The 258,171-nt window shown below is 42.4% G+C and overlaps 2 protein-coding genes across 5 annotated transcripts; one reads left to right on the plus strand and one right to left on the minus strand.

Annotated features, from left to right (window-relative positions):
- Positions 1 to 47,797: 47,797 nt before the first annotated feature.
- os9 (OS9 endoplasmic reticulum lectin) lies at positions 47,798 to 122,484 on the plus strand. 3 transcript variants are annotated; one of them, XR_011883945.1, is made up of 16 exons: positions 47,803 to 48,109; positions 78,884 to 79,060; positions 82,208 to 82,271; positions 84,428 to 84,504; positions 86,857 to 86,955; positions 88,910 to 89,111; positions 92,601 to 92,771; positions 93,439 to 93,557; positions 95,695 to 95,755; positions 97,811 to 97,896; positions 99,238 to 99,477; positions 100,088 to 100,271; positions 103,727 to 103,900; positions 115,915 to 116,027; positions 120,840 to 121,062; positions 122,114 to 122,484. XR_011883945.1 is itself a non-coding variant. In XM_072249653.1 (15 exons), the coding sequence occupies exons 1-15, from the start codon at positions 47,966 to 47,968 to the stop codon at positions 120,975 to 120,977; spliced, it is 2,049 nt and encodes a 682-aa protein (XP_072105754.1). In that variant the 5' UTR covers positions 47,803 to 47,965; the 3' UTR covers positions 120,978 to 122,003. The 3 variants fall into 3 exon arrangements, 2 of the variants coding, with proteins under 2 accessions (XP_072105755.1, XP_072105754.1); XM_072249653.1 differs by lacking the exon at positions 122,114 to 122,484 and having other exon boundaries at positions 120,840 to 122,003; XM_072249654.1 differs by lacking the exons at positions 103,727 to 103,900; positions 122,114 to 122,484 and having other exon boundaries at positions 47,798 to 48,109; positions 120,840 to 122,003.
- A 21,325-nt stretch (positions 122,485 to 143,809) lies between these two features.
- LOC140191704 (tachykinin-3-like) lies at positions 143,810 to 166,786 on the minus strand. Of its 2 annotated transcripts, XR_011883884.1 has the most exons (8): positions 166,725 to 166,786; positions 158,149 to 158,279; positions 155,268 to 155,370; positions 154,471 to 154,500; positions 151,802 to 151,855; positions 149,279 to 149,351; positions 147,902 to 147,972; positions 143,810 to 143,895 (listed from the first exon to the last, which is right to left on the minus strand). XR_011883884.1 is itself a non-coding variant. In XM_072249354.1 (7 exons), the coding sequence occupies exons 2-7, from the start codon at positions 158,245 to 158,247 to the stop codon at positions 147,954 to 147,956; spliced, it is 378 nt and encodes a 125-aa protein (XP_072105455.1). In that variant the 5' UTR covers positions 158,248 to 158,279; positions 166,725 to 166,786; the 3' UTR covers positions 147,702 to 147,953. The 2 variants fall into 2 exon arrangements, 1 of the variants encoding a protein (XP_072105455.1); XM_072249354.1 differs by lacking the exon at positions 143,810 to 143,895 and having other exon boundaries at positions 147,702 to 147,972.
- Between the last annotated feature and the right edge of the window lie 91,385 nt (positions 166,787 to 258,171).

Consider the following 258,171-nt stretch of genomic DNA (forward strand, 5'->3'; position numbering starts at 1 on the left):
TAAGACGGGCGATCGCAGAAATCAGGTGATGTATCATTCTGTGTTTTCTAGGCTGAACGGATTTGCATCCCAGCCCACGGGTTGTGTGCAACAAGGGTGCTTCTCTCCTTTATAGAGTTACCCTAATGCTTTTTGACTTCAGTTTGCAGATTCTCCTCTCAGCTTCTCAAATAAACTTAACACTTGCAGGCATCCAAGTCTCATAGCCTGGTATGGCAACTGCTCTGCTCTGGACCGACGGAACGTTCAGAGAGCGGTAAACACTGCTCAGGCTCGGCACTCCCTTTCACCCAGTCTATCTACACAGTGTGTTGCTTCCGGAAGGCTAACAGTACGGTCAGGGATTCCTGCCACCCTGACCATTCCCTGTTCTCTCTTCTACTTTCTGGGAGAGGATACTGGAGATTGAAAGCCCAGACGACCTGATCCAAAAATGGCTTCTTCCCCACTGTTGTCAGACTCCTGAACCAATCACCTCTCTCACATCCCCTTCCCAGTAATGCTGCCACATTCTCAGACTCTTAACTCTACCTCTCTCTCTGTTGTCTCTTTAACATTTCTGTTTGCAATACTGCAAGTTGCCGGACAATCTCTGCACCATTCTGTTCTTCTGTGTTCATCATTGTGTTTATTGTCATATTTATTATCACAGTGTACACACTTTACACTGTGAGTTTACCCTTTCATTACAGTTCATAGTGCAATGACAAAAAAGAAGCTGGACAGAAATTGGGCCCGGGCATAGGACACGGAAAGATGCGAGCCAGCATCTTCCACTCGCCTTTGCCCCCACTCAAATGGGCCATCCTGACTCAAAGTAGGGCAAACGGTACAAACATCTTAGTTTCTACCCTAGGAATTAGTCGGTGGCATCCATCACTATTCCTCTACCCATAAGAGGAAGTAATTAGGCAGTCAGAAATATCCAGATATCCATTGCTGTGAATTCAAGCTTCTCCTGATAGAACCATTGATGACAGCGCAATAGATCCTTAGGTCAGCATTTCTACTTTGTGCAGAGTGTTTACGTTCACTGGGGTAGATTTCTGCAGCAGGAGATGAGTATGTGTATGTGGTAGATGAGGTCATGCAGAGGACCACAGTGAGCAATACTGCTGGCACATGTACTGATGAGAAATTTGAACTGTGCTGCTCTTCCACCACAGACTCGTCAACCTGATACTGAACCAGTTTGGGTTCCTCTGTGCATCAGATGTCCAACTCTCACTCAATGTCAGCAAAACCAAAGAGCTGATTATTGACTAGAGGAGGAGGAAGCTGGAGACCCATGAGCCAGTTCTCATTGGGAGATTGTAGGTGGGGAGTATCAGTAACTTTAAATTCCATGGCGTTACCATGTCAGAGGATCTGTCCTGGGACCAGCACATAAATGACATCAATGCTAAAGAAGGCACAACCGTGGCTCTACGTTCTTAGAAGTTTGCATAGAATTGGCATGTCATCCAAAACTCTGACAAACTTCTATAGATGCATACCTTCAATTATACCAGTGCTCAAGAAAAGCAGTGTTAGCTGCCTCAACAACTATCGTCCAGTAGCGCTCACATCTATGGAGATGAAATGCTTTGAGAGGTTGGTCAACTCCTGCCTCAGTAAGGACCTGGACCCTCTGTAATTTGCCTATCGCCACAATAGGTCAACAACAGACACAATTTCAATGGCTCTCCACGCAGCCTTGGATCACCTGGACAACACAAATATCTATGTCAGGATGCTGTTTATTGATTATAGCTCAGTGTTTACCACCATCATTCCTACAGTCCTGATCAAAAAAACTACAAAACCTGGGCCTCTGTATCTTCCTCTGCAACTGGATCCCTGATTTCCTTTTTTTGTAATTTATTTTTTTTAATTTCATCATCATACAAACATTTCCATAATATGTATTTCAGATACTGTACATATATATCATATAATCATATTTGTCACAAATCTCCACATAATATTTATCTGAGGTATACACTTATAGAAAGTCCTAACCAGAAGACTACAATCTGTGCGAATTGGAAATAACATCCCCACCGTGCTGACAATCAACACTGGTGCACCATTAGGATTTGTGCTCAGACCTCTGATCTACTCTGTCTATACCCATAACTGTGTAGCTAGCCATAGCCCTAATGTCATCTATAAATTTGTTGATGATGCAACCATTGTTGGCAGAATCTCAGATGGTTATGAAGGGTGTACAGGAGCGAGATATACCAGCTAGTTGAGTGATATCACAGCAACAACCTTGTACTCAGTGTCAGTGAGACCAAAGAGCTGATTGTGGACTTCAGAAAGGGTAGAATGAGGGAACACAAACCAATCCTCATAGAGGGATCAGAAGTGGAGGGAGTGAGCAATTTCAAGTTCCTGGGTGTCAATATCTTTGAGGACCTAACCTGATGCAGCTCTAAAGAAGGCAGGACAGCGGCTATATTTCATTAGGAGTTTGAGGAGATTTGGTTTGTCACCTAAAACACTCAAAAACTTCTACAGAAGTACCGTGGAGAGCATTCTGACTGTCTGCATCATCGTCTGGGATGGCGGGGGGGGGGGGACTGCACAGGATTGAAGTAAGCTGCAGAAAGTTGTAAAATTAGTCAGCTCCATCATGGGTACCAGCCTCCATAATACCCAAGACATCTTCAAGGAGCAATGCATCAGGAAATCAGCATCCATCATTAAGTATCCCCACCACCCAGGGCATGCCCTTTTCTCACTGTTACCGTCAGGTAGGAGGTACAGAAGCCTGAAGGCACACACTCAGTGATTCAGGAACAGCTTCTTCCCCTCTGCCTTCCGATTCCTAAATGGACATTGAACCCATGAACATTACCTCACTACTTTTTTTATTTCCTATTTTTTTCATTACTTATTTTAATTTAACTATTTAACATACATAGATATAATAACTTTAATCCAGTTTTTTCTATATTTATCATGTATTGCATTGTACTGCTGCTGCAAAGTTAACAGATTCTGATTCTGATGAGTATCCTGATTGATTGCATCATGGCCTGATTTGAAAAGTCTACAAAAAATGGTGGCCACAAGAAAGCAACATCCATCATCAAGGATCCCCATCACCTATTCCATGCTCTGATCACATTTCTACCATCGGGCAGTAGATAGAGGAGCCTTGTGTTTCACATCAGCAGATTCAGGAACTGTTATTACCGTTCAACCACCAGGCTCCTAAACCAGCGTGGGTAACTCCACTCACCCTCAACACTGAATTGATTCCACAACCTATGGCTTTACTTTCAAGGACTCTACAACTCATGTTCTCATTACTATTTATTTAATTTTTTATATATTATTTGCACAAATTGTGTCATTTGCACATTGGTTGTTTGTCTGTCTTTGTAATTTATAGTTTTTATAGTTTTGCACATCCATGTGCCTATCTCGTGATGATGTGCAAAATCTAAGGAAAGTCAGGCCTGCAGTATTGTGGCTTTTCTTCACTAAGCTAGGACTGGGGTGAGAGATTGGGCATTTTTTATGTTGCTATTCATTCAGGAATGGATGTCTGACTGTGGCTGTGCCCTGACTGACAGTCAACTTATCCAACCCCTTCTGCAAAGCAGGGATCAAATGGTGCAAGAGTGATATGGCTTTGATTCTACTCTCATCTGGTGATACAAAAGGTGCATTAACTCTGCTTCTCTCTCTACAGATGCTGCATGACCTTCAATGTATTTCCAGCATTTTCTGTTTTTATTTCAAAGCCCTTCTCCCCTCCCTTTTGATGGTTATTAGAGATTAGTGTAAAGATCATTTATGTTTCACAATTGATGTTATTGTCAATGGCAAATCAGTGACTAATTGCACATTAACTATCTGAAAACAACAGTGAATGGATTTCCACAATTATTAATTGGTTCTGAAATAGTCCCTGAGTCAGGACCCCAAATTTGGGCCACCGGTACCATCTGGGGGGAATAATTCTTATAATGATTTTTGGCAAGATATACACCCCTGGTGCTAGAAAATATGCAATAGCATTGCAGTGGTGGTAGCTTTCTTGCCTGCAAGAAGAACCTGGTGTGGACACTTGCAAGGCAAACAGATCCAGAGGATCAGACAATCCCAAGCTGGACTGGTTTTAATATCAGCACCAGGAACCAAGAACCAATCTCACAAGATATTGTTGGGTATCTGCCAACTATCAATTCACCAGCCACAGAGTTGATCACAGTATTTGAAATCCTGAACCAATCAGAGCTAATCAGGAAGGAACTTCATCTTGAAACAATTGTGGCAGTCATGAATCAAGCACTCTATGCAAAAGCCACTGAAATTGCCTGGAAGCACAAAGAGCACTTCTCCAACATTCTCCTCAGGGTGGGGACATTCCACACCATAAGTAATGCGTTAGCCGTCCTAGGAAAGCGATTTCGGGATGCTAGTCTAAAGGGCGTATGCATAGAGGCTGGAATTGTTGCAGAGGGGTCCATTAATGGAGTCCTTGATGGTAAACACTACGCTCGTGCTGTCAGCGTCCACAAGTACATCTATGAAGCACTGATAAGACTCACATGGGCAGAGTTCACACTGTGGGTTGAGGACAATGTTCCAGAGAGGAGTGGGATGATCAAATCATTCTTAGACCATGTGAACGACATGGCCAATGACTTGAACCAACAGAAGTTGAACAATCTGCTGCAAAGCCCACTCTTAGCTGAGCTGATAACCTGTGGACAGACTTTCTGGAACCCCTCCACCACAACAATGGAGAGTTATCTGCATTCTGGATATCATACATTGACAAGGTAGAGAACGTAGTACTCGGGCTTCTGCGCACCTCTCGTGAGGGGGACTGGGAGTTGCACCTCCATGCTATAAGAACCATGATCCTATGGTGCTTTGCTTATGATGAGATGAATTATGCCAGGTACCTGTCCCCTTACTTTGCTCAGATGATGAACCTCCCAGAGAAGAATCCTTCTGTGTATGAGGCCTTCAAGACAGGCCAATTCTCAGTGCAGCTGTCAAGTAACAACCCCTTTGGGCAGATCCCTGTGGACCAGGCTATTGAAGCCACAGTGAACAAAGACACACAGACTCCTGGAGGCACATCATGGTTCAGCCTGAATGCTGGAGCTATCAAGCGTTACTACATAACAGCTGAGCACCACAGTGCATTCCTGGGACAGTTCAGGGAGGTGGTGCAAGGCAACAAATCAGAGCTTTGTCATGCGGAGCTACAGCGGCCAAGAATCCAGAAAGATGAGGAAGCAGTTTCAGCAGTGGTTAGCCTCATACATGAATGGGTCAACCCATTTGCAGAGAAGCGGGACCTCATTAGCATCTCTACAGCAAAGGCAGCCCCCAAGGACATTGCCTCCGACCTGATGAAGGCATATGAGATTGGCGAGCAATGCTATGCAACCTTCAAGGATGAGAGACTAGAGGAAGACCCACCAGCAAAGAAATTCCATGACCCAATGAAAACCAACAAGCTGAAAATATTCAGTGATATGTGTAAGAAGAGAGAAGTGAAATCAAATGGGAGGGCGATCATCTTGAAAGCAGACAGATCTTTGTTTGGACGCATCATAGTGATGGCACAAGGGCGTAGTCTATGTATGGAGGATATCCTTTCTCATCCCCTTGGACCATTGCCCTGGGCCCCGTACACACCAGAAGGATTGCTGAGAAAGACAAATAAAGCTACTTTAGACGTAACCTTGCAGAAAAATGTAGCAGTAGAAGAGCAACTCCCAGGAAACTCTGCTACAGTGGTTGATGGAGTGAACTTGGTCCAAAGAGTGAAAGGTGATCAAGTTACTTTCAGAGATGTTGCCACAACAATTCTGGGTATGGCTCTGAGGGAAGGCAGTCAGAGTAGCAGAATAGATGATGTGTTCGATACATGCAAGGAGAACTCTATCAAGAATGGTGAAAGATCTCTACGGGGTGAAGAGACTGGTCATGAGTTGCAAGGTATCACAGGCACACAGATGGTGAGGCAGTGGAGGAGCTTCCTGACCAAAGTCAGTAACAAAATTAGTCTCATTAGCTTCATAGTCCATGAATGGAGGGAGGCGGAGTACAGAGCAAAGCTACAGGAGAAGATTCTGTATGCAACTGTGAGTGACAAACGTTACAGAATCACATCTCAAGACAGTGAGGAGGTGTCAGCTCTTCAGTGTCAACAAGGAGAAACAGATGGCCGCCTACTTCTCCATGCTGCCCATGCCACAAGAGAGGGATACCAATCTGTAGTGATCTCAGAAGACACAGATGTCTTTATCATGTCTTTAGCATTTTGTGACAAGATTGAGGCCCCATTGTTCCAGAAGTGTGGCACTAGAACTCATACAAGGCTTGTAGACATCAGGAAGGTTGCTGCCACTGTTGGCATAGAGGTTTGTAGGGCTCTCATCGGGTTGCACGCATATACAGGATGTGACAATGTAAGCACTTTTGCAGGCAAAGGGAAGACAAGTGCCCTAAAACTTCTGACCAGCAACAGGTTTTGAAACTCAGGATACATTATTAGAGTTGGGTCAGGAATGGGACCTCTCCCCAGAACTGATGGACAAACAATATGGAAAATATCATGACATTGATAAAACTCCAGAAATCTCTCCAAATGAGGTTTTTTTTTTTACCTTTTGCGGGGTGGGGTAACATTTTCTGCTGTACTGATGTTGATATGGAATATATACAAAAAGTGATTACTTATTTGAAGCAATAAAGCTACCACTGGTGCAATGCTATCACATATTTTCCAACTCTAGAGATGTATACCTTGCCAAAAATCACTATGAGCATTATTCCCCTCAGATGGTACTGATCAACCCTACTGGCTCTCACGGACTAAAAGCATTTTAGGGAGGTCAGAGGCACTATCTAAATGCAAGGTCTTTCTTTAACTGTCAAATCTCATACTGGAGAGAGTCCTCATATAGAAGCTGGTAAATGTTACACTAAAGCAGTAAGGTTAGGCTGAGTACACACAGTTCTATTCCCACCGTGAAGCTGTCCCAGAATATGGAGCAAATCTGGGACAACTGCCGTCTCCTGATCCACATGGACAAAGAAACTCACCATGGCCAATCAGAGCTCGCCATGGCCAGGAGACAGCTGATGTGGATTACAGGGAGCTGGAATTAACTTTGCATGGTGGCGGGGAACTGACAGGAGTGGATTGCCCACCATTTGATGTCTCACTTGATTGACTGACTTCAATCAATCGGCAAACTGGACAGAGTAGGTTGCAACGGGAACGGGGTTGTCCTACGGATGCTGTCTGAAATGGGAAAATTCCATTTCCCAACAGGAACAGCCATCAGCTGCTCGAGGTGGGATTATTTTGAATGGATAGCACAATTGTAAACCATTCATCTTAGTGAGTCCAGGTGGTGTTCATGCTCCACATCCTCTTTTCCCTGTTTAACTCTATCGGCAAATCCCATTGTTCATTCCTTCCTCCCTCATGCCTCCTCATAAGTACATGCTCGTCACCTCAATCACTCCGTGTACAGTGCTCCACAATGTCACCTCTCTGAAGGAAGAAGTTTCTCCTGAATTATTTATTACTCTCTATTGTAGGAACTTATTTGTGCTCTCCCAACGTGAATTCAATTTTTTCTCTGTCTATTTTGTCAAACACTTTCTCATCTCAAATTCTCATTTTGTTCATGACAGAATTGTAAATCACCCAAACACTGCAAAGTTGAGCATCAGAAGGGGCACAGCTTGACAGAGAATTTTGATTTCAAATGGATTATTTAAATGTTCAGGATTTTTTTTTAGTAATCAGAGGGATTCTACTATAAGAAGGATTTAGCTCTGATTTGACAGATCAAATGGCTGAAATTATTTTAAATGCATTATAACTAAAACACTAACAATTAAGCAGTAGCTATCAAAACATAATGCGAGTTTTTATGAACAAGGCAGTAATTCTAATATGCTTAAACTATTATTATCAGTGTACAGGCTATCAATAAAACAAAATTAATTATCTCATTGGTGTCAGTGAGGAAATATGAAGACAAAGGTCTTAAAGAAAAACTTACCCATATCTCTACTGAATTTAGGACTCACTGAGAAAATGAAAGCTACAGAGACAATAGTCTGCAGCATACGCAAAGAGTGAGACAGGGATAAAGACAGGCATACCAAGTGAAATAAAGTGATGGGAGTGCAGAAAGTCAGAGACAGAAAGAGGCAAACAGAAAAAGGAAAACAGACAGGTAAGGAATAAAGGGAGAGAGACAGGCAGAGAAAGAAAGGCAATAAGCAGAGATGGAGTGAGAGTAAGAGTGAAAGAATAATAGGGAAAGAAAGGAAAGCAGAGACAGACAAGTGGGACACAGATACAAGAGAGATAGAGAGATGGTTACAGAGAGACAGGCAGATGAAGAGTGAGGAAAGGGGAGAGGGAAAGAGAAAGGAAGAAAGAGAAAGCAAGAGAGAAAGATGGAATGAGTCAGCAAGACAGGATCAGAGAGATATTGGGCAAATTGAACAGATGTAAAGTGTATGCTTGTCAGGGAGAAGGTGTGGGTTAGCCCGGTAATGCAACTTAAAAAACAATAATGTTGGAACAAACAAGATTCTGGGGAAAACTGAAGGACCCAAAACAGCTAGCTTGCATTGTCCCTCAATGTACTAGAGTTTATTAAACCTTTGTTGGGGTTTCACTGTTCCATCTTTTAATCGCTCCCTGCCTGACCTGCCCCGCAGACTGGAGAACCAGAAAGAGGATGACAGATGCAAGAAGCATAAAGGAGCTAGGCGGCCAATGCCTTGTCCATGTAATCTACACAGAGAGGCACTCTCCTCCAGAAGAAGAGACTTCATCTAATTTTCCTGTCCACAGGAGCACATAGACTGGTACAGGCACTTCATCAAAATGCAAGCACTCACTGACTGCACTAATGTGATTATCATAATTCTGTGCATTTATAGACATAAGATCATACATTAACAGCCACATTCAGACCGCTGTGCTCTGACAAAGCTCCTGCAAAAGGAAAAAAAAACACATTGGAGTGTGTACCAATGTGTTCAAGCAGATTTACCCTTCTGAACCCTTCTGTGATCCTCTTCCAGCAATGGCTTTCAAAGACAGACATTGCCCAGACAGAAAGGCATTGAAGCATTGACAGTCTTTCTGATGCCACAGGAGCAGCACTAAAATCATCCTCACATTTCTAAAGGCCTCTTTACTCTGTAGCTTGTAAAACACAATGCTGGAAAAGCTCAGCAAGTTGAGCAGCACCTGTGGAGGCAAATTGAGCAAGTGGGTGTTTCAGGTTGAAGCCTTGCATTAGGAGTGAGAGCGAAGAGGAAAGATTATCAGTATATAGCAGTATGAAGTGGGGGGTGTTGAAAGAGGCCAATAGGTGGAATCAGATGGGGTGGGGATGATGGGCAGGTGGAACCAGGGTGTGGGACAGAGGCTGATATGTGATTAATGGAATCAGATGGGGAGAGGATGGTTGGCAGATGGAAGCAGGTGTGAAGGACTGGGGAAGAAGCTAGTGAGTGATTTATGGAATCAAATAGGAAGGAGATGGTGGGCAGATGGAACCAGTTGGGGGAGGGGTGGGACAGATGCTGGTAGGAGATTGGTGAAACCAAATGGGGAGGGGATCATGAGGAGATGGAAGCAGGTATAGGAGAGGATGGAAAAGATGAACAAATAGAGATGAAAACTAGGTTGACAGGTAAGTGGTGATGGGGGGAGGGAGAGCACTAGGGGTATGGGTCAGCCAAAATTGCAAAATTCAATGTTCCATACCATTGGATTGTAAGCTCATGAGCTGCTCCTTCCACCTATGGGACTACACGCATCACGGTGTATGTCTATATTACTGTTAGATTTCTGAGAAAACACCATAATAATTAAAAGACTTTGATCCTCTATGATTCCACTGCTAATAATAATACTAAGCATCGTGCAGTAAGGAAGCCTGATAATAGTCACTGCTGAGAGCATTGATCGCTCCCTGACGCCAGAATGCATGAAATAGGCTAGACAGCACCCTCTGTCCTCACGACGCTGTATCCTCAATCACCTTCACAGAGCTTGGCTCACTGCCCACTCCTAGGAAAGATCCCACGAAGCTTTGTCAAAAACTTTTTCGATATCACACAAATTTGGGGTATTATACCCTGACAACATATGAAGACAACATATATGTTGCATCTACACTAATCCTTTTACTAAAATGATGGTCCACGTAGCTTTGGAAGCCCAACCACAACAGCATGAAGCTTTCCTCAAGGCTGATACCTGGCTGCTGGAAGAAATGCATCTCTCTACCTACCAATTGTTGTTTACGAGGGCCAGTCATTGAATTATCATCATCACCGAAGCCCTGACTGGGAGATAACAAAAGAACTGAATCCCTTATGCTGTGCTGGAATATAAGATTTTCCTTCCTAGACAGTTCTTCAGGATCGAGAATTATGCTCCAGCTCTGTGGGTACTTAGATAGCTGATCAGATCAATGCAGACTCTTCCACTGACCATGCAGGAGGTGGATGAATACATGGGTGGGCAGATAGTATGTGAGGTGGTGAGCTCCTTTCTGCACAACCTTGAGGTTCCTTCAGGTTGTTGTAGCCAGGGGTGGTAGTGGGGACAAGCTCCCACTACCTATTAAACACTCCCAATGGCGTGCATCTCAAATAGCCTCTGACAATTAAGTCCAGCTGCTGGCCTTCAGCTGTGGCTTAACTACTGAGCCCAGCGGAACCATTTCTACTGACAGGAGAAGGGGCAAAGGTGGGTTACTAGCGCCTTAAAACCAGTCACTTCAGGCAGATGGGGCTTGTCAGCCGCGGTTGGCAACGCATCTGGAAGAGAAAAACTCTGATCCACTGCGTTGTGACTATACCCACTCATGGGGAAGGCTTCAGGAGTAAACCTTGAGGGAAAATTCCGGAGCTGGAGTCCCTAAGACAGTCCTATGTTGAGTCCAATGCTGACTGGCAACTCCTGCGTTGCTGTTGGTACCAAACTGTATCGGTCTCTGCCATTTCTTTGGGTTCATCAGATGCGTGGAGAGGGGGAGCTTGCTACATGGGCAACAGCTTGCTCTCCATATCGTACAGCCCAGGCTTGTGTATCCAGACAGCCAGGATGCAACATTCATGCTCGATCCTGATTGACGGAGGCCTCACTTACTGAGGTTCGAAATGCCTCTTCTCCACTTTCAGCAGCAATAGACCAGGCATCCACAGGAGTCAGTGGTAAGATTGCATTTCTCTCAGGAAGGGTTTGAGTTGCATTATCTTCAATGAATTAGCACAACCTTTAGTCAATTGAGGAATGGGATATTTTAAGATTAAGACTTCAGACCTGACTCAAGCCCCTACCAGGCAGAGCTATCTCTACCCTCTTAAGTGTTTCTCAGACCTGGACTACCTACAGCAAATGCCTCCATGCACGGGAGAGAGAACACTGATGCCTCTGAAAATGTGATCCAAAGTCAGCATCCTTTCCCTGTCCAACACCTTCAAGGTTAAGACCATCATTATACTTGTGTAGGACATCTCATTGGCAGGTCTGACACCAGAGTGCAGAAGCAGACACTTTCATGTGAAGAGACAACCAGGGAGACAGAGGAAGGGCAATCCTAACAATCTTAGTACAATGATATTATGACACCATTCCCATTCTCTCTACTTCTCTGTTATGAGCTGAGCCCCACTTATGAGGTCAATCAACTTGGTCATTGGGGTGACCAGGATGGCGCTGGCAACATACAGCGATGTTTTACTGGCAGCTTACAAAACTACTAGATACTCTCCTAGGTATACTATACTTCAGAACTACAATCACTGCAATCTGCAGCCTGCAATTCTCCTTTAAGAAATGTACTTTTGAGCCATTTTATGATCTCCTGAAGGATTCAGTGAGCTTGATTCTTGAGAATGCAGGTAGGGCTATCACTGGGGTGGCCATCACAGGCCAGAGAGAGGAAAACAAACCCATACTCATCTTCATTACTCTGCGTTGATTAAAGTGATGATGCAGATCAAAGCTTGAGGCCCTGAGAGAGGAAAATGAGCCAGTGTTCAGCGATGTCTGCCTGCATTTGACCCGTCTCTCTCTCTTCTCACTACGAACATCGGGCAGGAGATACAGCAATCTTGGGTCCCATGCCATCAGGTTCAGGAGCAGTTGTTGCCCTGCGGCCATTGGGCTCTGGACCGGCTTCACTCATCTCAGCGCTGAACTGACTCTGTGACTGTGGACTCACTTTTGGGGACTCTGCAGCTCATGTTCTATGTATTATTTGTTTACTTTTTGCATGATTTGTCCTCTTTGCATGTTTGTCAGTCGTTGGTGCATCTGTGTTTTGTGGATTCTATTGTATTTCTTTGTTTTGTGGGTGCCTGCAAGGAGATGATCTCATGGTATACATACCTTGATAATAAATTTGAACTTTATATTTTTGAACTTTGAACTAACAATCTGATGAGGCATGACTTCTAGTGAAGGTACATCACTGTTCTCTCCCTGTCTTCATGGTTCATCTTTCAACGTCTGTTAGTGGTTGACCTGGTCACCTTTCTTCAACTACAGACCCTGCCTCAGTGCACAGCTAAGATGTGACACTGCATTAACCATTAATATCTGAAACATACTGGGGCATTGAGTAAAAAGTAAGGATATCATATTGCAGCAACATAAAATGTTGGCTCGGCCACAATTGGAGTATTGTGGGCAGTTCTGGTCACCCCATTACAAGAAGGATATGGAGGATTTGTAAAGGGTGCAGAAGACATTTACCAAGATGCTGTCTGGATTAAATAGTATGCGACATAATAGTGGACCACAAAGATTTTGCTTCCGGAATACTTTTGGCTGTACCTCATGGATTTTGGGCTGCTAATCATGGAAATCACCATTAAATTTTCCCATGCACTATTGTTTTGTAATTGCCTATATTTGTTCTTTCATTTCATAATTTATCAGAATAACCAATGCCAAAATTAATGAAGGCGCTTTTGTTGGTCCATAATTCAAACAGGTCATCAATGACAGGCAATTCGAAGAACTTCGGGGCCGAAAAAAATTGCACGGAAGTATTAGGATGTTGTTGAAAATTTTCTTGGCAACTACAGAGCACCAAGCTACATGCAGCTGGTTGACAACATGCTCTAAGCACACAAAAACATGTCATGTCACTAAAGATTCATTTTCTGCATTTCCATTTAGACTTTTTCCCTGCAAATCTTGGTGCGGTCAGTGACGAGCATGGTGAAAGGTTTCACCAGGACATAGCGGTCATGGAGAAACAGCATCAGGGCAACTGGAATCCATCAATGCTGGCTGATTATTGTTGGACACTTAAGTGAGAAGCTTCAGACACTGAGTACAAATGAAATTCATCAACAAAACATTTTTAGCTTAGTTGAACTATTGCGGAGTATCAGCAACCGTTATACAATTAAACACATTATATTCAATAAAAGTTAATTTCTCGTTTCTCCGAATTTCTACGTGAAACAAGTAGTCTGAAATTATATTTGTGTTCAGCTTTAAGTGGTCTATCATAAACAAATGAAATTTCTGAGGAAGCAACACTTTTGAAAAAATTTGTTGTCCAGTGTAATGAGAGATTGGACAAATATGGATTGTTTTCTCTGTAGTGGTGGAGGCAGAGGAGACACTTGACAGAAATACAGTATATAAAACTGTGAAAGGTATAGATAGGGTGGACAGTCAGAATCTTTCTCGAAGGTTAGAAATGTCAAGTACGAGAGGACAACCATTTTTCAGTGAGGATGGGGGAGTTCAAAGGAGATGTACGGGTCAAGATTTTACACAGGGAGTGGTGGGTACTTGGAACAGGCTGCCAGGGACAGTGGAGTTTAAGAGGTTGTTTCAAAACATAAATATTCAGAGAACAGAGGGATATGGATCATAGCAACACACAGGCCAGGCTGGAGGAACTCAGCAGGCCAGGCAGCATCTATGGAAAAAAAGAACAGTCGACGTTTCGGGCTGAGACCCTTCGGCAATACTGAAATGTCGACTGTACTTTTTTCCATAGATGCTGCCTGGCCTGCTGAGATCCTCCAGCATTTTGTTGTGTGTTGCTTGGATTTCCAGCATCTGCAGATTTTCTCTTGTCTGAGAGATGGATCATGCACAGGCAAAAGGGATTTAATTTAATTTGGCATCGTGTTTGGCACAGACGTAGTGGGCCAAAGGGCCTGTTTCTATGCTGTACAGTTCTGTGGTCTATGTTCTGTGCAGATTCAATGGATTTATATATTTGCAGTGAAGTTAACTTTCAGGTGGGAAAATGAAAATTTCTTCACCTATGTTTCTGCTGTTGAAACAAGTTAACTATATGAGGACAGAACAAGCAAGTCCTTCAGACAAAAAGTACTCTTTCTAATAGTTTGCAATTCAGTTTCTCCCAACTGTTAGCATTTCCAAGGTTACTGAAATTGAAAAGAGGATGCGATTGGTAATTGGCTTATTATTGTCATGTATACCAAGGTACAGTGGAAAACCTTGCCACCCATACAGATCATTTGATCACATCAGTACATCGAGGTCGTACAAGGAGAAAGCAATAACAGAACATCACAGTTAAAGTGCACTGCAGGTAGACAAGAGAAATGCAGGGGCCTTAATGAGATAGATTGCGAGGTTAGATGTCTATCTTATCATACTGGGGGACAATCCAATAGTCTTATGACAGTTGGGGTAGAAGCTGTCCTCGAGCCTAGTGGTATGTGCTTTCAGGCTTTTGTATCTTCTGGCCAATGGGAGTGGGGAGGCTATTTTGATACATGATAGGATCTAGGGTGAGTGGGGTTTTTGATTATGTTGGCTACTTTACCAAGGCAGTGAGAAATATAAAAGAGTCTATGGAAGGGAGGCTGATTTTCGTGATGTGCTGAGCTGTGTCAACAACTCTCTGCAGTTTCTTGGGGTTTTGGGCAGAACAATTGCCGTACCAACCTTGATGCATCCAGATAGAATGCTTTTGCTGGCGCATTGATAAAAATCCATGGAGGTCAATGGGGACATGCTCAATTCCCTTAGTCTTCTGAGGAAGTAGAGGTGATGGTGTGCTTTCTTAGCCATGACATCTACTTGGTTGGACCAGGACAGGCTGTTGGTTATGTTTACATATAGGAACTTGAAGCTCTCAACCTCAACACCGTTGATGTAAACAAGAGCATGTGCACACCCCCCCACCCACCTTCCTGAAGCCAATGACCAGCTCTTTTGTTTTGCTGACATTGAGGGAGAGGTTGTTGTCATCACACCATATGACTAAGCTCTTTATCTCCTTCCTGTACTCTGATTCATCATTATTTGAGGTTTTGCCCACTAATGTAGATATATTTTTTGAAAGATCAGGGTATTGAGGGCTCTGGGGAACTAGAACAGAAGAGGAGATAAGGCCTGGGGTAGATTATTCATGATTGTTTTGAGGGATGGGGGCAGAATTGCCTATCCCTGTTCTTAATTTCCTGTGTTCTAGACACAACTGATACGTATGGAGCCTGGCTCATGAATGTATTATGAATATCATAACCTTGTGGATCATCAGAAACTGCAGAACAGCAAATCTCAAAGATATGCTGATAGGCTAATTGGTTACTGTAAATTACCATTTAGAGAAAGTTAATGGCAAAAGGAATCAAAGGGGAGTTTGTGGCCATGTAAGAGAGAGAATCAGTTGCAGGTTTACAAGGTAATAAGGAGAGGGCGAACAGAATTTAGGAGATTGCTCCCCAGGGAGCTGGCATGAAATCCTTCTGTGCTACTAGAAAAGACAAGATTCATGTTCAAGAACAAGTTTATAAAGTGTATAAAAGCCATGAAAATTAGCCCTTTACAGCAGTAGTATGGTACATTACAAAACGAGGACAAACATGAATTAACATGAACTTAACATACATTATACATATCTTACACGTGTGCACAATAAACATAACAATACAAATGCAAGAATGAGAGAGAGGGAAAAGAGAAATATAGTCCGGGCTAGTGTTAGAGTTTTTTCAGATCGGTTCAACCTGATGGCAGAGATGTCATCAGATACAGATACAGATCTCCTCTCAATATCTTTATTAACAATAAAGAGGTAAAGGGCAATATTTTCACGCAAACAGTGGCGCGTGTATGGAACAAGCTGCTAGAGGAAGTGGTAGAGGTGGGTATACAGAAATTTTTAAAAGACTTTAGACAGGTTCATGGAAAGGAAATGTTCAGAGAGATACTGGAAAATGGGACTTTCTCAAGTGAACACCTTGGCCAGCACGGATGAGTTTGACCGAAGGGCTGTATAACTCCATGGCTCTAAGATGCCCACAGTGAGCTTGTGCTCTTGATCAGACAGCTCAAGTCTGTAAAGGTGTGCCTGTAAACTGAGGAACCAGTTGGGGATAATGGGAGGGGGCAGTGTCCAAGAGCCAGAGGCCAACTGGAGAGATCTTGACATCCCGAGTGAGGACACAAGTTTCCATTCCCACGCTCACGACTGGAATCTCGTGGTCCCAGTGAGACAAGGGCAGACAGACACTTGGTGTTGCCCAGTTTCCACCACAGTGTGCACAGCCTCCAAACCCTGCTAAGGTCAGTAAGTAGATTCTGGAACAGAACCATCTGCTTGGACGGGATGGTAAAGTTAGGTTACTTTGGTTCATAATCAAAGACAAATGTTACATTCCTGAATCAGTACAGGTATTTCTTCTATGATATAATAGCTATGTTCCTAAAGGGTGGCAGGGTGGAGATACATCTCTACCAAAGGAGGTATAAGACACCCCTTTGTTCGCTAGCCTGCAGATTACCCTTGGGTAAGATGCACCCCCCCCCCGCGATAAGGGTCACATAAAGCCATGGGAGTAGGTGGTAGATGGTCATATGAGCAGCCTGTGTATATCACAAGTCCTGGTTGTGCAACCACTGACTCCAGGCAATCTCTGAAGAGTATTGATAATGGCTGGGGTCACTCATCTTCTAAAGACACTGCTCAGAAGAAGGCAACAGCAAACCACTTCTGTAGAAAATTTGCCAAATTTGGCAAAAACAATCATGGTCATGGAAAGACCATGATTGCCCATGTCATAGAACATGGGACATAACGCAGAAAATAACATAATAGAATCAGAATCAGAATCAGGTTTATAATCATCGGCATGTGATGTGAAATTTGTTAACTTAGCAGCAGCAGTTCAATGCAATACATAATCTAGCAGAAAGAAAATAATAATAATAATAAATAAACAAGTAAATCAATTACGTATATTGAATAGATTTAAAAAAGTGCAAAAACTGAAATTCTGTATATTAAGAAAAAGGTGAGGTAATGTCCAAAGATTCAATGTGCATTTAGGAATCGGATGGCAGAGGGGAAGAAGCTGTTCCTGAATCACTGAGTGTGTGCCTTCAGGCTTCTGTACCTCCTACCTGATGGTAACAGTGAGAAAAGGGCATGCCCTGGGTGCTGGAGGTCCTTAATGATGGACACTGCCTTTCTGAGACACCGCTCCCTAAAGATGTCCTGGGTACTTTGTAGGCTAGTACCCAAAATGCAGCTGACTAGATTTACAACCTTCTGCAGCTTCTTTCGGTCCTGTACAGTAGCCCCTCCATACCAGTCAGTGATGCAGCCCGTCAGAATGCTCTCCACGGTAAACTATAGCAGAACAGATTGTAGTTGCTTTCAAAACAGATCTAAATAGGTTTTTCCAAACATGATATAACCAATATGGCTGCTAATAGTGTTCCCTAATCCATCAATCACATTATAATTAATTTGCATTATGAAAATGAGTATTGTAAAACACAGCGGTCCCCAACCGCGGACCGGTATCAGGCCGCAAAGCATGTGTTATCGGGCCGTGAGGAAACGATATGAGTCAGCTGCACCTTTCCTCATTCCCTGTCACGCACTGTTGAACTTGAACATAGGGTTGCCAACTGTCCCATATTTGCCGGGACATCCCGTATGTTGGGCTAAATTAGTTTGTCCCATACGGGACCGCCCTTGTCCCGTATTTCCCCTGCTAAGGTAGAGCATTCCTATGAAACCTTCCATGCCGAAATGGCGTAAAGTGAAGAAGCAATTACCATTAATTTATATGGGAAAAATTTTTGAGCATTCCCAGACCTAAAAAATAACCTACCAAATCATACCAAATAACACATAAAACCTAAAATAACACTAACATATAGTAAAATCAGGAATGTTATGATAAATACACAGACTATATAAAGTAGAAATAATGTGTGTACAGTGTAGTCAGGAAGATTAACCTAAAACCGATTTGTGGAAAAAAATCGGCACATATGCGCATGTGCACATCACATATGCGCACGTCACGCATGCGGACACAGGTGCCCGCGCAAGGCTTCATGGTCATGGTAGTCTTTCTTGGGGTAAACACAAGTGTCCTGTATTTGACTGCTACTTTTGTCCCTTATTTGGGAGTGAGAAGGTTGGCAACCCTAACTGTAAAAGACATGTTGAGGTGAGTTTAACCCTACTTGAACACCACCCCCCCCCCCCCGCAGTTGGCCGGTCCGCACTATTGTCAATATTAAACCGGTCGGCGGTGCAAAAAAGGTTGGGGACCCCTGATAAAACATAGAACGTTACAGCACAGTTTAGGCCCTTCAGCCCATGATGTTATGCTGAGCCTTGATCTCCTCTAAGATCAGGCTATAGCAGAACAACCTGTGCAGAATAAGGAACATAACACTTGTGTTTGAATAATTACAGATCACTAACTAGTGAGTCCAACAAACTGGGAGGTGTGGTCAATCTTTGCTGGGAGAGATGGTCTCAGCATCCATGTAAAACATCTGCCCAGATCCACTGAGTTCAGATTCCAGAAGTGGGTTTATAACTTTATCATCTGAACAGCATGCACTGAGCCAGGAAGAGCCCACCCAGGAGAAGTGAATGACACTGACTGGCTGACTGGGCTATCAGGGAACCAGGGTGGAGGCACCTGCAATGCCTTCTGGATCCACTGCATTGATATCAATGGGCACGTTGAGCCATAGCAAGGTTCCTTGATATTACTGAAACTTTCATGGTTGAGACACCACCAGATTGACAACAAGAACGGATTATGCCAGTAACCCCTGGGGGAGGAGCTCCTCTGCATTCTCTGTGGAATTGATCCTATAAACACATTGCTGATTTCAATAGTGTGCAGAGGAAATTCCCACTGAACTAATTGAGGGATTTAGAAGGATTAAAGCAGTTGATGCTGCAGACAGAGAAAAATAATCTGCAGAACATTAGAAGTGAAGAAGGAGTCAAAGAGGATGGAGTAAGAAGAGCCTGCTTAGAGTTGTAGAACAAAGAACAAAGACAATAGAAAACAGAATGCTGCAGCACAGTACAGACCCTTTAGCCCATGATATTGTTTACTTGGGTCTTCAGTAGGCCTTTTACAAGGTGCTGCTCATGAAGCTATTTTACAAGAGCCCATGGTATTATAGGAAGGATACTAGCATGAATGGAACATTGGCTGACTGGCAGGAGGCAAAGAGAGAGAAATAAGGTGGGCTTTTTCTGCTGTTGGGACCACTTCTTTTCACATTATATGTCTATGATTTGGATGATGGAATTGATAGCTTTGTGGCTACATTTGAGGATGATATGAAGGTAGGTAGAGCGGCAGGTAGTGAGGAGGAAGCAGGGAGTCTGCGGGAGCACTTAGACAAATTGGGAGAATGGGCAAAGCAGTGGCAGATAGAATATAGTGTAGGGAAGTGTCTGGTCATACATTTTGGTAGAAGGATAAAGGTGTAGAATATTTTCTAAACAGACAGAAAATTCAAAATTCAGAGGTACAAAGTGACTTGGGAGACCTTGTGTAGGACTTCCTAAAGGTTAAGATTGAGTAAGGTAAGGAAGGCAAATGCAATGTTAGCATTCATTTCAAGAGGACTAGAGTATAAGAACAAGGATGTAATGCTGAGGCTTTATAAGGCATTGGTCAGAATGCATTTAGGGTATTGTGAGCAGTTTTGGGTGCCTTGTGTAAGAGAAGATGCGCTAATATTGGAAAGAGTCCAAAGGAGGTTCACGAGAATTATTCTGTGAATGAAAAGGTTAATGTATGAGGCGTGTTTGACGGCTCTGAGCCTGTACTTGCTGGGGTTTTGGAGAATGAGGAGGGAATCTCATTGAAACTTATCAGATATTGAAAGGCCTGGATAGAATGGATGTGAAGAGGATGTTTCCTATAGTGGGTGAGTCCAGAACCAGAGAGCACAACCTCAGAGTAGAGACACGCATATAGAACAGAGATGGAGGGGGATTTCTTTAGCCAGAGGGTGGTAAATCTGTGGAATTCATTGCAATGGATGGCAGTGGAGGCCAAGACGTTGAGTATATTTAAAATGGAGGTTGAAAGGTTCTTGATTAGTAAAGGCATCAAAGGTTACGGGGTGAAGGCAGGAGAATGGGGTTGAGAGGGATAATAAATCAGCCATGATGGAATGGTGGAGCACAATGTTGAGCTGACCTTTTAACTGACTCTGAGAGCAATCTAACCCCTCCCTCCTAATATAGCCCTCCATTTTCCTATCATCCATTTGCCTACCCAAGAGTTTCTTAAATGTCCCTAATCTATCTGTCCACCACCCCTGACAGGGCATTCCACACACCCTTTGAATAAAAAACTTACGTCTGACATCTCCATTATACTTTCCTCCAGTTACTTCAAAACTATGCCCCCTCGTATTAGCTCAGAGTCATAAGGCCATACACCACAGAAGCAGGTACTTCACTCCACCATGTCCATGGTAGCCATTGAGTCCCATCTACACTAATCCCACTCACTAGTACTTGGTCTATTGCTTTCTCTGCCTTGGTGATACAAAAGCTGGTCCAAATATTTCTGAAACTATGGGATAGGGATCATGTGCAGGCAGAAGAGATTTAGCTTAATTTGGCATTGTGTTTGGCACAGATATCATGGGGTGAAGGGCCCGTTCCCATGCTGTGCTCTTCTGTGCTCTATGGAAGTTATGGGAAACAGGGGAAATGGTGTTAATGCATTAAAGTGGAAATTCAAAACTGAAAGGAATTGGGAATAACTCAATGGAATAAATTTTGATTTGGAAAAATTTGCAAGAATGACAAAAGTTTTTAATTGTGCTTAACTTTTACCAGAGTCCTGCATCCTCGTATATTGGTGGTCATGTTCCAAGTCAGCAGCAGAGAGCTGTAAAAACAGAGAGTATGCAATAACAAAGAGGGTGAGATGGACATATAAAAGTCTAGAGAGAAGGAGGGAAAGCAAGTGAAACACACACGGACTGGGCTGTTTGAAAAGACTGTGCTCTGAGATACCATGTGCCAGAAGCCAATTGTAAACACCCATCACCTAAAAATGTCTTTTGCATTACTGTTCCTATAGACACAATGCCTTCCAGATCAGAAAAGTTTGAATGAGGGCTCAGGAGCATTTGAAAATATAATTTGAAAAATAAATGTGTTCACAGCAAATTAATTGTGTTAGCATAATAACAGCTTTTACTGGTGCAAACATTCTTAGAAGACGCCAATCATGTGGGCCATGTTTAGAACTTGGCAACATTATTGCAGAATACATTTGCAGGAGACTATATAATTCTTCCAAGTGCTTCCCACTCAGAAACAGAGGGGAGCAAAGCAAGAGAGGAACTATTGACAATATGCTTTTTAGTTAGAGTCTCCTGTGTCTAGTAGCACGTAAAGCAATCCAGTTCATTCAATTCTATTATAATATTATTGGCCTGATTATTATATGATTGAATGGGTTTAACTGAACTAAAATATCTTTTCCAGTCTGACATGTTAACTTTTATTATTAATGGTTCCTTGTCTTCCCTTACAAAGCATTCTATCATCACCCACCCACCCCAATAAAACTGACTCTTGACCTCTCTGTGTTGTAAAAAAACATCCCATTTCCAACTTGCCATTCAACTCCCATTCTGACATGTTGGTCCATGACCTCCTGTACTGTCACAATGAGGACAAACTCAAGTTGGAGGAACAACACGTCATACCTCGTCTGGGTAGCCTCCAACCTGATGGCATGAATATTGATTTATCTAACTTTCGGTAATTTCTCTTCGCTCCCATTTCTCTCTTTCCCATTCCCTTTCCTCCTCACCTGCCCATTACCACCCTCTGCTGTCTCTCCTCCTTCACTTTCCACCATGCTTAAGTCCCTGCTTTAGGTTTCAATCCTGTGCCAATATAGGAAGTGCCCTCATCAAAGTCATAAATAGCTACAGGTCTGTGACTGTGGTAAAGTATCGCTCTTCATCCTGCCTGATTTCTCTGGCCATTCTAGCTAACCATTTTCCTGCGATCTCTCTCTCTCTACGATCACCACATGTATAGGATCTTTCTTGTTTGTCTCCCTGTCTCTTGCCAACCTGTTTGTACCCATAGCCTTGTCTTTCCCCTTCTACAGACTTACCACTGGATTCTGCCACCTTTCCTGCTATGCTGTTTATTTCTTGTCTCTATGCTGTTCATACAGCAGTGTCACTTTCCACATCACAGGATCACAAAATGGTTTCAATTTGGAATTAGGCCATTTAGCCCATTGAGTATGTACTGGCTCTCTGTAAGAGCAATCTAGCCAGTCCCACTCCCCTACCTTCTCCCACAGCCCTGTGAGTCCTACCCTTCCAGATATTTGCCAGGATTCCTCTGAACACTACAATTGAATTCTCCCCCACTACTGCCCCAGCAGTAAATTCCACACCTCAACCATGTGTGGGAATGTGGAATTCCATCTCTCTCTCTCTCTCTCTCTCTCTCGCTCTCTCTCTTCTGTCTACATGCTTCATGATTCTAAATCGCTCACAATTCCCACTGCTCCAAGGAGAACAACCGTGAAACAGTTCCCCCTCATGTTCCACTTCACATTTCACTTTTCGCCATTAACCCATGACCTCTAGTTCTAGTCTCACCCATCCTCAGTGGAGCAAGCCTGCTTCCATTTAACCTATCTATATCCTTCATAATTTTGTATACCTCTATCAAATCTGCCCTCATTCTCCTACGCTCCAGGGAATAAAGTCATAACTGATTCGACCTTTCACTATGACTCATGTGTTCAAGTCTCGGCAACATCCCTGTAAATTTCCTCTGCATTCTTTCAATCTTATTGATATCTTTCCTGTAGGTAGATGACCAAAACTATTCCAAATTAGCCCTCACCATCGTCATATACAACTTCAACATAGCATCACAACTCCTGTACTCAGTACTTTGATTTATGAAGTCCAATGTGCCAAAAGCTCCCTTTTAGACCCTATCTACCTGTGACAGCAACGTCAAGGAATTATGGATCTGTATTCCCAGATCTCTTTGTTCTACCACACTCTGTACTGCCCTACCGCTCACCAAGTAAGAATTTCACTGGTTTGTCCTCCCAAAATGCAACACCTCACACATGTCTGCATTAAATTCCATCTGCCATTTTGCCAGTTGGTCCAAATCCTGCTGCAGGCTTTGACAGACTTCCTCATTGTCCTCTATGCCTCCCCCCCACCCCCACAATCTTGGTGTCATCTGCAGATTTGATGATCCAATTTACCATTTTATCATCCGAATCAACAGCAGACCAAACACCGATGCCTGCCAAACACCACTAGTCACAGGCCTCCGGTCAGAGAGGCAACCATCAACTACACTCCCTGGCTTCTCCTTTGATGCCAATGTCTGATCTAAATTACCACCTCATCCAGAATACCAGATAACTGAACCTTCTGGACCAACCTTCCCTGCAGGACTTCGTCAAAAACCTTGCTAAAGTCCATGTAGATAACATCTACTGTCTTTTCTTCATCAACGCTCCTGGTAACTTTCTCAAAAAACTCTATAAGATTAGTTAGACATGACCTACCATGCACAAAGCCATGTTAACTATCCCTAATCAGTCCTGGATCATGTCAGTAAATTCCTTCTGTTCTTCTCCAAACCCTTCACGTCTGTTCTGAAGTGTGACACCCAGAACTAGATGCAGGACTCCAGCTGTAGTGAAACCAAATGTTCCATAAAGATTGATCAGGACTCCATGCACTCTGTGCCTCTCTTTGTAAACCACTGCATCCACTGTGCTGTATTAACAACCTCAGCATCTCCTACACACTTAACAAACTATTCACACACACCCCAGTTCTCTCTGTCCTTGTTCCCTTTCAGAAATGGGCCCTCCTGTTTATATTGTCTCCTCATTCTTCCAATCAGAATGTAACACTTCACATTTCTCAGCATCAAACTCCATTTGCCACCTCCCTGCCCATCCAACCAACCTGTCAATGTCTCCATCGCTGTTCTCCTCACACCTCACTGGGACTCCAAGTTTTGTGTCACTGTGGGATTGTGCTCCATACACACAATTAAAACATTAACATCCATTAAAAAACACTGGTACCAGTACAGATCCTGGGGAATTCCAGTGTTCACTTTCCTTCAGTCTTAACCACAAACTTTCACAACTCTGTTTCCTGTCACTGCCCATTTTCTCTCCACACTGTCCCAACCCTTTTTATTCCATGGCTTTCTGCCTTAATGCCAAGTTTATTATGTGGCTACTTATCAAATACCTTTTGAAGTTTAGGACACTAGAGATTGCAGATGCTGTAATCTGGAGAAACAAACAATCTGCTGGGTGACCTCAGAGAGTTATGCAGATCCGTGGAAGGATATAGACAGTGATGTTTTGGGTTGAGACCCTTCATCCGGACTGAAAGAGTAGAAGGGAGAGAGTTAGTATAAGGGAGTGGGGAAGAACTGGAACAAGAACTGGCAGGTGATGGGTGGATCCAGGTGAGGAAGGGTGATAGGAAAATGGAGTCAGGTAGGAGAGGGAAAGGATAGAGGTAGCGACAGAGGCTTGGAGGTGATAGGTGGTGGCACCTCACTCTTTATATTTGCCCTCACCTCTCTATATTGGCTATTTCCCCTCTACTCTTTCAGTTTAAATGAAGGATCTTGACTCACAATGTTGACTGTCCACTCCCCTCTTCAAATGCTGCCTGACTCACTGAGTTCCTCCAGCAAATTGTTTTGTACAGTCTTTTGAAATTCCATAGATACCGTACAGCCAAATTCTAGCATTGAATCTTTCTGTTACTCCGTCAAACAATAATGTTATTTTAAAACAACTTCTCTTTACAAATCCATGCTAGTTTCCCTGAATCAATCCACATTTGTCTGAGTGACTGTAAGTTGTGTTTGTGATTACTGTTTCTGATCTTTACCGACCATCTTGCTTATCCAGACTAGTCTGTAGGTACCAGGCTTGACCTTGCACCCTTCAGTGAAAAAAGGTGTAACATTTACAGTTTTCAAGTCCTCAGGAACCACTGGTGAAATTACAGACATCTGTGAGATTATGGACAGGACCTCTACCATTTCCTTCCTTCCTGCCTGCAGCAACCCAGGATAGATCTCATTCAGACAAGATTACCTATCCATATTGAGTACAACTGGCCCTTCTATTCCCTCCTCTTCATTAATTTTAGCCCAGTCAGGATCTTAATTCCATCTTCCTTTGTTGAGACTCAAGCAGCATTTTCCTTATAGGTGAAGAATGATGTAAAGAACTTACATCAACTTACAACTTACATGCCCTCTGCCTCGGTGAGAACATTTCCTTTATTGTTGTCTCTGATTGGCCTCACCTTTACTTAGACTTGAAATGTGATCTATACCCTTCTTTAACTACAGCACCAACTTCTGTTTCTGCAACATCACCTGCATTGTCCACCTGCTACTGAAACCCTCATCCTTGCTTTTGTTACTTCCATGTTTTAGGATTCAGATGTACTGCCAGACAATCTCCCACACCCCATAAACTTGAATCTATACCAGTGCCCTAATTTGCTCATGAGCTGGGCTAAATCATTGGAATGTGCTGGTGGAGGTTGTGATTTCTGCCTAATTCGCAAACAGATTTTTTTCTTTAGCTTTGTGCCCACTTGATGGACATTCAGTTCCCAGCCAGTAGGCCTCTTGGTTGTTTGTTAATCTCAGCTTTCTAAACACAGCAGCAACCACTTATAAGATCACAAACAGTTGTAAGTAAACTTCCAACTAATATTAAAAACGCAAACAACGGGAATTCTGCAGATGCTGGAAATTCAAGCAACACACATCAAAGTTGCTGGTGAACGCAGCAGGCCAGGCAGCATCTCTAGGAAGAGGTACAGTCGACGTTTCAGGCCAAGACCCTTTGTCAGGACTAACTGAAGGAAGAGTTAGTAAGAGATTTGAAAGTGGGAGGGGGAGGGGAGATCCAAAAGGATCCAAAAGGATTAGTCCTGACGAAGGGTCTCGGCCTGAAACGTCGACTGTACCTCTTCCTAGAGATGCTGCCTGGCCTGCTGCGCTCACCAGCAACTTTGATGTGTGTTGTTCCAACTAGTATTGCTTTGTTTAGTTTTTGGTTGTAAAATGGGAGCCAGTCTTCAGTTCTGAAAATGTAAATAAAAAGCAGTAATCAGTTTGAAGTTAAACGAAGTATTATCTATACAGCAATTTTGAAGATGTTCTCTATGTAGTAAATAACTGAACCTGTTTTATTGCTGCTCAGAGTTGCAGTATAAGACAATGGGTTGTTTAATTTCACTTATTTCAATCAGGCAAACTGACTCTTAGGTTGCTTAGTTCAAGGAAGCTAGCAGAACAGCTGGATAATAGCATTTTGCATATCAATAACTGATGTGTTTATAGTTGGAAGGTTTTATGTACTCAAGGAATTTAGCACCATAGCACTAATTGTGAGAATACATCTCCAAGATGCTTTTAAACTGTTTGTGATAAAAGGATGTCTGAGGAAATATCATGTGTGTGAAGCCACCCAAGTGGGAGAAAAGGGTATAAATATAGAGAGCAATCCAGGCTTATTAGAAATGAGGGAAGGAACATCAAGATCCATGGAAGAAACATAGGGTGAACTAGAATCCATTCTTCTAGTTTCAGTTTCTTCATTGGACGACTGATTTGTCTGCGACTTGTTGGTATGTCTTTTTAGTTTATAGGAATTGGACCTGTGTTTTGGAAATCCTTTATGGTTAAGAAATACTTTATGTTTAGGAAATGGTTTATGTTTTAGACATGGTTTGTAATTTGAAAAAGTTTAAGATAGAAATACTCTGTGAGGTTTAAATGTGTTTTAAGAGTGTTGTGCGGATTTAAATGTGTGTTACTGAAAATAAATGAACTGTGTTTTAAACTACTTTGCTAGCAGGAAATACCTTCTCCTTGGTAGAGAAAGGGGACCCACCACTTGAATAGTGGAGTATAAACAGAGAAGTGGACTAGTCTTTGAAAATAAAGTAATTATAGTATACTCTCCCTTTAGTGAGAGTACTTGTGTTACTTTTATACAATAGGACTTAAGGTGCTTAATGTCTTTAGTTGAGTTCGGAACTTCACAGTCAGCAAATATAATACCATCAAAGATGCTATAGATGTTTTAGAGTCATAGAGTCAAACAGCATGGAACCACAGCCCACTGAGTCCATGCTGACATAAGAACATAACAACATAAGAAATGGGAGCAGGAGTCGGCCATCTAGCCCGTCGGGCCTGCTCCGCCATTCAATAAGATCATGGCTGATCTGACCATGGACTCATCTCCACCTACCTGCCCTTTTCCCATAACCCTTAACTCCCCTACTATGCAAAAATCTATGCAAACGTGTCTTAAATATACTGAAGTAGCCTCCACTGTTTCATTTGGCAGAGAATTCCAGAGATTCACCACTCTTGGGAAAAGCAGTTCCTCCTCTTCCATTTTTCCTTCCAAAGTGGATGACCTTGTATTTACCAACATTGTACTCCATCTGCCAGATCCTTGCCCACTCACTTAACCTATCTATATCTCTCTGCAGACTCTCTGTACCCTCCGCCCAATTTGCTTTTCCACTCCAATTAGCGTCGTCAGCAAACTTAGATACACTATACTTGGTCCCCTCTTCCAAATTGTTAATGTATATCATGAACAGTTGCAGGCCCAGCGCTGACCCCTGTGGCACACCGCTCACCACTGATTGCCAACCAGAGAAACACACATATATCCCAACTCTCTGCTTTCTATTGGTTAACCAATCCTCTATCCATGCTAATACATCACCCCAATTCTATGCATCCTTACCTTATGGATAGATATTTTATGTGGCACCTTATCGTACACCTTCGGGAAATCCAAGTAAATAACTTCCATCAGTTCCCCTCTATCCACTGCGCTCATTATATCCTCAAAGAACTCCAGTAGATTTGTCTAACAGGACCTACCTTTGCCGAATCCATGCTGCATCTGCCTGATGGACCCATTTCTTTCTAGATGCCTTTCTAGTTCTTCTTTAATGATAGCGTCAAGCATTTTCCCAACTACAGATATTAAACTAACTAGCCTATAGTTACCTGCCTTTTGCCTACATCCTTTTTAGAACAGTGGCCTGACATTTGCTTTCTTCCTTCTTCCGCCAGGACCTGCCCAGAGTCTAGAGGATTTTGGCAAATTATCGCCAAAGCCTCTACTGTAACCTCTGCCATTTCTTTTGGTACCCTGGGATGCATTCCATCAGGACCAGGGAACTTGTCTATCTTCAGGCCCACAAGTTTGCTCAGCACTACCTCTTTAGTGATAGCTATTGATTCAAGGTTCTCCCCTCCCATCGCATCCATATCATCTCTTTTTGGCATGTTAGGCATGTCCTCCACCATGAATACTGATACAAAATAGTCATTCAAAGCCTCAGCCATTTCCTCTTTATATCAATTCCCCCTTTTCATCTTCCAAAGGACCTACGTTCACTTTAGCCACCCTTTTCCGCTTTATATAATTATAAAAACTTTTACTATCCATTTTTATATTTTGTGCTAGTTTATTTTCAAAATTTATCTTCCCTTTCATTTTTGTTCACTTAGTGGTTCTTTGTTGCTTTTTGAAGTTTTGCAAAGCTTCCAGTTTCCCACTACTCTTAGTGAGTTTGTAGGCATGAGCTTTTAGTTTGATGGCTTCCTTTATTTCCTTAGTTATCCATGGCTGGTTCTCCCCACCCTTACTGTCCTTGCTTTTAACTGGAATATGCTTTCGTTGAGCACCATGAAAAATGTCTTTGAAAGTCTTCCAGCGTTCCTCAACCGTCCCACCATATAGCCTGACCATCCAACTACCCATTTACACTCATCCCATTTTATTCTCCCCACGTTCTCACCAACTTCCTCACATAGTCTATCCTTCACCCACACACTAGGGGAAATTTACAGCAGTTAATTAACCCACTGACTTGCACATTATTAGGATGTGGGAGGAAAGCAGAACACCCAGAGGAGCCTCACACTGTCACAGGGAGAATGTGAAAGCTCTGCACAGGCAACACTGGAGCTCAGGATTGAACCTGCGTCTCCGGTGCTGTGAGGCTGGCTGTCTCATGCCTCAATACACAGACTAAATCAAACTGTTGTTGTTTCAGCAGATTCTGGATCTCCACAGCTATTGTACATATATTTCTAAGTCAGCCACAGTTCTACTGTCATCTTGTGCTCTTTCTATAAGCAAAATGTCAGCTCCCAAGGGAACAATTCATCACTTCCACTTCCCCTACTCTTACTTCCCTGTGCCTCTGCAATTTACTCTGACTCGCAAAAACAGTAATGTATACTAACTACTCCAACCTGGATGTCTTTAGGATGTGGGAGGAAACTGGAATATCTGGGGGAAATCCACGTGGTCACAGGGAGAACGTGAAAACTCCACACAGACAGCACTGGAAGTCAGGATTGAACCTGCATCATTGAAAGTGCGAGGGAGCAGCACTAACTGCTGCTCCACAATACCGCCCTCACAGGTCTTAGAGAAAGCAAGGTTTCCCAGCACACCAAGATGCAGCCACTTAGGAAAGATAATAAGCTAGGTCACTGCTTTGTCTGTCAGAATCAGATCCTGTTTCAGACCATTGCAAACCATAGAAACATAGAAAATCTACAGCACAATACAGACCCTTCAGCCCACAATGCTGTGCCGAACATGTACTTCCTTTAGAAATTACCTAGGGTTACCCATTGCCCTCTATTTTTCTGAGCTCCATATACCTATCCAGGAGTCTCTTAAAAGACCCTATCGTATCTGCCTCCACCACCGCTGCCGGCAGCCCATTCCACACACTCACCACTCTCTGAGTAAAAAACTTACCCCTGACATCTCCTTTGTACCTGCTTCCAAGCACCTTAAAACTGTGCCCTCTTGTGTTAGTCATTTCAGCCCTGGGAAAAAGCCTCTGAATATCCACACGATCAATGCCTCTCATCATCTTATACTCCTCTATCAGGTCACCTCTCATCCTCCATCGCTCCAAGGAGAAAAGGCCGAGTTCACTCAACCTATTCTTGTAAGGCATGCTCCCCAATCCAGGCAACATCTTGTAAATCTCCTCTGCACCCTTTCTATGGTTTCCACATCCTTCCTGTAGTGAGGTGACCAGAACTGAGCACAGTACTCCAAGTGTGGTCTGACCAGGTTTCTATACAGCTGTAACATTACCTCTCAGCTCTTGAACTCAGTCCCACAGTTGATGAAGGCCAATGCACTGTATGCCTTCTTAACCACAGAGTCAACCTGTGCAACGGCTTTGAGTGTCCTGTGCTATAACATGCAGTTAAAAAGAAAATTGCACTGAATTTCCAAAGCCAGGGCTGTACCCAAATATCATTTGTTTAATCAAGGCTCCTGCCTAATTTGAATGTGGATATTGTTTTTTGCTTTTTTCTCTCTACCAACAACCGATTTATCAGCATAAACTAAAAGCTCCCCCAGCTCTTCATCTTCAATGTTATCATCAAGGATGTAATGACACTATTGTTCACAGGACCATAAAATGATACCGCATAGAAAGAGGTCACATGGCCTATTGTGCCAGATCCCATTTTGTGTACCTACAAAATCACCAGTTAAGCTGAGGCTTGTGCTTATTTTGCGTATGAACTCAAACCATTGCTAAAATGGTTCCTTGAAACAGCCCCCGTGGTGGCCTGAATTGAGTACAAACCCCACCATAAAACTTTGTGGAACTTCAGACCCAGATTTTTGAATTTGCTGAATTTTGTGCCCTGCTTACCTTTGGCTATGCTGAAAGATGTCAAGAATATCTCATTTGGGATGGTACATTTCAAACTGAGAACAGAAAACATAGACCAGTACAGCACAGGAATAGGCCCTTTGGCACACAATGTTGTACTGAACTTATTAAACTAACAGCTAAGTGCCTAACAAAACTACTGTAATCAATTTTGCCGACACAATGACCATGTCCCTCCATTTCCTGCACCCAAATTTCATTTGTTTAATCAATACTCCTGCCTGATTGGAACGTGCACATTGGCTGTTTGTTTTATCTCTGCCAACAACTGATTTATCAGCATATAGTGTGCTTGTCTAAAATCCTCTTGAACATCTTTATCATATTTGACTCCACTATCAGCCCTGGCAGTGCATTACAAGTACAACCACTCTCTATAAAATACTTGCCCACACATCTCCTTTAAACTTATCCCCTCTCAGCTTAAATGCATAGGGGGAAAAAGATGCTGGCTGTCTATCATATCTGTGGCTCTAATAATCTTGTAAACTTCTTTCAGGTCTCCCCACAGTTAGATAGAGCAACAAAAAAATGAAACTTGGAACAACAGGGAAGATGGATCAAGTCAGAAAAACAAAATGCCATTTCCAAGGCAGCCATTTATGATGTACTGTAATTGATGACAGAGCAAATTCATCGGGACTGAGAAATATTGGAGGAGAGATATGCATCTGAGCAGATTAGAGAGGAACATTTAACACAAATGACAGCTTATAAAATGTGAGTTGGTGTAAATAGCCTACATGGATTTAAGTAATGTCTTTGACAATGTCCCACATGGCAGACTGGTCGAAAGGGTTGGAGACTCCAGAATGAGCAACACACATTAAAGTTGCTGGTGAACGCAGCAGGCCAGGCAGCATCTCTAGGAAGAGGTACAGTCAACATTTCGGGCCGAGACCCTTCGTCAGGACTAACTGAAGGAAGAGCTAGTAAGAGATATGAAAGTGGGAGGGGGAGGGGGAGATCCAAAATGATAGGAGAAGACAGGAGGGGGAGGGATGGAGCCAAGAGCTGAACAGGTGATAGGCAAAAGGGGATATGAGAGGATCATGGGACAGGAGGTCCAGGGAGAAGGAAAGGGGGGAGGGGGGGAAAACCCAGAGGATGGCCAAGGGGTATAGTCACAGGGACAAGGGAGAAAAAGGAGAATGAGAGAAAGAATGTGTGTATATAAATAAATAATGGATGGGGTACGAGGGGGAGGTGGGGCATGAGCGGAAGTTTGAGAAGTCAATGTGCATGCCATCAGGTTGGAGGCTACCCAGATGGAATGTGAGGTGTTGTTCCTCCAACCTGAGTGTGGCTTCATCTTTACAGTAGAGGAGGCCATGGATAGACATATCAGAATGGGAATGGGATGTGGAATTAAAATGTGTGGCCACTGGGAGATCCTGCTTTCTCTGGCGGACAGAGCGTAGGTGTTCAGCAAAACAATCTCCCAGTCTGCGTCAGGTCTCGCCAATATATAGAAGGCCACATCGGGAGCACCGGATGCAGTATATCACCCCAGCTGACTCACAGGTGAAGTGTTGCCTCACCTGGAAGGACTGTCTCCTCCACTGTAAAGATGAAGCCACACTCAGGTTAGAGGAACAAAACCTTATATTCCGTCTGGGTAGCCTCCAACCTGAGGGCATGAACATTGACTTCTCTAACTTCCCCTAAGGCCCCACCTCCCCCTCGTACCCCATCTGTTACTTATTTTTATGCACACATTCTTTCTCTCACTCTCCTTTTTCTCCCTCTGACTATACCCCTTGCCCATCCTCTGGGTCCCCCCCCTCCCCCTTTTCCTTCTCCCTGGGCCTCCTGTCCCATGATCCTCTCGTATCCCTTTTGCCAATCACCTGTCCAGTTCTTGGCTCCATTCCTCCCCCTCCTGCCTTCTCCTATCATTTTGGATCTCCCCCTCCCCCTCCAACTTTCAAATCCCTTACTCACTCTTCCTTCAGTTAGTCCTGACGAAGGGTCTCGGCCTGAAACGTCGACTGTACCTCTTCCTAGAGATGCTGCCTGGCCTGCTGCGTTCACCAGCAACTTTGATGGGTGTTGCTTGAATTTCCAGCATCTGCAGAATTCCTCGTGTTTACGACTCCAGAATAAAGTGTGCCAGGGTCAGGGATATCTTAGCACAGGAACAGAACATTCTGGAGGGAGTAGTGATAACAGCCAGAGGTCTTAGTACATGTTGGTACTAATGACACAGCTGGTAAGAGGGATGACGTCCTGCAGAATGAATGAATTTAGGAATTTATGCTGAAGGTTAAAAAGCAAACAGAATTTAGGCAAGTGCGAAGTGATTTATTTTGGCAAGTTAAAGCAAGGCAGGACTAACACAGTAAATGACAGAGCCCTGGGGAATGTTGTAGAGCAGAGATGCCTAGGGGTACAAGAATATACTTCACAGAAAGTGGTGAAGGTGGTGAAGGCGTTTTGCCATCTGGGAGTGCATATTTCATACAACCTCCTGTGGTCCCAGAACACATTCTCCACAGTTAAGAAAGCTCAGCAACACCTCTACTTTCTGAGGAGAGTGAAGGGAGCTGGTTTGTGCACATCAATACTCACGACCTTCTACAGAGGTGAGGTTGGAAAAAGGCCAGTTCTATCATGAAGGCTACCTCCCACCCTACTCATGGACTGTTTGTCCCACTCCCATCAGAGAAGAGGCTACATAGCATCCAAACCAGTACCACTAGACTCAAAGAATTACTTTCCCCAAGGCGTCAGGTTGATCAACACCTCTACCATTAACCCACCCCACCAATCCCCACCACTACTATATTCACATCAACCACTCTTCTCCTCAGTCCCTCAGAACCCTTCAACCCCCCCATACACTGCCACTTTATGCTTACACTCCACACCTCATACCTACACTAATACAGTCACTGTTTACTGTGTTTCCATACGCCCTGCTGCTACCAAGAAGAGTCACTCGTCTGAGTGCTACTGGTACCATGTAACCCAGTACTACCTGTCGGGTGGTCGAGCGGTCGGCGACTAAACCGGCTCCCCCACCAGGCTTGCCTGGTGAGGAGGGGGGCTAGACACCCTGCAGGACGAAAAACAAGACCTGTCAAAGGGCGGATGAACCCTCTCGTAGGGTCAACGGCCATCTAGCAAACACGCAGGAAGGGCATCCCTTTCATCGAAGCTTGGTCTGGCCATTCACTGCAACAGAACTCCCCTCAGCCGTCTTGGACCCCACCATGCCGCTGGATCCGGGAGGGGATGTCGAGAGGGTGGGTCTGGACCTGTGCAACCCCCCCTACTCACCTAACGTCCACTCACGCACACGCTGTTCCTTTCTGAGGAGTGGGGTACCACCCCACTAACTGACTGAAAGGAACCATCATCATCCTATGGGATGGGGAGGGAGAGAGGGGGAGAGGGGGAGAGGGGGAGAGGGGGAGAGGGGGAGAGGGGGAGAGGGGGAGAGGGGGAGAGGGGGAGAGGGGGAGAGGGAGAGGGAGAGGGAGAGGGAGAGAGGGAGAGGGAGAGGGAGAGGGACCAAGAAGAGTTTCTCTTGTCAAGAGTCACTTTGTCACTTTATCAATTGCTGTCAGTCACCTTATGTTCAGGTTCTCCTGCACCTAACGTCACTTTACGTACATACTATCAGTCTATGTATAATAAGCTAATGTTATGTATATAGTTCACAGCCACACTCAACAGTTACTTGTACATTGTGTTTTATAGGATTGCTTTTATGTTCATATTTATTGTGCTTTTTTATGCTGCTTCAGATCTGGAGTAACAGTCATTTCATTCTCCTTTACAGTTGTGTACTGAAGAATGACAATAAGCAATCTTGAATCTTGGCACATTTGCCTTCATTGAACAGAGCACTGGGTACAAGAGTTGGGATGTCACTTTACAGCTGTATCAGACACTGGTGAGCCCACATCTAGGATATTATGTGCAGTTTTTGTTACTATACGATAGGAAGGACGTGATTAAGCTAGAGAGGGTGCAAAAGAGCTTCACAAAAACATTGCCCGGACGGGACTGGAGGGCTTAGACCATAAGACGAAGGAGCAGAAGTAGGCCATTCGGCCCATCGAGTCTGCTCTGCCATTTTATCATGAGCTGATCCATTTTCTCCTATTTAGTCCCACTCCCCTGCCTTCTCACCATAACCTTTGATGCCATGGCTACTCAGATACCTATCAATCTCTGCCTTAAATACACCCAATGACTTGGCCTCCACTGCCGCCCGTGGCAACAAATTCCATAGATTCACCACCCTCTGACTAAAAAAATTTCTTTGCATTTCTGTTCTGAAAGAGCGCCCTTCAATCCTTAAGTCATGCCCTCTCGTACTAGACTCCCCCATCATGGGAAACAACTTTGCCACATCCACTCTGTCCATGCCTTTCAACATTCAAAATGTTTCTATGAGGTCTCCCCTCATTCTTCTAAACTCCAAGGAATACAGTCCAAGAGCGGACAAAAGTTCCTCATATGTTAACCCTCTCGTTCCCGGAATCATTGATCAAACAATTGGAAGTGATTGTGCTTGGGACACTGCCCCGAGGAACACCTGTGGGGATATCCTGGGGTTGGGATTATTGACTGCCAACATCTACAAACATTTCCCTTTGTGCGAGGTCTGACTCTAACCATGCAGTGTTTTCCCCTTGGTACCCTTTGAATTCAGTATTAACAAGGAACACTTGGTCAAATGTCGCCTTGCTGTAAAGAGCGGTTACTCTCATCTCACTTTTGAAATTCATCTCTGGGGTCCATGTTTGGATTAAGGCTGTGAGGAGATATGGAGCCAAATAGGTCAAGCAAAACCAATACTATGCATTGATGAGCAGGTTATTGGAGATGAGGTCTTTCTTGATAGTATTGTGGACAACATCTTCTGTTACTTTGCTGATGATGGAATGATTAAGTGGTAATTAGCCTGATCAGATTTGCCCTTTTTCAGGACAGTACATATCAGAATCATATTTATTATCACTGACTTACAGTGTCTGCAATTTGTTGTTTTGAAGCAGCAGTACAATGTAAAAACATAACATTACTATAGATTACAAAAATAGTACAATAAAAGAAATAATGAGGTAGTGCTAATGGGTTCTTGGACTGTTCAGGAATCTGATGGCAGAGGAGAAGAAGCTGTTCCTGAATTATTGAGTGTGGCCTCCTGATGGCAGTAATAAGATGAAGGCCTGCCCCAGATGCTAAGGATCCTTAGTGATGGATGCTCCCTTCTTGAGGTACTGCCTCTTGATGATGGTGGGGAGAGTTGTGCCTGTGATGGAGCTGGCCAAGTCTATAACCCTCTATAATCTCTTGCAATCTTGTAAATTGGATGCTCCATACCCGGCTGTAATGCAACCAGTCAGAATCCTCTCCACCATACATCCATAGAAATTTGTGAGAATCTTTAGTAACATACTGAATTTCTTCAAACTCCTAACAAAGTAGAGTCGCTGACACGACTTCTTCATGATTGCATCAATGTGTTGGGCCCAAGGTAAAACCTCTGAGATGTTGACACCTTGGAACTTGAAGCTGCTCACCCTTTCCGCCAGTGCCCACTCAATGAGGTCTGGTGTGTGTTCTCTTAACTTCTCCTTCCTGAAGTCCACAATCAATTCCTTGGCCTTGCTGATGTTGATGGCCAGGTTGTTGTTGCAATGCCACTCAACCAGCCAATCTACCTCACTCCTGTATGCCTCCTCATTGCCACCTGAGATCCTGCCAACAGCGTGGTCTCATCTATGAATTTATAGATGGCATTGAGTAATTTTCCCCATTGTCATGTATTCTTTTGCCAGGTAATTGATTCTGCTCTCTTTCAATATATATTTTTCCTTTCCCTGTCAAAGTCTTTTTTTCTTTACTCCGGTTCTTATGTTAAATTCGTATTCTCAATTCCTGCTTTAATTCCTGTTTTCATTGTTGTTCAACTCTGACTTTGTTCCTTTTCTTGTTTTTATTCTTGTTCCTATTTTTCTTATCACTCCAGCATCATTCTTTGTATTTCTTCCCACTGAAGCTATCTCCTGAACCAGCGTGGATAACTTCACTCACCTCAAAGCTGAACAGAACTTACGGATTCACTTTCAAGGACTCTACAGCTCATGTTCTCAATATAATACAATACAATATTATTTATTTATGTATTTGCACAGTTTGTTTTATTTTGGACATCGGTTGCATGTCAGTCTTTGTGTGTAGTTTTCAGTTGGTTCTATTGTATTTCTTTGTTATACTGTGAATGCCTGAAAATAAATGAATCTCAGAGTAATATATGGTGGCATACACATAAGTACTTCAATAATACATTTACTTTCAACTTGGAACTTGAACTCTGAACTTTGTCTTATTAATTGCCCTGTTCTAGTTCTTGTTGCTATTGCTGGTCTTAATCTTTGTCACCAGGTTCAGATATGGCCCAAATGCAGAGTGAGAGACACTGAAGCAGGTCGATAGTTCGCAAACTTTAATGCAAATAGTGTTAAAGGGAAAATAAAACAATAAACACTGGGCCAAACAGGGCCGTTAACGAAAACACTCAAATGGGAAACGAAGCCTACACTGCGGCTGAAAAGAATATCTAAATATTAAACGAATACCGCAAGTCTTCAGAGTCAGTTGACTCAACAGTCCAATTTCTCAGGCAAGGCTGAATGCAAACAGGCAACGAAGAGTTGCTGTGCTCTGTCCAAGCCTCAACAAGCACTACGATGACAAGTATGGAGTTAAATACTATCACAATTAGATAATAATTAGCTGACATGTGCATATTCACAAGCGCGATTGCCGTATCTACAGCGCTACCAAATCTGTGGTCGCGACATTCTTTTTGATATTGTAATTTTTCTTTTAACATTATAAATGGAAACTCCACAATGGATGGTCCCAAACCCAGCTGCAAAATGAGGTTTGGGCATGGAGCTAGCAAACACATCCCATAAAAACCCAGGGCTACAGAAATGCCAACAGAAGCACTAAAGACCTCATCCCTGGGTCCAGGACAGAGGACTCTGGTGAGCTGCTGTCGGCAGTCTATGCTCTAGAAGGGGTAATGGGTTTACGTAACTAAGTATTATTAGATTAGATTATCAGGCCACTCAGTCCTCGTTTATTGTCATTTAGAAATGCATGCATGCATTAAGAAGTGATACAATGTTCCTCCAGAGTGATATCACAAAAAAAAGGACAAGCCAAAGACTAACACTGACAAGACCACATAATTATAGCATATAGTTACAGCAGTGCAAAGCAATACCATAATTTGATAAAGAGCAGACCATGGAACGGTAAAAAAAAGTCTCAAAGTTCCGATCGACTCCTGATAGTCCCCAATAGCAGGCGGCAGAAGGGAGAAACTCTCTCTGCCATAAACCTCCAGGCACCAACAACTTTCGGTGCATTGGAAGCACCCAACCACAGCCGACTCTGAGTCTGTCTGAGAACTTTGAGCCTCCGACCAGCCCTTCGACACCGAGCACTGAGCACCACCTCTGCCGAGTGCTTCAACCCCATCCCGGCCGCCGAGCAACAAGCAAAGCTGAGGATTCGGGGCTTTCCCCTCCGGAGATTCTGGATCACACAGTAACAGTGGCAGTGAAAAAGACATTTCAGAAGTTTCTCCAGATGTTATAAATGGAGCAGACCATATTACTGGTGTTAATGAGATGTTATTCCCTATTCTGCATCTACAGTATAACTGCACTGTCAATGCCAGGTGTTGGCAGTGAAAGCCATTGCAAAGCATTTGCCTGCTGTAGGAATTTTGTGCCTGTCATTTCACTTCACTATATATGCATGAAATGAGGGTAACAAAAATTGTCTGGATTCAACATATATAAAACTATCAAGCAGGTTTGTTTGAAAGAAAATCCTTGAACTTTAATTATTAATAATGATGTACTCATGAATAATTTAAAGTCTAAATATGTTCTTGCATTACTCTTACTGAATGGCTAACTGGACTGAAGAAGCATTAATCAAGGTGGATATCTCTTGTTCAAACTTACCTACATGGTTGCATTCAACATCATTGCGAATCTTATTTGCATTTCAGTCCTGAGAGGATCTGAGTAATGAAAGGAAAATGGAGTATTGGCCAAACACCAAGCCTAAACTTCATTCTTTGGTGTTGACAGCACAAGATCTTTACTGTTAACCAAGGTAAGAACACAAGATCATAATTCAACAATCCAACCAAAGTCAGTGCCCTGATCCAAAGTCCCATACCCTGATACCATATCATATAACATCATTCTTCCTATCAACACACTTCCTGGGGTTTCCATGACATTTGAGGACAATTGCTGTTACTGGATTTTTAGAGTTGCAGAATGAATAATCACCACTTCTGGAAAAGCCAAATTAATTCTTTTGGGATAAAGATACCAGCAATTGATTTTTAAATTTGCAGTAGCTTTTCACATTAAAGAAAAGATGGGTGCCAATTTTATTGTTCATGGAATAACAGAGCTTTCTTTCTGTTTTGCATTCTGAGTATTGCAATTTGTGTGGAAGAGTTGAACACTTAAAATTGCGACTATAAAATTAACTTCGTTATTTTTGACTCAAGGAGCTGGAAAGTTATTCTCAGATCTCCAAGAGAATAGAACCTGTGCTGTGGAAAATTGGGTCATCCTGGAGTAGAGCAATTATATGCATATTTTTGGGTGACCCACTTACCTGAAGACAATTCTTCTTTACACAAATAACAATCAGGTTTTACTAACCTGGTTTCCCTGAAATTATTATTTCAAGGACCCACACTCAATGGCATCCTTCATCCAAACTGAGCACCTGCAATTACAGACTCATGCCTACCTGGATTATTTGACCTGTGAAGGTCAGTTTCAGGGCCATCCCATCTTCCTAGCATCAGGACCATCCCAGGATGCGACTGAACTTTTCATAGTTTGTTGAAAACAAAAACATAAAATTGCAAATACTGGAAATCTGAAATAAAAACAAAAAAAAAAAATCTGTAACACTCATAGGCCGTGGGGCATATGTGAAGAGAGAAGTGAAAAGTCTTCATTCGGAACCATTAACTGTGCTTCTCTTTCCAAAGTGTTGAACCTGCTGAGTGTTACCAAAAGCACAGTCTCATGGAAATAGACATGATAAAACCTGGTTATTTATTAGAGTAAATAAGAACTGTTCTTTCTTCAGACAAGTAGGTCACCATTTTTTTTTTGTGTTTAGTCCCACAGTTTGCTGCTCACTACTTCATTCGGATGGTCTCTAAGCTCCATACTCAAGGACAGCAGACTTCATTTCCTTTTCCTCCTGCCTCCAAAAGCAGGCAAAGTAACCACAGGTTGCAGATTTACTCAGAGCACAGGTATTCAGGGACTGCACTTAACCCTCTAGACGCCTCCGTGGCAACCTCTTGTCAGGAGCACCAAGCTGTATGGCTGAAGATCTCTGTGGCCTCCTGTATAAAGAACATGCTTCCTGTGGTCACTACTCCATACTACCTTCTCCAGGTTCCCCTCACACCTCAGGACCACTCTCCCTCCTTCTCCCATCATTGCAATATCTATTGATTCATTGGCAATGTTCCCTTCAGCTGTAAAAGTTAAGTTTATAGAAACACATGAGACTGCCGATGCTGGAATCTGGAGCAAGAAATAAGCTGCTGGAGAAACTCAGCCAGTCAGGCAGAATTTGTGAAGGTTTGAGGTCAAGTCCTTGAATCAGAGATAGTGTAAAGAGGTGAGCATTAGGGGTGAGGCAGGGACTGGTAGGTGATAGGTGGATCCAGGTGAGGAGGGGTTGATGGGCAGATTGAGCCATATGGGAAAGTATGGATATGGCAATGGGGGGCTAGGAGGTGGTAGGTGGCGTTAGCTTAGTCTTAAATTTATATTGTGATTACAAAGATCACGTTCGCTGTGCTACATTGTGACAGCTCAAAGAATCTGGATGCCATGCTGAAACTAGTGTGCCGTTTCACCAAGAATCCCGACAGCGCTATGCTGTGAGCCTCACTCTCAGCATTGTCTCTTTATTGCAATTTTCACAAACAGCGATAAGCTGACCCACCATGCTGCCTTAATGCCATAATAAAAGAAACAGCACTAAGCAATTTTGAGGCCAAGATATCTTTCATTTGATAGGGCGGATTAATTACCTAGAGAAGTGAGAACATTGACCCAAATATTAATTGATTAATTCAATATTCAACATGGGTGTGATTCAAAGTTGGGAATTCTGGTACATTACAGTACATTTCTGTAATGTTCATGGGCCACTAATTCCACTGATGCCCAGCAAGGTATACCATTAGATTGGAAATTTTGCAGAGCAGTTTATTGAACTGCAGGTTAAGTAAATCACAGTGTTGGTTGTTGAGGAAATGTTCAGTGGGCCATACCAGATGTGGATGTGTCAGTGAAAATTACAACCTGCACAGAGCTCTGAGAAAGCAAACTATAATCCAATAATCCACGTATAATCCCAATGGTTTGATACCTGGTTCATAAAGTAATGTTTGCTGCACTCCCTTTCCTCTCACGAGTTCCCATGCTCTATTTCAACCTACCCGGTTCACAGAAATATTTCAATAGTTCCGTTTAATATCAGAGAATGTTTACCGTATACAACCAGAAATTCTCATTCTTCGCAGACATCCACGAAAACATAAGGATACCCCAAACAATGAGTGAAAGAAAAAAAAACATTACAACCCCAAAGCCCCCCCCCACTACTCCCCCCTCCCATGCCCATGCAGCACATAGCTGTGAATTAGGAATGGTGTGGTATTAATGGAAGTAGTATCCAATAGTCTGGAAATGTACCAAACCAGCTGACTAAAGTACTCAGTATCTGATTACTGGAGTTTTACTGCATAATGGAACCCTGCAAACATCTCATATAATCTTACATAGTTTTGCTGCTGTCCAGGTCCCACGCAGTATGGGAAAGGCAGAACAAGGGGAATTATGCAATGCTTCACATTGTCCAATCTGGATGTCAAGAATGATTACAAAGATGATGGTGACTTCTGGCACCCATGCCCCTCAATATCCAGTTCACCTTCTTTATCATTTGACCTTTCCACCTCAACCTGTGGCTTTCAGAGTGGGGGTGGAATGCAATAGTGTAGTTAAAGATTTGGTTCAGGTATTCTCAAAAGAGAAGAGCATCAGGCCTACAAAGGCAGGCACCTCCCAGTCTCCACCCAGCTGACAGAAGTCACCAGCCATTCATTTCGAAATCATCACCTGCAGCCTATTTAAACCCAGCTCTCATCCACAGTCCTTGTTCACTCATCCGAACCAGCCATCTCCACCAATTGCTCCTAGTTTGTTGCTTTTGGTGCTTAGTACCTGTTCTCTATTGTTTTGTGGCCCGTCGTGGCTTATTATTTCGTAGTTTTTATTAAACCTATTGCACACTGCTAAGTCATCTCTGCTGCTCTGCTTTTGGGTCAAGCTGCCTCTATACTTCTTGCCAGATGAGTGAACCAGTGATTGACCCAACAGAGTTTGCTTGCTTAAAGGAATTCATCTGTTGACATGTGCACACAATCCGGAAGCAGCAGGAAACCATTGATCGTCCATGAAGATGAGGAATCCCTCGACCTCACCAAACTCCCACAGGAATACTGTGACCTTGCCATCGCCTTCAGTAAACGGGAAGCCAGCACCCTACCACCTCACAGACCACACGGCTGTGCGATCAACTTCCTCCCAAGCACTGCCCCTCCCCAAGGCCATCTGTTCTCCCTCTCCCTTCCTGAGACCCAAGCCATGAGTGACAGCATCACCGAAGCACTATACCATGGCTTCATTCAACTATCCCAGTCCCTGGCCCGTGCAGGATTCTTCTTTGTCAAAAAGAAAGATGGGGTCTCTGACATTGCATTGACTACTGTGGACGCAACAAAATCACCATTAAGAACCATTACCCTCTTCCCTTAATGGATAGAGCATTCGATGCACCCCATGGGGCAGAGATAATCCACCGGGGGATGAGTGGAAGATGGTGTTTATAACACCCAGTGGCCACTACGAATATTTAGTGATGCCTTTCAGATTTTCCAACAGTCCAGCCATTTTTCAAGCCTTCATTAACGAAATCCTCCGAGCTATGCTACACAAGTATATGTTTATCTACCTCGATGACATCCCCATCTTGTCCAAAGATCCCCAAGACCATGTCTGTCGTTCCAACAGCATCTTCTCGAAAAGCAACTGTACTGCACATTAAAAAACGTCAGTTCCACACCGCAGTCGTTTTCTACCTGGGTTGTGTCCTTTCACCCCAAGCCATAGCCATGGACCTAGAGAGTGCGCACCATCATTGAATGACCCTGATATTGCTCCCTCAAACAACTACCTGTGCTTCAGTAACTTCTGCCCTCATTTCATCCAAAACTACAGCCAAATCACCACCGCTCTCACTACCTCATGGACAACCGGGTCTGCTGCCATGGACCCTGCTTTCGAGGAGATCGAGAGACACTTCATCACCAGTCTCATTCTTCATCGTCCGAACCCCTCCGGACCCTTTGTGTTAGAAGTGGACACATCTGACATGGGCGCCGGGGCCAGTAAAATTAGAATCCATTTTGGTCAAATGTATTAAAATTATTAATGTTTTTCCCTCATTGCAGACTTAAGGTAGCTTCATTGGAGTCTGTGACCATCGTTCCCCTCACCAGTGGCCCAGAACAATTGGGCACTTCCTTCACTTCAGAAGCACAGACATCTTGTACCTTCTGGGGAACATTTAGAGAGTGCTAAGTTCCAGTTTTTAGACACTTCCCCTAAACAGATACTCCGTGAAAGTTTTTAAGATCTGCTGGTATGTGTTAGATCCGCTTTGCCAGGACATTGGTTATTCTGAACCAGTGCCCAGTATCATTGGCTTGACTGAAGTTGACCAAGGTATAACTGCTATTTATTGCAATAAAGGTATAAAACAGTCTTAATCCCTCAAAGGCATACAAAGGGAACTAGGTCAGTTACCAAGTCAGATTCACAAATGATGCTAAGCCACAGCAGCCCATTGCCAATGTTCATCTGCCATGAGGTGAAGGTCATTGCGGTCCCAAAGTCTCTTTAACACCTCAGTAACCAATATATTTTTCCTGATCCTGGTCACTGAGAGACTAATGCTGCAACATTATGATGAGGTAGAATTGAGTAATTCTTGTAAAATAAATTTGTTGCTCTCAGAATTAAATTTGTTAATGAATGAGCAAATTTTAGTGAACAGATGTCATTATATCACAAAATGAAAGGATTACAGCCATAGAGATATACAGCACAGAAACAGGCCCTTCAGCCCACTGAGTCCCCAGCAATCCCCAACCACTTACTTGCACCAATCCCATTTTATTCTTCCTGCTTTCCCATCAACTCCCCACACTGGGGACAATTAACCCAATGAACCACACATCTTTACAGTGGGATGAAACCTGAGCATGCAGTGGAAACCAACAAAGTCACAAGGAGAACCTGCAAACTCACCAAAGACAGCACTGGAGATCAGGATTGAACCCAGGTGTCTGGTGTTATTAGGCAGCAACTCATCACCTGCACCACTAAATCACCCTGACTGGAACTGGCAGGCAGGTCATGGCTATTTACTCATGAGGGGTGTGGGTGGTTTTAAAGAGTACTATTACAACCCATGGAAAATTTCTGGAGCAAAAGCAAAACTGCTGGAGGAACTCAATAAGTTGGGAAGCATCTGTGGAGGGAAATGGATGGTCAATGTTTTGGGTTACCCGAACTGAAAGAGTAGTGGGAGATAGTAGAAAGAGGTGAAGGGGTCACACTGGTCGGTGATAGGTGGATCCAGGTGAGGTGGGTGATTGGAAGCTGGAGGGGACCCAGTGGGAGGGGTGTGTGGGTGATGGACAGATGAAGTGGGTGGGGGAGGTGACCCAGTGGGAGGGGTGTGTGGGTGATGGACAGATGGAGTGGGTGGGGGAGGGGACCCAGTGGGAGGAGTGTGTGGGTGACAGACAGATGGAGTGGATGGGGGAGAGGACCCAGTGGAAGGAGTGTGTGGGTGACGGACAGATGGAGTGGGTGGTGGAGGGGACCCAGTGGGAGGGGTGTGTGGGTGATGGCAGATGGAGTGTGTGGGGGAGGGGACCCAGTGGGAGGGGTGTGTGGGTGATGGACAGATGGAGTGGGTGGGGGGAGGGGATCCAGTAGGTGGGGTGTGTGGGTGACGGACAGATGGAGTGGGTGGGGAAGGGGACCCAGTGGGAGGGGTGTGTGGGTGACGGACAGATGGAGTGGGTGGAGGGAGGGGACCCAGTGGGAGGAGTGTGTGGGTGATGGACAGATGGAGTGGGTGGGGGAGGGGACCCAGTAGGAGGAGTGTGTGGGTGATGGACAGATGGAGTAGGTGGGGGAGGGGACCCAGTGGGAGGAGTGTGTGGGTGATGGACAGATGGAGTGAGTGGGGGAAGTGACCCAGTGGGAGGAGTGTGTGGGTGATGGAGAGATGGAATCGGTGGGGGAGGGGAAAGGAACCATAAGACATAGGAGTAAAATTAGGACATTCAGCCCTTCGAGTCTGCTCCGCCATTCTCAAAGGCTGATCCTGGATCCCACTCAACCCCATACATGTCATTACCTTATTTGTATTTGTGGACTAGTATGCTGCATTGCCCACCAGCATGCTGTATTGCCCACATAGACCAGGTACTTTGTCGGAATGAAAATTGGATGAGGAATTAGCAGAAACATTCACCCTGAAGGTATCCAGCACACGTCCCTATCTTCAGAACTCAAGACTCTTTAATGCCATTTCCAATACACAAGTGTCAGTCAGTCAGTCAGTGGGTGCCGTCCCGAATCTGGGGTTGGCGGCTATGCACCTCCATCTTCTTCGATCTTGCAACATCACCGAGTACAGCCTCTCCTCCAATTTGTTCTCGCTGGCCACCTTGGAACCGCCCGCTGCTGTCCCTGCCGAACTCGAGCCCGAGGCCGTGTCGGCCTCCAGCCACGTCCGTTTCTTCAAGCTCAGCCCTTTCTTAGGCGGAGGCCTTGGGCAGGTCCAGGCACACGGTGCAGCGCCCAAGTTCATCAATCTCTTCTAATTAGATGCACAGCATACGATTCGTAGCTATCTGGTGAGGCTTTAATCTCTTCCATGGAAGATGGTCGTTGGCTCACAAGGAGCTCATCCACCCTTTGTTAAGTCTTGTTTTTATTTAGTCCTGCCGGGTGTCCTCACACCCTCCTCACCAGACAAGTGTAAAGGGGAACAAAATAATTGTTACTCCAGATCTGATGCAGTACAAAAAGAAACAGAATAATAATAATAATAAACACAATGAAAATAAACATGTAAGATAGCTTATAGACATAGATTGATTGTGTGCCCATAAAGTATCACTAGACACAGGAAAGTCCGTAAATAAGGTGACTGACAGGAAATGACAAAGTAGTGGTGGTTAAGGGTGTGGAGGAGTGGGTTAGTGGGTGGAGGGAGTGATCAGCCTGACTGCTTGGGAAAAGTAATTGTTTTTGAATCTGGTGGTCCTGGCATGGATGCTATGTAGTCTCCTCTCTGATAGGAGTGGGACAAATGTCCCTGAACAGAAACCAGCAGAAGAGCTTTTTTTTAATCATCCATCCCTTACCCAACCAATACTGCCACCTCCTAGCATCTTCCACAGTCAAATCTACTGCTGCGTGGGAACAAGTCCAGAACAGAGCAATGAGCAGTTCTCATAAAAAATGCTGGTGAATGCAGCAGGACAGGCAGCATCTATAGGAAGATGTACAGTCCACCTCTTCCTAGAGATGCTGCCTGGCCTGCTGCGTTCACCAGCATTTTTTATGTGTGTTGCTTGAATTTCTAGCATCTGCAGATTTCCTCGTGAATGAGCATTTCTAGTGTGTGTCCTATCCTAAAGTTTCCATGCTTGCATGGTTTATACCCTACACTATTCTGCATTTCCCCATAACAGAATCGCACCCTAGAAGGGTGTTAGGGTAGTCGATGTAGATTCAATAGGAATATTCAAAGAAAAACCTGAAGGGGAACAATTTGCAGGCAAACAAAGAAAGATCTGTGGAGTAATATTAAGTGCTACCAAAGAGTTGACACAGATGCGATGGGCTGAACGTTCCCCCACCCTAATTTTGATTGCCTATAACTTTAAATAAAGGGGTTTCTGTGACGGACAATACATTTTCTATGGCAGGTTTGCCAGTACAAATAGGTCACGAATTAAAACAACATACTTTTAGATGTAATTTTGAATATTAGCATCGTATATCAGAAGAAAAAAATGTCCAGCGAAGTCCTTTACAGATTATTCGGCGAATTAAAACTCTATTAATAGAACTAAATGTTTTCGACACGTACTTTTCTGAAGAAAATGTACTTGAGCCATCATTGCAGCTGCATAACATGATCTACGAAAGTCAACTTTGTTATCACCACGATTGGCATTCTAGTAAACCAATCATTGTGGGAAAAGTGGCAAATCTTCCGTTCACTATCCAATGAGACGAGGCAGAGGTCTTAGGCCCACCATAATACTGGACCCGTTATAACAACAAGGGCTGTATCATGAGTGACAGAATTATTATCCAATCATCTTTCAGAACATGACAACCCCTCCGATCAATCAGCGTGGTGGAACTTGTATTATCAGGTTAGGTTGTCTGCCAGATCCAGTGCACAGTGCTGTACCATCCGAGTAACGTGAGAGTTAAAGACTTACATTCGGTGTGGCGGCGCGTCACGGCATGATTGGCTCTTGTTGACCAATAGTACACAAAAGGAGGCAGGATCCAGTCTGATAAAGTTAGGATGAGATAGCGCACGCCTCCGCGCTATTTCAAGATGGCGGCCATAACAAGGAGGTTCCCGGTTGTCATCGTATGTTCAATGCAGTTTTTATTTATCTCAGCCTTCCTCAACATTGAAGAGCTTAATGAGATGAAATACGGTATCGAGATCCTCTCGGATCCCATCATTAAGGGGCAGGTGAGTTCGTCAGTGTTGTCACAGGGGCTTTCTGTTGCGATTGGGCACCGTTGCCTTTGAGTGTAATCAAATCTCGACTCGTTCACACAGCGCCAGAGGTGCTCGAAATGTTGTGGTCACTTAACCTTTCAAGTGCTATACTTTCATTCACCAGCTCACTTTATCATGGACTGATCGAAGGAAAGCTTTGTGTTAGTTCCTGTCACGCAGCCGCCACTGGCAGGTAGTGATGGTGTGCCACTGAAATATATGTATTTTAGCAAAAGGTGTGGGTGTAATTCTACTGTTTTTCGTGAATGGCTATTAATGTAGTTTTTCGTCTTGTGCGCGTATTGTGTTGTATAGTGCGTTTTAATTTGGATTGATAAGGATGAGCTGAGGTGAAATACAAGTTCCGGTAATATTCATAGAATCCAAAGATTTTCCATGGAATTATGGGGCTGATATTCCATCGTAAAGCCAATTATTCTTCTAAAACTTCTTTTGCTGCAGTGTGTATTTCTTTGTATCAGCGAAGATGCCAAACAGACTGTGGCTATTGAGAAATTTAAGATGAATGCTTGAAAACGTAGCCTTTGTTACTTTTGTTACAAGACGAGGGCAAACATATGGTAACAAACACTTAAACTGAATTAAAGTATAAATGCGCGTTGCAATAGTACAGTTGCCGCTTAAATCATTTTAATCCGTTGAGGTTACAAAATTGCTACAGAAAGCCAAATATTTATTTTTATTTATTTATGATGTAAATTCTTTGTTCCTATTGGAGAGTTCTGATTAACGTATTCTAAGTTCTAAATAGGATGCACGTTGCGCCGTTTCCCTCTATAGTTTTATTTTGGTGTTTCGGGTTCTGATAATTTGAGTGTGTACTTTTAATGTTGCCAGTGGAACAACAGAAGTTGTAGCTAAAGACATAAGGAGTTATTTTATATTTACTTTGTATAGACTGATGATGATTTTGCCGGAACGTGTGGTAATATCTTGTGACTCCGTTTTACTTGTTTTATGTAGCAAGTGAATTGATAGTATGGCATCTGTTATTTCTACCTTACTTGATGTAACGCCATACGTGAAAATTTGAGACCAAGTCCTTGACTGTTGCAATTCAGTATAACAATTAGAACGATAATTTGAAATTGATATATTGTCTACATAATACAAAAGATGTCATTTAATGTAGCGAGTTATTTGTGACATTGTCAGATAGCATAAGTGGCCATATATGTTCACAAATAAAAATTGGCCACATGAGTTAAGCACCAGAGTGTGTCCTGTGATAGAGGAAGTAAATGATTAATGAGACTGACATATAGATTTTAAAACCTATGCAAGATAGATGGTGTGCCTTAGTTTGATAGATATATTGTTGCTGTGCTGTAGATGCTACAATAGAGTCTTCCAGCTTGAATGATATTATCCATACGAAAATCTGTGCCTATCCTTGTAGTTTAATAGTCTTCCTCTCCTAATCCTGGATTTTCAACATTTGGGAAATAAAAGCACAACCTTATTTTGTTCTCCTTTTGCTCATGGTCTTCACCCTTCCTACTTTTTTTTTGATCTCCTGTTCTAATGTTACAATCTTTCCTCCACCAATTCTACTGTTGCCACATCCATCAATGATCTTGCCCTGCCATCCAAATTTCTTGTACTGGTATTTCCCACTGTACCATCTTGCTACCTTCAAATATCATTTATCTCTCCCATCTCTGATTTATGCTTTGCATCTTTCTGGCACTTTCTCCTTGTCCCTGATCTTACTTTGTCTGTTCCTATCCACCCTGTAAAGGGATGCTTGTGTTATTTCCTTATATGTAATGAGCTTGATTGCAGGTTGTGAAAAGGAATGCTATAATTTCCTCCCAGGAGAGATGATGTCAAGAAAAAGCTAAATTTTCTCTGATGCTGCAGGTGTAATTATAAAGGTTGATGATTTTCGAAGTGTGCAAAGTCCTGTGTTGTTAAGCAGTGGTAAAATTGTAGTAATGAGCAAGTAAGTTGGGGGAAGGGGCACAAAAAGTCATTAGTCATAGTTCTACAGCATAGAAATGGCCCCTTTGACCTGCTGTGTCTGTACAGGCTATCATGATTAATTCTATAGCCCTCCATGTCTTATTCAAGTACTTATCCAGCTGCCTGTCAAATGTTGTTTCTGTTTCTGCTTCCACCATCTCTCATGCCCTATTCCCATTACAACCATGGGGGAGGAGGTACGGGAGTTGAAGGCACAGACTCAACATTTTAGGAACAGCACCATCAGATTTCAGAACAGCCCTTGAACCCATGAGCACTACCTCACTATTTTGCTCTTTTGTACTGCTTTTTTTTATATTCCTTATCGTAATGTATAAATTTTTTATCTACTACTCTGCACTACTGCCACAAAACAACAAATTTCACAACATACTTTATGTCAGTGATAATAAACCTGATTCTGATCTCCACTAGCAGCTCATTCCAGATACCAACTACTCTGTGTTGAAATATAAATGCTTTTTAAAGTGAAACTTGTAGCAACCAGAGCGTCAACCAGAATACCTCTGCTGTTCTTTGTGTACAGGTTATATATGACACAGAATTACAAAAGTACAGTGCTCCCTCTGCTGGGAATAATGCACATCATTCCCATTCCTGACCTGTGATTAAGTAACTTTCCATTTGTAGTCAGCACCTCTTGACTTTGCCTGATTCACAAAGTGCTGCACTGGAGTGCCAGTTCTTAAATTATGTTCTCAACATTTCTGTATTGGCATTTGAACCCACTGTCTTTCATTAAAGGCTAAATGCATTTGAATTGGTTGCACTTAGAAGATGATGTTTCTGTTTTAAGCAAGTGGTAAAAATAATTGGAGGATTGGGAAGGTGGATGAAGCAGTAAGTGTCTTCAGATTTGATCTATTTGTAATCCAGTGCAATACAAATGTAATTAACAAATACTCTGGGGAATTGGATCAATTCCTTGTTCCATGGATGCTACAAGGGAAGGTGTTGAAACACGCAAATTGGGTTCTGAAGTAGAATCTAACAGACAGAAGGAAATATCTTGTACAGCACCACCTTCCACCCAATTTTGATCTTTGGCTTTTATTTGTAGTCCTGCTGCAGTGACAAATTTTGGAAAGTTTTACAATAGGTACACATTCAGTTAATACTTGGCTGACTAATTCTTCAAAGTCTGTGAAGATTTGGCCTATCATCTAAAACTTTGATAAACTTCTATAGATGCACAGTGGAGAATATAATGACTGGTTGCATCATGGCCTGATATGGAAACACCAATGCCCATGAATGGAAAAAGCCTACAAAAAGTAGCAGATATGGCCCAGTCCATCACAGGTAAAGCCCTTCTCATCATTGAGCACATCTATAAGGACCACTGTTACAGGAAAGCAGCATATATCCTGAAGGATCTGCCTCGTCCAGGCCATGCTATCTTCTCACTGCTGGCATCAGGAAGGAAGTATAGGAGCCTCAGGACTCACACGACAAAGTTTAGTTATTACTCCTCAGCCACGAGGCTCCTGAGCCAGAATGGATAACTTCACTCGCCCCAACACTGAACTGATTCCACAACCTACGGACCAATTTTCAAGGACTCTACAGCTCATGTTCTCAATATTATTATTATTATTATTATTTTGCTTTTTTTCTTTTTTGTATTTGTACAATTTGTTGTCTTGTGCACATTGGTTGTTTGTCTGACTTTGGACTTTGTGTGCAGTTTTTCATTGATTCTGCTGTGTTTCTTTGTAATTACTGTGAATGCCACAAGAAGATGAATCTCAGGATAGGATCTAGTGACATATATTGTCTTTGATAAATTTACTTTGAATTTTGAATAATGCCTTAATTATATTTTGAACATTGAAAATTTTATTGGTGGTGTACATTGAACCTTTTGGGCTTGATTTGATTTTTGTCCCACTTGATTTTTTTTCTTTGCTAATTAATTGTTCCTTAAAATTTTGGTAACAATGCTTCAAAGTATTAAAGAACCTTTTCTGTAGATGACTTGTGATGGAATTCAGGGTGCCTGCAAATTGCTTGCACCTGACAAAGTATACTGACTCAGAATAATAGCTTGCAAAGTTTTATCTTTGGAACTTGCTATGAATATTAAGTGACTCGCTTTGAGGCGGCTGACGTGCAACCTTATTCAGAGTGTTACAACTTTGCATCATTTGTACAGAGTAGAACTGGTTACTGCATTTTCTGGATGGGATTAATTAGTTTTGTCATTTTTTAAATGAAAATATCACGAAGTACACCAGTGATCTTTTCATTTAAAAATCAAAATTAATTTGCAACAAAATGAATAAATATTCACTTTTGTAACAGCTACATAGGTTGAATTCTAGAGTCTGAGAAATTGTTAACTCAGAAACTTAAGGACCCATGACAGTAATGATATTTGTATACTATGAGATGTTCAGTAGAGACTTAGTCATTTATTGAGGCTTTAGTTATAACATGCCATATTTATTTATGCAATTTCTTCATTTTCAGTGGAGTGAGTTTATAATTGTACATATTAATGGGGAGTGAACTTCAATTTTGTTGCGCTATCTTTATTTAAAAACAAAAGTCAAGGGGTCTGATTTAATTAAAATCTGGATACTATTTTGGGGATATTTTGTAGCCTCATGCTGGCTTGATTGAATAGAAATAGCCCCACAACAATGGGAATATATTTACTTGAATTTATAAACTGGATTTATTCTTTTTACCCCTAATATGACTTCTTGACAACTTTCATTGTAATGAAGATGGAGAGGACAAACAAAGAGGGAGAGCAAAAGAAAAATTTTCATTTGATGATTTTTCTATATCCAAAACACATTGCAAGCAGTGAGTCCTTTTTGAAGTGAATCACTTATCATATTGTGAGAAATTGTCCGATCGCAAGAACACAACAATGACAATCAAAATCCACAAGGAGTCTATGGAAAGTGTGGATTACTTCTCATATCCCAGAGAAGGCAGACGTCAATGACAAAATCTGTCTAATGTGCCATCATAGCCCTAGCCAAAGTGCTGGGAGAATTCCCCTCAGAGTGCTAAACTATCTTTTACATCCTTCGAAGTGTATACAAGGGTGCCATTTTAATGCCTCATTTGAAAGCCATTTTTTTATGTCACATTCCCTCAGTACTGTACTTGAGTATTGATCTTCAAGACCATATCAACACTATTCTACAGGCTTGATAGCAGTTAATCCTTTAACCAACATCTCATTTTGCTCATTGATAGTCCAAATAAAGTGACACCATTGTCCATTAGAAGCCAACTTGTTTTCTTTCTTCCTCAGTCTTAACGACAGGCATTTTACCTGGTTCTCTTACCATGGATGTTTACTCACCTGCTCCTGCTGTGTATTTCTTATCATTTTCTGTTTTTACTTAATACTACTTTCTAAAATCAAAGGAAAATTCAGATTATCCAGTCACTGCTAAATTCCTGTCAATGCACCTTACTCTGACTTAATGAGCTTCCTTGTTTTGTAGATTACGCAGATCCAAGACTGAAATGCAAAACTTTTTGTTCTATCATGAACCACAATATTTGATATAAATGGTACAGGCTCAGAAATCTCTCACTGACTTCTGGCACTCTACAAAAATTCTGGAGTTTTTCCTTTTTCTATTGCCCATCTTTTTTCTTTCAATACTGCTTCAGTTTTTAGTTACTGATGTTTGTCAGTTTAAAAATATTGAGCTAATTTGTTTGAGTTCAGGACTGCAAAAGAAAACTCTGATCCTTGATCATAACCTTTTTTGTAATGAGCTTACACAGGACATAATGACGCAGACTGAGGTTGAGTCCATGTTGTCATAGGGGATTGGTCAATAGTTTTATAACAGAGAAACAGAAGCTGTCTTTAAGACTGGTAATGTGTTGCTTTCAGGCTTGTGCATCTTCACCCAGATGGGAGGGGGTAGAAGAGAATGTATGGGATGAGTGGGGTCTTTGATTATGCTGGCAGTCCATAGAGGGGAGGCTGATTTCTATGATGTGATGAGCTGTGTCTACAACTCTAAAGTTTCTTGCAGTCTAAGGCAGAGCAGTCCCCATGCCAAGGTATGATGCATCTAGGCGGTGAGGGTCAAAAGGGACATGGTGAATTTCTTTAGCCTTCTAAGGACGTTGGTGCTTTTTCTGCATGGTGGAACCAGGGCAGGCTGTCGGTGACATTCACTCCTAGAAACTTGAAGCTCTCAATGCCCCCTGTGCAGCTCTTTTGTTTGCTGCCATTGACGCAAAGGTTGTTGTAACACCATGCAATTAGGCTCGCTATCTCCTTCCTGTACTCTGACTCATCATTTTTTGACATCCGACCCACTACAGTGGTGGCATCTGTGAGCTTGTAGATCAGGGATTCCCAACCTGGGGTCCATGGCCGTCTTGCTTAACAGTATTGGTCCATTGCAGAAAGAAGTTTGGGAACCCCTGTTGTAGATGGAGTTAGAGCAGAATCTGGCCATGCATTTATGAGTGTATAGCGAATAAAGTAGAGAGTCGAGGACCCAGCCTTGGGCATCAATGTTGAGAATAATTGTGACAGAAGTATTGCTACCTATCCTTACTGGTTGTAGTCTGGTCAGGAAGTGAAGGATCCAGTTGCAAAGCGAGGTGCTGAGTCCCAAGTCTAGGAATTTGGAGGTGATTTTACTTAGAATTACAGTGCCTTGAAAAAGTATTCAGCTCCCAACCCTTTGTTCACATAAATGAGGGATTTTGATCAACTTAACTGAATTTTTGTTTGCAAATCACATGCTCTTTCTCTCCCTGCCCCCACAGTAGAGTGCAAAACACAGGGAAAATTATAAAGCATGTAAAACTTAAAAACTCAGTGAAATGTCAGAAGCTCAAAAATTATTCGTCTCCCCTTGCTTAGTACTTAGTTAAACCACCTCTCGCAGCTATTACAACCAGTAGACTTTTTGAATGAATCTCTATTAGCTTTGTACAATGTGATGGAACAAGATTTGTTCATTCCTTGAAAAATTGCTGAAGCTGTGCCAGATCAGTTGGGGAGCGGCAATGGCTAGCAATCTTGAGGTTTTGCCAGAGATCTTTGATTGGACTAAGGTCAGGACTCTGACTGAGCCACTCAGGTACATCAATATCATATGGTGGTTCTGGCAGTGTGCTTTAGGTCATTGTCCTGCTGAAAGATGAACTTTCTCCCCAGTTTAAGCTTTCTGGCAAGGGTGGCAGGTTATTTTTAATCCAGAATCTTTCTGTACTTAGCAGCATTCATCTTCCCATCAATTCTGACCAAATTTCCATTCGCTGCTGCTGAAAAGCATCCCCATAGCATGATGATTTACAGTAGGTATGCTCTTACCCAGCTGATGTGCAGTATGAGATTTACGCCACATGTACCGCTAAAAATTGAGCATATCCTTGCCTGTAAAGACTTTGCAAGGCATTACTTGGAAGATACTTTAAAGATGTGGAAGAAGGGCTTGTGGTCAGATGAGACTAAAGTAGAACTTTTTGGCCTCACTTGCAGATGGAACTACTGTACAGTGTTTCTAAAACATACATGCACGTGCAATTCATTTTTTGGGTTGCAAATATTTAATTAATATACTAGTAATCTTTAGAGATTTATAATTTCATTGAGGATGCATATTTCAGAATGGTTTCAAAATCTGTCTTTAAAGTACTGTATCTAAATGTCTTGCAAATTGCATTCCACAGTAACTGGTGTTATTTTCACATTCCATTTCATAGACTGGCAAGACTGCCACTTATTTTCTAAGATACCTGCTTGAATGCGGGTGGTATCAGCAGAATATTTCAAGTTCAAAGTACATTTGTTGTCAAAGTATGTGTACATTATACAACCTTGAGATTCATCTCCAAACAGGCAGTCACAAAATGAAACCCAAAAGAGCCTTGCTGTTTCATTTGAGGAAGCAAAATTAAATTTGTGTTTGGGTGTATGCAAACTACAGACACCACATCTGGGGAAAAAAAAATTGCAGCTGTTTATTTCCAAAGCAGTTGACTGGTGATATGCATATGAAAAGTCAGTGTGGCAAGATTTAGTTGCACAACAAAATATTGTGATATGTCAGATTTTGGTATGGAGAGGAAAACCATGTGTGTCACTGTGCAGACTAAGTTCACTTTCAGGAATGTATAATATTGTTGGTCTGATGCATGTATTACTTCCAGCTAAACTATACAGGCTGGTACCTTTTCCTTCCAAGGGAAGGCTTAAGAAGAAACTTAAGAATCCATCTTCAAAATTGTCAATGGTTGTAGGCAAGAAGTAGACACCATCATTATTTTTTTTTGAAAAGTGCCTCTAAATTATTCAATAGGGAAGTCTGGAGAAACCGCCTTTATGAGAGCTTGTTGAGGATTACTGCACTTCATTATAAAAGTATGAAGGTAACAGACAATTGTTGCTGGTGGAATTGGATGAATAGACTCCTTGAGAGCAAAACACTGACCAGTTAAGAGCAAGTGTTTGTTTTTTTTGATATTCTGATATTGTAATTTCTACAAAAATTTTAGAAAGAATGTTGCAGTTTTCACTTTTTCCCTCTTCTGTTGATTCTTTATATAATGTAACAAAGTGTCAGAATGCCACTGGTGTAAGTAAAGCTCAACTATTGATGATTCATTGTGTATGGCGCAGTTGAGTGTTCTCATTCTTATTTTGTGTTTCTCTTGTGTGAATGCCTGATTTCCAGTATTGCGTGTGTGTGTGTTGCCTCATTTTCAAGTTAGTTTTGCTGAAATCAATGGATTTTTAATTGTACCGAGGGCAAATAAGTCCACATCTCTGTCTGTGAAGTGACAAGTGCTTGGTGATATTCTTTCATTAGGGAGCCACTGAAAGCCAGCGTCACATAACATAATCCCACCATAAAATAGCTGAGGTCAGGAATATGATTGTTGTGAGAAGTATGCATTCATTCACCACTGAGACTGCATGTTGGTGAGCCACCCTCATCTGTAGTACAGGGGTTTACGTTCCTAAGCAAAGGTCTGCATCACTGTTTTCCATAACTAAGTGGCATCATCTGCATGTGTTAATAGAAGTGAGTTGAAAATAAGTTTTGTTTCTTCTCTTTCTCCCCCCCCCCCCCTCCACATACACACACATTCTGTGAGTGAATTTTATTTCCTATTGCATGTTTTTTGAGTGGTGATTTGTGAATTCTCAAAGTGTAAATTTCAGTTACCCGAATAGCTGTATGTAGAGTTATCTATACTACCAATCTGGTAGTGGAGTTGCACCAAATGCAAAGCTTGGAAATGTTGTCTATACCATTTTATGCATTTCATGTGAACCACTTGTGTTATTTAGCCTAGCTATTTAATATTTCAGTGAGCTGCACATTCTTGGCACCCAAGGAGAATTTTGTTTCATTTCCTTACTGGGCATGTATTGATGGCCTCTTATTTTAGGTGCTGTCCAATCTAGCCTGTCCAACCACTCATCATTTAAGGACCTCTTGTGTCTCTTCGAAGTACATAGAACATACAGTAGTACAATATAACACAGTACATGCCCTTTGGCTCACTATGTTGTGCTGACCTATATAAACCATCTTGTGATCAATCTAAACCTTTCCTCCTACATGCTTCTAACCCTCAATTTTTCTTCCATCCGTGTGCCTATCCAAGAATCTCTTAAATATCCTTATTGTTTAAGCCTCTACCTACGCAGGTTATTCCCGGCACCTACCACTCTCTAACGCCTCCTCTAAACTTTTCTCCACTCCCTTTAAATGGATGTCCTCTGGTATTGGTCATTGGCATCCTGGGGGAAAAGTCGCTGGCTACCCACTATCTGTGCCTTTCATAATATACACCTCTAAGAGTAGAATGGCCCAAATATTTGGTCTTTCCCTACCATTGTAATTAGGTTCTGCCAGCATTCTTGTACAACCTTGCTTTTTTTTAATACTTTCCAGTGACACAAACAGGTGCATCGTCTAAAAGTGTTCCAGAATTGTTTTTAACTGCGTAGCAGCCAGTTTTCTTTTTCTACCCAGGTGTTGACTACTCTAGGTGAAATGTTCTCTTGGTGCCAAGGCATTTTGAAGCCTTGAATATGTCAAAGGTTTTGAAATATATGAAAGATGCTAGCAAGCTACATTTTTTTGCGCCTTTATGTATTTGAGCAGTGGTTCAGCAGGGCACTTCATAGTACATCATGAATAAACAAAAGATACCATATTCTCTTCTCTGATATTTGTGACTTGATTGGGGTTTTAATGACAAACTAGTTTTGTGTTTTGGTCCCAATCTACAATTTAGCAGATCAGTTTAAATTGATGGCTAAATTTGAGAGCTCAATCTTTTGAGGACAGCGTGAAGCCATGGTGCCTGTTTGTGGTTAGAGCGTGGCAAACTTGATAGTTGAAGAATACTTATCCCAGGCCATCTAGCTATTTTTGTTCTTCCCAGCTCTTCCCCCCGTAAGTGCAAAAAAAAAATTGCCAGTGGCACCACAAGAGGAGTTTCATGCTGAGAAATTTGGATTGGATAGTTTTGGATTTTAGTTTTTGGTCGTGTGATTGAAAATTAATTGTGGGTGAAATCACACCAGCAGTGAAATTAGACTGGAAACCTCCTATTATGAATGGTCTTGTTGACCCGGATGCAATTTCTAAGGGCAAGCAAGATTGCCATTCTTCAAAAGCAGCACTGCATGAATAGTTGGACCAAGCTATACAGTGTTGCCCATCATGAGGCAATTCTTGGGACAACTAGATCTTGCTCTCACCATGCCAATATGTCCTGAAGGTCTGAAGTATGTGAGAAATTTGCATAAATCCTTGTGGTACTCTTCCCCATACCTTTCACCCCTTCCCCAACAAAAACCCCCGATCTTTGGCCTGCCTTCAGGATCCCATATTCTGTGTCTGTTTCTTAAACCCTGCTTTTATTTCTTATTGTCCTTCCATTTCCCATCCGATTCTCATATCTGCATTTCTGTCCTCCTCCTGATTTCCCCTTGCCTGAGCATGTCAGTTGCTTTCAGCTTGCCCCCATCCTAAATGGGGTTCATAGAATTTCAAGGCACAGAAATCTGAACTTGTGGCATTGATTGGAGCTTGTTTTTGTAACTCAGCTAACTGGTGTATAAACTTGCTTGACAGGTTTTGCACTAACTAGACTATCCTTATTAGCATTTTAAAAATTGGCAGGTTTCACTGCAGTTTTTTGCTTTGCACGAAGCTTGCATGCAAACTTGTTCCTAAGTTTGCGTGTCCATTTCTATCTTGGGTACAGGTGTTACTTTCCAGTCGTTAGCAAACATTGTAGCAATGACTACTTGTATGGCAGTCCACAGACAGGAGTTACCCATACATTAGTGAATGCTTTTATTTGTTAGAGAAAGTAGTTATTGCAGTTAACTTTAAGTGTTAGCAAAAATTATTCTGCAATTTATGGTTAGTTCCAAGTTCCTCGATGTTGTATTTGAGATGGCTGTGAGGTGTAGTGAAAGTTACTAATCTAATTCATGATGCTGCCACTAAGTAAACACTGTGGCTGTATCATTTGTTTTTATTGTGTAATGATAGCCAATTACCCTTGATTTGGAAGGCACTGTAAATTAGCATGTGATATGATCAGTTTTTGTGTTAAAGTAGTTTCTGTAAAGGTCAAATCTACAATTACTTTGTGCAAGAAAAGATGTAGTTACTCGAGATTACATTATTTGATAATGTTACTCCCATTCAGAATGGGCATAATTGTATAACTTCAGTCAAACCTTGTGACTGCATTTCTAAAAGTGAGGGTAATGAAACATTTAAAAGTTGCTGGTGAACGCAGCAGGCCAGGCAGCATCTCTAGGAAGAGGGACAGTCGACGTTTCGGGCCGAGACCCTAAGGGTCTTTTATGTGTGTTGCTTGAAATTCCAGCATCTGCAGATTTCCTCATATTTGCGTAATGAAACATTTAGTTTGTTAGCAGCTTTCCTCTACACGTTTACATAATCTAGTGGAAATACCCCGATTTGATTGACTAAAATTGTTGTGGGTTCTTTCATTTAGTTCCATTTCCCTTACTCTTTAAATAGATGTTCTTTAATTGATTTTCGGTAGTGCAGTTGACTGTTGCGAGCCCCATCCTACTTGCAATTCTGTGGTAGTGTTCTCGTTATAGACTAGGGTAACATGTTTGTTTTCAAAAGTTCAAAGTACATTTATTATCCAAGTATGTACTGTATACGTTATACAACCTTGAGATTCATCTTCAAGCAGGCATCAAAAAATCAGAAACTCAATAGAACCCATTAAAAAGAGTGTTAAACATCCAATGTGCAAAACAAAAGAACAAATCCTTCAAACGATAAAAAGTAGCAAATAACATTCAGAACTTGAGTTCATTGCCACAAAGCTGGTCAACTGCAGCCAGTCCAGGAGCCCGTTAGTTGCAGCCCACAGCCTCAGTTCAGCGCAGAAACGAATAAACCTTGCCACGCAGCAAGTTGAACACTGGCCCATCCCTCACCTCCAGCCCCAACACTGTGACCTTTTCAATCTGGTCTGGCGCTCAAGTCAGCTAAGCCTTGATTCGGTTCTCTCTCTCGGACCCAGGCCCAGGCCCAGCTGCTTTGACAGGCTCTCAGGCTTGAACCCTGTTGCCTCAATTTGGCCCGTACCTGACCTTTCTAATCTGGCCTGGCGCTCAAGTCAGCCAAATCTCGGCTCGTTCCTTGAGGCCCTGCTGCTTTGATTCAGCCCGTACACGCTATACTGCCTACACCTTTGAGACTTTAGTTCACACAGCAAAAACCGCCAGGTCGTACAGGCGGTTCAAAAGCTCAACTCCGAAAAGGAAATTACAGGTTATTGATTGCAGTGATTGTTTTCCAGAGAAAGTATAATTTAATAAAAGTAGTTTTGTGAGCTACCAGTAAGGCATCGCTGTTTCACAGTGCTATCTTAAACCTGCATTTCATTTTCATTGCTTTATCTTAAATAACTATCCTGTTGTGTGCTATACTTAGCTGACATTTGTATTATTTAATCTAATAATGTAAATATTAATGTTTCATTGTTAATGTAAAGTTACTGATTTAATTGTAGCCAAGCCAAAAGTATCAGAATCAAAATGGAGCTACGACCCCTTTTTACATCCTCTTTCTATATGTAAATTTCTATATAAAATTTCAGTGATCTTTATAATCTGCACTTTAATGTGAGTCCCTCTTTTTTTTTGAAGTAGTTTATTTACTACTTCAATACTAATGTTTGCAGATACTTTGTACATAGCTTTTCCTCGTACTAGTAGAGCCAGAAATGGGAAGATCATACAGTTAACCACGTGACTAAGGAGTTGGTATAGGAAAAAGGGCATCAGATTTTTGGATCATCGGGCTCTCTTCCAGCAAAGGTGGGACCAGTACAGAAGAGGTGGTTTGCACCTGAACTGGAGGGGAACTAATATCCTGCTGGGGAAGGTTTGCTGGTACTGCATGGGAGTGGGGGGGGGGGTGGTTAAACTAGAGTTGCAGGGAGATGGGAACCAGCTGGCCAGGCCAGATTAGTGCCAGATGTTGATATGACCTCAGACAAAGTCAGGAATCAAAAAGTTGAGCATGGTGCAACTAATATTCTGAGCTGCATATATTTCAATGCAAGAAATATTGTAGGAAAAGCAAATAAGCTCAGGACATGGATCAACACATGGCATTATGGCATTGTAGCCATTAATAAGATTTGGTTGCAGGAGGGTCAGGACTGGCAGCTTAATTTTCCGGGGTTCAGTTGTTTTAGACATGACAGAACGAGAGCAAGTAAAAGCGGAGGGGTGGCGTTATCAGTCAGAGAAAATGTCACAGCAGTGCTCAGTCAGGACAGATTGGAGCACTTGTGTGATTTTTATGGGTGGAACTGAGGAATAAGAAAGGTATAGCCATGTTAATGGGGCAATATTTATAGACCACCCAGCAGTCTGCAGGATTTAGAAGAACAAATTGGAAAGAGATTGCAGACTATTACAAGAAACATAAGGTTGTTGTAGTTGATGAAAATGTATTCAGGAAAGTTTCCTTAATTAGTACAAAGAAGTTTCAGGGGGAGACAGTGTGATATTTGATCTCCTATGAGTGAATGAAACAGGGCAGGTGACAGAAGTTTGTGTAGGGGAGCACCTTTCATCTCATGATCATAATGCCATTAGTTTCAAAGTAAATATGGAAAAAGATCGGCAGATTTTGAGGATAGATTTTCTAAATTGGAGAAAGGCCAATTTTGATGATATCAAAAAGGATCTGGCAAGTGTGGATTGGTAAAGGTACCCTTGGTAAATGGGAGGCCTTCGAAAGTGAAATTTTGAGAGTACAGGATGACAGGAGTGAAGGTAGGACTGATTAGAGATAAAGGTGGGAAGATGTGCCTGGAGGCTGTGAAGTGAGCAAGGTCCTCAATGAATACTTCTCTTCGGTATTCACCAATGAGACGGAACTTGATAACGGTGAGGACAATATGAGTAAGGTTGATGTTCTGGAGCATGTTGATATTAAGGGAGAGGAGGTGTTGGAGTTATTAAAATACATTAGGACGTCTATTTCCTTAATTCTTAAAAAGAATAAAGATCCTACTGATTGTGCATCATACAGACCGATATCTCTTCTGAATGTAGACTCTAAAATTTTTTCAAAAATTCTAGCAACTAGATTGGAGAAGGTGTTACCTCAAATTATTTCTATGGATCAAACCGGATTTATTAAAAATCACTATTCATCCTTTAATATTAGGAGATTAATGAATATTGTTTATACCCCCTCATTTACTACCCCGGAATGTATTATCTCTTTAGATGCTGAGAAAGCCTTTGACAGAGTTGAATGGCCTTATTTATTTAATGTTCTTGAGAAATTTAATTTTAATTTGACATTTATATCTTGGATTAAACTGTTATATTACTCCCCGGTAGCCTCGGTTTGTACAAATAATTATAGATCTCCTTTTTTTTGTCTTTTTCGTGGCACTAGGCAAGGTTGCCCTCTTAGTCCTTTACTATTCAATATTGCTCTTGAACTTTTAGCAATTGCTATTCGTGACTCGCCAAATATTGTTGGTATTACCCGTGGAAACGAAATACATAAATTATCATTATATGTAGATGATTTGTTGTTATACATCTCTAACCCGGAGAAGTCAATTCCTGCTATCTTAGATCTGTTAGCTCAATTTAGTAACTTCTCTGGTTACAAATTGAATCTTAATAAGAGTGAATTATTCCCTTTAAATAAGCATGTACCGACTTATGGACGTTTACCATTTAAATTGCTTACTGATTCATTTACATATTTAGGGATAACAATTACGAAAAAATATAAAGATTTATTTAAAGCTAATTTTTTACCTTTAATTGATCAGATTAAACTTTTATTTACCAAATGGTCGCCAATCTCTTTGTCTTTGATTGGTCGGATTAATGCTATTAAGATGATCATTTTGCCCAAATTTTTGTATATATTCCAATCGGTTCCAATTTTCATCCCAAAATCTTTTTTTGATAACGTAGATTCAAGAATTTCCTCATATATTTGGCAGAATAAAAATCCAAGGTTAGGTAAAAGGTATCTACAGAAATCTAAAAAGGAGGAGGGGCTCGCCTCCCGAATTTTAGATTTTATTACTGGGCAATTAATATTCGATATTTAAAATTTTGGTTACGAGATTTGGACGTATCTTTAAACCCTCATTGGGTAAATCTTGAATCTAGTTCATTACAAGGGTTTTCCTTGGGTTCGGTTTTAGGAACTTCACTTCCTTTTACTTTTAAATTATATAAACAAATGAATAACCCAATAGTTAAGCATACTTTACATATATGGTTTCAATTCCGAAGATTTTTTGGGTTTAATCAATTTATTCTAGCAAGTCCCATTATATCAAATTTTCTTTTTCAACCTTCCACAATGGATCAAGCTTACTTTGATTGAAAAACCAAAGGTATAATATCTTTTCACGGTTTATTTTTGGATAATTGTTTTATGTCTTTTGATCAACTCCCTAATAAATATAATTTACCCAGATCTCACTTTTTTAGATATTTACAGATTAGAAAATTTTTAATTACTGTTTCCCCTAATTTTCCACACCCATATCCAATGGACATTTTGGAAAAAATCTTAGATTTAAATCTCTCTCAGAAAAGTGTAGTAGCAATTATGTATAATATAATTATGAATTTATGTCCTGATGTTTCTAATAAAATTAAAGCTGACTGGGAAAGAGAACTTGAGATGAATATACCGACTGAAAAATGGGAAAAAATTCTTCAGTTGGTGAATTCATCCTCTGTATGTGCTAAGCCTAGGTTGATACAGTTTAAAGTAGTGCACAGGGCTCATATGTCCAAAGATAAACTATCTCGTTATTACTCTTATATTAATCCAATATGTGACAGATGCCATTCCGAGATAGCTTCTTTAACCCACATGTTTTGGTCATGTCCCTTGTTGGAGAAATATTGGAAAGATATTTTTGATATTATTTCAACGGTCCTAAACATAGACTTACAACCTCATCCAATTACTACTATCTTTGGACTACCAATGATAGACTTAAATAATTTAACCTGTTCATCACGAAGGATGATTGTATTTCTTACTTTAATGGCTAGAAGGTCCATTTTGTTGAATTGGAAAGAGATTAACCCTCCTAATGTTTTCACAAAAAAAAACCTCCATTGGTTTTCACAAACTATGGTGTGTTTCAATTTGGAGAAAATTAGAAGTGCAGTTTATGACCCTTCCATTAAGTTTGAAAAAACTTGGAGGCCCTTCATTCAGCATTTTCATTTGATGTAATTTGATCATTTCCAAACTTGTTTTATCTCTCTGTACTGATGTTGGAGGGGAATGGAGTCGTCGGCACTGAGGTTTTCTTCTTTTCCATTTTTAAGTTGTTAGTTTTGCCCAAGTCTTTTAGTTTAGTCGATTAATTCTGTTTTTCTTTGGGGATGGGGTTTGTTTTTTTTTTTTGGTTTTGTTTTTTTTTCTTTTTCATGATTCTTTTTCAGTTTTTTTTTTTATTTGTATTATCCGTTGTCAGTTCTACATGATTGGGAGCTTTGTTAACTTACACTATTTGATTTTACAATTACTTTTCCTAAGTGTAACAATATTTCTCCTACTATTTGTATTATTGCTATGTTTTGTTTCTATACTTCGAAATTAATAAAAAGATTGAAAAAGAAAATACATTAGGACGGATAAGCCCCCGGGGCCGGGCGGAATATTCCCCAGGTTGCTCCACGAGGCGAGGGAAGAGATTGCTGAGCCTCTGGCTAGGATCTTTATGTCCTTGTTGTCTACCAGAATGGTACCGGAGGATTGGAGGGAGGCGAATGTTGTCCCATTGTTCAAAAAAGGTAGTAGGGATAGTCCGGGTAATTGTAGACCAGTGAGCCTTACGTCTGTGGTGGGAAAGCTGTTGGAAAAGATTCTCAGAGGTAGGATCTAATGGCATTTAGAGAATCATGGTCTGATCAGGGACGGTCAGCATGGTTTTGTGAAGGGCAGATCATGTCTAACAAGCCTGATAGAGTTCTTTGAGGAAGTGACCAGGCATATAGATGAGGGTAGTGCAGTAGATGTGATCTATATGGATTTTAGTAAGGCATTTGACAAGGTTCCACATGGTAGGCTTATTCAGAAAGTCAGAAGGCATGGGAACCAGGGAAGTTTGGCCAGGTGGATTCAGAATTGTCTTGCCTGCAGAAAGCAGAGGGTTGTGGTGGAGGAAGTACATTTGGATTGGAAGGTTGTGACTAGTGGTGTCCCACAAGGCTCAGCTCTGGGACCTCTACTTTTCGTGATTTTTATTAACAACCTGGACGTAGGGGTAGAAGGGTGGGTTGGCAAGTTTGCAGACGACACAAAGGTTGGTGGTGTTGTGGATAGTGTAGAGGATTGTCAAAGTTTGCAGAGACAGTGATAGGTTGCAGAAGTGGCAGATGGAGTTCAACCTGGAGAAGTGTGAGGTGGTACATTTTGGAAGGACAAACTCCAAGGCAGAGTACAAAGTAAATGGCAGGATACTTGGTAGTGTGGAGGAGCAGAGGGATCTGGTGGTACGTGTCCACTGATCCCTGAAAGTTGCCTCGTAGGTATAGGGTAGTTAAGAAAACTTATGGGGTGTTAGCTTTCATAAATCGAGGGATAGAGTTTAAGAGTCGCGAGGTAATGATGCAGCTCTATTAAGAACTGTGGTTAGGCCACACTTGGAGTACAGTGTCCAGTTCTGGTCGCCTCACTATAGGAAGGATGTGGAAGCATTGGAAAGGGTACAGAGGAGATTTAGCAGGGTGCTGCCTGGTTTAGAGAGTATGCATTATGATCAGAGATTAAGGGAGCTAGGGTTTTACTCTTTGGAGAGAAGGAGGATGAGAGGAGACATGATAGAGATGTACAAGATAATTAGAGGAATAGATAGAGTGGATAGCCAGTGCCTCTTCCCCAGGGCACCACTGCTCAATACGAGAGGACAGGGCTTTAAGGTAAGGGGTGGGAAGTTCAAGGGGGATATTAGAGGAAGGTTTTTTACTCAGAGTGGTTGGTGCGCGGAATGCACTGCCTGAGTCAGTGGTGGAGGCAGATACACTAGTGAAGTTTAAGAGACTACTAGACAGTTATATGGAGGAATTTAAGGTGGGGGGGGGGTTATATGGGAGGCAGGGTTTGAGGGTCGGCACAACATTGTGGGCCGAAGGACCTGTACTGTGCTGTACTGTTCTATGTATTCTATGTAAAGCTTGTATATGCCTGTCAAAATAAAAGGTAATGATAACAGGTTTAGGATACCTTGGTTTTCAAGAGATGTTGAGTCACTGGTTAAGAAAAAGAGGTGCCTAGCAGGTATAGGCAGGTAGGAACAAATGAAGTGCTTCTGGAGTATAAGAAATGCACAAGAACACTTCAGAGAAGTCAGGAGGGCTAAAAGAAGGCATGAGGTTGCCCTAGCAGACAAGTTGAAGGAGAATCTTAAGGGGTTCTACAGGTATGTTAAGAACAAAAAGGATAGCAAGGGACAAAGTTGGTCCTCTGGAAGATCAGAATAGTAGTCTGTGTGTGGAGCCGAAAGAGATGGGAGAGATCTTAAGTGCATTCTTTGAATCTATATTTACTCAGGAACTGGACACAGCCTGTAGAAGTAAGGCAAAACAGCAGCAAGGTAATTGACCCCATACAGAAGAAGTGTTTGCTGTCCTGATACAAATTGGGGTGGATAAATTCCAAGGGCCTGAAAAGGTGCTCCTTGTGAGGGGCAGGTGCAGAAATTACAGGGGCCCTAGCAGAGATATTCCTTAGTGACAGGTGAGGTACCAGAGAATTAGAGGATAGCCAATATTTTTCTGCTTTTTAAGAAAGGCTATAAAAATAAACAAGGAACCTGTGAGCCTGACATCACAAGTGGAAAAGTTATTGGAAGGTATTCTAAGGGACAGGATGAGTATTTGGATAGATGTGGACTGATTAGGGATAGTCAGCATGGCTTTGTGCATGGTAGATCATGTCTAACCAATCTGTAGAGCTTTTTTGAGGAAGTTACCAGGAATGTTGTTGATGGCAGGCAGTGGATGTTGTCTAGATGGACTTCAGTAAGGCATTTGACAAGGTCCCACATGGGAGGTTGGTCAAGAAAGTTCAATCGCTCAGCATTCAAAATAAGGTAGTAAATTGGATTGGACACTGGCTTTGTGGGAGAAGCCATAGAGTGGTAGTAGATGGTTGCCTCTTTGACTGGAGGCCTGTGACTAGAGGAGTGCTGCAGGGATCAGTACTGGGTCCATTGTTGTTTATCATCCTGATCACTGATATAGATGACAATGTGATTAACTGGTTCAGCAAATTTGCAGATGAGACACCAAGATTAGGGGTGTAGTGGAGAGTGAGGAAGGCTATCAGAGCCTGCAGCAGGATTTGGACCAGCTGGAAAAATGGGCTGAAAAATGGCAAATGGAACTTAATGCAGACAAGTGTAAGGTGTTGCATTTTGGTAAGACCAACCTGGGTAGGTCTTGCACTGTGAATGGTAGGGCATAGGAGTGCGCTGGAACAAGGGGATCTGGGAATACAGGTCCATAATTCGTTGAAAGTTGGAATCACAGGTAGATAGGGTCGTAAAGCAGCTTTTGGCACATTGGCCTTCATAAATCAAAGTATTAAATACAGGAGATGGGATGTTATGTTGAAGTTGTACAAGATGTTGGTGAGGCCTAATTTGGAGTTTAGTGTGCAGTGTTGGTCACCTACCTACAGGAAAGATGCAAATAATGTTAAAAGTACAGATAAAATGTACAAGGACGTTGCTGGTACTGGAGGACTTGAGTTGTAAGGAATGATTGAATAGGTTAGGAGATTATTCCTTGGAACATAGAAAATTGAAAGGAGATTTGATAGAGGTGTACAAAAAGTGAGGGGTTTAGATAGGGTAAATGCAAGCAGGAGTTTTCCACTGAGCTTGGGTGGGATTACAACTAGAGGTCATGGATTAAGGGTGAAAGGTGAAAAGTTTAAAGGGAATGTAATGCCCTGGTTCATATTTTTACTGTTATGCTGTATGTATTTCATTTTGGCAGTTCTGTAAGAGCTGCTTGTTTTCAGCTTGTTTCGTTTCGACTTGTTTGGGTTACTGTTGAAGATGAGGGATGATGTAGAATGTGTACCATCTAATTAGCGGGAGATTTTTTTTTCTTGGTGAGGGACAATAAGGTTGGTTTTGAGTTTTTTTGTTCGGCGAGAGATGGAGAGAGAAGATGCTGGGGAGAACCACACGATCCGAGACCCGTTTGTTCGAGATGGATTGCGAGCAATGTCCAGAAGGTGGTGTGGGTGTTCATGCTGACGAGGCTCCAGCGTGTGAGTGACAGTGAAGTTCAAGATGAGCTCCAACTTGTGCACATTTAACTGTTTAATTAGAATGGGTCCTTTTCTTTTTGTTATTCTTTACTAACCCTTTAGTTAAGTTAAGATTCATAAATAGAATTCCTTTAATCGTATGCAGTGTACTGTCTGTTATTTTGTGGCATTAATTGGTAACGGTAGCAAATTACACAGCATCCACACAAACCGGGGCTTGGCGTGGGCTCACGCCTCAATCTCACTAGTTTGGTGGGGCCAGAGATTGTCTTCCCGACACTTATGCAGCCTAGGAAACCAGGGTGTTTCAGGAACATGAGGGGAAACCTTTTCATTCAGAGGGTGTTGAGAGTGTGGAATGAGCTGCCAGTGCAAGTGGTGCATGTGAGGTCGATTTCAGCATTTAAGAGAAGTTCGGATAGGTACATGGATTGGAGGGCTATGGCCTAGGTGCAGGTAGATGCGATTAGGCAGCTTAAATAGTTTGGCATGGACTAAATGGGCCGAAGAGTCTGTTTCTGTTTCTATGCTGTACTTTTCTATGACTTTGTATGAACTTGACACTGTGATAATATGCTAATCCTATCCACAGATTAGCAGCCAGGGTCCACAGAAGTCTGGGAGGTGTTCCTCTTTCAGTGACATCTTCCATCCTCCAGCATTTAAGAAAGAGGAAGACAAGAGTAGGCCATATGGTCTTTCAAACCTGCTTTGTGTGATCTTAGCTGATCCTGTGCCTTGTTCCCTCTTGAACATTCCCCATGTGTTCAGATTCTTAGACACTGAGGGAACTGTATATGGCTGATGTGAAGAATTTCAAAATATTATTTCTTGTGTAAAATACATTTTCTGTACCTCGGCCCTAAATGGCTGTTTTACCTTTCCTCGCCAAGAGAATTTGGAGGGAGCTGATGAGCATATGATGATAGGGAAATTTGGGGTGAGGGTACTCTGAGAGTTGGCATGGAGTAAATGGGCCAAATGACAGCTGTCTGAGTCTTAAGCAAATATGAAATTCAAAATAGTTCTTGATTCTAATGATAGAGGCAATGATTTATTTTTATCTCCCTAGGGAGTCCCCCTCAAAGTCTCTAATCTAATTTTCAACAACAAGTGAACTTTTGTTGCAGCTGCCTTCTATTTGGTTGTGCAGTTGATGGGGTGAGATGCTAATGCCCTTTCTCAGAATTGGGTATATTATCACTGACTTGTATGACAGGAAGTTTGTTGTTTTGCAGTAGCAGTGCAGTGCCAAGACAAAGAATTACTATAAATAGTGCAAAAAAAAAGAATAATGGGATAGTGTTTATAGACTTTTCAGAATTTTGATAATAGAGAGGAAGAACTATTGCTGATGTGGGTCTTCAGGCTCCTGTATCACCTCTTCTTGTGGCCATCATCGGGCAGGAAGTACAGAAGCATTAGTCCCACACCACCAGGTTCAGGAACAGTTATTACCCTGCAACCATCAGGCTCATCAAATTGGCATGGATAACTTTACTCATCACTACTCTGAACTGATTCTACAACCTACAGGTTCACTTTCAAGGACTCATTACAACTCATTCAATTTCATCATCATCGGGAAGAAAGTTTGTACATTCTTCCCGTGTGCCTGTGGGTTTCCTCCAGGTACTCTTGATTTCCTCCCACAGTCCAAAGATGTACTGCTTAGAAGGTTAATTGGTCATACAAGGCATAATAGGTCAGCTGGTATCTGTGGAGAGAACAGAATTAAAGTTGCAGCTCAATTACTGTTCATAGTTAGAAATGGCTAAATCAATTAAGGTGTGGAGGGGGGGGGAGTGTTGGGAGGGGCAAAGAGGATAAAAGGAAGATTGTGCTGAAATGGAAGGCACAAGAAATTAAATGACAAAAGGAAAGACGATGTAAGATTTAAGTGAAGTGTAAGTGGTGGATCTGAAATTAACTAAGTGGGAAATGATGAAAATGTGTATTATCTAAAATTACTGAACTCTTGAGTTCAGAAGACTGAAATGACCCCGGTCTGAAAATGAAGTGCTATTCCTCAAGCTTGTATTGTGTTCCTGTCGAACAGTGTAGGAGGCAGAGGGGCAGTGATCAGTCGGGTGCAGTGCAGAATTATCTTTTGGGGACTGGAAGCTTTGTGGTTGTGCTTGAGAATTGAATGGAGGTGTTCGGTAAAATCATTGCCAATCTGCATCAAGTTCCCCTTCCCTGAGAAGAGAGACCAGGTCCAGAATGGTGAGTGTAGTGTATTAACTTAAAAGTACAAGTAAACTGCTGCTTCATGTGGAAGAATAAATTAGGGCCTTGGGTGGTGAGGAAGGAGGAGGTACGAAGTGAGAAGTGTCATGAGATGAGTTGGTATTTGTTGAAGTGGATGGAGTAGAGTGGAGGACTTCTAAATGGTAAGGAAGTATTGGCAAGGGAAAGATACATTTTGTGGCACCGTGCTGGAAGTGTTTGATCTGATGGAGGATAATGCATTGCATGGGAAGGCTGGTGGAATACAAAATCTTCCTTCCTAGTCCTAGAAACAGGAATGAAAATAAGTGTGGAAACTTGGAGGGACTGTACGATTGGGGGGGGGGGGGGGGGTAGAACATTGGAAACACTAGAATAGAAATTGTCATTGTCTGGACAGTTGTACTTATGACTGAGAAACTGGGAGTATAGAATAGAATCTTTGGAGGAAGCTGGGTTGATGGGTTGAATTACCCCTCAAACATCAGCCTCCTGAACCACGGGATGACTTCAATCATCCTAACACGAACTGATTCCACAACCTATAGACTCGCTTTCAAGGACACTGCAACTCTTTTTGATATATATTGCTTCTTTATTTATTTATTATGATTTTCTTTTTGTATTTGCATAGTTTGTCTTTTGCAATGGTTGTTGTGTGCAGTTTTTCATTGATTCTATTTTTTCCTTTTATTTACTGTGACTGCTTGCAAGAAAATGAATTTCAAGGTAGTATATGGTGATATATCTGTACTTTGATAATAAATCTGCTTAGAACTTTGAAAATGTATGCTGTGAGAATTGTGGGCTTGTGTGGGTTAACAATCACCAGCCCTTCTCCTGAAATAGGGTTAAGAATTTCAAGAAAGTTAAGCTTGGCTTTATTTGTCAAATATACATTGAACCATACAGTGAAGTACATTGTTTACGTCAACATCTGGCACAGTCTGAGGATTGTGCTGGGGTCAGCCCACAAGTGTTGCCATTCTTCTGGTGCCAACATAGCATGCCCACAGCTTGCTAACCCTTACTATCCATTTGTCTTTGGAATGTGGGAGGAAGCTGGAGTACCCGGAGGCAACCCATGCAGTCACGGGGAGAAGGTACAAGCTCCATGCAGGCAGCGGTGAGAATTGAACCCTGATTGCTTTGAAGGTGCGAGCACTCAAGGTGAAGATTCATATTAGAGTACGAAGGTAGCAGAAAAACATCATGTCAGGCTTGGCAGTTCATTTCAGTGCAGCTGCAATGCAATGAAGCTGAGACGTCTGAGGGCCAATTGTTTGGAGTGGAAGGCCAGACAGGGTAGTAGAAACCTGCTGCCATTGGAAGGAGATGGGAAAAGTGAAAAGGGAGATAAATCTGGATGAGTGATTCTATCAAGAGTTGTTGATACTTGCAATCCTTAACATTTGGAAAAACAAACATTTCGTTCGTTTCTCATACTTTCAAATGTTAAGGATTAAGTTTCAACATCTCTTGATGGTTGCTGAGGATTGAACCACCAGAGAAAGTGACATGTGAGGAAGGGCAGTGGATCAGAACAACTTTGTGAAATGAGTTGGTGCTGTTGGAGAGGGCTTCATGAGCACAAATGTACTGGTCTGTGAAACTGGTTGTCAGGATGCTGTAAAACATAATGAGAGAAATGTTGACTATATCTGTGGATTGAAACAGTTAAGGATGAAAATTCAGTTGGAATCTACAAATGATTTGTTTAAACTGAAGAATTGATGATGAAGGGAATGTGTTTGTGAAAGCAGATTCTGGCTGATACCAAATCAGACATGTAAACATGGGAAGGGAAACCAAAATCAATCAAGGTAAAAGACCTTCTGAGACAGCTATTCCTGTTGGTGGTTGATTAAATGCATTTTATGATCTCTGAAAATGCATGTTTGAATTTCCTGTGTTTCAGTTTGTTAATCTTGAAGAGTAAAATATTTTCTACGTAAGTAAAGGGATGTCTGCTCCATATATTCTTTGAAAAGTACAGGTAAATTTCCACTGTCAGCTGCTTAATAACCCCAGATCAATGTTGTAGGGTTGATATAACATTAAGTTTAGAGGATTCAATGCAAGCACTTCGGAAATGCCAGTCATATTCTTTGTGCTTTGTTCATGCGGCTTGAACCAGTCTGGACATTCTCCTCTGACCACTCTTATTAACGAGGCGTTTTCTCTCACAGAACTGCCACTCACTGGATGTTTTTTTTGCACCATTCTCTGTAGAGACTGTTGTGTATGAAAATCCCAAGAGAGCAACTAGTTTCTGTGATACTTAAACCAACCTGTCTGGTACCAACAATCATTCCACGATCAAAGTAACACATTTCTTCCCCATTCTGATGTTTGGTCTGAGCACCAACTAAACCTCTTGACCATGTCTGCTGTCCATTCTATCTATGCTTCTTATCTTGTACTCTTGTTCATCCTCCTTCTCTCAAGAGGAAAGCCCTAGCTTGCTCAACCTGTCCTCATAAGACATCCCCTCTAATCCAGGCAGCATCTTGGTAAATCTCGTCTGCACCCTTTCTAAAGCTTCCACATCCTTCCTATAATGAGGTGATCAGAACTGAACACAAACTCTAAGTGTGATCTAACCAGAGTATTATAGAGCTACAACATTACCTTGCAGCTCTTGAACTCAATCCCATGACTAATGAAGGTCAACATATCATAAACCACCTTAATCATCCTGTCAACTTACAGTGTAACTTCAAGGGATCTATGGAAGTGGATAACATCCCTCTGTTCCCCCACACTATTAAGAATCCTGCCATTAACCCTATATTCAAATATGATGGTAGAATATAGTATTAATGGTAAGATTCTTGGCAGTGTGGAGAATTAGAGTCTATAGGACGCTCAAAGCAGCTGCTCAGGTTGACGCTGTGGTTAAGAAGGCATACAGTGTATTGGCCTTCATCAATTGTGGAATTGAATTTAGGAGCCGAGAGGTAATGTTGCAGCTATATAGGACCCTGGTCAGACCACACTTGGAGCACTGCACTCAGTTCTGGTCGCCTCACTACAGGAAGGATGTGGAAGCCATAGGAAGGGTGCAGAGGAGATTTACAAGGATGTTGCCTGGATTGGGGAGCATGCCTTATGAGAATAGTCTGAGTGAACTCGGCCTTTTCTTGGAGTGACGGAGGATGAGAGGTAACCTGATAGAGGAGTATAAGATGATAGGAGGCATTGATCATGTGGATAGTCAGAGGCTTTTTTCCAGGGCTGAAATGGTTGCCACAAGAGGACATGGGTTTAAGGTGCTGGGGAGTAGGTACAGAGATGTCAGAGGTAAGTTTTTTTACTCAGAGTGATGAGTGCGTGGAATGGACTGCCGGCAACAGTGGTGGAGGTGGATACAATAGGGTGTTTTAAGAGACATTTAGATAGATACATGGAGCTTAGAAATTACTAGGCTTACCAATAGCCCTCTATTTTACTAAGGTACATGTTCAGCACAACTTTGTGGGCCGAAGGGCCTGTATTGTACTGTAGGTTTTCTGTGTTTCTGTTTCTGTATTGTGCCTTTCAAGTTTGACTTTCCAAAGTGAATCACATCTCACTTCCCTGGATTAAACTCCATCTGCCACTTCTCAGTCCAGCTTTTCATCCTATCAATGTCCCATTGTAACCTACAACAACCTTCTACACTGTCCATAGCACCACCAACTGTCATGTCACCTGCAAACTTACTAACCCACCCTTCCATTTTCTCATTCAAGTCATTTATAAAAATCACAAATAGGAGTCCCAGAACAGGTCCCTGTGGAACACTAAAGGCCACTGATCTCTAGGCAGAATATGCTCCATCCTCTACCACCCCCTGCTTTCTGTGGACAAACCAATTCTGAATCCACATAGCCAAGTTTCCCTGAATCCCATGCCTCCTGACTTTCTGAGTAAGTTTACAATTGTGAACCTTGTCAGATGCTTTACTAAAATCCATATACACTACATCCACTGCTCTACCTTCCATCAATTTGTTTTGTCCCTCTTCAAAGAATTTAATCAGGCTCGTGATTAAACCTGCTTCTCACAAAGCCATGTTGACTATCCCTTATCAGACAATGCTTTGCCAAATGCTCATAAATCCTGCCTTGAAGAAGCCTTTCCAATAATTTGCCCACCACTGAAGTAAGACTCACTGGTCTGTAATTCCCAGTGTTATCAGTACTCCCTTTCTTGAACAAAGGAGTAACATTTGCCACCCTCCAATTGTCTGGTATTACTCTTATGGCCAGCGAGGACGCAAAGATCATCAATGGTGCAGTAATCTCTTCCCTTCCTGTAGTAACATGGGATATATCCCGCCTGGCCCTATGGACATATCTATCCTATCAAAAGTTCCAGCACATCATCTTAATGTCAACATGTTCCAGCACATCAGCCTGTTCTACACTGACCTCGCATTCATCAGGGTCCATCTCATTGGTGAATATTGAAACAAAATATTCGTTAAGGACCTCCCCTACCTCATCTGACTTCAGGCACATTTCTTTAAAATCCCTGATCTATCCTATCCTTACTAGAGTCATCGTCCTGTTCTTCATGCATGTGTACAACCTTAAACACAAAATAATCTGCAGATGCTGGGGTCAAAGCAACACTCACAAAACGCTGGAGGAACTCAGCAGGTCGGGCAGCATCCGTGGAAACGATCAGTCAACATTTCGGGCCAGAACCCTTCATCAGGACTGTAGGGGGAAGGGGCAGAGACCCTATAAAGAAGGTAGGGAGAGGGTGGGAAGGAGAAGGCTGGTAGGTTCCAGGTGAAAAACCAGTAAGGGGAAAGATGCAGGGGTGGGGGAGGGGAAGCAGGGAGGTGATAGGCAGGAAAGGTGAAGAAGGAATAGGGGAAAACACAATGGGTAGTAGAAGAGGGTGGAACCATGAGGGAGGTGATAGGCAGCTGGGGGAGGGGGCAGAGTGACATAAGGATAGAGGAAGGGAGGGGGAGGGAATTACCGGAAGTTGGAGAATTCTATGTTCATACCAAGGGGCTGGAGACTACCTAGATGGTATATGAGGTGTTGCTCCTCCAACCTGAGTTTAGCCTCCTCATGGCAGTAGAGGAGGCCATATCTGGACATATCTGAATGGGAGTGGGAAGCAGAGTTGAAGTGGGTGGCTACCGGGAGATCCTGTCTGTTGTGGCGGACGGAGCGGAGGTGCTCGATGAAGCAGTCCCCCAATCTGCGTCGGGTTTCACCGATGTAGAGGAGGCCACACTGGGAGCACCGAATGCAATAGGTGACCCCAACAGACTCACAAGTGAAGTGTTGCCTCACTTGGAAGGACAGTTTGGGGCCCTGAATGGTGGCAGGAGAGGAGGTGTAGAGACAGGTGTAGCACTTGCGCTTACAGGGATAAGTGCCAGGTGGGAGATCCGTGGGGAGGGACGTGTGGATAAGGGAGTCGTGGAGGGACCGCTCCCTGCGGAAAGCGGAGAGGGGTGGAGAGGGAAAGATGTGCTTAGTGGTGGGGTCCTGTTGAAGGTGGCTGAAGTTGCGGAGGATAATGTGCTGGATCCGGAGGCTGGTGGGGTGGTAGGTGAGGACAAGGGGAACTCTGTCCCTGTTGTGGTGGCGGGAGGATGGGGTGAGGGCCGAAGTGCAGGAAATGGAGGAGATGCGGGTGAGGGCATCATTGATGACAGCAGAAGGGAAACCACGATCCTTAAAGAAAGAGGACATTTGAGATATCCTGGAAAGGAAAACCTCATCCTCTGAGCAGATGCTGCGGAGACAGAGGAACTGGGAATAGGGAATGGCATTTTTGTATGTGGCGGGGTGGGAAGAGGTATAGTTGAGGTAGTTATGAGAGTCAGTGGGCTTGTAGAAGATGTCAGTGGACAGTCTGTCTCCAGAGATGGAGACCAAGAGATCAAGAAAGGGGAGAGAAGTGTCCAAGATAGACCAAGTGAATTTGAGGGCTGGGTGGAAGTCGATGAAATTGATGAGCTCAGCATGGGTGTAGGAAGCAGCACCAGTGTAGTCGTCAATGTACCGAAGGAAAAGTTGGGGAGCAGTACCAGAATAGGTTTGGAGCATAGACTGTTCCACATAACCAACGAAGAGGCAGGCATGACAGGGCCCATGCGAGTTCCCATAGCTACACCCTTGGTCTGAAAAAAGTGGGAAGAGCCAAAAGAGAAGTTATTGAGTGTGAGAACCAGTTCCGCTAACTGGAAGAGGGTAGTGGTGGTGGGGAACTGGTGAGGTCTATTATCCAGAAAGTAGCGGAGGGCTTTGAGGCCTTCTTGATGGGGAAAGGAGGTGTATAGGGATTGGACATCCATAGTGAAAATGAAGCGGTTGGGACCGGGGGACTGGAAGTTATTGAAGAGGTGGAGGGCATGGGATGTATCCCGGATGTAGGTGGGGAGGGACTGAACTATGGGTGACAAAATGGAGTCCAGGTAGGCAGATACAAGTTCGGTGGGACAGGAGCAGGCAGAAACTATGGGTCTACTGGGACAGTCAGGCTTGTGGATCTTGGGGAGGAGGTGAAACCGAGTGGTACGGGGCGTGAGAATTATGAGTTTGGCGGCTGAGGATGGAAGGTCTCCGGAGTTGATAAGGGCGGTGATGGTATGGGAGACAATGGTTTGATGTTTTTTGGTGGGGTCCTGTAGAACATTAATCCTACTTGCCAAGGCCTTCTCGTGCCCCCTTCTAACTTTCCTAAGTCCATTCTAAAGTTCCTTCTTGGCCACCTTGTAACAATCTGTCTGATCCTTGCTTCCTGAACCTTAATTCTGCTTCTTTCTTCCTCTTCTTCCAGTGAAAACAGCTCGCTGCTTTTGTGTCGTGAAACATCATTTTCCATTTCATTTGGCAGTAAAGATGATCATTATGAATGGGGTTTAAAGAATCAAGGGGTGGCACTGCATGCCCCGTGCCAACAAAAGTTTTGCATTTTCCATCTTGGGAATGCGTGCCATAGGTTTGCCACCCCTGGCATAAATGATCACAGTGGGAAAGCAACTAGAGTCTATGGAAAGAATTTTCAAGATTGTATCCACAGGAGAGGAAGGACATGACAGAGAAATTTCAAGGAAGAGATTTTCAAAGAATGTGCACCTTGCTGAAGCATTTCTATTTAGCAAAATGCACATTTTGTATTGTGCATCTGCATTTTTTAAAAATAATTTCTGTAATGTAACCATTTTATCAATGCAACTAACATCATCTTGCAGTTCTCTCTTATAAGTGTGAGGACTGAGAATTATGGGCAACTTAATGGAATTTCCAGTGTGACATTTCTGCATTTCTTTAAGGGGTATAAAGAGTATACTTGGTAAGGAGTGTCTATATGTCCCTCTCAGTGGAATGCGTGTGTTTTCTCTGGGTCCTCTGGTTTCCTCCCACAGTCAAAAGACGTACCTGGTAGGTTAATTGGTCATTGTAAATTGTCCCGTGATTAGGTTCAGGTTAAATCGTGGTTGTTGGGTTGCTAGGCTATGCAGCTCGAAGGGCCTATCCTGCACTTTATCACATAATAAAATGAATTAAAAAATAAAGAAGTCCTTTTAACAAGCTTATTTTTCATTATTTCACTGTTTTGCCGTAACATTTTCATGTTTCTGGTCAGCCATCTGGTTCAAGACTTTGACATAATTTCACACTGCTACTGCTATCTAAAACTTGCTGTTTTCTTTCTTCCACAGTCAAAATCGGATGATATTGTAATAGTTTCTTCAAAATATAAGCAGATGTATGAGTGCAAGCTGCCAGCTCAAGCGATGAAGTTTCAGCAGGACTCCGAAGATGAAGAACAATCTTACACTGGGCTAGACATTTCAGAACTGTTGAAGCCGATGCATTCAGCACCCTGCCTTGTAAAGGTGAAGTTGTTGTTACGGATGGAATTAAGCTGAATTACCTATGTCTTTTAAAGTGATCTTTTAGTCTTCGCCTCTCATGTCTTTCCCCTCCTTTTTTGCTTTACCCATTCACTGTCCTCATTTTAAAATTGTGTGAATATTGTTATATACTGTCAGATCAGAATATGTATTACCATTTTAAAATGCTTGGAAGGATAACTTCCCTCATCAACCCCTTACTTGATTTTCTTCTCCCTAGGACATTTACTGCTTTGAAGTATAGTTCTGTGGGTCCATTAAGTCTGCTCTGCCATTCAATCATTAATTATTATCTCTCTCAACCCTATTCTCCTGTTTTCTCCCCCTTTCTCCCCAAAAAACTTTAACCATCACTAATCAAGAGCCTATCAATCTGTGCTTTAAATCTACCCAATAACTTGGCCTCACCACCATCTTGCTCAAGAAATTTCTCCTCATCTGTTCCAAAGAGGTGTTCTTCTATTTTGAGGGTTCTTTGGTTCTAGACTCCCCCACTGTAGGAAAACATCCTTTCCACATCCACTCTATCTAGGTCTTTTAGTATTTGGTAGATCTCAACAAGCTCTCCCCCTTATTCTTCTAAACTGCAGTGACTACAGGTCCAGAGTCATCAAATGCTTCTTATACATTAACCCTTTCATTTCTGGGATCATTCTTGTGAACCTCCTCTGGACTCTCCAGTGCATCTTTGCTTAAATAAGAGATCCAAAACTGCTCACAATATTCCAAATGTAGTCTGACCATTGCCTTATAAAGCCTCAGATTTGTGTTCCTCTTTTGCTCTTGTTAATTGTTGCACTGGCCCTTCCATTAACAACTGTGCAATTCAAACTGCTTTTTTTCCTTTTCTAACTCCTGAAGAATGTAACTATGCACACTATTGAAGATATCAATTATTATTAGTTCCTGGGGTATGGGGTATATCTGGGAAGATCAGTATTTAATGTGAATCCCTATTGCTCTTAGATTTTGATTGCCATGAGCTGCTATCCCTGTGATGAAGATATTCCCACAACACACATCAAAGTTGCTGGTGAACGCAGCAGGCCAGGCAGCATCTCTAGGAAGAGGTACAGTTGACGTTTCGGGCCAAGACCCTTTGTCAGGACTAACTGAAAGAAGAGCTAGTAAGAGATTTGAAAGTGGGAGTGGGAGGGGGAGATCCAAAATGATAGGAGAAGACAGGAGGGGGAGGGATGGAGCCAAGAGCTGGACAGTTGATTGGCAAAAGGGATATGAGAGGATCATGGGACAGGAGGCCCAGGGAGAAAGAAAAGGGGGGGGGAGGGAACCCAGAGGATGGGCAAGGGGTATAGTCAGAGGGAGAAAAAGGAGAGAGAGATCCCAGCTCTCATCCGTGCTGGGTTGGATCTCCTCCCTCCCCCCTCCCACTTTCAAATCTCTTACTAGCTCTTCTTTCAGTTAGTCCTGACGAAGAGTCTCGGCCCGAAATGTCGACTGTACCTCTTCCTAGAGATGCTGCCTGGCCTGCTGCGTTCACCAGCAACTTTTATGTGTGTTGCTTGAATTTTCAGCATCTGCAGAATTCCTCATGCTTGCGAAGATATTCCCACATTGCTTTTGGGTAAATAGTTTCACGATTTGAACAGGAGCAGTTATATATTTCCAAGTTAGAACGATATGTGTGACCTTGTTGAAATGGTGTGTTGTTGCGTGAATGAAATCACCGGAGAGAGTTACTGGTAGATACAGAGCAGCTTCTTTATTCGACAAAACAAGATACAGTAGGCACGAAGAAATCTGCAGGTGTTGGAATTTCAAGCAACACATAAAAGTTGCTGGTGAACGCTGGTGGTCACCTACCACCCCACAAGCCTCCAGGTCTAACATATTCTTCCGCCACCTCCAACAGGATCCCACCACTAAGCACATCTTGCCCTCCCCCCGCCTCTCTGCTTTCCGCAGGGATCGCTCCCTATGCGACTCCCTTGTCCATTCGTCCCCCCCATCCCTCCCCACCAATCTCCCTCCTGGCACTTATCCTTGTAAGCGGAGCAAGTACTACACATGACCTTACACTTCCTCCCTCACTACCATTCAGGGCCCCAGACAGTCCTTCCTTATACTTCACCTGTGAGTCGGCTGGGGTGATGTACTGCGTCTGGTGCTCCCGATGCGGCCTTCTATATATTGGCGAGACCCAATGCAGACTGGGAGATCGTTTTGCTGAACACCTACGCTCTGTCCGCCAGAGAAAGCAGGATCTCCCAGTGGCCACACATTTTAATTCCACGTCCCATTTCCATTCTGATATGTCTATCCACGGCCTCCTCTACTGTAAAGATGAAGCCACACTCAGGTTGGAGGAACAACACCTTATATTCGGTCTGGGTAGCCTCCAACCTGATGGCATGAACATTGACTTCTCAAACTTCCGCTAATGCCCCACCTCCCCCTCATACCCCATCCGTTATTTATTTATTTATATACACACATTCTTTTTCTCTCTGTCCCTCTCACTATACCCCTTGCCCATCCTCTGGTTTTTCCCTCTCTCCCCCTTTTCTTTCTCCCTAGGCCTCCTGTCCCATGATCTTCTCATATCCCTTTTGCCAATCAACTGTCCAGCTCTTGGCTCCATCCCTCCCCCTCCTGTCTTCTATCATTTTGGATCTCCCCCTCCCCCTCCCACTTTCAAATCTCTTACTAGCTCTTTCAGTTAGTCCTGACAAAGGGTCTCGGCCTGAAACATCGACTGTACCTCTTCCTAGAGATGCTGCCTGGCCTGCTGCGTTCACCAGCAACTTTGAAGATACAGTAGGCATCATATGGAGACCCTTTCGGTGGAAAGGTTTGCTGGCCTAACGTGGGGCCGGATATCTATTTGCCAAACACAAAGGAAAGTTCCATATTTACAAAGTATAGATGCTTTCTTTGAAACTACATGCAAACTTCACACCTTCTGGTTCACATCCATCCCACAGACGCCAGCATCGTCTTTGGACTGGGATTCACAGCTTTTCGGAAATGAATTGTTCCAAATTAAATCCACAATACATTTTCGAGGAACAGAAGACTGGTAGCCAAAGCCATTTGCTAAATGTAAATGACCTAAACCCAAAAATCACTCTAACACGGTGTTTATTTTTTCCCTTTTTTTCCTCCCAGGTCAAGGAGTGGTGGACATATGAGTTTTGCTATGGCCAGTATATCAAGCAGTATCACACAGAAGGTAAGTATTGTATTGGTAGCCAAATTTTGAATCTTATTTAATTTTGTCAGGATATGTGAATATTTATTGCCCTTAAGGAGATGGTGGTGTGCTGTCATATCAAATCTCCCATCAACTCCCCTGCAGATTATTTTGGCATTTATAATTTTTATCACATTCTCTCCCACATTCTTTGAATTTGTTATTACCATGCTGGGGGGCGGGGCAGAAGGGCTTTAAGTTCAGGCAATTTCCAGGAACTTCAAACCAATTCTTTCCATATGTAGCCCCCTGGCTACCCTCAGGGTCGCTCGGCTCGCTGTCGTCTAGGGAAACAACCCTCGGCCCCACCAAACTGGGTAATAAGCTTGTGTGGATGCTGTGTGATGTACCCCACCCCGCCCAAATAACAGACAATACACCAGATACGATTAAATGATTTACAGTTTATAGATATTACTGGAACTATATAATTAATAGAGAATAAAATATAAAAGGAAATTAAAAGGCGTCGCACTTATCAAAGTTTAATCTCTTCATGCACAAAGCAGTTGGAGCTCAAGAACCTTCTTCACCCTGCGACCCCTCGGGTCACCTCGACCGGCCGCCTGGGACCAACAACGGTGGTCGACCAGACACTCCACACGAGTCCGAGTCCGAGTCCATCTCCATCTCCTCGCCGAACGCCCTCCTCGGGGTCTGACCCCGTTAGTGGACATCACAGCACCTGGTCCATCCTCTGTCTCGCTCTCCCGCCTTCTGCCCCAAAACCCCGTGCATACAAATCTCCCAGATACACCAAAATCATAACAACTATCCCAATTGGTTAATAGCATCCTCTTATCACCCTCTAACCCACGACAAGCTGCTAGCGCAAAGCTTTCTCAGCGTTTACCTTAACAAAGAAGCATTCCCAATTATAACATAACAAAGAAGCCATTTTAATTAGCCCACACAGTAACATAAGAGATGGAACTCCCTTACACATATTTCCTTGTCCTATACTACCATACTACCCTTTCCTCTTGCTCTATTTTCATTGCTCGATCTTGAAACCTTTATGTTTCAGCTAACATTTTCAAATTGACACTCAGTTGCCTGATTCTTTGTGTCCTAGAAATGAGTTACTGGGACTTAAAATTTCAACAAAAAATGGCAGTCTTGCCATTTAATTCCACACCAATGTTTAAGTTATCAAAATGAGCAGAGCAGGAATCATATGTGAAGTTCACATGTGTTGACTGGGTCTAAACAAATAACCATCATCAAAACTAGACAAAAATGGCTTTTTATCATCAAAGCCTACTGCACTCTAGATTTTTAACAAAGTCTGCAAAATGAGCTTTAAAGTGTCTTTTCAAAGCCAGACAGTTCAGCTATAAAAGCAATTCCTAGCTTCTAGTTTTTGAATCTTTGCTTGTGCAAGGATATACATAGTCTTGCACCCCTTTCTTGACTGTCACCTCCCCACCAATTGAAGCTGCACATTATCTGCAGTAGAGAGGGGAAGAATACAGCACAATTTTGCTTTAATTCTTTGAAGTCATTCCCTAGAAATACAACGTTTGCTATTTTGCTGATGGATACAGGACTGATTTTCTTTAAAGCTATTTGCCTGTTCTTACTGTGTGCCTGAATGTTTGCTGTGACTGGAACAGTCGCATGCAGTCTTTTTTAAACTGCAAAACCATCTGCATTATACACTAAAGCTGCTGTTTAATTAATGAGATAAAATTTAGAGCGCTGGCAATTAGGCAAAGCACTGCATCTGCAGTGTTGCTCAAGATGTGTTTGCAACTAGATTTCTTGCCAGAAATCTTCCCACGAATTGTGGGAAATCTCTGCATGGGCCTGGAATATTAAAAACTTTGATGTTGACCTTTTAACAGGCAAGTTAAGAGTTCAGAGGCAAAAGCAGATGGTGATTGGAGGCAAGAGCACTGGATAAAACAAGTGATTTAGAAAAGAAGAGCCTTTGAAAGGTAGTTTCCATGCTGGAGAAGTTGTGCTGTATAACAGCAATTGCTATTAAAGTGCTACTGAAAGAATTGAAGTTGCCTACATTGCCAGCTTCAAGATCAATGCTGTGTTTGTCAAACACTGCATAAAGTTCTCTTTTTAACTCTACTTTGAAGATGGAGTTTGCATTTTAGCTGTAATTTTCTTGTTGTGTTCAGATTCTGAAGTTAAAGGAGATGTGATGTATCTTGGGTTTTATGAATCTGAATTTGACTGGAACAATGAAACTGCAAAGGTAAGGATATAATTCGCATCATAGGTAGGCTGATCTGGTGTCACACTATTGTGGGTGCCAGTAGATCAAAATTTTAAATGTATGTTGTTGTTCAGATCTACTCAAGCCTAAGAAACACATACAAAATGCTGGAGGAACTGAGCAGGTCAGGTAGCATCTATGGAAAGGAACAGTGTCGACATTTTGGGTCAAGACCCTTTATCATTCTTGATGGGTCTCAGCCCGAAACGTCAACACTGTCCCTTTCCATAGATGCTGCCTGATCTGCTCAGTTCCTCCAGCATTTTGTACGTGTTACTCTGGATTTTCAGCATCTGCAGAACCTCTTGTGTTTATGGTTTCTGCTCAAGCCAAATTGCTTTGGTTACTAACCTTGTACAGATATGAGCAATTAACTCTAGTTTTATACCTTGAATTTTATTTATATATCTATTTCCTCTGATTATTTAATGTTGATCTTCAGGCTCTTTAATGGGATGACGCCAACTTTGTTCTTGCCTCAAGAATTGGAATTTCATGTGTCTGAGTCCATTCAAGGCTGAGTCTGTAATTTGAGCTGATACTTCAGGGCTGAACAGAGGGAGTGGTACATCCTTGGGGCACTTTTTCAGTGATATGTTTAAACAGAAGCCACTTCTGTCCAGAAAATAATCTGGTGTCCTGACCCATATTCATCCCTTAACCAAGATGATAAAAATAAATGGCCGGGTGTCTTATTGCTGTTCATGGGACCTTGCTGTGCGCAAATTGGCTGCTACATTTTTTTTTGCAATAGTCACTGCTCCTCAAAAGTACATAATTCCTGTGAGATGTCATGAATGGCGCTATACAAATCAAAGTTCTTTTATGCATGTAATTGTTCTCTATCATGGTTACTGCATTACTGAGTTGTGCGCAAATATTTATCACAAGCTTCCTTGCATAAATTGAAGTGTTGTACTTTTATAACTTGCTTTGGAGCCCTGGAAGAATGTAGTAAATCATGGTAAGATCACAGGGATCTACTAATTTGCAGCATCCTGTAATTGTGCAGGTACAAGCTCCTTTCTGTTTTATGAATACTGAAGCTGAATGTTGCATTTAAAATATATACTTGTAGTTTTTAAAAAAAAAAAATGCCCCAAGTCAAGTGTTAAGCTGGTCTGCTAATCTCCCATAGTTGCCTTTTCACTCATTCTTCAATGGTGCATTTGTTGAGAAACAAAATTAACCACCAGATAGCTTTCAAATGATATTTTAATAAAAAGAAGCTTGAGATATTTAATATTTAAAAAATTTTCTAAGTTGTGTATGAAAGAATAGCATACCTTATTCCTCTTTTTCCGTATCCAGCTTGCTGACTTTTTTGAATGCATGTAGATGTAGCTATAAAAGCGACTGCAATTTTCTCATTTGTCACAGTTGTGCCATTGCGGCAAATTTTTCTCTCTACTTGTGAAAACAATACTTGTGTCATCTAGCTTGTGTCATCTAGCTAAGATAGTGAGTAGTTGCCATTCAAAGTTAATGAGTTATTTGACATCAGTCTGGGCAGAGATGAGTTCTAGGAATATTGTATTGGCAATATAAGTAAATTAGACAGCATTTTGAACATAACCATTATTTAGTCACTACTGTCAGATAGTGCTTGTGGAGAACACAGGATCAGATGGTGGCAATGTGCTTCCCAGCTCTTCCACCTTCATCCACAATTTCCAGTCAGAAGGTATTGGATAGCTTGTCAAGACCAGAGCTTGGATGTTCATCAATTCAGCCAAGATCTGAAGGAAAGCAAGTGCCCATGAAATTGAAACCAGTAAAAGGAGAAAGCTATTTGCGGCACACATCAAAGTTGCTGGTGAACGCAGCAGGCCAGGCAGCATCTCTAGGAAGAGGTACAGTCGACGTTTCGGGCTGAGACCCTTCGTCAAGACTGACTGAAGGAAGAGTGAGTAAGAGATTTGAGAGGGGGAGGGGGAGATCCGAAATGATAGGAGAAGACAGGAGGGGGAGGGATGGAGCCAAGAGCTGGACAGGTGATAGGCAAAAGGGATATGAGAGGATCATGGGACAGGAGGACCAGGGAGAAGGAAAAGGAGGAGGGGGGGGAAAAACCCAGAGGATGGGCAAGGGGTATAGTCAGAGGGACTGAGGGAGAAAAAGGAGAGAGAGAAAAAGAATGTGTGCATATAAATAAATAACGGATGGGGTACGAGGGGGAGGTGGGGCATTAGCGGAAGTTTGCGGTTTGCTTCTAATTGCAGCATGATTTTTTAATTACTGTTTATAGATAGTGAATTGCGTAATAAAAATTGAATTACAAGCTTTTAAAATTGCAAGTTAATTGTATTTTTTAATCCCTTTAATTGGCAGGCTTCAAAACAACATAAATTGAAGAGATATCATAGTCAGACTTATGTCAATGGATCGAAGTGTGACCTTAATGAAAAGCCAAGAGAGGCTGAAGTGAGAGTAAGTGTACAGTTTATCTTAGAAGTTGGTTTAGTAATGTACTTTAATCGTTTACTTAAATCCTGAAATCAGCTGTGTGTTCATAGTCAAAAGATTAAATTCTCCTTGGCTTGAATCCATCTTTTTTGGTTTATTTCACTTTTAGTATACCATTTACTTTGGAGTGACTTTTTTAATATTACCGCTTAATGGTGTAAGAGCTGGGTTTATTGTTGTATGCACAAGTACATGTATACACAGGTGCAATGAAAAACTTACTTGAAGCCACTTCACCGGCGCATTAGTTTAGCAGCACTTACAAGAAAAACATAAACATGAAGTCTGCAGATGCTGGAAATCTGAAACAACACACACAAAATGCTGGAGGAACTCAGCAGGTTAGGCAGCCTCTGTGGAAATGAACAGACAGTTGACGTCTCAGGCCAGTTGACATCTCAGGGGAGGGGGTGAAGAAAGAGGAGACTAGCTGGAAGGTGATGGGTGAAGCCAGGTGGGTGGGCTGGAGAAGAAGGAATCTGATAGGAGAGGACCCAGAGGGAAGTACTAGGCAGGTGAGAGGAAGTAAAAGGTCAGAGTATAGAATTGGTGGGGGGGGGGGGGTGCAAAATTTGTTCACTGGAAGGAGAAATCTTTATTCATGCTATGAGGTTGGAGGCTACCCAGGTGGAATATAAGGTATTGCTTCTCCACCCTGAGGGTGACCTCATCTTGGCACAAGAGGAGGCCATGGACCAACACGTTGGAATGGGGATCTGAATTAAAGTGTTTGGCCACCGGAAAGTCCAGCTTGTGACAGATGGTGCGGTGGTGTGCGATGAAGCAGTCCCCCAATTTATAGGTCTCACTAATGTAGAGGAGGCCACATCGGGAGCACCGGATACATACGCGACCCCAGCAGGTTCGCAGGTGAGGTGCTGCCTCACCTGGAAGGACTGCATGGGGCCCTGAATGGAGGTGAGGAAGGAGGTGTATGGCAGTTGTAGTACTTGGGTCATTTTCAGGGATAAGTGCTGGGAGGGAGATTAGTGGGGAGAGATGAATAGACAAGGGAATCATGGAGTGAGCAATCCATGCAGAAGGTTAGCGTGTGATCTAGTGGTGTGATTTCACCCTTTGGAGATGGTGGAAGTTGCAGAAGATAATGTGTTGGGTGTGGATGCTGATGGGTAGTAGGTAAGGACGTGATGAACTCTTATCACTATTAAGGCGGCAAAAAGATGGGTTGAGCGCGGATATACAGGAAATGGGGGAGATGTGGGTGAGGACAGCATCAATAGTGGAAGGAGGTTGAGTTGTTATAGTAGGTCATTCAGGTCTGGGCAAGCAGTAATGGAAAAGTGTCTGTGATTGAGAGCAGCATCAGATCTGGCTAGGTGTAAGAAATAGAAACAAATGCTAGGTGAATGCAGCCAGTGAAGCAGCATCTGCAGCAAGATTTTTGTTCTTGTTTGAGATTTCAGTATCTGCAATTTCATTTGTTCGAAGTAGGTATAATATGGGAGAAATAACTGCTGCCTTCACAGCTTGCTTTGACTTGAACCCAAGCGTTTATGCTGTCCTATGTGGTCAATATGGGGACTTATAAAAAGACTGGAAGCCAAGTGCTAGTTGAGCAACCTGGAAATTAAGTACAAGTCTCACCATATCAAATTGAGAAATAGGATTCAGTAGATCTTGGTAATTCTTGAATTGGCATCAGATGAATATCCATCAAATTCTGGATTATTTTAAAGAACCAGCTAATTCCTGAATGTCCAAGTTTTTGAGGCTGCTGCTTGGTTATGTACTCGAGTGTTTAGATAAATTAAAATGATGAATTGCTTCGAAGGAGAGGAAGTATTGATCATATTTGCTTGTTGGTAGATGTACTGTTCAATTGACATTACTTCTACTAATTGCTAATTTCCATGTGTTAATCAAATTTCATAACTTCCTTTTACTGTATTTTTAATAGTTTATGTGTGAAGAAGGATCGGGAGATTTCATAGCTCGAGTTGATGAGCCCCAGTCTTGCAATTATGTGATAACAATCCACACCACTCGCATCTGCCATCACCCTTACTTGCGTCCTGCTGTTGTTTCCAAGCCTCATCCAATTAAGTGTCAGCCTGCCCTCAGCCCAGAGCAATATGTTGAATATGTCAAGGCCCAAGTCTGTGAGTAGTGAAATTTTCATATCTTCAATCTGACAAGAATAGGTTAACTAATACACACTAGATGACTTCTATTAGCACCAGTATTTAAAATTATTTGTATTACTTCCTTGTGAAATAACTGTACTTTCATTGGCTTTCTGTCCTATGGCCATTTTGTTTTTCTGACTTGTCCTTTTTCCTACTTGTCCTGGAATAATGATTTGTTCCTTTGATTTAGTAAGGGGAAGTAGTTGGCAAAGAAAAGCAATAAGGCTTGGCTATAGAAAATCTATAGACAATACAGTAATACTAAACTCATTGCGTATAAGGGACATGTATTCAAAATGGGGGGGGGGTTGTAAAAAAAAACTTAGCTTCTCTCATCCTTCTCCTCTTAAAAGTTTAAAGCAGAAATGAAAAAAGATGCTGGAGGAACTCAGCAGGTCAGGCAGCATCTATGGAAATAAATAAACAGTTGATGTATCAGACCGAGACACCCCCTCCCTTCAGGACTGGAAAGGAAGGGGGAAAGGTGCCAGAATAAAAAGGTGATGGTGGGGAGAGTAAGTAAGAAAGTGATAGGTGAAGCCAGATGGGCAGGAAAAACATCCATGGTATGGAAGTGTGCTTTCCTTTGTTGCAGGGGCCTTGGCTTTTGGTTTTGGCATTCCCTTAGTTGAGTGCTCTGGCTTACCTAGTCTTTTTCTTGCTTAAATGTTTGTTAACTTTCCATCAAAAAAGCAGGTTATTTCATTCCACTTTACTCCCAATCAGGTTGTTTCCTGGACCCTGACGTCAGCTTTTTGGATTCTGGTCTGAAAAGTTTTGAGTCTTGCAGAGTTGGGGAAGTAATACTAATGAAAAAGTTATCAAAAACAATATTTCAAACACTATTAAATTGTATATTGGAATTGTTACCTTCTACACTTCTCAAAAGCTCCAAATCACTGTTTTCAAATGGAGCGATATTGGGAAGTGATGTTTATATTTTTTTAAAAAAAAGTGTGCTCTAGGTATCCTTGTACACAAGTCACAGAACAGTAATTACAAAATAACTCTGATACTTGCTGTAGAAGACGTATAGTAACAATTTGCTCGATTAGCTGATTTGCTCATTCTTTTGAGTTTAGAAGAATAATAGCTGACTATATTTGAAATATGCAGAATTCTAACAGGGTTTGAAAGTTGGAAAGAAGGTAGATGATTTCCCAGGCTAAGGAGTCCAGAACTAAGAGTGAGTCTCATAATAAGAGTTGGCCTATTTGGGATTGAAATGAGTATTTTTTTGAACTGAAGAGAAGTGAACCTTTGGAATTCTCCTCCAGTAGGTTGTGGAGACTTGGCGGTTGAGTTCATTCAGAACTGAGATTGATCTACAGAAATTAGAGGATTCGAGTGATATTGAGATGGTGCAGGTAGATGGTGTTGCATTAGAAGAAACTATAAACATCAAATCCAGTGAGTAACTTGAATGCAAGGATAAAGAATTGATTATTAACTGGGTCTGAAGGTTTGATATCAAATCACCTCAAATTGCAAATGTTATTGGGTATATCAAACTTGCTTGGATGTAGCAATTTTTCTTTAATATTTCATTTAGCGGTCTTGATATTTTAAGTTTTTGGTCTTTGAAGGAAAATATTTGACAGAGAGAGAGAGCCACATTAAAGTATTCCCTTCATAACAAGAATAATTTGCAAAGCAGAGCAGTCAAAATTCCACATAGTGTTAGGAGTTTTTCTAAATTAACATCTACTTCTGAAGCATCCTGGGATTATGCCGTTGTCTCAGGCGATCCTTTATTGCTAGAATGTTGTTTCCTTTGTAAGTAACGTTTATTAACAAAAAAAAGTGTCTAGGTATTTAAATTACAAACAAGAGAAAATATGCAAATGCTGGAAATCCAACCAACACACACAAAATGCTGGAGCAACTCAAGCCAGGCAGCATCTATGATGGGGGGAAAAAGTACAGTTGACGTTTCGGGCCTGACCTGCTGAGTTCCTCCAGCATTTTGTGTGTGTTGCTAGGTATTTAAATTGATAATTTGCAGAACGGTATGATCAAAATTTCACTATGATTTTGTACAGTCTGGGTAGTACTGCCTGGGTAGTGGTGGAGGCAAATACAATTTAGGTATTCAAGAGGCTCTTAGACACATGAATGTGCAGGGAGTCGAAGGAAATGGACATTGAATAGGCAGAAGGCTGGACATTTGATTGTTAATTAGTTTAGCACAACATCATGGGCTGAAGGGCCTGTTCCCGTACTGTACTGTTCTGTGTGCTATAATATGAAATTGCAATGATTTAAGCTCATTGTCTAATTCTAGACTTTTAGAATTAAACCCATAAGTATTTGTGCCATTAGTTCATCCATTGTGTTACGAGTGTTGTTCGATGCCTTTTTTTTGTAGTTTCAATGTTTTATTTTTCTTTAAACTTGTTGTTGTGTAACTCTCTCTGCTTTGCTTTGCTCTCCTTTACCACACTGGCCTATTCCCATTTGTATTACTTTTCCCTTGAATGTTCTCTGCACTGTGACACCGTGGAAAGTTGAAGTGTTCTTGGCCATGATGTTAGAGGATTAACCAGGGCAGGCTATATTGGTGAAATCCACTCCTAAGAACTTGAAACTATCAACCCTCTTGACCTCAGCACCATTGATGTAAATAAGTGTTTTCTCTCTTTTTCCTCCCCCCCCCCCACCCCCCGCACTTCCTGAAGTCACTGACCAGCTCTTTTGTTGATGTTGAGGGAAAGGCTGTTGTCGTAACAAACACCATCCCACTAGACTGTCAATCTCCTTGCTGTAATCCAACTTATCATTGTTTGAGTCCCAGCCCATAGTGGTGGTATCATCTGTAAAATTGTAGATGGAATTGGAGCAGAATCTGGCTACGCAGTTGTGAGTGTATAGGGAGTGTTTTAGTTTTTATTCACTTGGCTATTCTCACATATTCTTAATGCTATAGTAGATTATCTCTGCTAAAATAACCTAAGTAATCGCAAATTTTAACTCCCACCTTAATTGAAAGCACCACCTTGGCTAAAAGAAGGTAACACTCTCACCAACCAATCATCTACCTATTGGCTGTCGATGTCACATTTCATTTGAAATCCCAACCTTGTGAATCTGAAGCTGATCTTCTGATGATTAGTGTTAGCTCAAAGTGTGATTTCTGTTACAATGAAACTGCTGTGATTTTTTTATTTATATTATTGGATTTTGTTTATTTGTCGTTGGCAACATAAATTGTATCTAACCTGTTGTCTTTTTCCAACCCAGGCTAAACAATGACTCAATCTTGTGGTAACCTATTTATTTAGATTTCCACACAGATAGTTCTGTTATGTTGCCTTTCCAGATTGATAGATTGTTCAACACCCAAAAGTTTATCTAGAAGGCCCAGAGGTCCAATCCTTGATAGAAGTCTAGTAGTTGGAGATGATGCTTTTTCTTCAAATTCTAAGTATTGACTCCTTTGTTTTTTTCTGACACCATCTTTAGCTGACACCAAGCGCAAAGTAGAAAAAATCTCAGAAGAATTGAAAACCTTGGATGAAATGTTGTTGAAAGATCAAAGTACAGAGAGCAAGGAAGAGAACGATCTGACTCAGGAACCTGAAAATAAAGCTGAGGAACTTCCAAGCAGTAATGAGAATATATTTGAATTGGAAGGTACAGTATATCAATATCTGGAGCCATGCACAAAACATTTCATCTGAAGATCAATATTGGGCTAAAATTCCAAAGAGCAGATTAAGGTGTAAATAGTTATCATAGCTGTACAGAGCAGTGGTCTTAAACTTGAAATGAATAAAACAATATTTAACAGGATAGTAGGGCAGCTGATGGAGAACTTTTAATAATCCTCCTTATCTCTTGGGTCGACTGTATTAATACTTGTTTTGTCTTCTGTATACATCTACCTTTAAGGTGAAGGAACAGGAGGAGACAGTTCTGCAAATCTGGAGGTCTGTAGGAAGGCTTACCTGGGGTGCAGAAGTAGTTCCTGGTAACCATGTAACACAGGATGCCATTAGAGGTGATTGAATAACCATTGCACCCACCAAATGGATGAATATTTAAGCTTTAGGCTATCTGATTTTTGAGCTGCAACTTTAGTTAATTTCACAGAAGGTTGCAGCTGGCAGAAATAGACTTATTCTAGCTGCACAGCAGATTCAGATCTTAAATCCTTTGTGCAAATGTACATTAGAAAAATGTGAAGTGTAAACTATTCAATTGTAAATGGATTATTATACTCATCCTGTTATACAATGTATAGAATTTGAAGACCAGCTCTGACTGTGGGCTAACAGTTGTAGGTTTGTTACACTTCCAGAAAGTGAAGCTTTAAATTCGCATGAAGTGATTGAAGAGGATGATTATGGTGAGGATTTCTGGAATAAAATCAGCAAACCGGAGACTGATGATCTCTTTTCAGAAGAAAGCCTAGAAGAGGTATTGCCAAATTTTTGATTTATTTTTTTTTTTGTTTTGAACCTTTGTTTGAAGGGCAGCAGATACTGTAATAGTCAAAAAAAAAAGACATAAGCACAAGCCCATAGGAGCAGAATAGGCCATTCAGCCTATTGACTCTACTCCACCATTCAATCAGCAAGTTTGAAAGCTGGTAAATTCCAACAACCTAATAATTGACATCCCAGAGTTTGAAAGAGGTGATGGGTGCTCTAGTTATCATCTTCCAAAGGTTTATAGATTCGGAAATTGTTCATGTGGGTTGGAAGGAATCAAATATGACTCCAGCATTTAAGGGAGAGAGTGAAAACTGAAAACTGAAAACTACTAATTTGTTGGGGAAATGCTGGTGTCTGTAATGAAGACTGGAATTTAAAAAGAAAAGATTGAATGGATGTGAATTTATGATAGGAAAGTCATGTTTGAATTAGTTGAAGTTCTTTGAGGATGTGATCAGTTGGGTAGATATGGGGAAAACAATTGGATATGGTGTTTTTGGACTTTCAGATGACATTTTGTAAGGTCACCTATAGGTCAAAAAGGGGACCAAATGTCATTTATATGTTTGTTGATGATGCTGATCTAGGTGGGAGTGTAATTGGGGGATGGTGAGGAGGATGTAAAGAGACTGCAAAGGTAGATGGACAAGTTGAACAAATGATCAAAGACACTATAGGTGAAATATAACTTGGGAAACAGGTTATCCACTTTGGCACACATAACAGCGAGCCAGAGTATTTTTTGAATAGTGAGAGGTTGGGTAGGTTGATGTTCAAATGGACCTAGATGTGCTTGTACACAAATTACTTAAGGCCAAAAAGCAGGCACAGCAAGCGATTAGATGGGCAAATGGTATTTAACCTTTGAGAAGCTTTAAATGCGAGAGTAAGGAAGTCCTTTTGGAATTGTGTAAGACCCTGGTGGCATTGCACCTGAAGTATTGTGTACTATTTTAGTCTCCATTCAATAAAACAAAAGGATATAGAAGAACTGTAGAAAAGATTCCCCAGACTGGTTCCAGGGATGGCAGGTTTGCTGTGTGAGGAGAGATCGTGTAGAGTGAGACTGCATTGTCTAGAGTTTAGAAGAATGAACGAAGAAATCATTGAAATGCACAAGGCGTTCAAATGGCTTGACAAGCTGGGTGCATGGATGATGCTTCCCCTGGCTGGACAGTTTAAAGCCAAGGGGCACTGTTTCAGAAAAGGGGCAAGCCATTTAAGACTGGACTTGAGAAATTTCTACCTCTACAGGTAATGAGTCTTGGGAATTATTCTCCTGAATGTCTACAGAGGCTCAGTGTTCAGAAATACTAGGGAAACGGGATATGAGGCAGTACAGGAAAATGGAGCTGAGGCGGTAGGTCGACCATGATCTTAAATTGCTGAGCAGGTTCAAAGGGCCAGATGGCCAACTCGTCCTTTATGTTATGGTTTTTGTTTGAAACATTTCAAGTCCCATTGGTCATCAGGAGTTTTTGTTTGAATAACCATATGAGCCTTGCAGTAAATTGATTATTTGATAAATGGAAAATTTAAAGTTTCCTCAAAGATAATGAAGCTGTTTGTTACCCCATGAAAATGGGGCAATATGCTGGAATAACCAAGCACCTTTCATTTTGACTGGGGCATTTTACACAGACAGGTAATGCTTGGAACATCAGTGCTTCATCATTCAAAGCATTTGTAAAATCCCTCCCTCTCATTCTAGTAAATCTTGAAGAAAATCTAAGGATTCGGCTACTTTGACGTTGCAGTGTCCTGTGTATAATTATTTCCAATAGTTAAGAATTTTTCCCCATTGAGCAAAATTTTAATTTTGACCGATTGAGTCTATGCTGGCTCTAAGAGTAATGGCATCAATCCCATTCCCCTACTTATTTCCCTATAAGCTATTCACAAGTACATTTTTAGCTGGACTATTACTCAACTTTGCTAGTGTATATTCTATTATGTAGTTTACTTGACTCTGTTTCGGTGTATGAAGTCTTTTTGACAAGAATCAACTTTAGGGATTCATAAACCATGTTGTAATAAACATTAAAATAACTGTCAATGGGAAATGTGCAACCTGCTCTTTCTGGTGATTTACTGTAATGACAAGTTTTTTTATTCATTAGGCTGACTCTAAGCTGAGCGATGCAGTTAAAACTGAAGATGATGATCTTCTAGGTAACCAAGGTAAATTTTTTTTTAAAAAGCTAATGTCTTGTTTTCCCCTTGGCAGTAAATCACTGACAGAAATAGAAGAGCAAAGCAGCCTTTCCACAGCTGCCGCCCTCCACCACCTCCAGGTGTGCAATGGACTGTTTCGGTTTGCCCTTCACCAGATTGCAAACAAAATTACAGTCCGTCAGTTTTGGAAAGTACTACACTGTAGTTTTTACTTCTGTGAATAAGCATATACAGTGGTATGCAAAAGTTTGGGCACCCCGGTCAAAATTTCTCTTACTGTGAATAGCTAAGCAAGTAAAAGATGAACTGATTTCCAAAAGGCATAAAGTTAAAGATGACACATTTCTTTAATATTTTAAGCAAGAAAACTTTTTTATTTCCATTTTTTACAGTTTCAAAATAACAGAAAAGGAAAAGGGCCCGAAGCAAAAGTTTGGGCACTCAGCATGGCAGTACTTAGTAACACCCCCCCCCTTGGCAAGTATCACAGCTTCTAAATGCTTTTGTAGCCAGCTAAGAGTCTTTCTATTCTTGTTTAAGGGATTTTCGTCCATTTTCCCTTGCAAAAGCCTTCTAGTTCTGTGAGATTCTTGGGCCGTCTTGCATGCACTGCTCTTTTGAGGTCTATCCATAGATTCTCGATGATGTTTAGGTCAGGGGACTGTGAGGGCCATGGTAAAACCTTCATCTTGCGCCTCTTGAGGTAGTCCATTGTGGATTTTGAGGTGTGTTTAGGTTCATTATCCTGTTGTAGAAGCCATCCTCTTTTCATCTTTGGCTTTTTTACAGACGGTGTGATGCTTGCTTCCAGAATTTGCTGGTAATTTAATTGAATTCATTCTTCCCTCTACCAGTGAAATGTTCCCCGTGCCACTGGCTTCAACACAAACCCAAAGCATGATTGATCCACCCTCCTTGCTTAACAGTTGGAGAGAGCTTTTTATCATGAAAATCTGCACCCTTTTTTCTCCAAACATACCTTCGCTCATTACGGCCAAAAAGTTCTATTCAAAAGGTTCAAAGGAACATCTAAACAAGCCTGATGCATTTTGGAATCAAGTCCTGTGGACTGATGAGGTTAAAATAGAACTTTTTGGCCACAATGAGCAAAGATATGTTTGGAGAAAAAAGGGTGCAGAATTTCATGAGAAGAACCCCTCTCCAACTGTTAAGCACGGGGGTGGATCGATCATGCTTTGGGCTTGTGTTGCAGCCAGTGGCATGGGGAACATTTACTGGTAGAGGGAAGAATGAATTCAATTAAATACCACCAAATTCTGGAAGCAAACATCACACCGTCTGTCAAAAAGCTGAAGATGAAAAGAGGATGGCTTCTACAACAGGATAATGAACCAAAACACCTCAAAATCCACAATGGACTACCTCAAGAGAGGCATGCTGAAGGTTTTGCCATGGCCCTCACAGTCCCCTGACCTAAACATCATCCAGAATCTGTGGATAAATTCTGTAAAAGAGCAGTGCATGCAAGACGGCCCAAGAATTTCACAGAACTAGAAGCCTTCTGCAAGGAAGAATGGGCAAAAATCCCCCAGACAAGAACTGAAAAACTCTTAGCTGGCTACAGAAAGCGTTTACAAGCTGTGATACTTGCCAAAGGAGGTGTTACTAAGTACTGCCTTGTAGGGTGCCCAAACTTTTGCTACGGGCCCTTTTCCTTTTTTGTTATTTTGAAACTGTAAAAGATGGAAATAAAATAAGTTTTCTTGCTTAAAATATTAAAGAAATGTGTCATCTTTAACTTTATACCTTTTGGAAATCAGTTGATCTTTTACTCACTTAGCTATACACAGTAACAGAAATTTTGACCGGGGTGCCCAAACTTTTGCATGCCACAGTATGCTTTTTATTAGATTCGACTTATTAAATCTATCATAATAAACCTCATTTATTCAATTTTAAGCATTCAAATATAAATGTTTTAGATGACTGTTAAATTTTTTAGATTTTTTAGATTTTTAATTGTATTTCCATATAATCTTGTCACTTTGAGGAGATATAGTAGCTATCTTTCCCACCCCTCTTGGTTATTTTCCTTTTCAGGAAGGCAGAAAATGCAACTCAGAATAATACGGAACCATGAAGATTTTGCAAAATTAGTTCAAGAATTAAAAGACCAAGCTGAAAAGGTAGTGATAAAATAATCCTGTCCATTTCATTTTCAGATGATTCTCAAATGTTGTTTTTGAAACAAAGAGGAGGTTGACACTGAAGTGTCAATCCTCTTTATGATGGTGTACTATTATAATTTGCTTGGTTACATTCTGTGGCAAGTTTTTGCTGCTTCAATCACCTGACTACCAAATGGCTACAGCAGCAGAGGATGCCATTTGGCCAATTTGAATATGTGCCAGCTCTTTCTACGATCAGTCCTGCTACACCCACTTCCCTACCTTCTCCCTACAGCTCTGCACTTTCCTTCTTTTCAGATATTATCCAACTCCATTTTGAATGCCACAGTTGAATCTACCGCTAATACTATTTTTGGCAGTATAGCTCATTCACCATATTTGTACAAAAGAATAAAATTTTCTTCATGTTACTTCTGGTTCTTTTTGCCTATGCCAACTTTCATCCTGTGCCCTCTGGTTCTATCTACTCTGACTAAAATCTTAATGATTTTTAAATCCCATCTGATCTCCTCAATTCTCTGTTCCAAACAGAAAACGCCCAGCTTTTCCAGTCCATTCACATCACCGAAGTCTCTCAACCCTAAATCATTTCTGTAAATATTTGTAACCCACTCTCAACGTCATTCTTAAAGTTTGGACTCCCGAGCTGAGCACAGTCATGACTCCTTGCCTTTGAATTTTATGAACTCCAGGATTCCAGGTGTTGTTTTTTTATATAAACAAACAACTTTCTCAACTTGCTCGGCCACTTTCAATGAGCTGTGTACATATGCCCTCAGATCTTCCTTGCCATTGACGATACTGATTCATGTACTTGGCCATTTTGATGAACAGAGATATGAATAATACCAGCCAAGAGCTTTATCTGAACTTGAGTAGTAATTCCAGTTTTAAAACACTTTCTGCTGCAGCATCTCTTACTATAACAGACAAAATAATGCTGTATAATCCTGTTGTGGAATAATAGACCCAGTTTTCTTTTGGCTCCATATGTAACTGGAATATATGGCCAGATGTACCTCAATTCCCAGTTTGCATTCAGATCTGCCTCCTTGCAGCCTTAGAGATCTGATTCTACCTGAATATGGCTTTGAATAGTGTATTATTGTGAGTAGTGTATTATTTGAACAGTATTAAACTATGAATTTTTGGTTTGCAGCTTATAACATCAAAAATCTACTGTAACTACTGGCCAGGAAAAAAGGTGTTACTTTACATGCTACAGTACAACAACCAGCCATAGAATTTTTGTTCTACAAATCTAGATTCTTGGGTGAATGCATAGGTTAGTTAGATAGTGAGAATCGAAGCTAATTTGTTTTTTCTGGTGTGTGAAAGCGGAAAGGTGAAGACAAGGATCCAGCTACCAAGAGTTCTGCACAACAGTCTGAAGAACCCACTGACCAAGACTCCTCAGAAAAACAAGAGGATACGGCTAATGATGATGATGAGAATGAGCTCCTCAATGATTTTGTAAAAGAACTGGATGAAGTATCTCTGCCAAAATCCAAAATGGCTGAAATTAAAAGGGAAGTGAAGGAAGAAATGGAAAAAGAATTTGAAAATCTTATTGATGAAGTGAGTAATACATTTTAACCTGCATATTTTTTTTAAAATCGCTAAAGGTTGAATGGTCTGACAGTGCCTGAGAATTGTTAGTTTTGAATGAATGTTAGTGTGATGGATAATGAACTGGCAACCTCAGTAAAAACTCATGTTGAGGAATCATGAATGGATCTGTAATATTCTAGGTATTTTGGCATAATAGAATGATCAAGTGGCAGATGCTCAGATAATGTTCTCCGTGGGCCATCAAACTTTAGATTTCATTACAACCTAAAGGTATGGCAAAAGTGCTGCGCTAGCATCGTATTTAATGGGAGTATGCCATCAGGAGCTGAAGCAGCTAGGTTGTGCTACCGGGTGTAACTATAAAACCGAAGGTAAAGGTTATTGTTAAAGTAACAAAGATTTTTGGTCTTTTCTGCTACTGATATCTCAGAATTATTTTTTTTATTGTATGAAAGCTTCCTTGCTTGTAGAATGCGCAACACTATACCTTCTAGCCAAACCACCTTCACCAATCAATAATTTGTATTATGTAAACTCTTGTGTGGTCAGAGAATAGAAAACGAGACAGAACATAACTTTTATCAATACAACTGATGAAACTGATAATGTTTCTTAGGCACAAGATGAACTTGAAGCAGAGGGCCTCAAAGGAGAATTTGATCGCAATCAAGCCTCGAAGACCTTGGTTACTACCCTAAACAAACTTATAGACAAGCTTGAAGACAAAGAAACTTCAAACAAAGAGGAGGATAGTGACTCAGCAAAGGGTAGCCCCAGTCACTCTCCAAAACAGACAGCAGGTACAAGGTGTTTTTTTCTGTTGTTAGTACAAGCCCAAAGACCTCTCCTTTATTGCCCTCACTCTTGCACCCTGACCTCCCGCTTAACTTTTTCTGCTGATGAGGACAACAGTTGGACCCATCTTTTACAGAAAGCATTTGCTCATGGACATGAAACCCAATACCATAACCAGTTTGGCTGACAGTAATAACTTGACAGCAGCGATCAAACACTTAGCAGTCAGTGTGAATCACATCACGTCATGTGGGCACTTGTTCCTGTATTTTTTCAAAGTGAAGAATCCTGGACAAAATCTGTACAACTTCTATACCATGACACCAGTAGTGTTGGTATCTTTAGTTCAATATGTTTGCCATTTTGGCATGCAAAACATACTTCTAGCTCCATGTCCTTGAAAGTTCCAATGTTGAAAAACCCAAAGGTTTGCGTGTGATTTGAGCCTAACTTGTAAAAGGAAGTGGGTGGGGGTGGGTAAGAGAAGAAGCAGAATTAGTCTTGGTGGACAATACCAGTTTCATTAGCTCAGGATCTCAGATCAAGGATAATTGGGTCTGTAAACCATTGTTTGCCTTCACTTATGAAAACAAGTGAGGGCTCATGATCACACTGAATGGTGGTGCTGGCTCGAAGGGCCGAATGGCCTACTCCTGCACCTATTGTCTATTGAGACCAGTTATTGCTTTCAAATTCCAATGGAAGATATTAGGAGAAAGTTGAAGTACAATGTTTGCCTTTTTAAGAAAAGAAAGTTAAGGGTATCACACCTAAATGAAAAGATCTAAGTGCCCTTGTTTTTACTAATAACAGGAAAATTATAGAAAGTTCAGGAAAGTTAATAATGTAGTTATCAGAATACTTTGGCTAATAACATTAAATTGACCCCTAAGATTTTGTACTTAAAACATGAGTTTTAAGGAAAGGCGTGGGGCAAGGCTAAACCATGAAAACAGATGTGAATAGTAATTGACAGGAAGTGGATTTTGTAAGGTCACAATAAAAAGTTGTGGACAGGAAATGGATAGAGATAACTAAAGATGGAAACATTAATGGAAGTTGGGAAGTCACCAAATGAACTGGCAACACTGCTCAAAATAGCAGAGGTGTACATGATAATCTTACCATCCTCAATAGAATAATGTTGGAGAGTTACTAATGTTCAAGAAATGGCAGATAACAGCCATGAAATTGTGGGCAGTTAGTGGTGTAGAAATTACTAGAAATCATTCTCAGGAATGGAGTAAAGCTTGATCTAAACACTTTTAAAATAAGTAAATCTCTTTACCTTTTAATACAGAGCATCTACAACCTCTTAGGTTAGAGAATTCAAAAATATCTTCATTTAAGTAAAGAAATTCCCCTTATCTCAGTCCTAAATGACTGACCCCAAACCTGAGTCCTTGTCTAGAAAGTCAAGCAAAGGGGAAATGTCCTCTCTTGTACTCTTGTCAAGCCCTCAAGGAAAATATATTTTTTCCTTCAGAGATCAAACCCATTCTACTTGACTTCTCTGTAAAGGAGAACCCCTGCATCTCAGAAATCTGAAATAATTTTCACTGAACTTTATTGCAAGTATATCACCCCTTAGAAAAGGTGACCAAAATTGTACACAGTGCTCCATGTGGTCTCACCAAGACTCTGTAAGAATTGCATTAGGATTACTATTGCACAAGGATCTGAGTATAAAATAGTTCCTCTTGTTTACTATATCAGTATGTTGACATTTTGATTTGTGTACAAGAATGCCCAAAGCACACTGAATTATTAGGAAGAATCTCTTTACCGCTTTGAACCCATTTCCAAGTTTTTTTGTAAGAGGAATCCAGCTGGTCCTAATACCTTTGATTTTCCTCCAGTTACTTGTACAAGTGGTTTGCAATTAACCTTGCTACTGCCTTTTCAAGTAGTACATTCTAGATCAACCCTGCCTGCTGCATGAGTCTTTCCTTAAGTCACCCTTTGGTTCTTCTAATCATCTTACAGGCATCATCTGATTCTTAATCCTTTTACCAATCAGAACATTCTCTGCTTACTCACTTTGCTTAGATCCATCATGATTTTGGACACCTGTCAAGTCACCTCTCTTTTGATGTTTTGGAAGAAGCTGCTTCAGCTTATCATTGCTTCTTGGGGGCTATTCTAGTAGATCGCTTCTGCACCCTTCTGAGGCACAGCTGAATTAATTTCTATCCTTCATTCCTTGATCTGTCCTGGAACTTTCATGGATTTGAGCACATTTCTGGTTATGCAGCCACCTTGAATTGTACCCTCTGCACAGTCCTGTCCTTGTTCTTCTGATAAAAATGTAGCACTTAGCAAAAACAATGAGGATAAGAAAAATGCTATGTTTTATGGATTTGGAGTGCCTACCTGAAAAGATGGCAGAAGCTGATTCTATATAGGTTTTAAAAAAAGGTTTACTCACCTACTAAATGATGACTCTCCAGTGATGGACAAAATGTGACTGTTCACTCAAAGAGCTAGCACAGTTGCGGTTTTCTTTGTACCTCTTCCTTCCCCTTTCCTCTGCGGTATATTTTTCTTGAGTCATTTCAGAGTCTTTGGCTTGGGCTTGAGACTTTGCATCCAACACTGCGATCTGGTTGCTCGTACAGTAGCATAGCACTTTAATTCCTGGACTAGTGACATCTGGACTGATGATCTGTCCAGCAAGCCACTCAAAACTGCTACAAAGGCAATAATGAAACCGTACACACCATCCTGCATTTACTTGAGCACTGGATACAATAAGAGCAGGCAAGTAAGTGCATGGGCACATGATCCTTCTGCCACTGACTGCGATGTATTTCAGAATCCTGAGACGGCCTTTCTAACAGCACTGTGGGAATGTCATGTTGGTGTTAGCAACGTTAAGAAAGTAGTTTCCAACAGTCTTAAGGGCAATTAGTAATGGACAAATAAATGCAGGTCACATCCATAAAGTTATACTTTCCAGAAATGCTTTTTAAAAAAGACTAATCCATTTTTCCATGCTATTTACTATCTTTTACATGACCTTGCAAAATCTCTTGATCTTTAAAGGCTGAAAAGTTTATTTTGCAACTCTGATAACTGATGTTAAGGATATGTCTAGTGGTCCTTCTCTAAAAGTCTTCCAGTGCTAGCACACTTTGTGTCCAGTATTGGACACGAGGTTGAACTGGGTGTGGCTTCCTCCAATAATTAGTCAATTGTATTTACTGCATTCTTTAGTTTTCTGCTTTACTTATTGCTTGCTGTGCTGCGGTGCTTGGTTATGTTGAGCTTTTAAGTCCCCTGGAATCCCTAGTTGGTTCATTTTTGTCTCCAGCTTATTTTAAGATAATCTGCAATCAGTATTTCACATTTTCTTTGTGGAATACAGTGTTTAAATATGATCCTAGGATTTAACTGCTGTATTTATTTTTAACTCAAATAGCCTTTATACCTTTGCTATTGATTTCTTGCTGCATTTCAGAGACTGATGAAGAGACTGAAGGGCACGTTAAAGTTCGAGTCACAAAAATCAACCCAGGCAGTCCACTGCATAAAGAGATGAAAGTGCGTGAAATGAGTGGCACAGACCCCCAGCTCAGGCAGATTCAGAATGTGGTGAAAGAACAGCTGGAGAAAGCAGGATTGAAAGCAGAAGGTAGTTTGGAGACTAATTATTTATACTGAAACAACACATCTTCCATAGCCCCTCTGCGCAGGTGCTTGTTTTCAATGAGAGAATGGAGGATTTCATTCTGAACACCTGGATAAAAATAATCTGTGCTCCACATCCTTTTCTGTGCCCTGAATTTTGAACTAGCCTAGAATGATGGAATGAATAATTGCCATCCGCAAGAGTCCAAAGTCAACGATCTGTAACCATAAGTTTCATTAAACCACAAAGGTACCAAGGGACACGTTGGGATTTTACAAGGCCTGAGGATGGTTGATGGTGCGGGGAATTAAATAATGGCAGATTGAAATGGTAATTTATCCCTTCTTCACATGCCTGTAGTTTTTACACTATTGACCACAACATTCTCTGCACTGATGGAACTATACTTAATTGCATTCTTAGCTATCTTGTTATAGCCAAACAGTCCACCAGTAATAGCTTCTATTCTGGCCCCTGCACTGCTCCCTTTCCCCCTCAAATGATCTATGCACTGATGTCACCCACCTTTACTTTGTCACTAATTCTCTTGACCTTTGCACCGACTTTACGTTTTGGGCTTTGCCCAGCATCTAGTATGGGATGAGCAAAATTATTTTCAGATAAATTCTTGGAAAAGTTCAAAACCTTAAACTCCATACCCAATGATTTCATCCCTCTTTCTGGAAGCTGTTTGAAACTGAAACCACAACAAGACCCTGTGCGACACTGGTGTCGTATTTGACCCTGAGTTGGGTATTGGGTTACTTCTATTCGTGTTACCACTTAGTCTTCCTATATCTATCTTTGTGATGCTGCCTGACTCCAATCCTGTCTCAGCTCCCTTCTGCTGCTTTAAAAGTTATTCTTGCTTTTGGTATTTGTACACCTGATCATTTCAGTGCACTCTGGCTGGTTATCCTCATTCTGCTCTCTGTAAACATAAGGTCATTCTAGCTCTGCACACATGAGCTCTCACCTAGTCCATTGTTATTGCACTTGTGAACTAGGCTGGCTCCTTTCCTTAAAGAAACTCCTCATTTTTGAAGTGTCTGCAGTTCTCTATAATCTTTTCCATCTTAGTAACCAGCCATGATATATGCACACTTCCTACCCTGGCTTCTCAGACACATTTAAATTTAATCTACAGTAATAGAGCTCATGCCCTTAGCTGCATAGAGTCCAGCTTTAGATTTTCTTCTCTAAATCTTTGTCTTTTATCATAATTATATTTTTCTAAAAAGTTCTTTGATCAAGTCTATTGATCATTTGCCCTGATGTCTATTTTGCTGAATTTGATAATGCAAACAATGAGAAGCCCCTTCGTATGTTTTTGTTAAATTAAAACTGTTATATAAATGAAAGCTATTGCTGGGTTGATTGGTTTTAGCTCTGATGTTGTGTATAACGCACATTGACAAGGTGGAGACTATTTTTCCTGTATCTAATTGTGCCTAACATGAGGTTCCAAAAATGAAAATAACTACCAATCTGGCATTTGCCTCACTCGTTCTTCGTCAAAAACTGTAAGAGGGAAAAGATTGTCTTATTAGAACACCTGTAATCTAATTTGGAATGCAGTTCATTGAGCCTGCTGTCAATTTTGTGCAAGTGTTGGAATCATCTCCATTTAGGTTAAATCATTGCACATCAAGATTTAAGTTATTGCAATAGCGTTCTGATATTTAGCTGCCAAGTTGGTTGCCTTTGTTCTTGGTTCTATTTTTCTCCAAAGGTGAAGGCCTTGAGAGAAAATGCACCTGTTGACTTGTGCCAACTTCAACCACCTGATAGTTCTGACAATTCAGCCTTTCTCCATGTGGGGCGGAGTGAAATACAAGATATCCAGTAAATAAAATTTTAAAGCTTTAGCACAATATTTTTTTAATTCCAAAACATGAACGTGGAATTTTCAATCTTTAAACATAATTCCATTACATAAGAGGGGATTGAAGTTATTGTGAGCACTGAATCATCCGAAGTAGTTTCTCTGCTTAAAAGTTGGAGGTGCAGAAGAATGAGGCTTATTTCCGTATCCCATGTCCTGTCCAAGTCCACATGGTGTATTTTATATTTAATAGTTTGAGTGGAAAATATATAGTGGTCATTTTCATTAATTTAAGAAGTTTAAACTGTTTAGGTTTGCCACTAAAAATACGTTATTCCTGAGTGTTTAGAGGCTGCAATACTTGAAGATTTGTGTTCCAGAAGTAGCAACACGTATAACCCAGCAGCTCCATTACACTTGTAACACTGGTATCTATCTAACAATGTGAAAAGTTACCCATGTATTTACAGTTCACTGAGAGCAGGACAGTTCCTAGCCAGCTAGTTACCATTCAATCAGTTGAAGCAAAATCAAAAGCAAAATGATGGAAAGGATTTTCAACAGTGCTATCTAGCAGTACTTGCTCACTAGTGCTGAAGTTTGGATTTTGCCAAGACTCCTCAGTGTCAGACCTCCTCAGAGACTGGATCCAAATGTGAACTAAAGAGCTGAATTCCTGCAGTGAGGGGGACTGTTCTTAATGGCAAGGCAGCATTTGACCAAGTGTGGCATCAAGGAGTCATGGTAAAACTGAAGACCTTGCACATCAATCAGTAAACACTTCAATAGCTAGATGGCAGTTATGGTATGAGAACAAATGCCAGAAACACTCAGGTGGCATTTGTGTAAGGATAAACAGTTAACATTTCATATGTGGAACCCTCCCTCAAATCTGAAATGAGAAATGATTAATTTGATTGTTGGAGTGAGTTAGGACATCACTGCGGGAGGTCCTCAGGACTGTCCCAAATCCAACTATCTTGAGCTACTCTTCATCAGTGACCTTCTTTCCATCATAAGATCAGAAGTGAAAATGTTCACTGTTTGGAACTGAACATTGTGCATTCACATCTCTTTAGTAAATGAAGCAGTCCATGTCTTTGTGCAGCAAGACCTGGACATCATTCAGCCATGATGATAAGTAACAAGTAATCATGTCACAAAGTACCAGACAATGTCCAGCTCAAAAGCAAAAATTTAACTAACTACCCTTGATATTCAATGGCATTACCATCATGGCAGATCTCCCACCATCAACATTACCAAGGATGATCACTGAGACCTCAACCAGACCAACCGCACAAATACCATGGCAACAAAATAAGGTCAGAGACTGGGTATCCTGCTGTGAGTGACTCGCCTCCTGACACCCAAAGGCCTTTCCACCATCTACGTACAAGGTAAAAGCCATGAGCATAATGGAATGCCCTGCAGGTTGCTTGGATAAGTGCAGCTCCAATGACACTCAAGAAACTTGACACTATCCAGAGCAAATCAGTCCATTTGTTAGGTACTTCCTCTGCTACTATAAAGGTTCATTCTCTACCACCAGTACACAGTGACTGTAGTGCATGCCATCTACAAACTTCACTGCAGTTATTCACACAGGTTACTCAACAGCATCTCCCAAGCTTGTAACTCTACAGAAAAAAGGATGACTATAGTTTAGATTTACAGCGTTTCTTTAAAATGTGCAGATACTTGTTTCTTTTGAATAGCTTCCTCCATTGAAGAAAACTAATTAGACGAAGAGCTGGGTTGCCATCATTGAGCTGTGACCTATTCAGGGAAGCCCTTTTGGAATCACTAAGCAACACTTAAGAAAATCTAACTGGCTGTTGGACACTTATGACCTAATGTGCTTTGAATCTGTATATTGTGCATTGTGCAAAAACAGACACATCCACACGATGGTACAATTTGACTTGTAATGCCATTCTATGTTAGGAAATGTCACAATGCTCTGCCAAAAACTGCATCACATGGGTTATTTGTATTTGGTACCAATTAGCCATATGGCCTCTAAGAGGCCATATCTGTGAAATTCAGAATTCATTACCATAGATGGCTGTGGAGGCCAAGTCATTCAGTGTGTGTATATATATATATATATATATATATATATATATATATATAAAGCAGAAGTTTAATAGGTTCATTAGTAAGGACATCAAAGGTTATGGGGCAAAGGCAGGACAATGGTGATGAGAGGGACAATAAATCAGCCATAATAGAATGGTGGAGTAGACTTGATGGGCCAGATGGCTTAATTCTGCTTCTGTGTCTTAAGGTCTTGTGGTCTAAAACTTTTTTTTTAATTCAGTGCAATGTTATCCAAATATGTTTCTCAAATGACAATAATGAGTCAGTGTCCTTGGCAGTCCGTAACCAATAGATGCCTGTCATTGCTCTCTTTCTGACTAAATTCTACTTAGTGGCCTTAGTTCCTATGCTCAAGTATCAGTTTGGCTGTGTTCTGCCACAATTCTTCTGGCACTGCTGAAAACATTTCTTTCCCATACTCTGTCAGGCTGAAGGCTTTGCTCTGATAGTTTTTTTTTCTTTTATCTTGGTTAACACTTTGCACTGTTCTGCCCTCAGTGCCAACCACCTACACAAATCTATTCTGTGTTGATCAGAGCAAAATATAAAAGCAAGCAAAGTAAAATTGAATAACATCAAAAATGCATATGCTTATCTATTGCTTAAACACTTCAATTAACACAATACACAGATGATCAAATCAAGTTATTCTTACTCCTTTTTTTTTTCTTGGCTCTTGTTGCTTGTATCTCAGCACCCATTATTAGATGGAAAGTGTAATCGGCACACTGTTAAATTGATTAAGTTCAGCCCCAGTTTTGTCAAAGAAAATGGGCCACTTCAAGTTTCTCTAGCTTCATTTCAAGTACATTGCTATTAACACCACCAATGAGTGTGAGCACTCTGGTACCAGGGTGAGCTTGTACATTTAAGTCCTATGGTTCACCAATATGCCATACTTCCCAAAATGTTCATCTTTCCTGTTGTAGCACACAAGTAATTTGAGGAATTAGGGCATTAGACCAATTGAGAAATCGTCAGTTAGCATGACATGTCCAAACTGAGCAATGTAGTTATGCAATTGTTTTTAAAAGCATCATTTATGGTTGTATTGATCTAGATGTGATTTGATACTCATTGGATCATGTTGACAAATAGTAGCTTGTAGGTGGGGTAAGTAAAATTTTGGCCATGTGCTTGGGATATCATATTGATTTCATATAGGAGAGTGGCTCGCACAATAGTAGCTTTGTTTCCTTTGTAATCAAATAACACAAACTTCTGCTTCCCTGCCAGTACTGATGTGCAATGTATTTCTCCCCTGATCCAGGTCAAACCCATTGGCTGGTAAAAAATGATTTATGTTTCCTGAAAGTATTTTATAGTTGTAATTGTTGGAAATGTCAGTAGAACATAAGAAATGGGAGCAGGAGTCAGCCATCTGACCTGTTGTGCCTGCTCCATTATTCATTAAGATCATGGCTGATCTGGCCATGGACTCATATCCACCTACCTGCCTTTTCCCCAGAACCTTTAATTCCCCTACTATGCAATCTTCTATCCAACCTTGTCTTAAATATATTTACTGAGGTAGTCTCCACTGCTTCATTGGGCAGAGAATTCCACAAATTCACCACTCTCTGGGAAAATCAGTTCCTCCTCATCTCCGTCCTAAATCTACTCCCCTGAATCTTAAGGCTATGTTCCCCTAATTCTAGTCTCACCTACCAGTGGAAAACAGCTTTTATGCCTCTATCTTATTTATCCCTTTGATAATTTTATATGTTTCTATAAGATCTCCTCTCATTCTTCTGCATTCCAGCAAGTACATCCCAGGCAACTCAATCTCTCCTCATAGTCTAACCCCCTCATCTCTGGAATCAACCTGGTGAACCTCCAAAGCCAGTATATCCCTCAAGTAAGACCAGAACTGCACGCAGTACTCCAGATGCAGCCTCACCAGTACCCTACACAGTTGCAGCATAACCTCTCTGCTCCTAAATTCAATCCCCCTAGCAATGAAGGCTAACATTCTTGATAGCCTGCTGCACCTGCAAACCAACCTTTTGTGATTCATGCACAAGCACTCTCAAGTCCCTCTACACAGCAGCGTGCTGCAATTTTTTTTTACCATTTAAATAATAATCTGCTCTTTCATTTAGAAGTGCATCTCAACTTCCACATTTTATTTGATCTGAAGATGTATGTGTGTAATTTATTCTTTCATTGATATTAACTGATGTTGAAATAATACCATTTTTAACCCCTGGTAAACTGGGTCTTGAAGTCAATCAGACTTATCTAAAATATTGAGGTGACCCTCGCATCCCAGTTCAAGCATGTGCTCTCTTTGCTTAAAATGAACACCTTCAATATTGCCCACTTGATAATCACGTAGTTACACTTTTTTGTTCTGCATCAGCGTTTTCTTTTGGGATGCTTGTTGCCAAACTTTTAAAAAAACAGAAAAAAGGCATTGGAGTATCTCACGATTACCTGGATATGGCAGAATGAACTTGCTACTCTCCAGCAAGCACCTTAAAAATGGTACTTACATTAAGTCCTTGTTGGATAGAGCACAGATGGAGATGAGAGGTTGTACATGAGCAAGATATACCAGCCAGTTGAGTGGTGGTGTGGCAACAACCTTGCACTCAATGTCAGTAAGACCAAAGAGCTGATTGTGGACTTCAGGAAGGGTAAATTGAGGGAACCCGAACCAGTCCTCATAGAGGGTCCTGAAGTGGAGAGAGCGAGCAGTTTCAAGTTCCTGGGTGTCAAAAGATCCCTGGGGATCTAATCAGATCCCAACATATCAGTGCAGCTATAAAGAAAGCAAGATGGTGGCTATATTTCATTAGGAGTTTGCAGAGATTTGGTTTATCAACTAAAAACACTCGAACTATAGATCTATAGATGTACTGTAGAGCGCATTCTGACAGGCTGTATCACTGTCTGGTATGGGGGTCTACCGAAAGAAGCTGCAGAAAGTTGTAAAATTAATCAGCTCCATTTTGGGTACTAGCCTCCTTGGTACCCGAGACATCTTCAAGGAGAGGTGCCTCAGAAAGGTGACATCTATTATTAAGGACCCCCATCACTCAGGGCATGTCCTGTTCCCATTGTTACCATCAGGAAGGAGGTACAGAAGCCTGAAGGCTCTCACTCAGCAATTCAGGAACAGCTTCTTCCCCTCTGCCATATTAGATTAGGTTAGATTATGAGGCCACGCAGTCCTCTTTTAATTGTCATTTAGTAATGCATGCATAGAGTTACAAAATACACATGGACTAAGATGTTAACTGTTCTGTGCTATCACCAGTGGGATCATCAGTTGATCTGCCACCTGTCTTCAGGAGCTTTGGCCCGCTTATGATCAAGACTGTGGAGGTGGTGGGCCAGAAGTGCTAAAGCACCACCTCCCACTGGTGAGCTTAAAAACTTGGCATCTGCCTCTATCTGAGTTGTTGGTCACTTCCATCCAACAGATAGTCTGTTCTTCAGGTGTCTATGCAACTACTGAAGGGTTTGCAAAAGATGTATACACTGTCTGACTATCTGCCTCTCTGGACATACTTGGTCCACACCCATGCTGATCCTTTGTCTGCTGCCTCAGCTACAGCCCTGCTGGTTGACTTGATTTCTCTTCTAGTGAAGCCAAGGTCACACAGCCACTTCTGGAGAGTGAATGCAATAAACGCAGGGCAGCCTACTTCGAATGGATAGCATGAGACCTTCCAACCTCTGTCTCTGCACTCTGATCTTAATTCTGCATACTTGGTTAACTTGCGCTCATGGACTTCATCGATGTTGTCTTCCCAGGGGACTGTGAGTTCACCAATAACCACTTCTCTACTGGTGTCAGACCATACGGTTATATCTGGATGCAATGTTGTGTACACAGCTGCTCTGGGAAACTGCCTTTCCCATCCAGGTCAGCCTTGACACACCAATCATTGGCTGAAGAAAGTATGCTTGATCGTGAGCCTGTGCTGTACACCCTTGACTTGGAGCCTTCTTTCACAAATGATATGCGATGTTCTGTGCAGCATGGGGCATGAGTCGGCTCTCCAGAATGATATCATAGAAACACAAGACAAACAGACTGGAAAAACTGACAAAAACCACATATTATAACATATAGTTACAACAGTGCAAAACTATACTGTAATTTGAAGAAGAACAGACCATAGGCACGGTTTAAAAAAAAACGTGTATCATTCCTTAATGATAAATGGGCTGAAAAATGGCAGATGGAATTTAATACAGACAAATGTGAGGTGTTGCACTTCGGTAGGACTAACCAGGGTAGGTCTTACACAGTGAACGGTAGGGCACTGAGGAGTGCAGTAGAACAAAGGGATCTGGGAATGCCAGTTCATTATTCATTGAAAGTAGTGTCACATGTAGATAGAGTCATAAAGAAAGCTTTTGGCATACTTGCCTTCATGAATGAAAGTGTTGAGTATAGGAGATGGGATGTTTTGTTGAAGTTGTATAAGATGTTGATGAGGCCTAATTTGGAGTATTATGCGCAGCTTTTGTCACTTGCCTACAGGAAGGATGTAAACAAGGTGAAAGTACAGAGAAAGTTCACAAGGACTTTGCTGGGACTTGAGGACCTGAGTTATAAGGAAAGATTGAATAGGTTAGGACTTTATTCCTTGGAAAGTAGAAGATTTGAGGGGAGATTTGATAGACGTATACAAAATTGAGGGGTATAGATAGGGTAAATGCAAGCAGGCTTTTTCCTCTGTGGTTGGGTGGGACTACAAGTAGAGGTCATGGATTAAGGGTGAAAGGTTTAAGGGGAACATGAGGGGAAACTTCACTCGGTGCTGAGAGTGTGGAACAAGCTGCCAGCGCAAAAGGTGCATGTGAGTGTGGTTTCAACATTTAAGAGAAGTTTGGATAGGTACATGGATGGCAGGGGTATGAAGGGCTATGGTCTGAGTGCAGGTCGATGAGACTAGACAGTTTAAATGGTTCGGCATGGACTAGATAGACTGAAGGGCCTGTTTCTGTGCTGCACTTTTCTATGACTATGACTCTTACTAGTTGCAAGGAGTATGTGCAGAGGCTTCAAGGAGAATAGCTATGCGAATGAGTGAGCATATGGCAGATGGAATATATTGTTGACCCATGCTAATTTACTCACTTTTTGGTACAAAGGTGAGGGTGGCACGATAGCTTAGTGGTTAGCACAATGCTTTGTAGTACCAGCGACCCGGGTTCAATTCCTGCTGCTGTCTGTAAGGAGTCTGTATGTTCTCCCTATGACCACATGGGTTCCCTTTGAGTGCTCTGGTTTCCTCCCATGTTGCAAAGACGTACTGGTTGGTAGGGTTAATTGGTCATTGTAAATTCTCCCATGATTAGGCTAGGATTAGATTGGGAGATTGCTGGTTGACGCAGCTTAAAGGGCCCAAAGGGCCTACTCCACACTGTATGTCAATAAATGATAAATAAAGTAAAGGCACATCATTTTTTTTACACAAGGAAGAGATTTTTAAAAGGTGCTGGTGATCAGAGGATCCTGAGTGCCCCTGTATACACAGAAAATTAAAATCCAGGTATAGCAAAAATTGGGAAAGTAAGCTCTGCAGTGGCCTTTGCAAGAAGAATCAAAGTATAAGATGTGTTAATGAATTACATAAGGTCCTAGTGAGACCACACCTGGAATATCATGTTACAAGTCTGGTCTCCCTACCCAAGGAAAGATGTACTTGGAATGGAGGTTTACCAGATTTGTTCCAGGTATTTTGAGCAGGTAGAGCAGTGGCAGCAGTGGTTTAGTGCATTGCTCATCCTCAAATAAGGTTTAAGCAAACCAAGCCTACATTCTCATGTAGGAGAATGAAAGGGTCACTGAAATGTGCAAAATTCTTACAGGACTTAATAGAGTACATGCAGACCTAATAGTTCCCCTGATTAGGATGTCTAACATCAATGGTTTAGGACAGAAGAAAAAGGATGAAAAGAAATGTCTTCATCCAGAGGGCAAATGGGCTGTGGAGACTGTCACTGAGCATATTTAACATCGTTAGGTTATTGAACATTAAAAGAGTCAGCAGATAAAATGTTAGTGCAGGGAAGTGATACTGACATATAACATCTGCCATGATCTTATTGAAAGGTAGAACAGACAAGAGGCTAAACGACTTCTTGCTACCTCTGTTACCGTTTAGGACATAAAACATTACAGCTCAGTACAGGCCTTTCAGCCCATGATTTTTTACCTTCCCTCCTACATAGCCCTCCATTTTTCTGTCATCTGTGTGCCTATCTAAGAGCTTCTTAAATGTCCTGAATATTTCTGCCTCTGTCATCATACCTGGCAGGGCATTCTACACACTCACCCTTCAGTGTATTTAATAAATAGACTTGTATGTCAATCATCTCTCAATTTTGTGGTGGTATATTAGGAGATATTAAATTCATAGTATGGAAATAGTGATTTTTTTTTTTTGTTCTGTGGCACAGCAGAGAAAGGTGGGAGCATGAAAGATCAAGGGGGCCCCTACAGGCTTGGCGCCAGGCAGTGTAAGTCTGTAATGGGCTCAACTGGCCTGAGCCACAAACTCTAGGCTAAGGTGAGTTATAGTGAGCTCATGCCTGGATACTAGCCAAGCAATAGCTTCATAAAACTCCAGGACAGAAGCTTGCTATTGTACTTATTAGGTAAAAGTGGAACTGCACACAACTCACGTAGGACATACTGTAGGTGCTGAAGCTTGACACTGCAAAAGGCTTATCTCAGTCTTTGTATATACAGTGCATATGGGATACAGCTAATGGGGGGGAGGGAGTAGATAAGAAATATTAGAAGAACAATGAAAATTTTGACTCTGCACATTTGTAGGATGAGTTGCTCCCCTATTGTCAGTTCTGAAGGTAAATCTTGAACTTTGTGAATTCTTTCTATCTACAGTTGGTTCAATTAAAGTTGCATATTTCTTTTATTGGGAGTGACCAAGTAAGGTAATAGCATTGCCTCAGATGTTGAACAAGATACTGGCGAGATTAATTCAAACGTGGTTGTGGTTTTCATTTCCTCTCCACCAAGGATTGTAAAATGTACAGATAATGCCCATACTGACTGGAGGGAGACTGAACTATGGCTGCTCTGATTCACTATCTGGATTATTGTAATAAACTATTGCGTACTATTGCCTAGATCATGCTGGTTGTCATCACTGTTCTTTCTCTCTTTCCCCCCCTCCATTTTTCCTTTCTTCTTTATAATTGACAATACCACTACATTATTTCTTTCCAGTTCCTTTCAAGTCAAACAACTCAAAACTCACTCTGATAATATCAGCCCCATTGGACTTGATTCAAGATTATGCAGAACTCCTTTTGCATCCTTCTCTTGAGTGTCATTATCTTGTAGCTTAACTAACTGAATCAAATGACCAGCTGTGGCACAATTAGTCAATTACTGTTATAAGATACCCCTGAGTTGTTATCAATCTACCAATCTGGTTAGTGCTTGCTTTGTTTTTCATGTTGTAAGTGCAAATGTGGCTTTGCTTTGTACAGCAAACATCTCCCTGTGTATGCTTGGTTCTTGATATCTTCTTGCGTGTTTTGCGAGGTGCGTCATTTTCTCCCTTTATCAGACATTCACCAAGATAGATACTGCTTCTTTCTGACTTCTCTTGAACTTTTAGCTTCCAACCATTCCTGCTGATTTAACCAGTCTTTAGCATTCCTTCATGGATTAGACACTGGTAGGCGGTCAGACCCTATTGTAACAGAGTCGCTGTTTTAAACTCTCCTGCAAGTTGTAGTTCTGGCCTTTAGTGCCCAGCAAATTTAATATATGAGTATAGTCAAATGAATGACAATTGACTGATTGAAATGCTTGGATGAAGAGGGAGATTTAGTGAAACATTAAAATAAATTTATCCAAATACATGATAAAATTCACACAATCTGATATCTAATTAATTAGTGTGAAACTCTAATGTAAATCCAATTGTGCTGTTGCAATCAAGTACATTTTTAGGGATTTGAAAAAACATTCAGTTATTTGCAGGTTGCAATGATCTGTTCAAACTTTGCTTTTAATAATCCGCCTCTACAAATCAAGATTTAAGGATATAGTGACAGTTCCCTTGTATGTAACCATTGGCTTTTCTTCCAGGTAAAATTGAGGTGAAGATTGTAACAACTGGATCACTCGGAGATGATGATGATATGCATTGGCTATCGGAAGAAGATACCAAATCTTTCAGAGAGCTTCTCATCAATTTATTGGTAAGAATAGTTGTTTCATAGAGAGCAAACTACAAGAGTATGTAGTTACAACGATTGATGCTGTTTTCTCCTCATGGAAGTGGAGTTCAGAGCACTTGTATTTATTTTCATGCCTTCTCAATTGGAACACCAAGGCAGCAATTGTTGAGACTGTTCCACCAGCAGGACTCACAGCAGGTACTTCATCAGTCATGGAGGCATACAGCATGCAAACAGACTCCTTGGCCCAGAGGCCACATTGACCAACATATTAAAACCAGTCCTATTTTATTGACCCCACGTTCCCATTAACTCCCTCCATGATCTACAACTCAACTATATGCCAACACTAACCTACACAGTATGGTCAATTAACCTTCAAACCAATGTCTTTGGGATGTGGGAGGAAATGAGAACACCCATAGGAAGCCCATGAAGTCAAAGTTTAAAGTACATTTGTTATCAATGTATGTGTACATTGAACAACCTTGAGATTCGTCTCCTAACGTGCAGCCACAAAACAAAGAAACCCAAAAACAAGCCTCATATATATGAAAGAAAGACAGTCTAACTCCCAATGTGCAATGAAAAAAAAATCACGTAAACAGTCACCACAAGCAAAAAGCCTCTTTGAACTGAAGACTGCAAGGAGAGTTTGAGACCCATAGTTCAGCACCGAGCCGAGTAAATGTCATGGAGCAGCGATCTTAATTGGCCCATAATTGCCTCAGGCCCTGACACCTTGTTCTTTATCTGGCCCAGCGCTTCACTCTCCATCTGAACAGCAGGTTCTGCCGCTTCGAGCAGCGATCTGAACCAGTTCGCTCCTCATTACCCTGACTTTTTCAATCTGGTCTGATGTATAAATTTCCGTCCGAACAACGATCACAAGGAGAGCATGCAAACTCCACACAGATGGTGCCAGAGGTTGGAATTGAACTTGGGACCTTCGGAGTTGCATCAATCAATGAAAGTCACACTATTCTTGATGTACTAGCACCTGTTAATATAGCGCATCTACCACTTTCTGATAATTCATCGCAAGTGGAGGATCTCCCATTTCTCAACGTTGATGAGTGCTGATGACTAGGTCGCAGCTGCAGAGTCGGTTCAGCATTGGGAGCGAGTAAAGCCTCACAGAGTAGTGAACTGAACACTGGTTCGTCCTCCACCTTCGGCCTCAATACCTTAAAACTTTTTAATCTGGTCTGGCGCTGAGATCAGCTAAGCATTGGTTTGTTATGTACCCTTGGGACGGGCCCCACCACTTCAGTCCAGCCCCAAGCCTGCCCCAGCAATGGCTGCCATAGCAGTGCCTCTATTCTCGAGAGTCCAGTTCACCGAATATTTTGGGATACCACAAACGTCAGGTTATATAGAGGGTTCAAAAGCACGCCTCCCAGCAGGAAATTACACGCTGCAGATTGCAGTGATTGCACAAGGAGGTCAACTGTCGACATGATTTTCTCACTCTGTCAACTCCAGGAGAAGTGCAGGGAACAACAGAAACCCCTCTATGTCACTTTCATCGACTTGACCAAGGCATTCGACCTTGTCAGCAGGGATGGGCTCCTTCAGATTCTCCTCAAGATCAGCTGTCCCCCGAAACTCCGAAGTGCCATCAAGTCATTCCATGATGACATGAGGGCTACTGTTCAGTACGATGGCAGCTCATCAAAACCCTTCGCTGTTCGTAGTGGAGTCAAACAAGGATGCGTGTTGGCCCCAACATTATTCGGCATCTTCTTCTCTCTGCTATTGAAGCATGTGTTTGGGACGTCGACAGAAGACATCTACATGCACACCAGGTCTGATGGCCGGCTGTTCAACCCTGCGCGCCTGACAGCAAGAACAAAGGTGCGAAAGATCTTAGTACGTGACATGCTCTTTGCCGATGACGCTACCATAACCTCGCACACCAGACAGCAACTACAATCTCTCATGGACCGCTTCTCTAAGGCATGCAAGGACTTCGGGCTTAACATCAGCCTAAAGAAAACAAATGTCCTTGCCCAGAACGTAGTGGAGACACCAATCATTACCATCGTCAATTACGATCTAGAAGTGGTCCACAAGTTCACATACTTGGGGTCGACCATTAGTGACACTCTCTCCCTTGATGCTGAAATCAATAGGCGTATCGGCAAAGCAACATCGATCCTTGCTCGACTCTCCTTGCAGGTTTGGGAGAATCCGAAACTCGCTATAAAGACCAAGACTGCCGTGTACAATGCATGCGTTATCAGCACCCTCCTGTATGGTAGTGAGACTTGGACCATCTACTCCAAACGGGAGAGGAAACTCAATAGTTTTCACCTGCACAGCCTTCGCCACATCCTCGGCATCACCTGGAGAGACAAAGTCCCAAACTCTGAGGTCCTCTCCTGCGCTGGACTTCCCACAATGCAGCAACATGTAGCTGCATGTTTTAAGACAATGCAGACTGCGCTGGCTGGGCCACATCCATCATATGAAGGATGGTAGACTGCCAAAGGACATCCTGTACTGAGAACTAGCAACAGGCAAGAGGAACGTTGGTAGACCCCAGCTTCACTTCAAGGACCTCTGCAAGCGCGACATGAAAGCCTTAAAAGTCAACGCAGAGCGCTGGGAGGATACAGCAGATGACCACAACAAATGGCGAGGTACTCTTCAGCAACACCTAGAGCAAGGCGAGAGAGTGATCCTGAGTCAGTTTGAGGAGCAGAGAGCTAAGCGGAGAGCACAGTGAACAGCGGACAACAATTCCACGACGCCCAACACATGCAGCAACCGTTCCAGGATTGGCCTCAATAGCCACAGTCGACGCTGCTCAACAAACCAGTGACTACCAGAGGTGCAGTACCCATGGTCGACCACGACCGACAGAGGCCACTCAAAGTCCCAAAAAAGTATATTTAGTAGAATTGTTACGAGTTTTGTTAGCTGCCTACAAAGCTATGTCTCACCAGCGCCATCTTTGCGAACAGGTTCCTAATGCATTTGAGCTTGAGGTTCATTGCTGGAGGTACCTGGAATGGATGTGTCCAATGAAATGAGCTAAAGCTGTGCAACTTGCATCAATTTCTGTCCCTCATCCGCTCTTTTTTGTTAAATAAAGTTTTCCCCTCCAATACCCATCTGGATGCTAATGTACAGATCCCAAGTTATGGACAACTGGCAGTGTTACAGGCAATTAAATGGCCTAAGCAAAGCTTCCATTGATAAATAGAGTTACAGTGTTCACTTATTAAGTGTTGTTTACAGACATCCCACCCTGCAAAAACTCATTTCAGGGAGGTAGCACCATCAATTTGCGGGAGACTTCTGGGAGAGGTGGGATGTCTGCAATAGAGTAGCTCCTTAGCAGCCGGCCAGTTAGTTTAAATAACGTTAGCTATGCTGATGAATGAATGACACCTGTTAAACTCACCTCAACATGTCTTTTACAGTCTTAACCCACCATAGGCAATAGAAAAGTCACTGTTGCAAACAGTGCAGCGAGCAACACTGTCATTATTTTTGACCCCTATTAGGGAGGGGTACACTTTAGGGTAGTCTGGGGTGAAGTATGTTTTATATTTCCTTTCTTTGGAACACTCTCCCATGGTGCGCGCGCACGCTCACTGTCGCAAAAAATTGATTTCCGGGATATTGTATATAATTTGGGGGGCATCAGGGAGCCACTATTAATATGCGGGAGACTTCCGGAACTTCCAGGAGAGGTGGGATGTCTGTGTTTAAGTGGCTGGGGTCAAATTAGAATTGTACCAAACACTTTGTACCTGACTGTTTGCTGCGAAACAAGGTTTGAGCTTGTCTTATCAGTTTTTAATTCCACACATGAGCATGGCCCCTGTTGGCTTAACTGTACCCCATCTAATTTTTGTCCCTGTCCAAACGTTCAAGTTTGAAGTCCAAGAAGTTAGTACATTGATGTAATAGCATTTATGCTAATTCTTTTGTACACTTTTAATCTTATTTCTTAATCCTTCTGTTGGCCCTATATTTTTGAGGTATGATAGCTTCGTAATACTGCTGGAAATGTGATCTAGGGGCACAAGTTGAAATCCCAGCGTGGCAGCTGAGGGATATAAATTCAATTAATTAAATAAAACATGGAATTTTAAAAAGTATTTATAGTAGTGACTGAAATTATTGTATTATTCTAAAAATCCTGTCCAATAGATGGTGTGAGGTTTTCTTTCTTTTTGTCATCGCTGGAGATACGAGACTGCAGATGCTGGAATCTGAAGCAACACACAAAGGTGCTGGAGGAACTCGGGGGGCATATAGCATCTGTATGGAGAGAAATGGACAGTAGCCATTTTGGGTCGAATTTGCATATTCGTCCTGTCCAGGCTGGTCAACCCGCTGATCACCTCCAACTTTGTGTGTAGTTCATCCTTGTGTGGCTTGGACAAAATGCAACTCCAAACCCACAGTGCTATGCTTGACTCTTACTTGCCCAACAGGCCACTGAGATCAAGGGCAATTAAGGATGAGCAATAAATCACCCTAGCATGTGACATCCACATGTGAATTGAGAGAAAAATTATTTCTCCAAGTTACTCAATCATCAGACCACATCTTGCATCCAAATATTGATAAATTGTGAAAGAACGTTAAACTGCACAGTATAGTGCCACTGGTTACTATACTGGTTACTTCTGTTGTAGCACATGATTAATTTTTAGGCTTAGTTGTTGATCATTAGTGTTCTGAAAGACTGTGAATGAGACACGTGAGAATGTTGAAAGCTGAAGGTGTGATTATCTGTTAAAATTGGGGAGATATGAAGTTTAAGATTTTCATCTGCACATATTAAACCCCTTGTTTCCTCTTTTCAAACAGACTGGTGGCAGTGAAGAAGTTTATAAAGAACAACAGAGGCAGCAGCAGTTGGAGGATAATTACCGCTTTGTGTGGGGTGAAAGCCAAGAAGAAGCGCAGTCATCGAGTAGCACAGATTCTGATGATATGGACTTCTAGGGGCACGTGGCTCTCAGTACAAATCAAGCACATCTTTGGATGTTAGCACATGAACCAGCCAATTTGCACTTTGCCATGTGTAATGGTATGTTTTTTTGTGATCGCTGATCACAGTCAATAATAAATGAACCTGCAGAAGAATGGTCATAATTTTCTATTTTTATTGATGAGCTAAAGTGGAATTGTATATCTGATACAGTTCTTTTCGTGTATTGGAAAAGATGTGTATGGACAATGCTAATACAAATGTGTTTCTTACGAATGAGCCTTGCCACCAGGACATCAAGGCAGGCAGTTGGGCTTCCTCCTTGACAGAGAGACATGTTTTCATTAGGGGCAAGGACTATTCATAATTTGGAGAGTGAGAACTCTATGTAATGAATGTAATGTTTTGTTTTAATTCCAAAAAATGGATTTCTTAGTTGAAAGTAGAAAGCTAGGCAGATAAAGAATCTAAAACTAAGAATGCTGAGCAACCCGGTGGCTGAAATCATATTACGATCACTACATTATCAGTACAGAGGCAGCTGAAGTTTCAGATAAAGCCCTCAATTCCAATCTTTTAGATGGTCTCGTTAGCTTCAGGTTGTTGGGAGGAGTATAGTTCTCTCCCAGTGGTGATATTTCAGCCTTGTGAGCCAAAGTCAGAGACCTTGAATAACCCAATTCTTGTATACAAACCAATGACCAAGATTGCCTTGTAATTTTGAAATGGCAACTTGCTGCTAAAAGTGTGGAAAGCTTAACAACAGCATTCATCTTGCCTTTAGTAATTACATACCAGATATTTGTCTCTGGTAACTAACCAATCATTTTACTGAAATTTGTATGTATGTCTGCCTCTTACCTTTTAATATGATATTTTTCTGCTAGTTGCTTTAAATGAGAATGTATGAATTTGCTTTGTGAAAAATGCAACGATTGCAATGAAAGATTCCCATAAGACCAACTAAATACCTACTTTCTCTGATTAATATTTTGACAACACTGTGATTAAATGTTTAATAAAATATAGTATCCAATTTACATAGTGCTTAAACCTTTTCTTTGCTGAATCAAGCACTTAATGGGTGACCTTGATAGCTTTGCATATTCTCTAACAAACTGTTTTAATGGTTTTTTTGCAATCAATCCAGGGGTTTTGATTACATGCTGAACAGAAACTTGGATGAACAATCCCATCAGGAAGAAGCCAGCATGGACTTGAATGAAGCTACTTGGAGATTGTTGAAAATGGAGCTATTATCAATGTGGATTACCAGAAAATGGTTGACAAGGTTCCATGTGGAGAAACTAAATAGTTTGAAAGGGGAATTGGACAGGAAGTAGGAAACTGTATAATAGGAATCAAAGTAAATTTATTATCAAAGTACCTGTGTGTTACCATATACTATACTACCCTGACTCATTTTCTTGAAGGCATTTACAGGAGAAAAAGTTATAAAAAAAACTACATAAACAGACACTGGCAACCAATCAGTGTGTAAAAGAATGCTGAGAACATAAGTTGTAAAGAGTCCTTGGGTTGCTGAATCAGTTTAGAGTTGTGGTGTGAAGTTATCCACTCTGGTTCAAAAGTCTGATGGTTGAAGGGTAATACTGTTCCTGAACCTGCTGGTGTGGGATTTCAGGCTTCTGTACTCCAACTAATGAAGTAGTGCTGTTATAATGCAAGTTGAGGTATTTCCCCAGAGTTCTTTGAAGCAATATCATAACTCTATTTAAAGAAATCTTGAGTGAGGTGTAGCAAGCCATATCTGTGTTTATCTGTGAACACAGTAAATGATTTGGATAGGAACAAACGTTCCAAAGAGACAAGTGACACAAGTTCACTGTAGGAAAATTATTTAAGAAAATGGGTCAAAATACTTTCTAAATCACAGAAGACAGGAACAATGAAGAAATGGGAGGTTAAGGAGTACATGTACATAACTTGCAAATAGCTAATAACTGGGTGCAAAGTAAAACATACACAAATGCAGCCACACATCTTTACCTCATAGGTGCTGGAGCACAGCTTGCCCAGAATGATATAAGGGTTCAGTTTTAAATTTGTAGGAGGCTGCACAGGCAAGGTTTGCATACCATCCAATATAGATGATTCAGGATTGGTCTATTTGACGTTATTAAAGTTGATAGGCTAGATGAAGAGAAACTACTTTGATAAATGTACATGGTGGGGGGAGAGACTTAACTTTAAAATTGGCCACCTAGTGCCAATGCAAGAAAACGCTTAACTTCCATCATATAATGCAAATCTAAAATATCCTGCCTTTCTGATGAGGTTATTCTTGCTTTGTAATACAGTAATTTAGCAGTGTCATATTATAAGTATCTACATTGCAGTATATAATGGTAATATGAGCACATTTATATAGACATTTCCCCTGCTCTGGACATCCAAAGCATTTCAATGAATTTTGTTAAATATGGTCAATGCTGTAACTGCTGTTAGCCAGACATGTCAGTGAAAGAATTAGTGGGCCATCTAATCCATTTTTTTTCCAGTTATTTTAGTTGGAAGATGTATAATGTAGATATGAGTAGGGCTCACTTCCTATTCTTGTATAAATTCATCAGGAATCCTGATGAAAGGTCTTGACCGGAAATGTTGACTGTTTATTCTCCTCCATAGATGCTGCCTGACCAGCTGAGTTTCTCCAGCGTTTTGCATGTGTTGCTAAGTATAACTCTTAAACCTACCTTAGAAGCTTGTTGCCTTAGTTTAGGATCACATCTCTGCTTGTGCAATACTGTTGGCACTGGACTGAAGCTCCTTTGACTGAGGAAAGGCCTTTCACTGAGCTTTGTATAACACTAAAGCCTGCAAATTTCAGATGAATGTGATAGAATTAGGAAACTGCAAGAGTAAAAAGACCCTGATGGGAGTTGTATACAGGCCAGGATGTGGGCTACAAATTACATCAGGAGATTATATAAAAAAAAGGCAACTCAGAAGAGCAATGTTATGATAGTCATAGGGAATTTCAATATGTAGATAGATCGGGGAAAATCAGGCTGGTGCTACATCCCAAGAGAATTTGTAGAATGCCTACAAGATGTGTGTTTTCTTTTTAAGAGCAGCTGGAGATGAAACTCACTAGAGAATCAGCTATTCTGGATTGGGTGTTGTGTAACGAACTGGATTTGATTAGGAAGCTTAAGGTAAAGAAACCCTTCAGAGGCCGTGATCATAATATGATAGACTTATGCATTTTGAATTCACCCTGCAATTTGAGGGAGAAGCTAGAGGCAGAAGTATCAGTATTACAGTGGAGTAAAGGGAATTACAGAGGCATGAGAGGGGAGCTGGCCAAGGTTGATTGGAAGGGAATACTTGCAGGGAAGACTGCAGAGCAGCAATGGCTAGAGTTTCTGGGAGCAATTTGAAAGGCACAGGATAGATGCATCCCAAAGAAGTAGTATTCTAAAGGCAGGATGATGCAACCATGGCTAACAAGGAAAGGCAAAGCCAAAATAAAAGCAAGAGAGCAAAAATTAGTGGGAAGTTAGAGGATTGGGAAACTTCTAAAAACCAACAGAAGGCAAGTAAAAAAGCCATAAGAGGAAAAATATATGAAGGTAAGCTAGTCAACAATATCAAAGAGGTACCAAAAGTTTATTCTTTATATATCTGGAAAAAAAAGAGGCAAGAGTGGATATTGGACTGCTGGAAAATGACACTGGAGAGGTAGCAATGATGAACAAGGAAATGGTGGATGAACTGAGTAAGTATTTTGCATCAGTCTTCACTGTGAAAGCCACAAGCAGTATGCAGGAAGTTTGAGAGTGTCGGTGCAGAAGTGAGTGCAGCTGCTATTACTAGGTACTTGGGAATCCGAAAGGTCTGAATGTTGATAAGTCACCTGGACCAGATGGACTACACCCCAGGGTTCTGAAAGGGGGATCTGTAGAGATTGTGGAGGCATTATGAATGATTTTTTTAAGAATCACTAGATTCTGGAATGGTTCCGGAGGCCTGCAAAATTGCAAGTGTAACTCCCCTCTTCAAGAAGGGAGGCAGATAGAAAAAATGAAATTATGGGCCCGTTAACTTGATCTCAGTGAATAAGAAGATGTTGGAGACAATTGTTAAGAATGTGGCTTGGGGGTATTTGGAGGCACATGACAAAAATAGGTCAACATGGTTTCCTTACTAGAAAATCTTGTCTGGCAAATCTGTTAGAATTCTTTGAGGAAATAACAAGCAGGATAGACAAAGGAGAATCAGTGGATGGTTGTGTACTTGGATTTGCAGAAGGCCTTTGACAAGGTGCCACAGATGAGGCTGCTTAACAAGATAAGGGCCTATGGTATTACTGGAAAGATAGTAACGGATAAAGCAGTGGCTGATTGACAGGAGGCAAAGAATAGGAATAAAGGGAGCCTTTTTTGATTGGCTGTCAGTGACTAGTGGTGTTCTACAGGGCTTGGTGTTGAGACAGCTTTTATTTTGTTGTACGAGGGATGATTGATAAGTTCGTGGCCTAAGGTGGAAGGGGATGAGTTATACAGCTCTTGTTACGTGCACATGCAGTTCAACTCTTTCAGTGAAAATGCAGCAAGTTTGAAGTTTCTTCTCATCTCCTTCTATCTTAGGCCACGAACATATCAATCACCCCTGCTGTGGACCACTTACTGGAGGTCCAAGATGCTGACTTCTACAAAGAAGGGATCCGTATGCTCCAGAACTGCTGGACTGTGTGTGTAAATGTAGGAAAAATAAATGTGCTATGTTTTCAAAAATTGACTCCTCCTACCATAGGCCACGAACTTATCAATCACCCCTCGTATGTCAGTGATTTGGATGATGAAATTGATGGTTTTATGGCTATGTTTGAGGATGATGAGAATGTTGGTGAAGCGGGTAGTGTTGAGGAAGCAGGGAGACTGCAGAAGGACTTGCACAGATGAGGAGAGTGGGCAGAGAAGTGGCAAATGGTATAGTGTCAGGAAGTGCATAGTCATTTTGGTAGAAGAAATAGAAGAATAGACTATTTTCTAAATGGGGAAAATTCAAAAATCTGAGATGAAAGTCATGCAGGGTCCCCTGAAGGTTAATTTGCAGGTTGAGGCAGTGCTGAAGAAGGCAAATGCAATGTCAGCATTCATTTTGAAAGGACTAGACTATAAGAGCAAGGATGTAATGTTGAGGCTTCATAATGCAGTGGTGAGGCCTCACTGAGTATTGTGAAGAGTTTTGGGCCCCTTATTTAAGAAAGGATGTGCTGATATTGGAGAGGGTTCAGAGGAGGTTCCCAAAAATGAAAGGCTTATCATACGAGGAGTGATTGATGGCTCTGGGCCTTTACTCACTGGAATTTGGAAGAATGATGTGGGGGGGGGAGGGGGGAATCTCATTGAAACCTACCTACCGAATGTTGAAAGGCATTGATGTGGAGAGGATGTTTCGTATGATGGAGTACTCTAGGACCAGAGGACACAGCCTCAGAATAGAGGAACATCCATATGGAACATGGATGAGGAGGATATTCTTCAGCCAGAGGGTAGTGAATCCAGGGAACTTGTTGCCATGGGTGGCTGTGGAGGCCAGGTCAATGGGTGAATTTAATGTGGAGGTTGATAGGTTCTTGATTAGTCAGTCCATGAAACGTTACAGGGAGAAGGCAGGAGAAAGGGGTTGAAAGGGAAATGGATCAGCCATGATGAAATGAGAGCAGATTCAATAGGTTGAATGGCCTAATTCTGGCTCCTTCTCATGGTCTTGTGGTGAAGTCCTATAATCTCAGAAAGAGCAGTTTCACTAGCTTGTAGTAAAATACAACAATTTTTAACTTGAAGTTGTTGAGATGTTCTCCTTAATGACTCTGCTAATTATAAACATCTGAACAATATCTTGGTGCTACACGAAGGTTATCAGTCTTCCTAATGACCATGCAGTTAGGTATTGCATTAAATCATATTAAAATATTTTCTTGTTCTATTTCACTTGGGATATTTTTTGTTAAAGTCAGATTCATAAAAATATACAGCACAGAGAAAAGCCCTTTGGCCCATCTAGTTTGTGCCAAGCCATTTAAACTGCCCAGTCCCATCAAACTGCACCAGGACCATAGCGCTTCATACCCCTACCGTTCATGTACCTATCTAAACTTCTCTTAACCATTGAAATCAAGCTTGCACGCACCACTGTGCTGGCAGCTCATTCCATACTCCTGCGATTCTCTGAGTGAAGAATTTTCCCTACTAATCCCCTTAAACTTTTCACTTTTCACCCTTAACCTATGACCTCTAGTCATCCCACCCAACCTCAGTGGAAAAAGCCTGCTTGCATTTACCCTATCTATACTCATAATTTGTATACCTCTATCAAATCTCCCCTCAATCTTCTACGTTCCAAAGAATACAGTCCCAACCTATTCAATCTTTCCTTATAACTCAGGTCCTCCAGACCCGGCAACATCCTTGTAAATTTTCTGTCTCTTTCAATCTTATTTACATCTTTCCTATAGGTAGGTGACCAAAACTGCAAACAATACTCCAAACTTGGTCTCACCAATATCTTGTACAACTTCAACATAATATCCCATCTCCTTTACTCAGTACTTTGATTTATGAAAGCCAACATGCCAAAAGCTTTCTTTATGACCCAATCAACCTGTGATGCCACTTTCAATGAAATATGGATCTGTATTCACAGATTCCTTTGTTCTACCACACACCTCAGTGTCCTGCTATTCACTGTGTAAGACCTACCTTGGCTGGTCCCACCAAAGTGCAACACCTCACATTTGTCTGCATTAAATTCCATCTGCCACTTTTCCAGCTTCTCCATATTCTGCTCTAAGCCATGATGGCCTTCGCTCGTTCTCTACATTCTCAATCTGGGTGTCATCTGCAAATTTGCTGATCCAGCAAATTGTTGAGCAGCAAGGAGCAAAGATAGCTAAGTGGCATCCTGCAAATGAACTGCAGCCTCCTATTCTATGATCTCACTGTACATAAAACCCCATGTGGTTTGGAACTACATCTGTCAGAACTTGATGAGAAAAATCTGCTTTTTCCGTTGAGGTTAATCGAGTTAATATGAATTTACGGTTATCAAACAAGCAGATTAATTGGGACAAAACCTTAAGTTATAGGGCCACTTTCCTCCCATCGTTTGTACACAAACTTAGTCATAGAGCTCTGCCAGCTGTGTTACTCATATACCAAGCATTTCTTCTGTTAGCAAGCACAAGGGAGCTTTTAAAAGCTTGCTTTTTCTGTCTGTATGGTTTTTAGCATGCTGTTGTTTCTTTCAGATGTGACGTGATATGTTAACAGCTAATTGAATGTCCCTTTCAGTGATAACCTTCATTGGGTTGCAGCAAATTTCCCACATTTAGAGGTTTTTGTACTAGTATTGAGGAAGAACGTCATGGTGGATTTTCTCTGACACACAATAGATCATGGGACAACTGGCATTACTGTTAAGGGAGGCATAGAGGTTCTTGTGAATGGCTAACACCACTACCACCCCCCCCCCCCCCCAGTAACTGGGTGACTCTGATGCTGGGAAGTGCAGGAAATTTTCAAGGTGGTTCTGACTCATAAGTGGTTATGATATGACACCTTGGAGTGCAATCTAGAATGTGTCATCACAAGACAAAAACTACGTGGTGTTGGAGAGGGACTGGGAAGTATAGAAGTGTAATGGTTGTCGCAGCTTTCATTGTCAAGGAGCAGGATGGCATTTTGACAGTGTCAGTATGTGTTCCACATGATGTGCCAGAGTAAAGGATGCCAAAGAAGCAGCAGGAGTATTTGGCATTGAAAAGGGAGTGAGTTGGAAGTCATGGTGTACATTAGTACCAAAAACATAGAACATTACAACAGTGCAGGCCCTTCGACCTATGAAGTGTTGACCTTTTAACCTACTCTAAGATAGGTCTAACCTTTCCCTCCTGCATAGCTCTAGTTTTCTAATATCCCATGTGTCTAAGGGTTTTTTTAAATACCCTAATGCAGGGGTTCCTAATCTGGGGTCCACGGACCCCTCAGTTAATGGTATGAGTCCATGGCATAAAAAAAGGCTGGGAACCCCTGCCCTAATGAGCCTCTGCCTCTACCATCATCCCTGGCAGTGCGTTCCATATGCTCACTCTCTAAGCAACAATACTTACCTCTGACATCTCTCCTATACTTTCACCAATCACCTTAAAATTATGCCCCTTTATATTAGCCATTTCCACCCTGGGAAAAAAATCTCTGGTTATCCATTCAATCTATGCCGCTTATCATCTTGTACACCTCTATCATATCACCTCTCATCCTTCACTCCAGAGAGAAAAGCTCCAACTCGCTCAACTGAGGGCGGGAATTGAGGCCTGGCTCAAACTTTTTTTAAAAAAAGCTCGGGAGGAAGTTTAAAAAGATAGTATCTCAAAGATGAATTATTCCCAGTGCCATCTGCCAGTGAGGCTAAAAATAGATCGGGAAGATTAATGTGTAGCTGGGGGCACTGTGAAGAATTATGCTGCATTGAGGACAGTTCTATGGGAGAAGGAACCTGTTCAATATCACTGAGTTGCATCTCAACAGGAATGAGATTAGTGTCGTCATAGCGAGGTTCACATACGAGTAATGTGATCCCCATCACCCAGATCATGCCCTCTTTTCATTGCTACCATCAGGAGCCTGAAGGCACACAGTCAATGATTCTTCCCCTCTGCCCTCAGATTTCTGAATGGACGTTGAACCCATGAACTCTACCTCAATACTTTATTTTCCTGTTTTAGCACCATTTATTTAACTTAAATATATATACTTACTGTAATTTAGTTTATTATGTATTGCAATGTACTGCTGCTGCATAACGATAAATTTCAATGACATCTGCTGGTGATACTAAGCCCGATTCTGATGCACAAAAGATTAGGAATGTTAAACAGCAATGGAGTTCTGGGTGAAATCAGACAGTGAGTAAAAAGGAAGTGGAGAAAGGGGAAGCCTTTGAATAGTCAAGTGTAGAATCCACTTGAATGGAGTTCAGAATTTTTCACTAAGTCAAAAAATACTAATTTGGAGATAGAGGAGACAATCAACATGGAAATTACAGAAATATCCAAGAACTTTGATACAGCAATATTGGGAGACTTTGGTTGCCCAGTTTTGATGGGGGATAAAGAGTAAAGAAGGAAGGCTTTTTTTAAAATAAAGTGTACAAGAGAAAAACATTTTTTTCTGAATTGGCCAAAAAGGGGCTTGGTTGTATCAGGTTCTGTGTAATGAGGAGCTCAGGTGTCAATGGGAGCACACATGGAGAGCAATGGTTATTGTATCATAAGGATTAGGCTAATAATGGAAAGGGGCAAAAAGAAATGTGATATAGAGCTTACAATTGGACAGCAGTTCTTCTGGGTAGGATGAGGAGAGATCTGGCCAGCATCAAGTTTAACCAAATAATTTGTAGTTAATATTATAGCCAAAAAAATGGGTGGCCTTGAAAAGTGACATTTTGTGTAGAGGTTAGCTACATACCCTCAAGTTACAAAGTTACAGCACCCCAGATGATAGAAATGAAGGTGATGGATGGAGTGTGTCAGCTGAAATTCCCAACTGGGAATCTGGCTGAAAATAGTAAACTGGGAGGGTAAGTGAAACAAAAATGTGACAAGTGTAATACACGTGTTCAAAAAGAAATGCAAGGGTCTATTGGCAACTAGAAACCAGTCAGTTTAACCTTCCAGAAATAATCAGCAAAAATCTGACCAACTCAAATTTCTTGATATGGCCAGCACAGATGAATTGAAATAGAGCCAGCATAGATGAGTTGAAAACAAAAACTATTTGACTAATCTGATTTTTTGGATTTTTTTTAAATTTTATTTTTATTTGGATAAGGTATTCACAAGTAATACAAACTTTTTACATATATAACCTTTTCCATTTGTTATGTGAGTAAATCTATATTTGTACATTCAAAAGTGCACATTGAGAGGTAATATAGAAAATAATTAGGCACTCAAATAGATGTTTATGTGCAATTGTAATTCCACTCTAAACTAAATAATGATAATTGTTATAAAAATATTAATAATAGTGGTTGAATACTAATTTCCATGTATCTCTTATGGTCCATTTCTTTCTGGTCCAAAATTTCCCCAGATCTTTTCTTTACTTGTGTTAATTCCACATTTTCCAAAAAAAAAAGTAAACATTCGAGCCAAGGGTGCTTTCGTTAACACTATTACTGTGTTGGTGAGACAAACAGTATAAACCATTCGGAGAGTCATCTAAAGTCTGCTCGCTCTGGGGTTATAAATTCAATCCATTTATTCCAAATTTGATAAAATGTTTCCTTTTGAATTCTCAGAGAGTAGGTCATCTTTTCCATTTTAAATATTTTCAAAATAATTTCATGCCAATCTTCTAATGTAGGTGATGTTGGATTTAGCCACTTTCTGGTGATTGATTTCTTACTTGCCGCTAAAAGGGCCTGCAGCAGTTTTATATCTTTCTTCTGTTCCAAAAGCAATACATGCCCCAAGTAGAGAGTCTCAAAGTTCAGAGGTACCTGAGCCTTAAATACCTTAACTAATGTTCTGTGAATACCTTCCCAATATAAACTTAATTTAGGGCAATCCCAAAAAAATATGGAAATGATTTGCCTCCTTGGAGCCACACCTTCTGCCCAACACGCCATGTTTGTGTCTTTATATTTTTCCTGGTATGGGGTCTTGAAGTATCTTTTAATATTTTTCCAACAATGTTCTCTCCAAATCAAAGAATTAGTCGAAGACCACTGAAAGCTGCATATTTTCCCCCAAGCCTCCTCTGAAAGTACCAACCTCGCTTCTTTCTCCCACTTCTCTTTAATATATAGTGTGTTTTCATTTTTGGCATGAGAGAGGGCATTATATAATCGGGAAATTGATTTACTTGGTATTGAACTGTAAGCCGAATTGAGAATCTTGAAAAATTCTAATTTGTACTGTTGATAAGTCTGTAAATCTACAACTCTGGTTAACATGATGTCGTACTTGAAGGTACCTTTAAAAAAAAAGTCATTGTGTTCTAGGCCATGTTTGTCCTGCAAGGATTGAAAACTTTGTAATACACTTTGATGTGTGAATGAGAGGTAGGTTGTAAGACCTTTCCTTATCCACAATTCAAATCTTTATCTCCTCTGCTGGGCAGAAATTCGGTATCATAAGCGCACCATCTGTAAAGTTTTAACATGTTATTGATTCCACGTGAATTAGCCACCTTCTGCCATACCTTTAATGTGAGATTTATCCAGCTGTTTTTAATCTTTTCCAATTGGGCCATCAATCCTTTGTCCACTAGTGAGGCCTGTAGGGGAAAACTGTCAATCAATCCAAATTCTATTTCCTTCCATCTAACCTTGTATTCCCTATTGCGCCAATATAACAGAGGGGTTATCTGTGAAGCATAAAAATAATTTCTCAAACAAGGAAGTGTCATACCTCCTCCTTCCTTTCCTAACTGTAAGGTGTTAGATCGGATTCTAGGTTTCTTTCCTTGCCACTGATTTTTTTTAACGATGCAATGCAGTGCAGTTTGGTAAGGTCCCATGCAAAAGACTGGTTTGCAGATCTGAAGCCCATAGAAATCAAGGGGTCAGTCATGCTGTGAATAGGAAATTAGCTTACAGCTGTAAATCGTGCTGTTTTATGTCCTTCAGACTAGAGGGTGATCATGATGCTCTGCAGAGGTGTGAATCACTTTTTTAATATATATTCATGACTTGAACATCAGTGTGCGGGGTAAAATTTACAAATTTAAAGCTTGGAAATATGGCTAAGTGAGGACAGGAATAGGCGGCAAGAGGACATATTGAGTGTAGGAGAATAAGGGGAGACTTGATAGATGTATATAAAATTGAGGGGTATAGATAGGGTAAATGCAAGCAGGCTTTTTCCACTGAGGTTGTGTGAGACTAGAATGAGAGGTTAAGGGTGAAAGGTGAAATGTTTAAGGGGATCATGAGGGGGAACTACTTCTCAGAGGGTGGTGAGATTGTGGAGCGAGCTGCCACTGCAAGTAGTGGATGTGGGGTGGATTTCAACATTTAAGGGAAGTTTAGATAAGTATGTGGATTTGAGGGATATTGTCCAGGTGCAGGTCGATGGGATGAGGCAGAATAATAGTTTGGCATGAACTAGATGGACCAAAGGACCTGTTTCTATGCTGTAATGCTCTGTGACATAGGCAGATAAAATGGGCTTTTGGGATTTAAAATCAATATACTTAAGCAAAAAGCACAAGGGAGACAGCATGAAGAATAGGAGCCTGGGTGCATATGTGCCTAGGACTTTGAAAATAACAGGACACATTGAGAAAGTAGAAAGTAAAACATTGGATTCAGAGAGAGGCACCGAGAACAAATGCAGCGAGGTAATGTGGAACCCGGACAAACACTGGCTCAATTTGGGGAGAATGTGAAGGTCCCAGAGAGGGGCAGAAACAACTTACTGGAATGGTTCTGAAGATGAGGGGTCCCAGCTGCAGGGTTAGACTGGAGAAGCTGAGCACATTCCCCCTGGAGCAAAGGAGGCTTGATGGGCACGTACAAGATCATGACAGGTTCAGATTGGATAAACACAGGAATTGCTCCCCATAGCAAAAATAGTTCAAGGATCAGCAGGTACAGAGTTAAAATTCTGGACAAAATATCGAGAGGGATGTGGCAAAAAATGTCACTCAAGTAATTCTTATCCAATACTTGCTGCCTGTGGGATTGGCAAGCGTAGATTCAGACAGGACCTTCTAAATAGAATGGTCCAGGTACGCAAGAGTAACTTTCAGGGCTTTGAGGAATGGGAGCAAATAGGAGTAGACAAAGACTCTGGTATAATAACAATTCAAGGGTTTCCACATTTCCCCCTTTTAAAAAGAAATATCTGCATTTGTTTTTTTAATTGTTTTGAATTCTATGATTTTAAACACTCAACTTCATAATAAGTTGCCCTATCATTTGCCTTGCATAAAATCATGAGAGTTATAGTTAAGGTGGCTGCTCAATGTTTTTGCCAGAGTAGTGGAGTCTACAGCGAGGGGGTATAGGTATAATGGGAGAGGGGAAAGATCTAAAAGGGACCTGACAAGCCAGTGTTTTGACATACAGTGGAGTAGATATATGGAATGAGCTGGCAGTGGGAGCGGTAGAGGCAGGTACAATTACAGTGAGAAAAGAATGAACAGCTTAGTGAAGAGAGCTGGTGAGTGGGACTAGGTGGATATATCTACCAAGTAGCTATAGCACAGGAATGACAGGCTTCACTTTGTGATGTTTCATTCTTAAAATATGCCCCTCTTATGATGATCCAGTGGTGTTCTCCCAACCTATGTGGCATCAGTATGTAAATGATGTTACAACAGCACTTTAAAAGACTGTCATTAAATGTTAACGAAAGGTATTTGGACCAAATTGCTGTTGATGAAGTTGGTGTTTCAATGCAAACATACAGTGTACTTCCTACAGCCTGTTGGTGTCACTGCTGACCTTATCAAACTGTACATTTTCAAAAACACCACCAGGAGCACGGAGTTGCATTCATACACCTTGGTCATTCATAAATTAAGGCAACATATCTGAAAGTAGATGTTCCAAATTAGTTTCCCATTTTTGGATTCTTAAAATATGTCCCTCAGCCAAGAGATGTGAACAGCTATGCACCTGCTGGTAATGATCCAAAGTTCAAATTAAATTTATTATCAAAATACATACTGTATATGTCACCATATACTACTCTGAGGTTTGTTTTCTTGAAGGCATTCACAGTAGAACAAAAAATACAGATTCAATGAAAAACTACAGACATGCAAAGACTGACAATCAATGTGCAAAACAAGACAAGCTATGCAATTATTTTAAAAAATGACCAATAATGATAAATAATACTAAGGACATGAGTTGTAGAATCCTTGAAAGTGAGTCTTTGGTTATATTGGTTGCTTTACCAAGCTAACCAGAAGTGTACACAGAATCCATGGAGGGCAGGTCTTGTCTGGCATCTGCATTCAATATTTTTTGTTCCTGTCTACAAACTGGTGTTGAATCCAACTGTTTAATAATTGATTATTATCTTGTATTTTATATAATTACTTGAATACAAGTAACTGCCTAATGTGCTTCCTAGTGGTCACAGTTTGTATATATACAGTTGTTCAGTGTATCCTCTAGTGGTTGGAGTGGTATAATTCTGGAAAGTTCTGGAAGCCTCTCTTGCTGCTACATTATTGGAATAAGAGCTTTCTCATTGGTTGACTCTTATCTATCAATTTAAATGGAATTTTTAAAAAACTAGAATCAGGTTTAATATCACTGGCATATGTCATGAAATTTGTTATTTTGCAGCAGCAAAAACTATAAATTACAATAAAAAGTATACATAAAAATAAATTAAATAAATAATGCAAAGAGCGAGAGAGTGGAAATGGACAGAGGGAGCGTTCATGGATTCATTGTCCATTCAGAAATCTGATGGTGGAGGGGATGAAGCTGTTCCTGAAACATTGAGTGTGTGTCTTCAAGCTCCTGTACCCCATCTTGATGGTAGCAATGAGAAGAGGGCATGTCTTGGCCTTCGGGACGGATACAGCCTTTTTGAGGCATTGCCCTCTGAAGGTGTCCTGGATGCTGGGGAGGCTAGTGCCCATGATAGAGCTGGCTAAGTTTACAACTTTCTGCAGCCTTTTCCAATCCTGTGCAGTTACCACCCCATACCAGACAGTGGTACAACCAGTTAGAATGCTCTCCACAGTACACCTGTAGAAATTTGTGAATGTCTTTGGTAGCATACCAAGTCTGCTCAAACTCCCAATGAAATATAGCCACTGTTGTGCCTTCTTTGTAACTGCAACAACATGTTGGGCTATGGAAAGATCCTCAGAGATGTTGACACCTAAGAACTTGAAACCGCTCACCCTTTCTACCTCCCATACCTTCGAGAACTGGTATATGTCCTGTCGACTTGCCCTTCCTGAAGACCACAATCAATTCCTCAGTCTTACTGATGTTGTGTGCAAGGTTTTTGCTGTGGTGTCACTCAACCAGCTGATCTTTCTTCCTCCTGTGCGCCTCATCACCATCTGAGATTTTGCCACCAATAGTTGTCATCAGCAAATGTATAGATGGCATTTGAGCTGTACCCAACCACACATTCATGGGTGTAGAGAGAGAAGAGCACTGGGCTAAGCACACATCCTTGAGGTGAGCTGGTGTGGATTCAGTGAGGGAGGAGATGTTATTTCTGATCTGCACAGACTGTGGTCTCCCGGTGAGGAGGCCAAGATCCAGTTTCAGAGGGAGGTACAGAGGCCTTGGTTTTGGAGCTTGTTGATTAGAACTGAGGGTATGATTGCATTGGACACTGAGCTGTCATCAATAAACAGCAGTCTGACACGGGTATTACTGATGTCCAGGTGATCCAAGGTCAAGAGGAGAGCCAGTGAGATTGCATCTGCTCCAGACCTATTGTGGCGATAGGGAAATTGCTGCGGGTCTAGGTCCTTGCTTAGGCTGGTGTTGATTCAAGCTATGACCAACCTCCCAAAGCACTTTATGACAGTAGATGCGAGTGGCACTGGGTGATCATCATTGAGGCAGCCAAACCTGCTGTTCTTGGGCACTGGTATGATTGACAGCCATTTGAAGCAGGTGAGAACCTTAGACTGTAGCAGTGAGAGATTGAAGATATCCTTGAACACTCCTACCAGTTGGTTGGCACAGGTTTTCAGAGCCCTACCAGGTACACCATCAGGGCCTGACACCCTTGTGAGGGTCCACCCTCATGTCACAGCTTGCTCCAATAAAGACCAAAGGAGTGAAGGCTCACAGGACTGAAGGTGAAACCATTGGTCATCAATGTATTGACAGGCTTACACCTCTAGTGACAGAACCATCAATGTTTTTCAATGCCATGAAGGCATTACACAAATGGTTTACAGTTATTGATGTGGCCAATGAAGGAGGAGAACATCTCATTAGTTCTGGAATGAAAAGCCTCTTCCTGAGAGCAGATGCAGCAGAGATGGATGAACAGGAGCTCAAAGGGGCTTCCCTTCTTCCACCATCAACACTGCCCTCAATTACATCTCTTCCATTTTGCACATGCCTGCCCTCACCTCATCCTCCCGCCACCCCACCAGGGATAGGGTTCCGCTTGTCCTCACCTACCACCCTACCAGCCTCCGCGTATAATACTCTGTAACTTCCGTCATCTCCAATAGGATCCTACCACCACGCACATCTTTCACTCACCCTACTTTCCGCTTTCCACAGGGATCGCTCCCTACACAGCTCCCTTGTCCTTTCATCTCCCCCCACTGATCTCCCTTCTGGTACTTATCCTTGCAAGTAAACAAGTGCCACACTTGCCCTGACACCTCCTCCCTCACCACCATTCAAAGCCCCAAACAGTCCTTGCAGGTGAGGCAACACTTCACCTATGAGTCTGTTGGGGTCATCTATTGTATCCGGTGCTCCCGGTGTGGCCTCCTCTACATCAGTGAGACTCGACGCAGATTGGGAGATTGCTTCACCAAGCACCTACCTCTGCCAGAAAAAGAGAGATCTCCTAATGGCCAACCATTTCAATTCTACTTCCCATTCCCATTTCAACTTGTCAGTCCACGGCCTCCTCTACTGCCATGATGAGGCCACACTCAGGGTGGAGGAACAACACCTTGTATTTCATCTGGGTAGCTGCCAACCTGATGGCATGAACATCGATTTCTTGAACTTCTGGTAATTGCCGCCCACTTCACCATTCCCCCATTCCCATTTCTCTTTCTCAGCTTATCTCCTTACCTGCCATCACCTTCCTCTGGTGCTCCTCCCCCTACCCTTTCTTCCATGACCTTCTGTCCTCTCCTATAGGATTCCCCCTTCTCCAGCCCTTTATCTCTTTCACCAATCAACTTCCCAGCTTTTTACTTCATTTCCACCCCCCCCCAACTTTCAACCATCACTTACCACCTTGTACTACTTCCTCCCCTCCCCCTATCTTCTTGCTCTGACTTCTCACCTTTTTTTTCAGTTTTAATGAAGGATCTCAGCCCAAAACACTGACAGTTTACTTATTTCCATAGATGCTACCTGGCCTGCTGAGTTTCTCCAGCACTTTGAGTGTATTGCTTGGATTTCCAGCATCTGCAAATTTTCCTGAGTTTGAAAGGATTGTTAATTTAGGAGTGTTTGATGGCTCTGGGCCTACACTTACTAGAATTCAGAAAATCAAGCGGTGGTGAACCTCAATGAAATCTATAGAATGTTAAGAGGTCTCGATATAGGATGTTTCCTATGGTTCAGGAGTCTAAGACCGGAGAAGATGGCCTCAGAATAGAGGGATACTATTTAGAATGGAGATGAGGAATTTCTTTAGCCAGAGAGTGGTATATCTGTGGAATTCATTGGCACAGGTGGCTGTGGAGGCCAAGTCATTAGGTATACTTAAGGCAAAGGTTAGTCAGGGCATGAAGGGGACTGGGACTGAAAGGGAAAATGGATCAGCCATGATGAAATGGTGGAGCAGACTCAATGGGCCAAATGGCCTTTTTTGCTTCTATATCTTGTGGATCTTGAATATTTCATCAGGCAGTTGAGAAGACTTGGTATGACACCAAAGACTTTCACAAATTTCTACGGATGTACATGGAGACCATTCTAATTGGTTGCATCAGCATCTGGTATGGAGGAGCTACTGCACAGGAATAGTAAAAGCTGCAGGAAGTTGTGAGCTCTGCCAGCTCCATCATGGGCACTAGCATCCAGGACATCTTCAAATGTGATGCCTCAAAAAAAGGTGGCATCTATCATTAAGGACCTCCATCACTCAGGACATGCCCTTTTCTCATCGCTACCATCAAGGAGGAGGTACAAGAGTCTGAAGACACACTCAACATTGTAGGAACAGTTTCCTCCCCTCTGCCACTGCATTTCTGCATACACATTGAATCCATGTACACTACCTCAATAATTTATTGCTTTCATTGCAGATTTAATTTATTTAAATCTACTTATTTAATTTATTTTAAAAAGATGCAACCATTTCACCACATCCATATACAAACTTGGCTCATCAGCTAATTCTGCTAACGGCCACGTGACTCAGCGGTGAGAAGAACTCCTTTCATAAGCAATGCACATCAAGGCTTGGTATGATCTGCGTTCCACCAAACAGGAAAGTAAGGAACAGTGACTGTGGTGAATGCTGTACAAATACTGCCTCATACACAATTATCAATAAATGACAGATTGTACTCCAGCACAAAATTATGAAGAGAGGATATTTACTAATTTTCCAACTTTACCAAACAGTTAACAGGGGGAAAAAGGGCCCATTAGAGTTAAACCAGTCCAATGTGCACATAAACGTTGGAGCTCATTTCTGGAGTAGTTGGGTGTATCACTTTGCTCACGTGCTGAACCCATGTTTTGCATGAAGGACACCAGCCACAATTCGAACTTCCCTCAAAGACCATCTCAAACAAACTGGCTAACTCAGGAATACTGGTATTTCCTCCTTCGAACCATTCATCTGCACAAACCATTGCTTGCGACAGAGTCTCTCCTTCAAGTGGCATTTTGCATCTTCCCTTGTGCTCCGCTCCACAGCTCCCGCCTAAAGACCTCAAACCGATCTACTGCCCTTCAGAAATCTGATACCACCTAGCCCTCCCAGATATTCTATGGCACCCCACTGGGCAGAAAATTGCAACATGTACCAAGACAAACCTGATTGACTGACACGACATTCCTATGGTCGACAATATGGCTCCTTATCTTGAGTTGAAGCAAAAGCACTATTACTAACAAACACTGCTTTTTTCATAAAACTGTTTTTAAAAAATTACCTCACAACCTAGCAGTAGAAGTCTTAACCAGGGCATTACAAATATATTGTATTTCTTATTGTAATTTCCAATTATTATTACATACAAAACACTGCTGCAAAACAACACATTTCATGACATATGCCAATGATATTAAACCTGATTCTGATTTTTGCTATTTAAGCTAATGATCTGAAAGTCTAAGTTATTTTATTTAATAGAATGTGATCATAGTTGGTAAGGCTGGCATTTATTGCTTGGCCATTTATTGCCCCCTGGGAAGGTGGGAGTATGCCGCCTTAAACTGCTACAGTCCTTCTGGTGAAAATATTGTTATTATGATTATGAGGACATGCAGTCCACTTTTATTGTCATTTAGTAATGCATGCACTAAGAAATGATACAATGTTTTTCCAGAATGATATCACGGAAACACATGACAAACTGACTTAAAAACTAACAAAAACCACATAATTATAACATATAGTTATAACAGTGCAAAGCAATACCGTAATTTGATAAAGAACAGACCATGACACAGTAAAAGTCTCAAAGTCTCTTGAAAGTCCCATCATCTCACGCAGGCGGTAAACCTCCAGCGCCGCCAACTTGCCGATGCAGCATCCTGGCGGCATCCGACCACAATCTGACTCCGAGCCTATCCGAAAACTCCGAGCCTCCGACCAGCTCTCTGACACCGACGCACCGAGCATCATCTATACCAAGCGTTACGACCCCGGCCCCGGCAGCAGGCGATACACAAAGCCAAGGATTTGGGGCCTTCGTCTCCGGAGATTCTCGATCGCACAGTAGCAGTGGCAACGAAGCAGGCATTTCAGAAGTTACTCCAGATGTTCCTCTGTGCTTCACGGCTGTCCCCCATCAAATCCGGATTGATGCATGGCCCCCAGTCACACATATCGATAATCATTCGGAACGGCCGCGCACGCTGCGTCGCGCCGCCATCTTCTCCTCCCGCCAGTGTTGGGGAGAGAGTTCCAAGATTTAGACCCAGAGACAGTGATATACTGGAAATGAGTTGGAGGTTTTCCTCAAAGTGAAGACAGAATCGTGACTTCATGAAGATTTATGCTCAAAAAGAGCATTGCACTGGGAGGTGTAAGAGAAGGGGCACATTACAGGAAGTATTGTTGAATGGTGAAAGAGATAGAGGGCTGGAGAAGGAAGATTCTGATAGGACAGGAAAGGCGGCCACGGAAGGAGGAAAAAGGGGGAGGAGCACCAAAGGGAGGTGATGGGCAGGTAAGGAGTTACGGTGAGAGAGGGAAATGGGAATAGAGAATGGTGAAGGGGGGGGGGCGCATTACAGGAAGTTTGAGAAAGTTACACACCCGCCACAACGCTGAACTCTACTTCTGTAGCCTCAGTCTCTGTGCCCACTTCTTTGGCAAGGACTCTCCAGCCTGCACCGATGACGCCTTCTCCTGTCTTCAACCCTCCTGTTCCCATCCAGAGCTCATCGATTCATCAACTTTGCCTCCAGCTTCCATCCTGCCCTGAAATTTACCTGGCCCATTTCTGACAGTTTCCTCCCCTTTCTCGATCTCTTGTCTATCTCTGAAGACAGATTATCTACTGATGTCTATTATAAACCCACGGACTCTCACAGCTACCTGAACTATACCTTTTTCCACCCTGTCACTTGTAAAAACGCCATCCCTTCTCTCAATTCCTCCATCTCCAACGCATCTGCTCTCAGGATGAGGCTTTTCATTTCCAGAACTAAGGAGATGTCCTTCTCCTTCAAAGAAAGGGGCTACCCTTCCCCCACCATTAACGCTGTCCTCAATCACATCTCTTCCGTTTCACGCCACCCCACCAGGGATCTTGTTCTCACCTACCTCCCCACCAGTCTCTGTGACCAGCACATAATTCTCCTTCACTTCCGCCATCAAGCACATCTTTTCCTCACCCCTGCACCTCCCCCACCTTTCTGCTTTCCACAGAGATTGCTCCCTATGCGACTCCTTGTCCATTCATCCCTCCCCACTGATCTTCACCCCCCCCTCCCCCCGCCAGGCACTTATCCTCGCAAGAGCAATAAGTGCTATACCTGCCCCCATACCTCCTCCCTCAATACCATTCAGGGCTCCATACAATCCTTCCACATGAGGTGACACTTCACTTGTGAGTCTGTTGGGGTCATCTACTGCACTCGGTGCTCCCGGTGTGGCCTCCTGTATATTAGTGAGACCCGACGTAAATTGGAAGACCGCTTTGCTGAGCACCTACACACCGTCTGCCAGAAAAAGCGGGTTCTCCCAGTGGCCACCCATTTCAATTCCACTTCCCATCCCATTCCCATTCCAACATGTCAGTCCATGGCCTCCTCTACTGTTGCAATGAGGCAACACTCAGCTTGGAGGAGCAGCACCTTGTATTCCGTCTGGGTACTGTCGATCTCTTGAACTTCTGGTAATGCCCCCCACCCTTTCACCATTCCCCATTCCCATTTCCCTCTCTTTCACCTTATCTCCTTACCTGCCCATCACCTCCCTCTGGCGCTCTTCCCCTTTTTTTTCTTCCATGGCCTTCTGTCCTCTCCTATCAGATTCCCCCTTCTGTGACCGTGACTACATCTGACTGTTCCTTAACTACTCTTCACCACCCTTGTGAGGAAGATGCGCAGAGACAAGTCAAAGACAAGTCAAAGAGGCAGTTTATACAAAGTGCCTCAAAGTAGGGCAGAGCGATGGAGAGGTAGGAGGGAAAATGTAGTGCTTGGGACTGAAATGACTCACATCCAGGCCGTTCGACTATTCAGAAACATTCGCGCTGGAGAGACCACAAACATGTACTGACTTGTAGAAGGGTAGGCTAATAGTGCCACTTTCCCCTTTCCTATAGTGATTGGCAGTGTGTTTCCCAGTTGGAAAATGAATGGTGCAATGTGCTTTTACTCAATAAATAGGATCATAGCGTTATACAGCACAAAAACAGGCCTTTCAGCCCAAATGGTCCATGCTGACCAAGATGCTAAACTAAACCAGTCACATTTGCCTGCATGGGCCCATGTTCCTCTAAACCTTTCCTATCCACGTGCCTGTCATTTAAAGGTCCTTTAAGTTGACTAATCCGATTTTCTGATGTTTAATCATATATGTTTAATCAAAGTAAATGGCAGGATACTTGGTAGTGTGGAGGAGCAGAGGGATCTCGGGGTACATGTCCACAGATCCCTGAAAGTTGCCTCACAGGTGGATAGGGTAGTTAAGAAAGCTTATGGGGTGTTAGCTTTCATAAGTCGAGGGATAGAGTTTAAGAGTCGCGATGTAATGATGCAGCTCTATAAAACTGGTTAGGCCACACTTGGAGTACAGTGTCCAGTTCTGGTCACCTCACTATAGGAAGGATGTGGAAGCATTGGAAAGGGTACAGAGGAGATTTACCAGGATGCTGCCTGGTTTAGAAAGCATGCATTATGATCAGAGATTAAGGGAGCTAGGGCTTTACTCTTTGGAGAGAAGGAGGATGAGAGGAGACATGATAGAGGTGTACAAGATAATAAGAGGAATAGATAGAGTGGATAGCCAGCGCCTCTTCCCCAGGGCACCACTGCTCAATACAAGAGGACATGGCTTTAAGGTAAGGGGTGGGAAGTTCAAGGGGGACATTAGAGGAAGGTTTTTTACTCAGAGAGTGGTTGGTGCGTGGAATGCACTGCCTGAGTCAGTGGTGGAGGCAGATACACTAGTGAAGTTTAAGAGACTACTAGACAGGTATATGGAGGAATCTAAGGTGGGGGCTTATATGGGAGGCAGGGTTTGAGGGTCGGCACAGCAGTGTGGGCCGAAGGGCCTGTACTGTGCTGTACTATTCTATGTTCTATGTTTACTGTATATTGTTATTGTCTAACTATGTACAAACCCATTTTCCACACATTTCCGTGGCCATTATCAGTCTGTTCAAAGCCTGATTTTAATGGTAGCAAATATAACAAGGATACCAACAATGCATGCAGAATCTAGCAACCTCACTCAAGTCTCCATTGCCCATGTCTAGCAGTGCATGGGACTTCTCATTAATCTTCTTCACAATAATAGGGCCATCCTTTCATTTGGGTTAATTGAAAGGACAACGATCTTTCAAATTCCTGTTGGAACATAAACGGATTTGTGTTGTAGCAAGTGCTCACGATTTATATCATTTCAGTTTTATAATGCAGTCTGATTCAGTAGTCACACTCCAAGGCATCTGATGTCTTTTTAGCAGAATAAATATCCATTTCTTCCACAATGCACTATAACCCCAACCAAAAAATTACTAGAATGGGGCATGAGTGGATCAATTTTGCATTGTAGACAGGTACAATAGTGTCACTTAAGAAGCAATTGGATAGGTACATGGAGGGGTGAAACTTAGTGGGATATAGGTTGAATGCAGGACATTAGGACTAGCTGGGTGGGTATCTGGTTGGCATGGATTCGTTAGGCCAAATGGTCTGTATCTGTGCTATTGATCCACTCATGCCCCATTCTAGTAATTTTTTGGTTGGAGTTATAGTACAATACTTGTCTCAACCACTTCTTCTGGAAGCTCGTTCCATATACTCACCACCCTTTGCTCCACAGGTCCCTTTTAAATCTTTCCCCTCCCACCTGAAACCCAGCCCACCACTCCCCCAAGTCTTGGACTCATCTACCCTGGGGAGAAGACTGTTGCCAACCACCTTATCCAAGCCTCTAACAACCTTAAACATTTCTATAAAGTCACCCATCATCCTCCTACATTGCATGGAATAAAGACTTAGCATAGCCAATTTACCCCCACAAATCAGGCCCTCAATTCCTGGCAACTTCTTCATAAAAGGTGTTGTTGTGAAAGTGCACCAAAGTCAGGACTGCAGCTCTACAAAGACATTTAAGTTGGGGACCCAGTGACCTGGAAATGTTCAACAACTGATCTCATTTTTAGGAAGAAGAATTGGAATTTTTTACGGTCTCTTTGTTTTCCTTCCCCTCTGTCTCCCTTCAAAGGCCTGAAGGCAGCAGTATAATCTGTCTGGGAAAATGAAGCTGCAAAGCTTAGCCACAGTTGGTGAGCATGCCATTCTCCGTTCGGCCAGGAGGAGGTGCAACTGAGGCACAACTTTCTGCATGTCCAGGAGGCACCCCCTGTCCTCCCAACCTCCAGCAAGAAGCTAGTTAGAGCCTTTCATTATTTTCACATCCTCGACAGTATTTCTAGGTTTCAATGGGCTGTCCATAGAGAGGACACGTCTCTGCCACATTCCTTGTGAGTCACTTGGTAACTACACAATTATTGTTGTCAACTCACCTTTTGTTGTAAAGAGTCATTCTATTTTTCTAAAGAATTTTCTCCCTCCCACTATCATTTTAAATAAAGTTTTAAGGTCAGATAAATATTATTAATGTCATCAGTTACTGGGAGGGAATTCTCTGACAAAATTCAAGCTATTTCTGCTCTGTTTTTCACCCATAAAATAGCTTTGCTTAATAAAGATTCCACCCTCTAAATCATTCCTGTAGCTCCATGCTGGCATTTATTCTTTTGGCACTGCATGACCTATTTGAGAGAAAAAATGCTCATGAAGACTATGGAGGTAATTGCTAACAGTAGTGTGGGTATCAGTCAGCTAGCGCACCCGAATATAAAAAGCAATGAACAGGTCGCACCAGGTTACATCAAAGTTCAGTTTGGAGATTACCAACTTTGCAAGTGTTACGAATATCACAGTGTGCTGTTACATATGCAGACACTGGGTGGGTAAGTGTCCCCTGCTGCTTTTGTATCAAGTACTTCCATCTTCCAGTCTGATTGCTTAAAAGGACAAGGTTACAACAGTGAGACAATTGTGTTACATGGATAAGCCTGCTCAAAGGGTTTTTATATATGATATAATAACATGAAAGAAATAGATTATCAGCATTTAACATAGTTTGTCCAACTTATTCCAGAAAGGAGCAGTGTTCCAGAAAGATCTTAAAGTGCAAGTTGATAGCTCCCTGAAAGTGGCAATGCAAGTGGATAGGATGGTAAGGAAGGTGTACGATATGCTTGCTTTCATCAGTCTAGGCATTGAGTATAAAATTATGAAAGCCATGTTGCAGTTGCATTAAACTGTGTTTAAGCCACGTTTGGAGTATTGTGTTCAGTTCTGGTTGGTTTATTATAGGAAGGATTTGGAGGCTTTGGAGTGGGCACAGAAGAGATTCTGCCTGGATTAGAGTGGTTTATCTATAAGTAAATAAACTTATAAAAGATAAAATCTTGCTATAAAAGGTGCATTGATCTATAAGTAAGTAAAGACTGGGCAAATTTGGATCCTTTATTCCTCAGCATCAGAGGCTGAGGGGAAACCTGACAGAAGTACAGTATATAAATTTATAAGAGGCATAGATATGGTAGATAGAATCTTAATCCCAGCAAGGAAATGTCAAGTGTTAGAGAATGATAGGGAAGGGTTAGATTGATCTTGGAGTAGGTAATATCACTGGCCATTATATGTTCTATGTTCAAATAAATAACCAGTTCCTCAGGGCTTATTCTATAAATGCTATGTTACCTGTTCTGCAAGTATGTGACTTGAGTTTTATTCATTGATACAGAGCTACAGAGGAAAGAAATGGCCAGTTACTCACGGAGCTCCCACTGCCCCAGATTATTATGTGCACAAGAATGACTTAAACCTGGCCAATTCCTGGGATGAGAGGGTTGTTCTATCATGAGCAGCTCAAGAAATTAGACCTGTCTTCTTTAGAAGAATGCGGGTAATCTTATAAGATCCCAAAGGGGCACGAGAGGCTAGATGTGGAGATTTTCCCACCAGTAGGAATGTCTCGAAAGAGGGGACATAGTGACAAGATTAAAAGTCAGCCAATTAAAGCTGAGGCATATAACAATAACTTCTCTTAGTGGTGGTGGTGGTGGGGGGGGGGGGGTTGTAAATCTCTGGAACTTTCTGCTCCAGAGGATTGTGGAGGATGGTTGGTTCATTGCAGGGATTTAGTGAATTGGTAAATAGATTATTGAAAGATCAAGAAATTAGGATTATGTGGAAGTGGCACAGAAGAAGAGTTGATCCCAGGGTAGAACAGCCGTGATCATGTTGGACGGTGGGACAGAATTGAAGGGCCAAGTCGCCCACTCCTACCACTGTTCCTTCTGTTCTAGATTATCCCAAGGCCTTTCACTGTGGACCTGACAGAAAGAGGTTCTGCAGAATTTTATTCTAGTCATTTGGTGGGTTGAATTCTGTAGAGTGGTGAAGGATTTGTTGAAGTGTAAATGCACATGAAGAGGAGTCCTGTAGAATGGGAGTGCATATGTTTTATATGGGAAAGGCGCTAAACAGGCAGGCAACTTGGAGCTTGTCAGAACTGTTACAGGCAAGGTGGAAATTTTCTGAACAACAAAATGCCCAAGTAGACCCTTTGAACTGAAACTCCTAAAAGAAGAAGCTGAAAGGCTGATTGTGAGGAAATGTGAACTCTGTGGCTAGATTAGACCATAAGACTATAAGACATGGGAGCAGAATTAGGCCATTTGGTCCACTGAGTCTGCTCCACCATCATGGCTGATTTATTATCCCTCTCAATCTCATTCTCCTGCCTTCTCCCCCTAATCTTTGATGTGCTTACTAATCAAGAACCTGTCAACCTCCGCTTTAAATATACCCAATGACTTGGCCTCCACAGCTGTCTGTTTGCAAGATTGCTTGAAATTACAAAGGCAGTGTGGGTTTGGCAGTGTTTGACGGTGGTAGAGGAGACACTGAACACAAGTGTAACATACTGAACCATACTTTGATCTCTGCACACACAGACCACAGGAACATGAAGAGTTAAAGGGCAAGATACACTGAAATCATAACATTAAATGAAAGTGCATATTTATTTAGAGTGGACAGTAGGGAAGATGATATAAAGCATAACACCAGTTCCAGCTCCAGAATTGGGTTCTCACCACAATTTCTTCCTCATCTCCTTGGCTGCCAACGAAAATAGACACTGATTCTCTGAGACCAAAGTCACCACAGCCACGCAGGGTTTGAATACAGTATAAACATAATTCTACTGTAAATATGATTCTCCTTTGTGTAAAACACATTTACTAGCTTAATTTGGAAAGGTGTGTACTTTGGTAGATGGAGCAATCACTTCCTTCGAATGGCCCCGATTCCTTCCAACGTTAAATGGACCCACAAGCCCTAAAGACAGAGCAGAGCTTTGTTTAATTTACAGTTGGTCTCAGTTAGTAAATGCAGAGCCAGAAGATATAAAAATCACAGGTGCTGATATCTGACTTCAACTCAAGGTGGATCAGCGAAAAGGACAATAGGTCTTGGGGTAGCTAACAGACGAGAGCAGTGTTAATATGAGCTCAAATAGCTTGATGTCGTTCGGGCGGACAAAATGAAGGTTGACTCACATGGTGAGCCGCTACCTTCAGGGGAAGAGAAGGTTGACAGACAATGAGGGATGAGCAGGGGCAGGGAGAAGAAGAATGACCACACAATAGTCAGTGCAATTTGAAAGGCTTTCAAAACACTCTGTCCTCCTTTTCAGCTGATTTGCTATGCATGGATCTGTGGTTACCACCAACACCCCCCAACCCTCACCGGCACAATCTCAAATTTTTTTTGAACCAATATATTTAAATATATGTACACACTGAGAAACCAGTCATTGTCTGTTTATAAAAGGTAATCAGTTTCCAGACCACTTGTGTCAAGTGGCTCCCTCTGCGCACTCATCTGGAAGAGAGTGGTCTTTGTTTACACTGCTGCACCTTGCGGTTTCAAAACCAATCACTGCTTGTAAGTTTTAATACAAGTACTTAGTTAGCTCATATCATTTCTTTTTATGTATTTAAACATGTAAATTAATGTATGTTATTGCTCTTAGGGCATTGTGGGGTATCTTTATGTTTATTTGCAGAGTGAATTGAGTACAAAGGAGAGGGCCTCATGGTATCGGAGTCTTCTTGTGATATGCAGGAATATTTTTGCCCATATTTGTCATGGATAATAAGGACCTAGTACTTACCCACTGTGTAAGGAATAAGACTATTTCCTTAAGTTGCAAAAGTGATGGCTAGATTTTTGTTGGGATGTTATATCGTAAGGAACTAAGTGAATAAATGGAGATGAGGCAGAGATCAGACATGACCTGATTGGATGGTTGAGCAGGCCCAAGGGAGGACGTGGCCTTGCTCTGCCCTCGTGTGTCAGCTTAAGGCGGGGGCTGCAACTGACGTCAGGGATACCTCAGCAGCTTCCTGACCGCAGTCAAAAGGGGCACCAAAACAGAGTAGCGGTCCTGGAAGAAGCACGGCAGGTCAGTCTACTGACCCACGCAACTCCAAGTGACCGATCTCATGCTTTGACAGGGGTTGTAGCAGGAGCATGTCCAAGTCAGAAAGGAGCTGAAACAACAACATCCACATTCAGTTACGATGAAATTGTGCCACCTTTAATGACATATATAAATATTTGTAAGGTATGAAATTATTACCTCAGCTTGCAATTGGTGGATGTGCTGTGTCCTTTTCTCTCTGGAACATCTTTATTTAAAGCAGTTGAATCATCTGTTTAAATGTGATATTTGAAATTAATACTTAAATTCTTTAGCTCACTTTTCAGCCAAGACACAGGTTGATCAGGCTCTATTTTACTAGGTCATGGGTTTGAGCTCTACTCCAGGGAATGGAGCATGTAATCAAAGTAGACACCTTAAAGCACTAAGGGGGTGCTACAAGGCCAGGGGTGCCGTCTTTCAATGAGAAATTTAACCAAGGCCCAGGCTGCTGTTCTATAGATGTTTAAGATCATCTGGCATAATTTGAATTTCAATAATTAAAAAGAAAATGCTGGAAACGCTCAGCAGGTCAGTCACCTCCTGTGGAAAGAGGAACAAAGTTGATGTTTCAGGTCCGAGACCTTTCCCCAGAATTGGGAAAGAGGAAAACACAAGTCAGTTTTAAGTTGCTGGGAAGCCTTAGGCTGGTGTTCTGTGGACATTAAAGATTATCTGAGCTCCAGTTACAGCAATCTCCAACTTTAGGTAACTCGCTCTATCTTTTTGTCTGGATCAGAATCAGTCATTTCTGCCTGGCATCATGTGAGCTCGCTTTACCTTTCTCCATTAGTACATCCTGATCTGCAGAGTATGTCCCACATCCCTGCCTTTAGCAACACGTAACACAGACAAAGAAGTGTAATCAAACTCTAACTGCCTCCATTTACTAATTTGGTCTCACCTTATCAGAGATATTCCTTTTCTTTTACCCATCCCTTCCCCATCTTATCCATTATAGAAAACTAACTTGTTTTCTTTTTCCCAATTTGGACGAGGGGCCTTGGACCTGAAACATGAACCATTTCTTCTCCCACAGATGCTGTCTGACCTGTTGAGTATTTCCAGGATTCTCTGTTTTGATTTCAGATTTCCAGCGTCTGCAGTATTTTTATATTCTGAGTTTCAGGAAGCTGTATGTCCTGGGCAACTCCTCGTCATTGAACAACAGAAATTAATGCATTCACTGATTTTATTGCCACTGGTGCGCACTTGTTAGGCATTGGCAGATTTCCCACTGCACTTCAAAGTGAAGGACTTTGCAGTGTTTTTGCAAGACAATCTATAAATGCAAGCCTTTTCTTTAACATGAATCTCACCAAATCCTAGTTATATGATCAATTAACAACTGCATTAAAATAGCAAAGAGAATTTAATATGCTTTGCATTAGAATAAAGATTAATAGATTTATCTTTGTCATATTCCCAGTTCCATCTGCACACCCCAATTATCAAGCCAAATCAGGTTAAAATTGTTCTTTCTTCTGAGTTCCATTACTTAGTAGCAAATACAGCAAGGATATTAAGGTAATTGTTTCCCTTGTTTTTCTCAGCATTTAAGTTTAAAACTATCTGTAGAATTTCCCCGCCTCCCAGGTCAACACACCAGAAGCTGGTGTGTTGAGGGTCACATATCACTTATATAAATTTATGTGGCTTCCTGAGGGAAACAAAGTCTTTATAGATAATTCCACAGAATATAACTGCACAGTGGGTTAAAGATTCCCACATAATAATTAGAAATGGTCATAGTTGCCAAAATCTTAAGAACATAAGGAGAAGCAGGAATAGGCTACTTACTCCAATGTGCCAAAACCACACATTCAGCAAAATAATCAGCACTTTCCACTGCTGACCCTGTTTCTCTTAATATTGACCCTGGATGGCCGAGGCCTCCCAGGGGATGGGAGGACAGTCAGGAGCATGATGGTACACTTTCCACTCACCTGGCTGAATGCAGCTCCAACAACACTCAAGAACTTGACACCATTCAGGACAAAATAGCCAGTTTGACCATACCCCATCCACACGCCCACCCATGCCTCTCTCCACCAACAGCACACAAGTTTGGATGTGCACCATATACAAAACATACTGCATTAACTTACCCAGGCAATTCCATCTCCCAAGCCCATTAAGAAAGACAAGGACTTCAGGTGCAGGAGAACACCATGAGACAAGTTCTCCTCCAAGAACCATTCTGACTGGAAAATATATCACCATTCCTTTATCACCACTGGGTCTAAACAGTGGGACTCCTTCCCCAACAGCACCTTCACCAGAAGGACTGCAGTGGTTCAAGAAGGCAGCTCACCACCACCTTCTCAAGGGGCATTTACGGATGAGCAATAAATGCTGGTCTCGTCAGTGATACATTATTCCCAGCTAGAATGGAGATGGTGGGCAATTTTGTCTATCACCCCCAAGGGTGTCTGCATTTTATAATCCACTCAATGCATTTCTAATAATCCGGCTTTTATTGGAGACCTTGTAGTTCTGTTTGTTGCAGTTCTAGAGATTCTGTTTAAGTAAGATTTGGTGAAGGTCTTCAAGTTCCATATCTCTTTAATATTCACCGTTTTCTTTAAAGCCCCTTAGGCATTTCTAGATCCAAAAGCAAAACTTCTGTCGTGAAAGCTAAAGCAAAGAGCTGACAAATAATTTCAATAGATTCATCCTCACCAAGTTCCATGTTTCGTCTTCCCATCAGACCAACAAAGAAATCATCCATGTTCCCTGCGGACAGAACAAATGTTACCAATCCAGCAGGCTGCTTTATTGAGTTTCAGTCCCTGGCTCCCAGCTGACACCTGAGCTAAATGCTCATATACCAGGGCTAGCTTACTTGCTTCCTGCCCGTTACAGTACTGGTCCTCCATCTCTGGCGGTGTTCAGGACTTCCTTCATCGTGTCTGTAGCTTCCTCTTGGTTTTCGCTACTGTCAGTCATGCAAATCCTTCGTGGAGACTCGGGGATACCATTGCACTCAGATGTTGAAGGATTCTTTATTGCTGTTTCCATAGCAATTTGGTTTTAGCCTTAACCCAGTCTAGCTTAACCCTCACACTATCCCTGCCCACTAGCAATGTGGCCCAAAGAGCCCAGTTAATAGTTTCTATTTATCACACCACTTTTAACCTGCTATTTTGCTAACTTGTTAAAGTGATTTGATTATGCTTAAATGCTGTTTTGTCATTGTGAGGAATTCAAACAATGAAATTGGAATTGTTCAGTGAATCCTTTGATGTCTTAATGCCCCAAAAGTACTGAGTTACAGGAGTTGGGATGTTATGTTCAAGTTGTATAAGATGTTTGTGAGGCCTAACTTGGAGTATTGTGTGAATTTCTGGTCACCTACCTACAGGAAAGATGTCAGTAAGATTGAAATAGTGCAGAGAAAACTTACAAGACGTTGCTGGGATTTGAGGACCTGAGTTATAGGGAAAGGTTGAATAGGTTAGGACTTTATTTCCCGGAGTGTAGGGAACTGAGAGGAGTTTTGATTAGAGGTATACAAAATTCTGAGGGGTATAGATAGGATAAATGCAAGGCTTTTCCCACGTAGGTTGGGTGAGACTAGAACTGGAAGTCATGGGTTTAGGGTGAAAGGTGAATTGTTTAAGGAGAACCTAAGGGGGAACTCTGCACTCAGAGGGTGGTGTGAGTGTGGAACGAGCTGCCAGTGGAAGTGGTTCAGTTTCAACATCTAAGAGAAGTTTGGATAAGTACATGGATGGCAGGGGTATGGAGGGCTATGGTCCTGGGTGCAGTTGATGTGACTAGGCAGAGTAATAGTTGGGCATGAATGAGATGGGCAGAAGGTCCTGTTTCTGTGCTGTGGTGCTCAATTGCTCTATGACTCTACGGCTAAATAATGCAGCTGACTGATTTGGACACTCCTGCCCATGTTTATTCTCCCCCTGTATCTTCCCTTGTTATCCAAGGGTAGTTCATTACCACCCTATTCTGTACATACAAACCGATATGTACTAGTCTACAAAAGCCAAATGTGAGATCAGAGTATGGGCAAAGGCACAAGTGGATTAACCCTGCCCATCACATCCCTTTGCCCAACATTTCCTCTGAATATTCATTTCCTAGGAGATTAAAGAGGTTTGGCCTGTCTCTGAACACTCTTACAAACTTCTATAACTTGCTGAAATTGTCCTGACTGGTTGCATCATGGTCAGATATGATAATTCAAAAGCACAGGAAGGCAAGAAGCTGCAGAGAGTGGTGGTCTCTGTCCAGTACATCACAGGCCCATCGATCCCCACCATCGGTCGTATCTACAGGAGATGCTGCCTCAAGAGGGCATCATCTATCATCACCGAGATCCCCACCGTCCAGCTCATGCTACCTTCTCACAGCTACCATCGAGCAGGAGACACAGAAGTCTCACACCACCAGCTTCAAGAGCAGCTATTTCCTTTCCATTTGGTTCTTGGACAAATCTCCACAACCCTAATCACTACCTCAGGATAGCAACACTATGACCACTTTGCACGACAATGGACGTTTTCTTTGTTCTAATTGTATTTGTTCTTGTAAAAATTGTATATAATTTATGCTTAAATTATGTTTTTTTGAATACTGCTTATATGACACTGTGTGCCTGTCATACTGCTGCAAATAAGTTTCTCATTGCATCGATACATAGATGTAATTGTGCATGTGATAATAAATTTGGACTCCACTCTATTATACTTCTGACATCTATACCCTATAATCCTGTACTCAGCCTAAATCAAATTCGCAATCATTCAACATTTGGAATCAGATTCACTTTTTTTTTTAACCATCTTTTACCTGATGATCAAATATTCATTTCTGAAATAGATATATCCTTATTGGAGACTTGACCAGCTTGCAAGCAGCCTTCTCTACCTTCACCCGCCGCGTTGGAAAATCCCTAAGGCCTCGTCAATGATGGCCACACGTGAATTAAACTGACCCTACAAACATGGTCCGTGTCATGTGGTCGGTGGGTTCATTTTATTTAGAGATACAACATGGAACAGGCCCTTTCAGTACCCAGCAACCTCTGATTCAACCCTAGCCTAATCACAATGACCAATTATCCTACTAACCGGTACATCTTTAGACTGTGGGAGGACAATGGAGCACCCGGAGAAAATCCACGCATTCCACAGGGAGGAAGTACAGGCTCCTTGCGTCTGAATTGAATTCTGAGCTCCGATGCTCTTAGATGTAACAGGGTCACGTTAACCGCTATACTACTGTGGTGCCCAAGGTTGAGTAGAGGGGTCTGTGCTCTATGACAGAGCTGGACCCTCACAAAACATCATCTGGCCAATGTTCATTGCAAAAATCTATTGGGAAGCACTTACGTTTTTGAGCCACAGGAATCTCCTTTGTACCTGTAACAGAAATAAGAAATATATTTGTATATTTATGGCACTTCTGGCAACATTTACAATCTTCCAGATCATAACACTATTATCTGCCTACTCAAGGGTTTTTACCAGGGGCTGAAGAAGGTAGTTCACCTCGATCTTCTCACAGGGCAGTCAGTGATGGGAAGTAAAAGCTGACTGGGCCCACATAATAATGCTACAATGCCACACGATGGGGTTATTATAGCAACATGGTGGTTATGTTGCAGGATTACATTGTTAGGAGCACAGCAACATGGTGATTATGTTATGGGATCCTGCATGTATCTTTTTTCATTAACTTATTGTATTTCTTTATTTTCATGTAAATGTCTGTAACAAAATGAACCTCAAGGTAGTATATGATGGCATGTATGTACTTTGATAATAAATTTACTTTGACTTTGACTTTGATTTTGGATTATTAGCCCAGAGACCTGGATTAATACTGCAGAGAACTCAAGTTTATATTAAGGCAGTTACAGTCTGGAAATAAAATGCAGGAGTTATAAAGAGGAGGGATTTTTTTTTTGGTTTAAAATCTAACTTGTTCCTCAAATTCCTTTATGGAAGTGAACTTGCCATCTCTATCTGCCTTGGCTGTAACATGGCTCCAAAAACTTTGGCCTTTAACTTGTACAACAGTTGACTAAATATGTTACCCAGTTCAAGCCGATGGGACTCGGTCTTGCCAACACTGCAAAGTGAATTCAAGAGGAAGTTTCTAATCTTCAAATTAATTTTGTACTTGCCAGCCATTCTCCTTCCCATCAATCCTACAAATCCATCGTAAGACAGACCATCATAGAAACGCTTCAGGAAGAGGAGAGGCAGTTTCTCCTCATGCAGGCTTCCCTGCAACAGAAGACAGGAGCTTCAGACAACTGTTAACACACCACTTCTCATTTTATTCAGATATAGCTTGCAGAAACAGGGCTTTTACCCTGAGTTACCTCCTTTTAGTTTCTATTAAGCCTCAACATTATTATGTGTGGAATACCCTATATTGTCTTGAATGTAAAATTTGAGATGCAAATATCTTGGAGTCAGCACCTTAAGTAGATTTGCAAAGGGAAGTTTTAACATTTCAATCATCCACTAACCCTGTTGATTCAAAAGAATTTCCATCAATTTGTCTGCCTTTCCAAAATTCACCATTGTTTGCCATGATAATTTTTATCACTTGAATTGAAATGTTTCAACAGAATCCAAAATGTTTCCAGTAATAGATGCAGCTCAGTTGACACAGATCCCCAATTTAAGTGTAAAATCAAATTGTGGAAGAGAGAGAGAGAAGAAGGGTAGAGTGGGTAGAAAGAGAGAGAGAGATAGAAGGAAAGAGAAAGGAGAAGGGGAGGGAGAAAAAGGATAGAGAGAAAAAGAGAGAGAGAAGGAAAGAGGAAAGGGCAAGTGCGAGAAGGAGGAGACAAGGAAGCAGGAGAGAGAAACAGAGTGGGGCCCGGGTGGGGGTATGAGGAGAGAGACAGAGAGAAAGAATGCTGAGAGAGAGGAAAAACTTCAGCTTTTTTGTGTCATGAGGAGTACTAGAAAAGTTATTAAACATCTTGAGCAGGGAGTTTCAGTCTCCCTTGACAGCTGTTCAAATTTAAATCAGGTTTCAAAATGCCCGATTTAAACAGGTTAATGATGTTTCCAGATCAGGACTCCCAGTCTCTAAAATTAGTCACTATATGAACGGTAACAGGGACATACGATAGGGCAAAAATTAGTGGTAAGCTAGAGGATAGGGAAGCTTTTAGAATCCAACAGAAGGCAACTAAAAAAGCAATAAAGAGAGAACAGATGAAATGTGAAGGTAAGCTAGCCAATCTACAGCTCGGAATAACGTTGCCACTATTCAGATGTGCAGCCTATCAAAAATTGACTTGTTAAGAAACAGGAACTCAGCAGGCCAGTCAGCATCTATGGAAAAGAGTAAACAGTCGACGTTTCAGCTTGAGGCCCTTCATCAGGACTGGAGAAAAAAGTTGTGAGGTCAGAGCAAGAAGGTGGGGGGGGAGGGGAGGAAGAAATACAAGGTAGTAGGCACCAGGTGAAACCAGGAGAGGAGGAAGGGTGAAGTAAAGAGTTCGAAAGTCGATTGGTGAAAGAGATAACGGGCTGGAGAAAGAAGAATCTGATAGGACAGGGCAGAAGGCCATGGAATGTATAGTCATGCACTTTGGTAGAAGAAGTAAAAGGGTTGACTAGTTTCTAAACGGAGAGAAAATACAAAAAAACTGAAGTGCAAAGGAACTTGGGACCCCTTGTGCAGGATACCCTAAAGGTTAATTTGCAAGTTGAGTCTGTGGTGAGGAACATTGCATTTTAGCATTCATTTCAAGAGGACTAGAATATAAGAGCAAGGATGTAATGTTGAAATTTTATAAAGCACTGGTGAGGCCTCACTTGGAGTATTGTGAGCAGTTTTGGGTGTTATATCTTAGAAAGGATGTGCTGAAACTGGAGATGGTTCAAAGGAGGTTCACAAAAATGATTCCAGGATTGAAAGGCTTGTCATTTGAAGAGTGTTTGATGGCTCTGGGCCTGTATTCACTAGGATTCAAAAGAACGAGGGGTGACTTCATTGAAACTTCTCGAATGGTGAAAGGCCTTGATAGAGTGGATGTGGTGTGGATGTTTCCTATGGTAGGATAGTCTAAGACCAGAGGAGACAGTCTCAGGATAGAGGGGCGTCCTTATAGAACAGAGATGAGGGGAAATTTCTTTAGCCAAAGAGTGGTGAATCTGTGAAATTCTTTGCTACAGGTAGCTGTGGAGGCCAAGTCTTTATGTATATTTAATGCAGAGGTTGATAGATTCTTCATTGGTCATGGCAAGAAGGGATATGGGGAGAAGGCAGGAGATTGGGGCTCAGAGAAAAATTGGATCAGCCATGATGAAATGGTGGAGCAGACTCAATGGGCCAAATGGCCTAATTCTGCTTCTATATTTTATGGTCTTAAAGAAGAAGAAGAAAGAGAAAGGGAAGGCATCAGAGGGAAGTGATGGGCAGGTGAGGAGATAAGGTGAGAGAGAGAAATGGAAATGGGGAATGGTGAAGGAGGGTTGTGGGGGGCGGGGGGAGGTGGGGGTTTGCAGCCATTACTGGAAGTTTGAGAAATCGATGTTCATGCCATGAGATTGGAGGCTACCCAGACGGAATACAAGATGTTGCTCCTCCAACCTGAGTGTGGCCTCATCGCAGCAATAGAGGAGCATGGACTGACATGTTGGAATAGGAATGGAAGTAGTATTAGAATGGGTGGCCACTGAGAGGTCCCGCTTTTTCTGATGGACGGCCTCTCCCTTCCCTTTCTTCCATGGACTTCTGTCCCTTCCTATCAGATTCTCCCTCTTCCAGCCCTGTATCTCTTTCACCACTTGAATTCCCAGCTCTTTACTTCATCCCTCCCCCTCTCACTGTTTCATGTATCACCTACGACCTTGTATTTCTTTCTCCCCTCCACCCACCTTCTTACTCTGACCCCTCATCTTTTTTTCTCCAGTCCTGCTGAAAGGTCTCAGCTTGTTGAATATTGTACTGCACAAAATTTGGAACAATCTCCAAAATGGTAGTACAGAGATTTAAAAAAATATGTCCCATGAGAAATACTTAAATGAGAGACATACCTTGGTCAGAACATCACCATTTGCCAGCTGTCCCTGATGGTTTGCCCAACACATTTTCAGGAAGGCAGAAACCAAGGCCAAAGCAATGAAACCTTTCATGGTGCTGGCTCTTGCTGTGATTTGAAAGCAAGCTTAATAAGAAAAGCAAAGAAGAAAGATCACAGGAAATGATTGCATGAACATTCAACAAACAGGGAGGAGCTGATCTGTAGGAAACAAGTTGAGAGAAAATAATCTCCAGCTTAATGTTCCAAAGGACAATTCATAACATTTAAATTAATTGGATAAAAACAAATTGCAAGGCATATGATCAACCACTAGAGACAGAAAAAGATGGCTGCTTTGACATACCTTCTCACCTATTGGAGTGATAGTCAATAATTTATTCACATCTATCCAAGCTGATTTAAAACATTCTAGTGGCTAGGGGTTTCATCATTTAAAATAGTTGGTCTGTTGATGCTAGTGCATTTGGAGTCAAACTGAGCATTGCCCAATAAAATACACTGCTCTTTGTGATTTTTATAAATGACTTGGATGAGGAAGTAAAAGGATGGGTTAGTAAGCTGGCAGATGACACAAAGGCTGATGGTGTTGTGGATAGTGGAGAAGGTTGTTGTAGGTTACAATGAGACATTGACAGGATGTAGAGCTGGGCTGGGAAGTAGCAGATGAAATTCAATCCGGGCGTGTGAAATGATTCTCTTTGGAAAGTCCAACTTGAAGGCAAAGTATAGGGTTAATATCAGGATTCTTAACAGTGTGGAGGAACAGAGGGATGTTAGGGTCTATGTCCACAGATCCTTCAAAGTTGCAGTGCAGGTTGATGGGGTGGTTAAGGCAGCATACGATGTGTTGGCCTTCATTAGTCAGGGATTGAGTTCAAGAGCTGCAAGGTAATGTTGTAGCTCTATAATACTCTGGTTGGACCACACTTAGAGTGTTGTGTTCAGTTCTGGTTACCTCATTAGAGGAAGGATGTGGAAGTTTAGGGAGGGAGGAGAGGAGATTTACCAGGATGCTGCCTGGATTAGAGAGTATGTCTTGTGAGGAAAGGTTGAGCAAGTTTGTTTTATTTTCTCTTTGGAGTGAAGGAGGGTGAGAGGTGACTTGATAGAGGTGTACAAGATGATAAGAAGCATAGATAGAGCCAATGACTTTTTCCCACGGTGGGAACGGCCTATAGGAGAGGACATAATTTTAAGGTGATTGGAGGAAAGTATGGTGGGGAGGGGTGTGTCAGAGGAAAGTTTTTTACACAGAGAGTGGTCAGTGCATGAAACACACTGCCAGTGGTAGTGGTAGAGGTGGATATATTAGGGATAGTTAAGAGTCTCTTAGATAGGCACGTGGATGAAAGGAAAATAGAGGGCTATGTGGGTAGGAAGAGCTAGATTGATCTTGGAGTAGATTGAAAGGTCGGCTTCATGGGCTGAAAGGTCTGTTCTGTGCTATAATGTTCTATGTTCTATGTGCTGTAGCTAGACCTACTGAAAACAAGATACTAAAAGAGATCCAAACCACCAGCAAATGGTTCTGGTGGAAAGAAAGCTTCTCACCCCAAACTGTTTCCAGTACAACCACTCCCCAATTTAGAAGCAAGACTTCAGACTCTTCATATTGTTTTGGGGCTGTCTCTTGAAGGAATTTTTTTTTGGTGTGTGTTAGAAGTTGTAGTGTTTCTCCCGCTTTTGAGAGAAGATAGAGGTGGGTGTGTTGAGGCTGGGATGGGAACAGGAAGTTCAGTGACAAGGAAAATGATAACGATTTTGGAAAGTAGATTCACTAAGTTTGAGAAAGTGATATCTACACTGAGGGAGTAGGGAAGGAAACCAAAATTGTCAAAAATAAGTAATTTAGCTCATTGATCCTTTGGAATACAAGGCAACCATAAGTAGGGAAAAAACAGTGATCCAGTTGACTATAGAATTTTATTGAAAGCTTAATCACTGGTCTGAAACATTGCTTTATGGCAATCTAACAAAAAATTGTGCAGAAGGTGGTCATGGTCATTTGACATAAAAACAAAGGATTCAGACTCTTGCCATCTTTCATTTAACTCACTGGGGCTTTTATGCTGCTTTATCCAACCGTTTGATTCCTTTCTTTAACACACTATTAGGCTCAAGAAAATCAGAAAGCTCCTTTCCGGGTCATCAAATTGCAAATACTTGCCCTCACAACGTTAAAAGAAACCGTAAGACCATAAGACATAGGAGCAGGATTAGGCCATTCGGCCCATCAAGTCTACTCTGGCATTCCATCAAGGCTGATTTATTATCCTTCTCAACTCCATTCTCTTGCTTTCTCACCATACCTTTGACATCCTTACTAATCAAGAACCTACCAACCTCTGCTTTAAATGTACACAAATGACTTGGCCTCCACAGTCATCTGTGGTAATGAATTCTACAGATTCACCACCCTCTGGCTAAAGAAATTTCTCCTCATGTCTGTTCTAAAAGGGCGTCCTTGTATCCTGAGGCTGTGTCCTCTAGTTCTAGTCTCCCCTACTATAGGAAACATCCACTCCATCTAGGCCTTTCAATATTCGATAAGTTTCAATGAAATCCAGAGTAACAGACATAAAATGCCAGAAGAACCCAGCAGATCAGGCAGCATTTAAGGAGAGGTATGGTATAAAGAGCCAACAATTCAGGCCAAGACCCTTCAATAAACTATTATGATCCACAAACATCAGAGGTAATTCCCTTAATTCAAGTAAGAAGAATGTGGTGACCTGCCTTAATGACTATTGTCTACTTGCAATTATATACACAGAGATGAAGTGTTTTGAGAGGTTCGTGATGAAACACAACAATTCCTGCCTGAGAAGTGATTTGGATCTGCTCCAGTTTGCCTACCACACAACAGGTCAACAGCAGATGCCATTTCTTTGGCTCTTCACTCAGCCTTTGAACACCTGGACAGTGAAGTTGCATACAGCAGGATGCTCTTTATTGACTACCACTCAGCATTCAATACTCTCATTCCTTCAGAACTAATCAATAAGCTTCAAGACCATGGTCTCAGTACCTCGTTGTGCAATTGGATCCTGGACTTCCCCATTTGCAGCCCCAAGTCGTTCAGATTGGAAGCACCATCTCCTCCACAATCTCCATCAGCACAGGTGCACCACAAGACTGTGTGCTAAATCCCCTTCTTTACCCACTTTACATTTATGATCATGTGGCTTAGCACAGCTCCAATGCTTTATTTGACTTTGCTGACAACACCACTGATGAATCAAAGGTGGTGATGAATAAGCATATGGGAGGGAGGTGGAAGATCTGGCTGAGTGGTGCCACAACATCAGCCTCTCACTCAATGTCAGCAAGACCAAGGAGCTGATTATTGACTTCAGGAGGAGGAAACCAGAGGTCCATGAGCTAGTGCTCATTGGGGGAATCAAAGGTGGAGAGGGTCAGCAACTTTAAATTCCTCAGTGTTATTATTTTAGAGGATATATCCTGGGTCCAGAATGTAAATGCCTTTACAAAGAAAGCACGGCCATACTTCCTTAGAAGTTTGCAAAGATTTGACATGACATCTAAAACTTTCACAATCTTCTATAGATGTGTGCTGGAGAGTATATTGACTCGTTGCATCACGGCCTGGTATGGGAACACTAATGCCCTTGAACGGAAAAGCCTACAAAACGTAGTGGATACAGCCCAGTACATCGTGGGTAAAGCCCTCTCCACCATTGAGCATATCTACATGGAGCACTGTCGCAAGAAAGCAGCATCCATCTTCAGGGATTCCCACCATCCAGGTCACGCTCTCCTCTCACTGCAGCCAAGGAAGAAAGTACAGGAACCTCAAGACTCACACCACCAGGTTCAGGAACAGTTATTACCTCTCAACCATCAGGCTCTTGAACCAAAGGGGATAACTTCACTCAACTTCACTTGCCCCATCACTGAAATGATCCCACAACCTATGGACTCACTTTCAAGGACTCATCATTACATGTTCTCAATATTTATTGCTTATTTATCATTATTTCTTTTTGTATTTGCATAATTTGTTGTCTTTTATACACTGGTGCCCAGTTGGTGTGGTCTTTCATTGATTCTATCTTGTATTTATTATATGCCTTCAGGAAAAGCAATCTCAGGTTGTATATAGTGATATACATGTACTTTGATAATAAATTTACTTTGAACTTTGAACTTTAATTTCAGCACTTTTTGTGCATTTATTTGCATTATTTCACCCTGCATCAAAAATCTCTCAAATTGGTCAGCCCTTTTCACATTGCAAATAAAGTGTGCATCTCCTTCATATCAGAAGCAAGAATATCTTTTTGGAAGGATTTGGTCTTTGATTGGATGAAACTAACTTTCAGAGACTGAACTTCAAACCTAGCACATACTAAATGCGTCGGCTCAAGCTAACAGATGCATCTCATCTGAACTACATCAACGAGCTTGTTTATCCGCAGTTTGACGAAGGTTAAAGTGCATGTTGTCTTGCTTGAAGACATAAGATTCCAGAATTCTCTGTTCTGTTTCAGTTAAAATTACATAGTCCCTCAGAAGTCTTGAAATGCTTCACAAAGAGTAAACTTACTGAAGTGCAGTTGCAAGCGAATGCAGCAGCTAATTTGTACACAGCCAGGTCCATAAAGAGCATCAAAAAGACCTGTTTTAAAGGTTCAAAGGTTCATTTTATTATCAAAGTATGTATGCAGAATACAACTCTGAAATTCGTCTTCTCCAGATAGCCATAGAAAAAAGAATACCATATAACTTAATACCATCTAAGTCTGGAGGTTAAGAAAGAAATGTTGGTTAGGACACAAGAGGAACCTGTTGCCCTTTCAGTGGTACTATATGATTTTTGATTTTGCATATACAAAAAACAACTGCACAGCACCCACTCAGTATTGCATGAATGTCTGTATACACTCAGTGGCCACTTTATTAGGTTTGCCTGTACACTTGCTAGTTAATGTAAATATCTAATCAGCCAATTGTGTGGCAGCAACTCCAAGCATGCAGACATGGTCAAGAGGTTCAGTTGTTGTTCAGATCAAACATGAGAATGGGGAAGAAATGTAATGAAGGTGACTTTGACCATGGAGTGATTATTGGTGCCAGGCAGGGTGGTTTGAGTATCTAAGGAACTGCTGATCTGCTGGGATTTTTACGCACAACAGTCTCTAAAGTTTATAGAGAATGTTGTGAAAAACAAAAGCCATCCAGTGAGTGGCAGTTCTGTGGGCGGAAAACTCCATGTTAATGAGAGAGGTCAGAGGAGAATGGCCAGACTAGTTCAAGCTGACTGGAAGGCGACAGTAACTCAAAAGACCACATGTTACAACAGTGATGTGCAGAAAAACATCTCTGAATGCACAACACATCAAACCTTGATGTGGATGGGCTACAGCAACAGAAGACCAGGAACATGCATGCACTCAATGTCTACTTTATTAGATACAGGAATTACCTAATAAAGTCACCACTGAATGTAGACAATGTGGCCATGTCTCTGGATTGAGATTTAAAATAAAACCTTCTGATTTAAAAGGGGCAGGTGCTTCTAATTAGTCTACAGCTGAAAGTAAGCAATAGAAACTTCAATCTGATGCATGTTAATCATACAACAGTACAACACAGTACAGCCTTTCAACTCATGATGTTGTGTAAACTTTTAACCTACTCCATGATCAATCTAACCCTTCCCTCATACACAGTCCATAGCCCTCCATTTTTCTTTCATCCATTTGCCCATCTAAGAGCCTCTTAAACATCCCTATTGTATCAGCCTCTATCACCACCCCCAGCAGTGCACTCCAGGTACCCACCACTCTGTAAAATCAGAATCAGGTTCAATATCACCGACTAATGTTGTGAAATTTGTAATTTGTTTAAATGTCTGCCCCTAACATTTCCCCTAAACTTTCCTCTACTCACCTTAAAAAGATGTCCTCTGGTATTAGCCATTGCTGCCCTGGGAAAAAAGGTGCTGGCCATCCGTTCTGCCTGTGCCCCTCATAATCTTATGCACCTCTAACAAGTCACCTCTCATCCTCCTTTACTTGAAACAGAAAAAGCCCTAGCTCATTCAGCCTTTCCTCACAAGACATCTTCTCTAATCCAGGCAGCGCCCTAGTAAATCTCCTCTGCAATTAGTCCTAATTGAGTAATACAAAAAGGCAGACAATTCATTTAGAACACATACATGTTCACTTTTCCTTTCTTATCTTGCCTTTCATATACTTTATACTTGGATTGCGTTCTAGACTTACAATCACAATTAGAGTGTGTTGCATTTAATAAACGATTGACGGTACAATAGTGTTTAATAAGAACCTGTGCTTGGGTTCTTAGTCCATATACACTCAGTGGCCACTTTATTAGGTACACCTACTTGTTAATGCAAATATCTAATCAGCCAACCACGTGGCAGCAACTTAATGCATAAAAGCATGTCGACGTGGTCAAGAGGTTCTGTTGTTGTTCATACCAAACATCGGAATGGGGAAGAAATGTGATCTAAGTGACTTTGAGCATGAAATGATCGTTGGTGGCAGATGAGGTGGTTTGAGTATCTCAGAAACTGTTGATCTCCTGGAATTTTCACACGCAACAATCTTTAGAGTTTACAGAGAATGGTGCAAAAACAAAAAAATAGCATCCCGTGAGCAGCATTTCTGTGAGCAAAAATGCCTTGTTAATGAGCGAGGCCAGAGGAGAAATTGGTTCAAGATAATAGCAACTCAAATAACCACACATTATAACAGTGGTGTGCGGAAGAGCATCTCTAAATGCACAACGTGTCGGCCTTAAAGTCGATGGGCTATAGCAGCAGAAGACCACAGTGGGTTCCACTCCTGTACCTAATAAAGTGGCCACTGAGTGAATATTCCATGCAACGTGATCTAGTGGAGAAGTTGGATAGGAGAAACATATCATTCAATATCAAAAGGGTCCTTCCTTCGAGTCACCTGGCGCATCTTGTTACATTGCAAATGCTCCTAATAGTAAACATTTGTTAATCAAACAATGAAACTGAGAATTACAGTTGACAAAAGAAAAACACCCTTAAGCTTCAATGCCAGACAGAGCATTCTAAATCGCTGCAATTTTCCCCACACATACACTACCATCCCTACTTAACCAGGGCATCAGGAAGAATAAGGATATCACAATTAATAAAGCAATACAGCCTTTGGACTTACTGACTGCCCGCTACGCCACTGGCGTTTAGGGCAGCAATGAAGGTCCTTCATCTCTGGCAGTGTTCAGGGCTTCCTTCATCATGTCAATAACTTCCTCTCAGTTTTCACTACTATCAGTCATGCAAGCCTTGGGTGGAGATTCAGGAATACCTTCACATTCAGATGTAGAAGGATTCTTCATTGCTGTTTCTGTAACAATTTTGTTTTTTTCCAGTCAGGGTTGTTGGGCCTGAGCTGAACCCCTGAACCTGGAGAACTGGTGGACCACTCTTAGTCTGACCTCTACCCTTTGGTGTATTTGGCATGGGTGACCTTACCAAGAGCCAGAACATAAAGCCCTGACTCCAGCAAATATAGCTCTCCAGGTCATTGAGGCTTGCAAGCCTCCAAACCACAACAAGGTTGTGGTCTTCTTGGAGGACAGATTTTGGAGCGTGAAAATTAAAGGGAAAAAATGAAAATATGAATTCAATGCTGGAATGTGGGCATTGTGGGCTTCATATTTAGAACTTGAGGCTACTGAAATGCTGCATGCAAATATACAGCCTTACTCTTTCCGGTGTTTAGGGTATTGGTATTTAGGCATTCCTATTTAATTCCGTCAAGGAACGTCTGGAGACAATGGAAAGCCTCAGACCATAGGCAAGGAACTAGCATGTCATCAAAAGCTCCAGATAAATCAAAAACGCCGCGTAGAACATTACTATAAGGCGTCAAGGGGTTTGAACTTTCTGTGATTTGTTCAGGTTATGACAGGTTGCATTGTTGGAGTTAATTAGTAGTATTTGCTTACCATAACCTGCACAACAGTTGCACATTAATGAGATTTCATGAAAGGTTCACATCATGAGTGCAGACCTATCTTTTCACTGCCCTGTGCTGTTAGACCCTGCTGTCCCTTCACAACTTTCTGGATTTCTTTTGCATATTAAGTACTAAGATGACTGATTTAGGACATGCTAAGCTATCAGATTTTTAATGATAAACAAGATCACAGCAAAGCCTAACAAGCTGGAGGAAAATTCAATGGCTTACAAAGCAGCAGTGAGATATAGCAAATGTACAATATATTTAAAAAAGAGCTATTTATGGTGATTTCAACAACTTTATTTTGTAAAACAAATAATGTTAGCAATTCAAAAATGAGAAATCCAGTGTGAGCTATTTTTAAATGTTTTAAAAAGAAACATAACATTTTCACAATTAGAAAGTTTAAATCTTAAATTTATGAAATACTGTACCTACAGCACAAGAGAGAAAAACACAATGTTTTAGGCTTTCCTTCTACTTTGATGATTTTACATGGCTTACAAAATATATATTTAAATGCACATGCAAATTATGGAACAGTTAAAACTACTTCACTATATAATATTATTTAGCCAACCTTGCAAATTGTTCACTGCAAACTTTCTTCTGGAAAATTCCCTGTTTCCGAGCCTCCCTTTGCCTGCTCCAATTTTGAATGTGCAGGTGCTTCACTTTATTTCTCCCTTTATATACTTCAGTCCCCACAGCTGGGAGTCACTTGCTTCCTGTCTATCTCTTCAAGCAGCTTATCGTGGTCCTCCTGTTTATGAATGGAGACTTGGGGACCAATCAAAGACTGCTGTAAGAATCGAAAGGACACCCACACTGAAATTAACGATCAGGTATTGGGCAGCGGCTGACAGGGAGAGACTCAGTCCTCCTTTTGTCTCTAATGCTGCCTGTATGCTTCGCACTACTTCTCATGCAAAGAATCTTAAAAGACTTCCGATCACAGATTTTTTAAGGGTCAGACCTAAATAGAAGAATACTTTCACTTTTAAACAGAGCACTAAATGAATGATAGCAGTAAGCTGGCATGATGTTAAAGAAGCATCACAAAGGAATCATCACTGTTAGCCTATTTATTGCCACATAGGAATACATACAGTGGCCACTTTATTGGGCACATCTGTACTCTTGCTCTTTAATGTAAATATCTAATCAGCCAGTCACGTGACAGCAACTCAATACATAAGGCAAGCAGACACGGTCAAGAGGTTCAGTTGTTGTTCAGACCAAACATAAGAATGGGGAGGAAATGTGACCTAAGTGTCTTTGACCGTGGAATAATTGTTGCTGCCAGACAGGGTGGTTTGAGTATCTCAGAGACTGCTGACCTGCTGGGATTTTCGCACACAACAGTCTCTAGGGTTTACAGAGGATGGTGAGAAAAACAAAAAGCATCCAGTGAGCAGCAGTTCTGTGGACAAAAACACCTTGTTAATGAGAGAGATTAGAGGAGAATGGATGGACTGGTTCAAGCTGACAGGAAGCTGACAGTAACTCAAATAATCACACATACCAACAGTGGTGTGCAGAAGAGCATCTCTGAACACCTAACACATCGAACCTTGACGTGGATAGGCTACAGCAGCAGAAGACCATGAACATACACTCAGTGGCCACTTTATTAGTACCTAATAAAGTGACCACAGAGTGGATGTGTGACTTACTGCATAGAAACAGGCTATTTGGCTTAGCCTGTCCATGCTATTTTTTATACACCACACAAAAATCCTTTTCACCTTACATGTTCTTTCTTTCTGTTTCTTTCTCCCTCAGATGTTTACCTAGCCTCTTCTTAAATGTGCTGCTGTCAGTTGGCTCAGCCACACTCTGTGAGAGCAAGTTACACAAAGTGTTAATTCTTTCAATGATAGTCATTGCTTGTTTAGAATGTAGCCTCCCAGTCTACCATCAGCAGCTCACACAGCACATCTTTGTAATGTGCTTTCTTAAGGTTTAAGACCAAAAAACTACTTTGTTATTCCTCTTTTGCACTTTTATTATTTAGTTTTGTAGCTTATAGTCATTGCTATATCTTGCAATGCAGCAAAATCATGACATATGTCAATGATAATAAAGCTGATTCTGATTCTGATCACTATTTCCTTAAGGTGTCTTTAGTATCAAATCATCAATTAACCCCTTTCTTATTAAACAGTACTTGATCAGAAATAGCCTATTTCCTCATCAGTTCCTCAAAGTTCAAAGTTCAAAGTAAATTTATTATCTAAGTATGTATTTGTCACCATATACTACCCCAAGGTTCATTTTCTTCTAGGCATTCACAGTAGAACAAAGAAATACAATAGAATCAATGAGCAACCACACACAAACAACCAATGTGCAAAAGAAAACAAAATTAACAATATGTATAGATGTTGAAAACTGTCTCTTATACACTCCATCAGTTCATCCGCCACACTACTATTACCATTAATTCACCCCACTCTTGTTATCAGTGCTACGAGCCTAGATAGGTCTCTCCACGACTGATGACATGAGACATCAGTCACCATTTGAGCTTTCAGGAGAGGACATGGAGAGGACAGCAACCTTGACTTCAAGAGCAACCACTCTCCCCTCATTTTGGGAATTCACTCTTCTCATCTAATATTTCAACCAATGAGGGTTGGAGCTGAACCCAAACAGAATATCTATGACTACAGCACAATGACCAATTTCAGACATATGAGGGGTGATTGATATGTTCGTGGCCTAAAGTAGAAGGAGTCAATTTTAGAAAACCTAGCACATTTATTTTTCAACATAGTCCCCTCCTACATGTACACACTGAGTCCAGCGGTCATGGAGCATACGGATCTTGGACCTCCAGAAAGTGGTCCACAGCAGGGGTGATTGATAAGTTCGTGGCCTAAGGTAGAGGGAGATGAGTTATACAGCTCTCGTTACATGCACATGCAGGTCACCTCTTCGAGTGATTATACAGAAAGCTTGAAGTTAATAACTCATCTCCTTCTACCATAGGCCACGAACTTATCAATCACCCCGATGAGTTATTAACTGATGAGTTATTAACTTCAAACTTTCTGCATAATCACTTAAAGATTTGAACTGCATGTGCATGTAACGAGAGCTGTATAACTCATCTCCTTCTACCTTAGGCCAGGAACTTATCAATCACCCCTTGTAATTTAGATCAGTTAAAACCACAGTTTCCAATAAGTGGCCAATGGCTCCAACAAGTTTAGAAATGGCAAATATTTCATAATAACCTTTCCCATTTAGACTCTATCCTCGGAATAGATTAGATTATTAGATTATTAGATTAGATTAGATTATGAGGACACGCAGTCCTCTTTTATTGTCATTTAGTATTGCATGCATTAAGAAATGATACAATGTTCCTCCAGTGTGATATCACAGAAACACAAGACAGGCCAAGACTGAAAAACTGACAAAAAACACATAATTATAACATATAGTTACAACAGTGCAAGCAATACCGTAATTTGATAGAACAGACCATGGGCACGGTAAAAAAAAGTCTCTCGAAAGTCCCAACATCTCACGCAGACAGTAGAAGGAAGAAAAACTCTCCCTGCCATGAGCTTCCAGCACCGCAAACTTGCCGATGCAGCACCCTGGAAGCACCCGACCACAGCCGACTCTCAGTCCGTCCAAAAACTTCGAGCCTCCGACCAGCCTTCCGACACCGAGCACCATCTCTGCCGAACGCTTTGACCCCAGCCCCGGCCACCAGCAACAGGCAAAGCCGAGGATTTGGGGCCTTCCCCTCCGGAGATTCTCGGTCGCACAGTAGCAGCGGCAGCGAACCGGGCATTTCAGAAGTTTCTCCAGATGTTCCTCCATGTTTCCCACGGCTGTCTCCATCAAATCAGGATTGTGCACGGTCCCCTATTTAACAGATACGATATCATTTCACCGGAGAGGCTGCGTGCGCTGCCATCTTCTCCTTCTCCAGGACATCCATTGAGAACAGAGATGAAGAGAAATTTCTTTAGCCTCTTTAGAGGGTGGTGAATCTGTGGAATTCATAGCCACAAGTGTCTGTGGAGTCTGAGTTGTTGGGTATATTTAAACTGGAGGTTGATAGATTCTTGATTAGTAGGAATGTCAAATGTTACAGGGAGAAGACAGGAGAATGGGGTTGAGAGGGCTAATAAATCAGCTATGACTGAATGGTGGAACAGATTCAATGGGCCGAATAGCCTAATCCTGCTCCTATGTCTTATGGTCGTTTGTAATGTGCAAATTGGAGGGGACCCCCGGTGGGTTCTGACTAGGAGCATAACCCTGAAAGACCAAATGAGCTGCCAATATACACCCTTAAAGAACAATGACACTTGGGGAGCAGTGGTCAGCACCAGACATTTGGAGCAGGGGCTCACTGACGTGGAGAAGTCTGTCAGTAACTTGCTGTCTCGGACAGTGAAGGTATGCCCCTAAGCGATAAACAGTTTGAATCCTGTTTCAGAAATGCTTTAAACTCATTAAAACATAAATGATCATGATTATTCTATTTTATGATTCAATACTTGAGTGATAATGGATTAAAATTCACATTTAATACATTAATATTTACTTAAGCATTGATTTTTTAATGATTGCCATTAGCAAGAATTATAATGGGAATATCTACACATTTATCAGTATTTGCATAGTTCAACTGTAGCAGCAATGAGGGGTCACAGTATGCTGTTCTTGATATAAATTATCACGCTAATAATTAATTACCATTTAATCGCTTCAAAGACTGGCTTCAGGCTGCGTCCTTGAAGGCTGTTTCCTGCCCTTTTAACATACACACACCCGGCCTGCCTCTTCTGATGGAGTGAAAGGAGACAGCAGCAAACGCGCAGCCCATGGGCCCAGCGGGCCAGGTAGCCTCTGTGGGGGCAAGTGGACAGTCAGAACCGGAATCAGGTCTAATATTATTGGCAAATGTCATGAAATCTGTTCTTTTACCATAGTAGCACATTGCAATACCTTTATAATAAAAACATATAAATCATAATAAGAAGTATATATAAAACAGAAAAAATTAGCGCAAAAAGGGAGCAACAATAGTGAGGTTGTGTTCATGGGTCCATTGTCCATTCAGAAATCTGATGGCAGATGGGAAGAAGCTGTTTCTAAAATGTTGAGTGTGTGTCTCCAGGCTCCTGTACCTCCTCCTTGATGGTAGCAATGAGAAGGGGGCATGTCCTGAGCGATGGGGGTCCTTAATGATGGATACCACCTTTTTGAGGCATTGCCTTTTGAAGGTGTCCTGGATGCTGGGGAGGCCGGTGCCCATGATGGAGCTGGCTGAGTTTACAACTTTCTGCAGCTTTTTCTGATCCTGTGCACTGGCCCCTCCATACCAGATGGTGATGCAACCAGATAGAATGCTCTGCAGAAATTTGCGAGTGTCTTTGGTGACACACACGCCTCCTCAAACTCCGAATGAAATATAACCACCGTCATGCCTCCCTTTGTATACATATCAATACGCTGCGCCCAGGACAAATCCTCAGAGATGTTGACACCCAGAAACTTGAAGCTGCTCACCCTTTCTACTTCTGAACCCTTGATGAGGACTGGTGTGTGTTCACTCAACTTCCCCTTCCTGAAGTCCACAATCATTTCCTTGGTCTTAATGACACTGAGTGCAAGGTTATTGCTGTGACGCCATTGAACTGCACTCCTTGCCACCATTTGAAGTTCTGCCAAAATAGTTGTGTTGTCAGCAACTTCATAGGTGGCATTTGAGCTGTGCCTAGCCACACAGTCATGGGTGTAGAGAGAGTAGAGCAGTGGGATAAGCATGCATCCTCGAGGTGTGCCAGCATTGGTTGTCAGCGAGGAGGAGATGGTATGTTCGATCTGCTCGATGGCATCTTGTGAAGTTCTTTTCTCCCTTGTCTTGACAATGTTTACAACGCTAGAAGAAATGGCCACAGTTAACTTCTGACATCATTTCTGTTCTACCCCCTCCTCATCTGAATCACCTATCACCTGCCACTCCTTCCCCTTACCCCTTTATACTGACTATCTCCCCTCCACTCTCAGTCCAGATGCAGGGTCTTGACCTGAATTGTCGACTGTCCGTTTTCCTCCACAGATGCTGCCTGACCTACAGTGTTCCTCCAGCAGTTTGTTTTTCTCTTACTTTAGATTCCAGCATCTGCTGTTTCCTGTGTCACCACAGTTATCTCATTGTACGGGAAGGAAGGAGGCCAGGTAGAGCTGCTGATTGCCCCATATTACACAGTATCTGCTTGCTGAAAGGGCAAACTGACTGGCCAAAAGAATATCAGCTTTGGAGGCCCATCATGCCCTGATAACTTTCCAGGCAAAACCCAGATATTCAAGGATCCAATTCTGACCAGGACAACATTTATCCTGGAGTGGGAAAGGCCCAGGGTTTCGCAGTCAGTGTGGAAGTTGCAGCAGGGTAAAGTTCAAGATAATGTCCAGGCAAGGGTAGTTTACGGATAGTGTGTAGTCAGTCCAGGTGAGAGAGGTCTTTGAAGAGCTTATCTTCCCCTTATACAGCAGGAGACTGGAGCCATTTGTCATATGGAGACATGATAAGGATGTAACAGAAGGTCGCAAGGCACATATACACACCAACTAGGGGACGATTACTTTATTAACTACAAAGTATCATCGGTTATTAGTTTGTAGTTTCCATTGGCTTTTAACACCGTAATCTGATTGGTGACTGATTATGCAAATATGGAATTTGAACATACACAGTTTGCCAAATACTCAATATCAGCAAAAAATTTTCATTTCCCTGTTCAGACTTCAGAACAGTGGGGTGACAGAAGGTGTGTAGTTCTCCTTAGACACAAGTAAATAAAGTATGATTGAGGAACAAGTACGAGTTTTTAGAAGCAACACACATAAAAGTTGCTGGTGAACGCAGTAGGCCAGGCAGCATCTCTAGGAAGAGGATCTCTTACTAGCTCTTCTTTCAGTTAGTCCTGATGAAGGGTCTCGGCCCGAAACGTCGACTGTACCTCTTCCCAGAGATGCTGCCTGGCCTGCTGCGTTTACCAGCATCTTTTATGTGTGTTGCTTGAAATTCCAGCTTCTGCAGATTTCCTCGTGTGTACGAGTTTTTAGAGTACAGTTAATCGCCGGTGACGATGTCAGGACCAGACACTGGGAGCATGCCACTGAGCTCCAGTGAAGTTGAAACTTACCTCAGAATGATCCACCCAGTGAAAATACCAGATTCCTTCTCACTGAGCCAGCGCAAGGTTTGCCCACAACTCCCAGCCCCACCGACAAATATAAGCCCTATCCATGACAGCAGACTAATAACTTCAGCAGCAGTAGTAGAAGCAAACTTACTTCAGTAGCTTCAGTTCACTGCACACGTTACAGGTCATGTAATGAACATTGAGTTCAAGTGATCACAGACACTGCTGTGTGCAGATTATGAACCCAGTGTGCACAACTGTCAGAAGCCTATTATGCCAGTGAGAGATGGACCCAATCTTATGGCCAGAGAGGGCTTTGGGCAGAGGGACTTCTGAACCAGTACAAGTGATTGCAGATACTGTAATGTTAAGTAGTTATGGCCACACCTTATCCTCAAAATTTCCTGATCTTTAGTGGCATTTTATTTAATTCCCCACTCAGATTATATTGGCATCCAGGCCTGTGTCATCATATTGTATTATAAAACCTGAATTCCTAATGAAGTTCCAGTCTTCTCACGTGTACCATCATGGCGAGATACAGGTACAAAGAAAACTTGCTTGCAGCAGCATCACAGACACGCACAGTAAGTGCCTCAGTAAAACAGCTAACATAATCAAGGACCCCATCCACCTTGGTCATTCTCTCTTCTCCCCTCTCCCACTGGGCAGAAGTACCATTAGGATAGCTTCTACCCCACTGTATTCAGACTCTTGAATGGTTCCCGAGTACAATAAGGTGGACTGTACCTCATTATGACCTTGCACCTTGCTGTCTACCTGTGCTGCACTCTCTCTGTAACTGTAACATCTCATTCTGCATTCTGTTATTGTTTAACCTTTATACTACCTCAATGCACAGGCTTGAGAAAATAATCTGTACGTATGGCATGCAAAACAAAGTTTTTCACTGTAGCTTGGGCATGTGACAATAATAAAACTACTTATCAACTTACCAATTTATCAGCCATGAGGTACTTCTGCAATGTAGGAAGTGCAACAACCAATTTGAACATGGTTTTTAGACACTAAGATACAAACTGATGTTGATTAAGTGGCCAGTGCAAACACGGTCAATAGGTCTACCTCATTAGCCCTGACAATGCAGACAGCTCAGTTGTGAAATCGCCTGTCTGATTCAGACAATAAACCCCTTGAAAATTAATGCTCAAAGTCATTTCAGGTCAGACCTGGGTGCACAGCATTGACTAGATCCATGAGCAAAGGAACTGAGAGCGTCCTTCTGCATTTCAGAAAAGTAACCTGGGCTGCTGTCCACACAGTGACCAGAGAGTCGAGAGAGTGCCCTTCTGTACATCGATCTGGGAGTACGAGAGAATTTCAAAACTGACTCAGGTTATCTAATGTGTCTATGTAGCATTTCTACCTTTTAAGATACGTCTGTGCAAGTTTTTATCTCACAGACAAATTATTTCATTGTTGCAAAAAGAGACAGATACAAGGCATTATCCCACAAGATTAAAAAATCCTCCACAGCGATTAAATCTTTAGGCCTGAATGGGACAATTTAAATTTACTATGCTGTGGATGTCCATATAGCAGTTGTATTATATATTATACTGTGTGTGTATATATATACATAGACATATAGACACACATACGGTAGTGAAGTAGTTAGCACAACGCTTTACAATTCTAACGACCCAGGTTCAATTCTTGTTGCTGCCTGTAAGGAGTTTGTATGTTCTCCCCGTGACCGTGTGGGTTTCCTCTGGGTGCTCCGGTTTCCTCACACTGTCCAAAGACGTCCCGGTTGGTAGGTTAATAGGTCGTTGTAAATTGTCCCATCATTAGGCTAGGGTTAAATTGGGGGATTGCTGGGTGGTGGGGCTCGAAGGGCCTGTTCCACACTGTATCTCCATAAATAAATATATACCTGTATATACTGTGCTGTATACATGTATTGTATATAAATTGAGTCCAAGTCAAGTCAATTTTATTGTCATTTAACTATACACATGTATATAACGTGTATAGCCATGATTGCATTCTATATTGAGTTGGTGTTTATAGCTAAACAGGGAGGAGTGCTGTGTATTTAATATTTCAGTGATATTTGAATAAGCAATAAATTGTATACCTCATTCTTGAGTATTCAGTAATATGGTGGGCACATGGCCAAGTGGTTAAGATATTGGACTAGCAATCTGAAGGTCGTGAGTTCGAGCCCCAGATGAGACAGCATGTTGTGTCATTGAGCAAGGCACTTAACCACACAGTGCTCTGCCACAACTCTGGTGCCAAGCTGTATTGGCCCTTGCCCTTCCCTTGGGCAACATCAGTGTCGTGGAGAGGGGAGACTTGCAGCATGGGAAACTGCCGGTCTTCCATACAACCTTGCCCAGGTCTGTGCCTTGGAGAATGAAGACTTTCCAGGCACAGATCCATGGTCTCGCAAGACTAACGGATGACATAAAATCTTAAAATATTTGAATAATGTTGTAAATTTGTTGTTTGATTAAGCATTCTTTGTTGTTTAAATAATTAATTACAGGTTATATGTAAAAGTACGTGAATGGCATACGTCATTACACCACCATGTCATATGTGTGTGCCTCACGAAGTACATGTGTTATCCTTGTGTCCCCTCATTTTTCTTTCGATTAGTTTTGTGTTTTGGAGTTATAAACCATAACAGTCAAGAGGCCATCTTATTGTTTTAGGGGATTGTTCAATTGTCTTATAACTGTGGGTTAGAGCTGTTCTTAATCCTGGTGGTATGTGCTTTCAGGCTTTTGTTGCTTTTGCCAGATGAGAGGGAGGAGAAGGAAGAATATCTGGAGTGGATGGGGTCTTTGATTTTGTTGGCTGTTCTACTGAGGCAGCAGGAAGTATAGGCAGAGTCCATGGAAGGAAGGCTGTTTTCCATGGACTCTGCCGATCGTCACCAATTGCTGTCATCCATTGATACTACACACCTACCCTTAACAATTACCCTCAGGGAAAAGTTCAATGCACTGCAACTCTATAACATTATCTCAAAATTGGTGCAACAATCCATACCTTCTTGTGCTCTTAACTCCGGGTAACTTGCATTGTCCATTAATTTGAAGCCAGCACTGAAAGTAATTGGAATATTCATTAACAACAATTTCCCCCCAGAACAGCTAATGTTTGGCCCTTCCTTGCTCAAATGGCAGGTCCTCGGAATGGCATTCTGTTTTCAGGATAGGTTGGGAGTGATAAGAACCTGAAGCAGCAGGTAGGGCTGAGACCGATGGGAAATCATACATTTTCTTAAAGGTGCAGTCTCAAGAATGGTTCCATAGCCAAGAGTGGGACACCTGTAATAACTGGGCAAATAGTTTTTTTCTGGCATTCACAGAATATAGAACAGGCCCTTCAGCCCATCATGATCTGCCCAACTAATTAAGATAGACTTAAATGCCCAACTAAATTAATCCTTTCTGCCTCCATAATGTCCACATCCCTCCATTCTCTGTACATTCTCTATAACACCTCTATTGCATTTGCCTCCACCACCCTCCCCCCAACAATGGCACTGTTGGATCTTGGTGACTTTGCGATTTAGCAGGTCTTTGGAAGTCAAGAACGAGGCATACAATTTATTGCTTATGGCCGTTTATTGATTGTTACAAGGAGAACAAACAAAGAGAAACAGAAATATCAAAGTCATGGCCATCTTATACAAAAGATGACTCACAGCACATATAGTTACGATAGCACATGCAATCACAAAAAATAATAAGGAAAACCATGCTGACTCCAGCCTACTTTATTATGTGTCTCCAAACCTCATCCTTAATGATGGACTCCAACATCTTATCAGCCACTGAGGTCAGAAGCAGCTATACTACAATTACTGGAGAATTCGCTGAACAATTTTAAGTATATGGATGATTAGGATGATTATATGAAAATACAAGAAAGCATGAAAAAGATAAACTATGAGGAAAATAACAATTTTACTTTCTAGTTCACCATTCTCTGTGTAAAAAACCAGGTCCCACACATCTTCTTTGAACTTGCCCCCTCTCATCTTAAATGTATACCCTCTGATATTAAATATTTCAACATCACATACTATATTTAGGAAAGAATAGATATGTGAACATGGTATCTTTTTAAGTTCAGAGTCAAGTTTATTGTCAAGGGTATGCCCAGGGTATAAATTCAATAAAAATTAGCTTTTTGCAGCAACAGGACAGAAACGAGAAACATTAAATACATAAACCTAAATTAACATAGGGGTGTATGGGGTGTCTAGGGGAGGGGTAGCACCTCTGGTGGGGGGGGGGGGGCGCCTGCCATGTCCTTTTTCAGGACAGCTCTTCCACCTTTGGTCCCCATCTGGCACTCAACTCTCACCTGTGGCTCCAAGTAGCTGAAACACACGCAGCAGCCACACCCCGGTAAACCGTCCCGGCAGATGGACTAAACCAGATGAGGGTAGCCGATGGGTCTTCGACCCTCCGTGAGGCAGGGGATCTGCCTGTCCCAGCGTGTGAAGTCTGGCCCTGGCAGATTGAGCGGAGGAGACCGATTGATGGCCCAACAGTCAAGAAGGCAGGCCAGCAGGCGTTTGTGGAGCGCTAAGAGCACGATAAGGCGCTTAGACGTCCTGGTCATCCACTGCAAGAGGTCGTGATCCCTTTAAACTCACCTGGCAGAAGGCAAAGGCAAACTACTGCTGTAACCTGCCGAGTACATGATTTCCCAATATGTCAGAGCGACGCGGAGGGAAATAGTTCGCCAACTGGGAATTCCAGATGCGACCTAACGACGAAATTAACATAAATGTAACCATATCCTAGCTCAATGGGGTCTTTTAAAATAGACATAAAAGGGAAGATGAATGAATACAAGATTTGAACTTGATTTTGAATATCAAACTAAAAAATTGCAATGACTTTGCCATGTTTAGCTTCTCTTTTGGGTATATACCTCTTAACAGACGCAGTGCAGGTGAGCGTAGGGGAAGTGGATTGAAACAGTCACTGGGCCCCACGTTGTGAGAAGAAGAAGCTGGGAATTAACACGGTGAGAGATACTGCCAGTCACCCAGTCTGTGCTGTTGCTCACGGCATTTATCCCACCAGTGCACCATTTCGGCTCCCTTAGGTAGAGAGCCTCAGAAACTCCTCCCTTCTGCAACCTTTTAGTTATGTCAACAGGGCAAGCGTCTTCAAAAACGATAGGGAAAGAACAAAACGATCACATGGGGGAGTTTATTCGGCCAAGCTCGGTGAAACCTACAATACTTTTATTGCAGCATCCATGGAATTACACAGCATTTACAGCACAGAAACAGGCCACTGATCCACTTGGTATAGACTGCTGTTAATGCTGCTCGTGTAGCTTCTCCTTCCCCAACTCATGCCACATAATAGCATAGAACATAGAGCAGTACAGCACAAGGACAGGTCATTTGGCCCATCGTGTCTGTGTTGACCAATCTCATCCAACTGCATATGGTCTATAAACCTACATTCCCTGCCTGTTAATGTGTATGTCTAAAAATCAGATTCTTCCTTTACTCATTAATTCATTATCAGGCTATAGAGGTGGGGGCTGGAGCAGGGGTTCCCAAGCATTTTTATGCCATGGACCAACACCATTAACTGAGGGGTCCGTGGACTAGAGGTTTTCCTGGTTGCTGGATGTGCAGGACCATCTCTCCCTACTCTCTTCTTGGCATTATGGGGACTGCAAAGACCATCACAGGGGCTTTTGGGTGAGCCCCCAGATGACTAGAGATCAAGAGGTGTGACTCATGGACCAATGCTGTTGAGACACAAGCCAGGACCCAGTCACCCCTGGCTGGGTTGCCTGGGCAAGGATGTCCAATGTTGAAAAACCCAAAACACCCGATGACCTCTTCTTTCGTCACTGCTCTTGTAATTCTTCCTTAACAAGAGGAAGAAAAATAGCATTGAAGTAACCCTAGTGATTTGGCTCGGAATCTACCGTGCTTTGGGGATGCCAGTCAAGTGGACTTGTGGGCCCTGGATCCAAAAAGCAAAACTTTGACGGAGTAGAATCTGGGACCATCCAGGAAACTGGAGTGTATTCCGTCACATTCCTGATCTGATCAAAAAAGATCTTGAGGTGTCAAGAGCTTGATTATCACAGGTTACACCACCTCCGGTCTGTTGCTATAGGCAAACTGGTCAAATGAACATTCTCATCAAGAGTAATAGTGAGATTGTTCCAATCAGGAGGATACAACTGGACTTGTTATTGTCAGAGGTAGTCACCACCTGGCATACTGTCAATGTTACCTTTCAATTGTCAGTGTAAGTTTGCTTGTCTCATTATCAGAGAAGGTTGGTAGAGGGGCAGGTAGTGTTGAGGAAACAGGTAGGATGCAGAAGGACTGAGACAGATTAGGAGAATGGGCAAGAAAGTGGCAAATGAAATACAATGTTGGAAAATGCATGGTCATGCACCTTGGTAGTAGAAATAAATGTGCGGACTATTTTCTAAATGGGGAGAAAATCGAGGAATCTGAGACGCAAGGGGACTTGGGAGTCTTGTGCAGAACACCCTGAAGGTTAACTTGCAGGTTGAATCAGTGGTGAGAAAGGCAAATGCCATGTTAGCATTCATTTTGAGAGGTCTAGAATACAAGAGCAAGAATATGATGTTGAGGCTTTATAAAGCACTGGTGAGGCCTCACTTTGAATATTGTGGACAGTTTTGGGCCCCTCATCTTAGAAAAATTGTGCTGGCATTGGAGAGGGTCCAGAGGAGGTTTACAAGGATGATTCTAAGAATGAAAGTTTATCATACAAGGAATGTTTGATGGCTCTGGGTTTTCCTAAGAGCAAAAGTTTTGTCAGTGGGGAGCAAGATGGAGAAGGCTTTTAGCATGCCGGTCTTCATAATTCAGACCATCAACTATAAAATTTGGGAAGTCCAGGTGTTAGTGAGGTCACACTAGGAGTATTGTGTTCAATTTTGGTTGCCCTGTTATAGGAAAGATGTTATTAAACTGGAAAGACTTGCCAAGATGAGTTCTAAGGAGAGATTGGCTAGGCTTGGACTTCATTCCTTGGAGGTGTATAAAATCATGAGAGGCATAGACAGGGTGAAAGCACACAGTCCTTTTCACAGGGCTGGGGAATCAAGAACTCAAGGTCCTAGATTTAAGTGAGAGAAGAAAGTTTTAATAGGAAATTGGAGGGCAGCTTTTTTGGCACAATGGGGGCATGTATCTATGTGGAATGAGTAGCTAGGTGAAATGGTTGAGCAGGCACAATAACATTCTTTAAAAGACAGTTAGACAAGTGCATGGATTGGAAAGGTTTATAGAATTATGGGCCAAACACGGGCAAATGCCATTGACTGGGTTTGCATAGACCAATTGGGCTGAAGGGCCTGTTCCCATGCTGTTTGACTACATTTTCATTGACTACAGCTCTGCCTTTAATACCATCATTCCAAATAAGCTGATTCCTAAGCTCCGGAACCTGGGCCTTAGCACTCAGATCTGCAGCTGGATCTTCAACTTCCTCACAGACAGGACCCAGGCTGTAAAAATAGGGGACAAGCTCTCCTCTACAATCACTCTGAGCACCGGTGCCCCACAAGGCTGTGTACTCAGCCCCCTGCTGTACTCACTGCACACCCATGATTGTGTAGTTAAGTTTCCATTGAACTCAATATATAAGTTTGCTGATGACACCACAATTGTAGGCCGTATCTCGAGTAATGATGAGTTTGAGTACAGAGAGGAAATTAGGAACCTGGTGGCATGGTGTGAAGACAATAACCTATCCCACAACGTCAGCAAGACGAAGGAATTGGTTGTTGACTTCAGAAGGAGTAGCGGACCGCACGACCCCATTTACCTTGGTGGTGCGCAAGTGGAACAGGTGAAAAGCTTGAAGTTCCTCAGGGTCAATATCACAAATGACCTGACTTGGTCCAACCAAGCAGGGTCCACTGCCAAGAAGGCCCACCAGCACCTTTACTTCCTGAGCAAGCTAAAGAAATTTGGCCTGTCCCCTAAAACCCTCACTAATTTTTATAGATGCATCGTAGAAAGCGTTCTTCTAGGGTGCATCACAATCTGGTATGGAAGTTGTCCTGTCCAAGACCAGAAGAAGCTGCAGAAGATGGTGAACACGGTGCAGCACATCACACAAACCAATCTTCCATCCTTGGACTCACTTAACACCACACGCTGTCGGAGCAGTGCTGCCAGGATAATCTAGCACACAACCCACCCAGCCAACACACTTTTCGTCCCTCTTCCCTCCGGGAGAAAGCTCAGGAGCTTGAAGACTCGTACGGCCAGATTTGGGAACAGCTTCTTTCCAACTGTGATAAGACTGCTGAATGGATCCTGACCCAGATCTGGGCCGTACCCTCCAAATATCCAGACCTGCCTCTCGGTTTTTTTGCACTACCTTACTTTCCATTTTTCTATTTTCTATTTATGATTTATGATTTAAATTTTTAATATTTACTATTGATCTGTACTCCAGGGAGCACAAAGCCCAGAATCAAATATCACTGTGATGATTGTACGTTCTAGTATCAATTGTTTGGCGACAATAAAGTATAAAGTAAAGTTTGACTCCATGACTGTATGACCAGAAATGGATGGGAGAGCAAACACGGAGAGGAGAGCAGATTGTGGAGGGGCCATTCTCCATTGCGCAAATGGATGCTCTAGTAATCACAGTGTGTATCTGATGACCTGCACAGGAAGATGCTGTACGAGCCCACACTCTCGCTGAGGCGATGAAGTAAAAGGGGAGGCATCTAAGTCCATCAAAGTGCTCCTTTTCCTCCTGCTGAGGAATAAGAAAAACAGATGACGCATCTGCTGAATGGCAGTGATGTAGCAGAGGGTTAGTGTGCAGCAAGGACCACACCAGTGATGACTGGACATCTGCAGAATGAATGGCAACTTCATTTTTCAGGTCCTACCTTCATGATGTCATTAATTCATTGCAAGCTGACAACTATCAGGTCAGAACGTTGATCTGAGCGTCAGTGGATTTGAAAACCTGGTGCCAGCTGGAGGTCTCGTTGCAGGTGTAACCTCCTACACAACATTATTCCAGCAGAGTGGAAAATACAGTGGGTTAATGAATGCCCACAAACCATCAAACTGCCCTGAATAATTAGGTCTCTTCCATAGGTCATTTTCTTTATGCAGCACCTGTTCAATATTCATTTTTTTGTCTCCTTTGTGAGCTCTTCAAGGTTAAGGATTAGTCTGCAGACAAAATAAAATTGATTACGTGAAGTTCTCAAATGGAATGTGTCATTAGCTGCAGATAGAAGATAAAGATCCACACTTTGTTCCTTCTCGCACAGATAATCTACACTTCCTCCAGTTAACAGCAAAACAACAGAAGGAGTTAGCAATATTTCCAGCTGTCCATACCTACTCTGCAAGGATCTTCCGAGAGTCAGAGAGCCATATCGCATGGAAGCAGGTCCTTTGACCCAACCTGTCCATGTCAACTGCGTTACCCAGCCAGTGAGTCCCCTCTGCCAGCATTCATTTGTTTATTTGTTATTCGGCAATACAGAGCAGAGTTAGGCCCTTTCGGCCCTTCGAGCAGCACTGCTCCAGCAAACCTCTGCAACCCTTATTCAACCCTAACCTAGTCACAGGGCAATTTACAATGACTAGTTAATCTACCTGGTATGACTTTGCCTGTGGGAGGAAACCAGAGCACCAGGGGAAAACTGGGAAAACAGTCCACAGGGAGGACGTACAGAGACTTCTTACAGATACATCACCTGGATTGAACTCCGACGCCCCGAGCTGTAAAAGTGTCATGCTAACCACTAAGCTACCGTGGCACCTGTTAGAGTGAGTTTTTTTGGGTAGATGATTTGTTTACACTTAAATGACTTTGGCCACCAGACTTCTTTTTGACAAAGTACGGTGGATTGAGTCCACAACAACGCACTTCCTAAAAAGGTGTGAATACCAGATGCTTCTGGTGCCGTAGTTCAACCTGATGCTGTAGTTTCGAAGACGGTATTATCTATACATTATAAATATTAATTGTCTTCTATGTTAGCACGGGAAATGCCAAATAAATGTATTGTGGATTTAATTGCATTCCTAAAGGCTGTGGATACCAACCCAGACATGTTGATGTCGGGAGGAAAGGATGAAGTCAGAAGGTGTGATGTTTTGTATGTAACTTCAATAGGAAGCACTGTCTATGCATTGTCTATAACTTTTAAGTAGTGATTGTCTTTGTGTTTAGCATATAAATATCGAGCCCACGTTGAGCTGGCAGACCTTCCTGCGGAAAGCGTCTCTGTCCGTAAGATGCCTACTGTACCTTGTTGTGTCGAATAAAGAAGCTGCTTTGTATCTGCCAGTGACTCTGTCTCTCCAGTGGTTTCATCCACGCTATAACGTTGCACCCAGAGGATACTTTTTGTTTTTGATACTCATTTGGCCCAGAGCCCTCTGAACTTCTCCAGTCTGTGCTCTTAAGCATTGCTAATGTGCCTGGCTTAACCACTATTTCTTACAGCTCATTCCAAATATTTACTACCATCCCTTGCCTGAAGAAACTGCTCCCAATGTCCCTTTTAAATCTCTCACCTCTGATCTTAAACCTATGCCTTTTGGTTTTTAGCACCCCTTCCCTGGGAAAAAATGAAGATTAGAGATGAGTTTTATTTGTCACATGTACATCAAAACATACAGTGAAATGTGCCATTTGCGTCAAAGCAAACCAGCGAGCATCGTGCTGGGCAGCCTGCAAGTGTCACCACGCTTCAAGTGCCTGCAATTTACAGACCCTAACATGTACATTTTTGGAATGTGGGAGGAAACTGGAGCACCCAGAGGAAACTCACACGGACTCGGGAAGAGTATACAGGCTCCTGAGAGAGAACAGCAGGAATCGAACCCCGATCTTACAGCAGGCATGCTATAAAGCATTGCGCTAAGCTATGCTACCGAGCTGCCCAAGACTATGTCGATGCTCCTCATGATCCTATATACCTCTATCCGGTCAGCCCTCAGTCTCCTATGTTCCAGGGAATAAAGTCCTAGAATACACAACCTCTCTTTGCAGCAAGTCTGGCTAAATATTTTCTGCACTTTCACTGGATTAATAACATCTTTTGTGCAACAGGTTGACCAAAACTGTAGATAATATTTCAAGAACAGCCCCTTATAGATTAGATTAGATTGGATTATGAGGACACGCAGTCCTCTTTTATTGTCATTTAGTAATGCATGCATTAAGCAATGATACAATGTTCCTCCAGAATGATATCACAGAAAACAAGACAAATATAATTATATAATTGTAACGTAGCTTTCCAACCTTTTACACTCAGTGCCCTGGCTGCTGAAGGCCTGAGTCAGTCTTGAGTTCAGCTCCCATCAGTACAGTGGCTCCAGAACCCATCACTTCCTTGATCTTGGTGCATATGAAAGCTAAAAAAGATGTGAAAGTAGTTGTTTCAACATAAGACAGCATTCAGGTGAATATACCAACAAAAAAAATGGCACCAATGGGTGAAAAGAGCAAAGTGTAGGGCATTAACTGCTATTATATTTAGTGGACACTTTATTAGGTGCACCTGTACACCCGCTCGTTAATGCAAATATCTAATCAGCCAATCATCTGACAGCAACTCAATGCATAAAAGCATGCAGACATGGTCAGGAGGTTCATTTGTTTTTCAGACCAAACATCAGAATGGGGAAGAAATGTGATGTAAGTGTCCTTGACTGTGGAATAGTTGTTGGTGCTAGATGGAGTGGTTTGTGTATCTCAGAAACTGCTGATCTCATGGGATTTTCAAACACAACAGCAGGCCAGGCAGCCTCGATCCAGGAAAATGAACAGTTGAAGTTTTGGGCTAAGTCCCTCACCCTTCTTTTTTTTATTATTCTGGCTTCTGGCCCTTCCTTTCTAGTCCTTATAAAAGGTCTTGGCTCAAAACATTGATTGTTCAATTCCCTCCATATATGCTGCCTGATTGCATCACATGGTCAGAAGTTAGCACACTGTTCTGGTGCACATGGCCAAGTGGTTAAGGCGTTTGTCTAGTTACCTCAGGGTCGCTACTTTGAGCCTCAGCTGTGGCAGTGTCTTTGTGCCCTTGAGCAAGGCACTTAATCACACATTGCTCTAGTCTGTGCGAGGAGTGGCGCCCCACACAGACTTCCAATCTGTGCCTTGTAAGGCATAAAAATGCCCGACGCAGGCCTTTCATGGTCTGAGTCGATGTCCCCTCCCTCGACATTCCCTCCCCTCTGGTGCGCAGTTCTATTCATGGAAGACCACAAGACATAGGAGCAGAATTAGGCCATCTGGCCCATTGAGTCTGCTCCACCATTCAATCATGACTGTTCCTTTTTTTATATATCTCCTCCTCAACCCCAGTTCCCAGCCCTCTCTTTCCTATAACAGGGCAACCAAAATTGAACACAATACTCCTAGTGTGACCTCACTAACACCCTGGACTTCCCAAATTTTATAGTTGATGGTCTGAATTATGATCACCAGCATGCTAAAAGCCTTCTCCATCTTGCTCCCCACTGACAAAACTTTTGCTCTTAGGAAAACTCAGGTCTAATCATCCTTACAAATGATACTCAAGCACCTAAGTGCTTATGTGAGCCTTACCTCTGCCCTAGTTAAGACTATGAGGCTGACCCTGGAAGAAAGCCCCCATCCAAGCCAGCTGAGAACTCCAGGCAGAAATCCTAAGGTTAATATTAAGAGAAGGAAATCAGAAAAGTTAACAGTCACGTAATATTCCATTGGGCCTTGCGAAAATAGTTGGTAGGGAAATAATTCAACAGAACTAGACCAGAATAAGTAGCTGAATTAAACATACTTAGAACTAATAGAGAAGTTTGTGATAATTATTTGTGTCTGAAAAAGACATGGAAGGAATGCTGGGCAAAGATGTTTACAGAGGTTGATAGGGAAGGTCTAGAATCTCTAGAGATTAAATATAATGACTTGAAGGAAACAATTATGCACAACACTGATGGATGCAGATAAGGAAACAGACTATGTACTGTAAGTACTGTTAAAATATCTCAACAATATGTATAAGTAGTTACAAATGTTTCAGAAGGAAAGAAGTAAAATGGTTAAAGTATAGAACAACTAGCTACTGAGAAGTGGCTAGGTTAGTGAAAGTGTGAACGAAAGGTTAAGTAAGCTAAATTCCAAATGTGCATGTGGGAAGGACTAATCAGGGGTTATAGAAAAGAATGCTAGATTGTAAGGGTGTAAGAAGATAATAATACCTTTGTGTTAGCCTTTGATACCTGCAAATGAAGTATCCACAATAAGTGGGATTTGTCCTCTTGTTGGTTGACATTGACGTCTATACTGGCAAAAGCACTGGAAAAAACAGTTAAATAGTTAAATGTTTGGTAAATGATTATTGAAGTGAAGTTAAAGTCATGGAACAGTACAGCAAAAAAAAACAGGCCCTCTGGCCCATCTAGTCCGGGCCTGACTATTATTCTGCTGAGTCACATCAACCGGACCATAGTCCTCAGAGGCAGTGGGGTGGCTCTGTTGGTAAAAAAAAAAGAAATCAAATCCTTAGAAAAAGGTGACATAGGATAGCAAGGTGCAGAATCCTTGTGGATAGAGTTAAGAAACTGCAAGGGTAAAAAGACCCTGATATGAGTTATATACAGGCCATCAAACAGTAGTCAGGACATGGGCTACAAATTACAACAGGGAGATAGAAAAGGCATGTAAAAATGGCAATGTTGCGATAATCTTGGGAAATTTATGTGCAGGTAATTGGGAAAATCAGGTTGGTGCTGAATCCCAAGAGAGGGAATCTGCAGAATGTCTAGGAGATGGCTTTTTAGAATACCTTGTGGTTGAGCCCACTAGGGGGATGGCAATTCTTGATAAGGGGTTATGTAATGACTCAGATTTGATTAGGGAGCTAAAGGTAAAAGAACCCTTAGGAGGCAGTGATCATAATATGATAGAATTCACCCTACAGTTTAAGAAAGAGAAACTAAAATCATAAACACAAAATAATCTGCAGATGCTGGGATCAAAGCAACACTCACAACACACTGGAGGAACTCAGCAGGTCGGGCAGCATCCGTGGAAACGATCAGTCAACATTTCGGGCCGGAACCCTTCGTCAGGACTGTAGGGGGAAGGGGCAGAGACCCTATAAAGAAGGTAGGGAGAGGGTGGGAAGGAGAAGGCTGGTAGGTTCCAGGTGAAAAACCAGTAAGGGGAAAGATAAAGGGGTGGGGGAGGGGAAGCAGGGAGGTGATAGGCAGGAAAGGTGAAGAAGGAATAGGGGAAAACACGATGGGTAGTAGAAGGAGGTGGAACCATGAGGGAGGTGATAGGCAGCTGGGGGAGGGGGCAGAGTGAAATAGGGATAGGGGAAGGGAGGGGGGGGAATTACCGGAAGTTGGAGAATTCTATGTTCATACCAAGGGGCTGGAGACTACCCAGACAGTATATGAGTTGTTGCTCCTCCAACCTGGCTTTAGCCTCATCATGGCAGTGGAGGAGGCCATGTATGGACATATCTGAATGGGAGTGAGAAGCAGAGTTGAAGTGGGTGGCTACTGGGAGATCCTGTCTGTTTGGCGGACAGAGCGGAGGTGCTTGACGAAGCTATCCCCCAATCTAAAATCATATGAATCAATATTACAGTGTAGTAAAGATAATTACAGAGGCATGAGAGAGGAGCTGGCCAAAGTTGATTGGAAGGGAATAGTAGTAGGAATGATGACAGAACAGCAATGCCTGATGTTTCTGGGGAAAATTCGGAAGGAGCAGGAAAGATACATCCCAAAGATGAAGAACTATTCTAAAGAGAGGATGATACAACTGTGGCTGACAAGGGAAACCAAAGACAGCAGAAAAACAAAAGAGAAGGCATATAATATAGCAAAAATAATGGGAAGCTTTTAAAAACCAACAGAAGGCAACTGAAAAAGCCATAAAGAGAGTAAAGGTGAAATATGATGGTAAGCTAGCCAGTAGTATAAAACAGGATACAAAAACGCTTTTCAGATATATAAAGAATAAAAGAGAGAAGAGAGTGGATATTGGACCGTTGGAAAATGACGCTGGAGAGGTAGTATGCTGGAAGTTGGAGAGTGTCAAGGAGCAGGTGTTGCTATTACTAGAGAGAAGATGCTTGGGAAGCTGAAAAGTCTGAAGGTAGATAAGTCACCTGGACCAGATGGACAACACCCCAGGGTTCTGAAGGAAATAGCTGAAGAGATTGTGGAGGCATTGGTAATGATCTTTCAAGAATCACTAGATTCCGGAATGGTTCCAGAGGACTGGAAAATTGCAAATGTCATTCCACCCTTTAGGAAGGGAAGGAGGCAGAAGAAAATAAATTATAGACCAGTTAGCCTGACTTCAGTGGTTGGGAAGATGTTGATGTTTATTGTTAAGGACGAGTTTTTGGGATACTTGGAGGCACATGATAAAATAGGTCAAAGTCAGCACGGTTTTATAAAAGGGAAATCTGCCTGACAAATCTGTTGAAATTCTTTGAGGAAATAACAGGGAAGAAGATAAGGGAGAGTCAGTGGATGTTGTCCGTTTGGATTTTCAGAACATGCCACACATGAGGCTGCTTAACAAGCTAAGAGCCCATGGTATTACAGGAAAGATACTAGCATGGGTAGAAGATTGGCTGACTGGCAGGAGGCAAAGAGTGGGAATAATAGGGACCTTTTCTGGTTGGCTGCTGGTGACTAGTGGTGTGCCACAGGGTTCGGTGTTGCGACCCCTTCTTTTCACATTAGATGTCAACGATTTGGATGAAGGAATTGATGGCTTTATTGGCCAAGTTTGCAGACGATATGAAGATAGATAGAAGGGCAGGTAGTGTTGAGGAAGCAGGGAAACTGCAGAAGGACATGTACAGATTGGGAAAATGGGCAAAGAAGTGGCAGATGGAATACAGTGCAGGTCATGCATGGTAGGGAAGTGCATGGTCATGCACTTTGGTAGAAGGAATAAAGGTGTGGACTATTTTCTAAATGGGGAGAAAAATCAAAAATTAGAGGTGCAAAAGGATTTGGGAGTCCTCGTGCATGATTCTCTAAAGGTTAACTTGCAGGTTGAGTTGGTGGTAAGGAAGGCAAATGCAATGTTAGCATTCATTTCAAGTGGAGAATATAAAAGCAAGAATGTAATGCTGAGGTTTTATAAGGCATCGGTCAGACCGCACTTGGAGTATTGTAAACAGCTTTGGGCCTTTATCTAAGAAAAGATGTGCTGGCATTGGAAAGGGTCCAGGGGATATTCACAGGAGTGATCCCAGGAATGAAAGATTTAACATATGAGGAGTGTTTGATGGCTCTAGGCCTGTACTCACTGGAGTTTAGAAGAATGAGGGGGGATCTCCTTGAAACCTATCAAATATTGAAAGGTATAGATAGAGCAGATGTGGAGAGGATGCTTCCTATAGTGGGGGAGTCTAGGACCAGAGGGTACAGCCTCTGAAGTTAGAGCTTTATTGTCATTGCTGAGGACAATGACATTGCCATTCTGCTCCATTCAGTGCAAAACACCAATCCAGTTTCTAAAAACACAATGACTAAATTTAACATAACGTCTGAGTTGGTTAGAATAACATCTCAGTTACAACTGAATTAACAGCAAACAGCTCTAAGATTAAAATGTTGTATACCATTCAGCTAGGTCTTCTAATATAAAGAAACAAACTGCAACAAATTCAGAAAGGATCACATTATTACTGTATTATTATTTTACTTGCAACGGCAAATTATCTCCAAATAACATGCTGGAGAACAGTTTCTGATCTTATCTTTCAATCAAAGCACTTTTATATGTTTTTTACAAGAGAACAGTAATTAGATTCCATTCCTCTGTTATCTTCATCTTATTTAGTTCTCACATTTGCTTTTTAAAGCCCCATCCTGTTTCCCTCTGTTGTCAAAATATCTTATCTGGCCATAAAATAAATCACCTGTCATATAAAAACAACTTCCTCCCATAAAACACATAGACTTGTGTAAGTTTTCCCATATAAACCAACAAAGTATCTTGTGGTTTCTTAGACTTCATTTTGTCACATTACATTTTACAAAAGTTGCAAATTCATAACGACCTCACAATTACAGATATACTTCCATAAAAAGTATGGGCTGCCCCATTCAAGTGTTGCACATGCCCATGTAACAAAATACAGTGATTAAATATAAAATTGCATCAAGAATTAAAGCTGAATTTTAAAAAAATAGCTCTGAAAGCAAAGGAAGGTAAATGCCCCATTTAAACCCAAATATTGCACATGTTTATGTATTGCACTTTTGAGATTGTCCATAGTGCCTATGGACTATGGGTATGTGGGAAGCATTAACAACAGGAATTCTGCAGATGCTGGAAATTCAAGCAACACACATCAAAGTTGTTGGTGAACGCAGCAGACCAGGCAGCATCTCTAGGAAGAGGTACAGTCGATGTTTCAGGCCGAGACCCTTCGTCAGGACTGACTGAAGGAACAGCTAGTAAGAGATTTGAAAGTGGGAGGGGGAGGGGGAGATCCAAAATGATAGGAGAAGACAGGAGGGGGAGGGATGGAGCCAAGAGCTGGACAGGTGATTGGCAAAGGGGATACGAGAGGATCATGGGACAGGAGGTCCGGGGAGAAAGACAAGTGGGGGGGGAACCCAGAGGATGGGCAAGGGGTATAGTCAGAGGGACAGAGGGAGAAAAAGGAGAGAGAGAGAGAAAGAATGTGTGTATAAAAGTAAATAACAGATGGGGTACGAGGGGGAGGTGGGGCATTAGCAGAAGTTAGAGAAGTCGATGTTCATGCCATCAGGTTGGAGGCTACCCAGACGGAATATAAGGTGTTGTTAGTCCAACCTGAGTGTGGCTTCACCTTTACAGTAGAGGAGCTACTGCGTCCAGTGCTCCCGATGTGGCCTTCTATATATTGGCGAGACCCGATGCAGACTGGGAGATCGTTTTGCTGAACACCTACGCTCTGTCCGCCAGAGAAAGCAGGATCTCCCAGTGGCCACACATTTTAATTCTACGTCCCATTCCCATTCTGATATGTCTATCCACGGCCTCCTCTACTGTAAAGATGAAGCCACACTCAGGTTGGAGGAACAACACCTTATATTCCGTCTGGGTAGCCTCCAACCTGATGGCATGAACATCAACTTCTCTAACTTCCGCTAATGCCCCACCTCCCCCTCGTACCCCATCTGTTATTTACTTTTATACACACATTCTCTCTCTCACTCTCCTTTTTCTCCCTCTGTCCCTCTGACTATACCCCTTGCCCATCCTCTGGGTTCCCCCCCACCACTTGTCTTTCTCCCCGGACCTCCTGTCCCATAATCCTCTCATATCCCCTTTGCCAATCACCTGTCCAGCTCTTGGCTCCATCCCTCCCCCTCCTGTCTTCTCCTATCATTTTGGATCTCCCCCTCCCCCTCCCACTTTCAAATCTCTTACTAACTCTTCCTTCAGTTAGTCCTAACGAAGGGTCTCGGCCTGAAACGTCGACTGTACCTCTTCCTAGAGATGCTGCCTGGCCTGCTGCGTTCACCAGCAACTTTGATGTGGGAAGCATTAGGAGTCTGTGGAGATTCTATATGTCATCAGAAATCTTGGCAAATGTCTATAGATGTGTGGTGGAAAGTGTGCTGACTGGCTGCATTATGTCCTGGTATGGGAACACCAATGCATTTGAGTGGAAAATCCTACAAAAGGTAGTGAATTTGGCCCAGTACATCATAGATAAAACCATCCCAACCATTGAGCACATCTACATGAAACATTGCTGTAGAAAAGCAGCATCCATCATCAAAGATCCTCACCACCCAGGCCATGCTCTTTTTTCATTGCTGCCATCAGGTAGAAGGTACAGGTGCCTCAGGACTCACAGTACCAGGTTCAAGAACAGTTACTACCCCCCAACCATCAGGCTCTTGAACAAAAGGGGTAACTACACTCATTTAAGGACTCTTTTGTCTTGTTATTTTATGCTCATTATTCATTGCTGTTTATTTATATCTGTATTTGGACAGTTTGCTGTCCATTGATCCTGTTTACAGTTACTGTTCTATAGATTTGCTAAGTGTGCCCACAGGAATAAAATCTCAGGGTTGTACATGGTGACATGTATGTACTCTAGTCATAAATTTTACTTTGAACTTATGATCTAATACCCTTCCCATCCATGTACCTATCCAAATTTCTCTTAAATGTTGACATCATATCCACCACTTCCACTGGCAGCTCGTTCCACACTCCCATCACCCTCTGAGTGAAGAAGTTCCCTCTCAGGTTCCCCTTAAATATTTCACCCTTCATATTTAACCAATAACCTCTTGTTCTTGTCTCTTCCAACCTCAGTGGAAAAAGCTTGCTTGCATTTACCTTATCTACTGTATAAGAAGAAAGAAGAGAAATTGCCTTTAAATTCACAAGAGAGCATAGGCCATCAACTTTTTGCTGTTGATGTTTCTGTAGCAGGCAATTTCTTTTTTATGAGGTTGAGTTGCTAGCTCGACGCTCAACCCAGCACAGATGGAAAGCGTGCCAGGGGAGCAGGCTGGGTTCGAACTCGAGAGCCTTCTCTCTGAAGTCCATAGATGAAGCCCGAAGATGATTTCTTGAATACATTTTTTATGAATAAACATCAATTAAAAAAGAAGCCTTGAAGGGGACCTTCTGTGTGTGTATGTAATGGGAGTGATAGCAGACTCTGAAATAATAATGCCAACAAAGCTCAGGACAAAATATGCCAGGGGAGAATGCAAACAACAAGGCTAAGAAAGTAGGCTTTTATACAAAGCCAGAAGAGAATGCCAAAAAAGTGTCAGAATCAGAAGCAGAATTAGGTTTATCATCTCTGACAATACAGTATGTGGTGAAGTGTGTTGTTCTGCAGCAGCAATACAGTGCAAGACATAAAAATTACTATGTTACAAAAATAAATCAATAATCAGTACAAAAGAGGAATAGTGAGCTAGTTTCATGGGTACATGGATACAACTGTGAGGAAGTGGTTTGAGAGGTTGGTATGAACCCGCCTGAGGAGCGACCATCCAGGCCACGCTCTCTTCACACTACTAACATCGGGAAGGAGGTACAGGAGTCTTAATCCCACACCAATAAGTTCAGGAACAGTTATTACCCTACAACCATCAATTTCCTGAACCACCGTGGATAATTTCACTCACCTCAACCCTGAACTGATTCGACAAACTATGGACTCACTTTCATAGACTCTTTACAATTCATGCTTTCAGTATTTTTCGGTTTGCACAATTTGTCTTCCTTTGCAAATTGGTTGTTTGTCATTCTTTATGTGTAGTTTTTCATAAATTCCATTGTATTTCTTTATTGTCCTGTAAATACCTGCAAGAAAATTAATCTTAAGGCAGTGAGGGCTGTCTGTCGTATTTAATGATGACAGTTAGATTCGTACTCAATGATCTGAACTACATGAAGAAACCCATGTGGGAGAGTTTTTAAAGTGGAGAACCCATTGCACTGAAGCAGTTCCACTTCCTCAATTTTGGAAGTCCAGATCCAGTAGTACGTGTAGTGACAACTGGGGTCTCCCTCACTTGCAGTTGATGACCATGACTTCCTTTGTGGCTTGTCATGCTCTTTGCTCTCTACGAACCACCTTCTTGGATCTCAATGTTGATCTTATCCACCCAGTATGCCAGAGCTGACCTTGCAAGCTAGGACAGCCATGTTCCAATCTCACCAGGTGTTGAGGCCTATGGACTTCCCTCACCTAGTTTAGCCCACTTGTTGAAGCAGTGTAGTGGGGTGTGGCTGGAATGCGGCCACTGTCGCATGCAAACAGCTACTTGGAGCCACAGGTGAGAGCTGAGTGTCTGGTGAGGACCAAAGGTGAGTGAGCTGGCCCAGATTGGACATCTTGGAAGAAACTATTTGTAAAATGTAACACGTGGATCTTCAGGCTCCTACACCTCCATCCTGATGGTAGTAATGAGAAGAGGAGACATCCCAGATGGTGAAGGTCCTTCCTAGCAATAGTCATTGAGACAGTTCACCTTGCTCTTCTTGGGCTGAGACTATGAAATGGGGCTTAGAGCTCTAGGAAAAAACTTGGTACTCTATGGGGAGAATGTAGGGTTCTGATAGTGTGCCATTGCACACAGGTGCAGCACTATTAAACGATTTCTTCTACTTCAAACCAGTCCTTTGCATAGTCTTCTTGTTACATGAGCAGTTGATAATTATTTATGACAATCCTTTGTGCAATACCGTAGAGTTGCTTGCATTGTCTTTCTGGATCAAAGGTGCATTCAAGATTCTTTAACATAATGTCCTTCATTTGACTAATTGAGCTGACCATCATATTAAACCAACAAAGCATATTGCATTGACAGGACATGAATATTAAATAGGTTATTGTTTGTAGTTGAAACTATTGTGTGCATGGCCCTTGAGATCCTTAAGTTGAATGTAATCAGAAGGAATCCACTTTTCAGAATTTTTTTTTTAATTTGTGTGCTGATCCAAATAAAAAGTGAGAATACAGGAGGAGCAACTTACTTCTCTTCTTAGCCATATCCTGCCACAGATTAAACCCGTTCCGGTCAGCACTGCATACAGCAATGAACAAAAAGACCAAAGGCAAGTTCAAGTTCAATATATTGTCATAGGCAAACATGAGCAGGGTATAATTGCCCAGAAAAGTAACTATCTGTAGTACAATACCTACTTTACACAGAGTGGTGGGCATGTGGAACATCCTGCCAGGGATGGTGGTAGAGGCTGATACATTAGGGACATTTAAGAGACTCTTAGATAGTCACATGGATGATAGAAAAATGAAGGTTTAGATTGATCTTAGGTTATAATGTCAGCACAACATTGTGGGCTGAAGAGCCTGCGCTGTGCTGTAACATTCTATGTTCTAAAACATAACATAAATTTTACAAAACTTACACAACAAATGGTATTAGTACAAGCTGAGAGAGAGAAAAGAGAAATATAGTTCGAGGTAGGGTCTTTTGAATCAGTTCAACAACCTAGTGGCAGTGGGGAAGAAGCTAGTGTTGAACCTAGGGAAGTGGGTCTTCAAGCTCCTGTACTTCCTGCCTGATGGCAACAATGAGAAGAGGACGTGACCTAGGTTGGCATTTATTTCAAGGGGAATAGAATATAAAAGCAAGGAGATAATGCTGAGGCTTTATAAGACACCAGTCAGGCCACACTCGGAATATTGTCAACAGCTTTCTCAGAAAAGATGCGCTGTCATTGTACAGTCCAGAGGAGATTCACGAGGATGACTCTGGGAATGAAAGGATTAACATATGAGGAGTATTTGGCAGTTTTGGGCCTGTACTCACTGGAATTTAGAAGAATGTGGGGGGAGCTCAATGAAACTTACCGAATGTTGAAAGGACTAGATAAGGTGGATGTGGAGAGAATGTTTCCTATCGTGGGGGTATCCAGAAGTAGAGGGCATAGCCTTAAAACTGTGGGGCAACCTTTTAGAACAGAGGTAAGAAGAAGTTTTTTTTTAGCCCGTGAATCTGTTGAATTCTCTGCCACAGACTGCGGTGGTGGCCAAGTCCGTGGGTATATTTAAAGCGGAAGTTGACAGTTTCCTGATTGGTCAGGGCATCAAAGGATATGGCAAGAAGGCAGGTGTATGGGATTGAGTGGGATCTGGGATCAGCATGATGAAATGGCAGAGCAGGTTTGAAGGGCTGAGTGGCCTAATTCTGCTCCTATGTCTTATGGACTGTGGTCTCATGTGGTAGGGGTTCCTGATGATGGATGCTGCCTTCCTGGACATTGCATCTTGCAGATGTCCTTGATGGTGTGGAGAGCTGTACCAGTGATGGAAGTTCAAAGTTCAAAGTAAATTTGATTATCAAAGTACACTATATACAACCATGAGATTTGTTTATCTGCAGGCATATGAGATAAAAAACGAAAGCATGATATAATGAGATAAAGGTTCCTTAAAGTGAGATCCTTGGTTGTGGGAACATCTTAATGGATGGGCAAGTGAGCGTAGTTATCCCCTTTTATTCAAGAGCCTGATGGTTGAGGGGTAGTAACTGTTCTTGAACCTGGTGGTGTGAGTCCTAAGGCTCCTGTACCTTCTTCCTGATGGCAGCAGTGAGAAAAGAGCATGGCCTAGGTGGTGGGGATCTCAGATGATGGATGCTGCTTTCCTATGACAGTGTTTCATGTAGAGGTGTTCAATGGTTGGGAGGGCTGTACCCGTGACATACTGAGCCGAATCCACTTCCTCTTGTAGGATTTTTTGTTCAAAGGCCTTGGTGTTTCCGCACCAGGCCATGATGCAGCTAGTCAGTACGCTCTCCACTACGCATCTACAGAAGTTCGTCGAAGTTTGTGACGTCATGCTGAATCTCCGCAGACTCTGAAGGAAGCAGAGGTGCTGCTGTGCCGAGTCCAGCTGTATCCCCCGAGTTTAGCAGTGAAGGTTCTCTCCAAAGCATTTATTTTGTTAAATAATGACTTTATGACTTGACCTAAACAATGCCCGTTTTGGGAGTTCATGTCTGGCGCACAATCAATATGGTTATTTTGCCAATAGATTTGGAGGATTTTACAGAGATGCCATTGATAGTAGTTAAATATGTAATAAAACCAAGCATTTTACAGGCACATAAATAAGAAAGGAAAGTATTAACCACTAATAAATGAATGTCACGATAGTAAAATTGGAGAAGTATGGATAAGTACTTTGACTGTTTTTATTGGCAAGGTGAATATGGCTTTAGAAGGGATGTTGAGACAGTTACAATAAATAATGGGGAGGACATTGACAAACCAGAAGGGATAAAACAAGAAGTGCAGGTGGACTGTATCCAGGGATATTAACTAGATTCACCATAAACTTAACATCAAACGGTCAACATCTGTGCTGCAGATTCTGTCTAACACGATGTAAAATGTTGCTCAGGGATTTGTCATGTCTTTCCTCAATGCATCTAAATGAGAAAAAAATCAGAAAGACAGATTCTAAACTGAGGGCTCAATTAAAATTACATCCCAGGATGGAAGGAAACATTAGAGGAGAAAGGCCCAAAGCAACATGTCCAGGTCTTTAGGGAAATTTGTTCCTTGCTCCACAGTGTCATAACCACAGGGACACATTTACATCTCCCAGGTGATATTAGAACAGCTCTCTGCTAGTCGCTGCATAGCTAATTCCTTTTGCATTGCATATTAATGCTACCATTTAAAAATGTCAAGATCACTCAACATTAACGCAGCATGTGGTACTTTGGTAATCTATCCTGCAGAAAAATGGTACAATTTAAATGGCTTTTCACTCATTACATTACTTGTACCCATCTGTTTAGGAAGTCACAGCATAATTTCTCATCCACTTCCCTCTTGTTCGCTTTGTCAATCAGGAAAATCCCTCTGGACACGTCAATAACTAAATGTGGCCCTTTCAGTCCAGGCAATACACATGCCTAAATTACATCTTAATGGAAATATGAAGAAGCAGTTGAATAAATTTGTTCTGAGCTGGTTAATAGAAATATATACTTAAAGTAGGAGAATAATGTAAAATTATAACTTGCATGTAGAAATATGAAAATTGTCCAGTTGATTTATTTCTGTTAGGCTCCATTATATGACAACTCCGCCAAACTGTCACTGACACTGTCTGGAGAAATGAAGACCAGTTAGTCCTGTCACTTCAAGTATGGCAATAATAACATCAAAATAATAAGTTGGATCCTTTTATGGGCTATTTGTTTTGAGAGTAGAGCTCAAGTAAAAAAAAATAGTTTTAAATGATAATTCTGAATTAAAAAAAAGCACGCAAGAACACAAGAAAATAGGAAGAGGAGGAGGCCACTTGGCCCCTCAAGCTGGCCCACCCATTAGTATGATCATAGCTGATCTATGTTGGCCTCTTCCGTACCATTTCCCAATCACCTTGAAATCCCGTTTGTTCAAATATTTATCTATTTCCACCTTAAATCTATTGAATGATCTGGCCTCTACCGCCCTTTGCAGTCAGTCTTGGTTATGAATAGTTATGAATAGACACTATTGTATGTCTTTATTTTCCTGTAAATGCCTGCAAGAAAATGAATCCCAAGACAGTAGGTGGTGACATATAGGTACTTTGATAATAAATTTACTTTGAACTTTGAACAGAGAATTCCAGAGATTAACTGCCCAATGAAAGAAGTTTCTATGTGCCCTTGCTCCTGATTCTCCCTCCAGTGGAAACATTTCAACGTTCAAATCAGATTTATCACTGATAGATGAGTTAAATTTAATTTGCAGCTAAATGCGGTGTGAACATAATATTGACAAATTTTGTCTTTTGCATTTTTTCTTTCTTTCTACAATTTATAGTATTTTTTCTGTCTTGCAACGTTCTGCAGCTACAAAACAACAAATTTCATGACATATGTCAGTGATAATAAACCTGATTCAGGTTCTGAAGAGCTACAAGGAAGTATGAAAGGAAACTTGAAAAGGTTATTGAAATGGACTCTTACTGTCAGGTCTGCACAGTCAGGCACATCCCAGTCTCCACCCAGCTAACAGGAGTCACCTACCACTTGTTTCCAACGCATTACCTGCAGCCTATTTAAACCCAGCTCTCATCCATAGACTATTGTTCACTCATTGAACAGGCTAGCCTCAACCAGTTGCTCCCAGCTTTCAGTTTCCTTGTTGCCAGCGTGATTAGTTTATGTTCTCTCTTGTTATGTGATCCTCATGGCCTGAGGATCTAACCTGCTCCCAACATAGCAATGTAGTTATAAAGAAGGCAAGACAGCAGCTAAACACATCAAAGTTGCTGGTGAACACAGCAGGCCAGGCAGCATCACTAGGAAGAGGTACAGTCGATGTTTCGGGCCGAGACCCTTCATCAGGACTAAAAATCTCTTACTATCTCTTCTTTCAGTTTGTCCTGACGAAGGGTCTCAGCCCGAAACGTCGACTCTTCCTAAAGATGCTGCCTGGCCTGCTGCGTTCACCAGCAACTTTGATGGGTGTCGCTTGAATTTCCTGCATCTGCAGATTTCCTCATATTTGCGGTTTTAAAGACAGCAGCTATATTTTATTAGGAGTTTGAAGAAATTTGCCATGTCAACAAATACACTCAAAAACTTAGGTAGTTGTACCACAGAGAGTATTCTGACAGGCTACATCACTGTCTGGTATAGAGGGGCTACTGCACAGGACCAAAAGAAGCTGCAGAAGGTTGTAAATCTAGTCAGCTCCATCTTGGGCACTAGCCTACTACAGAATAGCGAAGGCAAGTTCTGCCCTCGGTAGACTGCGCTCCACCGTATGGGAATGCCGAGGGATCAGCCCAGCAACAAAACTGAAGGTCCACAGAGCGGTGGTACTCACTACCCTCCTGTATGCCTGTGAAACGTGGACTGTGTACCGAAGTCATGCAAGACAGCTCAACCATTTCCACATGACTTGTCTTCGCAGAATATTAGGCATCAGATGGCAAGACAAAGTACCAGACACTGAAGCTCTCTCCAGGGTAAGTCTACCATCAGTCCACACACTGCTGATGAGAGCACAGACCCGGTGGGCAGGTCATGTCATCCGCATGCCAGACGAGCGCATACCCAAGCAGCTCCTTTTTTTTAGTGGGGGGGGGGCGGAACTCTCTGCTGGAAGACGCCCGCATGGAGGGCAGAAGAAGCATTACAAAGACACACTAAAGACCTCCATGAAGTCATTTGACATAGACACGATCACCTGGGAAACGCTGGCACAAAACCGCCCTACCTAGTGTGACCTCATCCACAAGGGCTGTCAAGCTTACGAAGCAAGGCGCATTGCTGAAGCACAACATAAGCATGAGCTGCGCAAGTCCAGAGCCACCAGCACAACAACTGTAGTGCCTACACATGTCTGCCCAACACGTGCCAGGACATTCCGTGCCCGAATTGGCCTGACCAGTCATCTTCGGACACACGGCATCCAGTCTCAAAGTGACTAATGGTGTTGAGGTCTTCATCGACGACGACGATGGACAAACAACAACTCAGGACATCTTTAGGGAGCGGTGTCTCAGAAAGGCAGCGTCCATTATTAAGGACCTCCAGCACCCAGGGCATGCCCTTTTCTCACTGTTACCATCAGGTAGGAGGTACAGAAGCCTGAAGGCACACACTCGGCGATTCAGGAACAGCTTCTTTCCCTCTGCCATCCGATTCCCAAATGGACATTGAATCTTTGGACACTACCTCACTTTTTTTTAAAATATACAGTATTTCTGTTTTTGCACGTTTTTAATCTGTTCAATATATAAATTGATTTACTTGTTTATTTATTATTATTATTATTATTTCTCTCTGCTAGATTATGTATTGCATTGAACTGTTGCTGCTAAGTTAACAAATTTCACGTCACATGCTGGTGATCATAAATCTGATTCTGATTCTGTTACTTTGCAGTTGATTATTAAAGTTATCACTCACTGTTAAATCATCTCCAAGCTCTGCTTTTGGGTTAAGCCTCCTCTACAGTTCCTGACAGGATGAGTGAACCCTTGATTAACCCAACAGAGTTTGCTACCCTAAAGGAAGTAATCTGTTGTCAGGAGCACACAATCCATTGACCATCTTCTTGCCACTCTCAACCAACTCTCCATCTCGATACAGCAGCCCAGTGCCAGTCAACCTCTGAGTCCCGGATTCCGGCACCCGAGCACTTCATCGGATCCCAAACCTGATGCCACGACTTGCTGCCCCAGTTCATCTTGCACTTCGAGCTCCAGCCATCTCTGTATTTTACGGACTGAGCCAAGGTTGCTTTCGTCATCTCTTTTGACTGGGTGAGCTCTGACCTGGGCTTCTCCTAATTAGGACAATAAGACCCCTATTTGCAACAGATACAAGGATTTCACTGCTGAGATGCACCAGGTTTTCAATCCCGCCCCCCCGCCACTCCACCGGGAAGTGGAAGGGAGATGGTGGATCAGATACTTTGCTTGCATTAAAGCTCATGCTCAGTACTGGATTACACCATGGAATTGGGATCCTCGCGGCGGACTACAGATGGAATGTGGAAGTGCTGCCAGCCCATTACCATCACGGCCTCTTGGAGCTCTTGAAAGACAAGTTGTCTACCTGGAGGTTTCCCACCCACCTCGAAAGCCTCATCACCCTGGCTCTCGGAATTGACGAGCGTCTATGCACTCACCTTCCAGATCATCAGACAGAACCATTTCAGGCTGCAGGACCCTTATCGTCAATGTCTCCAGAGCCCGGTCGGTAAGGGAGAACTCCCTTAACCCCACCAGGACTGTGAGAAACAACTTGTGCACTCACTGCAGAGCCGCCGATCTCCCACACATTAAATACCCACTGTGTCTGGGAAATAGCACTGCCAGGTAAAGATGAGGGTCTTTCTTTCTGGTGGGCTCCCCTGACCTCTTGTTCCAGTACTATAGCCGGACTCATTCTCTCTGTTCCCTCCCACACCCCGGCCGCTCTATGCACACAGAAGGTTCTGGTGGATGCGGCACAGCAGGCAACTTTCTGGATCGGACTCTGTGTGAGCAGCTTGAACTCCCTACTGAGCCTTTCTGTCACCCCTTCTGCATCACAGAATTGATGGATGTCCCTCAATGACTGGGATGGTCAGAGTGTACACACTGCCTGTGCACACAAGCATCAGAGAGAACCATGAGTCCATCCAATTCCTCCTTATCCACTCGCCCAACACTCCTCTCAGCCTGGCTCTCCTCTCACGACCCTCACTTTGCCTGGTCATCCGGTTCACTGCTGAGTTGGCGACCCACCTACCAGGCCAACTGCCTGTAACCTTGGTTGACTTCACTCCGCAAATCCATGGAGACAGAAGAAACCATCAGCCTCACCAAACTCCCACAGGAATATCATGGATTAGTCATCGCCTTCAGTAAACGGGAAGCCAGCACCCTGCTGCCTCACGGACCACACAACTGCACAATCAACCCCCTCCTGGGCATCACCCCTCCTTGAGCTTGTCTATTCTCCCTACCTCCTCCTGAGACCCAAGCCATGGCTGAAGCGCTACAGCACAGCTTCATTCGATCATTGCTGTCCTCAGCCAGTGCAGGATTTTTCTTTGTCAAAAAGAAAGGTAGGGGTCTCCGTCCCAGCATCGACTACCATTGATGCAACAAAATCTATATTAAGAACTGCAACTCTCTCCCCTTTGCCGATAGAGCATTCGAAACACTCCATAGGGCTCAGATCTTCCCCAAACTGGATCTATGGAGTGTGTACAACCTGATCCACATCCACCAAGGGGATGAGTGGAAATCAGTGTTCATCATATCCAATGGCCACTACGAGTACCTAGTGATGCTTTCCAGACTTTCCAACAGTCCAACTGTTTTTCAAACCTTCATTAACAAGATCCTCCCAGACATGCTACACAGGTATGTGTTTGACTACCCCGCTGACATCCTCATCTTCTCTAAGGACCCCCAAGACCACCTCTGTCATGTCCGATCAGTCCTTCAGCATCTCCTCAAAAAGCAACTATACTGCAAATTACATGCTTTCACCCCAAGGCATAACCAGGGAACCAGAGAAAGTGCATGCCATTTTGAATGGCCCTAACCACGCTCCCTCAAACAGCAACAGCTGCTGGGCTTCTACAGCTTCTACCGCCATTTTATCAGAAACTACAGCCAAATCACCACTCCTCTCACCTCCCTCACCAAGTCAACTACTTCACGGATAACCTGGTCTGCTACTGTGGACCATGCTTTCGAGAAGCTCAAGAAATGCTTCACCACCACTCCCATTCTTCACCATCCAAATCCCTCTGGACTTTTTGTGGTAGAGGTGGATGCATTTGACATGGACACTGGGGCCATCTTCTCCCAGTGAAGACTGGATGGAGAGACACACCCTTGTGCTTTCTCAAACACATTCAACTCTACACAGTGCTGTTATGGATTAGGAGACAGGGAGCTTTTCGCCATTAAATGGGCCTCGGAGGAATGGAGACATTGACTGATGGGAAACACCGAACTCTTCCTGATCTGGACTGACCACCAGAACCTCATATCCAGACAACAGTCCCACCAACTCAATCCATGTCAGGCTCACTGGGCCTCCTCTTTGAATTCACTGTCTCCAATTGACCCAGCTCCAAGAACACCAAGGAGGGTACCCTGTCGTGACAGTTCAACCCAGTGAAAACAGAGATTGCCCCTCAGCCCATCATTCCATTCTCTCAGATCCTTGCCCCAATTGCCTGGGACTTTGATGTCCAGATCCAGCTGGCCTACATCAAGACCCTGCTCTGGCCAACACTCCTGACAACCATATGTACGTGCTGGCAGCCATGCACTCTGAGGCACGAAAGACTCTGGATTTTCTGTGACGCCGGTTCTGGTGGCCCACCATGATCACAGATGTAGATCAGTTCGTTGCTGCCTGCTCTCAATGTACCCAGTCCAATGACCCCAACCAATGACCCTCTGGGCTTCTGTGACCCCTACCGGACCCTCGACGCCCATGGTCTCACATTGCCATGGATTACATCATGTGTTTGCCACCTTCCAGTAGGGCCACAGTGATCATGACGGTGGTGGATCAGTTCTCCAAGGTGGCTCACCTCATTGCTCTCACCAAACTTCTATCAGCCACTGAGATGACGGACATGGCTCTCCAATGGCTTCCCTTAGGATGTTCGGTTGGACCAGGGCTCCCAATTCATCTGCAACTTCTACTCCCTCAGTGTGAAAGAGCCACTCAGCAAGTGGAGAAGTTTCTGCAATGCCTCACTGTCTCTAGAAGTATCTGCTCTGAGCCAAACTGTCCCACAATCTACACACCTTCTCTGCCATGAATATATCATCCTTTGAAGTGCTTCATGAATACCAACCCTCATTGTTCCCTGTGCAAGAGCCAACCATGGAGATCTTGTCCACCAGTGTCCTGGTTTACCATTGCCGGAATGCTTTGAAGAGGGAACGGTGGACCTTCCTAGCTGCCAACCATGGCTACTGTCACCAGCAGCGCCCAGCCAGAGTACTTCAGCCTGGGGACTATGTCTGGCTGTCCACTTGAGATCTGCCCCTGTGCATCAACTTCATGGTGCAAAAAACAAAAAATATCCAGTGAGCAGCAGTTTGATGGGCAAAAACACCCTGGTAATGAGAGAGGTCAGCGAAGAATGGCCAGACTGGTTGAAGCTGACAAGAGGGTGATAGTAGTTGAAATAACCACGTGTTACAACAGCGGTGTGCAGAAGAGCATCTCTGAATGCACAACACGTTGAACCTTGAAGTCGATGGGCTACAGCAGCAGAAGACCACACTGGGTTCCTCTCCTGTACCTACCAAAATGGCCACTGAGTGTATATTGATACCATATAGAATAAGACCCAAGACATGCTCTCCCCTCACCGCTGCCATCAGGAAGAAGGTACAGGAGCCTCAGGACTCACACCATCAGGTTCAGGAACAGTTATTACCCCTCAACCACCAGACTCCTGAACCAAAGGGGTTAACTTGACTCACCCCATCACTTGATATGTTCTCACAACCTATGGACTCACTTTCAAGGACTCTTCATCTCATATTCTTGATATTTATTGCTGATTTATTTATTATCATTTCTTTGGGACTTGCAGTTTGTTGTTTTTTGCGTATTGGTTGTTTCTCCGTCCCATTGGGTACGCTCTTTCATTGTTTCTATTAAGTTTCTTGGATTTTCTGAGTATACCCACAAGAAAACAAATCTCAGGGTTGAATATGGTGACACATTTGAACTTTGATAATAAATTTACTTTGAACTTTGAAGAACATAGAACGTTACAGCACAGTACAGGTCCTATGGCCTAAGATGTTGTGTTGACTCTTAACCTACTCTAAGATTAATCTAACCCTTCCCTCCTACATAGCCCTCCATTTTTCCATCATCCACATGCCTACTAAGAGATTCTTAAGTGTCCCTAAAGTATCTGCTTCCAGCACATATTAGACAATGTCTCACACATACTGCATAATGTCTTGTGCTCAGTGATCTTTAAGCAACGTTAGAACAAATTTATATCTATAAAATACTGGAAATATGGCAATGATTGTATATTAACAGCATTTGATAGATAACGTATTGTAATTTAAAAAATAATGGGTTTCCTTGTTCTGAAAAGAATAAATCCAAAATTAGTAACAAATTTCTTTTCAGTTTGGAGTCTTGAAAATTCAGGTATTCCTTGAAGAATCAGCCGCTGTGATGATGATATGTTGGCTAAATTACTTTATATAATAGATGCGAATTATTCAGAAGAGTTGACTTTTTTTTTATAGTTTCTACAGGCAAGACACAGATTATATCCTGCTCAGCAATCTCCATTTACCAATAGAGACACAAAATTGCAACAAGCTGATTGACGTCTTAGGTCATGATCCTCTTAAGGCAGATATAGGAAAGAGATCAAACAAATTGACAGCTGAGATGAAATAAGTGTGAAAAGAAATTCAATCATGTAATGATTGTTTTTAAGCACGATGCAGCCCATTTTGAGCAGAAAGTCATTTGTGAACTGCAAATACCAATCAATGATATACACAGCACTGTATTGAGCATTTCATTCAATGAAATGAATGCTGTGTGCATGAGATGTCGTCATAGAATCACAGTTATACTGCACAGAGCCAAGCTCTTTGCCCTATTATGCCCATACTGGCCATCAAACACTCATCTTCACGAAAACAATTTACCAGTGTTTGGTTCATAGCCTTGACAATTCAGGTACCCATCTTGATACTTTTTAAATGCTGCAATAGTCTCTGCCTCCACTGGCCCCTCATGATTCCAGGGACCGGGAACTTTGCTTCTGTGGATAGACCAAATAAAATGTAGTTGTCCTCTTTGGAGCAAAGGAGGTTCTGAAAGGATCTCAGACAAGAGAAAATCTGCAGTTGCTGGAAATCCAGAGCAACACACACAAAATGCTGAAGGAACTCAGCAGGCCAGGCAGCATCTATGGAAAAAAGTAAATAGTTAACGTTTCAGGGTGAGACCCTTCGTACTTCTGAGTTGGGTCTGATAGATATGTTTAAAACCATGATGGGTACAAATTAGGAGTTTGAGGAGATTTGGTATTTCACCAAAGACTCTTGCAAATTGCTACAGATGTACTCTGCAGAGCATTCTGACAGGTTGCACCACCGGTGTGGAAAATCCAACGTACAGGATTGCCAGAGGCTCAGAGGATTGTAGACTCAGCCAGCTCCATCACAGGCACAAGCCCCAACACTGTCGAGGACATCTCCAAGAGGCAATGCATCCATCATCAAGGACCCCCTGCCACCCAGGACATGCCTTCTTCTCATTACTACCATCAGGGAGGTGGAACAGGAGGCTGAGGACTCACATTCAATGATTCAGAAGCAGCTTCTTCCCCTCTGCTCTTAAATTTGTGAATGGTCCATGAACCCGTAAACACTTCCTCAATATTCATCCTTTGCACTATTAATTCGTTTTTGTAACTCAAGTAATTTTTGTTTTGCACTTTCCTGCTGCTGGAAAAGAACACATTTCACATCACATATCAGTGAGAAGAAGTCAGATTCTGATTATGTAGTATATATTCAATGTTGGTGATAAGACAATTCAGCGTACAGTGACTAACTCTTAACACAACTTTACATGTGCTTACAATTGCTGCTAAGTGCCTGCGACGTTTCTGCAAGGAAGCTTTTCATTGCACCCGTGCAAACATGCACTTGTGTTATGTGACAACAGATTTAACTCTGTCTTTGAACTTTACTTGTTCAGTCTTACAATGGAGTCAGACAGAGTTAATACTGCAACCTTGCCAGCAACAACTAACACTCTGATTTGGTTGTCACTATTTTGCACAGCAGATACTGTCAAAGAAAAATGACCAAAAGAATTCATCATTTGTCACCCGTTTCCTTCCTCTAGGCAGAGACCAATCACCTTGTAATCCAGCTTGATATGATTCCCACTTGAGTGCACTAATTTACATATATTACTGTTAAACATTATTGGGTGACTGGCTGCTCATTTATCTTACACTGGTTTTCTAACAGCACGTGGAGAGTGTGCTGTGAAGATGACATTCCATGCCTGCTTTTTTCATCTTCTTTGGGTTTGGCTTAACAGCAACTAATGTAAAGTTTTAATAGACATTGAGCTCAGGAAAGGATGCGTTTATATGGAACTATGGAAGGGACCCATGCCAGTTTATCTGCTGATGTTAGCCGGTGATGGGCGTATGAGTACCTCATGCAAATATTTGTGATGTTTTACCCATTAACACCTGTTCAGTGTAGATTTTACGGGACTCTTGGTGAAGCTAGCCACCACGAACTGAGGTCACACCAGCATCTCTTAAAGGGACGGTGCCACTAAATCTCACCATTGCTTTTTATTTCTTGTCATTTCAAACATAAACTTTCTGCTCTTCAAAATGGCCTTTAGGGAGGGAATCAGCAATTTGATCCAACTGCTCTACACAGAGGTGCACAGTGCAGTTCCGATCAATGGGTGGGAAACAGACAGCCTCCCATCAAGGCTGGAGTAAAGAGGGTGCGGAGTTATCCACTCTCCGCTGAACCTAACCACTGCTGGCAGGTGGCTGTGTACAGGTGGAATATGGAGGACAACAACAGCAGCAGGAGCAGTGGTCACATAAGCGTAGTACCCGCCACCCCATTACATTGGCACCAACCTGGAAGCCCCGGTGGGAGAATAAATAACCAGGGGAGTTCCCGATCACTCTGGGGTTCAGGGGTCATTAGGAATAGCAAGAGATCACATCTACCAACAACGCATCTCACACCCTACTTAGTTGTTGATCACAAAAACATATTTTTTCATATTTTTGAGATGCAGTTAAGGGTAGCACTGATGGAAGTGGAAGGGAAACCCTGTTCTTTGAAGAAGGAGGACATCTCTGGGTAGCACGTTAGCAGTTAGCGTAACACGATTACAGCACCAGTGATCCAGGTTCATTTCTGCGGCTGTCTGCAAGGGGATTGTAACTTCTCCCATGACCATGAAGGTTTCTTCCAGCTGTTCTGGTGTCCTCCCACTTCTCAAAGATGTACTGGTTAGTAGGTTAATTGGTCACAAAGTCAAAGTTAAAAGTACATTTATTATCAAGTATTTATACATGATACAACCTTGAGATTTGTCTCTTCACAGGCAGCCACAAAACAAAGAGACCCAACAGAACCCATTTTTAAAAAGGAGACCGTCAAACTCCCAATGTGCAGGGGAAAAAAATCCAAATTATGCAAACAACTGAAGTTGATGAGAGTGAGTCCACGGCCACGAAGCCAGTCATCACTGCAGCCGATCCAGGAGCCTGTTGGTTGCAGGCTACAGCCTCAGTTCAGCACAGAGATGAGTAGACATCGCGAAGCATCGAGCTGAAACTGTCCAACCCTTGCCTCCTTTTCGATCTGGCCAGGCGCTTGAATTGTCCAAACCTCATTCCTTGCTCTCAGATGCTTCGATACGCTCTTGTGCCTGGACCCCGGCACCTCAATTCAGCCCATACCCGACCTTTCCAATTTGGACTGGCCTTAAATCGATCAAACCATGGGTCCTCCCTCGCTCTCAGACCTGGACCCTACCACTTCGAAATGCTCTCAGGCCTGGGCTCTGTTATCTCAGTTCAGCCTGTACATGCCACACCGCAACCATCCTGCACCTTCAAGACTTCAGGTCACACCGTAAAAATGCCAGATCGGACAGGCGGTTCAAAAGCTCAACTCCGACAGGGAAGTTACAGGCTATTGATAACAGTGATCGTTTACCAGAAAAACTGTGATTAATAAAGTGGTTAGTAGCTTCCTTTGTTTCCTTTGCTTCACCAGTGCCACCTTAAACCAGAACATAGGTATAATTGGGTGACACGGGCTCGTCGGGCCGGAAGGGCATATCACCATCCTGATCTCTAAGTAATGCTCTGTAATTGTATGCACTCAGTGGCCACTTTATTAGGTACACCTTTACACCTGCTCATTAATGCAAGTATCTAATTAGCTAATCATGTAGTGGCAAGTCAATGCATCAGTATGCAGACATGGTCAAGAGATTCTGTTGTTGTTCAGACCAAATATTAGAACGGGGAAGAAATGTGATTTAAGTGACTTTTACTGTGGAATGATTGTTGGTGCCAGATGGGGTGGTTTGATTATCTCAGAAGCTGCTGATCGTCTGAGATTTTCGCACACAATACTCTATAGAGTTTACAGAGAATGCTACAAAAACCAAAAATATCCAGAGAGTGGCAGTTCTGTGATACAAAATGCTTTGTTTGTGAGAGAGATCAGAAGAGAATGGCCAGACTGGTTCAAGCTGACAGGAAGGCGACATTAACTCAAATAACAACACACTGTAACGGTGCTGTGCAGAAGAGCATCTCTGAATGCACAACGCATCGAACCTTAAAGTGGATGGTCTATAGCAGCAGAAGACCAGGAACATACACTCAGTGACTACTTATAAGTAAGGGAAGTACTGAATGAAGTGGCCACTGAGTGAATATTGCCATGACACATGGGGCAGAAGACATTCTGGAAACACAGATGACTGCAGCTGCCTGAATCCAGAACAACAACTGATCTGCTGGAGGAACTCAGTGTGTCAGGCAGCATCGTTAGGGGTGGGGGGAGAGGAGCTTGGGTCGAAGCTCTGCATCGGGACCCAGAAAACATTTTGGGTCATTCTCCTGATGTATCGATTGAACTGAGCTCTGAAATAAGCTGCCTTGCTGCTCGCAGACCAGCTCCAGCACTGATTTTTGATTCGCTCCAATGGTGTTGCAAAATCAGCATTTACTGCTCATCATTATTTGCATCCAAGTGTGGCGAGAAGACACTTTCCGGGCCAATTAGTGAGGGACCCCTGACTCTGCTATTGCTGAAACCAAATGAATGATCCAGCTCTATGCTGTAGAACCGTCAACACTGAGCTCATCTGCAAATGAGTCCAAACAAGTCTTCAAATTACTGACAATCCTTTTACAAAGCACAGGTGCAGCCCTTGTCCTTGTTATTCAGAATTGCTTTCATCAGCATGCCTGAGAACTAATTGCACATATGCAAAATAATTTCTCTGGAGAAGGATCAATGTCTCCTCTAATGCTCCGCATACTTCATCCATGTCGGTGTTATACAGAGGCACAAGAGATTCTGCAGATGCTGGAAATCTTGAGCAACACACACACACCCATACACAATGCTGGAGGAACTCAGTCGGTCAGGCAACATCAATGGAGAGGAATAAGCAGTCAATATTTTGGGCCAAGACTGGCCAGCAAGTTCTGATGAAGGATCTCAGCCCTTCCATAGATGTTTATTCCACTCCATAGATGCTGCCCTACCTGAGTTCCTCCAGCAGTTTGTACGTGTCGCTCTGTATCTTACACGTGGATCTGCACAATTAGATGATGCATTGTACTGTATATTAGGCAAGCTATAAGGTCACAATTTTAGATTACAAGTGTATGCTACACAACTGAGTTTCTAGGTCAATGCTTTTGCTTCCTTACATAAATAAAACTAGCATTTTTAAGAAACTCTTAAAATGGTAATATGCCCGATCAAATTTTACAAGTTATCAAGAATCATTCTATATCAAAATTATTCCAGAAAAATTCCATTAGGTGACTGAAGAAAGAGATTTTTAGGAATAACTTGAAGGAAGAAAGAGAGATCCAGAGGCCACAAGGTTTATGGAGAGAATTTCAGAGACCCACCAGAAGGACTGCAAGTGCTTCAAGCTGGCAGCTCACTCCCACTTCCTCAAGGGCTAGGCAATAAATGCTGGTCTTGTCATTGATGCTCACATCCTTATAAAGAAATAAAACAAGGTCCCTGAGGTGCCGAACTACTGAGCACCCTATCCTTACTCAACTGCATTCTACAATTGGTTCTGTTTTGTACCAGTCTACATTGGTGGGGTTCAATGGTGGAGGGAGCCAGCAGCTTTAAATTCCTGACATTAACATATTGGACGATCTACCCTGGGCCCAGCACACAGATGCAATCAAAAGAAGGCACACCAACATTTTTGCTTTCTTAGGAGATTTGGTTTCTCACTGAACACTCCAACAAACTTTTATAGATGTACTTTTGATAGTGTCCTGACTGGTTGCATCATGTTCTGTTAGGGTAATTCAAATGAGCAGGAATGCAAGAAGCTACAGAGAGTAGTGAACTCCGGCTGATACATCACGGGCACACCCCTCCCCAACACGAGTCGTATCTACGGGAGGTGCTGCCTCAAGAAGGCAACGTGCAAGATCAGAGATCCCCACCATCTGGTCATGCCATCTTCTCACAGCTATCATCAGGCAGGAGGTACAGGAGCTGAAGTACCAAACCACTAGGTTCAGGAACAGCTACTTCCCTTCAACCATTCCATTCTTGAACCAACGTGAACAACCCTAATCACTACTTCATTATAGCAACACTATGACTACTTCAATCACTTTACACTAAATTGGACTATTTTTGTTCTAGCTATGTTCTTACTTATAACAGTGTGTACAATTGTGTATAGTTTATGCTTATCGTGTGAATACTGTTTATCTGATGCTATGTGCCAGTTGCTGCTACAAATAAGTTTTCATTGCATATGACAATAAACTCGATTTTGACTTTGAACCTGTTGTCTGTTATGACAAAATTATCATAATTCCATGCCTGCAGCTCACCAACATTACTTACTGAGCTTTTTACATTTAAACACATGCTTTCTCAGACTTTCTTGACTTCTCATTCAGTGCTGTATTTTTTTTACTCTAGTGGTGTCTGGCTCACCAATCCATTAGGCATATTGTTTTTCTTTCCAAAGACTACCTCCTGATTCCCACCACAGCTAACCACACTAAACTAGCTTGACCTATGCAACTCTCATTTTAAATTTCTGCATAAAATCTGTAGAGTGATTGGCCAGTTTAAGTGTGACCTTTAATGTTGTTGTCTGTTCGAGCGTATATTCGAGTCATAGAGTCATAGCAAACTACAGCACAGAAACAGACCCTTCGGCCCATCTCGTCTGTGCTGAACTATTACTCCGCCTACTCCCATCAACCTACACCTGGACCATAGCCCTCCGTACGCCTCCCATCCATGTACCTATCCAAATTTCTCTTAAATGTTGAAATCGAACCCGCATCCACCACTTCACTGGAAGCTCATTCAACACGTGCACCACCCTCTGAGTAAGGAAGTCCCCTCTCATGTTCTCCTTAGACATTACACCTTTCACCCTTAAACCATAATCTCTAGTTCTAGTCTCACTCAACCTCAGTGGAAAAACCCTGCTTGCATTTACCCTATCTATACCCCTCATAATGTTGCATATTTCTATCAAATCTCCCCTCATTCTCCAATACTTCAAGGAATAAAGTCCTAACTTATTCAACCTTTCCCTATAACTCAGGCCCTCACATCCTGACAATATCCTTGTCAATTTTCTCTGCACTCTTTCAATCTTACTGATATCTTTCCTGGAGTTAGGGGACTAGAACTACACACAATATGCCGAATTAGGCTTCATCCACGACTTATGCAATTTAATTTTAACAACCCAATTCCTGTACTCAGTACTTTGATTTATGAAGGCCAATGTGCCAAAAGCTCTCTTTACACCTGTAGTCATGTCTGGTAATTTGTCTTCAGTATCAGCTGAAAATAACTGACACTGTTTCACGGTCTGCACCTGCTGAAGAGAGAAGCTCACTACTGCTGGCCAACCATGGAACCAGTCATTGTGTAAGACCGTAAAACCATCAGATATAGGATGAGAATTAGGCCATTCAGGCCATCAAGGCTGCTCCACCGTTCAATCATGGCTGATATTTTCTCAACCCTATTCTCCCATTTTCTTCCTGTAATTCTTAACCCCTTTGCCAATCAAGAACTTTTCAAATTCCACTTTAAAGACACCCAGAAGCATGGCCTCCACAGCCCTCTGTGAATCCCACATATTCATCACCCTCTGACTAAAGAAATTCCTCCTCATCTCAGTTTCAAAGGGACATCCATTAATTCCGAGGCTGTGTCCACTCTCACTACTGGAAACATCCTCTCTATGTTCACTGTATCCAGACCTTTCACTATATCGTAGGTTTCAATGAGATCCCCACTCAGCCCTTGCTGCTCCATTGTGCAAAGGCTCAGAGACATCAAATGCTCCTCATCGGTTTCATTCCTAAGATCATTCTTGTGAACCTCCTCTGGACCCTCTCCAGGATCAGCACATTTTTCCTTATATAAGGGGTCCAAAATTCCTCACAATGTTCCAACTGTAGTCTGACCAATGTCTCAACGGTATATCCTTGTTTTAATGTTCAAGTCCTCTTGAAATGAATGCTAACATTGCATTCACCATCTTTACTACAAACTCAATATAGTCCCAGAGTCGTATAACATTACAGCACAGAAACAGACCTTCAGCATATCTAGTCCATGCCAAACTATTATTCTACCTAGTCCCATCAACCTGCACTTGGCCTACAGCCTTCCATACCCCTTCTATCCATGTACATATGTAAACCTTTCCTAAATGTGGAAACTGAACCCAAATCCACTCTCACCACCCTCTGAGTGAAGATGTTCTCCCTTCTGTTTCCCTTTAAACATTTTACCTTTCATCTTAACCAATGACCTCTAGTTCTAGTCTCACCCAATCTCAGTGGAAAAAGCCGACTTGTATTTACCCCTCATAATTTTGTGTATCTCTACCAAATCTCCCCTCATTCTCCTACTCTCCAAGGAATAAATCCCAACCTATTCAACCTTTCCCTATAAACAAGTCCTCAAGTCCCGGCAGCATTCTTGTAAATTTTCTTTGCACTCCTTCAATCTTATTTACATCTTCCCTGTAGGAAGGTGACCAAAACTGTGCACAATGATCCAAATTAGCCCACACCAATGCCTTATACAACTTCAATATAACATCTCAGCTCCTGTACTCAATACTTTGACTTATGAAGGCCAATGTGCCAAAAGCTCTTGTTATGACCCTATTTACCCATGAGCCTTTCTTAGACAATGAAACATTAGTTATCGTCCAATCCTCTGGCATCTCACCTCTGGCTAAGGACATTATAAATGCCTCTGCTAGGACCCCTGCAATCTGGTGAGGGTTTTTCATGGTGGATGCTGCCTTCTTGAGTCACCACCTCTTGAAGGTGTCCTTGATGATGGAGCTCACTGAGTTCTACAACCCTCCGCAGTCTCTTGCAATCCTGTACATTACAGCCTCTAGGCCTGACTGTGATACAATCAGTCAGAATGCTCTCTCCTTTGGTGAGAAACCGAAGCTCCTCAGACTTCCAACAAAGTAGAGTCGCTGGTGTGCCTTCTTCGTTAACAGAGATATTACCTCACAGTAGAGTTATTTTTGCTCTTTTGCAGAGAAGATGGCACCAGCAAAATTCCTGAGGGAGGGAATGTTGATGCAGCTCCAGGAACAAACAATCCACTGGAGGACCTCTGCAGTTTGAACAGCATCGGTGGCGGGAAAGAAATACTTCAGGACAGAACCCCACATCAGGTCAACACAAATCATCGACAGTTCTTTCTCGGCCTCCCCCCACCCCCCACTCACAGGTGCTGTCTGACCTGCTGAGTTCCTCCAGCGTTATGTACACTTTATTAGATTCCAGCTTCTGCAGTCTCTTCTGTTTACATGTCACCCAGGGCATGACCTTCTCAGTAAATGCAATTCCAGGGAGATCCCTGTCCTATATACTTTGCTTCCAAATTATTGGATCAGCCAGGAACAGAAGTGTCCATCCTCCAGTAGCCTTCTTTATTTGTATGTAGAGGGATATGTCTGTTTACTCATTTTTTCCTGGTTGTCTATACTTCTTACCTGAGGTGATTCCACTTCATGTGTTACATATGGAACATACTTTGAACAAACAATGCTGCAGCATTGGATGGCCCTTGGGCCCACAATCTAGGGCTGATCTTGATGCCAATTAATTCTAAACTGGCATGAGTAGAAGTGACAGGGTTTGGCTCTTTCAGGCTTCGGCGAGGTAAGTGGGTAGGTGGACTTTGCTTTTGGTTTTTCTTTGCTTTTTTTTTGAGGAATAGAAAGCAAGTCAGTAGTGTTAGTACTTTGCTCTGGGTGTCAGATGTGAGAATCCTGGGAATCTTTCAGTCTCCCAGATGGCCACATCTGCACCAGGTGCACCGAGATGCAGCTCCTGAGAGACTGTGTTAGGGAGCTGGAGCTGCGGCTTGATGACCTACAGCTTATTAGGGAAAGTGAACAGGAGATAGAGAGGAGCTAAAGGAGTTTGTCACCTCGAGGCTGCAGGAGTTAGATAAGTGGGTGACTGTCAGGGAAGGGAAGGGAAGAGCTCAGACAGTAGAGGATACCACTGTGGCCATCCCCCTCAGTAATCGTTATCTCGTTTTGGATGCTGTTGGGGGGGGGGGGTGACCTGACAGAGCATGACCACGGCGATCAGATCTCTGGCAATGAGCCTGGTTCTGTGGTGCAGAAGGGAGAGAAGAAGATGAGGAATGCAGTGGATCTCAGGGATTCCACAGTGAAGGGAACAGACAAGAGGTTCTGTCAGCCTGATAGAGATACCCGCATGGTGTGTTGCCTCCAGGTGCCAGGGTAGGGGATGTTTCAGATCGGGTGCAGAGTATTCTGAAGGGAGAGGGTGAACAGTCAGAAGTCTTGGTACACGTTAGTACCAATGACATAGGTAGAAAAAAGGGAGAAGGTCCTGGAGAGAGAATTCAGGGAGTTAGGTAGGAAGCTGAAAGGCAGGACTTCTAGGGTAGTAATCTCAGGATTGCTGCCTGTGCCACGTGCTAGCGAGTGCAAGAGTAGCATGATCAGGCATATTAATGCGTGGCTGAGAGACTGGTGTAGGGGGCAGGCCTTCAGATTCCTGGATCATTGGGTCCTCTTCTGGGAGAGGTACAACCTGTACAAAAAGGACAGCTTACACCTGAACCCAAAGGGGTCCAATATCCTAGCGGGCAGGTTTAATAGAGCTGTTAGGGAGGGTTTAAACTAATTTGGCAGGGGGAAGGGAACCGGAGTGATAGGGCTGAGAAAGGGAAAAACAGAAATAAATCAAAGATAGCGTGCATTGGAGAGGGTTCAGAGAAGATTCACAAGAATGATTCCAGGAATGAAAGGGTTACCATATGAAGAACGTCTGGCAGCTCTTGGGCTATATTCCCTGGAGTTCAGGAGAATGAGGGGGGATCTCATAGAAACATTCCAAATGTTAAAAGGCCTGAACAGATTAGATATGGCAAAGTTATTTCCCATGGTAGGGAAGTCTAGGACAAGAGGGCACGACTTCAGGATTGAAGGATGTCCATTTAGAACAGAGATGTGGAGAAATTACTTTAGTCAGAGGGTGGTAAATCTGTGGAATTTGTTGCCACGAGCGGCTGTAGAGGCCAAGTCATTGGTTGTATTTAAGGCAGAGATAGATAGGTTCTTGATTAGCCAGGGCATCAAGTGGTACAGGGAGAAGGCATGGAAATGGGGATGACAGGAAGAATTGGATCAGCCCATGATTGAATGTCAGAGCAGACTCAATGGGCTGAATAGCCTACTTCCGCTCCTATATCTTATGGTCTGACGGTCTTAAGTGTCGCCTTCCTGTGTATCATCCATATCCTTCCATTCCCTTCATATTCATGGATCGATCTAAAAGCCGCTTAAGATCCACCAAACTACTGCTCTACTACTATCTTAGTAATCCATTCCAGGAACCTATCACACTCTGTATAAAAACCTTGCCCCTCACCTCACCTTCAAGCTTCCCTCCCTAACCATAAAAACATGTCCTCTGATGGTCGACATCTGGTGGAGAAGATTCTGACCGTCTACCCTCTCTATGCCTCTCAGAATTTTAAACACCTCTATCAGGTCTCCCATCAGCCTCTGATGCTCCAGGGAGAAGGACCCTGTAATTCAGGCAGATTCCAGCGTCTGCAGTCTGTTGTGTCTCAAAAAATAGTCTGGCCACTTGTTTTTAGAACATCACAGTCTCCAAATTTCTAGACAAATGCTTCTCCTCTTGTCAGTATTTAGTGTGCCATATCTTTCATCAAAGTTTGAGGAAGAACTGCATGTTAGTGGAGAGACGGATTTTTTGTTCCTTCTCTCCCTCCTGTTATGCACTACCCCTTGTATCTTGTCTAAGTATCAATTCGTCAGTTAATGTGGGTTATGGGTTTATTGGGAGTTGGCATAAGGGGTGAGAGAAGGAGATTATGTGATGAGTTGTTGGAGAGAGTTAAATCTGATCAGAATGTGAAGGGAGACCTAAGGGATTGAAACATAGAGTCATCCCATACAGATGCAGGTCCTTCAGCCCAACTGGGTCTATACCACCCATTCACTCCTATGCAAATGCTATTTTATTCTCCTTACACCAGATGTCACCACCAACCCACCCCCACCACCCCTGCCACCTACACACCCAGGGTTATTTACAGGGACCAATTAACCTACCATCCTGCACATCTCTGGGATGTGGTGGAAACTAGAGCACCCAGGTACCTCGGTGGCCACAGGGAGAGCTTGCAAACTTCACACAGACAGCACCAGAGGTCGGAATTGAACCCCAGTCTCTGGAGCTGTGAGGCAGCGGCTGCCTGAATTCGTACGGAATTTGCTGTTTTGTGGCAACAGTACAGAGCAAGGCATAAAAATGTCTACAAATCACAATAAAAAGTACAAAAGAGGAATAGTGGGATAGTGTTCGTGGGTTCATAGATTGTTCAGAAATCTGATGGAGGGGAAGGAACTGTTTCAAAGATGTTGGGTGTGGGTCTTCAGGCTCCTGCATTTCTTCCCTGACAGCAGTAATTAGAGGAGGGCATATCTGATTGGCGAAGGTCCTCGGTGATGATCCTTCTTGAAGCTTCACCTCTTGAGGATGACCTGAATAGCGTGTTCTCCTGACTTCCCCTTCCTGAAGTTCACAATCAACTCCTTGGTCTTGTTGATATTGAGTGTGAGGTTGTCGTTGCAACACCGTTCAGCCAGCTGATCTATCTCACTCGTGTACACCTTCTCATTGTCATCTGATGTTCTGCCAACAACAGCAGCGTCATTGGCAATTTATAGATGGCATTTGAGCTGTGCCTAATGACACAGAAGAAATTCCGAAGGCTGGGGCTGAGGCTTCCCGAAGGAACACGTACAATTGTGGGTGAAAGGTCCGGGAGGAATTCACTTAAAGTTGTAGGGCCGGACAGGTTTCAGAGATAGGAACTGGTAAAATAGTAGGAGAAAAATGGTAGGATTAGAATTTGAACACATTCAGATTTATTGAGGAGAGTTACTGGAACGAGGGTCCCTTGTCTGGTGGGACTGCGTGATATTAAAACTTTTCTTTCCACAGTTTTTATTTATGCTCACAGTAACATTCTGTGTTCAGATCCTGTGCTTCTGGTACTTGCACCCTATGATCTGATAAGCATTGCAATAATTCACACACGAACAATCACGCTTATGTTCTCACTGCTGCCATTGAGCATTGTGTCTACCCGGACACTGCTTTCAGTTTTTATGGCTTGGGTTTTGAAGCTGGGAAAATCAGTCCTCTTGCCCCTGAAATAGTAGCCTCCAATCTAATAGCATGAACGTCAATTTCTCTAACTTCAGGTAATTCCTCCCCCTCTGCTTCTCTCTTTTCCCATTCCCCATTCTGGCTCTCCTCTTACCCCTTCTCTTCTCCTCTACTGCCTATCACCTCCCTCTGGTGCCTCTCTTCCTTCCTTTCCCCCATGGTCCACTCTGCTCTCCTACCAGCACTTTGTGCGAGTTGCTCTGGATTTCCAGCATCTGCAGAATCTCTTGTGTTTACGATCAGCAGCAATATTTTTACTTATGTAGCCCCCTCACCGGGCTCGTAAGCAAACTTGGCTCGTTAGCTGACTCTGCTAACAGCCACTGGATCAGCGGTGAGAAGGCCACTTTTTATAAACAATATACGTCCAGGGTCAGTATGATCTGGGGTTCAACCAAACAGGAATGTTGTTATGTTCCAATTAAAGGAACCTCGACTGAAGTGAGTGCTGTGTAAATGCGGCCCATACATAGTTATCGGTTGGAAAGAAATAACAAATAATACACTGCATAAAATTATAAAGGAAGTATATTTACCAATTTCAGCTTTATCAAACGGTTATTAAGAGAAAGAAAAAAATAAAAGGTCCCATTACGGTTAAACCAGTCTAAATATTCACACAACGTTGGAGCTCATATCTTCCAAACTGGGTATTCCTACTCATGCACTGGACCCACAGTCTGTGTGAAAACACCCACCACGTTTTCAAATTCCCCTCGAAAACCACCTCGAGCAAACTGTCTCTTTCTCTCTCTTGGGAGTATTGCCCTTCCTCTTTGAAGCCATTCATCTGCACACAGCACTCCTTGCAACGGGGACTCTCCTTCCCATGGTATTCTGAGGCATCTTCCCTTCTGTCCTCTCTGCAGCTCCCGCTAAAAAGACCCCGAACCAGACTACTGTCCATCACAAATCTCTCTCCACCCCACTCTCTTCAGAACTTTCTCTTGATTCCACCATCCTGATTGGCTGACACAACATTCCTAAGTTGAACCGCAGGGCTCCTTATCTTTAGCCGAAACCAAAATATTTGACCAGCAGGACACACTGCTTTTGCAGGAACTGCTAAAATGAAATACCTACAGCGTACCAGTAGAAATTTTAACCAGGGCATTACACTCTCCTCCCACCAAAAATTGTCAGGTCCTCATGATTTTGGAACTTATTAAGCCATTACTAATAACACAGTATTCAAATGAATATCTTGATTTCAGGACCCCCAATCCATTTGAAAATGGAAATTATATATCTCAACATGGGAATGGACATAACACTCTGTTTACCAGGTTCATCCTCTGCCAGCCTAGCTAAGGGTTTTCTGACTCTCTGAGACCTTTTATTTCATCGTCAGCTTCTCCAGATTCAACCACTCCTTGTGACCCTTCCTGTCTTTCACTCATACCTTCTGGTGGTTCAGGTCCTCCTGCTCCATCACTGATTTAGCTTCCTTCAGTTGAAGTAGTTGCTGCTGAGTATCTTCAGCCTCCATTGGTGCTAACTGGCAAGATCTCTCTCAGAAAGAGGTGTCCTCGGTCGCTCTAATAGTGTGGCAAGTACTCTAGGAGCAACCAACATCAGACTTGTCAGTAGAAAAGGCATCTTTGCATTCCAACATCTTCTCAGTTAATCTCCTTTTCCAGTCCTCAGGCACCAGTGAGTCACCCAAGTTACACAACTTCGATGTTGACTTCCTTGATCCAAGAGGCTGCTTCTTTTCCATTTCCCCCGGAAAATTAGACACTACCATCACAGGAAGAAGAGGAGCAATCGGCTGAAGGTAACATCTCTTCCTGAGGTGTTCCTGATGATCTCTGTCATCCTGTTTGCATAGACAGCCGAATACTTCTGCAGTTCAGGTCTCACAAAACTCCTGCAGGTAAGCATGACTCTTCTTCCTGATCACTGGGAGCATCCACCTGGATGGCAAAGGTGTCGGGCATTTCGACAAATTTAGGGGTTCCAGTCACTCTAGCTACTCCTCCAGGATGTAACATGACAGGGTTAGACTGGGTATACCACACAGTTCCTCGTTTCTGCTCATCATCCTGCTTAGGAGATATATGCACCTTGTCAAAAGCAGCTCTGAACACAGGGTGAATGGGCAAGGCTTTCAAAAAGTTCTCTCCATTTCTCTCCTTTTATGCTCTCATGAGCCTTCTCGCAATGGAAGTACTTGTTCCCACAAGAATGGAAGCTCCACCCTGTTCAACCAGATCTGGAGAGACCAACACTGGTGTGTCAATAGTCTCAGTTACTCCAACATCTGCTTCCGAAAGCTCCAGCTTCAATGACAAGTAACCAATGTGCAGGTACTCATCAGAACCAAGCCCCCAAATCTCAAGGGCACTGACTGGCACCAATGGTAAATGTGTCAAATTCCAGTTGTAAAAGGATCTATAAAACAAAGTAACTTGAGAACCTGTGTCAAGTATGGCTCTAGCATAAACACCTTCAATCTGTATGGATACTTCACAGCCTGGTCCCACTAACCTTTCAGTAATAGTGATTTGCACTTTAGTATTCCCTTTGACACACTGGTTGGAATGTACCCTCTTAACACCAGTCTGTTCTTTTACTGGGTCTCTCAGTAGTTTGGCCCATTAATCAACCGCTGTCTAACTCTTCGAACATCATTCATAAGACCATAAGACATAAGAGCAAAGTTAGACCATTCAGCCCATTAAGTCTGCTCCGCCTTTCTATTTTGACTGATTTATTATCCCTCTCAACCCCATTCTCCCGCTTCTTCCTATAACCTTTACTAATCATGAACCAATGAACCTCTGCTTTAAACATACCCAATCACTTGGCCTCCATAGCCAATCTGTGGCAATGAATTTCACAGATTTACCACCCTCTGGATAAAGAAATTCCTCCTCATCGCTGTTCTAAATGGACATCCCTCTATTCCGAGGCAGTTCCTTCTGATCCTAGAGACTCCCCCACTATAGGAAACATCCTCTCCACATCCGCTCTATTTCACCCTTTCAATATTTGACAGGTTTCAATGAGATCCCCTCCCATTCTTCTAAACTCCAGTGAGTACAGTCCCAGAGCCATCAACACTCCTCATACATTAACCCCCTCATTCCTGGGATCATTCTCGTGAACCTCCCCTGGATCCTCTCCAATGCCAGCACAGCTTTTCTCAGTTAAGAGGCCCAAAACTGAACACAATACTCTAAGAGTGCTCTAACCAATGCCTTATAGAGCTGTCACTTCAATACTGAGGAAGTGTCAAGGGAGTAGCTCTTGAATGAGACATCAGCATAGCTCCTATCTTCCCTCTCAGGTCATCACTTCAATGAACAGTGCTTGATAGTTTTGCTCAATGTATGTGGCAAAAATAGCCTATCTGGTTATTAATATGAAGATACAAAGAACTGCAAATACTGAAAATCTGAAGCAAAAACAAAACGCGCTGGGAATACTCAGCAGGTCAGAGAGCATCTATATGGAGAGAGAAACATGTTCCAGGCTGAAGGCTCTTCTGAAACATTAACTCCATTGCTCCCTCATTACAGATGCTGCCTGACCTGCTGAGTGTTTCCAGTATTTTCTGTTTTTATTATTATCATCACTGTTGTATTTGACCTTTCTGTGGACTCATCGTTAGTTTCAAGCGCAATGAGACATCCTGAGGTTGTGTCGAGCACTATAGAAATGCAGTCATCCCTTTGCTTTTACAAATCAGAAATCCAGGCATGTTGGCTCGTATGCAGTTCAGCTCTTGTGTTCAGATTTTGATAAAGGATGATTTCACACACTCCAGAAGAAGGATCAGTCTGAAGCATAGGGGCTAATAGAGGTGATGCATATTATCGCAGGGCAATCTTCTTTCATTTTCCTGTTACACTATTGAGATTGGCTTGGGTGGAGGAAGGGAACTAGAGCTCGATTATCTGATGGGTTTTAACCCTTTAAATCCCGTGGTCCTTTTTTAAATCAACTATTCCCACAGCTAAGTTTCTACTCCCTGAAGTCATAGAATGTTAAAGCATGGAAGCAGGCCCTTCAGCCCATCTCCTTCCTGTTGACTGTGTTGCTCAAGAAGCCAGCCCCATCTGCCCGCATTTGGCTGATAACCCTCTAAACCACTCTTATCTGTGTACTTACCCAGATGGCTTTTAAATGTCCACCTCAACCATTGTTTCTGGCAGCTTATTCCAACTATGCACCATCATTTGTGTGCAGAAACTGCCACCAATGTTCCTTTTAAATCTCTTGCCTCTGATCTTAAAGCTATATCCTCTTGTTTTTAGCATCCCCTGTCTGTGAAAAAAAAAGACTATGAGCTTTCACCCTGTCTAATGTCCCTTATGATCTTATTAACCTTGAAAAGGCCATCCCTCAGTCTCCTACGTTCCAGGGAATAAAATTCTAATCTGTGCAATTTCTCCTTGCAATTCAGGACCCCTGTCCATGCATCATTGTGGTAAATCTTTTCTGCATTCTTTCTAATTTAATAACATCTTTCCTATAACAGGGTGACTAAAGCTGGATACAATACTCCAAGTGCAACCACTCCAATGCCTTCTTTAACTGTATTATTACATCTTAACCCCTATACTCAATGCCCCAATTGATGAAGGCCAACATGCCAAATACTTCCTTCAAAACCCAATCTACCTGTGACAATATTTTCTGTGAACTATGCACTTGCACTGCTAGCTCCCTCTGTTTCGCAACACTACCCAGGGCCCTACCATTCACTGTACTAGTCCTACCCTGGTTTGATCTCCCAAAATTTAATCCCTCACATTTATCTGGATAGAAAGCCACTTGCTAATCCTTGGCCCACTGATCAAGGTCCTTCTGTAACTTTTCATAACCATCCACACTATTTCCAACACTGCATATCTAAGTATCATCTGCAAATTTACTAACCAAGCCTTGTACAGTACATTCACATCCAAATCGTTGATATAAATTACAAACAACAAAAGGTCCCAGCACCAACCTCTCTGACACATCCCTAGCCTTCTGAGAAGCAACCCTCAACCAGCATCCTCTGTTTCCTACCACTGGGCCAATTATGAATCCAATCTGCTATCTCCCCCTGGATCCCATGTGATCCAACCTTCCAGACTAGCCTGCCATGAGAGACCTTGTCAAAAGCCTTACAAAAGTATATAGCGACACATCTGTTACCCTACCTTTATCTATCCTCCTAGTTACCTCCTTAAAGAACTCCAAGAGATCCGGCAGGCACAACATGCCACACACAAAACTGTGCTGACTGTCCCGAGTCACACCCTGTCTCTCCAAATTTTAGTAGACCTGCTCCCATAGATTCTCCTCCAGAAATTTACTCATCACTGCTATCAGACTCACCAGTTTGTAGTTTCATGGCTTGGTTTTCCCATCCTTTTTAAATATGGTACCACATTACCCACATTAGCCCTTCTCCTGTCCTCTGGAACCTCACTTGCGGCCAGAGATGAAGCAAAAATTTCTGGAAGTGCCTCCATAATTTCTTCTCTAGCTTCCCATAAGGTCTGAGAATGCAGCAGGTCAGGCCCTGGGGATTCATCCACCTCAATGCACTTTAAGGCCTTGAATACCTCCTCCCTGCTGATTTGTACGTGGACCAGGACGGTTACACTCATTACCCCCACTTCCTTAGTTTCCATTCTTTTCTCCACAGCGAAAGCTGCAGTGAAATATTCATTTGAAAATCCCACCCATTTCCTGTGGTTCCACACAGAAGGCCATGTTGATCTGTAAGGGGACCTATTCTCTCCCTGTCCCTGGTCACCATTTTACTCTTATATACCTATAGAATCTCCTGGCATTTTGCCTCACCTTGTCTACCAAATCTTTCTCATGCCCTCTTTTTTGCCCTACTAACTTCTTTCTTAAGTGTTTTCCTATGCTTCTTGTTATCAAGAGATTCATTCTTTCTGAATTGCTAATATAGAAACATAGAAAACCTACAGCACAATACAGGCCCTTCGGCCCACAAAGTTGTGCCGAACATGTCCTTACCTTAGAAATTACCTAGGGATACCCTCTATTTTTGAGCTCCATGTACCTGTCCAGGAGTCTCTTAAAAGACCCTATCGTATCTGCCTCCACCACTGTCACCGGCAGCCCATTCCACGTACTCACCACTCTCTGCGTAAAAAAATTTACCCCTGACATCTCCTCTGTACCTACTTCCAAGCACCTTAAAACTGTGCCCCCTCGTGTTAGCCATTTCAGCCCTGGGAAAAAGCCTCTGACTATCCACACAATCAATGCCTCTCATCATCTTATACACCTCTATCAGGTCACCTCTCATCCTCTGTCACTCCAAGGAGAAAAGGCCAAGTTCACTCAACCCATTCTCATAAGGCATGCTCCCCAATCCAGGCAACATCCTTGTAAATCTCCTCTGCACCCTTTCTATAGTTTCCACATCCTTCCTGTAGTGAGGTGACCAGAACTGAGCACAGTACTCCAAGTGGGGTCTGACCAGGGTCCTATATAGCTGCAACATTACCTCATGGCTCCTAAATTCAATTCCATGATTGATGAAGGCCAATGCACCGTATGCCTTCTTAACCACAGAGTCAATCTGCGCAGCAACTTTGAGCGTCCTATGGACTCGGACCCCAAGATCCCTCTGTTTCTCCACACTGCCATTAATACTTACCATTAATACAGGTTGACTTTCACTAATCCGACTACCTGTTACCCGGTTCCTTCGATAATCTGGCACTGATTATGCTTAATGTGATCCTTCTGTAATTCAGCATTTTCACTAATCTGACACTCCTCAGGTCCCAATGGTGCCGGATTAGTGAAGGTCAACCTGTATAAATATCCCATATTTCCTGTTAAGAATAGTCATCCTATGTACTCAGACCCCAAGATCCCTCTGATCCTCCACAGTGCCAAGAGTCTTACCATTAATACTGTATTCTGCCATCATATTTGACCTACCAAAATGAACCACTTCACACTTATCTGGGTTGAACTCCATCTGCCACTTCTCAGCCCAGTTTTGCATCCTATCGATGTCCTGCTGTAACCTCTGACAGCCCTCCACACTATCCACAACACCTCCAACCTTTGTGTCATCAGCAAATTTACTAACCCATCCCTCCACTTCCTCATCCAGGTCATTTACAAAAATCACGAACAGTAGGAGTCCCAGAACAGATCCCTGATGCACACCACTGGTCACCGACCTCCATGCAGAATGTGACCCGTCTACAACCACTCTTTGCCTTCTGTGGGCAAGCCAGTTCTAGATCCACAAAGCAATGTCTCCTTGGATCCCATGTCTCCTTACTTTCTCAATAAGCCTTGCATGGGGTACCTTGTCAAATGCCTTGCTGAAATCCATATACACTACATCTACTGCTCTACCTTCATCAGTGTGTTTAGTCACGTCCTCAAAAGGTTCAATCAGGCTTGTAAGGCACAACCTGCCTTTGACAAAGCCAGGCTGACTATTCCTAATCATATTATGCCTCTCCAAATGCTCATAAGTCCTGCCTCTCAGGATCTTCTCCATCAACTTACCAACCACTGAAGTAAGACTCACTGGTCTATGCCTCCTTTTTCTCTTGAAGTCCTAGATTCTGCGAGCATGTCACTACCCTAGTATCTCACAAAGTGACCTCGAATCAACTCGAGTCAACAGGACAGTCGACTGTGAAGGACCTCAAAGTGAAGAACAATCTAATTCAGCTTCAATTTTTTTATCACATGTACTGTATATCAAAATATACGGTGAAATACATCACTTGCATTAATAACTAATACACCCAAGGATGTGCTGGGAGCAGCCTGCAAGCATCACCTCACATTGCAGCACCACAGAGCATGCTCGGCAGAACAGAATCAGAATCAGGTTTAATATCACTAGCATATGTTATAAAATCTGTTGTCTTGTGGCAGGAGTACATTGGCATACATAATAATAAAAAAACCTATAAATGATGATATGAAATATATATATAAAATTAAGTAAATTGTTCAAATAGAGAGCAACAGAAGCAAAAAATAGTGAGGTAGTGTACATGGGTTCCCATTGTCCATTCAGAAATCTGATGAAGGAGAGGAAGAAGCTGTCCCTAAAACATTGAGTGTGTGTCTTCAGGCTCCTGTACCTTCTACCTGATGGTAGTAATGAGAAGAGGACGTGTCCTGGGGATGGGGGTCATTAATGATGGATTAGATTCAATTATGAGGACACGCAGTCCTCTTTTATTGTCATTTAGTAATGCATGCATTAAGAAATGATACAATGTTCCTCCTGTGTGATATCACAGAAACACAAGACAGACCAAGACTGAAAAACTGACAAAAACCACATAATTATAACATATAGTTACAACAGTGCAAAGCAATACCGTAATTTGATAGAAGAACAGACCATGGGCACGGTAAAAAAAAGTCTCAGTCTCTCAAAAGTCCCAACATCTCACGCAGACGGTAGAAGGAAGAAAAACTCTCCCTGTCATGAGCTTCCAGCACCGCAAACTTGCCGATGCAGCATACTAGAAGCACCCGACCACAGTCCGACTCTCAGTCCGTCCGAAAACTTCAAGCCTCCGACCAGCCTTCCAACACAGAACACAGAGCATCATCTCTGCCAAGTGCTTTAACCCTGCCCCGGCCACCAGCAACATGAAAAGCCGAGGATTTGGGGCCTTCCCCTCCGGAGATTCTCGATCGCACAGTAGCAGCGGCAGCGAACTGGGCATTTCAGAAGTTTCTCCAGATGTTCCTCCGTACTTCTCACATCTGTCTCCATCAAATCAGAATTGTGCACAGCCCCTATTTAACAAATACGATATCACTTCATCGGAGAGGCCACGCGCGCTGCGTCGCGTCACCATCTTCTCCTCCTGCCATTCCGCCTTTCTGACATATTGCATTTTGAAGATGCTCTTGATGCTGTGGTGGCTGTGCCCATGATTGAGCTAGCTAAGTTTACACCGTTCTGCAGCTTTTTCCAATCCTGTGCAGTGGCCCCTCCATACCAGACAGTGATGCAACTAGTTAGAATGGTCTCCAAAGTACATCTGTAGAAATTTGCTCGAGTCTTTGCTGGCCTATTAAATCTCATCAAACCCCAAATTAAACATAGCTCTGGTGCCTTCTTCGTAATTACATCAATGTGTTGGACCCAAGACACGGGAGATCTTCAAAGATGTTGACACCCAGGAACTTGAAACTGCTTCTTTCCACTGCTGACTCCTCGATAAGGACTGGTGTGTGTTTCCTTGACTTCCCCTTCCTGAAGTCCACGATCAGTTCTTTGGTCTTACTGATGCTGAGTGCAAGGTTGTTGTTGTGACACCACTCAGCCAGCCAATCTACCTCACTCCAGTATGTCTCTTAGCCACTATCTGAGATATTGTAGACAACAATTGTGATATTAGCTTTGAACTTCACCATCTTTCCATGAGCAACTTCCCACAACCACCTAGGCTGGCAGGCTACAAGAGGGTACTGGCAGGGCTGCAGTTGTGGGTGTTATCAATTCTGCCACCTTGAGACAGGACAGCAGATCTGTGTTCCTTGTAGCTTCTTCCTCTTGCCCTGGGATAGTCACAGTGATGCCAGTTACTTGTTGGAGAGCTGGAACACCCTGGGAGACCATTAGTGATAATGGCAACGATGGGAGCCTACATGGTGGTCATTGCCATGGCAACACTCTGACATTGTGTGGCTTCTGCCTGTGCTGCAATGGAAGCTCAGACTTTGGCCTTCAGATCCAGTGCGATGGTCAGGCCCTCAAACCTTGAGAGATACATGGCCATCAATCCAGGTTGGAAAGGTTGTACTCAGGGACTCTGTACAACGCCAAGAGCAAGGCTGGAGACAGACATCCCCTATGCTCCTTGACATTTCACCCAGTGTTTCAGGAGGCCCAATCATGCACTGAGCATTTAGTTGTACTGGCCCATCACCTGTGGCCTGCCTCATCAACAACTTCATCTACGACCTCTGGAGCAGAACCCATGAGCGACTTCACCTCCAGGGAGTTGACTCCTGAGCTACCCTTCGCTACTGATCACTCAGACCCAGAAACAACCCTTCTAATCCACCTCCATTCAGAGACTAGACTCATCCCTACAAACTCCCGCCAGGAGCACTTGTCCAGGATAGTCTCCATGATCTCCTTGCACAAAGAACATGCCTTTTGCAGTCACTGTTCTTCATAGTCGAGGTTCTTCTCACCCCTCCACCCAGGAACACTGTACCACCCTCTCCCATCATTGCAACATCCATTCATTCTGCAGAAGCATTCCTCTATAGCTGGAAGAGTGCTCATTTGTTTATAACTTGGAAGTTTGGCATTTGAGGACACTGCTCCAAGGCTAAGTGCTGACAGCTGTGATAGACAAATCTAAGAGCTCTGTTCTGGAAGTAATGCATTGTCTATGAACTTTTATAAACAAAGTTTTGGTGACAGGCAATAATGACTTAGCACCATTGTAGGGCGATCTCGGCCTCTTTCTGGTTATTATTGCATTCCTGGTGTGGGATCTTGCTGTGCAGAAACTTGCTGCAATGTTCCCTAGACTGGTCTTCAATGCTACACTTTGCTTGCTTAGAGCATGATGAGAATTCCTGAGGTTGTGTTGTGCACTATAGAAATGTAGTCATCCCTTTGCTTTTGCAAATCAGAAATCCAGGCATGTTGGTTCATATGCAGTTCAGCTCTTGTGTTCAGATTTTGATAAAGGATGATTTCACACACTCTAGAAGGATCAGCCTGACATGTGCCCTGTAACACGGGGGCTAATAGAGGTGATGCATATTATCACAGGGCAATCTTCTTTCATACTATTGACATTGGCTTGGGTGGAGGAGGGGAACTGGATCTCGATCATCTGATGGATTTTAACCCTTTAAATCCTGCTTCAGGGGAAGCCCCTTACCAGTTGCTTCAGCAACATTTTCTCTTCTTTTCTTTAGTTTTGAAATCCTGAGTTTTGAGTTTTGTAAGTATATCACCCTTTGGTACCTAACCAACCACCTATTTCTCATGAACCTAGGCAATTAGGTGCAACAAGCTATCTTGGTTAGCATAGACAAGTGGGCTGAAAGGCATGTTTCCATGCTTTATTGCTCTATGCTCTGTGCTAATGGAATTTGCAAAGCACCACAAATGTGGCAGATTTGATTTCCTATCCACACATGGGCATTTCCATCAAGGTAACTCAAAGTCAGTAAGGAAACTGGTTGTGATTATTGCCCAATCATCAATAACTTTTCAGAAATAGAGGTGTTCACTAATCAGAGTCCACTTGCAGCTCCTCAGCTAACAACTTTGTTTGAAGCCTTCTGTGTTAGGACCTGGAAGCCATCCAGATATAGTCTAGTAAGTCACAGTTAACATTTGTGGTCACACAGGTGCCGGGCACATAGCCACCTTTGAAAGAAGATGTCCAACCACTTTGCCATCTGGCGATCACTGCGCAAATTCTGCTCACCATATGACAGGGCAGATGCAATTACACTCGAGAAAGTACAGAGGAGATTTATGAAGATGTTGTCAGGGCTGGACAAATTTATGAGGGAATACTAATAGGATTCTTCTCGTTGGAACAGAGCAGGCTGAACCAAAGGGTGGGGCATAGGTTTAAGGTGACAGGATTTTTTTGGTCAAAAAGTTTCAGGGAGCTGGGTATGCAGTGGAGTCAAAAATGACCATCACCTTTATACAAGGTCCTTGTAATGTGGTGAGCAGAACCAAGTCACCCCTCCCCCACCACCAGCCTCTCACTGCCCATTTTGCCCCCCTCCCCCTCCTTATTCCATCCACCCACCACACATACAGTTCACCCACAGGTTTCCCTCCCCTGCCTGGTTCTGGTTCCATCTGCCATGCACCTCTCCGCTAATGGTTTCCATTCCCACCTCCTTTGCTTATCAGATTCCATCACTGGTTATCTACCTCTAGCAGCTGGATCTCATTTCCCCTTCCCCAACCTTGTCCCATCTGCCTCTCAACATTTTTTTCTCTCTCTTTATCTGCCTCCATCTTTTATTCACCTCCCGCTGTCTCCCCACCCCACCCCCATCCCACCTGGCACAACTTGTCTGTCTTCTTACACCACTCTTCAGTATACCATTCACCTTAGGCTCCTGTCTCAGCACTCACCACTCACCTTCTCCACTTTATGCTGCCCATCCCACCTCTCCACTTTCAGTCCTGCGGCAGGGACCTGATCTAAAATGTCAACAATTCCTTCTCCCACATAGATGCTGCTCAGCCTGTTGAGTTCTTTCAGCAGGTTGTTCGGCTCACCTTTCTACAATACATGGAAGTCACTCAATGAAAAGTTCAGCATTATTTTGTAGAGGAAAATAGATGTTGTTAGTAGGAGATCATGAACAATATTGACCTTTAACTAATCTCTTCAACAAACATCCCCAAACAGATTCTCTTGCTAGTTTCTGGCAGCTTGCTATTTTCAAGGTTGCTGCAGTTGTTTCTATTTTGTAGTAGTGATTATACTTCAGGATGTTCCCTGTGGAGAGAGAAACATTTCAGGTCCTAGACCCTTTGTCAGAAAGTTCTGGGAAGAAGGTCTTCCACATGGATTATTAACTCTATTATAAAAACAGCCACTGTCATGGAAAAGTGAAACCAGTTTTGATTCAAGTAGTTTTCCTCAGAACTGAAGGAAGAGTGGATGGAGTCATAGAGTCATGGAGCACTACAGCACAAAAACAGGCTCTTTGGTCCATCTAGTCCATGCCAGTCCATTAATCTGCCTAGTCCCTTCAAGCTGAACTAGGACCATAGCCCTCCATACCCCTCCATACTCCTCCTATCCAAATTTCTCTTAAGTGTTGAAATCAACCCTGCGTCTGCCACTTGTGCTGGGAGCTCATCCATACTCTCACCACCCTCTGAGTAAAGAAGTTCCTCCTCTTGTTCCCTTTAAATATTTCACCTTTCACCCTTAACCCATGACCTCCAGCTGTAGTCTCATCCAATCTCAGTGGAAGAAACTTGCTAGCATTTACCCTATCTTTACCCTCACAGTTTTGTATACAGTACTTCTATCAACTCCCCCTCAATCTCCTAAATTCTTGTGAATGAAGTCCAAACCTATTCAACCTTTCCCTATAATTCAGGTCCTCAAATCCTGGCAGAATCATTGTAAGATTTCTCTGCACACTTTCAAGTTTATTTACATCTTTTCTGTAGGTAGGTGAGGAAAACTGGACACAATACTCCAAATTTGGCCTCACCAATGTCTTATACGATTTCAGCATGATATTCTAACTCCTGTACTCAATACATTGATTTGTGAAGGCGAATGTGCCAAAAGCTTTCTTTATGACCCTATCTACCTGTGATGTCACTTTCAATGAATTATGGAACTGTATTCCCATATCCCTTTGTTCTACTGCACTCCTCAGTGTCCTACCACTCACTGTGTAAGACCTGCCTTGGTTGGTCCTCCCAAAGTGCAATGCCTCATAGTTGACTGCATTAAATTCCATCTGCCATTCTTCAGCCCATTTCCAGATGGTTAAGATCCCACTGCAAGCTTTGATAGTCTTTGTTGCTGGCCTCTGCACTCCCAATCTTGGTGTCATCTGAAAATTTGCTGATCTAGTTAACAACATTATCATCCAGATCGTTGATATAGATGACAAACAACAGTGGACCAAGCACTGATCCCTGCATCACTCCACTAGTCACAGGCCTCCAGTCAGAGAGGCAACTATCTACTACCACTCTCTAGCTTCTCCAATAAAGCCAGTTTACTACCTCATCTTGAATGCCAAGCGACTGAACCTTCTTAACTAACCTCCCATGCAGGACCTTGTCAAGGTTCTTGCCTTCATCAGCTTTTTTGCTAACTTCCTTGAAAAAAATGTTTGGTGCACAAAATGTGTCAAATGCCCCCACTCAGTTCTCATCTTTTACGCAATCAGATGTCCCCTCGAGGACTGTAGTGTGCAAAACTGTGGGTTGCAGTTTTGAAAGCAGAGCTAGAAAGAGACGCAAAGTGTATGTGGAGATAGGATAACATAGATCAGGTGATAAAGATCATTAGGGAGGCATTTTAGAGAAACAAAGCAAGACAAGGCCATAAGTAGGAAAATAGAATACAATGAAAGAGTCATTTGCCTGAAGCTGGAAATTTTGGAATTAACTCTATTCTCTCTCCACAGATATTGCCTGACCTGATGAGTGTCTCCGGCATTTTCTGTTTTATTGCAGGTTTCCAGTATACGAAGTTTGTTGATTTTCATTTTATATAGTCACGCCTGAAAGTAATCTTATTTGTCATAGAATTATTTTCTTAATAATCTTCCAACTGGCTAGTAGCTCACACATATGAAAATGAAAGTCAATGCAATCTTTCCAGTTAAAGGCAGCAAGCATTTTTGAGAAATAATCATTGTTGTACCTGTAGAAGTGCAAAGAGCAAGAAAGCTGTTGTTAGTTTCTTGCTGTGCTTTTTCTTAGGCAGTCCATCGGGATTGAGCATGAATTGGCTCCACTCCTACTTGCAGCAGCATCACAGGCACACACCATCAAATACACAAGATAAATGATAAATTATAAATTATACACAGTTTTTACAAGAGAGGACACAATTAGAACAAAAAGCAATGTCCATTCTAGTGCCATTTCAGAGGTTTTGAGAACATTCTTGAACTGTTTCCTTTCTCCCCTGGTAACCTTTTGCTGTGACAAAGCTTGTAATAAAGTGTTTGCTTCAGGAGTCTGATGCCAGACAAGCGGACAAGGGTTTCTGCTCATCAGGGCGGACTGGGTGCAATAATGGTCTCAGTTCTAGGGGTATTGGCCAGAGAGAGAATGCTGGCATTTGTTTCCTTTTCCATCCAGTAGGTTTGGAGGATTTAGTGAGAGACAGCATTGGTCGTGTCCCTCTAGAGTTAAACAGCCCTTCAGCCCAGCTGATGCATGCTGACATACAGAGCTAGTCCCATTTGCCTGCATTAGGCCTATATCCTTCTAGAATGTGTGGGAGAGCAAGGATCACTGCTGTCCAGTAGACCATGAGATTTGTGCTGTGCTTCTCAAGGGCCAAGGGCCATACTAGGGCACTGAAAGTTTCAGGACTGACTCTGACCATTGAGAAACAGCAAAGATTTTGAATGGTGCGTGTTTTCCAGGGCCTCATTGTGGACCTTAATCATTGGGGGAAGGAGTGCTATGCACTCGAAGCAGATTGATCAAGGACTGTTGTACTAGATTAGATTAGATTATTATCATAGACACTGGGGTGCACTGAAATTCCTTGCTCACACAAACTCACAGAGTAAACAGTGTAATACGAAGAACAATGGTAACATCCGCGGCAAGTGCAAAGTCACAGGATGGTACAAAGATAGCCATGCAATCTGAAATAGTGCAGGAAAGATCTTAATGCTCTGCAAATGTTGAGAATAAGGTCCATTCTCTCACTTGCTTTGGTAATGGTACCCCCCCCCTCTCCATTTCCCTCTCTCACCTTATCTCTTTACCTGCCCATTACCTCCTTCTGGTGCACTTCCCCCTTCCCTTTCTTCCATGGCCTTCTGTCCTCTCCTATCAGATTCTCCCTTCTCCAGCCCTGTATCACTTCCACCAATCAACTTCCCAGCTCTTTACTTCACCCCCCACCCTCTGCCAGTTTCACCTATCACCTGCTACCTTGCATTTCTTCATCCCCTCCTCCCCACCTTCTTACTCGGAGTTCTCGTCTTTTTTCTCCAGTTGTGATGAAGGGTCTCGGCCTGGCTCGTCGACTGTTTCCTCTTTTCCATAGTTCTTCCAGAATTTTGTGTCGGTTGCTTGGATTTCCTGCATCTGCAGATTTTCTCTTGTTTGTGATGATAAAAAGTGGTTTAGTGTTTAGTGACTGAAGTAATAGATAGAGGAGGGGTGGAGGGGTGCTAAGTAGAAAGGTTGGAATCATTTTGGGGCAGTGCTCACATCCATACATCTACCCGTCGCTGTTGCTATTCAAATTAAATTTCACTAACATTACTTTCCCTCTGTGTCTTAATTGGTAACACACTTCCAAAAGAGAGGCTTAAGGGAGCTGAGATTCTACATTAAACCTCGTCGGCTGTAATCTGTTTTGATGTGACCTGAAGGTGCAAAGAGAGCTGACAATGTTGCATTTGCTTTTGCGTTTATCCCTTCAGATGATTCACACTGATCTGCACATCCAAGCATTGGATTTTCAGGCTAGAATCGAAAAGCAATCAAAAACCATCTAAAACTAGAATTTTCTCAGAATAAAGTGCTCTGCGTCTACAGTAACCCTAACTCTCCATACTGACATGAAAAGAACTGTGGGACTGTACTAACAAAAAGAAAATTGATGAGATGTTAAGTGAGCTAGGGTTTTTCTCTCTGGAGTGAAGGGGTATGAGAGGTGACTTCATAGATGTCATGGTCCGGATCAGGTTCCCTTTAAATTTACTTTGTGTTACAATCCGGACCGTTGACTCCCTGTTTCCCTTTGGTTCCCTGTTTTCCCATGTCCCTTGGGCTGGGTGATTAGAGGCAATTTACTCTCGGCTGAACCGGCAGTTTATAAGTCTCCGGCTTTCAGCTGTTCGGTGCGAGAGCGTTTACGAAGTCACCGAAAGTAGTGTGAGTCAATGTCATCTGGCTGGAGCCAACTAAGTTTCTTGCCGGAGCAAGCCTAGTCTCCCGAAGCAAGTGCCAGCAAGCCGCTTTCCCTTGCCAGAGCGGGTCAAAGTTAACCCGCCGGGGTGAGTCATGAGTTCGCCACGGCTTGGAGCGTACTTGTGCCCAGTTATAGTACTGTCCATCGTTGTGTGGTCTCCGTATCCATGTCCTACGTCTAAAGAGGTCCCAGCCCTGTACCCTGGAAGGGTCCTGACCCTGTGTCAAGAAGAGTCCCGACTCCGTCCTGTGTCTAAGGACGATTCCCGGCTCAGTGTTTTATGTCCTGTGTCTGAGTCCGTCCCGTGAATAAGAAGAGTCCTGGCTCCGGGGGTTTCAAGTATCAAGTCCTGGCTCCGGGGTCCGTGTTCCGGGTCCTGTTCCTAGTACGTCAGTGTCTGTGTTTTGCACTTGGGTCCGCTCCCAGTGCCCCCATATGACAGTAGATGATAAGAGGCATGGATTGAGTGGACATCCAGAGACTTTTTCCCAGGCTAATATAAAGGGCATAATTTTAAGGTGATTGGAGGAAGGTATAGGGGGATGTCAGAAGTAAGCTCTTTACACAGAGAGAAGTGAGTGCGTGGAATGTCCTGCCAGGGTGGTGGTAGAGACACTTAAGGAACTCATAGATAGGCATATGAATGATAGGAAAAAAATGGAGGGTTATGCCGGTGGGAAGGGTTAGATTGATCTTAGAGTAAGTTAAAAGGTTGAAGGCCCTGTACTGTGCTGTAATGTTTTTTGTTCTATGTTCCACGAAATATCAGTTTTTTATAAAATGGTGAATATTAAAGCAATATGAACAACAATAATTTGTACTTATGTCAGGCTAGATACATAGTTAAGCATCCCAAAGCATTTCATAAGAGCTTTATCAAACAATGCTGTGTGAGGATATTAGGACAGCAGATCAAAGACTTGGTCAAAGGGGCATTAAGAAGAGTGTCACTGGAAGAAAGAGAGGTAAAGGAGTGGTGAAATCGGAGGAGGGAATTCCAGAATAGAGGTCCTAAGCAGGTGAGAGCACAGTTGATCATGGAAAAATGAGGGATATTAGGGAAGGGCAAAGGTTCAGACTGTAGCACCTTTCACAACTTCAGGATGTCACAAAGCACTTCACAGCCAGTGAGACACTTTACAAAATCAATCACCGTTGTAATGCAAGGTAATGTCACAGGTTCACACCCACAACACGCTGGAGAAACTCAGCAAGTCAGGCAGCATCTATGGAGGGGAATAAACAGTCAAAGCTTTGGGCCGAGACTCTTGATCAGTACTGGAAAGGAAGGGTGCACAGGCCAGAATAAGAAGGTGGTGGAAGGGAAAGGCATACAAGCTGGCAGGTGATAGGTGAAACCAGGTGAGGGGGAAGGTGGGTGGGAGCGGGAGGGGTGATGAAGTGAGAAGTTGGGAGATGATAGGTGGAAGACATAAAGGACTGAAGAAGGAGGAATCTGATAGGAGAAGAGAGTGAATCATGCGATAAAGGGAAAGAGAAAAGGCACTGGAGGGTTGTGATCGGCAGGCGATGATAAGAAAGGGGACAAGAGGGGAGCCACAATGGGGAATTGAAAAAAAGAGAAGGGACAAGAAATTAGTGGAAGGCAGAGAAATCAATGCTCATACCATCAGGTTGGAAGCTACCCAGATGGAATATGAGGTGAATGTGGCCTCATCCTGGCAGTAGAGGAGGGCGTGGACTGACATGTTGGATTGGGAATGGGAAGTAGAATTAAAATGGGTAGCCACTGGAAAATCTGCCTTTCATTCTTTTAATAAGCTTTTAATAACAGGCTTTTAATACAGAAAGATTGTAATAATGTGGACGCAAGAGACTGAAGATGTTGGAATCTATGAGAACACAAGAGGTGCTGGAGGAACTCGGTGAGCCAGGCAGGATCTATAGATAGTCAACATTTCAGGTCGAGGCCCTTCATCAAGACTGAAAGAAAGAGAAGAGAAAGCCAATATAAAATGTTAAGGGGAAAGGGTGGGGCAAGAGGTTGGTGGGGTGGGGTTGATAGGTGAATCCATGTGAGGAGAGTGGATAGACAGATGGAGGGAATGATGTCAAAAGCAGGGAAGTGATATGAGGAAGTGACAAAGGGCTGAAGGTGATGAAAGGGGAACGAATGGGAGGAGTGTGTGGGTGATGGGGAGGTTGAGAGGGTAGGGGAGGAAGAGACTAGGTAATGGGGGCTGGTGGGGTTAAACATCGGTCAGGGTTCTAAGAAGAAACCCTGTACTTCATCAGAGGAGCAAAGAGATCGCTGAATGTTTTAGGGCTGGGTTGCAGAGGGAGATGAATACAAGGTGCTGGCATAAAGGGAATTTAAGAATTGACTCATGATGACTACATGATGCATAACATGTATAAAATACTAAATATACAATACATGTATAATATAACTGGAATCAGAATTTTCATAATGTGATAACAATCAGAATCAGGTTTATTATCACTGACATATTCAGTATTTCAAGATTGAAGATTGCTTAATGTCATTTCCAGTACACAAGTGTAAATGGGAATGAAATAACTGTTACTCTGGATCTGATACAGCACAAAAACACAATAAAATAGAGAACACAATAATAATAATAAAGCACAACAAATATAAATACATACAATAGCTTATATACATAGGTTGAGCATATGTCCATAACGTGATGCTAGACACAGGAGTGTCTGTACATAGGAAATGATAAAGTAGTGGTGGGTGGGAATGTGAAAGGGTGAGTTAGCGGGTGGAGGTGTTGATCAGCCTTACAGCAGGAGGGAATAAGCTATTCCTAAAGTGTTGAGTGTGGGTCGTCAGGCTACTGTACGTCCTCCTTGATGGTAGTAATGAGAAGAGGGCATGTCCCAGGTGGTGAGTATTCTTAATGATGGATACCACCTTCTTGAGGCACCAGCTCTTGAAGATGTCCTTGATGGCAGGGAGGGTTGCCTGTGATGAAACTGGCTGAGTCTTCAGCCCTCTGTAGACTCTTATGATCCTGAGCCTCCATGCCAGGCAGTGATGCAACCAGTTATTAATTATTAACATTGACTAATTAACTATTAATTGATTCAATTATGAATGGCTTTGTGTCTAATAAAGGTGACAATACTGCATTGCAAATTCCCTATCTGACTCTCACTTTCAACTCTAGAAAAACTCCTTACAGAAGAGCAATTCATGATTTCTCTAAACCATCAGTGCTTGGAAGAATTCTGTTCATAACATTCTTATTTTTAGTTTTCCAAGATCAAACCAATCCTAACCCTTTTCCAAACTCGAATGAGAAAAACACCATTGTGATCAGCATGTGAAATTTCTACAACAAATCAGACAATACAGAGCCCAAATTCAATTAAACAACTGGAGAGCCCACATAATGTAGGTGGATTGATGGTGAGATAGGAACGTTTTGCATGACTGAATTGAACAAGTCAGCTCTTCAGATCAAAGAGAAACCTTCTTATTTAAATCAACAAGGCTATTTACAATTTAAATTACAAACCAATTTCATCCAACATCAAAGATTTCTGTCAATGCTGAGGTTAAGAATACAAACTATACAGATATTGTCACGTCTACCACCTGGCTTAATCACTTTCATGGAAGAAACCTATCTAAGATAACTACTTACTGATTATGCTGTAATAGAAGACCAGGGGTCATGACCCAGTACCTATTCTGTTGAGACTGCATTAAGGTTTGTACACCAGAATAAAATGTGAGTAGACTAGAATTTTGTGCTGGAACAGAAAATCATAAATGAACAAATGTTCTATTGGTCTGCACCTTTGTTCAAAATCCACCTCCTTAATATGGTGCTGTGAATATGCCAACTGAGTGCTGCCCCCTATCAAACAGTATTTTCACTACGTGTAATTTTAGCATCTGCTAACATTCTGTCTTTTCAAATTGTCTGATATGGTAGCAGTTTATAAATTGAATTAAAAATGCAGAATATTGGGAGTGGATTCGACAGATGCTGGAAATCCAGTGTAACACACACAAAATGTTGGAGGTAATTTGTAAAATTCTTCATAAGAATTTGGACTGGGGATATACAGTAAGCAGCCTTGCAAGATCACATTTAACGTCCATTCCGGGCCATCCTGGAGAAGAAAATGGTGGATGGCAATCATTTCTACAGTTAAGGATCTTGGAAAGACAGAGGTTATTGAGCATCAGCGACTTTAAGATCACACAGACCAAGAACAGGTTAATTTTGCCAAACCTGTGTTTGTAAACCAGTTGCTTTTTTTCTTTCTGGTACGAACCATAATTCATCAGTTATTAAAAACTAACTACAATAGACTTTGAACTTCTTCCACCCCCGCCTACCTTCAATATTTCTATAACTAATGGGGTTGAAGCGTTCGGCAGAGATGGTGCTCGGTGTCGGAGAGCTGGTTGGAGGCTCGGAGTTTTCGGACAGACTCGGAGTCGGACTGTGGTCGGATGCTTCCATGATGCTGCATCGGCAAGTTTGTGGTGCTGGAGGTTTACCGTCTGTATGAGATGATGGGACTTTCAAGAGACTTTGTGACTTTTACTGTGCCCATGGTCTGTTCTTATCAAATTACGGTATTGCTTTGCACTGTTGTAACTATATGTTATAATTATGTGGTTTTTGTCAGTTTTTAAGTCAGTTTGTCATGTGTTTCTGTGATATCAGTCTGGAAAAACATTGTATCATTTCTTAATGCATGCATTACTAAATGACAAAAAAGAGGACTGCGTGTCCTCATAATCTAAAAAAAATATAATGAAGACATTAAAAAGAAATCATTTCTATTGACGCTAAACACAAGAGATTCTGCAAATTCTGGAAAGCTTGACCAACGCATATAACATGCATGAGGAACTCAGCAGGTCAGGCAGCACCTATGTGAGGGAATAAACAGTCAAAGTTTCAGGCCGATACCCGTCATCACACTTTATAAATGAGTCTCGGCCAGAAATGTCAACTGTTTATTCCCCTTCATAGATGCTGCCTAACTTGCTGAGTTCCTCAAGCATTTTGTGTGCATTGCTCCCTATAAACTCTCTGTTTTTTTCCCTTCTGATCAAGAAGAATAATCTTTGATGTTAGATCAAAGGGGCACAGTGTTACAAGTAGAATGAACCAGTCTCAGAGTGAAACCAGAAAGCACCTTTTCACACAAATGTCACTGGAAATCATAAATTGTATTACACACACACACACATATTCACATCCACATATGCATATGCACTTACATAGTTATGAATATAGAGTCAAGAGGAAATTTCCAAGTGAATGAATGGAACAAGATACGGACTTCAAAGGTTATAGAAAAAAATGTAACTGGAGTTGAGGTGCAGATTAGTTATGATCTAGCAAAAAACTTGAGGGCCTCAGTGCTCTATCTCTGTTCTCGTCCTTGCTATATAGCAATCTAACAACATGATAAATACTAATTCACTGACACTCAGAGGGTGTTGAAGGTTGGCCAAATGACTTTCGCTGCATATGTTCCTTCACAGGAGATGGTAGCTCTTCAGTGTGCTAATCCTCAATTGCAAAGCTCAGCAGTTTGTTTTGCATATGCCACAGGGCTTTTCATAATGGAGCTTGTTCAGTGTTTAAGCATGGACACAGGACATCAGAGGATAGTGAATGATGATCCTGGATGGTTTTTAACACTGAGGCCAAGTCCCTTCTGGAAAGTGCTATAAAGCGATTAAAACGAAAATTTCACGCCATCTTAATTTTCTTCCCCCAGCTGGTTAACCTGATCAACCATTCTAGTTAGCACCACCCTGCTCCCCTCTATCTATTACCTCAGTTACTGCACTGTAAACTCTTTAAACCTCTTTTTATAATGCTGTTTATGTTGTAAATACAAGATGGTATTTATGCCCATTTTATTCCCTATCCATACTTTAATCTCTAACTTTATTTTTTATATAATTCTTTATTTTTGTAATTATTGAGTTTATTTATTTCTTTATTTATTTAGCAATCAAGCACAGAGTAGGCCCTTTTGGCCCTTCAAGCCATGCTGCCCCAGCAACCTCTGCCCCCCCATCCCCTGACAATCTCAATCACGGGACAATTTACAATGTTCAATTAACCTACACAGTACCTCTTTGGACTGTGGGAGGAAACCGGAGGACCTGGAGGAAACTCACGCATTCCACGCGGAGGACGTACAGAGACTCCAGCGCCGGAACTGAACACTGGAACACCCTGAATTGTGATAGCGTCGTGCTAACCACTAGGCTACCGTGGCATGTTGATGTTTTTGTTGTAGGTCATGCCAAAACACCACAGCAACTTCTTAATACTGTACACGTAAATATAAATGGTGAATAAAGTTGATCCGTAGAATAATCATTATGCAAAGAGCATAAATGAAACACAAATGGAGTTTAATCCAGGCTGATGTTACACTTTGGGAAGTTATTATAAGGCTGAAAGTATGCAGTTAATGGCAGGACCCTTAACAGCTTGGGATCTTGGGGCCCAAGTCCACATCTCACTGAACGCAGCCACGCAAGTGGATGAGATGGTAAAGAAGGCCTATGGCATGCCTGCCTTCATTGATCAAGTGTGAGTCATGAAGTCATGTTACAGCTGTATAAAAGTTTGGTTAGGCCTCACTTGGAGTTTTGTGTGCCATTATAATCACCTGATTATAGGAAAGATGTGGAGGCTTTGGAAGCAGTGCAGAAGAGCTGCTTTATCTGGATGCTGCCTGGATTAGAGGGTATAAGCCATAAGAGAGGTTGCAGAAACGTGGGCTGCCTTGGGAAAGAGCCAACATAATCAAAAACCCCTCGTACCCAAGGCATTTTCTCTTCTCCCCCTGCCCACTGAACAGAAGGTCCACAAGTTTGAGAACACACACCACCAGGCTCAAGGACAGCTTCTATCCCGCTGTTATAAGGCAAGAAGCATCATTGACCTTGTCTATTGTGGCAGGAGAGTGGAAGTGTGACCCAACCATGTGAGAGAGGCTGTCTGACAGGGGGAACAGAGAGAGCTGTCTGAGCATGGGAGATGTGGTCTGGCTGTAGATGTGGAGAGCCTAGTTCAACAATGGGAGTGATAAGTCAGGCCTGCATGTAGGAGAGACCAGTGCAGTAGTGGGTGGCGGGAACAGTGTTGTCAATCTGTCAGCTGGAGAACAGAGGCTTGTTCAGCAACAAGAGTGGAGAGGGGAATGAAGCAGTCTGACATCCAAGGTAATGTGATGGCTCGGTGGGGTCCATCTGATTTAAGGGACCACAATCTGGTAAGGCACATCAACACACACACACACACACACACACACACACACACACACACACACGCACGCACACACACAGAAACAGCATACACATTCAAATGCACATATTCACACACAAAAACACAGAAAGACATACATCAACACACACATGCAATACAGACAGACTCACATTAACACACGTAAGCGCACACGCAAAACTACTCACACTAAAACACATACACACACACTAACACATACACAAATGTACACAAACATACACAAACACGCACGTACACAAGTGCGCGCGCGCACACACACACACACACACACACACACACACACACACACACACACACACACACACACACAAACACACACATATAAAAATACATGCACATACAAACACACACGCCCACACACACAAATACACAAACAGACCACACACAGACTAACATACCTAAACACAAACTCATGCACACCAACAGGACATCAGGACTCATTCACAAATGTCTGGAAAATTATCAACCTATGCGCCAGAGTTTATGATGCCTGCTCCTTCAGTTACACAGCTCGAAGCACATGCTGTGATACAGCAAAATGATGCCTGTCAACTGAGGAACAGGAGAAGATCATTCAGCCCCTCCAACTCATTCTATGATTCAATTTCAACATGACTGATCGGTACTTTTCTGCCTGCTCTACCTATCCCTTACTGTCCACACCTAGCAAAAAAACTCAGATCTAATTTTAAAGGCTGCTTGTCTGTGCAACAATTGAGAATGCCACAGTAGATATATTTATTACTCATGGAAGACAAGGGGCAGTATGATAACGTAGTGGTTAGTGTCATGTTTTACAATGCCTATGTGACCTGGGTTCAATTCCCACTGCTGTCAGTAAGGAGTTTGTATGTTCTCCACATGACTGTGTGGTTTCCTCCTTGTGCTCCAGTTTCTTCCCACATTCCAAAGACACACAGGTCAGTAGGTTAACTGGTCACATGGGTGTAATTGGGCAGTGCGGATTTATTGGGCCGGAAAGGCCTGTTACTGTACCGTATCACTAAATAAAAGATAAAGAATGCCAGAGACCAGCTTCCCATAGAATGCCAACAAACTAAAAAGATCCCTGTAACACAACTTGATTTGAGCTTCAATAGAAGGAACAATTAACCTTTTCTTTAGGAAAGCATGTTCATTAATGATGAAGCTTGTGCCCCTAATGAAACTGCAGGCAGCCTAACTGGCCAGCTTAATTACTCAGCTCTCAGCACTTCACACTTGTCAGATTTGTATTGCAGATGTAAGCATTGCAAGAATGTGAAGACCTTGGAGGATGCACTCCATGACATCCTTCTTCACATGTTGCATAATTACCACAAAACCACTGCAACAGGACTGAGAAACTAATTTTAACCAAGGACAAATGTATTCATTATGATTCATCCACTACCGAAGAGAACATTAATCATTGTATAGAAGGCTGGAACATATGATTAAACAAAACAGATTTTCATGATTTTTTTTAACTTATTGCTTTTTTTTTGCTACAGCTTTTCTTTTAAGATCAAACCTATCTCTGAGTTGTAATAAAAGAACAATTTTAACTGGGTATTGCTGTTGACTGTAAAGGCATTGAATAATCTTATTTGCAGCTAAGTGAGAGCTTGGAAATATGCAGCAGAACTGCAGATCTCTAAAAACTTTGCTTGCTGACCAAAATGTCATGAAAAGAGCATGGGCTTGTGCTGTGATGATTTATACTCTGTTCAGAATCAGGTTTATATCACTGGCATCTGTCATGAAATTTGTTGTTTTGAGGCAGCAGTACAGAATAAAACATAAAAAATTACTCTGAGTTACAATAAGAAATATATTGTATTAAAGAAATACATAGGGCAAAAAGAGCAAAAACTGAAGTAGTGTCCATGAGTTCACGAGCTGTTCAGAAATCTGATGGCAGAGATGAAGAAGCTGTTGTTAAGGTGTTGATTGTGGGTCTTCAGGCTCTCACACCTCCTCCCTGATGGCAGTAATGAGAAAAGGGCATGTCCTAGCTGATGGGAGTCCTTAATGATGGATGCCACCTTCTTGGGGCATTGCTTATTAATGATGTCCTCAATGGGAGGAAGCTGTAATGTCCATGGCTGAGTTGGCAAAACTTTCTGCAGGTTTTTCCAATCCAGTGCATTGGCATCCCTATTCCAGATGGTGATGCAACCATTTAGAATGCTCTCCATGGTAAATCTGTAGAAATTTGCTAGAAGCTTCTGGAGACATACCAAATTGCCTCAACTTCTAATGCTTTCAATATAGTTCAATTATTTACTTCACAGCTTGGAATGGTTATTTCTTAAGGAATCACAGAAAGGTTACAGCACATTCTGTGTCCCATGCTATTGGCTGTCTCTTGATATCACGTGGAGTGAATTTAACTGACTGGAGGTTGTTTTCTGTGCCAGCGGGGACCTTAGGAAGGAGTTGAATGGGACCATCTACTTGACACTTCAGCTTGATGAAAAATGCTTCAACTTTCACTTTAGCACTCACTTCTGAGGCCCCATTATCATCGGGAAAGAGGATGCTCTTGGAGCCTTCTCTTCCCATTCATAGACTAACTGCATGCCACCATCCCCAGTTCCGCCTATTGCATGCTGCCTGGCATTGAAAATAACCTGTGTTGTATCCTTGTTGTGTTGGCACCTTCTGAGGGCCGTTGGTGCTGCTCTTTGAATCAGGGGCCACTTATACACGGGTATGACTTATCTACTGGTATAGTCATGGTGGTGGGAGAGAGTGTAGAAGAAGGATGTTCAATCCATCTGCAAGCTGCAAACCAGACAGTACAACACAGTTCATGGAGGTGTACAGCACTGAAATAAGCCCTTTGACCCATCATTAGATTATGAAGACACATAGTCCCCTTTTATTGTCATTTAGTAATGCATGCATTAAGAAATGATACATTATTTCCTCCGGTGTGATATCACAAAACACAGGACAAACCAAGACTGAAAACACTGACAAAACCACATAATTATACATATAGTTACAAACAGTGTAACAATACCATAACTTGATGAAGAAGTCTGTGAGCACAGTAAAGTTCAAAGTTTCTCAAATGTCCCACATCTCACGCAGACGGGAGAAGGAAGAAAAACTCTCCCTGCCATACCGACAACAATCCGACTCTGAGTCACCAGAAAACTTCGAACTCTGATCAGCTCTCTGACACCGAGTACTGAGCGGCATCTCTGTCGAACGATTCGACCTCCTTCTTAGTCACCAAAAGCAGGCAAGGCCAGGGATTTTGAGGCCTACCCTCCGAAAGATTTCCGACCACACAGTAATGACAGCAGCGGACAGGCGTTTCAGAAATTTCTCCAGATGTTCCTCTGTGCTTTCACGTCCATTCTCCATCAAATCAGAATTGTCCACGGCCCCTATTTAACAGATACCACATCATTTTTCACCGGAGGGCTGCGCACACGCAGGCGCGCCGCCTTCTCCTCCTGCCATCATGTCCATTGTTGACCATTTTAGCCACCTACACTTATCCATTTCACCCACATTAGGTCCCTATCCTTCTATACCTTCCCTATATAAGCATCTATTAAATGTAGTGATTGTATCTGATTCCACCACCTCCTCTGGCAGTGAGTCCCTGATACCAACTACTCTCTGCTTAAAGAAACTTCCCAGATCCCTATTAAAACTCCTTCCTCTCACCTTAAACTTAAGCCCTTTTGATACCCCGACTATGGCTAGGAGATTCTATCTACCTCTAGTTCAAAGTTCAAGGTAAATTTATTGTCGAAGTAAGTATATGTCACCATATAGTTCATTTTCTTGCAGGCATTCACAGTTGAAAAAAGAAATACAATAGAATCGACGAAAAACTTCACATAGACAAAGACAGACAAACAACCAATGTGCAAAAGAAGATAAACTGTACAATTACAACAAAAAACACAAATAATAATAATAAATAAATAAGTAATAAATAATACTGAGAAGATGAGTTGTAGAGTCCTTGAAAGTTTTTCCATAGGTTGTGGAACAGTTCAGAGTTAATATGAGTGAAATTATCCACACTGGCTCAGGAGCCTGAAGGTTGAAGGGCAATGACTGTTCCTGAACGTGTGGTGTGGGTCCTCAGGCTCCTGTACCTCCTTTCGGATGGCAGCAGTGAGAAGAGAGCATGGTTTGGGTGATGGCGGTCCTTGATGTTTTCTTGTGGCAGAGCTCCATGTAGATGTGCTCAATGGTGGGGAGGACTTTACCTGTGATGAACTGGGCCATATCTGCTACTTTTTGTAGGCTTTTCTGTTCAAGTGTTTTGGAGTTTCCATACTGAGCCATGATGCGACCAATCAGGATACTCTCCATTGTGCGTCGAGAAAAGTTTGTCAAAGTTTTAGATGACATGCCAAATCTGCACAAACTTCTAAGTATGTAAAGACACTCTGCCATGGCTTCTTTGCAATGGCAGCTACGTGCTGGTGCCAGGAGAGAACCTCTGAAATGACAATGGCAAGGAATTTAAAGTTATTGACCCTCTCCGTACCTGATCCCCCAGTGAGGACTTGTTCGTGGAACCTGAAGTAAATAATCAGCTCTTTGGTCTTGCTGATATTGAGTGAGATATTGTTGTTGTGGCACCACTCAGCCAGATTTTCAATCTCCCTCCTATCTGCTGATTTGTCACCAACTTTGATTCAGCCAGCAACAGTGATGTCATCAGCAAACTTAAATGTGGCATTGGAATTTTCCTTAGCCACACAGTCATCGATGTAAAACGAGTAGAGCAGAGGGCTGAGCACACGGTCTTGTGGTGCATATGTGCTGATGGAGGAGATGTTGTTGCCAATCCATACAGACCGGGGTCTGCAAGTGAGCAAATCAAGGATCCAGTTGCACAAGGAGGTATTGAGGCCAAGGACTTGAAGCTTACTGATCAGTTTTGAGGAGGTGATGGTGTTGAATGCCAAGCTCTAGCTAATAAAGAGCATCTTGATGTATGCACCTTCACTATCCAGATATTCTAGGGCTGAGTGAAGAGCCGATGAAATGGCATCTGTGCTGACCTGTTGTGACAGCAGGCAATTCGAGTGGATCCAAGTCGCTTCTCAGGCAGGAGTTGATATCTGTCATCACCACCCTCTCAAAACACTGATTGAAGCCTGCTTGAATCAGATGGGCACCTCAGACTGCAAAAGAGAGACGTTAAAGATTCAGTAAACACTCCAGCCAATTGTTTAAAACAGGTCTTTAGTAGTCAGCCAGGTACACAATATCCTGCAGTGGGAAGGTGAACAGCCAGAGGTCGTGGTACATATTGGCACCAACGACATAAGTAGGAAAAGGGAGGAGGTCCTGAGAAAAGACTACAGGGAGTTAGGAAGGATGTTGCGAAGCAGGACCACAGAGTAGTAATCTCGGGATTACTGCCTGTGCCACGTGACAGTGAGTATAGGAATAGAATGAGGTGGAGGATAAATGCGTGGCTGAGGGATTGGAGCAGGGGGCAGGGATTCAGATTTCTGGATCATTGGGACCTCTTTTGGGGCAGGTGTGACCTGTACAAAAAGGATGGGTTGTACTTGAATCCCGGGGGATCAATATCCTGGCGGGGAGGTTTGCAAAGGCTATTGGGGAGAGTTTAAACTAGAATTGCTGGGGGGTAGGAACCGAACTGACGAGATGGAGAAAGAGGCGGTTGGCTCACAAATAGAGAAAGCTTGGAGACAGTGCAAGAGGGAGGATAGGCAGGTGATAGAGAAGGGACACGCTCAGACCGATGATTTGAGATGTGTCTATTTTAATGCAAGGAGTATTATGAACAAAGCGGATAAGCTTAGAGCGTGGATCAGTACTTGGAGCTATGATATTGTGGCCATTACAGGGACTTGGAAGGCTCGGGGCAGGAATGGTTACTTCGAGTGCCAAGCTTTAGATGTTTCAGAAAGGACAGGGAGGGAGGCAAAAGAGGTGGGAGCATGGCACTGCTGATCAGAGATAGTGTCACGGCTACAGTAAAGGAGGAAGTCATGGAAGGATTATCTACTGAGTCTCTGTGGGTGGAAGTTAGACACAGGAAGGGATCAATAACTCTACTGAGTGTTTTTTATATACCACCCAATAGTAACAGGGACATCAAGGAGCAGATAGTGAGACAGATTCTGGAAAGGTGTAATAATAACAGGGTTGTTGTGGTGGGAGATTTTAATTTCCCAAATATCGATTGGCATTTCCCTAGAGCAAGGGGTTTAGATGGGGTGGAGTTTGTTAGGTGTGTTCAGGGAGGTTTCTTGACACAATATGTAGATAAGCCTACAAGAGGAGAGGCTGTACTTGATATGGTATTGGGAAATGAACCTGGTCAGGTGTCAGATCTCTCAGTGCAAGAGCATTTTGGAGATAGTGATCACAATTCTATCTCCTTTACTATAGCTTTGGAGAAGAATAGGAACAGACAAGTTAGGAAAGCGTTTAATTGGAGTAAGGGGAAATATGAAGCTATCAGGCAGGAACTTGGAAACATAAATTGGGAACAGATGTTCTCAGGGAAATGTACGGAAGAAATGTGGCAAATGTTCAGGGGATATTTGCGTGGAGTTCTGCATAGGTATGTTCCAATGTGACAGGGAAAAGATGATAGGGTACAGGAACTGTGGTGTACAAAGGCTGTTGTAAATCTAGTCAAGAAGAAAAGAAGAGTTTACAGAAGGTTCAAAAAACAGGGTAATGATAGAGATCTAGAGGATTATAAGGCTAGCAGGAAGGAGTTTAAGAATGAAATTAGGAGAGCCAGAAGGGGCCATGAGAAGGCTTTGGCAGACAGGATTAAGGAAACCCCTAAGGTATTCTACAAATATGTGAAGAGCAAGAGGATAAGACATGAGAGAATAGGACCAATCAAGTGGAAAAGTGTGTATGGAACTGAAGAAGATAGCAGAGGTACTTAATGAATACTTTGCTTCAATTTTCAATACGGAAAAGGATCTTGGCGATTGTAGGGATGACTTACAGCAAACTGAAAAGCTTGAGCATGTAGATATTAAGGAAGAGGATGTGCTGGAGCTTTTGGAAAACATCAAATTGGATAAGTGATAGAGAAGGGACACGCTCAGACCGATGATTTGAGATGTGTCTATTTTAATGCAAGGAGTATTATGAACAAAGCCGATGAGCTTAGAACATGGATCACTACTTGGAGCTCCCAATTTGCACCCAACTAACTGGGGTCACCTGCTACTTGTTTCCAACTCATCACCTGCAACCTATTTAAACCCAGCTCTCACCCACAATCCTTGTTCACTCATTCAAACCAGTAGCTTCAACCAATTGTTCCAAGTCTTCAGTTACCTTGTTGCTTTGTTTTCTTCCACATTTTCTGACAGGTGGTGTGGGAATTTAGACTTCTGTACCTCCTGACCAATGGTAGCAGCAAGAAGATAGCATGGTCCACATATGATAACCTGTCAAAGAACTTCTCCAGGCAGGCATACACCTGTCAGTCCTGCATGTTGGCGATGGTGTCCCTGAGTAGCACAAGGTTGCCAGAGAATTTCCTGCCAGGACCAGCACAGATTTGGTCTGGGTGGATCACCTGTCCCAAATCAGACCTGACCTGGTCGATGATGTTCTTGGACCAGGATCTTACAATCCACATTCAACAGTGAGATAGGTCCACAATTCCTGATTTCCTCCCTCTTCACTCTGCTGTTCATAGATGAGGGTGATGATGCCCTTCCCCATGGAGTCTGACATGCTGGCAGTTAGAAGCATAGTGTTGTACTCTTCCAGCAGGTCTGGGCCCATCCGGACCCACAGAGCTGAGTACAACTCAACCAGTTAACTGTCGATTCCAAAAGTTTTAAGACCATAAGATATAGGAGCAGAATTAGATGATTTGTCCCAGCAAGTCTGCTCCGCCATTTCATCATGGCTGATCCAATTTTCCTCTCAGCTTCAATCTCCTGCCGTCACCCCCTATCCCTTCTTGCCCTGACCAATCAAGAATCTATCAACCTCTGCCTTAAATATACATAAAGACTTGGCCTCCGTAGCTGCCTGTAGCAAAGAATTTCACAGATTCACCACTCTCTGGCTAAAGAGATTTCTCCTCATCTCCATTCTAAAAGGAAGCTCCTCTATACTGAGGCTTTGCCCTCTGGGTCATAGACTCTCCTATCATAGATAACATCCTCTCCACATTGCCTCTATCAAGGCCTTTCACCATTCAATAGGTTTCAATGAGGTCACCCCTCATTCTTCTGAATTCCAGTGAATACAGGCCCAGAGCCATCAAACACTCTTCAAATGACAGGCCATTCAATCCTGGAATCATTTTTGTGAACCTCCTTTGAATCCTCTCCAAATTCAGCACATCCTTTCTAAGATAAAGGGCTCAAACCTTCTCACAATACTCCAAATGAGGCCTCACCAGTGCTTTATAAAGTCTCAACTTTACATCCTTGCTTTTATATTCTAGTCCTCTTGAAATGAATACTAACATCACATTTGCCTTCCTCACCAGAGACTCAACCTGAAAATTAACCTTTAGGACTCCAAAGTCCCTTTGCTCCTCAGTTTTTTGTACTCTCTCTCCATTTAGAAAATAGTCATCCCTTTCATTTCTTCAACCAAAGGACAAGACCATACACTTTCCGACACAGTATTCCATCTGCCACTTCTTTGCCCATTCTCCTACTCCGTCTAAGTACTTCTGTAGCCTCTCTACTTCCTCAAAACTACCTTCCCCTTCACCTAACTTCATATCATCTGCAGACTTGGCCACAAAGCCATCAATTCCATCATCCAAATCATTGACATATAACATAACAGTATCGGCCCCAATACAGACCCATGTAGAACACCATTAGTCATCAGCAGCCAACCAGAAAAGGCTCCCTTTATTCCCACTCTTTGCCTCCTGCCAATCTAGCTTTACCCATGCTAGAATCTTTTCTGTAATATCATGGGCTCGTAGGTTGTTAAGCAGCCCCATATATGGCACTTTGTCAAAGGCCTTCTGAAAATCTAAGAACACAACATCAACCAATTCTCCTTTGTCTGTCCTGCTTGTTATTTCAAAGGTTTCAAAGGTACATTTAACGTCAGAGAAATGTATACAATATACATCCTGAAATGCTTTTTCTTCACAACCATCCACGAAAACGAGAGTGCCCCCAGAGAATGACCAACAGTTAAAAGTTAGAACCCCAAAGTCCCCCTCAGATCCCTTCCCTCCCGCATGTAAGTGGCAGCAAGCAATGATCCCCTCCCCCCACCAGCAAAAAAAAAGCATCAGCTCCCGCCACCAAGCACTCAAGTGTGCAGCAAAGCAACAGCAAAGACACAGACTTGCAGTACTCCAAAGACTACTTGTTCACCCGGTATTTGACATACCACAGGCTCTCTCTCTCTCTCTCTTTCTCTCTCTAATAAGGGAGAAAGAGATGTCTTCATTTCACAGTGAGGGAGGAGACGTGACAAAACAACTTGCTGGTTTACGATGTTAAAGGTCCATTGTTCCACTTTTTCCGAGCTCTGTGCCCAAAGATCTCGGGTCTCTGGGCACACAGCCTTAGATCTTCCATGTCCCATGACATACCGATCTCCTGCCCGGACACCAACCTTCGACCCGCCCGTCTCCAGAGCCACGAGATCTCCGCCCTCCGAAGGCAAGCTGAGCTCTTAGGCCGCACTCTTGGCGTGCCGAATAATGGCCAGTCGTGAAACCCCAAGAGCGGGTCCCATTCCTGCAAAAAACCATAGTCAGCGTGTAACTCCAGATCAGGGTCTTCAAAACATGCAAAATAGACAAAGGAAATGAGTAGGTCCAGGTGAGGAGGAATGATAGGCAGATGGAGAAGTGGAGAGTGGAGATAGTGAGAGGTGTTGGTGACAAAGGGCAGTAGATAGTGGGACTTGATAGGAGAGGAAGGTGGAACCAAATAAGGGAGATGAGGAAGGCAAACGGGAGCAGTGGGGGAGGGGACACAGTGGAAGGAGTGTATGGGTGGAGTGGCTGGAGAGTCCAGGTAAAAGGTCTCTACCTGAAATGCCAGGAATTGTGAGTAATGGCCACATCCATCAATCCTGAAACTGCACTTTATAAAATGCTAAAAATATTCGCGTCATTCTACATAGTAGAGAACATCCTAACAATCTCAACACTGCATGGTGTGGAAACTGCACTGCAGCTGACAGGATAGCTCCACAATGGGTAGTCAAAACTGCCCAACGCATCACTGACACCAGCCTGCCCGCCGTCTATGAGATATATACAGAAAGATGCTGGAAAAAGGCTGTAACATCATGAAGGATCCCCTGCTTGTGGACTGTTCGTCCCACTCCCATCAAGGAGGAGGCGAAGTAGCATCCATGTCAGGACCACCAGACTCAAAAAGAGTTGCTTTCCCCAAGCAGTAAGGCACCCCCACTCACTAACCTACCTCTCCATGCCCCCAACCACCACTACTTTATTATTTCCTGTCAGTCACCTTATGTGCAGACACTCCTGAACAGAGGAGCTTTTTTAATAATAGACGAAGACAGCTGTGCTGCTCCAAAGAGCACTATATGAGGTCATTCTTACCCTCGGCCATTAGGCTCTATAATGAGTCAACCTATAGCCAGGGAAGTGATGACCACCCCTCCTGTCAGACTGTTTGAGGTAACTTATTTTTTATTCTTTCTTACTTCTCTTCTAATACTTATATATTTGTGCACTTGTAATGCTACTGTGACACTGTAATTTCCTTTGGGATCAATAATGTATCTAACTATCTATCTGTGCCTAGTGTCACTTCATGGACATACAATCAATCTATGTATATAAGCTATCTTATGTATTTATATTTAATGTGCTCTTTATTACTATTGTATTCTTTATCTTTTGTGGGAATTTTTGTGCTGCATCATACCCGGAGTAACAATTATTTTGTTCTCTTTCATAATTATGTACTGAAAATAACATTAAACAATCTTGAGTACATTGTGGAGTGCTTTGAAAATACTAAACAATAATGCAACCTCTAACATTTTGTTTTAAATGAAGGGGCTAATTTGATAAAACTTTCAGATGAACATGTCAGTTAAATATAACCTAGAGTTTAAAAAAAAGCAAATTGCTGAAGAAACTCAGTGAATCAGACAGCATCTGTAGAGGGAAGCAGACAGTCCACGTTTTGGGTTGAATCCCTTCACCTGGTGTCTACTGTCCATTTCCCTCCACTGATGTTTCCTGATCCACTAAGTTCTTTCATTTCAAAAACAAAATTTAATTCATGAATGTATATATTACATAAAGCAAACAATACAATGCAAAACCTTTTACATCCTTAGTGTCATTTGGTCAATACATTTGATTAACATTTAGAGTCCATGCTGACCAATGTGTCCACCCAGCTAGTCCCAATCTCTCTAACCCCTGCCCCTCCATATTCCTATCTAAGTGCCTCTTAAACATTGTTACTGTACCTGCCTTAACCACTTCCTCGGGCAGTTCGTTCCATATACTCACTACCTCTGCATGGAAACATTCCCCTTCAGGTTCCTTTTAAATCCTTCTCCTCTCACCTTAAATCTATTCCCTGCCCCCTAGTTTTAGACTCCCCTACCATGGGGAAAAGACTATTACCATCTGCTCCTCATCATATTAAACATTTCTATAAGGTCACCCTTCATTCTCCTACCATCTGAGGGAAAAAGAATAGACTGATCAATTTCCCCTTATAACTCAGGCCCTCTAGACCTGGCAACATCCTCGTAAATCTTTTCTGCCTTCTTTTCACTGTGACCAAAACTGTACACAGTACTCTAAGCACAGCCTCACCAATGACTAGTACATCTGCAATATAATGTTCTAACTCCTATACTGGCCCAGCATGCTAAACAACTTTTTCATCACACTGGCTATCTGTGACACTGCTTTCCATGAACTTGTATTCCTAGGTTCCTCTGTTCCATTACGTTCACTAATGTCCTAACATCCATAGTATAAGTTCTACTTTGGTTTGACTTTCCAAACTGTATCGCCTTGCAGTTATCTGTAATGAAATCCATTTGCCACTCCTCAGCCCGCTTCCCTAACTGATCAAGATCCCCTTGTGATCTATGATAACCTTCTTCACTATCAGTGGCATTTCAAAGATACTAAACTGAATCCTGCAGATATCTAGCTAAGGACTTATACTGGAGAAAAGGAAATACCTGTGGGAATGGTATTTGTATCATCCCCTGTAACCAAGTCAACTGAAAGCAAATTAAGAAAGGTACTGTATGATGCCACAACTGTCTCCATATTGTACACCATTAACCATTGCCCAACAAAGGGCAAACAGGTTTTGGTACCAACAGAAGTCAAGATAGTATTATTGATATTATGAGGAAGCAAAATGAAGTAACAACCTTATTGGTACAACAGTATCACATTTCATCATTGCATAAAAGAGAAATTCAAATTTTCAATAGCAATCCATTGCTGTATCATGTATTCATAAGGGCTTTTGAAAACAGTGTTGAAGGCAAGTCTGACAGCTATAGTGACTGTCTCTATTTCCTTGAACAGTGTACTAGAGGTCGCCCTGGAGAACTTGTCAGAATTTGCCAGCATGTTGACCCTCAGAACGGATATCTAAAAGCTAAGACTTTACTACGGGAACATTTTGGTAATAAACAGAAAATTGCATCCACCTACATGCGAAAGGCTCTTCCTTCAGTACCCATCAAATCTGAAGACATGAAAGCTCTTCAAAACTCCAGTCTTTTTCTAAGAGGCTGTTGCAATGCCATGGAAAAAGTGCAGTACATCTGCAAGCTGGATATGTCTGACAATATGTTGATTGTCATAAAGAAATCACCCTATATGCTTAGGAATAAATGGACAACAGTGGTCTGTAAACTGCAAGAAAGGCACAACCATAGGGTTACTTTCACTGTCATTGTTGATTTTATAGAAAGGGAAGTAAAGATTAACACACCTGATGATTGGCAGGGTTTCAGCACGAAATGTTGACTGTTTACTCTGTTCCATAGGTGCTGCCTGGCCTGCTGAGTTCCTCCAGCATTTTGTGTGTGTTGCTCAGATTTCTAGCCTCTGCAGATTTTCTCTTGTTTGTGAAAAACGCTTGTCTGTTCTGCAAGGGTGTTTCATGCCCTCAAGTGGAGAAAATGGCTCATAGTGAGAAGACTGCCTTCCTAAAGGAAAATAGTGTCTGCTTTGACTGTTTGCATACAGGACACATCAAGAAGGATTACAGGAAGCGTCTTCCATGAAAGGTATGCAGTGGCAAGCATCCCAGCATACTTCATATTCACTCTGACGAAAAGGGTGCAGAATCAAAACAAGCTGTGAAAGAATCAGACACAGCAGTGAGTAGTTCTCTGGTATCTAATGGTCTTACAGGGGCTGGTGATCATGATCTTCCCATAGTTCCAGTACAAGTGAAGGCTAAGAAGGGTTGGAAGTGCTGGCTTAGTTGGTGGAAACTATTGTGAACTACTAACATCTAAATGCAAGAAAGTATGCCTGTCCACAAAGGGACTTCCAAGAATGGTCTCACCTGAAACATGTCCATTTGATTCAGAAATTGATAGGGACAAATGTGCCTAAAGCATTGGAGCCATCACAAGTGATTCGCAGTGTTAATGAGGGACCCTATGCAATCAGAACAATGTTGGGTTGGACTGTGAATGGATTACTGAAAGGAGACCATGGTGGTAGAAGAGACTACATTTGTCAGAGCTGACAGTTAACAGGATCTTAGTTTAGAACTTGGATGAGCTTTGGCAGTGGCAGTTCTGGGCAGACTTCCCTGAATGCAGTCAGGATGAACCACCCGGTTTGTCAAGAGAAGATTACAACTTCATGGAGCTGGTTACGAATTCCGCAAAACTGGTGGATGGCCACTACCAGATTAGTTTACCTTTGAGAAAGGAGGTTAGCATACTCTAAATCTAAGGAAGAGGCTTAAGGATTTGTCATTTCACACTGACTACACAGCTTTCATGAAGGATGTCATCTCCAAAGGTTATGCCGATGGAGTGCCAGCAAACGATCTGGAACACAGTGATGGGAGTGTCTGGTATGTTCCACATCCTGGTGCTCATCACCCCAGAAAAGGGAAACTTGGTGAGTGGGATGCCACAGGGGATGGTGCTGGGCCCACAGCTGTTTACCATTTACACTGATGATTTGGAAGAGGGGACTGAGTGTAGCAAGCAAAATTTGCTGATGACACTAAACTGAGTGGAAAAACAAATTGTACAGAAGATGTGGAGAGTCTGCAGAGGGATATAGAGAGGCTAAGTGAGTGGGCCAAGGTCTGGCAGATGGAATACAACGTTGGTAAATGTGAGATCATCCATTTTGGAAGGAATAATAGAAGAGCAGATTATTATTTAAATAGTGAAAGATTGCAGCATGCTGTTGTGCAGAGGGACTTGTGAGAGTGCTTGTGCATGAATCGCAAAAAGTTGACTTGCAGGTACAACAGGTTATTAAGAAGGCAAACGGACCGTTGGCCTTCATTGCTAGAGGGATTGAATTCAAGAGCAGGGAGGTCATGCTGCAAATATACAGGGTACTGGTGAGACCACACCTGGAGTACTGTGTGCAGTTTTGGTCTCTATACTTGAGGAAAGATAAACTGGCTTTGGAGGCAGCGCAGAGGAGGTTCACCAGGTTGATTCCAGAGATGAAGAGATTGAGTCGCCTGGGACTATACTCTCTGGAATTTAGAAGAATGAGAGGCAATCTTATAGAAACATACAAAATTTTAAAGGGATAGATAAGATAGAAGTAGGAAAGTTGTTTCCATTGGTAGGTGAGACTAGAACTAGGGGACATTGCCTCAAGATTCAGGGGAGAAGATTGGTCAGGAAGGTTCAGTCGTTTGGCATTCAGGATGAGGTAGTAAATTGGATTAGACATTGGCTTTGTGGGAGAAGCCAGAGAGTGGTTGTAGGTAGTTCCTCTCTGACTGAAAGCCTGTGACTGGTGATGTGCGACAGGGATCAGTACTGGATCCATTGTTATTTGTCATCTATATCAACAATCTGGATGCTAATGTGATAAACTGGATCAGCAAATCTGTGGATGACATCAAGATTAGGGGTGAAGACTATCAAAGCTTGTAGCACAAACTGGACCAGCTGGAAATATAGGCTGAAGAGTGGCAGATGGAATTTATTGCAGACAAGTGTGAGGTGTTGCACTTTGGGAGGACAAACCATGGTAGGTCTTACACAGTGAGCAGTAGGGCACTGAGGAGTGTGGCAGAACAAAGGGATCTGGGAATACAGGTCCATAATTCCTTGAAGGTGGTGTCACAAGTAGAAGGTTCATCAAGAGAACTTTGATGTGAT

This window comes from Mobula birostris, chromosome X, assembly GCF_030028105.1.
Source record: "Mobula birostris isolate sMobBir1 chromosome X, sMobBir1.hap1, whole genome shotgun sequence".
NCBI classification, from domain to species: domain Eukaryota; kingdom Metazoa; phylum Chordata; class Chondrichthyes; order Myliobatiformes; family Myliobatidae; genus Mobula; species Mobula birostris.

Bases quoted from the DNA above. Each gene is read 5' to 3' on its own strand.
- LOC140191704 (XM_072249354.1), bottom strand. From the start codon at position 158,247: ATGAAAGGTTTCATTGCTTTGGCCTTGGTTTCTGCCTTCCTGAAAATG. The intron at 155,371-158,148 runs GTATGTCTCTCA...CTTCTGTTGCAG, and splicing joins ATGGTGATGTTCTGACCAAG to GGAAGCCTGCATGAGGAGAA. The intron at 154,501-155,267 runs GCAAGTACAAAA...TTTCTGTTACAG, and splicing joins GATGGGAAGGAGAATGGCTG to GTACAAAGGAGATTCCTGTG.
- os9 (XM_072249653.1), top strand. From the start codon at position 47,966: ATGGCGGCCATAACAAGGAGGTTCCCGGTTGTCATCGTATGTTCAATG. The intron at 82,272-84,427 runs GTAAGTATTGTA...TGTTGTGTTCAG, and splicing joins CAAGCAGTATCACACAGAAG to ATTCTGAAGTTAAAGGAGAT. The intron at 95,756-97,810 runs GTAAATTTTTTT...TTTCCTTTTCAG, and splicing joins TGATCTTCTAGGTAACCAAG to GAAGGCAGAAAATGCAACTC.